This window comes from Alligator mississippiensis, chromosome 4 (assembly GCF_030867095.1).
Source record: "Alligator mississippiensis isolate rAllMis1 chromosome 4, rAllMis1, whole genome shotgun sequence".
NCBI lineage: Eukaryota > Metazoa > Chordata > Crocodylia > Alligatoridae > Alligator > Alligator mississippiensis.
Genome location: NC_081827.1, coordinates 50,447,258 through 50,665,070, shown reverse-complemented (window position 1 = coordinate 50,665,070; position 217,813 = coordinate 50,447,258). Strand labels below are relative to the sequence as shown.

Sequence of the window (217,813 nt, the reverse complement as noted above, 5' to 3'; positions counted from 1 at the left end):
TAAGCTTTCTTCCTCCTCCCACCCCATCACCCCTTTCTCTGAGTTGGCAGTCCCTTTCTTTCTTTCTCCATCCATCCCTCCCCTAGCTGGCTCACTGCCCTAAAAGGCTGTTCCACTGTTTTAAGACTCTTCACCCACAGGGAAAGATGAATTTCTCTAGACTACATCACTGCAATACAGAGGCAGATGTAGGATCTGATTACTGAACTAAAGCCTATATATGGTTTTTAGCATCTTGACTTTGTTTTTATTAGTGTTATTATCTGGATGCTATGTAATTTTGCCTCTCTCTAGCTGTGCATTACAAAGTTGCCAATTATGTTGCCACTTAACACTCAAATACAAAATAGAACACATTCTTTTATAATGTTTACTACACATGGAGCATCTCATTTTCATTTACATCATCTGATTTCCCAACCATAATGGTCCACTATAATTTGAATGCTTTAAATGAACTTTCTGAGGTATAGAGTCAACATCCAGACATTGCAATTTCTTTTCAAATGGTAGTGCAGGCTTCCTCAACTGAAACATCGATTTGCATAATACTACAGAGAGATTTCTTTTGTACGGTATATAAAGCATATCCTAATTTATGTGCATTTCACATTACAAATAATTTCACTACCTGTATTTTCTTTGTAATCTTGCACCAAAAAATAATCAGGAAAGAACATGTTCTTCATGCGCTTCTTTATTAGATGTCTTGGACAATTTTGATACATGGATGGCAATGTAAATAGCATATGGTAGCTTAAATTTTGGTCTGTTCCATGTTTGGTAGTGTAAACAACTCCAAGAAAATACATACGAGGGGAATACATCTGATGCTCAGCTATGGTTTTCTTAAGTGGCTAAGTCAGTTGTGTTTTCCATGCAGAAAACCTCAGTAGCTTGATCCACCTGTATTGAAATGAAGGTTTGTACCCCTTACAAATCTTTTCTTTATATGGGCAAATTTGCTTAGCTTATACTTAGAATTACTTATGCTGAGTAATTCCATATTATGGAGTAACAATAATTAAAATCAATATGATTATTCATCAAATAATTTACTACTGATTCCTGAATCTGAGCCACAATAAATTTATCTGGTTAGAGGAAAATGACTTCATTTTATGAATTTCCACTTAAAGATTGTTTTAATTCAAATTATGTACGACCGTTACCATTGATAACTTACATATGAAACTGCCTCAAAGAATGGTCCTAATTTAAGTGTCATATAATATATGTGCCTTGGGTTTCTCATTAATAAAATGGAGATGATAATCCAACCTACTTTGTTAAAACAAGCAAAAACATAAAGATCTGATACAACTGCTATCAGATATATCAGATCTTTATATATAGCAGATACAACTGATAGATATATATCAGTTGTATCAGATCATTATGTTTTTGCTTGTTTTAACGAAGTAGGTTGCATTATCGTGTGTGTATACACGTACGTCTGGACCAAACAGTTGCTTGGTTAACTTTTACCAGTTAAATAAAACAATCTCTCTATGCCTCCTGACAAAAACAAAATACCCATGCGAATGAAAAACTGAGAAATATAGTTTGAGCTGAACTGCATATAATCAAACAAACTGACAATCTTGAAATCTGAAAGGCCAGATTGATGTAGCTGATAAATTACATACTTTCAGCTGTTGAGGACTGGTAAGAGAGACTTGCAAGCAGAACTATATTAAGCAACAAAACTTCTCTAGTTTCTGTAGAAAAAGAGATTATCTACTTGCTTGTTTTTGTATGTACTTTGATTACATAATTAATATAGGCTTACGGGGATGGCTCAGATTCCACAATAACTTCAAGGTCACAATGAGTACTGTCTACAGCATAAAGAGACCCACCATAGTCAATACACCTCAGATCTTTGCATAAGTAATCCATTTTGTGGTAATTGCACTTTGGTGGGGTTAAGCTTAAGAAAATGGAAGGTACCAATGACTGAAATATTATAGTCAAGCGTGTTACATTTGAAAGAATAATTAGATATATTTACACAATTACATTTTAGTAAACTATTATGCCAGTTTAACAGTAACACATTCTGGTAAAAGTACATTTAACAGCAATCCAAAAGCAATTTAGCTGCTGAAGGCATTATTTTGTATCTAATTATTCACAAATTAATGAAGAAAATTAAATTCCAATCACTGAAAAAATGAAGCAATGATGAGAATCAGAACTACAGATTAGTTAAAGCAAAGCTATTCAATGCATAACAGAATTAAAGCATTCTTTTATTCAAATTCAATGCTTAAAAAAGAACAAATCCATCATCTTGAAATTTGACTTGTAGCTTGACATTAAAAATAATATGAGTAGAATTTTCAGTGGGGTAAGCACAAAACTAGTTCAAGTAGTGTCACTCTCAATTAATGTACTCAGGTGGTGTGCCCATTAAAATTCCCACTTGTGGGTTCAGCTCTCTATGCAAATGGGGTCATTACCTGGAGAATTTAATTGGGTATGACACTGGGAGTAGGAATTTTCCTTTCAAAATAAACCTACTTGCACACATTTTCACTAGAAATTTGATTGTTACATATACTTCATATTGTTTGGCTCTATAAATATTTACCAAAATTCAAAATGTCTTCACTTTATTTATTTATTTTTGCAGATGATTCATAATGCATCAAAATGATTTTAAATTGTCCTATGTATTGCATATGCAAGTCTTGTTACGAGAGGCCTTTTGTAAAAATATGCTTTTTGCTGTTAAAATGATATTTATATAACTTTTGCATCCTTTTAGAGCTCATATATTTATTTTAATATAAAATAGCCAAAAGAATACAAAACTCATATCAGGTATTAGAACATGGATGCTACGACTCTTAAAAAGATTAATTTTACTTTTATTGGTGTATGTTGCAGAAGCTTATGTATAAATGAAGTTAATATTGAAAACATTCCATTTTAGCAATGAACCAATGAGTATCAAATAGAGCCACTGAAATTTAGTGTTGGGAGTGCGCCCCCAAGAGATCACCTATTCAACCTCCCAGCACAGATTCAGGATCTAACTAGGCCTACAACATCCTACAACAGGTTTCTCTGACCTGTTCTTGGAAATCTCCAGTAAGGGAGATTCCACAATCTCTCAAGATAGTCTGCTTTGGTCCTTCACTGACCTTGTAGATAGAGTGATTTCTATAATATCTAATCTAAATCTCTTCAGTGAATAAATCTAGTTTATTTTTCTTCTACTACCAGTTGACATGGAGAATAACTGATCACCACCCTTTTTGTAGCAATTTTTACATTTTGTAATATTGATATAACTCCCCCTTTACCTACTATTCTGTAGGTTAAACACACTTAATTGCTTCGCTCTTTCCTCATAAATACAGTTTAAGTAAATGGTTCATGTTTCTAAGTATCAAAAAGAAAATTTATTGCAACTAATGTCAAGGAAATGGGCCTTAGGCAGAGACCCTTATTGGACAGAGAGGGATAACTGTTTTACTCTAAATAGAAGAGAGGACAGGAAAGAGAGGGGAGTAGAAACATACTCCCTTCAGAATCTGAATGGGTCTGTGTGGCAAAAAGTCTGAACAGGAAGTCAGCTGTACCCTTACTTCTGGGCAGAATGTAGTTCTACAGACAATGCTGTGAGTGATTTACAGAGAAGATAACAAGTTCCCTGGGGCAAATATCTGTAGTTTTAACTTATGAGCAAACGGATTAACCTACCATATCTATTTCTTGCTATTATGTTCCACTTGGAAAGTAATGAGTAGGGAAAGCCAATTCTAATAGAATTTTTCTGCTGAGTAAGTGTTAAAAACATGGTCTCATCATCACAAACTGGTTATTCCTCCAAAGCAATGAATGAAGACTTCATGGACACAACCCTACTCAAAACATAGTTACCTGATTGATTATGTCATACTGTTTGCCTGGAACTGTCACAATGTCCATATCAGCAAAGCACGACCAGCACAAATGACAGTTGGGCAGATCATCGTTTGATACATTTCAGTCATGTTGATTCATATCACCCAAAAATAATGTAAAAAAAATAAAAAAATAAAAAGCAGCAACCAAGGAAGAGGTTCAATATTGTGTGTTTGAAAAATCCTGCTAAAAATGATAATTTCCTACAGTACCTTAGTGAGAAAATGTTTTACTTCCCTGATGACCTTGACACCATTGTTCACTGGGATTAGCTTCAAGAAAAGCATCCATGAGGCATGCAAAGAATCTCTAGGACTCTCCACAAAGAAATGTCAGGGCTGGTTTGATGAGAATGATACATAAAATCAAGTTCTCATTGACAGAAAAAGTAGAGCCTTCAAAGTTTGTCAGAATGACATCAATTCCAAACAAAATCAAGATAATCATCACAAGGAAGCAAGATCTGGAAAGAAATTTGAGAGGAAAAGAACAAGTATTGGGAGGACAAAGCAGAAGAGATCCAAAAGTTTGCTGACAGCCACAACATGCATATGTTCTTCAGCACAACGAAAGCAAAGTACAAATGAGCCATTCCTCTGAGGTTCAATGATGGGGCAATATTTTTAAAGGCAGCTTTACCACCAACTCATGGTACAAGGAAAACTTTCAAGAGTTCCTGAACCAAGATTCTAATGGTGAAGTCAACACTACTGAAGCCATTCTGGAACACCTCATTAAGAACTACCTTGCAGATCCAAAAACTTAACTGTTTTCAAGGTCTCCTGATAAGCAAGTCCTAATGAACAACCAAGCCTGTGGTCCTAATGAAATACCAGCCGAAATGTATAAGCAAAGTGAAAAAAGCTCTCAGCAACTACTTATTGTTATCATGAAAATCTAGATACATTAAGCACACCGGAAATCTATCAAAGACAGAAATACCCAATTACTGGTGGGGGCACATTTCTCACAGGAGGGCCACTCTCTCTCCAATCTCTTAGTCCTGATCCTCAAGGGAAACTTACACAACACTTCCCACAGACGAGCCTATGAGCTCCATTTCATCAACCTCCTGGATACTAGAGATCATGGACTAAACACAGACACTGGATTTTTGATACATTATAATCTGCCTGGCAACTGACTCCCCAGCTCAGCCTCTGGCTTCTTTACTTTTCATTCCATCCAGGAAGAGCACACACCAACTGCTGAAACTTCCTTAGCCTGACGAAGGGTTTTTTGAACTCGAAAGCTTGCTTAATAACTATTCTCCAACTATTTGGGTTGGTCTACTAAAAGATATCAAATTCACCCAAGGAACCTTGTCTGCCTAGATACATTAAGAGTTTCCTGGCAACTTGAGAGATGTCAGAAATGTTACCACATTAAAAAAGGCAATAGATCAGATTGCAGCAACTATTGTAGTATCACAGTCCTGCCCGTAGCTGGGAAGATCCTTGCCTGCATTTTCCTGAGTAGACTCACTTTCCTCACTGGGGAGGTTCTGTGCAAATCTCAGCATAGTTTCAGACCACTGAGACGTACAATAGATACAATTGTTGTTGCTAGACTGCTAGACAGCTATAGAAGTGCCTCAAGCAGCACTGAGATCTCTGCATGGCCTTCATTAACCTACGGCCTTTGATTCAATTAACAGAGGGACCTTGTAGAAGATCCTGATGATTGTCAATATTTGTTACTATTATCAGACTTCTTGAAGATGACATGATGGCCCTAAGTAATGGTGCAGAAAGTGACCCCTTTACTACTAGAACTGGAATCAAGCAAGGGTGTGTGAGTTGACAATATTGCTTTCCATCTATATTGGAGCTATTTTGCATCTCACTGCTGGTAGACTTCCATCTGGTAGTATCACATGGATGGAATATTCCTTAACATTGACTGGCTATGTTCTAAAATCAAGATAACCAGCACCTCTGTTACTGATATTTAATATTCCTCAGTTAACCCACATCCTTTATATATTCACTACATGATTTCCCCTTCCTTATTTTATTGCTTTCTACTACCAGGTAAAATCTGTCAGTGCTGTCTTTAGACATTTCCAAAATCTTTGAAGATCATGACTTAAGGATCCACCCGAACCAAACTTCTTATCTACCAGACTGTTGTCATCCCTACCCTGTTGTATGAGTGTGACACTTTAATGACATACAGAAAAAACCTGAAAACTTTGGAACATTACCACCAGCAATGTCTTCAGAACATTCTCCATATTATTTGGAAGGACAGAAGAAAGAATGCCAGAATTCTGGATGAAGCAAACACTACCAATATTGAAACCATGTTTATACAGCACCAGTTCTGTTGAGCAGTACATATATTAAGAATGCCTGATAACTCCCAGCCTACCAGTGGTCAGTACTCTAGAGGTGGACAAAAGAAGAGATTCAAGTACACCCCGAAGACTAATCTGAAGAAATGTGATATTAACATTAATACTTGGGAGACTCAAGCATTGACTCATCCACAGCTGTGCTATGATGTACAACAAGGCATTGAACATTTTGAGCAAACTTGCCTCATTATGGAGGCAGATAGACAAGAGGGAGAAACAGGGTAAGAGCTGTGACCGAACATCACCAGGACCTGCTCCTTCCTTCTGGTACTATTTGCCACACCTGTAGTCAAGCTTGCAGATCTTGGGTCGGCCTCCTCAGCCATCTACAGGCTCATTGACAACTTTCCCTATTTACTGGAAGACTGTTATCCTCGTAGTGAGGGACTGCCAATGCCGCTGCCATGGCTGACAATACCTGTCAAGCCTTTAAGCTTATTTCCTCAGTTAACCAACATCCTTTATATATTCACTAAATGATTTCCCCTTTCTAATTTCATTGCTTTCTACTACTTTAAGTATGTATATGTGTACTTGCAATGAATAAATAAGGGTGTTGATGTAACTAACAACTGAATTTGAAAGTTTCTGTAAAAATTAAATCTAGTTGCAATTTCAATAATTGAATTTAATAAAATAATTCCATTATAGGTAAGTATAACATTTCGGAAGAATCAGAAGGATACTAATGTGGTACCTATATTCCAAAGGGGAAATAGGCACAGGCTGGTTATGCTGACCTGAAATCCAAGCAAAATGATGGAAAATCTGTTATAGGATGGATAAGGAATTAAAATATAAAAATATAAGTAATAATATGTATGTAATTTTTTGGAAAATAGGTCTTAAATAAACCTGCTTCCATCAGCTGATGATATATAGGTTTGGTTGTTAAAGGTAATCCCATAGGTCTAATATTTAGACCTCTTCAGGCATTTTACTTGGGACTTAGATGATGCTTTGTTTTTTAAAAAGCACTGTAATATATTAATGAAGTACATGCTCTAAGTTAGGTAGCAGCTAAATGAGAGATCAAAAAATAATTGTCTATGGGGAGTCATCTTGGAAAAATGGGGTCTCTTGTATTTGGTCAGAATTGGTCCCAACCCTGACACTAACACATACTTCAATGATCCAAACAAATATTAATCTATAATAATTTCTGATAACGTCTGTGGATGACATTTAAAGCTGGTAGAATAGTGAAGGGTGATGATGAGGCTGTTATATAAACTGATATGGGCCCAATAAGTTGGGTTCATTTAACCAAAATGAATTGTAATACAGCCAAAGTTATGCATATTAGAAGAAATAATATGGACAATAATTACAGAGTGGAGGTGGTTATATGTGAAAACAACGACTCTGAAAAAACAATTTCAGTGGATGAACAACGGCTTCTCTGTGACAAAAAAGCATAAAATAATCCTTGAATGTTTAAATACATGACTTCTGAATTGGAGTAGGGAAGTATAGGTGTTTATGAGACCAATTTTATAATATTGCATCTTGGTCTAGTGTCTGAATAATTGAAAGAATGTTGAGAAGTTGGAGATGAATGCAGGAAAGAGCTATACAAATTATTTAAGGGCTGGAGAAAATGATTTACCATAGTCTCAATCTTTTGTTTGCCAAACTTAATAGAGGTCACTTGATTACAATAGCGATGTGCCTTTCCTGGGAGAAAATACCAGGCTTTAATGTAGCAGAAAAGACATGGCAAACACCAGTTGAAGCCAAAAACTATTTACATTTAAACCTTATTTTTTTTAATTAGTGAGAAGTATTAATGACTGGAGCAGCCTCAAGGGAAGTGGTGGTACCTCCATCATTTGATGTCTTCAGTTCAAGACTTGGATACCTCTCTGAAGCATATAGTTTAGCCAAAACTCAAGTTGCTGAGCTCTGTTCAGGGGTAATGTAATACTGTTGAAATTAGATGAACAGATAGTTCTTCCTCAACCAAAGATCTGTGGATAGTGGTCTAGATATCTTAAATACTTTAAGTTGATTTTTTGTCAAAGTCCTTCTTTCATTAAACTTTAAAAAGATAAAATGAAATTATCTTCCAAAATCCTTCATCAAAATAATAATGAAAGAACATAAATTTAATGAAATATCACAAGAGCTAGGAATATCCCATTTTGTCCTGGTGCAGTAAGGTAGCGTTCAAAATGCAGGGGACACTTTCTACCATATGTTCTGCAGTATCAAAGTATATACCAAATAAATTATGTACAGTTTGAGACCTGAAATTTGACTGACTTTCTCTAATGTCTTCTACAGCATCTTTGTATTCTCCTGTGTCTCTGCTGATAATAACTGATATTATAAAGGGATATGAGTGCAAATTTTTAATCGCTTTAACATACATTGAACTGGTCCAGTGTAGTTTTACATCCACCATTAGTTTTAATCAACCAAAATATCTCAGTAGCTGCTTGGGATACTAGGACAAAAGCAGATAATTTCAGTAGTAATAAATATTATAATATGATAGGTGTAGGTTATAGTTCTGGACTAATAATTCAAATAAAGACTAATTTCTATTACAAAAATGTAAAACACATTAAAAGTTAATTTCAAGGGCAAAGCTAAATTGAAGTCCCTGGGAAAATACTTTAAATTAGATGAACTACCTGTAAAACAAACATCACAGACATAAAGTGAGTTTACTTTATATATAAAGTTAATAAAATAGGGTGGGGACTGAAATGAGCAGCACTGTACCACTTGTTAAGGTAAATAGTCCAGTCTTGGCGAAATAAAATATGAAAGTTTATTCAAGCTATAGGGATTTATTGAAAATTTAAAAGTCAAAAAGAAGCTTGGTAAATTAAATAAAGGGCCACTGTAATTATATTCATACTAGGCACAAGCCAGCATGGCTCCAGTTACTCTCTGATCAAAACTTTAAAAAAAACAACAGACCTGGTGTTGTTTGGTTTTTAGCCCTCTGTGCCCATGCAAGGGAATAAGAGGATATAGGACATGCTACTGTGCTCTGTGAGTTACCCATACCATAAGATACAATACAGGAGGGGGAAGCAGGGTATATGGGAGATAAGAGGGACAGTTTACTTTTTCAATGTATCAGATAAAGTTCAAGACTTAGAATCTGTGCAACCACCAGTCTGTTTCCTGGGCTTCTCCCAAGGCTGTGTGCTGCCCCTTGATCGGGTCAAAACCTTTAAGTGACAATTGTGCCCTGTAAAAATAGTATCTAGATTATTAGGTCTCAAATACATACTAAGATCTGGTGGACTTTGTGGATAAGAAAGTTAGCATTATTTTCTATTTTCCCCAAACAACTTCCTGCCTCTTTTGTTTAAAACAAAGTCCCTAACAACTAGTTAGTAAGCAGTGGAGAATAAGAAGGGTTTTGCTAGAGATTGGGAGAAAAATCATTTAAACCTCCTAAGGGATTGCAAATTGGAGCCAGGGAAATATTTTGGTAAATAGAAAAAAAAATCTTTAGTTTCTTCAAAAGTCATTCTTTTCTCTACATTTATTTTGTAAATTGAATCTCATTCTTTTTCATAAATACAGAAGTAATGTATACAAAACAAAAAAGGTTTTCTAATAAAAAATGCATAATATGCTGCATAATTACCTTCAGTTATCATTAATAAAGTATACTTGTAATTTTTACAACTAGAAGTAGCACTGTGGTTGTCACATATTACTGTACACACAGTTTGATTGTTGCAGAGTAGACATCTGCCAGAAACATTTCAGTTTAGCATGATGAATTTACCTTAGCCCTGTCAGGAATCACATTACAATGCCAAAGTAGTACTTTGAATATAGGTTGAAAAACAGAAATAAATTTGTTGAGGTAGGGCTTCAAATTCCCTCAGAATCATGTCATTACTAGTATTGTGGCTAAGCATGCATGAGTTTCCCTTGCTCCATGGGGGATTCCCCAGTAGTGAATGTTACTCAGTTAATCAGTGTAGTAAAAAGAAAGATATTGTTGACTGTGGGTGATACAAGTTGGCTATCAGCACCCCAGCAAGACTTTTTAAAGCACAATGAATGAGTCTTGTTGAGCTCTTTATAAAAATTAACATGTGAGGTGTATAGTCTCTGTTTATCAGTGGCCCTCCATGGCAATTATAAAAGAGATGCTTGATTTAGCATTAATTGTATGAGATGCCATCAGGCAGCAACATTTAGGGTAATATGCTAATTCAGTGTGTGTGTGTATGTATGTGTGTGTGTGTGTGTATGTGTATACACGTATGCACACACATACTCTGAATTAGCAGATTACCATATATATATATGCATGCCTGCGCGCACGCACGTGTTTGTGTGTATACATATCTATCTATATAGCTCTACAGATAGGGGTGTGTTTGTGTGTGTATATCGATATTGATATCTGTCTAGGTAAATAAATAAAATATATATATACACACATACATACATATATATTTAAGTGTGTGTGTGTGTATACATACACATATATATACCTGTGTGTGTGTCTGTATGTGTATATAAGTGTGTGTGTCTATATATATATAGATGGTGTAAAGATATAGGTGTGTATATATACATACATAAATACATACACACACACAAACACATATACATATATGTATCTATCTATAGATAGATAACCGAATCTTAAGTTTCAGATAAATAAAAGGGACATGATATGAATCTTTAAGGGGTTTGCTGTCTAAACACTGCACTAAAATTCTCGAGAATCCTGATATTTTGAAAATAGTGAATTGAGAAAGGTAAGTGTTTATTTTGCATATATGATAGAACAGCTACCAAAATGAGTAATTGGGTAATGTCTTCTTCTTTGTTAATATTAATTGTAGTTTGTTTATTTCCATTAGGCATCAACAGTATGCTAGGTATTTTCCAAAGGAAAAGAAGATATAATTCAGAAGATATAATAGTTGATAAAATAGTCTTTATATAAGGTAATTTAAAAAAATACACGTGCACCAGCATAAGCCAATTGTCTCCCTACCTATTTGAGCAAGCATCTTTCACATAAGGGCTGAATGATTTAGGACTGATAAATCAGGAACTAAGACTGATACACATGCTACAGAGGGAAGCCTATTCCACATTAGGAAAAAAAGTGAAAGAAGACCTAATGTGTTGAGGGAAACTCAGACTGGAGAATGTGGAAGATAGACCTTTTATCAGGGTATCTCAAATGCCAAAGCACTAAGGAAAGAACTGAATGTGTGTTAACATGCAGGTCCCAAATAATGCAGTAAAATGGAAACTGTGCAAGTTTTCTCGTGGACAGTGTAATGATTCCAGACTTTACCATAGCCCAGATTTCCCCCCTAAATTAAGTCCTATAGCTATATACTACTAACTAGAGTCCATTTATGAAACAATTTAAATAAACAAGTAGGCCTACATTTTAGAATGGCTTCAGCCACGGAGATCACTGAAAACATGATCTGGAATGTCTTACTACAGCTATCTAGGGTATGAACATAAGAATGGTAACATGGGCATTCAGTACGACATCTGAATAACATCTGTTTTCACATGTTCATGTTCTTCTTTGAGACCAGGAGAATTAAAAGCATACTTTGTTTAAAAAAAAGTGAAGCCTGGAATCTCATGCAGCTCTTGATTTCAGCAGCTCGAGCTTAAAAAATATAGCAAAAATACCAAATATTGTGACATAAATTAATGATAGGTGGCAGCACTGAGGCTCCTAACTTTGCTTGCACATAAGTGACACCTGTTTAGGGTCCCATCCTTCCTTATAATGTCTATTGGGAAAATTCTTTACCCTACTACACCAAGGTGAACTTGAGTAACTCCATTAACAGCAGTGTTACCAAACTCAGAATTTTGACCTGTAACCCCTGTGCAGCAGCATCAAACCTAGTTTCCTGGATACTCAAACTTTTGGATGGTCTTCAAATTAATTTAGGTTGCATCCTGATGTTCTTCAGTTTTCTTGCAAATAAATTTCCTATTTAGTGACTTTGTGATCTTTGGTGGTGGTGGTGGTGCTTGTTATGCTACAAATTGGAAACATCATCTTCATTGTCCTCAGTTTAATTTTTAAGTGTTTTGACTCTGTAATAAGATGTTCTATCAATTCTTGTATTTCCTGATAATGTTAATATATAAGATATGTAGCACTAAGGTAAGTATACTAATCATGCATGTGTGTTTGTGTGTCAACTATTTTACTGTATAGATTTACTAGTATATATATTTGCTAATTATTTTGTATAGTAATGATAATGCATATAACATAATACATATTATGGATACACTTTGAGTGGGTGGTACTTTTTTATTTTCCATTCTTTGTTTTGGAAAGTTACCTTTTTTTTTTCAATGTCATGTTTATTTCTTGGCAATTGAATATAACCTTTTCGTAGGGATGCCTCTTTGCTTTGTACAGCTCCTCACAATTTTTTAATTTAAATGAATAGCATTCTTTCTTCAATGAATTCCATACACAGTGGTAGATTACATGTGCATATTTATCAGTTTTGTTCATCATATGAACATGAAGAAGGTCTATTATAGAGAATTTGATTCAAGAACAGATTATTCTCTTGATTGGATGTGGAATCCATTATTTCTGTTGTTTACTGTCAAATATCTTGATAAAACTCTTTCCACACTACATGCGAGTGACTCTTTAGGTCTGTTCCTTTCAGGGTCCCTTTTGTCACACTTTTTAGCTTTTTTGTTTAAAAAAAACCAATAGTGGTATTTGAGTTTTCTGGTTATTTCTGCACTGTGGTGCACATTGTGAACAGATTTTTCTAGTTCTGTTTCTGGGCTCCCTCTGATCTTTATAATGTTCCGTGTAGTGCTGTCATCCCTAGGCACTTCTCTTATCATTTCTTAACTTGTTCTTCTGTTCCTAGTGCAGGGGGTATCTTGCAGAGCTGTGCAAAGAAATATTCACAACATGAACTAAACTGGTGAAAAACAACCTTTCTGTTGTTTTATGAGTCATTATGACAATCACTTTTATAGTTTTGGAAAAAACAGTCAAGCTTTAGAAGCCAAGGGGAAAACATGTATCTTTGGAATGGTTGTGCTAAACTTGTGACATCCCAAAATATTCACGATTTATTCAATAGCAGGTGTTTGAGAGAACCAACTCAATTTTTCCCTGCCCCAAAAGCAAAAGTAACAAAAACACTTCACTCTTTAACACATTTCTAAAACCTCTTGTTTTTATTTTCTCTATTTTCAGTGGCATGCAAATTCTTGAAAGTGACTTTCTAAATATGTTTTTTTCCCAATAAATATGTTTGCATTTTATTTATCTCTGTTTTTTTGCTGTAGCTATCTAATGAGCCTAATCCAGTGACCAATGAAGTCAGTGGGAGTCGAGACCAAAGAAGTGAGCTTTCAAATTTATTTAGAGTCTTTTGAAAATTTAGTTTCTCCTTAATTCATGATAAGTCTCACAGAATGATTAAATATGTTTGTAGACGTGAAGGGTGGTCATATAGAAGCCTATGCTCTAAGCCAAGGTAACAAAGTCCAGTTTCAGCTGTTACATGAAATTGATTACACAAGTAAAAAAGACTGAATGAGTCCTAACAAAAAATGTGTACTGATATTTCTCAAGGACTGTTAAGTTTGTACATGGTAAATAAAAGGAATGCGGAGTGGTAATTAACAAATAAAAAATTGGTGTGTGTTTTTTTTAAATTAGGACTAAGTGGTGAATAGGAGAGAGTACAAGAATCATGGGTGGACTGTACTGACTGGGCTCTATCATGATGACATGCCACTTCATCCTTACCTCAGTCCAACTCCTCCACTCTCTCCTGGGATCTACTATGACATCATGGAGCCTTCATCTGCCTGATCTTGACAGAGACCTGAGCCAGAGGGAGGACCCATGTGACACCACTACCTCCTCCAGGTTCAGCTAAGAATACCAGCAATGTGAGATTCATTTTCTTTCTGTTATCTTCAACATCATTCCTCCTTTTTCCCTACCCACTATATTTCTTTATCTTATCTTTTTGCCTTCTTCTAAACAGAGTTTGGCTTAGCCTTCCCTGATCTGCATCTTTTACAACATTGTTGTGACCTGAAAGCAGCTAAAGGAATTTTCATAGTTTTATAATTTCATAGTCGGTAGGGTCGGAAGGGACATGAGGAGATCATCTAGTCCGACCCCTTGCCGTGGCAGGAAAGAGTACTGGGGTCAAACGACCCCGGCCAGACGTTCGTCCAGCCTCCTTTTAAAGACCCCCAGGGTAGGAGCCAGCACCACTTCTTTTGGAAGTTGGTTCCAGGTCCTAGCCGCCCTGACAGTGAAATGGCGCTTCCTAATGTCTAGCCTGAAACTACCTTCCGTTAGCTTGTGTCCGTTGTTTCTTGTAACTCCTCGGATTGCTTAGGGGAACAGGGACTCTCCCAATGCCTGCTGGTCCCCCTTGACTAGTTTGTAGACTGCCACTAGATCCCCTCTCAGCCTTCTCTTGTGGAAGCTGAACAGGTTCAGAACCCTCAGCCTCTCCTTGTAGGGCCTGCCCTGCTGACCCCGATCATGTGGGTGGCCCTCCTTGGGACCCTCTCCATATTGGTCACATCCCTCCTGAAGTGCGGCACCCGAAACTGGATGCAGTACTCCAGCTGTGGCCTGACCAGTGTCGCATAGAGGGGGAGGATCACCTCCTTGGACCTGCTTGAGATGCATCTGTGGATGCACGACAAGGTATGGTTGGCCTTCCTGACCATGTGCCCACACTGTCGGCCCATGTTCATTGTGGCATCAATGATGACTCCAAGATCCTTTTCTGTCTCAACACTGGTGAGAAGGGAGTTCCCCAGCCTGTAGGTGTGCCGCTGGTTCTTCCTCCCCAGGTGCATTACCCTGCACTTGTCAGTGTTGAACCCCATCCTGTTCTCATCGGCCCACCCCTGTAACCTGTCTAGAACTGCTTGTAGCCTGTTCCTTCCTACTAGCATACCCACTTCACCCCATATCTTAGTGTCATCTATGAACTTGAGCAGAGTGCTTTCTACCCCCTCACCCAAGTCACTGATGAAGATGTTGATGAATTTTGTAAACAGCCTGATATCGGTAGAAGCTTGCCAAGTTCTGGTATGCTGAAAAGCCTATATGCTGTGCCCACATTTCTCTAGCAATGAGATTACAAGTTAAAGTGAGTGCCAGAAGTAAAAGTTTCATTTTCTATATTTTTTGTTCTTTTTTCTCCCCTTCTGTTTATTTGTCTTGTGTGCATCTGTGTATATCAGAAACAAGACTGGATACTAACAATGGCAGCAAATTCCCACCGTTCACACAGGTTCCTATCCTGTGTACAGGACCTCCACCTGACGCAGGAGGTACATGGTCCCACTAGGAGGAATGCCTTACTGGACCTCATATTGGCAACAGGGGATGACATGGTAGGGGACCTACAGATCAGCGGTCACCTGGGGGACAGTGACCACCAAATAATAGAATTCATCATAAGGCATAGAGTGGGTAAGGTAACTAGTAGGGTGGAAGTGCTAGACTTTAAGAAGGCTGATTTCAGCAAACTCAGGCGTTTAGTCTATGACGCACTGCAGAGTAAGAGATTTGGCGAGATGGGAGCCCAGGAAGGGTCGCTGTGCCTTAAGGAAATGATCCTTCAGGCACAGAGGGAGATGATCCCAATGTGGGGGAAAGGGGCCTAGAGGCTTCCCTGACTGGCTAGAGAAATCCAGACCAGCCTAAGGGCAAAAAGGGGGGCATATAAGCAGTGGAAACAGGGAGGGATTACTAAAGAGGAGTATACCTCCTCAGCTCACAGTTGTAGGGAGGCAGTTAGAAAGGCCAAAGCTACCATGGAGCTGAGGATGGCATCCCAAGTTAAGGATAACAAAAAATTGTTTTTCAGATATATAGGGAGTAAAAGAAAGGGCCAGGGAGGAGTAGGACTGCTACTGAATGGGCAAAAGCAATTGGTGACAGACAGGGGAGACAAGGCTGAACTCCTCAATGAGTTCTTTGCCTCAATGTTCCTAAACGAGGGGCAAGACAAGGCTCATAATGGGATTGTAGAGAGGCAACAGCGGGGCACCAGACTACCAAGCGTTGACTCTGAGATATTGCAGAGTCACTTGGAAGAACTGGATGCGTTTAAGTCAGCAGGCCTGGATGAGCTCTATCCGAGGGTACTGAAGGCACTGGCTGATGTCATTGCACACCCACTGGCAAGAATATTTGAACACTTGTGGTGCATGGGCCAGGTCCCGGAGGACTGGAAAAGGGCCAATGTGGTCCGTATTTTGAAGAAGGGGAGGAAGGAGGATACAGGCAACTATAGGCCAGTCAGTCTCACCTCCATCCTTGGCAAAGTCTTTGAAAAGATTATTAAGGCTCATATATGCAAGAGTCCAGCAGGAAAAAATTATGCTGAGGGGAAACCAGCATGGGTTCGTAGCAAGTAGATCATGCCTGACTAATCTAGTCTCTTTTTATGACCAGGGTACAAAACACCTGGACACAGGAGTAGAGGTTGACATCGTCTACTTAGACTTCAGGAATGCTTTTGATACAGTATCCCACCCCATACTGGTGAACAAGTTAAGAGGCTGTGACTTGGATGATTACACAGTCCAGTGGGTGGCAAATTGGCTAGAGGGTCAAACCCAGAGAATGGTGGTGGATGGGTCGGTATCAACCTGGAAGGACATGGGCAGTGGGGTCCCGCAGGGCTTGGTCCTTGGATCGATACTCTTCAATGTCTTCATCAGTGACTTGGATGAGGGAGTGAAGTGTGCTCTGTCCAAGTTTGTGGATGATGCAAAGCTGTGGGGAGAAGTGGACACACCGGAGGGTAGGGAACAACTACAGGCAGACCTGGACAGGTGGGACAAATGGGCAGAAGACAATAGAATGCAATTTAACAAAGAGAAATGCAAAGTGCTGCACCTAGGGAGGAAAAATGTCCAGCACACCTACTGCCTAGAAAATGACCTGCTTGGTAGCACAGAAGCAGAAAGGGATCTTGGAGTCTTAGTGGACTCCAAAATGAACATGAGTTGTCAGTGTGATGAAGTCATCAGAAAAGCTAACTGTACTTTATCATGCATCAGCGGGTGCACAACAAATAGAGCCAAGGAGGTGATACTGCCCCTCTGTTGGGCACTGGTCAGACCGCAGTTGGAATACTGCATTCAGTTTTGGGCGCTACACTTCAAGAGGGATGTGGATAACCTGGAGAGGGTCCAGAGAAGGGCCACTCATATAGTTAAGGGCTTGCATGCCAAGCCCTACGAAGAGAGACTAGGGCACCTGGACCTCTTCAGCCTCCGCAAGAGAAGGTTGTGAGGCGACCTTGTGGCTGCCTATAAATTCATCATGGGGAGTGCAGAAGGGAATTGATGAGGATCTACTCACCAAGGCGCCCCTGGGGGTCACAAGAAATAGTGGCCATAAGCTAGCAGGGAGCAGATTTAGACTAGACATTAGGAAGAACTTCTTCACAGTTAGAGTGGCCAAAATCTGGAGTTGCCTCCCAAGGGAAGTGGTGCTCTCTTCTACCCTGGGGGTCTTCAAGAGGAGGTTAGATGGGCATCTGGCTGGGGTCATCTGAACCCAGCATTCTTTTTGCCTATGCAGGGGGTCGGACTAGATGATCTATTGATGTCCCTTCCGACTCTAACATCTATGAATGACAGTTCCATGTCAACACAACTTTTGTCTTGGATGATGGGGTTGAGTGCAAGCTTAGCAAATTTACAGGCGACACCAAGTTGGGTGAAGTTGCAGATGCTCCATCGTGTAGGTCTAGGATCCAGAATGACCTGGACAGACTGGAGAGAGGGTCCACAGTCAATCACATGAGATTCAACAAGAAGTGCACAGTTGTGTACTTGAGACACAATAATTACATGAACAAATACTGATTTGGAAGTAAGGGGCCAGGCTGCAGTATTGCAGAGAGGGACATGGGGGTTACAGTAGACTAAACTGTAGTTTAGTTTAGTACAGTAGACTAAACTGACAAGCTAAGTATGAGCTGACCATGTGCTCTTGCTGGAAAAAACAAACAAATGAAAAACCAGCAGCCTATTAGGGTGTAAAAACAGGAGTATCATTTGCAAATCAAGGGAAGTGATTTTTCCTCTCCATTGAGCACTGGTAAGGCCTCACCTGGAGTACTGTGTCCAGTTTTCGGTCCCACACTTCAAAAAGGATGTGGGCAGTTTGGAGTCCATCAGAGAGCAGCAAAAATGATTAGGGCCTGGGAAGCAAGACTTTATGAGGAAAGACTGAAAGAACTAGGGTTATTTAGTATGGCCAGGAGAAAGAAAGCAGGGGGATTTGGGAACAGTCTTTAAATATCTGAAGGGTGATTACAGAGAGGAGGGTAATAGACTTTTCTCTGTGGCCTTAGGGGACAGGCATAGGACCAATGGCTACAAGCTACAGCAGAGGAAATTTTGGAATCTTTATCCCTGGAAGTTTTCAAGAGCCAGTTGGACAGGCATTTGGCTAGGATGGTTTGGTTACAGATGATCCTGCCTTGAGCTGGGGGCTGGACTTGATTATGTCATGATATTCCTTCCATCCCTATTTTCCTATGATGCTATAAACTTAAATACCATCAAAAATCTACTTAACAGCATTTTGGCTTCATAAGGACTGAAGGGGCAGAAAATAAAGGACGTTGTTAAAATAAAAATGTACTTTATTCTTATATTTTGAATACTCAACTAATTTTCTTTTTCTCTGTATGTTTAATTAGAAGGTTTAAAAGGTTTAAAAGGTTTTTTGACGGTGATTGTTACCATAGAACTAAGCAGGCTGAAGCTGCTTTACTTAAAACTGTTTGAAGTTGTACAGTGAGTGCATCACTGGCAACTTGGGACTCTGGACATATTTATTTCATCAACATTAGCGCAATAGGACAATGGTATTAGAATCTTTCCAAAATAAGTTGCAGTGGTGTGCATCTGGGGACCAGATGGCATGGTGTGGAGGTATTGATTCAGTGCAATGGGGGGAGCCCGTGTGCTATGGGATGTGGCATGTGACCTGGGTGGGTGTGTCACTGGGGGTTTGTGGTCCCTGGACACTCAGATGGTGGAAAGTTTGAGGTACCGAGGTATCCATAACATCCAAAAATAAACAATGAGCATTCTCACAAATGGTTTATATTTTTATTATTTCTGTCTTTTCCAGAGATAGATTCATAGATGTTAGGGTCAGAAGGGACCTCAATAGATCATTGAGTCCGACCCCCTTCATCGAGTCCAACCCCCTACTCAATAGTTTGGTTGTATCTGTCTAATTTGCACTTAATTTTCTCTGTCCCTGCTCTTCATATTTCCAAGGGTTCTGATCTCTGCCTTTGAGGTTGTTGTACATGATTTTCCAAATCTCTGCTTTGCAAAGCCTCTGCAGCCTTTCCTGTTACAATGTGATGTGCAAACTGACCACAGATATTTGTCCAGCAGAAATGAACTGCCTCTTTCTTATTTTCCTAGCTGAAGCAGGATAAAACTAACCTTCTTGTGACCAATTTCCTGCTAAGCTCTAGCACAAATAAAAATATAAGACTTTGTGGTCAAAGCTGCAGCTCGTGTTTTAGCATTACATTAGGTTTTCTACACTTACTGGATTTAAAAGCTGATGGTGTTATACCTGGTGACTTGAGGATACTGGAGCTCCATTTCCCAGAGTAATGGTTCTTCAGGACAGATGTACCAAAACTCCATACTTCTTTTGCAACATCTTTCTTCCTGGAGGGCTAGCATGGAAATCTTCAGAGCCCACTGCCATTAATTCACAGCAGGGTTTCTCTGTAATTCCTGCAGTGAGGGCAGACACCCGCTCTTATTCCTTTAGCATCATTACTGTCTCCAGCTCTGTATTTAATTACATGTTCTATCCCTCAGTTCTATGGTGTCTTCCTTTCAGAGACTGGTTGGGTTTTGTAATATTGGAATAATATAATTTGTCAAAAGTATGCTAATCTTGTTGTCTTAAAAGCTGGGCATTTTCATGTTCACTTACTAGTTCGCTCTTGTGGAAAGCCCCGTAATCCTAAATCCTTATCTGAAAATTCTGTGAACCTGTCATTTTTTTCACTCTTGACTTGCATTTCAAAGAGATCTGCTCCTTTTTATCACCCTGTCTACTTTCCCATTACAATTTTACATTATGATATTGAAGCAGTCTTTGATCATTTTGTAGTTTGCTTAGGTCCTTGTGTAATAAGTTCACTTGCTTGTCTAGTAGCATGTTCACTTGCTTGTCTAGAATGCTGCATGTCAGTGAGATAACCTGCACAAGCCTAATCTCATTTTGCCTTCATTTTTGATTAGGTGGCATACTTGTCTGATGTGCTATATAAATTGTCTGATTATTTGGGCTGAGACTTTGTTGATAATTAATATATTTTCTTGAGGGACATAAATAAATACATTTCCTCTAGTGTTCTGCCTTTCCTTCTCTGATAGCAAATGCACACAAAAGCACACAATCTTTTTTTATGTCTGTTAAAAATTTTTTTCCTATATCTTAATAATGTTTACTGCTATTACTAATACAGTATTCACCCTACATTACATTGCATAATATATTAGTGAGAACATACATTGCCTGTTACTTATACTGATGGATATTCTAAGATTGGTAGAAGTCACTGTTGGCTTGCCCAGATGTGCTGATGGCAAAGAATGTTATGTGATTCTGGTATGGTTGAACTGTGAGCTTGGGCTGGGTGGTTCTCTATTTAATAATTTTCTACTTCTTCTTTACATAGAAAACAAGGCAGTGTGGCACCTTTATAGTCTAAGTCATCGACACTCAACCTTTTGGCCATGCAGTTTGGTTCATGGTCTGGATGAGACCTCACATGCCGGGATTGGCTCTCCACCCCCTGGAATCAGGGCCTGGGGTGCCATGCTACCTCTACCCAATCCCAGGATGGAGCTTTAGGGCCTTGCGCCACCTCTGCCTAGCCCCAGAATTGGGCTCCGGGGTCTCTCACTGCCCTGCCCTTTGGGATTGGGCCTCTGGGCCCTGTGCTGCCCCACCCATTGGGATCAGGATCCAGGGCCCCCTGTACTGCTGTTGTTTGGTCCCTGGCTCTGGGATCAGGCCCAAAGCCACACTGCATGACCCATCTAACATGCAAGGCCATGACCCACAGGGGTTCCTACAACTGAATGACACAGCACTGGGGGCTATGTCTGGCCCACAGATGAGGGTTGTGCACCCTTGGAATTGCCCATTCATAAAGACATGAGCTTTTGTAGGAATAGCCTACTTTGTCAGGTGGTGTGAATGGACTTGCAGAGAGCCAATATATTAAATAGAAAGGAATAAGGTCATTTAAATGCAAAGGATAAGGAAAGGTAGTGGAAAGGAAGGGTCACTGCTGAGAGAGGTGATGTTGGATTGAAGAAATTCTGGCCCATTGAAGGACACATGGTCATAAAATCAAGTTGGTTTTTAATGTTTTGCTGTGTAAGAGAAGAGCTACTCTGAGGTCAGTGATGGCATGTCCACACAAGTTAAAGTGTTCTTCCATGGAATTGATATCAGGTCAGTTTCCTTTTGTTCTTTCACATTGGGATTGCTCTGCCTGTCCATTGTAGACAGCAGGGGGACACTGTAAACAAGTGATGGCATATATGATGCTGCTAGAGGAGCAGGTGAATGAACCTGGATGTTGCAATCTGTGCTGTTTGGTCAAGTGATGATATGGTCTGTGTTAAGGAGAGAGCACAGGTGGTATCTAGGTCCACTGCAAGGCCTGGTACCTTGGAAGGAATAGGAATTAGGTAATCTGTTGCTGGTGAGATGTTGTTTCAGGTTGGGGGGCTGTCTAAGTAAGCTGTAGTCTATGAAAGGTGCCACTCTTCACAATTTAGTGCATAAGGTGCTACATTGCCCTGCCTTCTGCCTAACTTCAGACTGACACAACTAACTACATGTTTCTTCTTTGCATATAGATTGCCATTTTGGAAAGAGATGTACCTTTTGGTTTGGAGGTAGGTAAAATTCACTTTTGGCTATTCAGATTGGTGAGTAATTTACATTATTTTAACTTATATTTTTAAGATGAATAAGACTCCTCTGCAAGCATCAATGTGCATTTATTTATATGCCTAGTAAAGAAAATAGGCATAAGGTATAATTTCAGGCTCCTGGGGACAGTGGCAGTCTCTTTGGTCTGTGATTGTATATAATGAGGTGCTGTTTTTTGCACTAGAGTAACTAAAGGAGGGAGCACAAAAATAGCAGGTTCTGTGGTTTTGGCCTAGCCACTATTCCTAGCAGCCCAGCTGCAGTTGCTTGCCCATATGCTGTTGCCACCCAGGGCAAGATGTGTCCAATGACATCTCTGGGTTTTTGAGCAGGCTACCTAGATGCTTTACAGTACTATTCCTCCTCCTTCCCCTACTAGAAATGATACTAAATAAACCATCATTAGTTAGTTTGTCTGATGAATAGTCTAAACCAGCATTAGTTAACCCAACTAACAGAGCTGCGTCTCCAAACAAAACAAAAAAGCAAAAAAAAAGCTGAATATCTTTCAAGCAATCTTGTCAGAAAAGGTCTGAATAAAACCAGAGGCCCAAAGCCAACATGGTCTGTCTCTGCTGGATCAAGTATTTGGAGGAGTAAATTTCAAATGTAAGGGTCTTTCCTGAGATCACTGTGCTATTAGCCATGCAGGTTATTAATTGGGGGAGGGTTGGCTCAAGAGGCAAGATGATCTCAAATGATCATGTGTGACACAAAGGAAGGATCTGTCTCCTGTGACAAACAGAATACAAACTAAAGAAGAATTTTATGGCTCAAAGCCAAAAACCCCTGGAGATAATCTGAAAACTACTGTAATCATTGTTGTAATATGGTACCCGTGTTAAACAACTGCTATGTAGACATCTGCCACCTGCTCTACAACAAGTTTCTGAGCGGTCTTCAAGAGACGCTGTAGAAACAACATATTGCAGTAATAATTTGAGATCTGTACCTAGTCAAAAAACAAAAAAAATCATAGTCTCCTGGCCAGTTTGAGGATGAAGAAAATGTGGCCTTCAGTGGGATCCATGTAATAATTACCTGAATATTTAATCCTAAATTTATTTGCATTAACCTAAGGTAGCACCTTCTCTGAAAATGAAAATATTTCTTCATTCTAGCAACTGGAAAATAAGATCATTATGGTGGAGAGTCATTTTAGTCAAGTGTCATACTGATGATCCAATGAGGTCTTTCATCCAGAAAAGTAAAAAAATGTTTGTGATTTCACCATCTTTCTGAGGAAGTGGCCTGTCATATATGTTTTCTTCACCTCCTCCCCTACCCACATTCCTTTAATTACAAGCCAATAAAAGCTGTATAGAGTCTGCTTCATTCAGGAGTCTGAGAGGTACCAACATATTTTTGTCACACAGTATATATAAAATAACAATGTGCATCACAGTAGGAGGAACTGCTGAAAAATAATTGCAATGAGATATTTCAATGATGGCTTATTCAGAACCTGCTGGGAATACCCTCTATGCTGTTATTTTCAATAAGAATATTTACTGTAATAAACATGGTAGACCCCTATTTTTAGTTTAATATACAGGTTTGAGTAAAAATTATGAATTATATTACTCAGCTCTATCTCTTGAATTATCTTAACCATATGGGGCTGCTCTTAAAATTAAGCAATTTATTATTTTCTAAAGAGCAGCTAGGGGACCATTTAATACATATAACTGAAAGTGATGTAATTACAAATAGAAGGGCAGGAATAATGTTATGCAGTCGCAGTTTATAAATTGAACCTTGCATCTCTTAATATATGTCTACATAAATTATTAGTATTAGTTTGGTTCAGTCCTCTCAATGGTTTTGTGATATCATGCGTATTCCACCTGTTGGTAAGCTTGTAAACCACTTGTTAACTGTGCCAGCAGCTATTTAGTCTCTTTCCAGTGATTCTGAAGCTTTTTGCAACTTGTGTGCAACACAAAGTCATTGTTTCCATACTGATATACCAATGGGCTATCTCTCCAGAGAAGCCAAGTAATACAATTGGCTAAGGCTCTTAAGAAACTTAATCATGTTGAAATAATTGTGTAACCAACATGCTACACGTTTTGTATGTGTGTATGTGTGTGCATGCATGTGTTCAAAATTGCACAGCTGGGCTGGAAATGCAAAGGGTGTGTTTAATATTGCAGCCTTCTTATACATGTGCATACATACATGCAGACAGTGTGTTACTGTGTAATTGACTGTTTAATTCACTTAAAAAATATATCAGTCTAACCTTTCTTGCTCCTGCCTGCCCTTATAATTATCTTTTTGACCATAGATAATGGTATATTAATTTCAAGGTTCTAGTTCAGCTCCTTTGGTTACAAGCATATTTTGCAGTTATTGAAATCTGCTCAGGTATCACTGAGATTTATTAAATCGAGAAGTAAATATTGACTAAGGTAAAGCTATAAAAACATGGATGTGGTAAATTGAATGGGAACCATGTTATTGCCATGTTACATCTTGAGCTGCTCAAATGCTGATCATTGTTAGTGCTAGCTTGCGTTTAGAGCAGTTGCATCTTAAGGCTAAAAGCATTCTCTGACTGCCCACACCTACACAGCTGTGACTTGTCATTAGAGGGCTGGCATGCAGGGGCCTGACTAGAAGCTACAGCTGTGAGTTGCCACTACAGGGCTGGTGAGCCAAGACAGGGTGGTGGTTGGGGTTGTGAAAGATGGGCTGGGGGGAAAGGGGCAGGAACATGAATCTGGAAGGTGGAAAATTAATGGGAGATGGAAAGAAAGTGAGGGGTGGAGGAAAGATGGTGAAAACAAGGAATTCAGCTACTGGAGGATAAAATGAAAAGTTAAAAAACATTAAATAGAAATCAAGAGGAAGCAAATTAAAGAAGGTCTTGTATATTAATAGATTGGGGTTTGGGATTGGGGTGTGGGGAATGATAGTCATGCCTCCCATGGTATGTGGGAAATGGGAGCAACGAGGGAAAGCACTTTTGGGGGAGCTATTGTCTCTACCTTGGTAAGGATACCTCAGGTTATAGGTACCTGATTTGGCCCCCTACCTTGTTCCCCCTGACCCCTCCCTAAACCCCACTCCTGGACCCATTTTTGCTCTGCAACCTGGTTAGCTGGCATGTGCTCTGCAGATAGTTTGCATGAGGTTGCACCCCTGGTGGCAGGAAGGAGAGATGGCTTGGTGCCAGACCCCGCCCCCCCAGGCAGTAGTATTCAGGGGGTGGAAACTCTGTCAAAACAGGGGGTGGGGGAAGGGACACTGCATCTTGGGATGCTGACGGATTGCAACTTGGGCTGTTCATCTGTGGAGCGTGGCCACACAGTAATGGAACATGAGCTGGGTAACACAGATCAGAGATAAACCTGTCCTGGAGTGGCATAACTTTAAGACATCTGAAGTGTGCTTAAAACTAGTTTCAGGTGTTAATGTGTGGACAATCCTGGGGTTAAGAGATCCAGGATCTGCCTAAAATTAATGTATGACATGGCCCTTAGGTAAGCAAGCCTTAAAGATTTTACATGTTCAGATATTACTTTATATTTTCTGCACTGGATTGTCTCATAGTCAAGAAGAAAATAGTTGGAAAATGAGAAAGTGCAACAGTAGTTTCAGTTAGTTGGGCCTGGTATCCTAAACTTATGGCTAGGTCTCAAAAGTTCAGATTAATTTAGTGAGAATTAGACACCAAAGTAGGCTGGAGGGTCTGGGTTTAGCTCTTCGTTTCATTACTGCAGAGAGAAACTGTTTTTCTCGAGGACTTGTCACAAATGCCATGTCTAGACTGTAAGCTTACCATGCTTGGCAATGGTGCCCTTAAACATGCCATGCTCCTCTGTGTTTGCCACCTTGCCAACTTGAAGCATTAGTTATACTAGCTATAATGCTCCTAGCTGTGGAAGGAGGTAGCATGCATGGAACAGTGTCAGGTGTCAGGATGGCATGGTAAGTTTAGGTTTAGGCATGGCCAAAGACCAGGTCTCTTACAAAAGCCTGGCTGAAACCAAAACATTTCTGTTCCCCCACTCTTTCTGCAAATGTTCTATATTGTTTTCAGGGTTGGAAACATGCACACAATTATATTTGTATTTAAATATACATAAATATGTATAATATGTATAATGTATAATATATACACACATATATACAGATGTATATACATAAATAAATTCTTCAAACTGAACCCTGAACACAGTATACAGACACAAAGTTCAGGAGTTCAGTTTGGATAATTTTTTACCCTTGGTATATAATCAATGACCTATTTGATATGATGCTGTCTTGGCTAGATAGTTAAGAAGAAAGGCCACTGGTCTTCTGTGATTTTGATATATTTAGTCATGTATTGCAATTTCCTGTGTGTTTGAAATGGTTTAAAGTTATAGTAAAGGATGCCTTTTTTACTGTAGATGACAAACATTTTTAAAGGGTCAAGGTTTATTCACTTATTCATTTAGAACTCAAGGTTTATTCACATTTCTTGCAGAGATAATTCTATATCAGTCTCATGGATGTTGCTCTTTTGCATTATTCAGCGTAGCTCAGAATAGGGTGATTGAACTAAATTATTTTGTTCCCACTTTATTCAAAAATACTGAATTCCTATTTTGCTTATTGTTTGAATGTTGTACATTTTCTAGTGCTTCCTTATTAACGCCTTTGTTTTAAAAATGGGGCATAGAGACTCCTGATCTCAGCAAATATCTTAGCGAGTATACTTTTGCTTTGGGGCAAGCACAACTTAATATTCATAAATCTTGGAATGCAGAGGCAGAACGTGAAGAGAATCAATGTGGATTCTCAAGCATTAGGTATTGGGGCTAAATATCTGATGTGAACAACTTATCAAAGGATTGGCGACATTATTAAAGTATCATGTAAGAGCCAAGCTATCTCTAAGTTTCAAAAAACCCATGGAAAGAAGAACTCCAGTACGAGTTGACATTTCAATAAAATATGGCTAAGAAGAAAATACCTTGTATAAAGAGATCTCAACAGACTAGCATAGAATGAAACAATAAAGGAGAAGCCAAAGCAATAAAATAAAAATTGATCCACAGAGATGAGGCTTCAAATTTGAAAATCAATTAAAGCTAGTTTTTAAAATGAAATGTAAATAAGTGATGCCAGAAGAGGCACCCCAACTTGCATTCTGTGTGTGTTGCTTTTAATTCATATTTTATTTATTTTTGATTCCTCAAATCCTCAATAGCTGCTCATTTTATGCTGTAGGTGCTCTTTACTCAAATGCACGTGAACAGTAATCATCATTCACTCTGATATAATGCATTGTTTGGCCCATTTCAAAGAACAGAAGCAAACGTAGTATAAATAATTTGAAATGGCTCCTGGCTCTGATAGTAACCTTCTCCAAGGCAAGGCAAGCCAAGCCCCACCAAAAATCTAGGAAAAAAGATAAGCTTTGCAACATCTGCAGTGAATTATTGGTCCAGACTGTAGCAGACCCATGTGGGGGAGAGGGGGGGGGCAGTTTCAAATGTCAGAGGCTGTCAGCACCTCCCTTTTTTGTGTTCATGAACCTTCATATTGAGTATTTTTACTAACCTCAACTCAGTTAATGGAGTATATGGAGAGGATAGCAGTCTCCCAGATAATGAGGTCCCAAACTAAGAATTTGTAAGTTAAGGCCAAAACCTTCCATTCCATGTGGGGGTTCAGGGCAGGACACAGTATTTAGTTTGGTCTGGTTTAAGTTAGGTTGGAGCCTTAGCAATGCAGTGGTGCTGGCAGTCAGCACTAGCAGGAAAATCAGAGAAGGTTTTTCAAAGCTAAAGATGTTTTCTCAACAGCATGCCTTGAACCCAGAGAGCTCTTGAGTCAGCTCTGCTTTATCCTGGGGACTAGCTTGGTGGCACTATGAGCATGAAGTCAGGTCCTGGAACTGTTTATGACGTTCCTGATTTTGACTACTTCACATTACTGAGGATCCTGACTAGAAAGAAACAGCAAACAATTCCCAGCACAATCCCACTGTATTTGTTGATCTTGCAGATGTAAGCTTCTCTTCATTGTATGCGTTCTCTCTTCCCTTTTGTGGCAGCTTTGGCCCTGTGGGGGTGGCCATGACACCCCCTGGTGGCTGTGCGGCTCTTGCCCAGCTCAACCTCTGAAGTTTGCTGTTTCTGTCGTTGCTTCCTTGCAGCCTCCCTGCCTGTGGGTCCCTTACCCTATCAGTCTCTGGCAGTGGCCCCACTCAGACCTTTGGCCCCTCCGGGGCCCTAGCCCTACTCCCAGGCCAGTAGAGTTCTGCAGGATCCCCAGCTCTGGCAATCCCTGGCTGTGGTCCCTCCTGGACCTTTAGCTCCTCCTGGGCTCTGGCTCCACCCTCAGGCCAGTTGAGACCTCCAGGCTCTCTGATCCAACTTGCCCCCTGGGCTCAGTCTGTTGTCATGGCCTCTCCTGGACCTTTGGTCCCTCTTGGGCACTGGCCCCAGTCTTGGACCAACTGGGAATCGCCAAACTTCTTGGCCGTGGCAGTCTTTGGCTAAAACCCCTCCTGGGCTACCAGCTCTCTGCGTGGTCCTTGATCCTGGCCCAGCAAGGCTTGAGGCTAAACCACTGGTGTAACTTAAAACAAAACACCTATGACCTCTGGCAGACACCTAAGCTCTCTCCCCTTTTCATGGCTTTCAAGTCTAGACTGCCTGATCAGCTGAGGACGTTGACTTATATAGCTCCAGCCTGCCCCCCTGCTGGTCAGGTAACTCTCATCAACCCCCTGCCACCTGCAAGCTGCCTCGCAGGCTGCTTGTCCCCATAAAGGAGCAGATGCACCCCCAGTGCCCTGCTACACCTGTTCTCTGTTCCCTTTTGCTCAACAAAAGATATTTTAATCAATAAAATACATTTGCTATTATTCTTTTTTAAAATTTAAACATTTTTTCAGGACAAATTATGCTGAGGGGAAATCAGCATGGGTTCGTGGCAGGCAGATCGTGCCTGACCAATCTAGTTTCTTTTTATGACCAGGTTACGAAACGCCTGGACACAGGAGGAGGGGTGGATGTCGTATACTTAGACTTCAGGAAGGCCTTCGATACGGTACCCCACCCCATACTGGTGAACAAGTTAAGAGGCTGTGACTTGGATGACTACACAGTCCGGTGGGTGGCGAATTGGCTGGAGGGTCGCACCCAGAGAGTTGTGGTGGATGGATCGGTATCGACCTGGAAGGGTGTGGGCAGTGGGGTCCCGCAGGGTTCGGTCCTTGGACCGATACTCTTTAATGTCTTCATCAGTGACTTGGACGAGGGAGTGAAATGTACTCTGTCCAAGTTTGCAGATGACACAAAGCTATGGGGAGATGTGGACACACCGGAGGGCAGGGAACAGCTGCAAGCAGATCTGGACAGGTTGGACAAGTGGGCAGAAAACAACAGAATGCAGTTCAACAAGGAGAAATGCAAAGTGCTGCACCTAGGGAGGAAGAATGTCCAGCACACCTACAGGCTAGGAAATGACCTGCTGGGTGGCATGGAAGTGGAAAGGGATCTTGGAGTCCTAGTGGACTCCAAGATGAACATGAGTCAGCAGTGTGACGAAGCCATCAAAAAAGCCAATGGCACTTTATTGTGCATCAGCAGACGCATGACGAATAGGTCCAAGGAGGTGATACTTCCCCTCTATTGGGCGCTGGTCAGACCGCAGTTGGAGTACTGCGTGCAATTCTGGGCGCCGCAATTCAAGAGGGATGCGGATAACCTGGAGAGGGTCCAGAGAAGGGCCACTCGTATGGTTAAGGGCCTGCAGACCAAGCCCTACGAGGAGAGACTAGAGAAACTGGATCTTTTCAGCCTCCGCAAGAGAAGGTTGAGAGGCGACCTTGTGGCTGCCTATAAGTTCATCATGGGGGCACAGAAGGGAATTGATGAGTATTTATTCACCAAGGCACCCACGGGGGTTACAAGAAATAATGGCCACAAGCTAGCAGAGAGCAGATTTAGACTGGACATTAGGAGGAACTTCTTCACAGTTAGAGTGGCCAGGGTCTGAAACGGGCTCCCAAGGGAGGTGGTGCTCTCCCCTACCCTGGGGGTCTTCAAGAGGAGGTTAGATGAGTATCTAGCTGGGGTCATCTAGACCCAGCACTCTTTCCTGCTTATGCAGGGGGTCGGACTCGATGATCTATTGAGGTCCCTTCCAACCCTAACATCTATGAATCTATGCTTTCTATTGATTTTTAAATGCAGCAGAAAACTCAGAAATATGTATATATCAACTAAACACCTATCACCCTGAACTCCATCAACACATCACCCTCAACTCCACCAACTTCATATATCAACTAAATATACCTACATGAACTACATACATGTCTATTAGGGGTGTGTGAAGCAGGCCCTATTCAATTCAGATTTGGATTCGGCCCAAATCAGGAACAGTGATTCAATTCATTGATTCGGATCACTGTCCCTGATTCAATTCAGCCAAATCCGAATCTGAAGATTCGATGCTGATTCAGAGAATCAGTGATTCGGACATAGACACAGCTTTAAAAGTTTTTTCTACATAGCTTGAGTTAGCAGGTGCAGCTCATGATTGCTGCAATGCTGGGGCACATGGAGCATCCCACAGGAGTGGGGGCAGGTGGCCCTCCACATGCTCAGCGGTGAACCTGGAAGTGGACCGGAAGTACTTCCAGGACTGCTGGGGAGCATGCTGGACCCCCCCCCCCGCCACACCTCCCTGGCTTGGCATTCAGCTGCAGGGGGACTCCAGGTGTCCCCCCAAGACTGAGGAAGCACCAGTCGCTCAGCCAGGGAGGTATGGAGGGAACCCCCCAGCGTGCTCCCTGGTGTACATGGAAGTGGATCGGAAGTGCGTCTGGTCCACTTCTGGGTCTGCTACCAAGCACAATGGGGAGCCCTCCATGCTTCTGTGGGACACTCCATGCACCCCAGCATTGCAGTGATCATGAGCCACCTGCTATCTAGTGGTATGTAGAAAAAACATTTAAAGCTGCGTCTTTGTCCGAATCTCTCTAAATTGATTTGGAGTGTTCCAATTCAGTTCGATTTGGAGAGATTAAAGGTTTTTCTGATTCAATTCAGAGATTCGGCCACCAAATCAGGCCAAATCTCTGCCAAATTGAATCAAGGACTGAAGCTTCGTGAAGGAAGGAGGGAAGAGGGAGGAGGTATGGAAGAGGGAAAAACAAGTTTGGAAGGAGTAATAATTTAGTTACAAAAGTATTTTAAAATCTTTCCAAATTGTTCCAAACTTGATGAAGCAGTTATGCCTGCATAATATGTCTCTCTCCATAGATGCCAGCTCTGCCAACTCAGTATGCCAGCTTCCAACCGTTGGAAAGATTCTGCTTTTCCAATTTAGTATTATAATTCAGAAAAATAATAATTCAGTAATCCAATCCAATGCAGTAATATAGGCCCTTTGTAAGAGTGGAATCTGGGAAGGCTTCAACTTGAATTCCTTAGGTATATACTCAGGAATACACATACTTATCAAAGGTATCTCACTCTGCTGTCTCTCCTTGTGCTTAATGAAAACAGTCTGGCACATCCTGTACAGTACAAGCTACCCATCACCAAAACACCTGGCAACCCCCAGTGGCAGCTGTTGCATGAGGCCTTTGGCCATGCACATTTTTGTCCATCACTTAGATCCAGTAGCATTGGTGGCCTGCCTTTTTGCAAGGAGGAGGTGGGAGAGACTCTCTTCCATGTCTTTGTGGACTGCCTGTAGCTGCAACTGCTATTTGCTGCCATCAGCACCCTCTTTGGCACTCTGGATTTGGACTTCTCTGAGACTGTATACATCTTCTCTATACCAACCAAACAGCCAGTGGGAGTGTGATCTGCTTGGCCAACTTTCTTCTGGGCCAGGCCAAGATGATGATTCTGAAAAGCTGCAGAAACTTGTTTGTAGGGGCTGGTTCCAATGATGACCTCCAACTCTTCTGCTCCCTTGTCCATGTGCGAGTCTCATTTGAATTTGAACACTTCACCTTGCAACAAAACATAGACCAGTTTGTGTTGCATTGGGCCACTGAGGGGACCCTCTGCAAGGTGGAAGATGGACAGCTGGCCCTACATGTGTAACCCCATCAAGGGCATGAGCAAGGGGGTTTCAGTCTCCAGTAACATTATGTTTTTCTGTCACTAACAGGTGTTTCATGCACAGCCTCTCGGACAGCCACATACCCTTGCACTTTCACCATTTGTTTTTAATAGTTATATAAAAAAGTTTTAAAAAAAGTTTAAGCCCCCCCCCCTCTACCCTCCCCGCCCCACTCCACAGTTTTGCTTGTGAGGGGAGGGCCTAACTTCTGTAAAAACATTAAATATTTTTCAGCAGATTTGTCTTTGAGTACACATAATGGATAGCTCTGGAATAAGATTGTTGTACTTTCACAGTCATTGTCAGTTTTTTAGAATGAAAAAAATCTTTAAGATATGTAAGGCACATATTTTACTAGTGGTTTATTGATAGTGGTTTATTTACTAGTGGTTTTTTGAACTTGTCTGCTCTTTTGACCAACACTGGCTATCTTTTCTAAAATATCTGGCTTTAATTGTTTCAATTTGTAAATAAAATTGGTCTTGATAGGTGCTTTATAAAAGAATGTTGAATACATCAACATCAAATAACTTATTTTTCATGACACCTGCTTCACAGATGTTGATATTATTAATGTGATAAAATGGTAATTACTCCAAGGAAGACTGGTGATAGCTGAAAGTAGGTAGGCGAAACATGACACATAAATGTGTGCATAGAGCCATTTTACAACTCTAGTAAAGACCATACATATTGTATTTGATTCAAAACAAGGTAGGCAAAACCTACCCAGCCTGCATCATTTAAATCCGTAGTACTTAGTTATTGTATGGTGCCCCAATGAGACACAAAATAATATATGGTTATATGGGTTTCTGCCTTTGTCTGCTGATTGTCCTGTATTTTGTTTAGATTACTAATTTTTTCTAGAAGCAATTCTATCATTGCTTTGTGAAACTCATGAAGAAAGATGTCTCCATTATAAGAGGCATTGTCTGATTTTGCTTCAAATGACTAATATGCATTTTGAGTGAAACTTTGCACTGCATGTAGCAGGACACACTTCTCAAGTCTGGCTGAGGAGAAGGCTAAGCTGATTTCAGCCACCTTTGCACTCCCCTAATTTTAAGTCAGTTTTTTTCAACCAGAGTGCTTGTAAGGGTTCTCCAGGGTGCCATACAATATCAGCACCATGAGCTGTGTAGACACATGCATATGATTGACAAGACAAACCCAGAGGCCATGTCCAGACAAGTGTGAACTTTTAGTTCCCCGAGGACAAGTAGCAGCAGCACACCTTACACTGCAGCTACTTGTCCCTGGGGAGCACCCATGCCATGCACGCTTTGGCACTCAGCAAGTTACCCCAGGAGTGGTTAGGGAGGCTGAGGCCAGCACTGTGCTGGCCCCAGCACTCTTACCTGGGGTTCTGGGGGCTTCCTGGGCTGCAGCAGTGACGATCCTGCCAGGCAGAGCCTGGCTGGCAGCCTCAGTGTGGCTCCAGGTGGCCTGGCTCCACTTTTCAGCAGTACTTGCTGCCTGTGCATGTACTGCTCTGGGTTTTTTTTCTGCAGGGGGTTTTTTTTTCGTCCCTTGGATGTCTATCCAGGGGTCAAAACCTTGCGGAGGAAAAAAATAGAGCAGCACATGCATAGGCAGCATGCCCTTGCAGAGCAGAGAACAAGTGACTGTGCAGTACGTGGCACTGCTTATGTGTTTGCGGCACCACTTACTGCACAGCCATGCTTGTCTGGACACGCCCAGAGATTTCAAATAGGAATCCACAGTGTCAAAAATGTTCTGACCTGTTATGGTTTTTCTGAATTCTTTGCAACAGAAGAATTGCTCTAATGTTTTTCCATACTTAAAAACCAGTGAAAGCTAAGAGCTGGCATTTTCTGAGGAGTGCCTTGTGTCTATGAAGATTAAGAACCACTATTCTCAGTGTCTTCATGAGCTGGTGTGACATGCAGTAACTTAATGGTCCCTCAAAAATCTCTTTGGGAGAAGATGGTACCTGGAATTCCTGATGTCTGGTGGGCCTCCCATTTCTGGGCATGTCTCTCTCTCATCCCCACCTTGTCCCCTGTGCCAGAATTTGCCTTCGATAGTTTAAGCTGCTTTAAAGAAAGCCTTGAAGCAAAGGGAAACTCTCTTTTGAACAAATCCAGGGTCATAATGCTCTGTTATGCTGTATCAACAGCAGAAAGGTGCGGGGAGAATATTCTGAGTACTTATTTCTTAGAAACTACAGAGTCTCTATTTTAAAGAGAGACTCCAAAAATAATTTTGGCAACATTTCCTGACAGTTAATTGCAGAACTCTCCCATTTCAATCAATAAGGGTTGTATGCATATTTGGGGGGGGGAGTTGTTTCTTCGTGAGATGGGTAGGTTTTCTGAATTAATGAATGTATTGTTTTAAAATAAATAAGGGCACATATTATCTTTACTAAAAGCTGACAAAAATGATGGTTTGTGATCTTACAAAATTACAATTGTGTGGTGAGGAAACTGGAATTATCATACTAGTGTCATAACCAATATATTTTTTACATGCATAACATACATTGCAACCAAATGAATTTGCATGTGATAGAAGACTGGTAAATTTCTAAATGGTAACTGTACTTTCCATGTTGCACTCCATTTAGTGCTGTTAAACCTGACATTTCACCCATCATGTTTTAAAGCTTCTTCTAAAGAAAAATTAAAAGTGGAGCAATTTGTTTCTTTGAAAGTGAGGGCCCAACATTATGTTGTTATGGTAACCAGAGTTATAAAACATGTTAATAGAAGGATTGCTCATGAAAAGTTTCATTGGCTTAGTAGTTCTTAAAGGCGAAATATCATTTGCCTAATAAAATAGAATCATAGGAAAAGAGGGCTGGAAAGGACCTCATGAGGCCATCTAGGCTAGGCCCTTGCTGTAGTCAGGATCATCCCTGACTAAACGATCCCAGTCAAGTGTCTATCTAACCTGCTCTTGAAAGTCTGGGAATGGAGATTCCACAGCTTCTCTCCATAGTCTTTTCCAGTGCTTAATCACCAATGCTGCTGATATTTAACATCATGTGATTACTAAGTATTCATTAGATTATTAAAGTATTTTGTCTTAAACTGTTTATTCAGTAGTTCTCCTATGCCCAGTTTTCAAAGGTGACTTTTTTGAAGTGACTATAAACATCTGATGTATTAAGTTGTTGCTTATGAAAGCTTATGCACTTCTGGTTTGGTTAGTCTGTAAGGTGCAACTCTACCCTGACTTTTATAGATTTATAAATGCCTAAGTTACCTTGAAAATGGGACTTAAGCGCCTAAATTTTTTCCACACATTTGAAAACATTCCTTTGTATCTATGAACTAACACGATTCCTTTTTATTAATAGCATTTTGATAGTAGCATTCTATTTCTTATTTCTGTAATTGTGTTTTTCATCAATGTTGTGTTGGTGTATGGTATTTTTAAACAAAGGTTGAAAAAGGAAAAAATCAGACAAAATAGAAAAATATTGAGGATGGGCATTAATATCCCTTTTTCATGGAACTAACTTGAACTGAAAAGTGGTAGAGAGCTATGATAGATTGCTTGCTGTATCCGTTCACTGGATCTAAGACCACTGCAATCTCACATTAATACTCATTAGTCTTAATAGAGTTGGCTAAAATTTTTGGAATTTAGAATTTTTGATGAAAAAGGAAACTATTTTTCATGAAAACTATACTTTTAATTTTCCTAGCTATAATTCCCAGAAAAAAAAAAATTCAACTCTGTTGTTTTATACCAACGCATGTTTTAATTGAAAAAAAAAAAGCAAAAAAAAGAAAAAGACATGCAAGTCACAGAATTCACAGCAGCAATTCAATGTTACCAATTTCACAATGGATTTTCTTCTGGAGAAAATGAAACAAATTCTCTGGCTGGATACACACAAGTGTATAAAATAGGTTCAGAGCGATTCAGATGTAATAGGCAGATTCTCATCTAAAACAGTGTGGCTCCACTGAAAGCAATGGAACTATGTTAATTTACACCAGTTAAGAATCTGGCTCACAGATTATTGATTGGAATCATGCAAAGAAGAAAGTAATTCAAAATCAATAAAGTAAACTATTATTATTGATCCCTTCTAGGAAGTTGAAACTATATATAAATGTAGGGCATGATCCTCAACCCTTATACACAGTTAGTTGATTTAAACAGAATAATTCTTGTGCATCTGGCTTCAGGATTAGGCTGAAGCATTTTTCATTGAAACTTCCATAGGTTCTAATATACAACTTGTAATTTGTATAGTTAATGATAGTATATTTGCTTCTTGAGTGGGAAATATAGGATGTTTATATATCAGCAGTCAAGGAAAAAATATGTATAGAACTATATAATTACCTGTTCTATACATTATCTTTAATTGTTTCTTTATGTCTTTCTTTTACTGAAATTCCTTTGATTTTGTTAATGATATAAGTAGCTCAGAAGGATGTGCAACTAGACAATTAAAATAGAGGAGGAATTAGTGCTGAATAAACTATAATGGGTCCCATGAACATCTGACTTATTCAGTTCAACACAAGTCTTTGTTGTGTTGTGCACACGGGTGGATGTATGGGGGGGTGCAAGGGATGCAGTCATACTTCCTCTTTCTGCTGCGTGGTGCAGAGCCCAGAGCCTGGTGCCAGAGCATGGGTATGTGTTGTTCTGAAAGCCAGTGGGGAATGCTGCCGTTCATTCCTGTAATCCCCTGTTGCTGAATTTGGCAGTAGGCAAGGGAGTGGGGGCAAGTGGCAGTGGCATTCATCCCCCTGGTTCTGCACCACAGGTTGTGGCAGTCAAACTAATGAGCCAGTGAGCTCAGAGTATTCACTAAGTGTGTACCACACATCCAAAGGAAAGGGGGGGAGTGGCATTCCTTAACGCCTCCCCTCCCCCCACACACTCACACCTCTCCCTGGATGTACATAGATGCAAGTGCAACTCTGCTTCATTTTAAAGGTTGGTGAAAGTAATTACAAAATGATGTACAAATGGTTGGGGTACAACCTCTTGCATGTCTCTTTAAACGGCCAAAGCCTATAGGTCACCGTTCTGACCATGATATTAACCATGTTCCAGTTAACCTATCTGGAAATATTCTTATTCGTGCTTGGCTTTTATCTAATGGAATTCATGTGTAGATCTTAGAGGTGTGTAGATTTTTCTTATCTTCATTGTACAATTGGCCTCATTAAGTACAAGTATTTGAACCAATTTTATAAGACATCCTTTGACCTAATAGATAAGAGGTTGGTATACCACATACTTCCTAAGTATGGTTTTGTAAGTGACTTGAACTCTCCCGGCCTGTTGCTGTGATCTCATCTGGCATCAGAGAATGGGCTGAACTGACTAATTTAATGTAAGGGCAATTTCTAGGCTGCAATATAGTTGTGTAGGACTTGTTCTTGAGAAAAGCCTAACCCAGAGATCAAGTGATCCCTGTTTGCTGGTAGAAATAGTCTGTCAGGGATGCATGAAATTCAATATGTTGAACTAGGGTAAGATTTTGAAAATTGGGCATACATCAAATACTTTCATAAATATAATGATTAAATAAATCTGGAAACATATCCAGGGGTGGGAAGTAGGAGGGGAAAAGGAACATATGAATCAGCTATAGGCTGCCATCTGGTGTTCGTTTTGGGAACTACTGCTACCCATGCAATTCCTAGACATGATTGAAGAAAACAAGTGGTCCATTTCTTTGATTATTAACAGCTCTAAGGCGTTAAGTAAGACCCAATCCTATTACATACTGACAGTTTTTCTAAAAGTAGAATTTATTTTTAAATTACATTGGAGTTTTAGGTATGTGTCCTAATCTCTAGGAGTAGTTCTAATCTTAGGGAATCACATAGTTGTGTTCCCAGGTTGGAAAGTAGTGCATAGAGCAGGGGTTTGCACAGGGTATTGGGAAATCCATCACCCACGTGGGGAAAAATGTAGAAAACCCCAAGAGAAGATTGTACAAAAAAGTTTTCTTCTCCCTAAATATGTCTCCTGCAACCTGGTCCAAGGTCTTATGAATGTAAATGTAGGGTATATCTAACTAACTGCACCAGAAGCACAGGCCATATTATGTTGCACTGTTGCCTGCATGCTACTCACTAGAGCCAGAAGTAGTTTAGTCATATGTGTGCTTCTCCACCAGCAATGTATGAAGATTACGTCTTTTAGCTTGGCGCCTCCTAGTAGATTATTGGTATACACATGACAATACTGCTTTACTTGTTTAGGGAATTTCAGCATAATACATTGTATTCAAAAGCCATCACCATCTACACAACTACAGTAATGGATCACCTTAAACAGTTTGCAATTGTTTAGTTTTGGAAGAAAGATTTAGTGACTACAATACTTGCAGAGTATCAGGCTATGCCATTGCCTCTGGCTGGGATTTAACAAATACACAGCAGGGTTAGATGGAGGTTCAGCCTTTGAGCAGCTTTCTGGCTCTGCTCTTGTTTTTTTTATTGGCACCCTAGTCATTACATTGATTAATATAGAACTTGTTGACCAAGAAAACCACGAACAGTGCCGATAGATGTGTTGCAGGGCTGCTCTGACATGCTGTAATTACAGTGTGTCGAAGCATGCTCGATTAATCGAGCCTGCTGCAACATGGTAATTACTGCGCTCCGGCCAGCTTCATATTTCGTGTATTAGCATCTCCATGCTCAAAATGGTAGTGGGCATGCTTGAACTAAAGCTTGTCAAATAAACTTTAGCTCAAGCACCCCTGCCACCGTTTAGAAGCATGGGGATGCTAATACACAAGATGCTATGGCACTTTGTTTGGAGCATACACCCACATCAAAATCAGGCTGGGGTTTAGGTGCCCAACCTGAGACAAAAATATACTTGAGCTAATCAATCTTCTATTGTTCTGGTAGCAAGGCCAATGAGTTGTTTTAATGAGAATGGTAGTATGAGTATCATAGTTTTATTTTACAGGAAGCAATTTTCAACATAACATTTAAATCAAATATCTGATGATGACGTCTTTGACAATTATGCAATAACGTAGTGTGATTTAGGACTACATGCTGATGGTAGCACATCAGTTAACACATATTTTATTGATACTTTTAAATAAATAAATGAATGGAATTTTTTTTTCCTTGTTGATCTTTGAAATCCTGAAAAAATATTCGTCTAAATTCCTGAGTCCCTGTTGACAGCTTCTGTAATTTTAAAGATAACCGTAGTCATCTGGAAAGTGCCTGTTAAAAAGGAATAGCTCAACTGAAACAAATTCCTCTTGCTTTTGTCTCCAAGTGAACTGCACTGTGAAAGGACACAAAATGTTCATGCCCTGCCTGAGAGATTTGCAGTAGTAGGTATGGTGCAGTCTGAGGGGTAACTAACAGCTTCTGAATAGTACAGCAAATACTCTGAATGGGAAAAAGCTGTTGGTCAAGAATCAACAAGACAGACAAGTCTTTAAGTATAAAAAGGTATCTAAATCTTTCATGTGATTGTCCTTATAGCCTTTTTAAGAGCTACTCTTGGAAGGTGATTTTTGCTGCATGAAGAAACTGTGGGTTATTCAGGTGTATGAAATGATATGCAATGGACGTATGTGAGAGACAAGGAAAAGAACCTCTCACTCTAAGCAGTGATGGTAATAATTAAGTTCATAAATTGAGAATAATGATTCAATTTCGTAGCAGAAAATACCTTGTAATATTTGTACTTGACAGCATTTTTGTGCATTCTGTTTGAAATCTGTTGTGTATTGCACAACAAACAATGGATATTTCCATGCTTTTAGTCGTTATGTGTTTGAATGCCAGCCTTTAGGGAAGTTCAGATGTTCTGAAAATATACTAAAAGAATCTTTCTATATTTACCCTTTGTTTTCAGTATGTTGAGCTTTCAGGGAATACATTTTTGAGGAAGTAACTTAGAGCAGTTAAACTGGCATGAGAATGGTATAGCTATACTTGTATATATAAGTATTCCATGCTTTTTGGGTATGGACCTGTTACAAAGTCTGTTGAAGTCAGATTTTAGTGTTGATTTTAGTGGGCTTTGGATCAGTTTCATTGTGCAAACAAAATATACTACTTATTAGGGGTGTACAAAGCTTTGGTCGCTGATTTGATCCAGAGAAGATTTGGTCCAATTCGGAGGCCAAATCACTGAATCCAAATCAAATCAGGAGACAACCCCCCCCCCACCCCCCCTCCAAATCAATTCAGAGCCTCTGAATTGATTCGGAGAAGATTCAGAGATTCAGCAGTTTGGAAGGCAGTCTTGCAGGAGAACAGAAACTGAGAAGAGGGAGGAGGAGCGGGGGGGGGGGAGGAGGTGGGGCGGGGGTTGAAAGACTGACATCTGTAGCTGCTAAGTGACTGATCTTTCCCTGAGTCCTCTTCCAGTCACAGTGCTCTGGGGGAGGGACGTAGGAACAGCATTTAAACCTCTGTCTGCAGCCTTTCTGTCCTTTTTGTGAGCTGTTTCTGCCTGAGCAACAGCATCTGAAAGGTACTACTGGACTGGCTTGGCTTCCTAGTCAGTCTCTCTTCTTGGAAAGGATTGGATACAGCTTACTAACTACCCTTGCCTAGAATCCCTCTACTTTTCCCTATCCAATCTGTTTCTTTCAACTTATTCTTCCCCCAAAAACCTCTTATTTGTTCTCGTTATTTTTTTCCCCACGCTTTTTTAAAAAGGCTACTGTGCCTGCTGTTTTCATCCCACTGTGCTTTAACACGCACATAGTCATGCATGTCATGAGTTTTGCTTTGAACAGTTTGAGGTGCAGTTTCCCAGAAAACCCCATACCTATCTCCATGAAACTTGGCAGGCTTCATGCCCACAGAAGGGGCTACCATTCCTGCTGTTTTCATTCAAATCTGCCAAAAAATGACAAAGTTATAGTTATTTCTGTGGTTCCCCATTATAGATTATGGCTGAATCACTGAATCTCTCTAAATCAGTGCCAAATCTTCTGAAGTCAATTTGGCCAAATTGATTTGGGACAGTGAACCTAATCTCCAAATCGAATCACTGTCCTCTGAATCAGCTGAATCCGAATCGAATACTTCCTTAGTTGCACAGGCCTACTACATATTGGTATTTGCACATACACACACACACAGAGCCCTTCTATATCCATACAAATGAACAATGTAGATATCTACATTACTATTTGTGTGTGTGCGCGTGTGTGTGCATGCGTGCGTGCATGCCATGGATATGCAAATTAGGCATACAGTATTGTGCCAGGATTAGGACTCCTGGGGATTTGAAAATTGGAAATTTGAATAAATTGGCATTCTATTAAGAATAAGTTTGTTATATTACATGCCCAAGTTCTTCCTCATAAAACTGCTGGTGTTTTATAGGTACCAGAACAACTAATCTGGGAGCACGCTTGGCTTTATAATTTGATTGAATCAAAAGGGTCTATTTTAAAAGGAAATGGACAAAAAAAATACATTTAAGAAATAGTGTTCCTGATCGATCTCTTTCCTTTTCCATTGTAGTTTCTCAAATGTTTAGCAGTCACACCTTTTCCTTTTGAATTTTGATTCCAAAATGGACCCCATGTTTTTTTTCCCCCTTAATATACTTAAATAAATCATTACATAATTTCAAGCATTGAAAAATGTTTTCAGCAGCTGTTTACTCCATACATTTGTCTTCATAAACCCTGACCATGCCCCTTCAAACTTCTCAGTGTTCTGCTGCCCATTGTCCGGATAGTCTTTTGTGACAAATATGAATGCCTAAATGTACTGTGCCTTAAAGTGCAACTGCATATGCAGCCTCCAGCCTCACAGAGGTTTTAGGAATGTAGGACTGATATTATTTACTCTGGACTAACTCCACTGACTTCAATAGAGTCTCTGCAAATGTATAATATTGTAACTGAGATATGAAATTGGACTGTATGATATTTTCTTCTTGATACTCAGATGTCATTTTAGTATAAATTAATTAGAACTACAATCTGTTTCAAAAGTAACATAGGCAATGTCACTGTTAAGTATCCACTGCACTGAACAGGGACACTGAAACAAAAGGACCCATTCAGAACAAGATGATCATGTTGTGATCTCATTCAAAACTGTAGAAGAAGGGAGTAGGGTTATCGAAAAAAGAAATGACCAAAATTCATTTTTTATTTAACCACTGGTTGGAAAATAACTAATGGACTCCTGACAACACCTCCAAAAAATAACATCATAATCTAAGCAGAGAGGCCAGCGAGTATGTCAAGATAACTTATCTACATTCTTATCCCTCCAGGTGTTTCTCCAAAGGAGGAATAAAGAATGTTGGCTGGCATATTGCACATGCTTTACTTTTATTACAGCTAAATAGAAATTTTCATCTTGCAGTTAATTCTTGCATCCATTCAAGAACACTATTTTTTTAAGTCCTTTGATCTGGATGTAGATTAAATCCAGGCAATCAGACAAATTCCAGATGCAAAAGTAAATTATGAAAGGGAAAGTTGGACACAGTTTTTATAAAGTACTCTGTCTCAGATTAAAAGCCTCCTGTAACTGAATTAGGCAGCATACTAAAATTTCTGCTGCTATTCCTGCTCTGTCCAGAGTCAGTGGAATACTTCTTGAAGAATAATGTTATCAGTGCAGAATATGAACAGGAGAATATCAATGATATCAAGCACTACCATAGGCCAGCAGCCCATCTTCCACTTAACAAATGAATGGTGAAAAGCTCTTGTACAGCATGCATGACCTGAATGGAGACTCTTTCTTTCTATTTTTTTTTTTCTTTCTAAGTCACTGAAATTCTGACTACCTTGCAATCACATCAATAGGATATACAAGAATCAACATTATGTATATCATGAAAATGAAGACATGATATTCATTATATTTCAGGATACATTTTTTTTAAAAAGTGTTTGTTTTTCACAGCAAAATACATTTATTAAAAAAAATGTATATATGGCTGCATTATAATATGGCCTAAAGGAATAGTAAATTTATAATGAAAATGCAATAAGTATTGTTATAAATAAGACTGTTCTTTCAATGGGCATTTGGGTTTTGGCTAAACAATTTTTTCTTGTAAAGTAACTGATTATCACATGAAATACTGATTTTTGTGAAAGGTCCAAATGTCTGAAAGTGAAGATACCTCAGTTCTGGTATTGTTGTGTAGTGCTTCATGAGAGTTTTAGTTCACTCCTTTCATGTTCCTGAACTCCTTTCTAGGCTGATCTCACTAAGACAGACTCTCCCTCCTGTGATTGCGACAGAGTGCCTGTAATGGGGGACCCCTACTCCTGTTACATAGAAGTGGGTTGCATACCTTTAAAGCTATAGGCAGAGTGGAAGCCATGCCTCTTTCTTTGGGTATATAAGAAGTCCTGCCAAAGGACTAGGCTCTTGGATAGGAGACAGATTGGAGGTAGGAGCTCTACCAGGGGTGAATTCCTGACTGCCAGGGGAGAAACAGAGATGATTCAGGTAAGCTGTGCAGGTAAGCCAAGTCTGAAAGTCTGCTGTATAAGTGAGCAAGGTCCAGAAATGTCATTGGTGAGGGGGATGGTGAGTAATTTAGAGCAGGCCTGGAAAGGAGGCAATAAGACTGTCTTACATGACAAACCATAGTAAGGCCAGCCCTAGTTAGACTGGGCCTACAGTGGTGTGAGGCGTACCATTAATGTCCTGGGTACAGGGAGAGACAGGACTAACAGTTTCTCAACTTAACTGAAGGCTCATAGTTACTTAAACGATGAGACATGGCATTCAAGAACATTGACCACCAGGTGGTTGGGAAACCGAGCTGTGCTAATCTTAGCAGGAGGCAATAGTACACCGTGGGGTCCACACATGTCACAGTGCCCTCCAAGGAAGAAGCTTGCTCTGGACCACTGTGGCTTTGTCTCGTCTCTGAGAATGGAAACAGATGTCACCTCATGTCTCATTTGTGCCACAATAAAAATTGTTATGGTGGCACAAATTGTGAGCAAATAAATGTCCCTACCCTTGTCATACCACGTCAAAGGAAAGGCAGTGGCATGACAAAAGGTAGTAATAGACTCTGCTGTTTAACTGCTTGAGCTGCTTGCACTCCCCAGCTACCTTGCTTAGGTGCTCTGGGGGCTTGAGGGATCCTCAAGCCCTTGGAGCATATGCCCATCTATCCTCATTTTCAGAGACACCCACTGGGAATCTCTGAGCACCTCTTCATAAGCACACTTCCACCTGCAACTCTGGCTCCTGCAGCTGAGGAGGAAGGGAAGCCACAGCCCCCATGCTGGTTTCTCTTCCTCTGAGCTCCATGCCAACCTTCTCCTTCTCCCACACCAGAGGGGGAATACAGTCCTAGCTCTTGTCCAAGTCCCTGCTCGCCAGGCCTCTTAGTGGCAAGTCACACTGAGATGGCATTTAGCCTTAACCTCTGACTACTCTGAAACTGTTTTAACTTCAAGATGGCCCGACATTCTGCAGATTTAGAATCATTTAAAGGTAACCTGTAACGGCACCTTCAGTACCCAGACCCTCTTGGCCAGGAGCTGACAGGCTGATTCACCCCAACTCTGCTTGAGGCAACTGCCTCCTTTCACTCTGAGTGGATACTGGTGCTTAATAAGAGAGAGGTTCTAGCCAGGTGGCCCAGCCTCTTGAAGAGAATGGCAATTCAGGCACTTGAGCCACAATTCTCAGGAGGCACCATGGCAAAATTTCCAAATCAAGATACTTCAGTTTTTGATAATTTGCCACAAAGTTGAAAATTTCCCTGGGAAAAAGGCTAATTTTCTGATTAGCCCTAATTAAATGTTTGTTCATTTCATATATTTGTAGCAGTACTCCACTCTGCAGCCCACCCATAACAAGATAAAAGTCTAATGGTATTTGTTGTAATCCACTCTCAAGTGTCAAATGTGAGTGGAACTTCATCCCTAATTAGACTATATATATATATATATATATATATATATATATATATATATAAAATAAAACCGAGACAACATAAATGATCTTATTGCAACTATTATTGTTTTTCATAAGAAAAAAAATTTATATAAATGAGGCTAATTTAAAATTTCCAGCAAAATGACGACTTTGATAGAAAATCAAGGAGCTTGTTAAACCTTTATTTTTGGAAAGAGTTTACTTCCAGAAGAGAGTGTTGACCTTTCACTGAAAAAAATAATGATTTTTTTCCCCAAAACTTTTGCAGGAGAAAGGAAAAGTCCCCATAGAACTTTTAAGTATAAACTCTTATTAGATAAAAATGTACAGCAATTATACAAGCTTAAAAGAAATGAGGAATTACTCTCTCTCTCTCTCTCTTTTAACCTACTGCAAATTTCACTACTGGAAACAATTAATTTATTAGATTAACTTAATTTAGATTAATCAGACTATTTTGCAGTTAAAGTAGTAGAACATATCACATATGTTAATTAACTCTAGTGCTTTAACACAGTTGTTACGGATTTACAGTTTTTTATATCCCTCAAAAGGTCTGTCTTCCTTCATCTGTCGGTACTGATGAACTTGGAAAAACATCACAATGTGATTATAGCGTACCTACATGCCCTTTACTGCTGTAATGTTCTTTATGCCTATTCTACCTTTATTGCTCAGTGTTCTCACCTTTGTTGTTCAGGGCTTCATCCTCCAAGCAGCTCTGTGGAGGCCACACAAAGTCCCATTATACACAGTCAGTCTTCTGGACACTTTTTTTGCCTGTAAAGTGCCTATTATACTTTGGCCTGGATAAAGGAATAATAATGATAATAAAACCCCAAGCTCCCTTTGCCTCTCACAAAATTGTAGCAAAAGTAAAAACTAGGAAGAGAAAACTAGCAAAACTACAAACTTAAGGCTTAAATGAAGAAAAAATAGGAGTTCCTTGTCCCATTTGAGGGCAGAATTTTTTTAAAATTTATTTTGATGGCACCAAGATATTAGAATGATGGATGCATTGAAACACACAGAGGACCAGATCCAAAACACACTAAAACCAAAGGAAATCTTCCCATTGATTTCAATTAACCTTGCATCAGGTTCAGGAATCCCAGCTTAGATAAATGGTGGACGCATCTACACAAAATGTTTACTGTTCAGTTGACTAATTAACACCTCAGCATCTACATGTGAATCCCTATTAGGATGCATGAAGCTAATAAACTCTGCAGAAGGTTAGGACTTGTAAATACACAGAGACTTATAAATACCTCCGCAGAAGGCTAAAACTTGTCCTTACCTACTGTCGAGTTTTCTAATCCATAGCAATGCATATGTAGATGCTGCCCTGGCTGGCTGGGACATAAGGGGCTTCAGTGTGGGGCTGCCTGCCAGCTAGCCCTGAGCTGAAGCACCCTTGTGCCTCAGCCAGCCCCTCTACAGCATGTGGAGCCTGGTTGGAGCAGGCTAACCCCCTGGATTCCCTCCAACTTCAGCTGCTCTGACTGGGCTCCACATGCTGCACATCTCTTCTGGAGCAATAAGCCAGAGTTTATTTGTGCTCATTAATTGCATGTGTAGACATGCCCAATATGGGATAAATATGTTGCTTTGAGGAGTCTAAGAAATCTAGACATCAGCACTTATGTAGGACTTATATCTGTTCTTTGGTTTTGCTTTCTGGTGTTTTGTGATGGGTTGATTATGATTTTATTTCCGTTTAACAGCATAGATGTCTTATTTTAATCTTGCTGTTTTCAAGCATGGAATTACAGAAATCCATGTACACATGGAAATAAAAAAAATCCACATAGTGCTTCAACCATGTGAGTAAAGCTTGCAGAATTAATCCAAAACTTTCTACTGAAAAAGAAACACTCAAGCAAACACAATAGCTCAGAAAGTCTTTGAATAAGAATGCTAGAGATAATGCTTTAAATTTTTAAATAGTATGGGATTTTCTGTGATAGATCTATTCTTTTTGATGTTAGCGATAACATACATTCTATCGATCAGGCTCTCTGCTGATCTGGTGAAGTTTGAATACATGTTGGTGGTATATCTATTAAAATGTTGTGTAAAGTTCACTTCAACTTGTTTTTGCTACACAAATTTATCCCTTCACAAATTATCCCTTGTTAAGGAGAAGGAACAAAACTCAGTGAGTAAGGAATATTTTCCACTGGTCTTGCCAGAGCTGTTAGGGAATGTTCCATTTATTCTTCCAAAGCTAATGTTTACCTTTTCTAACTGCCTTTTCCCCTCTAAAGTCCTAATATTTTAATAGTTTTTCTTATCACTTTAAAAGCGAAACTTTGTATGTGTATTAATCACTTGGAATAAATTAAAGATTAAATATGAAAGTGAGACAAATTACTGGAAAAAATAAGCCTCAAATTCTTTGCAATCTCTCGTATTTGCTTGCCTTATGCATTACCTTTTTATGGGATACTTATGGAAAAATATTTATATATGAAAGTATACGACTGTTCTCAAATTCTGTGACTTTTCTGCTTCAGGAACAAAATTTTTAGTCCATAGTAACTATTTTCTCCTATCCTATTTAAATTATCTAAAGAGATATAGCAGAGTGGTTTCTTATTTGTTTAACTGTACTGTTTGGAAACCATTAGGACATACTGGATGCATCTACATGTGCATTTACTATGCAGTAACTTACTGCACAGTAAGAGGTTTTTAGGCTGGCATCTACAGGTGCAACCATTAAAATGCAGTAATGCTGTGTGTAGACTGATTTGGGACTACAGTTAGTCCCAAGTCAGTCAACACACAGTGTTACTGCGTGACAAGGCATCCACATGTATGTTACTGTGCAGTAACTAATCAGACGTAAATTTGATACCTGTATGACGCAGGTATCACATTTACATCCAAGTCAGCGTAAGTTGCCATAGTTACTGTGCAGTATGGGCGTGCGCATGTAGCTACACACCCATACCATTACCGTGCAGTAACCTAAATTACTGTGCAGTAAATGTGCACATGTAGATGCGCCCACTGGGCATGTCTACATGTCACCCTACATCACCATAACGACATGCTATGCCGCTGTATGGCGCGCTACGGCAATGTAGTAATTGCATGAGTCTATGCGTGATTGGCAGCTACTTCACCATAGCAGTGCGCTGTCCTGTTTTAGCATTAAGCTATGGTGAAGTAGTCATGAAATCTAACCATGCACCGTGCTCACAGCACAGTATGGGTAGTTACTGCACTGTGCTTTAGTACTTCACTTTGGAATTACTAAAGCACAACACCATAGCAACATCATCATATGGTGATGTGTGGACATGCCCACTGGGAGGTAAAACCTTTGGATGAAAAACAAGTTGAGGAAGTTCTTTCATTTTGAAGTGGATACTGTGCTATCAACTGCATGCTATCATCATAGTACTCAGACAGAGTTTTAATATGTGACTGGCTTTCCATGCACAGGCTTACAGGTGGGGAGCATATCTATACAATTGCGGGGGGGGGGGGGGGAGAGGAGGATCCTGTTGCAATGTAATCTATCTAGGGAACTGCTGTACAATTCATTGCATGAAAACTGAAATTATCTCAAATAATTAGTACAGTCAAATAAATGAAATATGCATTTAAAAACTCATTTTGTATAGCCTTGAATAACTGAAAAGTGCTCTGTGCAGTCTCTCAATACAATTATATCATTTGCTAACATAAAGTTTTTTAAAACTCATAAATATAGATCTATAAATCTATAACATCTTGTGCTTCGAAGTTTTTATACTAAGCTATTATAGAATATACATTTAAAAGAAAAAAGAAAACCTAAATATGAAATTCACTCACAAGAATCCTTTTAGAAGGCTTGTAACAACTAAAACCTGGAAATTCAGAGTTAAGTTTTAAACTGTGCCATAATTCATCCTATTCAAATTTAATAGAGTACGATGCAATTTTTACAGTGCCCTTTGTGCTAGTATCCCAGAGCACTTTACAGTGAATCAAGATAAAATTAGCAACATAGCACTCAATTTCCTAAAGGAATTATTTTAGAAAAACTAAGCAAAATCAATTCTTTAAATGTTTGAATTTAAAATCTCAGCAATTGGAACTCTTCATTTCAACTGCCAACATTTTCTAACCTCTGCGAACAAAATGGCTGAAGACTTTAAAATATCAGAAAATATTTAAGAATAATAAAATCATTACCTACCGATTGCAGGGGTGCATACTGATAGAAACAGTGAGTAGCAGTGCTATGTTGAGAGAGCTCTGTAATTGCTTGTATGTCAAGTATTCAAGTAATATTTTTATTTTTGCTTTTCCAAGCCCATTCCAAATGAAGAATTCAAAGAACTCATTCTACCACTTCCAAGGGAACAACAGGAAGCATCTGTTAAATTGCAGTAATATGTAGAAAAAAGTAATTTTATATCAGCATTCAGGAAACAGTGACAGTACAACCAAATGCCAATTATATGCATATGGAATGGTTTGTAGGGCAAGGCTATTTACATATGAGGCTTTGTATACATGCTTCTAGGTAGAGTTTGTATTACTGGAGTTGAGTTCTTCAAGTGCGTAATGAACCTGGAGCTTGCATATGTAGCTGTTGTTTGCTAAATTAGGGGCCAGCGTATGGATTGTGGGCTGAATCTAGCCCACAAAGATGGGGCTTCAGCAGCATTCAGCAGCAGGTGCTTTGGCTGTGGGTGCTCTCCCCTTATTCCCATTGAGATGATCTGTGGTAGAGACAAAGTCCTAGCACCTGCCTGCCTGCTCTTGGCCTAGGGTGTGTCATTCTGGCTGCAGTCAGAAAGGTTGCCTATTCCTGTGCTAGGTACAGAATATTTTGAGGAAACTGGCAAATACAGATCTGCAACTATCAGTAAATATGAGTCATCATGATAAATATTACTTTTCTTCTTCTGTACAGGTAAACATGTTCCAATAGTTTTAGATAATAATGCAAAACAAGGAAAACCACAAAATATGGGTTCAGAGATTAATTTTTCCCTGGTAATATTGAAAGCAAAATATCTGCTTTTTAACAATGCTTTAAAATCATGGATAAAATATAGGCCATTTTGAGGAAGCACTTTTTAGTGTTTTTGTGAAGGAGATTCAATTTTGTCCATATGCACTTTAGTATAATTTGGGGAAACTGCAGGTGTAAAAGACAATTTGGAATTAACTGCATGTGCACTGTAATCATTATGACGAAGTCATGCTGCTTAAGATAAGGGTGAGAGGTACATATTAGTGGCTTCTTGGCCAGGCCAGATGTATTCTTATGCCTGAACCAAGTGTTTGGGAGCATTCATTCTATCCCCTGATTGCTGCTGTCACTGTCCCTGGCTGACCAGGGAGCTGTGGGGAGCTCCAGAGCCATTCCTGCACTACTAGCCAGGCTGCTTGGGGAGCTGAGTTCGCATGGGAACAATGGAAGTGATAGTGCCAGCAGGTGGGTTCCCTTTCTCTCCGCCTGCACGAGGACTAGAGGGAAACACCTTCATGGGGACTGGCCAGGGAGGAGGAACCCACTTGCTACTGCCACTGCCGTTGTCCTAGGCTGAGCCTGGCTCCCCATGCAACCCTGCTGGAGTGGGGCAGGAGTAGCTCTGGAGATCCACCAGGTAAGTTGGAGACAGTGAGATCAGCAGAAGTGGCAGGTAGGGGAGAGGGAGAATGGGTGCGGGAGGGAGGGGACATGCTGCTGAGCATAGAGAAAGAGTGGGGCAGGGAATCCTTATCTGATTCAGATAAATCCCTGGCTGCTGTTCCCATGGCATCATCTGAAAGGAGGGTGCAACTGCACCCGCTCTGGCTCTACCCCTGGAGGGAAGAGAATACTGTACAATGTTCTCCTTAATGTTATAGTGGCAAAAAGAGAGTCAAATTATCTAAGGACTATACAGACACTTGCTCTGGACATTATAGCAAATATCTATTTTTCTTAAAGTCTGCCTTTCCTCTCCAAGACTTTTAAAATATTCCTGTAGTGGTTTAGGTAATACAGAAGTTAGCTTAGATGTTTCTGCTACATCTAGCAGAAGCAAATATCAGTTTAACAAGGAAGTAAACATGAGCACTTTAAAACATTCAGTTCAACCAGGGATTCCAAGTCTTCTTCAGAGTTTTTAGGCTTTTTCTCTCACTCTGTACTCTTATACTCTGTCGACTTTACATTGGAAGCCCTTTGTAACCTGAACTGTATGATTACTGTTTTAGATGATTCTCAGTGTCAGGTTGAGCAAATTTTGGCACATGAGTAGAGGATATTAGACCTTTCCATACATGTGCTGATGCTGAATAGTCATAGTTGTAAATGTCCCAAGTGATGGGGTTTTCCGACTTTACATGTTTTGCTGTCTAATAGATTTTTCTGATATTTTGTCTAAATCTTTGTTAGAAATTTTTCCATCATCCTTTTCCCTGAGGCTGCCTTTTAAATAATTCTTCCTTGTTCTTGGGATTTATGTGTAGCTTGTTATTCTGCCTCTACTTAGTTGTCCCTCTTTTCAGTTGCTCATAAAATAGTCATGGTTGTAAATATTTGCAGTGCGTCATTTGCCATACTTGCTCCTACACTTAGACTAAGCTATAGTTTACTAAGCCCAGCTGTTCCCTGGATTGATAATGTGGCTGCACAAATAATGGTCCTGATTCAGGATAGCACTTAATTGTGTACAATGTGCCTTTGACTCCAATGTCCTTAAAGTTAAGTATATGCTTAAGTGATTTCCTGATCCATTCCCCTGGATGGTGTAAAAACTAAGCAGTGTTTGTTGAGAAGAAAGGACAGGAAATAAATTTTCTTTTAAAGCTTTTATGAGCATTACAAGGAGTTGAGAATTTTTAAAAATGAACTCAGAAAACTATGAAGTACTTGACAGTTGTCTTTTAAGTGATAATAATAGCTACTGTAAGTATAAAATAGTATATTGCTTGTAGACATTTACTGAACTATCAGGTATTCATTTGGCTATAGGCAAACACAGATCAATGCCAACTGACTGAAAAGGAGTAGGGGTAATTTTTTTTTCTCACCCAGTTCTTCTAAAATAAATCTCTTTAAATTTGTGACACAGTCGGTCATGTGCATCATTTTATGTCAGGTTACATCACATGATTTTATGTAGCCTGCTGGTAACGTCACTTTGCATTATACATTTAAAGAAATATCACTTCTTTTCACATATGGGTAGAAGATGGTAATCACCTGACAAGTATTCTCCCGCTACCCATGAGAAGAAGCAGATCTAATACTTTCCACCCCCAACAAATAACTTTCTGTAAATGCTTGTGCATGACAGCATTCTAGCAGGGAGTGGGTATTTCACAGCTGGTGAATCTCTTATTGTTTAACTCTAATGTCTGCATCTTATCACTCTGTGCAAATTATTTAGCAACTGCCATATTATTTATAGGTATGAATTGCACAAATTAATCTCATAAATAATTCATTCTTTTTTGCTGTGAATTAACATGCTGCCACAGTTAAAAATCTATTTTTGTAAAGCCGATATCAATTGTTATGGCATGTTAGATTTAATTTCCTCAAGCCAATACATCTTGAAAGCCATACGTTACAATGAAAAGTGTGACTTTTTGTTTTTTTAACTTTACACATATACTCAACAGGAACCTTTCAGGTTGCAAAAAGTACCACCATGCTCTTTAATGAGAATAATGTCATATACCGGCATTTACAGGAAGTAATTCGATGGGAAAAAAACATTAGATCTCATCCTAGCAGTATGGCAGTCTGTCACTACTATGACACTGGTTTGTAAACAAAAACCTGGCTTAGGTGAATAATGATCCATTCTTTAACCAGGAAAAATAGCATTTCTTCTCAACCCACAGTAAGACGTAAGAATGTCATTGCGGACCTAACAGAAAGACAGTCGCAAGTTTGTTTGCTAGTAGACTCCTAGGGAGCTAAACACAAAAATCCAATAAATAATTAGCTCTCCTGTGACAGGCTTCTGAATTACTGTGATACATTAATTGGACAAAATTAGCATGAATTAAGGCAAATAAGTATAACATGTAATTTATTACTTACTAAGCATGGTGCTGCAGTGGAAGCCTCAGATTTCCCTTAAGATTGCTTTAACAGCTATAATGCATTCCTTAATTTACTCTGTGGAAAATCAATTTTTTCAGAGTTCATTAAGCACCAATATGTTACAATGCAACTCCCTAGAGCGTAGAACCACAATACATTATGCAAATTCATGCCAGCGTGTTACCAATATGTAAATAGCAATAATAGTATTGTCAGCTTCCTATTGATAACCATACCAGGAAGCATAATACTTGACACTTCTTAAAATCTTTTGGTTTGCTTCTCATATTAATCTGTGCTCCTTTCAAATGTCATTTCTTAGTAAAGTTGTTGTTGGGCAGAAAAAAAGGTTTTCCTAAAGGATCATTAATGTGAATCTTCTGAAGTCCCTGTTTGCAAAGAAATGGCATTTGGGGCTTTCTTACACATTTATAAGCATCAACCTTTTCACAATGAAAACTCAATATTTCAGCGTAGATGCATATTTGGAGATGGCTGCTGTCTGTGAATTATGTAGACACAGTACAATACATGGACATGAAAGTGCCTATAACCTATAAAGCCCCATGCAAAATTTTAATGAAGCTTTTTTTTCTCCCCCTTCTCTGTTTTTAACACAAAAAAGGTAAACTAGAAAGATAAATTACATAAATTCCAAGCAGTCAAATATGAGTCATGCGAAACTAACATTAAGAGAATGAAGTGTCCCAGACTGTTCGATATTCAGCTAATCATATGACAGACTCCAAAGCTATCACTATAACTGCCTCTGGAGCTCTTCAGGGAGATAGATGTCACCAATGGAAGGATAATTTCCACATCTTGGCACTCTATTTCTATGATTGTCACCACAATGAAGAGTAAGAGGAGATGCTAGTAGCAAAGGAAGATACTTGTGGCAGGGTGAGTGGCCACATTTAAGCCCACTTTCTTTTATTAAATTTGTTTGGAAAAGTTTGCATTTTGTAATTTAGTGATTAAGAAAGTAAAAAATGATACTGAACTGCAAATGTAAATATCAGGGTTTAAGTCCATTGTTTGGCTCTAATTCTTTTAAGTGTACATGGGAAAATTCCTGCTTGCCCACAGAGCTTTGGTATAGACAAGGGGTTGGAAATCCGACCATGTCTAATCATTTGCAGGAATGAGGGTTGTGGGGATTTTTTACTGTTCACATTTGGTGGGGGGAGGGCAGTTGTTTTTGTTTTTTGTTTTTTTAACAGTCAGCAACTTGGGCAATGTCTTTTCAAGTACAACAGTAATAACATCTGAGCAACTCACTGGCCCTGCAGTTCATTGCAGAAATGAGACCAGTGCAGAATGCCAGTTTACCTCTTGGCCCTGTATATTGAGTATTCTATATGTAGCAGCAATGTTTCTGAATGTAGATTTTATATTTATTTATTTATTGTCTAAGGACTCAAATGCCAAACTGAGGAGAACAGTATTAACTCCAGGGTAGATGGATGCCAACCATCTAACCAATTATCATCTTTGAGTTTATAGACATATCTATTGATTTAAGATTTTGCCTGATGATCTGAAAATTTTAAGGGTAGAATATGTGTTTATATTTGGTGTATGTTTTTACATTATTTTACATCTTTAGAAAATATATTCTAACAATGTATGGTACCCCAATTTAGAGCTTACTGAAGCCTAAGGACTTCAGTGGAGTTACTTGAGTTTATTATACTAATGAGTGAAAAGAATTCAGCTTAACATGTTCTCTGATTTATCAATACATATGACAGACAACAAGTGCATGTTTCAGATTTGGTGTATATGAAAGACAGGCCTAGTCTGCAAAATTCAGATTAAAATATAAACCCAACCATTAGAGCATTGGAGTGTTTGGATTTGGAGTTGTGGTTGTGCTTAATTTGAGAGAGTCTGGCTAGGATTTGATCTAACATTTCCAGATTCTAGTATTCTAAGGATAAGAGGTACCTGGAATGGTTCTGCTAGATATCTTTAGCTTTTGTTTAAGTCAATGTGAGCTCTGGGCATAGTTTATTTATTTTGTCACACACTTAAAGAAAATGTGGAATTCAGAAGGAAAAAAAGTGTAAGTTCTCAACAAAGGTGTAAAATCTTGAGAGCTTTGGGGTTGGGGGCAGGAGGGAAAGAGAAAAATTATTACAATGACTACATTGAAAATGCAATGGGAAGTTGTTGAATTTTTACTTGTTAGGAAAAAAATCTGGTAAATAAAAATGAATCAAGTTTTAAAATGAAAATCCTTTAAATGTGCAGAAGGTGCTTGCTTATGATTAATATTAAACCCAGATTTCATCTTTCTAGTGCTCTGAGTGTGATCAGCTTATAGTGCCCTATACAGTGTCAGAGATGAAAGAGTTTACGTACTATACCTTTGAGTTTATGCATTAAACCTTTAAGGGCTTTTTTCGCTTTGGTGCCTCATGCTACCACTTGTTTAAAGTCTCCCTGAGGCCTACCCTGCTTCAGTACTGCATGTTGAGGAATACAGAGGTAACATTTGTGACATTTTATGATTAGCTTTGGAAGTTCACTGTCTTAACACATTGCGCAGGTACAGCAATGGATTAGAAAATAAGCTATGTAAAAGATTATTACTTGTGCATTTGATGCAAATCTGTGTAAACCTACATATTTACTTTGTAGTAATATTCCTAGTTTGGGAATTCATTAGTTCAAACCCATCTCTTTAGAGAAAGTAACATTTACCAGCTCCATTTTACCTGCCTACCTGTGCATTCTTGTAATTGGAGTTCAAGCATTTTTTACAGCATTCCTTTTAGACTTTCATCATAAAATATAACAATACAAAGAATTTATAGTTAAGGTGCTACAGTTTACTGGGTTGTAAAGAGTGAGGATAATTTTATATCCCTAATTTGTAATCACAGATAGGTGATAATTAATAAAGCAACAGAAAATAAGGTAGTAGAAAGATTTGTCCAAAATACTACCAGGCTTAACATTTAAGTGTAAAAATATGATATAAACTGTACAACATTTTTCCTAATCACAAAATGATAAAATAAAATTCACCTTGCTCTAAACCATGATTAACTAATTAAAAGACTATTTATTAATTATTTCACAATGTTTAAAATAATTATTGTACTTTAAAACTATATTTTTATATTAATTTTCACAGTTTTTGGAGGGATCCAAAATAACAGTGTAATTTATTTTCCTCATTAAGTTTTGTCAGAGCTGATTACTACAGAAATACATTAAAATATGTTGCTTTGGTTAATTTCAAAATAAAATACAGTACTGTTTGTAGCTTTGTATAATACATGATATCGAAGACCACAACATCAATAATAGAGCAATTTTATTAACTGCAATGTAATGGACAATAAGCATCTCTTAATAATTTACAATGAAATCAAGAGCTTTGGCAGTTCAAAATCAAATTTCAAAGTAGTAAATAACAGAATGATTTCAGAGAGTAAGGAAGTGTATATCACATATCAAACATTTATTCCATAAAGCAACTACAAACATAATAATTTATTTCACTGCTTTGGAAAAATATATGAGCATAATTTACTTTGATAATAGAGATACCTAGATATTTTATAGTTAACTAGCAAACTGCTAATAAGTGCCTAAGGCACTGAATTCTCTCTTCAGTTACACCAGTTAAAACCATTTTTTTATGTCACTGAAAGCAGAATGTACCCAGTATGTCAGTGTCCTAGCTGTATTGCGAGGCATTGCTGTGCTCTTTTACAGACACACAATTTTGTATGAAACTCTTAAGGCTTGTTTTAAATGCACATTTTAAGTTTCAAGTCAATAGGGATGTATATTTAAGTGTTTTGATGAGTTGGTCACATGGATTAAACCCAATGCATCCCTAAAATCATCAAATTGCCATTTGGGCATAGACATCCAATACATCATGACAGATTGTGGCTAGTACTAGAAATTATATTAAGAATGTAGTGGATAAAAAGGGAATGGTAATAAAAGAGGTGGAAAAAGCTATAGAAAACCCTCAGGTATGTCACAGATACCTGATGCCATTTAGACTATTTAATATTGGCCAAGTCAATACAATAGAATCCAACCCCTGCTTATTTTAATGGCCGCTGTATCAAGAATCTAGAGAGTCAAGAGTTCTTCTGGTTTATACCAAAAAACTTACTTTCATGTAGTACCCGTTTGTCAGGAGTCATTTTTTTAAGCTGAGGATAGATATTTAATAAATGACTTTGTTAACAGGAATTTTGATAGGACTGTGCCAGGATTTTATTGGGTATGCAACTTCATGTGGAAATCAAAAGGGTAGTAGGTGTAAAACACCCCTATTGTCCATGAAAGGACTGCTTCCCCAGCAGGAATTTATACAGGTCATTATGTTTTCTTTTAACATTGAGAGAAGTGTGACACACAAATGAATTTACCATCCAAGCAGGCACAGCTTTATTAGATTTTACTTACTTTCTCTCCAAACATAACTTTCTTTTTGGTCTTTGTTGCCATGAAAATTGCTGTAAATTATCTGATGGTACATGTGCCAGGCATCTTTAATATAGGCCCTCTCCTTGACTCTATTTTTACAATGACTTATTAATACAGTGTTTATGTTAAAAGGGAAATGTTATTTTCTCCCTGGCCCCATTTCCTGACAGTCAAAACCAGTGAGAGGTGAACTGAAGAATTCAGATGCTGCAGAACAGTGGGAGAAGTTAGCTACCCACGGGTATGGCAGAGGTAATTATCTGCCTGGCCACAATCTGCCCACAGCTGGAAATTGAGTTAATTTTATTTACTCTTCAATGAGAAATGGAGACCATAAGAACAAAGGACTCACAGAAGTGTCTCTAAGTAATTAAAGGTAATCCCTTGCTTCAGAGTCCACTATATTTAGTATTTGAAATACTGAGCTGAATCTAATGTATCATATACTACATCAAATCAATATCATAGATTGGTTTAATCTAATTTATCATATAGAGATATACATTTATCATTTAAATTTTCAGAATAGACAGCATCATGTCCAATGGCATTACTAAAGAAGTTCTCCCTCATCTTTTCATGTAGGAATAGCCTCTTTCTTTAAGAACTCCAGTTAAATACAGTAAAAGCTTTGCTATTCAGCATGTGTGAGATAAGGGGGATACCAGTTATCTAAAATTTCTGGTTATCTGAGAGTTTTATAGGAAGACAGGAGTGCAGCACAGCCACCTCCATGAGGAAAAGCCCAGCACTGCCCCGGCCCCAGCCCGCAGCGGGAGCCTGCCCTGCCCCATGCAGATCCCTAACTAATGTAAACAACAGAAATACTTGACCTGCATGCTGGATAGACTTGGCAAAGATTCCAGTTGCTAAAGTGAGGATTTGTATTGGGGGATATTGGGAATTCCGGTTAATAGAGTATTCCGGTTAGTAAAATGCTGGTTAACACAGCTTTTACTGTAGTTTCCTATAGAACAAGGTTTGTATGTTTTTGGAGTATGTGTTTGTGTCCATATTGCTTTTAAAATGAAAATTTTTTCTACTCTTTGGGCGTGTCTACACATCACCCTACAGTGACGTAGCAATGTGCTACATCGCTGTATGGTGTGCTACAGCAATGTAGTGATCACGCAGGTCTACATGTGATCACCAGCTATGTTGCTGTAGCGGTGGACTCCCCCAGTATAGCACACTGCTACAGTGATATAGCGGTGAAATCTAGCCATGCGCCACGTCTACAGTGCAGTAACCTCCCATACTGCGTCGTGCTTCCAAAAGGAAATAATAAAGCATGGCACTGTAGCAACATCACTGTACCATGACACATAGACACACCACTTACGTTTCAGAACAGTTTAAATTTCTGCATGTCTTTGCTGTCTAGTAGTGTATGCTGATCACTTGAGCATAACAAAATGACTCTCATCCATTCTATTATTCTTCTACATATTTTTATCAAGTCATGAGCTCTTTTTAAACCCTCCCTCAACTCCCATACCTCCACTACATCATATCCAAGTTTATTATCTTTTTCCTGCCCATGTGTGGCTGCCCATCTTGTCTGCACCATCATTTACACCAACCTTAGCACCACATTTACTCACATCTCTAACAGAACACTATCTGTACTGGTCTGCTCATCTGTTCCCCACTATGCATTTGGAATGAGCTCCCCATAAGAAACAGCCATGTGGAAAGGCAACTGGGAACAGGTTATACAAAAGGATATGCCTACACTGCAGCTGAGAGGAGTGACTGGAGCATGAATAGGCATACTCAAGCCATCTTTAACCTAGGTAACAGTAGCAGTGATACCATAGCAGCACAAGCTTTATTGCAGGCTAGAAACCTGAGCAGGTTTCTAGCAGTTTTGTACTGCTTCTCCTGAAGTTTTTGTTGCTCCATCATCACTGCTATGGTTACCTGAGATAGTGAAATTAAAGAAAATTCATGTATGCCTAGCCACACTGCAGCCCCACCTTTCGATTTACTTTAGATGTAAAGTGTAGCATGCACGTAACCCTGATTCCTTAGCCCCTCACACTTCTTGTGTTGTTATTAAGCATTGTGCATAAAATGGCACTGTTCTGATTTGCTGGTGTTTTCCATGGACACTGCACAAATGTAAATACACAAGCAAAGTGCAAGGCTAAATGCTCAGGCTCACAATATAGGGTAAAAACAATCATCCATGTTTTTATTATTGTTAAACTTGAGGAGACATAAATCTACCCCTACCTGAATGACTTTGGTTTGAATGCTATGTCTCTTCTAGTTATTTATTGTCTGGTTTTAGACTGTAAACACTTTGGAGCAGGGATTTCTTTTAGTGTTCTGTGCAGCACCTGGCACTTCTTGAGAAGTAGCACTTGGTGATCTTGGAGCATTGTTCTAATAACCTAAAGCCCACCTAACATACTTTGCAAGTTCTGAAATTCTGTTCTGAAGTTATGTTTGGACTTCTTTTAAAATTGCCCATCTGGTCTAAAGAGGCCACCATTTCAATGATCTGTAAAGACAAAAACTTTCCTTCCTCTCCTCTGTTTCTTCATCTCCCAAATCAACCTTCTCTTTTCTATGCTTGCATAAAGGTCTTTAAGAGGAACACTTGAGTTGTTCCCACATGAATTTATTTTTCCATGACCCCAAAGTGATTGATGATCTCAAATTTTCCTTTGTGGGTATTGTTTGCTTCTATATGGATTTTAATCAATGAAAAATCTCAAAATTATTCTGATTAACCAGCATCTGATTGTGACGGCATTGGTTTTCATTCCCAGTAGGCATTGTATCAAGGCAGACACAGATCAGTAATACTCTTCTATGCAATAGCATGTTACAGTTCTCTGTTCTATAACAGTAAAAAATGCTCACAAAAAATCCAGATAGCAATCTCTAAGTAGCAAACAGAATCAAACAGCTGGTACAGTACCAAGTACATGTAGTACCACTTGAAATACAAGCTGGCGGTTCTTAGTAAAAGAAACTTGAAGTGAAGAACCTTAACAGTTATTTTTTCTTCTCATTCCTTGCCTTTCACTTGTGCTCCTTTACATGATTCTATTTTCCCTTTTTATTCTGTAGCTATGATACTGAATGCTTCCAGTCTCAGCCAGTGATCTCAGGATACAAACATTAAATGAAAAGTTTTTCAATTAATTTTCAGGTTGGGTGATCAACCAGAAGTGGGTAATACATAGGTGCAAATGGCTAGTGGGTATTAGGACAGCAATTAGTTTTTACTTCCAACAACCTGAAGCAGGGACTCAGCCATTCCACCTGTGGAGGAGAGGTCATGGCTTTTTCCATCTATTCTTTTCTTTTCCTTTTAATTCCCCAACTCCATAATCCAGCAATGTATTATGGAGTGCAGACCAGGAAGGTGGGCTGCAGTAAATGCTGCTTTGTGGATCAAGAAGTAGGAAGTGCTATCGTCTTCCCCCAGAGACTGAAAGCTTTACATCAATCAGCATACTGACAATGACAGCTTCTGAACTTACCTGTAGCATAGCCGTGTAGCAAATCATTACCCTGCATTCAGTTTTTTTAAAGAATACACATAATTTGAACACTGAAGCATGATATGGCCATTTTGTCTGACTCTGAACACCTTTTTGATTGATCACCTTTCTCTATACAACAGGGAGGAGATAGGATATATTCCATGCCTTTTGAATAAAGTGCCCGAATAATCTCACCTACTATAAATGGCATGTGTGAATTTTTGTGATACAGCTCAACATTTGCACATAAATATAAAGGGAAATACAGGAAATGTCAGTTCCACATCAACCACAAAACAAAATTGCATCAATTGTACCTGGTATCATTTCAAACTGAAATGGGGGCAAACAAATTTAGGGCTTTGGCTTGAATTGCACTGCTAGCGTTTTTTAAGTGCACTTTCTGTATGTGAAGGAATAGAGTCAAGAACATGGTATTTCTCAGTCACCGATCAGCTTATAAACATCTTATGCATAGCTTATGCACAGCCACTGGCGGGAATATTTGAACACTCGTGGCACACGGGCCAGGTCCCGGAGGACTGGAAAAGGGCCAATGTGGTCCCCATTTTCAAGAAGGGGAGGAAGGAGGACCCGGGCAACTATAGGCCAGTCAGTCTCACCTCCATCCTTGGCAAAGTCTTTGAAAAAAATATCAAGGCTCACATTTGCGAGAGCCCGGCAGGAAAAATTATGCTGAGGGGAAACCAGCACGGGTTCGTAGCAGATAGATCATGCCTGACTAATCTAGTCTCTTTTTATGACCAGGTTACAAAACGCCTGGATGCAGGACTAGGGGTTGACATCATATACTTAGACTTCAGTAAGGCCTTCAATACAGTATCCCACACCATACTGGTGAACAAGTTAAGAGGCTGTGACTTGGATGACTACACAGTCCGGTGGGTGGCAAATTGGCTAGAGGGTCACACCCAGAGAGTCGTAGTGGATGGGTCGGTATCGACCTGGAAGGGTGTGGGCAGTGGGGTCCCGCAGGGCTCGGTCCTAGGACCGATACTCTTCAATGTCTTCATCAGCGACTTGGACGAGGGAGTGAAGTGATATCTGTCCAAGTTTGCGGATGACACAAAAATTTGGGGAGAAGTAGACACGCCAGAGGGCAGGGAACAACTACAAGTGGACCTGGACAGGTTGGACAAATGGACAGAAGACAACAGAATGCAATTCAACAAGGAGAAATGCAAAGTGCTGCACCTAGGGAGGAAAAATGTCCAGCATACCTACTGCCTAGGAAATGACCTGCTTGGTGTAATGGAAGCGGAAAGGGATCTTGGAGTCCTAGTGGACTCCAAGATGAACATGAGGTGGCAGTGTGATGAAGCCATCAGAAAAGCTAATGGCACTTTATCGTGCATCAGCAGATGCATGACAAACAGATCCAAGGAGGTGATACTTCCCCTCTATCGGGCACTGGTCAGAACGCGGTTGGAATACTGTGTTCAATTTTGGGCGCCAGACTTCAAAAGAGATGTGGATAACCTGGAGAGGGTCCAGAGAAGGGCCACTTGTATGGTTAAGGACTTGCAGGCCAAGCCCTATGAGGAGAGACTGGGGCACCTGGACCTCTTCAGCCTCTGCAAGAGAAGGTTGAGAGGCGACCTTGTGGCTGCCTATAAATTTATCACGGGGGCACAGAAGGGAATTGGTGAGGTTTTATTTACCAAGGCTCCCCCGGGGGTTACAAGAAATAATGGCCACAAGCTAGCAGAGAGCAGATTTAGACTAGACATTAGGAAGAACTTCTTCACAGTTCGAGTGGCCAAGGTCTGGAATGAGCTCCCAAAGGAAGTGGTGCTCTCCCCTACCCTGGGGGTCTTCAAGAGGAGGTTAGATAAGCATCTAGCTGGGGTCATCTAGGCCCAGCATTCTTTCCTGCCTATGCAGGGGGTCGGACTCGATGATCTATTGAGGTCTCTTCCGACCCTAACATCTATGAATCTATGAATCTTAGCTGCAGATCCCACAATGAAATCTACATGCATGTGCCTGTATGGATCTTGTCACAAGACCACTGTTTTAGGACTAGAAGATGGCAGGTTAGGTTTGCATGTTAAAGACAAAGGAAATCAAAGATGTATGGCATAAGCTTTCGGAAGCAGAGGGTTTACTTCATCAAATGTTGTCTTAGGACTGGAAAACATTGGGGCTGTCTTTAGTTTACCTGTGTGTGTGGGGGGATCTTGGACTTACTGAAATCAGTAGCACAAATTCCTAGTGACATAAGCAGTATGAGGATTTCGCTCATGGATTTTGGATTCTGTTTTCTCAGGGATGAACTATGGTGATTAGCCACCATTTTGAATAAGCCTAATCTTGCTCCCTACCATGGAAGGGAAACTTGCAATCGGCTCCCCCTCTTTGAGGGTGATGTTTGGCTATCTCCACAATGCAAGATGAATTTTCTCTGGGTTGGCAGAAGGCAGGGTGGAGTGGCACCTTATAAACTATTCAGAAATGTATACGTTTTCACAAGCAACAGCTTACTTGTCAGATACTTTCTCACGACTAAGTTATACAAGGAGGAAAAGATTGGGTTAAAGAACAGTGAAGCAAGAGATCTACCTACCTGTGGGACAAGGTAAGATAGACCTCTAGCATCCACAGAGACTTGAATAGCTTGGTTTATACATCAACAAAGGTGAGATGGACACGTAGGAGAGAGGGAAGCTGGATGAGATGAGCATAAGAATGGAGAGGGACCTGTGAACAAACCTGGTGTTTGCTCCTAGGGGGGAAGAGTCTAAGGAGAGTCTGAAAACTAAGGGGAATGAGCATCTCAGGAGTTCTGTGGCTTAAGCCTGGAAAGTATGAAAAGGGAACAGCTGAGTATCTGTGGGGTGCTCTGAGCTCTGAGCTCTGTGCGGGTTGGATTGGGGACAGAGGAGAAGCTTTCCTGTTCCTCTAACCCCCTCTGGCCCCTCTGGAGTGGGGCAGAGAATTGCTGGCTGGTTGGCCTTTGCTCCAGAAAATGCCTTTCCCAAGGAGATTGTCTGCTGCACTGCTTGTCTCCCCAGCAAGAGATGGGAGTGGACCTCTCCAGGACCTGAATGCTCATTCCTGGTGTCAGGGCCACAGGAAACCAGGGAATATGGGAGACCAAAAGGCTGTAGTCTCAGAGTGGGAAGAAGCCTGGACTTCCCACTGGCCTTTGAAGCCTTGCTAGGTTGGCTTCAGAGGACAAGCCTGCAATGATCCCATGCAAACCACCCCCTGGAGAGCACTCTGCTTTGTGACAGACTGTGCTGGGGCAGGGGTTGAAGTTGCTTTATATCTACTCTACTAGAGGAACTATTATGGAGTGGCACTGGCTAAGGGGTCTTTCCTGTGTGCTCATTTACACACTCCCTTCACTAGAGATTTGCAGAAAAGCAGGAAGATAAGAATATTCTAGCCATACCCCTCATTCAATTCCCTGATCTAGCATCCCTCTTCCTTGCTATGTTTGTGCGAAATGGGTCGTTGAGGTGCCAGGCATGGCTCATGAAAGCTGTGATGCTGGGGTGGATGGGGCATCCCACAGAAGTGCGGGGTGCCCCCTGCATGCTCAGCAGCAGACCTGGAAGTGTACCAAAAATATTCCCGGTCCACTTCTGGGTCCCCTAGGGAACACGCTGGGGGGTCCTCCTATGCCCCTCCCTGACTCGGCGATTGTCCTTGGGGGGACCCCAAGTGCCCCCTCAGATCCAGGAGGCACCAGTTGCTGAGCCAGGGGGGTGTGGGGGTGCCCCCCCGCGCGCTTCCTGGGAGACCTGGAAGTAGACTGGAAGTGCTTCTAGTCCACTTCCAGGTCTGCTGAACACACTGGGGAACCCCCTGCACTCCCATGGGACCCTCCATTGTAGCATTCACGAGCCGCTGGCTACCTTGAGGTATGTAGAAAAAACATTTAAAGCTGTGTCTATGTCCGAATTGCTGAATCTTTCTGAATCTCTCTGAATTGATTCAGAGGGTTCCAATTTGATTCAGAGAGATTAAAGGGTTTCCTGATTCAATTCGGATTCAGAGATTTGGCTACCAAATTGGACCAAATCTCCGCTGAATCGAATCAGGGACCGAAGCTTCTCACAGCCCTATGCCTTGCCACTGCTCTCTCTCTGGTCTGAAACTCTAGTATCCATAACTATTGCAGAAGTGTTACAGGAATTTCCCTGTTATGTTTTTGCCTTTTCTATGGTCCCTTTGCACTGCCTTAGCTTGTGGTACGTACAAAATGGGATTTCTTGGGATTTGCCCAAACTATGGAAGATTATATGGTTGTATGCAAGTACCATAGATATTACCTATTTATCTACAAGTCAACAAGCATTCCACAAGGATGGCACAGCTGAGTGCAAGGTAAGATTCTCAGTGGGAGAGAAGACTTTGTGTTCTTGGAGGCGTGATTTCTGCTATGGAGCTGGTCAGATCCAAGTGCAAGACCTACCTTTTTGCTAAAGCCAGCATCCAAGAATGAGTTCTTCCTCAGGCCTGGCTAATGATAAAAGATTTGAGGGCAAATCATAAAAGAAAGAAAAGAAGAAAGAAGGTGATAAATTCAGAGGTTGAGCATTGTCACCAATTTCTATATCAGAAGATACTAACTTCATAATTTTGTTCCGTATTTACATACTAGAAAGGTAATGTAGAATCAGTGAGATAAATTCTTCTTGAGTTTTTCCCTTATTGCTGGCTTTACAGAAGGTGCCTCTAGGAGATGGTTGCATGTACTCCTGCCAGCAGCCTCTATGCTGTGTCTCAGTGACCCTCATTCTGTCTGAAGAGGCCTGGAAGTGACTTCCTTTGCAGTTGTCTGTCAACATTGCTCCACACTTAAGCCAGAAGGGATCACCTCAGACTGACAATAGCTAGACAATTGACTTTGAAGTCAGTCATAACTTTTCCTGCCTAAGGATTGCAAGATTTTGCATTCCTAAGGACTGGAAGCATTACTGTAAGTTTTAAATGTCTTTATGTCAATAAATCAAAGATCCGATCAAATGTAAAGTGCCAGAAAATGTCAGATGTGCTTTCTATATCCAATAAAAGACTGTTAGTTGACATGTAAAAGTTAGATCTTACTACTTCGTTTTTTCAAGTTAATGCTTTTTACCTTACAGCCATATTTGTACCCAGGCAAAATTTACAAATTTACCTTTCCCTCTTTCTATACCTCAGTGTAAAGCCAATAGATTTATTTAAAGCATTTAATTTTAAACAAAACAATATTGCATGAATAGAATGATTAAAAATATGTTATGGAATGCTCTCCTTAATTTTACTGTAAAGTAGGATATATGACTTCTCCTGCTTTGTTTTACTGAATATAAGAGGAAACAACTTGTTTTCCATATATATTTATAGGTAAGTGCTATCTTGAGACATATTTCTATTTGCCTCCATGTGAATATGAGAAACACAACAGGAAACTTATGAAAAGCTATTCTTCCATGAAACGTCTTCCCTTTCAGTGCATGCAGAAGAATATATATAATTGTTTCTTGAATGACCTTCAAGGTCTTTGTGGAATGAGATTGTTGTCTGTGTAAGGGAGACCATCCCCATTTTATTCAAACTGATTGTACCTTCATTATAGTATTTATGTAATGAACTGGAAATGATCGGTAATCCTTACTCAAACAGGAAACATTTGCTTCTTGGGCAGGTGGTCATCATGAGATATATGAAATAGATACAAACATTAGTTTGTTGTAAAATACACAGGTTAATTATTTTACCTGATATATGTACATGTAAGTTGCCAAATCTAGTTGTGGATGACAAAAAATGAACTCTAGATGATACGTGTTAGTCATGTTGTGTAGTGCATGATTGTAGGGAGCTCAGTTGCTACAGGAGTGAGGGTGGCATTTATTGGATATCATAGGGCTGAAGTTCATTTTAAGCCTGCAATTAATTCTGCCTTTTTCTGTGATAGCATAACAAAATACCCGTTTAAGATCCTTGGTATTACACACGAGAATATTAACAGTATTTCTCTGATGCCTCCTTGTTATAATTCTATTTTGGTGATATACAAGAGACAGCTAGATGTCTCTGCTACTGAGACGTTTCTTTTCAATAGTGTGTGCTTTGTCACAGTGTGTGCCCTATTCCACAGGAGCTTGACTTTTTTCTTGTTTTGCAGTTAAGGTCTAATTTTGCACCACTGAAGGACTGGGAGCTTTATTGTTTATTTCAATAGGTGCAAACTTCACATAGGTGCAAATGAATAAACCAAGTGAAAGCCCAAGGATATACTTTCTACTGAAGGTGCATTTGTGTACGTTGGGAATTGCCCAAAGCAGAGCTTGGGCTGTTCAGTTTTTCCTGATTGTTTTCTTTGAAGATTGTGTAAGAGATGTAAATGCTTTATATTTTATTTAGTCTATAAAGAGTATTAATTTTAAGTATCTCTTTAGTGCCTCTTGTAATGCAATTTGATTACTTTTGGTAACTTAAAGTAATATTTAATAACTGTTAGTTTTCTTTTAGAGAGTTCTTCCCGAAGAAACAGGAGTTCTTACAGCTACGTGGATAATTAACTTGAAGCTTGTCTGTCTCTTGGGGGACATCAGATATGTAAATGAGGAACTTAAGTCTTAACAAGACATGCTAGGGAATCACTAAAAGTTTTATTACACTAAAGTACTCATATTAAAAAGCTAAATGTTTTAATATATTATTATAAATCAATGTATTTTTAAAGAGCAAATATATGTTTTCTATTTAGCTATGTAAGATCTGAGAAATATATAGGTTTTCAGTTTTTTGGAGAGATGCAGGTGACGTTCTTAACTCAAAAGTAAACACTGCCCTCAGGGACATATTCTAAATTACATTCTACTCTATTTTTGTCCTCTACAGAATCCATATGATACAAACCCACATAGTATAGAACAAGAAAGTATATATCAGAACTCAAAAGGATTCTACTTCAATGAATTCAATAATGTCCAGTGGGATATGGTCAGCTAAGCCTGATGAGCAAAAATTCACCCCTGATGCACCAGTGTAAATGTGATTAAAGCCAATATTCACCCAAAATGTTTACCACCTGGTAGCAGTACAATTTTTTTGCCCAAGAAAGAGTAGTTATTACTACTTTAGCCTATTTCTACAACCCTGACCTATCTCAGTAGACTACATTGTAACCTTTCACATAAATCACCATAAAAGTTTACACTGTTAGCATATGTATTGACAGTTTTAACAGAGGTTAAAGAGTTTATAAAAGCTACACAACCTGTCCCTTGAAGATGGACTTTTCAGATCAGCATCAAAGAAACATTGCAAAGTGGGACAGTGAGCAGGTGGTAGCAATTTCCACGCTGTATTTTGTCTAGAAACTAACATCTCTTTTTCAGTCTTCTCAGTCTAGCACATTTTGTGTGGACTAAATGCACTTAAAAGATAGAAACATTTAGGTAAACCTTATATATCATACAGAATATTTTCTTTTTGGATTAAACAAAGCATGTAAGCAAATGTGTAATTTAAGTAAATAAGTAGCACTATTTACTGCAATGAAGTTATTCACATGCGTAAAATTATGGACTGGTTGAACTGTTTTGCTGGATCAGGGCCTAATTCAGGACTATAATCAAGCTCTCTAGTAATGAGGCCACCCATCCATTCAATATATCACCAGAGGATGTAAAATGCAGCAATGATTTCAATTTATAGGGGTTTGTATAAACATTTTATTTGGTTTTCTTCCACCTGTATTTGCATGTCGAGCTCAAACAAACTAAAAAATTTGAAGTGAAGTTTGTTCTCCTAAGTTTTTTCCCAGAATCATCTGTATCACAATACCATAGCTGAGCTCTCTTTAATTACTTAATTGAGCAAACATGAGCTATATTTAAGAAAACCCTCTTTTAGGTTTGCCTGTCCTCTGGTTTCATTGAAACATTTCATATAGGTCTACTTAGTATCCTGAAGTAATTACAGAGATTATGAGTTATTGTTTGCTATTTTTCTATTCAAGGAATAGAACCATAACTAGTAGGATGTGCGCCCTGGGCAAACCCACCTGGAAAGTGATGGAGTGAGGAGGGCAGCTGCTGCTAAGTGATGGAGAGGAGGGGATGCCAAGAGTGGGAGTGGGAAGTGGTGGCTATAGGAATCTTACCTGCTCTGGGGACTCAAAGTCCTTGACTGCTGCTGCTGAAGTCTATCCCGTTATTATTGCTACAGACGCAGCACAGCATCCCTGCATGCTGACTGTTGCGGTAACAGCTGTGGTATGGGATGGCTGTTGCTTCGAGGGCCTGGACTCCTAGGGGGCTGTCACTCTGGTGCCCCAATCACCCAGGCCAACTTACTCTACTATCAAGGGGGTTTAGAATCCTATTTGCTCTGTATGCACACTTCTCATTAAAGTCAAGAAGGAAGAATGTTCAACGGATGAGACAGTGGGCTCCTCAGTTTACAAGAAAATGGAGAAGATGGTTGCATTGTTTGTGAATATGTGCTTATTGCTATCCTGAAAATGAAATGCCTATTTATGGGTGACTCCCCATAAGTTTGTATCTATACACTTTTCAGAAGCATAAGGTGAGGTTAAGGAAATTGCTTGCAGTAGGGTTGGGAATTCATGAACTGGAAAAACGTGACTGTGGATCATAAATTGCTTTCGGTGTTACTAATTTCCAGGCGTGCTCTGTGTAAAAGGTGAATAAATTCATTTACATGATTTGCGAATAGTGTCATTGGAACTCAAGAGTAAAGAATTGTATATTGTGTATTAATGCAGATGCTAAAAATAGATTTGAATATAATTGAAATGCAAGATGGAACAGTTCTGATCTGTAGCATTCATTTAATGCTGTATTCACTAAGTTTACCTCATCTTTCCCCAAAAACAGAAAAAAAATTCTCAATAAATAGAGTAGGTAAACTGAAATGAGCCAGAGCAATTATTGATTTGCTCTTCGATGCATTTTGCTTGTAAAAGTGCAAAGAAAAAAAAAGAAAGAATAAAACAAGGGCAGACTATCCTCTGCATCTAGTGACTTGCTTATGTTTTGTAAAATACATTCACAATATGCATTGTTCAATCAAACAGACTGTTCTAATACAATATGACTTAGCTGTGAATATGTTCTGTAAATTTGGTTTTAGAGCTTGTTTTTTTGTGAGAACACACTATCTTTGATTTAATTTTTTCTGACACTGTGCCCACTGCACAGTAGAGAAAAAAAGTGTAATTGTAGTTTTGTCCTTTACAGCACAGGACAAATAAATGTCAAAATCAAATGGTGGTGTCCCCCAAGGGAAAATATACTTCAGTTATGAAATATTCTTACTCAGTTCCCATTGCTATTCCTATGAACACCTAGGTGAAGCTGCCTCAGGACCTAATCAGATGCTACTCATTTGCATATAATAAAAATTGTGCAATGAGGTTTTAGCCGTTCTGAGGAAAAGTGCATAATATATCTTTAAAATGGTCTGGTGTAATACTGGTGTTACTGTGGCTCTGGGTGACTGGTTGCTAGCACTTGAACCAGAATACTTTGACAAGACCTGGTCTGAAATGAATGTTTGTGTGTACTGTTGGTGCTTTGCCAGTTTAATATGAGGTTTAATAAACATGCATGAGGATGGCAATGTACCATTATCTGTTATGTTTCTTGAAAATGCTGTGATATTGATAAAGTGTCAGACTCCTGCTTGGGAATGGTGATAACAATTGCATTTACAAGGGAATCATTAAGGAAGCTTTAAAAGGAGACGGACTCAAAGGAAAGACTGTCCTTGGGCATTATTAGCACTCTTAATTGCATTGTTACTCAGAGCAAGTGAAAACCAGTCATTGTTGGTTCATGAATCTGTTTTGCACCTTTGTGATGGGAAACCTAAAAACAGGGCATTTGTAGTTTGGGATTTTTGTTTTAAAGCCAGATAGGTAATGAAAAACTGTCTAAGACCAAATTAATTGACCTTCACTAGGGATAGAGCTAGCTGCAACGTTGTCCATTGAAACAATTTTCACTTGAGAAATGCTATGTTGATTGAACGCTTTTTTCATGAAATCATAATGATTTTGAGAATACTTGTTCAAAAAGGCAAAGGGAAACATTTTTAAAGTATTAATGTCTCTTTTGACATTATTGAAATGCATATTTTTAATTTTTCGTTCAGGACAATATTCTGCTTTGAAATTTACTGTATTTGACACAACTTCTTTGGGAAAAGGTCAAAATTGCAAGGAAACATTTAAAATTAATAGAAAAAAATGCTTTAATTGGCCCAAATCAATATATCCCAAAACTGCATTTTGTGAAAGAATGTGAAAGTTTATCATTTCATCCCAATTTGGGCTAATAAAAGTTTTAAAATCTCAGCATTTTCCATGGGGTAGAAAATCTATTTTTTCACTACCTCTAATTCCAGCAATTAATCTGTTAAAATCAGTAAAATATACCAGCTTCCAAAACATTTCACCTGTAGTGGTTTTTTTCCTTTGTTGGTCAGTTTTGGCATCTTACTGCTCTACCTATATTACCTAAATCCTCAGATCCTTTCACTGGATTCCTGTGTATTTTCATCTTAAAGTTCATCTTCCACTCTTATCTTCAGGTTTAGAGGTACTTGTCAGATATTTTGGTTGTGCTCCAATGATACCAGGGCAGCATGCACAGCTATCATCTATAGAATCATAGAAAAGCAGGGCTGGAAGAGACGGACCTTCAGAGGTCATGTAGTCCAACTCCCTGCCAGAGGCAAGATCATCCCTATCCAAATGATCTTACACAAATTCAAAGCCATCCCATACAAATCTAATTCTTTTTAATCACTGCTCTCATATCTTCCTTCTTCACATTGTTTGATATACCCTCATAGCTATTAATCCATTCCCAACCTCAGTCTCATGATTCTCTACAACAATGGTTCTCAAAATTTTTAGACTCAAAGCAGCTTTTGTTGGACTTCAGAGATCCCTTGGAAATGGTCAACTCTTATTTTTCACTCATTTTTTTACTACAGAGAAATAATAGAACAGCTCTTCTGTTGAAAAGAACTCAGAAGAAATACAACTGAGAAGAAACACAACAGGTCAGAATGTTTTTAGAATGGATTTTTCAGAACGTTTTTAACGCTATGAATTCTTATTTGAAATCCCTGGGTTGTACACCTAACAGTGCTAATATTGTGTGGCACTCTGCAACACCCATGTAAGGATCTTACAGCACCCCAGGATGCCTCAGCACTCTGGCTGAGACTCACTGATCCTCAAGGTACAACTTCCCACTTTTTGGCTGCCAAGCCGCACTCGTTTCTTTACTCCTTCAGGTCTGCCTTGACAAACGATTTTCCGATGAATACTACTTACAGCATATGAATCTCTTTTCAAACGATTTTTGTGTACTTTCTTCCGCTGAAGCTACTACTCAGTCCTTGCTCTTACATTAAGGAGATATCTACACTTCCAATTTATTGTGTCAGGCAGCACACACTCAACTTGTCAATATGCTCTGCTCATGCTGTACCTCCAAACAGAAGCAGTGTAACCACATTCTTGTGGATACATTAGTTAGCATATCTGGGAGAACTGAATATGAGCATTTCCACAACAGACTATTACTTCATTATTATGCTATCACAGTTTCTTCCCTTGCCTGTTATTTTATTTCGGAGGAATATCCTATGTTTCTTTCTGCTAAGATGTTTTAAGATTTTTTCTTGGCACTAGTTTCAAAGGCAGGAGAGCTTGCCTGACAGTTTACAACGTAAATAATGCAAATATGTTTGAGGATTTTGTGTGGATGGTAGTTGGGCAAAAACATTCAGACAAGCACAGGTTAAGACTTCAAGAGGAACTACCCAAAGTTAGACTACAAGATCTTTGAGTCAGGGCTTCTGGAGAGCTAAATGTAACAACATGCTGCATTAAAATAAAATGTAGGATTGATAGTGTAAACCTTCATCTTCCTGGATTAATTGTACACTTTGCATTTCTAGTTTGATTGCTATAGATCTAATACATCTTGTGGTCAGCTGATCATATGCATTTAATCAGGATGTTGCTGAGGAAGTCTTTGTGGAAGCTGTATCTTATTGTCAAACTCCTACAGAGATGTCAAGCATCTTGCATTACATGTATGTATTTACTATGTACTCCTTATGCACCCTGTTTGTGCATATCTGAAGCACAAATATAGAAATATATGGGGATATCTATCAAGCAGTGTTTTTCCCTGTTTTTCCTGCTTACTAGTGTTATTTAAGGAAGCTCTCTCCCTCTCTCACTGCTCATCTGACTTGTTCACCACCACCAAGGTATATTCAGAAGAAAACGAGGGAGAGAGGTAGAGGGGTGAAGAGGTAGAAAGGGGCCCAATTGCTGTCTACATCATTTTTCCACTGGTAGGTAGCCTTTGGTGAAATGGAAAGAACGGTATCAGAGCAGTTCAGTGTATACAAAACGACACTGAGGGAAGTTGTTGGAAGGCGAATAAAGAGATAAAAGAGAAAATGGCGGGAGAGAAAGAGATACGGTTGTCTTGACTCTTAACATTGATGCACATTCACTTATCTCCCTATCACTCTCCTTTTTCAAATGATCAGTTAATAAAACACTTTCTGCTAATATCGGAAATATCATTATTAAGCTTTAGAATCAAAACCATGGTGAAGTGAATAAAGGATGTAATATGTACGGAGAACCGTACTTCTCCAAGTTTGGTTATCAATCTCCTTCCTCCTTTAGATACTGCATTAGTTTACAATCTCTTGATGTAATCATGAAGCCTAGAAATTCAATTTTTTTCCTTTAAAGAAATGTTTTTGACTAAAAGCTTAGATTCCATAGAATCTGACCAGAGCACATGCACTACTAAATACAATATTTTCTTGCATACAACATGCCCCAGAGTAAAATATATGCCTTGTTTGAAAGGCAGAATGAAGAAGAAAATAACTTTCCTTGTAGTAAGTAACTGAGTAGCAGTTTGCTCATTGTTCTCAGCAGGAATCGCATGCAGATTTTATTTTCACTTTGGCCTGATAAGCACAGAAACTGTTCTTACTGTATTTCTAGCATATAATATGCACTGCATTTTCTAGCAACTGGTGTTGGGGGAGGGGGAAGTGAGTACTTGTCATATTCAAGAAAATATGGTATCTTAAGCAGGCCAGTCTGGCCTACAGGTTACATGTTTGACACCACTTCTTTAAAGCATAATTTTATGTAGTGCTGTAAATCAAAATGCGCGCACAGTTAAGTTCATTTCCATCCTTTCATGGTGTAGCAGCTGCAATATAAGTTAACATATGAAGAGTTGGATTTGATAAGCTGACTTTGAGGTCATGTTTCCTTACCTTTTGGGTAATCTATATCATAGGAAGGTAAAAACTTTTTTTTTTAAGAAGGTGCATGTTCTGATGAATCCCTCTAAGATGCTATGGGATGATGGGAAATTATTCAGGCAGTGCTTTCAAAACCATAACAAAATAAAAAAGTATTGATAGCAGTAATGGGCTCAGAGGACTACCAAGTTTGAAATTAGTTCCCTGACCATTGAGTTATTTTTCCTTTCTACAGGGGGAGAGGAAGTCTACATATCTGGTAAACAAGTATATTCTTTAATTTTGGAGAAGTATGGGGTGGGGGTGGGGGCAGAAATGAGATATTAAAGTCAGATGTGCAGCTGATGAAGTGCCATACTTCTGTTGAGTTTGACTGAACAATGACAATCACAACTAGGTGAAGATTTTCTCCTCAGTACTAACTTCTAAATAACTTCAGTTGTGGATCCATCCACACTGTAGTTTCCTTGTTCTCTCTCAATGACACCATGGTAGGATTCATTTCAGATCTGCTCTTTACACCTGTGAGGGCTTTTACATTTTCAGAAGTACTGCTCTGGGCAGGGCCCTCCCCACACTGTGGAGGGAGGGGCAAGTCTTTCTCTTATAAGTTTACTGCTGTATTCTTGCAATGAGTCATCACAAAATACTGTAATTCAGATTGCTGAGGGATTTTTTTTGCGGGGAGGGTTGTTTTTTGGTTTTTGTTTTTGTTGGGTTTTGGGGTTTTTTTGCAACAGTGAGCTTTGGTGCTAGCACCTCATACTTAAGGTATATAGAACTGTGTGTCTCAAGTGATTCATGATATTTTGGAAATGTTTCCATAAACCAAAAAGAGCTTATAAAATAAACAGGTGCATGATTGCCTGATTTTTCCCCTGTTTTGTGTGGTCAGTCTAATTTCTCAAAAGTATCACTACAATGGTAATGATCTGATAAAGTCAGATTTATTAAAAAGTTATATAGGTAAATTGTAGGTCAAGTCTTTCTGTGAACTGAGACTGTGTGGTCCTCTGCTGCCTGGGAAATCGGGTTTTTTTTCCCCCTGAAAGCTTCCATTGTACTCAATACAGCAGAGATTAAAAGCACCAGCTACCTTTTATTCAAAACATGTTTGCTTTAAATTACAACAGGTTGTTCTGCAGCCAGACATATGAAAGCCACGTGCTAAATAAACTGTATATTACAGAGAGAAGGGTGTTAAAAATCCCCTGAAGTTGCAGAAATATGAGAAACAGCAAAGAATATAATTTTGGCAATTGTAGTAATACCATAAAGCCAAACTGAGCTTTGTCTCTGTGGTATTTTAGCCAAGAAGACATATGGCTTGAATGTAGTTCAAGTATATTTCAAACTAAGCCATTGAAGGAGCTCATTAGTAATTCCAAACAGTTCTACAAAACCAGACTTATGCTCCAGATAGTGAGTGAGTGGGGAAATACAATATATGTACATATAACTTAGCATATTTTAAATATTTTTAATAATTCCTCACTTTCTGGGGATTAGCATGGTACTTGATTGCCCCATGGGAATATATTGAAAAAAACAGAGTGAGTGAGAAAATGCACTAGTTTCTATGTAATGAACTGTATTAAAGTATTTTGTCAAAGCTAGTAGATCTGTAGACACTTTAGCCAAACCTATTGCTTGTGTAATAATAAAGGTATGTCACAGATACATTTGGCTCATCAAGTTCAAGCACTATTACTTCGTAAAATTTCTTACCTGCTAAATATTTATAGTAATTTACTTAATACATCTGGTGTTTGTAACCACAGTACTTGACTAGGAAGGAGAGAGCTCCGCCATCAGCTCAGGTGAAATGATTTGATCACATAGAGCAACACTATAAGGTGGTGCATGTGTTTAGATGAATTGTGTGACACTGTCACTTCTGTACAGAGCACTCTAATTTCTGTAAAGGGTCTTGGTTTTCAAGCACTTTACTTGAACAAGAAGATTTAATTTATTTGTTATTTTATGAAGCATTTTTATGTGTAGAAAAAGTGCTACTTGTTTGCACATGCCGGTTATGTGGCATTCTTACATGATTTCATGCTTTGCTGATGGAAAATTAGACCCTTGTGTATTATAAAAGAATAGAAGATAGCTATAGAATCAGGATGCGATTGCCTGAGGACATTCTGTTGACAGCTAGAAATATATACAGACAAAGCAATGTCACTGGATGCTAATGTGAGCTATACAAGTTGATGAGTACTGTAAATCCCTGTAAAAAGACAAGCCTAAACCCTTTTATTTTGCAGGGTTTTGCCTTTAAAATTACCAGGTAGTAACACTTCTAACAGTTTTGTTAAATGAAACTATTATTAATGTCTTATAATTATCTAGCTGTATAAGTATATGGCTGTGCATCATCTTTATAATTAGAAAAGAAAAATAATCTTTGTTGAGGGACAAACCTTGACTCCCCATTCAGGTGAAACACTCATTGACTTAAATTAATGTGTAAAATATGTTGAACTGAACCAGTATTGGGTTTGGAGCGATGAAGTTCATATTCATTTATTTGAAACTATAACAAGACCTATCAAATTAGCCATAGCAGAATCATAGCTATTCTGGCCTCCTTGTGCTTTCCCAGTAATTTTCAATAATCATCCAGGATGCACCACAGAGCAGATCTTGGTACAAAGGTGTACATTTGCTTTTACTGACCCTAATTCCATCAGGACAATATTGTTTCATTCCTGAAGTTTAACTATTTACTTTACCCTTTGTTTGAGAGGATGTTTTAACAACACAACTCCAGTTGATTCTGTATTGATGTGGTCTGCTTCAGTCTAGGTTTATTTAAACTTTAAAGATATAACAAAAATGTGGGAAGACTGACACAACAAATACAACAGTTACATGCAGAATGCTCCTTTAGTGATACTTGCTTGTGCGTCAAATATTTTTCCCCATCTCTGCTCCAATTTGAGAGTAATCTTAATATGTCAGCAATATTTTTTTTCTTGGGATAAGAGATAAAGAGAGAATTTTCTAAAGAAAAATCTATAAACTGCAACATTTCTGTTCTCATATTTGTATTGACTCAGAATAATTCTGGATTTATTATCATAAATTTCTTACCATATAAAGAATTGAGAGTTGTCAGAAGTATCATAGCTATTTCCCCCTAATTTTGGGTGAGATTCTCTTGCTGTGTGTGGGAAAGAAAACTGCAATATCCTTCCTGGAATGAAGTGTCTCTCTTTTTCCAGGATTTCAAGGGTGTTCATACCCCTTCTCTTTAAATCTTAAAGCTTGAAAGAATTCATACAAGAAATGGCCAAACTGCTTGGAAAATATATGATCTCTCACTAAAAGAATGGGCTAAATGGAGGTTTGGATTGTATCAAATGTTATACCTGTATTTAAAGAAATGTTACACCTGTATTAAAGTCCAGTAAGACTTCCAATTGTACCAGGTAAATTGGTTGAAACAATAATTAAAAATCAAATAATCAACCACTGGAAGTTAATCATGTAATAAATATGACTAGCAGAGTCTCTGGTAGGGAAAACCATGTCTCACTAATGATTAGCATTCTTTGAACATGTTAGAAAAGAAGAACTGGTTGATCTACTTAGTCTTTCAACAGGCTGTTTTCAACAAGAGTGTTAAACATATTGCTTTCAGGTTGAGTCTGGCCAGTAGAGCCAGGACATTCGACCTGCAGCCTCAATAGGGAAGGGGAACCCTCCTGTGTCTATAGCCAAGCACCTTGGGGACAGCTGGGCCACAGTTGTTTCTGCAGTGGAAACCAAGTGTCTAGGATGCCAAACCTCTTCTCACCAGGTTCCACACTGAAAGGTGGGAGAAAGGGGGCTGTGGGCCTGATCTGACCTGTAAGGCTGACCTGCAGCCTTTCTCCAACCCAGGGACCAATCCTACATGACTCATCTGGCTTCCGGAGCCAGATGAGGTTCCAGATGAGTTTGAAGTACTGGTTTACCCCTGGTTTACAAGTAGGTCATAGGCGGCTAAAGGAAGTCAATATTTATTAGGCACAAAAGAAAGAATTGCCATTGATCAAAATGTAGCTGAAAACAGGTAACAAAACTGGGAGAAAGAATCTATTGTTATAATAAGAAAAGTTAACAATAAATGTTTTATATTTTTATGCATGATAACGTCTGTTTGTTGATAATTTAGAAAGGAATATATACCCGGAGTAACAAGGAACTTGGTAAAACTAAATAAATAATGTGTCCACAGAGAAAGGAGATTGGCACTTCCTCTTTTTGTCTTATGATATAAGAACAAAGGGATGATCCACTAAGTAGAAAAATGTGAAATCCAAAACTGGTATATCGCTTTTTCACATAAGGATTGATTTGACTGTGAAACTCACTGCCACTTGGTGTCAATGAGGTGATGAATATAACAAAATTCGCAGAGGGACTGAAATATATTTGGATAACAAATACATTCAGAATTATAATAGTTAATCATAAAAATAAAAAAGAAATTATTGGAAGGGACATAAAACCTCATGTTTCAGGATTTAATTTAATGAAAGAAGACTGTTTCACATATACTTGTCGTAGGATTCCTTGCAACTTTTATGAAGTATCCAGTGCTGGCCAAACAGGATACTGACCAACATAACCGATGGATCTGGTCTAGTATGACCATCCCTATGTTCCTGTGGATCTCTGAGGTACCTTCCTACTGCTTTCTGACCAATCAGCTTTTCCTGCACTCCATTGGAATATGAATCTTGTGGGGCTGCTTATTGTTTCTAAATGCTATTTATTCTTTGTTTATAGGGTTCATATTGCAGAAGAGGGCAAATGCTAACAACTGGATACTGGAATGCAGCAAGTTTAAATCTGCTATTACCTACTGGACAGTCTGTAAATATAGTAAACATAGGCAGTCTTCTAGGTTAGTTACAGACACTCAAAAAGCCTGAGGAGGAATCAATCTATGTTACATGGTTTTCTGTAAGCAGTATAGATTGGATCGGTACCAAACAGAGCACATTTTGCCCTTTGGTTGAGGGGATAAATCTTAGACTGGGTTCCACCATTTTTAAAGCAGTCTGTGTGCGCCAAACTTCTGTTCTGTTACACATATAGACTGGTTTCTGATCACTCGTACCAGTAAAAGTGGTACCTGGCCCTGATGTCTGGTGAGCAAATCTGCTCTGATGTCTGCTTTTCTGACCTAGACATTATTTCTTCTTGAGCAATGAGTAAGTAGGTACTCACATCCTCCCTCACTTAAGCTGTGCACTGCTAGCAAGCTGATCCTCTGTGGAAGGTCTCTGTGGAAGACGGGAAGTTGCATTTTGAAACAATGAACAAAGGTGCATGAATAAATATGTTGCAGTAGTTCTGCCTTCCATATCATAGAGAGTTATGGACCATCCTTCTTTTGCAGAATTCCAGTTCCTTCTTTTCTCCTCTATTCCCGTATTTCGGGCCTGTTGTCTTTCAAAGGGGCTCCATGGACCTGTAAGTAATCATTAACCGTAATGTGAACTCCACTGCATCTTATGTGCTAAAAACCTACAACAAAAGAATGCAAATTCCAACTTTTAAGTTAGAAAATGTCAGAATTAATCTTGTCCTTTCATATAATAGAAGTTGTTAATCAAATTTATGCATGGTACCAGCACCTTTCTCTGTTGTGTCTCTATAGTTAATATCCTGTTTTAGGCGTTTTTCTGTCCACTGTTTCCAAAAGTAGACTTGGGGTACAGACAGAAGTGACAATTTTCACCTAATCTGGCCCCAGAAAGAGATCTACAGCTATAACCAAACATAAGTGCATGGCTGCAAAACACTTTAAAAGGGCCCGATCCAGCGAAAATCTGAACCTTAATTGCATGAGGGTTAAGATGAACATGCTCCAAAATGGAGCATGTTACTTGTGTCTATGGACCTCCCAGCCTGTAGCTGTTTTCAGAATGAGAGCGGGGAAAGGGAACAGAAGGAGTTTTAGTCTGGGGTTTTTTCAGTCAGTGCTGGAGGGTGCGGCAGGTGGATTGGAGGCCCCCCCACCTTGAGGGGGGTCTAATCCACCCACCCACCTTCCAGCACTGGCTGGAGAACCCCTAGAATGAGCTCCTTCTTCTCCCTTTCCCCCACTCCCATTCTGAAAACAGTGTCGAGGCTGGGAGTGGGGAGTGGGATTGCTACAGAGACTGGGCTGCAGGCTCACAAAAACTAATTTTTGTTGGGTCCAGGGAATTGTTGCAACTCATAGCGCTTCCTGCAAAGTATTATGAGTTGCTATGGAGAGCTGTTCTTCTGTCTGCACCCTTTATACTAGATTTCAGCATATGTATTAAATACACTCTGGAATGGCAGCCTGTTTTTTATTATTTAATTGGATTTTTTTTTTAATTTTGAGAGACTGCTAAAATAAAGAATGTACATACATAGAAAGTAAACTAGTCTGATTCTTTCCTTGGCCAATTTTGGTAAACTGATAAAGCTCCATTGAAAGCTTTGAAATCTTTGTCGGTTTATACCATAATATATTTTGGCTCCATATCTTTTGTCACATATCCATCTTGTTATTTATTCCTTCTATTTAATATATTATTGTAATTTGCTTAATTTTATTTAGTATTGGTACATATAAACTATCCTGATTCAGAAGCAGCTGGCAAGATTTGTATAAAGCAGCAGTGAAACAATTCTATTATATTGTGTGTGCGTGTGGCTGTGCTTGCACGCATGCACACACACATATTTTAAAATCCAATATAAAAGTATTTAATTGGATGTGCTTTATACAAACTTTGGCAGCTGATTTTGAATTAGGGTAGTTTATGTGTATAACATAATATAATATAAATATATAAATATAGATAGATTTATATTATTACCCTGATAATATAATATAAATCAATATACATGCCTATATATATATATATATATATATATATATATATATAAAAAATATATATATATACACATGTGTGTGTGTGTGTGTGTGTGTGTGTGTGTGTGTGTGTATGTATATAGGCATGTATATTGATTTATATTATATTATCAGGGTAATAATATAAATCAATGTACATGCCTATATATATATATTTTGATTTATATTATTATTATTTATTTATATTATTACCCTGATTTTGAATTAGGGTAGTTTGTGTATAACATAATATAATATAAATCAATATACATGCCTCTATATATATATATGATATGATTGTAGATTTACAATAACCCAGGCAAGAAGGAAATGGTAGTGGAATTGAGATTGGTACTAGGAAAAAATAAGAGTAACCATATAGCTAAGAGATAAGAGGAAGGTATTATGGCAGACTGGATATTGGAAGATAGCATGATAGTGGCTCTCGTTTTTCCTTTCGTCCAACTTACTGACAGTGTTCTTATCCCTGCCTCTTAAAACTGGAAGTATATGGTGACAAGGACCTATTTAATTAAACACTTGAATTTGTGTCTTGCTCACGTTAGGTGAAAAGTGTTACCCATTTTCATAAATGGCCCAGGGCCAAATTCCATCCTTAAGAACGCTTTTCCTCCCCCACTCACTGAATGTATCTGAAATCAAAATGTGGCCATCATAGTTGATAAGTTGTACGTGGATGCAAACCCCTAATATATTGTATGCTGTTATGCAATCTTAAAGCACTAGATGAGCAGAATACTGGACAGGGCATACACCCCTGGAGCCACTAGGAAGACATATGGCATAATCCAAGACAGGTGTTTGTAAATCCAGAAGATCACATTAGGACCCTTAGGCTACAATATGAATGACAGCACTGAGATTTTGTAGTTTATCTAGGACCCTAAATTAAGTTGTCACCCTTAATTTGTGGGAGAACATCTATCGGGGTAAAAGGAAGTTAGAAACTTTCTCTTGCATTACAGGTTGGAATTTTTTCCAATTACTTTAGCCTACATTTTGCTTGAAGTATAACAGTTTAAAATAAATCTTTCAGCTTTTTCTTCAGTAACTTAGTTTAGTTGTCTTTTTTCAGAAATTGGTGTCCAGCAAGCAGTGACTGGATATGGAGTTTTCTGGGACATAAACACATTCTTTAGAAGATGAATCATTTGAACACATGTTGAATAATGGAAACCTGGTCTGATTGATGAAATCTGATTGGCTTTGGCACATGTACATTCTAAAAGAGTGGATTAATGCATATAAACTATCAAGCTTAGCTGAAACTACTGTTCAACACTGTAAACTGCCAACTTTATCATCTTTAAGCAAAAAAATACAGTTTTTCTTCCCAACAAAGACTTTTTATAAAAGCAATAAGGTAACTGCATGAAGTGTGGTTATCATGATATAATCACACCCCAGGGGGAATGAGAGGTGCTCGACTGCACCTCATGCTTTGTAATGACCCAGGGGTGTGATTATCTTATGATAACCACACTCCCTGTCATGCCTTATTGCTTATATATTCCACATGTCATAATGAATCCTGAAGCACTTTCTAGGTCTCATAGCAAAGGCAGTGACTTTGAAGTATGGGAAGTAGCCAGATTTTCTAGGTACATACAGATTAATATTGTATACATTAGGAGGAATTATGAATGACTACTTATCTGTACTAGCCGCGCCATAGTTTTCAACAGTTTCTGAAATCTTTATGTTTGACATTGTGGTTCATTGTAATGTTCAAAATTGTTCTAAATACAGTGTAAGAGCTATGAACATATGACATCATATTTTGGGACCATCCAGGAGATAACATCTCTAACACAGTTAATTTGTACTTTCCTGGTAGGGTTATTCTATATGAAACAGATGCAAGTATGTGATAATCTGGCACAGGTTAGAAATCATTAGTTATCTTTTAAATAATAATTACTGTCATTGTGTCTACAGATTTCTGGATCTTGGTGTGCCAGAATAGGGGAGAATGATAGAATGGTCAGGTGTCCTTTACAATGCTGGCTGAATATCATATTAGCTTCTCTGTTACTGGAGTCATATCAGAGACTTGTAGGTTATTTGGACACATCTATTTCATTTTAAAATTCTACACTTTACTAATAAAAATAGTAATAAATCCTAATTAAAATGAATGGGGTTAATGGCAAGTCCATAAGGGACCTAGGAGATCAAGATCAAGGGTCTCCTGAATTCACAATTAGGGACTGACATAAAAGACAACAGGATAATAAACTAAGCAATTATCTTTGCTATACCTTATGATATAATCACACCACAGGGTGAATTTGCACCTCAGGGAATAGGTTTCTTGCTAACTTTGCAACCTTGTTAATCTGATATATATAGCAGTCAACACTTAATACTACTCTGCTCGGCAGGAAAATCTACAGTACTGTTTCCTCCCTGTCACCATAAGCTGGTTGATAAGGATGATGGCCTATCATTATGACCACTGATGGGTTGATTCATTGTCTGCATCAGCTCTGAGATCAGCCAAGTTAACTGCAGGTCATGGTAAGGAAATCTGAGTGTCTAAAATAAAGCTTATTTAGCTGTATAGTGCACAAGTGAAATACTACTGATTATCATAAAGGTCAGACATGCACATTTTAACTGGTGGTAATGAGTAGTTTTAAAGATGTTTGAGCCTTTTCTTAATCTTGCCATGTCACAAGGCTTCTATTGTTATGCACCAAAGAATGTGCCTTTAATTGTACCGTTTGCCCTATTGTATCTTGATCATAGAGCGGGTAGTGTGATGTTACTTGTGATAACCGCCTACCACATGTCCTAATAATTACTAGCCTTCAGTAAATTGTATAGCGAAGTAGCACAGAAGTCTAGTAAAACAAAAGGCTCCAAAAGTTGAAAGCAATATTTAAATAGTTTCGTGTACTGTACGAAATTTGTGCTGAATGTAAGATTTCTCAAAGCAGGGTATAAAAAATAAATAACTTTCAAGCCTGATTTATAAAAACTTCATAAACATTAGAAAGCATTTTGAAAGGTCTTACAACATTGTCCAATTAAGCGAATGTGAATGTTCAGATTGATTTAAAGAGAAATATTGAAAAGATACTGGGGACCTTTCATCAACAAAATTTATGTTTGTGCCAAATTATCTTAAGAACTAAGGTCATTCATTTGAAGTTACATGTAGAATGTGGCTTTCATGCAGAGGCTTACTAACCAAACTTAGGGTTTCTGAGGGATGTGCTCTCTTACAGTTTCACATGTAACAGATCTGAGCAATTAGTTCCTCTAATATTTCAGGAGAAGCAGCTATGTTTAACAATGACAAGTTCAAATAGTTCAGAATGGAGGCATCCATGAATATTACAATAGATATGTATAATGCTATTTTTATGATTTAAAAAAAAATCCAAGAAGAAAGCTAATTGCTCTTGATGGCTTCAGTACTAGTATGACTAAACAAACTCAACCATGGACTTTTTTCTTTAAATAGTTATTGATAATTAAATTTAAATGTAGTACTCTGACCTTTTCGGTATTCTTTATTTTGTTTGTCTCACCGTATGTTTAAATTGTTCCTTTACAAATCAGCACTTTAAAAAGTATCTTGGAGGGAGATCATGGGAGATGGAATGGTTTGAAGAATCAAAGCAACTGGCTGCCTATTTTGGCTGCCACTAATAATGAAGGTCTGGTAAATAAATTAGGGTTAAAATCAAGGCACCATTGAAATTAATGGCTAAACATTTAATTACTTCAGATTAAAGTTTTGATTTTACAAAGTCCTATGGAGTGCTGAACATCATTAACTCCCAATTTTTATTATGGCATATGATTTCATACTAACATTGAATCATCCAGTGGATCTCAGAGTGAATGGATCCCTTCAAATTTTTTTTATCATGCCTTTTGCACTATATAACAGCAATTACTTTGTAAAAGTGAAATGAAAAAGTATAATTAGTGTTCCTCATTCTCAGTTTTTACCAAGTTTTTTCACTGATAAATTCCTTGATTTTTTTTTTTAAGTCATTCAGTTTTTACTGATTTACACCCATTTTTCAGTTCAAATCCCTGTTAACTGGTGTGAGTGGGGAATGGCTGGTAAGCTAAAAGTGCAGCTGTCCTGGTTACCTGAGGCACAGGGTTCCAGCCGGACATTGGGGGCAGGCGGTGGCAGCAGCTGCATGTAGAGTAGAGGTGGGGGGGTAATAGTGGGCATTCAGGGGCTGGGGGAGGGTGGATGGGAGGGTGCAGGGCTCCCAGCTCTGACCCCAGGTGGGGTGGGATGAGCCACGGGAATTGCTCCTAGGGCAGGTGGGTCCAAGCTGCACACTGGTGGCTCCAGCTTCGGCCCTGCCCTGGGAGCTGGGAGCTTTGCCAGGGGCGTGGGGGGCAGGCGGGAGAGCCTGGCTCCACTCTCGTTAGTGGGCACTGCCACCCAGCCATTCCACATGGGCCCACAGGGCTGGAGCTGCTGCCTGGGGGAAAAGGGCTCCCAGCTCTGACCCCAGGTGGGGCAGGAAGTGCTAGTGGTGAACTAGCACCTCCTGGGGGGTGCGTAGCAGCAAGACCTGTGCCCCCCCCCGTGCCCTGCACCCACTGACAGCTCCCCCCACTTTGTTCTCTGCTGCAGCCCTAGGAGACGCTGACAGGCTGTGCCGTGCCCCTCCCCCCACCCCTTCCCTAGTCCTAGCCTTACTCCCTCCCTTCCCCACCACTGATTTTTTTTTTTTTCCCCCTAATTTAAACTGATTTTTTCCCTTTTCTTCCTTTTATCCTGATTTGATCCCGGTTTTTATGTTTTGAAGATAAACCCTGAAAAATTCCCGGATTTTTAAAAAATAAAAACTCAGAATGTGGAACACTAAGTGTAATTAACAGGAACTAAAATTTTGTATCTTTTAATTTACTATCGAGTCCATTTTAGTATTGGTTTTAAAGAAAGCAAATAGTAATCCAATTTTAATCTACATATCTATGTCTCCTGCTAAGTGTTGCATGGATTACTAATATTTCTTTACAGTGGAAGTTAAGGACCAGATTCTTCAAGACCTCCACATTCAGAACAATCCCTCCCTAAGACTTTCTATTACCTTGCAACTCTCCAAGATCTATACCTGCATTCCCTAGGTGGAATTTGTCCTGGTGTATTTTATACATGGGTGCATGTTGTGATTTAAAAGCTTGACCCTGCATGCCCTGCTTACCCTAGAAATTCACTGTTTTCAATGGGAGTTTTTGGTTAAAAAGTAATATAGAGTCAGACCTCTTAATAAAGACTGTTTCTGAAGGCAAGCTTACGTACCTACATATCCCTCTAGGGAGGGAATTGGAGGATTATTTTACATTTTAACAATGCTAATTTTGGCAAAGGACTACAAGTTGTCTGTAGTAGTTTACAAAATCAAATCTGTATTACCAAAGAGTTCAAGTGAATTAAAATTGGATGTAGAGAGTTTCATTTCTGTGTCCCTTGTTTGAAACCAGCCCAGGCTGAGTCTGTTACTAGTTAACAGAACATTATTAACTCAGTGGTCTGTATGAAATAACTTGCTGCTGTCAATACTGTTCCTAGCTGATGGGTTTGTCCACATATCAGAGAATGCTGATCAAACCAACTCCTCCCCGCAAAAGCAAAAAACCAAGAATACCCCCCCGAACCAAAATAAAACTATACCCCACAAAAAACAATAGCAAAATCCTTTGACATTAATTGGTACCCTTGGCAGAGAAGTCAAAGACTGAATTGGCATAGAGCCTGAGATCTCACCCCTAGATGTGATCCATCCACATCAGGATTCAGGAGCATTTGTGTAAACTCTCTTCAGACACACTCTGAAGAAACTTTCACTTCTACTGCGCTGGTGCTTTACTTGTACAGTGGATAAACATATGACTTCAGATTTTAGCCGGTGGGGGAGAGGGGGCACATTGAAGTGATTCAGAAAAGAAGTGGAACTTTCTGCCTACCTCAGTTGCATGTAGATCTGAATGCAAACCAAATGTTTTGCAGGTTAAAGGGCCAGTTAATTTTTATTTTATTACTTTCATTTTCCTGCACCTCTAGTCTTTGCAATTTGGTCTACTATTAAAAATAGGTATGATGCAGCTCAGAAAGAGAGAGAACAGCTTTTTAAAAATAATTCTCATTGGATGGCTTTTGGATGCCTGTGCAAAGCAATGCACTGCTTCTATGCACACTTAAGTCACACTATTTGGACAAAATTAGAGAGATCTGTGTCAATAGATAACAAATGCCAAACAGCGGAACTGTTTAACTTTTCAGAGCCTGGGGGCCGCACCAGTGGGAGCCACACAGCACTGGGTCCCCAGACTGCATTGCATGTATACATGTAGGCAGGCATTTCCCCACAGATGTGGTGCAGTGCCTTGCCTCATCTGCAGCTCCTTGAGGGCTTCCCCATGGCAGGATGCTGCCCAGAGCTCTGGGCTTCTAGTTCACCTGATACCATGGACTGTACAATGCTGCCCTGCCTTGCACCCTAGGGCTGGGTCAGGCAGTGGAAGCCATATGAGGGATGGGGAGCCCCAAGACCTTGGCTGTTGCAGGTAGATCAAGGAACAGTCATGGTGGGGTGGGAGCCCAGGGGCTGCATGTTAACCACAGTTGGATATCCCTGCTATCCAAGGTCAGACCCCAAGTCCATCTAGCCCAGCATCTTATATCTCACAGTGGTAGAGAGTGGAAGCCAAGGCCACAAGTGTTTATTCAGGCCTATTCAGACTGATTTGTTTCATGGCTTTTTTCCTTATGACTTAGTAGTTTTAACAGGCTTTAAGGGTGCTGAAAGACATGCAGCTCCCTAGTCTAACTCATGGCACTTCACAAAAAGTGCCATTAGTTAGATTGGCCTTCCCAACCCAACAGACATCCACTGTTAGGTCAGGAAAGTGGGGGATCAAGCTCTGCTTTGGAGCTGATCCAGCCGAGGAGCTGTGTATCTGCAGCTTCTCTCCCTTAGCCCTGCCCCCACCCTCCTTCAGCTCCAGTACTGTCTGCATATTTGGGGAGGGGGGGAAGGTGAGGGACTTTGGGCTGAGGTTTTCCCATCCTTTGCTGGAGTGGGAGCAGGTGGATTGGAGGTAGGGGGCTCCAATCCACCACCCACCCAGCATACGCTGGGCAAACCGCAGCCTGAGCTCCCTCCTCTCCTATAATGAGGGTTAATTTGTTGCATGATTGGGCAGACAAGGTTCCTTGGGTGAATCTGATATCTTTTATTAGACCAACCCAAATAGTTGGAGAATAGTTATTAAGCAAGCTTTCGGGTTCAAAAACCCTTCGTCAGGCTAAGGAAGTTTCAGCAGTTGGTGTGTGCTCTTTCTGCATGGAATGAAAAGTAAAGAAGCCAGAGGCTGGGCTGGGGAGTCAGTTGTCAACTGCCTATGGCTTCTTTACTTTTCATTCCATCCAGGAAGAGCACACACCAGCTGCTGAAACTTCCTTAGCCTGACGAAGGGTTTTTGAACCCGAAAGCTTGCTTAATAACTATTCTCCAACTATTTGGGTTGGTCTAATAAAAGATATCAGATTCACCCAAGGAACCTTGTCTGCCTATGTCCTTAGACCAACACGGCTACAACCTACACCCTTGCATGATTGGGGACTTTTAAAGTGCTTTGCAGATGTGTACTTCTGTCTACTATGTAGACTTGGCTACTCTGCTGCCACTTCTGGTGGTAATGTGTAGGAAGCTATGTAAAGTGTTTACGCATGTCACTGTAGGACACAGTAAATTTACAGTCTAGAAAGGGCTTGTGTTAGTGTTTCCATCTGAAAAATGAAAATAAAATACCTGTCTCAGGGGAGTGAATTTATTTTTTCTAAATCTCACTGAGATCCCTGGATGGCAGAATCTACTTTAGGAAGGTGAGTATGGTAGAGATTTCATTGAGACTTGAACTAAAGCAGGCTTTGATTTCACACTTCAGTGCTTGAACTTAAGTTTCCAAATTTGATCATAATAGATATTCAGAGGGCTATTGCATTTTCTTTATACAGTTTTTAAAATAAAATATTTACCCATTTTTGCAGAGAAAATATTTTATACTGGTCCCTGGTTGAAGTGTTGGCATCATTTCCTCACATTTCCTTGCATTTTGGTTCCTATAGATAAATAGCACAGTTTCCAAAGGGCTGAGGGAACACACACAGCCTATGTGAAAGCACACAGACACAGAGGTCACTTTTTAAATTTTAAAATTAAATATAAGGTTACTACCCTGCTTTGGGTTAAGTTAATTGACTTTCACTAAGATCACCTAACAGAATTGCTCAGATTGGAGAACTACATCTGTTTTCCAGTGCTAGAAATCTGAATCGCCAGCCATGCTTTTCTTCACGTGGAAGAGTCCTCCAGAATTATTGCTTTAAATGTCAGGGACACAAAAGACTAGAGTGCCCACATAAATGAAGTTTTTTCAGCTATGAAGGAGGATTTTATTACATCGAAAACTCAATGCAGCTAAAAAGGGACATTTCTTATAATTTGTAAATACTTATTTCCTGCAAAATTCAAAATATTACAATTCTAAAAACCAAAACAAACAAACAAAAATACCTGCCCTGCTCCCCACCCTAAAACCCCCCAAAACAGAAAAAGACAAAAAACCTCTGCACCCTTCCAAGGCTATATATATATATATATATATATATATATATATATATATATATATATGTGTCTTTAATGTAGAGTTAGTTATAATCTCATGGAATAGTGCATTTTCAATTCCCCTTTGCTCCTATCAGATTAAAAACCAAAGAGTGATGTCAGTGGTTTCACTGAGGTGAGAAATTTGACAAGTTAATGTGTTTGATCGGGGACTATGTGCTGCAGTGTTATTTTTGAGTTGTTGAGTTTCAAATGCCGATGAAGCACTTACAAAGTAGTGAGTTCCATGATCTTTGCATTTTTGCTTTAAAAAGATTCCAAAATATTGATGTTACCACCACAGGGGTTATCTAAATTTTTGTTCTCATTATTTTCAGCATTTTATTTTCTTTCCAGAAAAGAATCTTCAGTTTTGTCAAAATTAACTTTTCTTTAACACCTTGTAAGTCTTTTGTAGCATTCCAGCCAAACAATAGGCAAAAATGCAAACCTAAGTGGAACAAATGAAACTTTTTGGAGTTCTTTCACAGCAAAAATTCTCTCAGATGAAACTGTCTGGGTTCATACACCTCTACCTGATATATAAATGTCCTGAAACCAAACGAGAAAAAAGGGAAAATCAGTTGACTTGTTTTGTGTTGGATTGCGGTTTTTATGCATATCAAAGTCAAATGAATAGTAAATTGAGAAGAATTCACTTATGCAGTGATACTCATAACTACGTAATTGTGTAAATCTGTCCTTATTTATGTGAACTTCTTCTAAGATTTACTTCAGGGTATAACCTGTGAAGTGTTAATGATCTTACACTGCAGTCCTGACTGTCATATCAAATTATAACACCGTCAGGTTTATTTTTCAAGTAGTTGCAACAGGGATTAAACTTATTTTAGATCTCAGACTAAGCATCTCATTAAGAGAGTTATAGTCATTGTTGAGATACTATTACAGAGAGTAGTTTGGTATTGATTACTCATCGCTAAACTATATGAAGTTGCTATTGATCAGGAAGTAGGCACCATTGTGAAAAGTAAATGTATTTTAAAATATTTTTATTGAAATTTAATGCAGTTTAAATTTCTTTTTAATTTAACAAAAATTCTGCATATTGAAATCTGTAATAAATAGTAAGCAGGTTATTATCTCTTCATGCCTTCAAAGTGATCCATTACTTTAATATTTCAGGTCACTTTGCTTCTAGGAAAATTTAGTTTCACATGCCCTAAATAGAGGTGCAAATTATGACAAGTCTTTAATCAGAATTACTGAAGTTAATGGAACTGAATCCTTTTTGTTCTAGAGTAGTTTTATAGCAGCATAAACCAAAACCCCCTAACACTAGTGGATCTTTCCTAATTTATACACATGTGTAAATAAAATTTCTTATGGAATGCTTACTAATGGAATGGGTAAGAAATGAAGCATATGACTGATGACTTAGGAGATAACAGACTACTGATTATTTTGTCATTATGCGAATGGATTATACATTGAGAAGGGCTTTAACAATCTTTTCATCCTTTAGCAGAATTGCCTAGGAAAGCATATTTGTGATATTTGCAACCTTTTCAAGTGAGCTAACATCTTCTTAATGTTATGTTTTATAAATAGTATTTTTCGTTATTGGCTGTTTACAGAAAAAACTCAACAGCCCTATACCATAGTGGTAGGGTTAGAGCAAATACCTAGATACTGTAATTCTCAACATCTCTGAATGTCCCTCCATTTCTTGCCAACTTGAAGTCCTTCTATACAAATGCCAATAGGTTGGAACTTCATGTCTGTGTAAGAGGCCTAGTGGAGAACGAGGAAAAGAGAGAGCAGTCTCTTTCTATTGCATTCTCCCCTTGGAATTCTGCAGACTTCTGAGAGGAAATTGATGCAGGAACTAAGGCTCCTGGAAATATCACTCACTGTTTCCTGCACTTCCTCTCAAGAAGGGAAGTAGAACATAGCAGTCCAGCAGTCAGAGGTGAAATGGCAATGCAAGGGGCAGAAATCCTCCGGAAGGTCTTACGGTCTCACACAGTTGTGCTCTGCTTATCACTTCATACTTGGGGAGGGGCAGACTTCACAGGTCCCAGCCTTCTTTTCTGAGGGGCCATCCTCTTCTGTGAAGAAGATAACACAGCTCCAACTTAGTGAGGTGAACTGTATGGAGTTTATTGTGCTGTGGGTCTTCCCTGATATCAAGCTTGTCCATAGATGAGCATCAGCAAAGGTGATACCTGAATAAGCAACAAGAGGAAGATCAGGGAAAGTGTGTATCCCTTACTGAATGGGGGAAGCACCCTTGTAACAGATGATGCCATAAAGGCTGAAGTACTCACTGCCTTTTTTTACCTCAGTCTTCACAGGCAAGGTCAGATTTCAGACTACTGCTCCTGGCAGCACAATTTAGGGAGGAGGTGACAGGCAAAAGAACAGGTTAGGGACTATTTAGAAAAGCTGGATGTCTACAAGTCCATGGGGCTGGACACAATGTGACCGAGGGTGCTGAGGGAGTTGGCCAATGTGATTGCAGTGGGGTCCCAGTTTATTAGAAAATGGCAAATATAGTGCCTATTGTTAAGAAAGGGAAGAACGAGGATCCAGGGAACTACACTTGGTCAGCCTCACTTCAGCCCCTGGAAAAATCATGGAGCAGGTCCTCAAGGAATCAATTTCTAAACACTTGGAGGAGACAAAGGTGATTAGGAACAGTCAGCATGGATTCACCAAGGGCAAGGCATGCCTGACCAACCTGATTGCCTTCTTATGATGAAATGAATGGCGTGGTAGATGCAAGGAGAACAGTGGATGTGACATATCTTCACTTTAGCAAGGCTTTTGATATAGTCTCCCACAACATTCTTGCAAACAAGCTAAGAAAGTATGGGTTGGATAAATGGACTGTACGGTGGATAGAAAACTGACTGGATTGTCAGGCCCCAGAGGTACTGGTCAATGGCTTAATGTCTAGTTGGCAGCTAGTATCAAGTGGGGAGTGGCCCAAGGGTCTATCCTGGGGCCAGTTTTGTTCAATATCTTCATTAAAAATCTGGAAGAAGGGATGGAGTGCACCCTCAGCAAGTTTGCAGGTGACACCAAGTTTCAGGGGAGTAGTAGATATGCTGAAGGGTAAGGCTAAGGTTCAGAGAGACTTAGACAAATTAGAAGATTAGACAAAAAGAAAAATGATGAGGTTCAGTAATGACAAGTGCAAAGTCCTGCACATAGGACAGAACAGTCCCATGCCCTGGTACAAACTGGGGACCAAGTGTCTAAGCAGCACCTCCACAGAAAAGGACCTGGGGGTTACAGTGGACAATAAGCTGAGTATGAGCCAGCAGTGTACACTTGTTTGCCAAAAAGGCTAACGGCATACTGGGCTCCATTAGCAGAAGTGTTGCCAGCAGAATGAAGGAAGTGATTCTTTCCCTGTATTTGTCACTGGTGAAGCCAGATCTTGAGTACTGTGTCCAGTTTTGGGCTTTCCATTACAGAAATGATTTGGATAAATTGGAAAGAGTTTAGTGGCCGGGAAACAAAAATGGTTAGGGGCCTGGGGCATAAGGTTTATGAGGAGAGGTTGAGGGAAGTGGGCTTATTTAGTCTGGAGAAATCAAGACAGAAGGGGGTGCAATTGCGTTCTTCAAATACTTGAAGGGGGGTTCCAAAGAGGATGGAGCTAGACTGTTCTCAGTGGTGGCAGATGACAGAACAAGAAGCAATGGTCTCAAGTTGCCTCAAGGGAAGTTAAGGTTATATATTAGGAAAAACTTTCTCACTAGCAGACTAGTAAAACACTGGAACAGGCTATCCAGAGAGGTTTTGGAATCTCCATGCTTGAAGGTTTTTAAGACCTGGCTAGACAAAGCCTTGGCTGGGATGATATGTTTGGGGATGGTCCTGCTTTGAGCAGGGGGTTGGACTTAGATGACTTCCTGAAGTCCCTTCCAACCTAAATTTTCTATGATTCTGTTATTCTATGAATTAACAGAGTAATTATTTCAGGTAAGATTGTTTACATATGATTTCAAGAAGATAGTGTTATGACTGGACAAAGAATCCATTTCCAATATATTAATTCAAATTGTTCTTACACAACACATATGCATTTCTATATGCTATAATAATTTGTTGTGTATTTTCTCATTGCATTCACGTGCCATTATTAGCCTCTAAATGCGATGTGTATTTCTGCTCCTTGGATAGTCTGAGTATAAAACATAAATCTTTTTATGATTTCTGTGGTTGATTTCTTCCTGTGGAAAACAGTTAAAAAGTCTGCAGGAAGGATTGTCTATATCAGTGGAAGCCAATCTTCTGATTCCCTCCCTGAATGCCACTTCTGTCTCCTTCCACTACCCAACCTACTGTTTTGCTTTCTGCTCCCTGCCTAATCTGCTGCTCTAGTTTCTACTTCTTATCCTACGTGTCACTGTTCTGCCTGCCCCCCTGATCTCCCACAGTCTGCTGCATGCCACATACATGGAGGCTGCCTGTATTAGTTGTGGCAAATGTACCACTGGTTGGCCACCCCAGTCTTCTACATTATGGAGCCTGTGCAGGTACAGCCAGAGTCCCTTGTGGAGATGCTGTGCAATCCAGAACAAAGTCTTCTGTTGGCATATTTAAACTGACAAAAGCCCTTTTCTTCTGCCAAAGTTGCAGCTACCCTGGGAATGTGCCAGCATAGTAGGGAGTATTACCTAGTAGGGAGTGTTACCTGGCTGTTATCTAGCCATGCTGACAAGACTTTGTAGGCCAAGAGAGTATATTTCCTGTGCATAGAAACCTTAATCACAGAAGATTTCAAGCTAGCTGAAAATGCCAAGTCAGGATTCCACCTGCCTTGAGTCTGTTCTATTCCCATGGTTGGTGGTGTGGCTAAATAAAAGGAGGCATGGGGACTTTTTGGAACCAGGATTGTTTCAAGCTGCATGGAGGTTCCTTTTGTGCGGGCCAAGCCCCGATCCCACCTTTGTCGCCATGTGCGGCAGCGATTCCGATCTCATTCCCGTCACCATGTGCGAGCCGGGGGCGAGCGGGCTGTGGCCAGCAGCCCGGGCACGCGGGGTTGGAGAGAACCGGCAGCACGGTTTGCTACGCACGAGCTAGAATTAGTTACGGAGGCGTAATGGTTGATTGAAAAGATTGTTTACTTACACCCAAAGATGGTATTGGTGTAGGCTGGATAGGTTTCCAGGCACAGCTCCCGCTTAGATCCTCGCTAGAGGAACACAACAAATCGATTACTCCCATGGAGTCATTCAAGCTCCGTGGGTCCGGTTCGAGGTTCGGAAGGTTCCCCGGAGTTGCTCAGGCTCCGCGGGTTTGAAGTTACAGGAAAGGGATACGTCTGGGATTGCGATCGGCGATGTGGAGAGGCTAGAAGCGAAAGCTCCGTAGGTTCGGTTCTATTGCCTCTATTGCCTGCTTAGGGGAGGCACGTTGGGTCCACGAGGGTCCGCAGTGCTTGGAGATCTTCACACAGAATCTCTCTCTTCCTCCCTCCTCCGGATGTTCGTGGAGTCCTCCAACTTGGGTGGAAACCACACAAGCGTTTTGTACGGCTAGCAAGCCAATTGCTAGCCGCCACGTGTGCCTATATTAGGAATTGGCCAATAATGTGGCGCGAATCCGAATACAAATGGCGGGAACTCCTTTGCAGTGTGTATCACTATGATGCAAAAGAAATGCACCCTGCAAAGAAGCTGTAATTTGGTGGGAAATCCCCCGTTGCACCAGAGTTCTCTCTCGCAGCAGAGAACTCTACCGTGCAAAGAAAGTGACAAATAGCGGGAAATAATTTAGCGGTGCCGAAGCACACACACAAACAAAAACCACAACTTTGGGTTGTGACACCTTTAAGTTGCTCCTTAAAAATAGAATATTGCTGGAGGCTAGAGGAATTGCAACGTGGCAAAGGTTGCTTATCGCTGATGGTTCCAGAGCTGGAGTATGAGTTTGTAATAAAACATGAAATCAGAAGCACTGATTTTGTAATAGAAGTTTCTCACAGATCAGGTCCTGATCTTCTCAGTGTTGTTATACCACTGTAGTGAAATGTAGTAGCTCAATGTGTGTTGACATGTCACCTACACAGAACAAGTAGCCAGCTAATGGAGATTCATTATTAACCATTTGGATGCTGGCATAGAAAGATTCTTGAGCAATTTTGCAGCCAACACTTAACTGAGAAGGATTGCCAACATGTTGGAGGATGAGAGCACAACTCAGAAGGATCCATTCAGGGTCATACAGATTGCCATATTTGGGGTCAGGAAGGACTGTTACACCAGTCAGATTAGTATGCGCTGTATGGGTCTCTGCCTTACTCTGTCGCGGGGATGTGGCCCTCTACTGAGAATATCTTGAGCATACATTGACATTTCATAGAAGCAGGATGTTGGCTGTTGTGGTTCCCCTGCTTTGCCTGTGGCAGGTTCAGATGTTAGGACTGTGTTGTGTCAGGGTTGATGGTAGTCTTATATAGAGTTTAGATCATGGTTTATATAGGCTAGTCTGGACAGGGGTGATCCTGCCTCAGGCAAGGGTTGGACTAGGTGACCTCTAGAGGTCCTTCTCAGCCAGACTTCTCTGTGATTCTCTATGAATCCACTTTATCTCAAGCAACAGAAGCTTCCAGCCCTAATTTTCTATGATTCTATATGTTCTTTCAGCCAACTACCTTGGATTTTAATTCTACTAGGGACTTAGGTGTGTATATATATGTAAATTTAGAATAGCTGCTGACCTTTGAATAGAAACTTCTGTGAGTCTCAGATGTTAGAGATGCTGTTGGAGAGTAATAGTGGGTCACAGTGTAGAATCAAATTGTCCCTACCAACTGATTGCTCCACAGAAAAAAATAAGGGATTATTGCCAGTGAAGGTAAATTTTCTTTCAGTGCCAGGGTATTTATTTATTACCATTTTTTTTTATCTATGCAAAGGCAAAAAGATAGTGAGGCAAGGGTCTGCATTTTGGAGCATATTTATTTTATCTTAATGCTGTGGGCTTGATTTAGTTGATAGCCAAACTGTCTGAATAAGTACTGTTTAGTGATTTTGTTGAGGGCCATCCAGTGTAGGGCTAGCCTGGTAACTCCTGGGTCACTTCTGGCTTTCAACATGAATTCCCCAAGCTTCCATCCAGACACCACTGCCCCAGTTGCTCTGGTTACAACATCAGCTGGCGTCTTGGTGCTCCTTCTCCCTCCCCTGGCTTCTGTTGCATGCTGCATGCCCCCACCTTAGGGAATAGGGGCAGCATGGCATGATGTAGTCCATGGTGCAGGGGGAGCCACCAGCTTGGAGTGCCCATGCAACCTGCTGCCATGGGGGAACTTGCAGGAAGCTGAAGGTGAAGCAGGGTACCATGCATGGGTACCTGTCCATGTGTGTATACTGCAGCGGGTTGGGCAGCACACATGTATGGGGTTGTGTCTGTGTTTGCATGGGACATGAAGCCTAGCAGGATTCATAGCCCTTTCTAGCACTTCCCCACAGTGTGGACAGCACCCAGCAGCACAGCTTGTGGGACATGTGGCCCCCAGCTGCTTTGAAGCTGGACCACCCTTTTATAGCAGATCTTAAAAGGATTGAGGTGCACAGAAATGAAATAGTGAACTCATCATGGAGCTGTAGCCATCTCTTGACTTTTGGTAAGTCTAGCACATCAAGCTCTATGGCAAGTATGAATATATAAGCTCTGTATAGATAGTGGATAGTATGTACTTAGGAATATTTGGCCTTGTATAAGGCTATGAAACAAACATCTATCTATCTATCTATCTATCTATCTATCTATCTATCTATCTATCTATCTATCTATCTATCTATCTATCAAATTAAGCTATTTTACTGGCTTCAGGAAGTGGGAGAAAACACAAGAAGAAGGCAATGGTTAGGGCAGTGGTTTAGGATCAAGGTAACCTTTTTTTTTTTTTTCAAACTGTGTTATATGTCCAAATCTAAGTGCCTCAGGATTTAATTCACTTATAGCACAGACAACAAATGCAAAGCTCTGTGTACCACATAGGGGACTGTAGAGAACCCAAGAACAGGCCTATAGAACCATGAAAAAGCTGCAAAGGGTGAACAGCAAAAGGGGATGGGGCAGCTCACTGAACTCACTTCACCAATCCATGCACCTCTTACAGGCTGCAGTTGCTATTCCAACCACTATAGGAGCCCTGGATATGGAGTGTAGTTTGACATGGACTGTCTGCAGGGGGTGTGAATTCCATCCTTACCTTTGCTCTGATTCTACTTAGCCTTTTGTATGGTGGTTAAATGGTATGGTTTTTAATGGTGGTTAAATGCAATATCATATAAGCATAGCAAGGCTTAATTGATTAATATTTTACAAGGTGTTCTGGTCCTTTCCCATATTAATATTATTATTATTATTTATAAGTATGTGTTCTTTATCGTACACATGTATCTATGGTATATATAATTATTTAATACAGTTTAAGTCTGGTAAGATTTATGTCTAGATTCCTTTCTTATTATTTTTATTTTACTACTCTTTGTGCTTGAGGCATTTCTCACAAACTAAGAGATTTTCACATGCATTAACAAGTTATACTCTTGCTGTCTGTGGAGAAATGATTTGGAAAAAAAAGAATATTTTTAATACACTACAATAAACAGAGGTTTGTCTGTGAATTAATAGAATTAATATTTAATAAAATCCCAGCATTATTTTGTTTGTGTAGCTTCTGTCTCTTTCTATCATTTCTGTCCATTGCTCAATTTTGTTGTTAGTCAAAGCACATAAAAGTGATTTCTTTTTGAAATCCTGCAATTGATCAAAGTGCACCTCTTTTACAAACCTCTCAAAATTCATAATGCTGGTGTTAAGATGTGGCATATGGGTTTTTTAAAGCCAATTTTCATTTTAATGTTTTATCAGTTCTTTTGTGGCACTATACAAAATGATACAGGATTTCTGACATCAAAATCAGCAATACAGATTGCCTTTAAAAATAAAGAATGTGTTGCTTATGTCTGGAAGCTAGTTATGTCTCACGTATAACAGAAGGCACCTTTTGTTCTTTAGTTAATTAGCTCATTATACTGTAGGTATATAATTCTTTCTAAAGAAGAAAACTCATTTGAACAGAAATCACAAAAAGTTATGGATGATAAATTTAGCCAGCGCAAAATGTTGATGATGTTGACTTTCCATGAAAAATGTACGTGGTAGCATGAAAGAATTTAAGCTCCTGGAACCAATGCTTCTGTAATGTTTTAATTCCTATCCGGAAAAAGACTTTCTATTGTTTGTAAATAAAAAGGAAATATTTCACTGTGGCACATCCATCTGTTACCTTAACAATAAGTGAAGTCATGCAGTTAATCACAGCATTTTCTAAAAAAGGATTTAAACTTGAAGCTCTGCTCTTATATCCCTATGCGGTTATAAATACTTACTCACCAAGAACAACTAATTCTTACTGGTAGTGTTGTGTGTTAATTTCAGTATGGGCTAGTACAGAACTCAAAGACATGGATTTCCTGCTGAGTGCTGAGATCTGCTGCCAGGAATGGCTGCTTTCCAAGGAAATGTGCTACCTTTTAAAGATAAATGTGCTCGGGTGAAAGAATGTCTTCACTGCAGAATCTGTTTGCTCGCAACATATTTAGCAATATGTAATCTTCCAAGTATTTAATTTAAGCATGCTATCAAACATAAAAATAATGGGAAAAGAAAAACCTTGAAGCTAGCTTTGTGGCTTAGAACTCTAATCCATTCTAGCACAAGTGGTTTGCTCTTTTGAGGACAGTGATTCAAATCAGTTTACAGCTCTCGAAGCTCAGAATCAAACTAACAAGACCAGCACTGCAAGGCAAATTTTAAGTTAGGCTGCTCAGTAAAAAAGACTTCTTTCAATTGAAGATATTGTCTTTCCCTAGGGAAGAAATTCTGGGACAATAGTGGTACATACTGGGGAATCTCAGGTCGCTGTATTTATCTACATAGCCCACCATGGACTAGAGAATAGGCAATTCTGGAAACATAATGGAGAGTGAGGTATTTTGCTGTTGGGTTTTCTCAGCCATCTGCTCTAAATATCCCTGATGGTGATACAAAGTCAGTTAAATGCTATATTAATTATGGAGAATTCCTGAGGAAATCTGAAAAAGAAATTGTTTAAAGGCAAATAACAGTTTAGAGAATGTCAGTGACAGTTCATACTGCTTCACAGGGTAGGAGTTGTTGTAGTGAAAAGATTACCTAGGTGCTGTGTACCTGGAAATAAGTAGGGAAAATTGCTTCCTTTAAAAGGTCAGCAGTGCTTACGATGTAAACTTTACATGAAGAACAACTAATATAGATGTTGTTATAGGATTATGTTTTAAAAAATATATATACTTTAATACTATATCATTACACTGTGCTTGAAACACAATTTGACTATAATTATGATTCATTTGCAATAGGGGCATTAATACTATTCAACATATGAAAAATATACAAAGTTCTTTTTACTATTGTTCATGAGATTCACTTCCATTCCAACCCTAAAAAGGAAGCACCCTCTGCTGGCTCCTACAAGATATTACTTTGTTCCTTTAAAACATGGTACCTATAAACTGTAAGCTAAATTGCTCTGAGTTAGGTTCCTAATGTTCGTTTTTGATCAACAGAGATCAGTTTGCTAATCTGAGTGGTACTTCTTGGGGCTAATTGAGCAAAACTTACTTTTAATTCATATACTGTACGGTAATGATGATGATGCTAAGCCAGGATCAAAAGGGTGATACATTACTTTTAAATTAGTATCAAGGTTCTGTGCAAGCAGATAATGCAATCTACACTTAAATTTCATGCTGAAAATTTAAACCAAATACTGACTATTTTTGTATTGATATGTAAATTGTGTAATCCTTGAACAGAAATACAGGAAGGTTTTAGATCTACTCTAAATATGTGTATTTGAGATACGAAAAATGAATAAGGACAAATGCAGGTTCATCAAAACAGGGGAGAGGCAGAGGAGCTCACTGATTTCTAGAGAGTAAGTGAATTGTTACATTAGGTATTTTGCCTTTATATACCTGTCTCCTGTTCAAATACTGAACATACATCATGCCCATTCCCTCTATTTCCACCAAGTTACATTACACAATGAATTCTTGTTTTCAAAATGTCTTTCCTTTTTATTTTTTTAAAAAAAAAATAAAATAAATTGATTTTCCACAAAATTCTACTTGACCTGCTGCATCAGACTGTCCTAGTCACATTGTCTTGATGAAAGATAGACAGCTGAGAGTAATATGGGATATTTTAAGTATCCTACATGTATTGCAGCCTCCTATATTCCAGGGTAGCATTTAAAATAGGAAATAGAATATGTATACATATATACCCCATGCCTTTGTAATTAAACTTTGCCAACTCTCACTTTTTCTCACTTGTCTTAACCTTCTCACATAGAGATTAACTATATAAAACTGCATAAATATATTTTTAAATTGTACAGAATGTGTGTTCCTGGTGCTTGAATCAGTAAAGCACTTAAGCACATGCTTAAGTTAAGTACATGAGTTAAGTGCTTAAATCTCTTGATGAATCGGTCCTGAAACCTTAGACCACCCCATTTCCAAAGAGATTTCACACTTCGTATATAATGCATTTTTTTAAATTTGTGTGCAAAATTTATTCCTAATTATTGGGTGAGTCCAATGGCAGAGTTGGACCTTTACCTTGATGAGCAATTTTGTTTTGTTTTTTTTTCTTTTAGAGTTGTTATGGGTAGTGCAAAATGTTGTGAATGAGCATTTTCAGGAATATGCAATTTGGATCTAAATGAAACTGAACAGAAAATTCAGCCTCTCAGCACGTTGTACTGCAAAAATATTAAATAAACAGTAGAAAATAATATTTAAGGTCATTTTACTAATGTTTTGTATTATGGAAAATAACCTGATGTAGTTATGTTGCTAAAAAAACTTAGGTTGGCAAGATAGACCCGCACAACACCTCAAATATATCCAATCTTATGCAGTGTAGTGACAAAGATTATGGGCAAACCTTTCCATGAAGTTGAATATATCCTGAAATTCATAATTACACTTGATATTATATGCTAGGCCTATCTGAAATGATGGAACATAGATGCTAATACAAAGTGTTACAAACAGCAAGTATGATTGTGGCTGCCAGCTCTTTGGGTAAAATTGGACTTACTTGCAGTGCATTTAAAAAATAAAATACATTTATTTATTGTGTACACAGTTAAATTTAATCCTTGAAGTTTTATAGAACCATATGTTCTTCTCAGCTCCAATAGAGCAGTGGCCATTTTTGAAGCACACAAACTATGGAGACCTTGTTGGGCAAGCACTGCAGAATGTCAGGCCTTTAATTTTGTAGTAGACCTTCATTTATCACCTCATTGTACAAGGGGTTTTTTTATTTTCTTCATTTCCACATTTGTTAGATTTAAAAAAAAAAAATTTCCTTTAGTTGAGTATAAATCCCTAAAGGTTTCTAGAACAAATCATTCAATTATAATTGAGAGTTAATTTTAATAAAGAGAAGTACAGGTAGAAAAATATTAAGAGGACAAAAGAAAAGTTTGTTTTTATGTAAAAATGAGATGAAAAAGAGAACTTTATACAAAAAAGGTGTTTCGCATTGTAACAGAGTCCTGACTGAAACTCTGTTACTACAGGGACTTTTGCAGCTGAAGATAATTATTACTTGCCGGGGAGGAGGTGCGCCATGCCCTCCAAGAGCTAATGAGACTCAGGTCCAAAGGATAAGAGGGGGAGAAGGCCGGGGAGAAGTTGCCTTTGGGTACCACCAGACCAAGAGACACTGTTGAGGACCCTCACTGTGAAGGATGTGGAGAAAGGATCCGAACGATGACAGAGTCCCAGGACCGGCCGCCCTCCTCGCTATGCACCTGAAGTCCGTGGCAGCAGTGGTGAGTCATAGGGAAGCAGAGCCGCAGCATGGAGAAAAGCCACGGCTCTGTGCCAAGATGCGGCGGAGCTACCCAGGAGGCAAAAGGGAGTAGGGACACCCGCCCTGCCCCTGAAGAGATGGGGGCACAGCACCCACACCTGAAGAAAAGGGGGTTGGGGATAAGAGACTGGTAAAGCGCCGCGATCCCCACTCTGGCACAAGGCACAGCAAGAGAATCCCGGCGCTGCTGGTAATCAGCCACTAACAAGGTAATTGGCAGTGGATAACCGGGACACTATGCTGCACTTGCTGATGGAATAAGCCGGCGGGGATCTGCCTGGATGCTATGGGGATCCCCGAGATAGGTTTGACGGACTGTCTCCTCCTCCAGGCATTCCTGTAAAGAGAGAGAGAGAAATAAAGCACCCATACCATATTCTGATCCAGCGTGGTCCTTCCCACGGGTACTAGCTCGGGTAACACCACCTTCCTTCCTATTTTCTTTAAGATGAAAGTTGTGGCTGGTGAGAATCCAGGGGTTTAGGGGGTACCCTGCGTGGACACGCTGACACATGATAGTAATTGCATTGGAAAAGGCTTCCCCACCAAGAGTGGCACATTATTTGGAGGGCAGACAAGCTAGAAATACTGAGAGGAAACTGAAATCTAAGAATTACAAACAAAACAAAACAAAAAAACCCAAATTTGAATGTTTGCTGGAGGACACTTAGAGCCTCAACTTGCTAAGAAAGAACACGTCATTTGTGTGGCATCTTTAATGGAAATCAGAAAGAGCTCTATTGTCGCATGCAGTTTGCAAGATATGGATCTTGGAAAGTTACCACTGTAGGTTTTACTACCTCTCACAGAATGGTATGTACTTAGTTGGAGGTATGTTAAAATAACCTTCAGGAATTGACCAAAATGGGCAAAGACAGGAAAGTTCAGTGATTAGCCTGGGACACCGGCCTTTCAGTGCTTAGCATGACATAACCAGTTTCTGTTTTTCTGTAGAAATTACACACAGATAAAACCTATTTTTGACATCTAGGCCACTCCCAGTAAATAGCTCTTTCTGAGTCATGCACCACATTAAAAGCTTTGGAAAATGTATGTTTACTTTTTTAAAAGTGAATTTCTCATGGCAAATGCTGGAAAATATTCTTGTGGCTTACTGTACAGCAAGATCTTTGTGTAAATTTGAGGAGGTAACTTACAGAGACATTTTGGTAATAATAGCATGCCCATTGCTATGGTGTGTTTGCTTGGGTTCTGCATTACTCTGGAGTAGAACACTGGGGGCATGCTTACGACTTTCATGTAAAAGGATGTTCGTTTTTTCCATTTTGCCTTTTGTAAAAACAATGGCCCTTATATGGACAGGGTATACAATTAAAAAAAAGGCAAGATGGGTCTGTCTGGAGGGAAATGTCAGCTAAATGGTTTCTTTTCTTATTTCTTGTCCAGTCACCTTCCATTTCTGCAAAATACATAGGCAGACCTCAAGGTAGGTGGGGGAATCTCACTAAGTAGCATGCTCTGCCTAGCTCATGGAGCTGCACCATGAAGGAAGTTTGTGGAGAATGAATGTGGCTGGAGGCAGGATTAATTCGCACTGTGCACTCTGCAGAGTCACAGTGCAGCAAGGACAGTAGCAAACAATGATATGTTCCTGTACCAAAATATAATGTCTCTGATACCTGGGCAGCACTAGCAGAAATTATTCTTGTGCTAGTACAGATAGAAAAACTGAGCAAAAGAGACTAGTGACTTGACAGTGTGAATGAGTCTAAGGGCCAGAATTAAAACTCATGAACTCCTGGCTCCCATTCGTACCATCAACTATAAATTACTATAAAGTTGGTAAACAGCTATCTTCTATGAATGTCTTCTTCCTTGCAATGCTATCACTTAAATCATGTAAAAATGTGATGCAGACTCTGACCAAATGGGACTTTCAGGAGAACTCATATTTGTCCTGTATTGGCAGTGGGCAGGAGGTGCTGTGTACTTTGTAATAGTGTTGCTGTCCTATAATTTAAGTCAGATCTCCTTTTAATGCTGCATTGAAACTTATTTATGTGTTTGCCTTGAAACCTAAACTGTAACTTTTACTGTAGCTTCCTTCAGCATTGTGCAGAGGGACTAGATTATATTACTTTTTTAGCTTGAAACTACAATGAAATGAATTTCCAAATCTGTTTTTTGGATTCCTGCTTAGGTGTATGTGTATTAGTTTATGGTGTCACTAAGCTTACAATGAAAACAAACCATTATTTTCACTAAAAGTTCAGGCATTATATTATGCACGTTTGGAAGGTATACTAGATCAGGGGTGGGCAAAATACGGCCCACGGGCCAGATGCAGCCTGCCAGGCCATTCCATCTGGCCCACAGGCCCCCTAAAATTTTTTTAAAAATAATATTAATCTGCTTTAGGCTGCCTGTCATGAGGCCCTTGATGGCTTGCCAAAACTCAGTAAGTGGCCCTCTGCCCAGAATAATTGCCCACCCCTGGACTAGATAGAATTCACCCAGGAAGAGTATGAAAGCATCACAGTTTCAAGGGTATCCAATTGAATACATCTACACTAAAATATTTCATTGGCCCTGTGGAACCCATATGAGCGAGGGGTCTGACTTTCTGCTCTGGTCACCCTGCTGGTACTTAAAACATTCTCAGTACCTGGCAGAAGGGTCTTGCTGTCCTGATGAGGGTCAAACCTCTTCCAGCTCTGGGTCCAAGAAGGGATTTCTCCACCAGGTCACACTGACAAAGTTTGGTTATTCCTGTCTTCCTGTGAAGCATGGGGCATGGTCCTCTGTGTCGATCATCATGAGCAGGAAGCTACTGAATTTGAGAGGGCTGCCCGCTGATTTCACAGATAGAATTCAAGGCCTGGCAGCCATTTCTCGGGAAAAGTGCAGCACCCTGTTCCCCACACGTCTCTGATTGGCCATGGTGGCTCTGACCCTCTCTGCTGATTAGCTGTGAAGGCTGCCTGTCATATGGCAGCCCCTCACCACTGATTGGTGGAGGGGTGGGCCACATGACAGGCAGCCCTCACAGCCAGTTCATTGGTGAGGTGCAGGGGCAGCAGCCACCTTGCTGGGAGCTCTTTGAGTAGGCAGCCCCTCCTCCCCCTTCCCTGCCCTGGCGGGCTGCCGCAGCACCCTGACAACTGTTGGCTCCCTCTGGGGAGCCAGCATTTTATTTTCAGTTTTCTTTTTCCTTCAGACTTTGTGGATTTTGTGGGCGAAATCCATGAAATCTGCAAAATTGCGATCTCAGTAGGTCCCTAATCATGAGTGCCAGAGGTGGCTTTAGGGCTGGGCATCATTGGTGACTGCTCAGGGACTATGGTTAGGGGGACATCAAACATACATGCACATGCAGACGCATAAGCAGCACATGCTCACAGCAGCAATCTCTCCCCCACTTTTCCCGAACCCCACTCCAGGCAGGAGGAGCAGTGCCCAGCTCAGCCTGCCCCCTGCCTCCAGGCACTGCTCAGGAGCCATGTCCAGGCATATGTGGGCAGGGTGGTGCCTGCTCCAGTCTGACTGCCTTGCTCCTGCACAGCAGCAGTGGTGCCTGCCCACCCACCTGCCTGGTGCACCGTGCTGCTATGTGTCCCCACTCGACTGCGCCCTGCCTCTCTGCAGCAGTGCCACTGTCTTGAGGGGAGGGGATAGAGGGGGCACCTAAATCCAAGTAATCCCAAACTGCCATTTTCTCTAAGGCTGGCTGTGATGACTGCCAGTAACAAATCACTGACAGTGCCATTGTCTCTTGTGCTTCTTACCGGTGTCACATCATAATATTTTAAAATTTTGTTTTGTAGGTTGATGCATGGCTATGGTGTGTGAGAGCAGTTGCAGTAGATGATTATTAAGCTTCGTTGGATAAATGGTATCTTGTGAACGCTGCAGGAATTGAATGTGATGGCCTGAAAGGCCCCTTCCAGTCATGTTCTGATGTCATAGTGATGTGTTCCAGTATTTTATTTGAATCTTTTCCCCTTTATAAAATATTAGTCTCTCTTACCAATATTTTTTGTTTTGATAAAAATGCATCACCTCACAGAACAGGCATGTCCCCTCATCAAGCAACCAAAACACCTAGATAGTAGTATGGAAGACTAGACAGCGTTTATTCCCCTGCTACCAGACTCCAATGCTAAGTATATGTCCTATTCTTTGTCTTGTGAAATCCTGACGTGCAGAAGCCACCAGAAAGAATAGGGTAGCATTCTAAGGATCTTTAAAACTTCATAGGAGGACTCTGTTAACATTGCTCCTACAGTTTAAGATCTGAAATCATACATTCTGATGGAATATACAGTTCTGCAAATCATTTGTAGAGGTATAAGTGAGTAGCCTCACTTAAAAAGAGGAATGATGCTTTTCAAAATCCCTCCAGAGAGGCAGAGCTTTTTCTTAGTAATGAAGAAATGTCAGTGGAAGTTGATGGTGCATGTGTACATGTGTATGCATGTTGTGGGGAGGGGGGAGAAAGGAAATGGGCAGAATCTAGAATTTTTACATTTCAAATGTCTTTTGGAAATCACTTGTGTACGCTAACACACAGTCCCAAACTCTTCCCATGCTATTAAAAATGGTCTGCATACAAATCAGTCTGCTGTAAAAAATTGATTTGACAATAGGAGTTTTAAGTGGTTGATGGCTTCAAGTACGCAGTATCTCCCTTGACTCTTGATCCAGCGTGAAGAAGAGAATGTTTATCTGTTTTACAGATAAAGTAAAATGGAATATATTCTTCTCTGCCTTTTATACTTTGCATTAACCTCACTATCAGGGACATATTGAGTAAGATGTAGGTATTGTTTGGGCTAAAAATTAACACTGTTCCTGTTTCCTGGGTCATCAGCTAGAAGTTTAAATACCCACAAATAGCATCTGACCCAAAACCCATTCAAGTTAATGGAAATATTTTCATCTTTCCATAACCCAGTATAACCACTACCACATTGATCCCAGAAAATATGAGCCTGTAACAGTGGGATTGCTCTCAGTCTCCTTCTTATATTTTAGAACACATTTTATAAATACTGTACTAACATCCTAAGATACAGTTGTCAGAGAATGCTTTCCAAGGGGTGCTTGCTCGGGATCACTGTGGGCTTGTTTGGTCTCAGAGTACCCCTTGAAGCCAGCTCAGGCTTGGTGTCTAGAGCAAGGGAGGGAAGTGGGGACTTGAGCTCCTTCCCACTTGAGACCCCAGTTTTTTCCTTATAGCCCTCACTCTAGAAGTGATTATCCAGTTGTACTCTTGAGAGGGGGATTTCACTTCCTCTTGGGACAACTCAGGGCAGCCCACAGTTTCAAGCAGCACAGTGGACAGTCTCTTCTGTAAAGGCATTTATTCGAAAAAAAGTCCACCGAGCCAGAGATCCTTCACTTATGTTGGTCCCCAGGAGCTGCCAGGCTTCTTGTTTTTAAACTTGTTCTCCTATTGTGATTTTATCTCCTCTGGACACCTCTTGGGTGTTGGGCATCTCAGTTATTTGAACAAAGCCATTCAAGACTGTTGATGCTAAAGATCCATCTGGTCTTGTCCTGCATGTAGCCAGCCTGGGCATTTAATCCTTCATTCTCTCTGCACATGCTAATGAAGTAAATTGAGTTACACAATATTATAACTTGAACAGACATTCATAGTCCATCACAGTGATAAATATGTTTTAGTATTAATGTCTTTTTTGCATATTTAAGCTTTGCATTTGCAGACACATGCAAAACTGTTGAAATAGTCATGTCTTTAGAAGCATTGCTTTTTCTTTCATTAAAAAGTAAGCTCTTGCAGACATTTTTTCCTTCTCTAAAAAGAAACATTTATAATTTTTACATTTCTAAAAAGAAATGTAACTAAAAAGAAACATATATAACTGCTAAGGCTTACAATGGTCCTGCCAGGACTATCTTGGCATTACAGAAGACAACTCTAGGGTGAAAATACAAACCATCTTGCTGTAGCAAGACAGGCCCTGGGGCAGCCATGGTGCTCAAAAGAGGCCTCCTTAATCCTGCCTGCACTGCCGGTCCTCTGTGTAGCCTCTCCTGCCATGCTTTGGTGTTCTTCTGATATTGATTGGAGGCTGCCCATGAGTCCTGGACTGCTTTCACGAGCATCTAACCAACCTAACCAACCTCTGGGGAATTGCTGAGCCCTCTGCCCACTAACTGAAAATGTCATGGGTCTTTGCAGGTGTCTCTTATGCCCCAATGGATCTACTGGTACCCAGCTGATACTACCCAGCTGTCACCACCTGTGTTCCTAATTAAGACTTAAAGCTCTTAATTAAGATCTACAGCTTCCCCTATAGCCATGCCCATGTCTCACAGGTGTCACTCTGTTGCCATTTACATTCCTGTGTAGGCTTCAGCCCTCTTAGCCTTAGTGTACAGGTTACTCTGGCTGTAGACTTGTAGCTTGAACCTACTTTTTCTGGCCTGGCCTTTCCATCTCATCCTCTTGGCACCCCCTTCTGACAGGCTCTGACCCTCTTGGCCTCAGCCTGCCTCTGTTTCCCTCTGTCTTGTACCCTGCTTCAGGCTGGGCTCAAAACCTGCTGTGTTCCTGAGGAACCCCTGCGTGGCCTCCTAGCCAGCCCTACAGCCACCATCTGGTCCTCCAGTACCAAACTTAAACACAACACAAATACAAGCAACCACTTCCAACAAAGACTCAAAGCCCCATCTGGCTTACCATGCTGCTTCAGAAGCCTCTCCCCACTTACTGACTCTCCTATCCCCTGGGAGTATCTAACCAGGCCTGCATCTTCGCCTCCTTGCTGGTCTGAGCTGGCAGGAGCTCTTCTCACAGAGTTTAGGGCTGCACTGGCCCCTCTGCCTTGGGGACCTAGGCTTATATCCCCTGGGCTCCTCCCCTTTCAGTTAGGTGTTCACCTGAGTGGCCATAGGTATGTCCTCTCAGCCTCCAGAGCAGCCTACTGCTGTTCCTCTGCCAAACTGCAGTAGTTCCCTTGCTGCCTACCCAGGGCTCTGCCCTTTTGTGCTATTACTAGGTAGTTAGCCATTCAATAGGCACCTGCAGCCTATGGATCCTTGGCTGCCTACTCCCCTGAAGCCAGCCTAGAATCAGCTGTCTTCACCTGCCTGGGGACATACCTGCTAGTTTCCCTCTTAAATTAACAGGAGTCCCTGGCTCCTTGTTACACTTAAGCCACAGAGATAGTCAGTGAGCATGTCTACAGGAGATGCTAATGGCACGGTAGACTAATTCTACTGTGCATTAATGTGGCACAAAAAACTATGCTAATGCACACTAGAAATAATCTACTGCACATGAAAAAGCGTGTGCTGGTGCTAATGCACAGTAGCACTTATAGCGCATTAAATTAGTACCTGTAATTACAGGTACTTAACTTGATGCTCCATAATTATGGTGCATTAATGAATGTGTAGATGCTCCCAGTGGCAGATAACGCAAGCATTTTTGGCTGTCTGTCCTTTACCCACATCACTTGAATGTCCCTCTTTGCCTAGGAATGTATAACAATAAAATACAGTAAAATATACAATAATATACAGTATTACATTAAATATGCAAAAAATATACAAGGATCTGATTATGAAACCAGTTAATAGATAGTATTTAGTCAGTTAAGTAACCAGATTGGTTTAAAATCTATGTAATCCCTTTAAAAAAGGAGGGGAGACAAGTTTGAAGGAAAAGACACAATTTATAATGATAAATGTTTCTTTGTAGAGAAGGAAAACATGTCTGCAAGAGCTTACTTTTTAATGAAAGAAAAAGCAATGCTTCTAAAGACATGACTATTTCAACAGTTTTCTAGAGAGCTTCAGCTGCCTTTTCATTGTTTTGAAGTGTTCTGTCTGCTTCACTCAGTGCCCAGCCTCTCCTAGTGTACCATGTGGCATTTTACCAGATGCAGAACAGTTACTTGCATCAGACAGCTGCTGAGAGTCACATATGAGTGATGTTGGCAAAAACCACAGTGTAATGCAAAAGCTTCCCCCTTTACCTCCTCACAAGTCCCCCCAGATGCGTTTGCTCCAAAAGGAACTGAAACGTGCTGCATTTTTTTGTGTTGTTTCTTTGGCTTTTTGAAAATCCACTGCAAGTTCAAGAGCAGAGTTCATGTACTTCTGTATTAGTTATAACCTCATGATATTGGCCCCTGCATTGTCCACTTATATTGCAGAATAGGATTTGCACTGGGACTTTTAATGCCCCATTTTATGCCTTGTAATTATGTCTCCATCACTCCCTCTTTATAAGATTATGACAGCTAAGCATGTCAAGTGTTATAGGAATCAAGGTTGTTTATAAAGAGGAATAGCAGAGTTGAAAGCAATAGTATGTTAGTATCCATTGTTAGAAAAGATGAATACTTAATACTGCACTATGGTTGTCCATATAGTTTCGGATGCAGTAAAATATTATTTTTATCTCAGAAATGGATTGTTTCTTCATCATGTTTTTTAGAACTCACCCTAGTAATTTTTTTTTTCTCATTTAAGATTTCTTAACTCAAGGCAGTAAAAAAATGCTGTATGTGGAAGGAACTTTGCAGCATGCTGCAGCTTAATTGTTCATACTTCAAAGCAACCCCAAGAAAAGCTGTAAATAAGGAGTAGGCATAAAACTATACCTGCATCTAGGAATACTCAGCAAACTGCACAACGGAACAGAATCAAAACCTTGGCAAACAGCCAACCACTTGGGATAAATCTGGAAGGGCTTAATATATACTGAAGAACTGATCCACTTGGAAACAAACTATGTGGGTGTACTTATCTCCTTGTCACATACTGTAGTCATTTTACTACTTTGAATATAAAATAGGTCTTGTCATCATGTAATAGACCAGAACCTAGCACTGCTGGTGCACCATAATAAAATTCTAAGTTTATAGGAAGTACTCACACTTATCAAGAAACATACTGCTTTAAAAAAAATTAACAAGCCACCTTATAGGTACATTAAGACCCAAGAAAACAGTTTTGAAATAGTTTTAGCAAGTGTAGATACTCTCCTGTGTGCTGTGAGAGGCAAGAGAATGAGCATTAGTAAGTCTGAGTCATACAATAACATAACAAAAGCACTAGATGAGTCATCTGTAGAAATTGCCATAGATATTCAACAAAACATGAGGTTTCTGTTTATACCAGGACAAATTAGCCATTTCTTGTTAACTGTAACAATAGACACTTTTACAGGTTGCCCTTAAAATAATTTCCAGCCGTTGAATCTTACATAGAGCATTGACAGATAAGCTAGTGCTATTTGAATTGAAACTACTTTCTTAAGATAGACAGTAGACCCACATGCATACTTTAAAATATGAAACAAGAAAAAAAAATCTAGAGATTTTCAACATTATATCAGAGCAATAAAAATTTGAGATACAAAAGCTTTCCCAGGCAAAGGGATCTGTAAAAAGTGATTATTAAGTGCAACATGAAATGTTAGATCTCTATTAGGTTTGCTGAATATCCCAGTTTCTCTTTCCCCCGGTATATATTTCTCTATTGTTGTAGGTTTCACCAGGGAAATATCAGCTTCAAATTTATCCCTAAGCTAAAACCTATAAAATGATTGACAAAATATTAGGGAACTTGAAAACTGGGTTAAATATAAACTGTCTTGCTGTTGGGGGTATATCCTCTATTTCTCAGGGTAGACATGCAACTCCCATTCATATGCATTATGAAGAGAATAAATTCCAAAGATTTTTATTTTTTTTAAGATAAGAACCTTTCCTAATGCTAGGAAATATGCATGCCAGTGCCTATGTATGAGCTATATGCAGACTTTTATAGATTTTTCATTGTCTCATGGTTTTCTCCCATTAAAATGATCTTGTAAACATCAAATATGTTTTCAGGCAAACTCTTTTAACTGTTCCATTATGTATACACTTACCCAGACAAGTAGGAAAAGAAAATTAACTAATTAGTAAATTTGTTTTATTCTTATAATATGGCCAGTTGCATTCCTCAAAAAACATACATCACTGGAGCTTTTTGTCCTGTTAACAATAATGTGATTGTCATGTCACTAAATTTTCTCCAAGATAAGCAAGTTATTAGTTTTTCTTAAGTGTCTTTGGACTATGCTATATTTTCACTTACTAACTCTTTTAATTATGTGGACTATTTGGTCATGATCACAAGATGACTTTCCAATAAGTGCTTCTTGCACTTACTAACCATTGCACATAGGTAACATCAGATTCATGTTAAATCACCAAGATTAATGTCAACTAGACTCAAGTGCCAAACTGTGCATTAACTGATGGCTCTGGTCTGGTGTTTCACCCTCTGGAAAACCAGGTTGTTGGGTTTTTACTTAGGCCTCATAGACATAAAAAAACTAACTACATCTATATAAGCTATCTATATATATGTGCATAGATAGATATAGAGATATATATAGATATATAGTGGTTAGAACAATCTCGGTTCAGCTGAGAACATAGAGTATACATAGCAAGTTTTAAGATATGAATCTATATTTTTTCCTCAGTGAGTATATCTGGGTGCAACATGTGGTTCATGCTATGTGTTCTCTTCACACACTTTATGATTAGAAGTGTACCTTTCCCTTTTATTTCTATACCTTATTTACTCTTTGGCAAAGATTAGTATTATTTTAGTTTCATTACTTATGTTTGCTTCATTTAGAATGATCTGGAGGCAACTTCTGATACACACTCTAAAAAAAGGTAAATATGGTCTCATGACAATACCACAACAGTGAAGAAAAAAAAAGACACAGAGAGTTCTGTATCCACCAGTGCAGTGGGACCTCATATTTTCATTTGTGATTAGATCTGGGTCTTCTTTCTTTTAATAATTTAGTAATTTATTGAAAAAAATGCAGTTACGAAGTGGCTGAAAATATTTGTGAACTTGGGTCAAATTCAGTTAATAGTTTCAGTCAAAAAGTATGAAACATTTTTTTAAATTCAAATATTTTCCTTTAATGTTTTAGAGTAAAAAAAAAAAATGGTTTATCATTTCAAATGTTTTTACTTATGCATTGACTACAATTTAGGGGTTAAATAATCCCAAAGATGACACAAAAATATTTCAGTTCAACACATATGCATGTAAATTATTTAGAATCAACCCAAAGCAGTTTTCAATTTTATCCAGTTTGGCCAACAAGTCAGTCCATACTTTATGCATGTCTAATTATGACTAATGTGAACATTCAAATTCAGATCACAAAAGATCACTAAAACACTATGCTATCTAACAATGAACTGATAAATATGTATATGCGTCCATCCATCCATATGTGATTTGTTATACACACATATCTTTATACATAATGTTAATTTGATTTTAGTAAAAGCTGTAAATTAAAATACTAGATATCACATTTCTCTTTATGTACAAAACATATATAGCAGGGGTAAGAACAGTTCAAACTGCCCCATTCAGCATTGTGCTTCAGTCCTGATCTTAGGAGACTATCTGTAAGATTGAGAAGATATTTTGCTCTTTGTCTGCCTGGTTGTTAATAAGTGGTAATGTAACTAATAGAGGTGGGTGAGTGGGGCCCAAGATCTGGGAGATACCTGAACGGGGGGGGGGAAGGGGGGGGAGGTGGTGCAGGAAGGGGGAGAGGGAGTATGGAGAGCACCAGAATGGTGCCAAGGGAGTGCCTCAGCCTCCCATCTTCCTTCATACTGCCCCACATCTTTCATGCACAGTCTCCAGCTCCAGCTCTGCCTCTAGCAGTTGTAAAGGCAGAGCAGCAACGATGGGCTAGGCAGCTTCTACATGGCAACAGGATTGAAAGTAGGGGCAGTGGCCAATGCATACTGGCTGGCATGATGGGGAGTTTCAGCAGCAGTTAATCCTCCCACCTTTTATTTTTGTGGTCAAAAATTATTTTAAAGTGGCAGTTAAGCACACATCAGCAGCAAAAAAAGATATCTTTCCTCTGCCCCCTTAGCACTGAACCTCCAGCCACTGCCCCTGAACCATGCACCACCACTATGCAGGCCCAGTTGCCTCTGTTGATAAGAGCAGTAAGACAGCCCAATATACTGCTGATTTGGAAGATTAGGATAGATGACCATATGCAGTTGTCCTGAGATCATCTCATTTAACATAAAATATAAAAAGTCATTGCTATCCTGAGTTGGGTTCAGACCAGGAACTTTGACATGAAAGACTCCAAGGCTCATTACCAATTTCTTTGGCCATTTCTAATTGCTGTTTTTTTAAACATGCTTTGTTTCTCAGCGAAATAACAACATTGTTCCTCATGTAAACTGCAAAATATGTATTGCATCACTTGTTGGTTTATTGCTTTGTTTCTAGACGTTAAGTTTCATTAAAATTAAAATTCCTTTTAGACATTTAAAGTTATCAAACTCTCTCTTGCTACTCAGAAAAGTGGTATTAAAAAGGATTTTCTCTTTCTTGCCAACAGTATGGAAATGTTGTTTTTCTGGAACAGTCTATGCTCCACACAGGGATTTGTGCTGCTCGCCACATCTGTGTTGGCCTCAGTTAGTTTCCAAAAGGATGCACAGTTTGGCAAAGGAAGGGCTTTGTTACTCCATGAAATCCTCCTACAGTGATAGGTACATTCTAATGCATAAAATATTCCATCCTTGTGGTGGAATAACAGATGTGTTGCAGCCTCCTCAGATGTGGAGTAATTAAAGAAATTACTGGATTTATATACCTACCTATCCATATTACTTATAATGTGCAAGTCAATATAGATATATTCTCATTTAGGAACATTATGATACATTAGTCCAATTCCCAGGATATTTTAACCGTATCAAAAATCTTTTGACTGTAGGACTCTGGATACATTGTTCCCATTATTCATGAAGTATAACACCTATAACTTAATGTATCATGTGATTCAAATTACCACGTAAGCTCCACTACCTTGAAACAATTCAGCTGCTCTAACCTTTCTCTTTTCCCTGGTCATTTACCCCATTTCAAAAGAATAACCATGTGATAAGATAAGGGGAAACTGTACTTATATTTCTAGGGAAATCATGCTTGAATTTTGAAAGTGAGGAGGCATGAATAAAAAAGGAGATACATATGACATTATTTTACACAGTACCTTTTGGAATTTCCAATTTCTAGACAGGCAAAAATGGAATTGGTTTAAGGTAATGAAAGAAAAATGGTGAATTGTAATTTCACTGAAAAATATCAGTTTCAGCCCTCTTAAAACTATTTTTGTATTTAACCTACATTCGACAATTGGTTTCTTCTGGGGAAAAAATATCAGGTTAGATTCACAAAATTACTGGAAGAGGAAAAATGGTGTCTCTTTAACCACCAGTCCATTGGCTGAGGGCACTCATCCAAAATGTGGGAGACCTGGTTCAGTCTTCTTTTCTGCCTGAGACTACTTGAAATGATGGTTACCATCTTCCAGTATAGTGCCCTAAGCTTCATGCTGTAGGATAGTTCTTGCTCTTTCCTGTTGATGCTGTTCCACTTTGTCTAAATAAATGTTCATAGGAGCAGGTGTTGAAACACATATGTAGTGCCTCCCTCAAGATTGCCCTAATTACCAGACAGGGTACCAAGTCATTTGCACTCTCTTGCCCTATAAATACAACCAAAGTGTAACTGCTCCTGTAGTAAGGAATGCACTCCATATGTGTATACCCAAAACATAGTGGTTGGACCATTCTTCTGCGAGATGGAAAACCCATACTCAAAAAACATTCTTTACTTGATTCAGGGAATGGGTTTGAACATAGGTCAAATTATATTATTCTTGTGTTGTGTTTGATGGAACTGCATGAAGAGTAAGATAGTAAACAATATAAAGAAGGATGACTGAAGTTACAGTATAATGACTAATCTGTAAAATCTTTAAATAATAACTTAAGGCCATATCATACCATTGATTTTTAAACAGAACTCCCACTTAAAAGTAGATATGAGATGTGCGTGTGCACACACATACCACACATCTCGTTCTTTTTAAACTTTCCCATTTTCTACAGTAAGATATACATTTAACACCTCTCTTTGTTTAAATTTAGAAGGCCATGAAGGAAAGTCCTCATTTTCTACCCTCAATTTTTAGTTCATTCAATAGAATAAATAGGTTTGTGCCAGTATCTGAAGGTAGAATGCTTTTCATATTTTTCTCCCATTTACTGTACTTCTACACTTATTGCACATTCACAGTTGCATGACAGTTCCTTCTGCTCTAATGAGACCCATGGTTGGACTCAGACATTATTAGAGATCTCTCTGAACTGGTCAGACAGCATATTATTATAAAATAAGACAAAAGTATGCTGTTTTTAACATGGTCAGTAAACAAAAGACACTGCTATCCAAATGCTTTTTGAAGTGAAAGGCTTGAAATATTTCAGTCCGTTGCAATTTATAACCAGCAGACATATATGAATAATATAGAGGAGAGGAACTCCCTAAGCAGATCAAATGTGTTCAGACATGTAGGTTCTCACCTGTTAACCTCTAGTTTAAAGGTGAACTGCAAAGGATTTATGAAAAATTAGCTTGTGCCCTCTTTTCCTTGTTTCTGATGTCAATAAAAAGCCTAAACATGTTATAGTTTACAAGCTCCTTCTGCTTGTTTATTTTCTATTATTATTTTGGATAGATGGATAGTTTTTAGCCTACTCTGGTTTTGTTGAAGAACAATTTGGAGATCTCAGGGATGGTTATTGTGCTCTCTTAAGATGGTTTTTGATATACATTATGAAATAGCAGTGGCAACATGTAGGGGGCACATGGGGGTGCACGTGTACCCCCTAAAAGTGCTGGTGCACCCCCTCACAGGCTGCACTCCCTTCTTAGGTAGTAGGTAGGGGGAGCACCCGTGCCCTTCCTGAGGGCACTGGCTGGGAGTGGGAGCACTAGATGAAGTGCCGTGGCTGCTTCCCTGTCAGCACAATAGGCTATGGGGGGAGCCCCCCCCCCCCCGTCGGTGAGATTGGCCAAGGGGGAACCCCCCCCGGGTTGCTGACTGGTTGCTGGGGGGGGGGGCACGTGCCCCCCCGACTAAGGAGCCACCAGTCACCCATGTGAAATAGTCATAGAAGCTATATAACTTGCAAAAATAAGGAAAACTCAAAGCATATATATTTCTATATATATTAATTTGTCAATAATATATGGTAGGATTCATGGAAAGTAAGCTTCTTAATGCAGGGACTGTTTTTCACTGCTTGGCACAATGATGTCCGTATGTCTACAGCAATGTGAATAAATAATCATAATAATAATTATCATTATGGAAGAAGAATATTTTAAGGAGGAGTGTGATAGCACCCAATGGAAACAATGGGAAATTAGGCCAGGTATAAGGAAAAATATTGAAAAAAGATTAAAGTATTTTTTATTATTTTAATTGGGCCACCCTCTTAGTTGCTGAGATACTACAGTTCTTTCCTATTCTCAGGGAAATAGGGAAACAATATTGTATCTCAGCTTCCACTGTTTAGTTAACAGTGCTACATGTTGACTTTTTAATAGGAGTGACTACATGCATTAATATTGTTTTACAGTAGAAACTGTGGTAGCTTAGGAAAACCTGCTCCATGAAGATGGTTGTCTTTTAAAAAGATGATGTAATTATAGCTCAAAAAAGTAAAGTCAATAAAGAATTTAAGATAATAGTAGGAGGCAAGACTACCCCATTATATTCATGTCTTTAGTACAGACAATCACTGGTTATACTAATACTAATAAGTCTTTGTTCTTACAAAAAATTAAATGCATTTGACAATAATTTCACTGATTCTTTGCTTGACATTTTAGTCAGTCATCTCCTAGGCATGGAAGTCAGGGCTGTTAAATGCTGATATGGTACCATGGGATTCATGATCAGAATTTTTGCTGCCGTGTAGCCTCTCATCCAGAACTGACATTACACCCCACTCAACAGTGTCAGTATCAGAAGCCGCGTCATTATCTGCATTATAAGTGGCAGTGTCTTCTGGACAAAAAGTTTCCACATTTACTTTTAAGAATGACTGATCCATTATGTCTGTCTAACTATTCATTGCTTAGCAATCTCTTTCTCAACTACATTGGAAATATGAGAATAAAGTAGTAAAGGTCTCTTTTGTTCATAATACAAGACTGGGGCCTAGGGGTTGGGTATAGTTTTCTGCATGACTGTTATGACTTAGCATGTGAGTTTAGGCAAGTTTTTAAATCCCACTTTCCCATAGTTGGCCATTTACACTTAAAATATATTGTTTTTTCTCAGCAATATAGTGAGGTTTAGTACTTTATTGTTTATAAACTATCCAGACACTATCATAATGGTGGTCATTCTTTTACAAAGAATGCTCCTTGCTGCTGAGACTGCTTTCTGATTAGAAAGTGACTGGTGAGCAATGCAGTTACAGTATTTGCATATTGGTGACCCCAGTAGCAGCTGTGGTTAAGGCCTCTTGTTGATAGTCACTGTTTTTGTTCCTGATTTAAACAAGCTTGCATTAGACACAGAATGGACCTGCCTATTTACATGAAAGGAGGGAGAATTTGCTTTCCCATTTTCGGAAGGCTAGTCTAATTGTATCTGTGCTAGATATTAAGTGGTAAATTTACAGTATCCATGTTGGACAGTCAGAGAATTAGATCACAGTCCTCATCTTTTGAACTTGGTCTTTTTACTCTACCTATTCTGTTGTCCTTAAAAATTTAATGGAAAAGCATTTACTTGGACACATCCTCTTAGTAGAAGTTTGCCAAACTGCTCTTGGAAATTATTCATTGTGTTGCAATACTATAATATTCACATTGCATCATCCTTGACCTCTTTGAATCCATCTGAGGTATGGAAAGATGGCACACATGGACTCTACAGTTTTTAATGTAGGAATATTTCTCTTTGCTCTACCAGTACATACTTAAATAGTGTAGGCATGTTACTGAGTTGAGTGATGTTGTTTCCTGTTTGTACTACACCAATGGATTCCTAAGGAGGTATCTGTATTTCATATACCAGCACCGTGGACTTCACTGTAAGCATCTCATTATATATTGCATTGCTCATCACTGTTGAATATTCTTGCTTGAAAAAACCTTTTCTAAGAAAAAGAAACCAGTGTTCCCAGCTGGCTGCAGCCTTTTCCTCAGCTGATGGAACAGCAAGTTGTTTGGTATGCAGCTGTCTTAATTTCTTGCATGCTGTTGCAAAGTATCTGCAATATTCAGATTTTATGTGCAAGAGCCAACTTGTTGTGGACATATTTTATTATGGAAACAGTCAAACATCAGTAGGTTGAATGTGGGTAAAACACTCTATATGCAGAAATTTTGCACTCTTGACAGCAGCTTTAGCCACATTGTCCTTACTGGAGAAAAAATGAATATTAAGATGAGCCATATACCCTTCATGTAGGTATTCTTCAGTGTAGATTTCACAGATTTCATAGACATTAGGGCTGGAAGGGACATTCAGAGTTATTGTTCTTAACAGAAAGATTTTTCCCCCTCAAGACCAACTGAAGTAAGGGAAACTTGTCCTTAAATGTCTTTGTGACACAGACCCTATATAGCAATGACAAAGATAAAGAAAAATATATTCCATCATATTTATTAATTTGGTTCTAGATCACTCTTCTGATCCTTTTGATTTATGCCTGGAATATTGCCCAGTATTCTGTGGTTGTTCAGCAAAGTTCTATGAAATCCTGTTTACCTTGATATTTCATCCTTTGGATCTTTTAAAGTACTTTGTGGCTGCTTCCACACGATCATGGATGTGTGCAAATAAGCGTGGCTAAAGCCGGCCAGGCTCTGGTTTTGGGCAGCAGGCACTGCCACTGCATGTGCTGCCCCACTTTTTTTTGGCATGGGTTTCTTTGACCCCAGGATCTCCCAAGGTCAAAAACCCACCCCGCACTGCAAGCTAGCAGCATGGGAAAAGCTTGCCACGTGCAATGTGTGGTGTCACATACCACATATCCATGCTCGTCTGGACACAGCCCACGGGTGCAGTATTCTGGTTCACAAAGGAAATGACCAGGTATGTCAAATAATAGTTATAAGGAAGGATCCAGTTTTTAATTAGCATTGGAGGATAGTGAAAAGTGCACCCTGCACTCTATACTATGTGAAAAAATAAATTCTGAATCTTTGTCTTTCCACTTAATGCTGTTTTGCTTTTCAGAGAGTAGAATTTAAAAAATGTAATGATAATCTACTGCTATCAAACATATGCTTAGTTCCACCAGCCAAATAACATTTACTGTTCCAGTACAGGCCATTTTTGTTTAGCGGCTTTTCCTAGAGCTTGGTAGACAGCTATAACATTTTATATTTGGTACCTGAAACAATATACATTTTTGCCTGTTCTTATTTGTCAGCAGTATATAAAACAGAAGACAGAGAGGAGGTCCAAGGTCTAAGAAATGCTTCTGTTACTAAATAAAGAGGCCAGTTTAACCTTTGAAGATATGGCTTTTTTTATCTCTGTTGTTTGTGTTGAAAAACAGGTGAATTTTTTCCTCTAGTTGTGTAAAATTATATATTTCCATTACTTGTTGATTTAACATGTTTCCATTTGTTATGAGAACCATCCCACTGCTTTGGATCTAAGTGAATTTTAATGAGTTTTTGGTTTGTTCAAATATGCTTCTCTCCCTGGTTATATGTATCTACCATTGTTTTTGAGGATTCCTTCTCATAATTGCATCAGATTTCATCAGTCTTAGATGTCTGTCATATCCTGCAGTGCACTGAGTAAAAAGACTAAACTTAATATATCCAAAGCATTTGAGATGCCCTTATATATGTCACTTGGGGTATAAACAGACATCACCTTTTGTCGCCTTTATGCCTTCATACAATTATTATGATGGCAAAAAGCAACAGCAAATAGACATGTCACCATGACAGAAGGTAGCAGTAGATTATGCTGCTTTCTTGCCATGGACAACTATTTCCTTTACATGGGGAGATTGCAGGCAGCTCAGAGATACCTGCATTCTCCCACTGACCTAGGCAAGTGCTCCCCAGCTTTGACAGGCCTTGTCCAGTGCACCCATGGAATTCCTGTGCAAGGTCAAATTCCTTAAGCCCAGGAAGTGCATGCTTGTCTTTCTTCACTTTTGAGACTCACTCTGGAAATTGCTGGAGGCATGTCTCTGCAAGTGGGGAACCCAGTTTCTCTCTGTTTCCAGAGATGAGCTCCTAGGATTGCCATGTCAGAGTTCCCACTTGCAAAGATGTGTCCTTTGCAATCTCTAGGAACCTTGGATGTTGCTAAGGGTGCATCTCTGTAAGTAGGGAACATACTACCTGTTGTCCCACAAGATCAGGGAGTGGGACAATGGACGACGTATATTTTGTCCAAAGAAGCAGATGAGCTGTGCCAGGACATATCCCAGCATAGCTGATTCACATGAGCTGGGAATGTCTATTTCTACTCAGAGGCAACTTCTCAGAGGATAGTCTTTTTACATGTTCAAGTTGTCTGGAATGAGGAGTGCCAGTGGTAGATTATGCTGGAATAGACTTTATGGAAAAATTGTCATCGTTTAAGTGGGACTTGGTCATGTAGACCAGGGATTGTCAACCAGGGGTACGTGGGAAGGTCCTAGGGTGTTTGCACAGGCAGGAGGGGATGGAAGACCACCACCCATCACCTCACACTGCTACCTGCCAGGAGGGGGGCAAGGGTAGCAGCACCCCTCTGTGGCCTGCACACATGTTGCCTGGCTGGACGGACATGGAGGGGAGGGGGGAAGAGCTTGCATGCTGCTGCAAACTACCACCCCATGCTGTCACCACTCTGTATGCAGCCCGTGCCACTCCCCCTCCCCGCCAGGGGTATGCTTATTGAAAATGGTTGAAAACTCCTGATATAGACAAATATGGAGTTTTGTCTGAATAGGAGAATTTCATGTATATACAGATAATCAAGTTTGTAGCAGAAAACCTCAACACTAGTGCATTACAAAGTACCCCTCCATTTGCTAGGGGTGAATAAATAAATATATATATATATATATATATATATATATATATATATATATATATATATAAAATCACTTCCATTGTACATCATCACTGCAAAAGATTGAAAGAAAGATCCTAATGTAATGTACCATGTTTTCATGTTTATACTACAAGGCTGATTTTACATATTGCCTGTCGTCTTTCTTTGCATTGGAATAAAGAGTTTCTTTCTTTCTTTCTTTCCAAGTTGTCCTGATGGGATAATTCGCATCAGAAAAAAATCTTACTTCTTCAAATCTGAAATATTTCACAAAAACATGTCTGTTTCAGTGAAATGTTCTATGGAAAACTCTAAATAAATTAGAATTTCTTGTTTTATTTAAATAATGTTAAAACCATTTTATTTTCAATATTATTTTTTAGAATTTTCGTTCTGTGGGAAATTTTAGCTTTTTGTTTCCATTTGAGAACACATTTTAAAATGTCAAAATTTACAGAACCCCCCCCCAGAAATTTGGGATTCTGCCCCACTCTCAGTTAACACATTTTAATAAATACATCATCTTTTTGTTTATCCCAGAGGTGCTCAGCTTAACTAGCTCATTTAAGGTGGGTCCTAACAGAGCTCTCTGAAAGTCAGTGCTTTCAGCTGCCTTGGGATTTAAAATGGTGCTAAGTCCATTTTTTTTGTACAAACAAATATAACACTGCAAAACCATTTTTGATTTCCACTTTGTCATTATATCATTATAGGGGATCTACCCGGTTCCTTCCCTATCCCAGGCTTGTCAGCCTACACCACACCATTCTGCAATGTATATGATCCCTACAGCTGGTTTGTGTAGCTATTTTGCACAAGTTAGATGAGTTTTGACTGAATTGAAGGGTGGAAATCAGCATAAATTTATTAGGAGACTCAGGGAAGCTTATGCTGACACCTGATATGCCTTTCACTTCCTGTTGTACACATATGTCTTGGCTGACCTTTTAGGACTTAGCCACTGTCTTCCCACTGGATGTGCCAGTACTGAGGTCTGCTTCAGTAGAGATCTGCATGGATACTGGAAGCTTTATCAGTTTGGTTTTATCGCTAGGGTCACTGCTTAAATCAACAGCTACTGAAAAAATAAAGGCTGAGTGAAAAGTTGATTGAACAGAAAATATATGCTTGAGGTGACTTGATACATTAAGGTTTTATAAATAATTTTTTTCTGAGAAAAATTCCTACTTTCCCTATTTTTTTTAAGATAAAAATAAATATTTTTTTACTCAGATCTCTTGCTACCCACAAAGTAAATAGAATATTGACTGTGATGGTAATGTTTTCAACCCTTAAGAAAACAGCAGTACATACATACATACATACATACATCAGATAGACTTGGAACCATGGCAGTAATTAGCTCCCAACTCTGTTTAAGGTTTGATTTCCTACTAATGTGCAATGATACAATCAAACTTTGAATAAATTATAGGCAAAATGTTTCTGTTGTCTAACATTTGACCTAGAGTTTCTGTAACCTGCTGTTTATTAAGACATACTGTACAATTAGATGCTCTAAACACTTACAATGATCTGTTGCCTGAGGGATTATGTACATAGCATCTCCATTAAGTGATTTAAGCATTGCTAGTGTCAGTTTTAGCTTCCATTTGTACACTTTCATTTCCTGTTCTAAGTATGTACTGTACATCCCTATGAGTATTACAGGCTAGTGGAAAAAGAAAAATTGCCAGGAGAAGCATAGTTTATTTGAAACTACATTTTGTCACCCATGAGTCTCCTTCCCCTATTGTATAACTATGTTCCTTCTGGCTGTGGACAAAGGTCAGGTGTTCATTGTAATTTTTTTAGATCTATCAACAGCCTTTGATACCTTACAAATGAGGTACTGTTGACCCGCCTGCTGTTTATGTTTTCTCTTGTGGGTAGTTTAGTTTAATGTGTTGCTTACTTCTTATGTATATCATACACCCAGGTGCCATGATGAATGGGTCTATCAAACTCACTAAAGACATAATACTCCATTTTTATCTGAGTAGAGGACCATTTCTGTATACAGTAACTTGTTCTGTTGTGTAAAGTATGAGGAAATCAGAGTTGCACAATGCAAAGTGATGGTAGAATAGGCTCTTTGAATTTTCTTCTTTGATAATAGAATGTCTCATTTGGCTTCCTCTGACAGGGAAGCCAACTATAAAGGTCATTTCTGTAGTGAACTGCACGGATGCTAAACTCTAATACCAAGCATTGCAATCTAGTGATCTTACTGTGGTATATTATCCTGGTTAGTCTTTTCCTTGCTTCCACTGCAGTTTTTTGTAGTGGTTTTGGAGCAGCTGTTAGCCTTCTTTAGGATTATATTTGCAGATACATTTTCTTCTGTTTTCCCATTTTCTTGTAACTTGATAGTTAATTGTCGGAGAAATGCCTTTGCATTATGGTTAAAGCATACAATGAGTTCTCTGTCTTTGTTGTATCTATTTTCTGATTAAATCTAAGAGTGCTTCAATGCATCCTGAAATTCCTCGCATATACCTAGAACACAAAATAAGTTGGGAGTGAGACATTACATTAATTACGTTGGAGATCAGGACACTGGTGGTCTGTAGGCAACTGTAACTCAATTTGTTTATTATTACTTTAGAAAACTCAGATGTTGTGACCTAGTCTTATCTATATACTTTTTGTGCTATCTAGTTAAAGATAATTTTTCATATCCTGTGTGCTGTAATTCTGACCCTTGTGTCTGACACTCTGGTCTCCTTTTACTTATTTTATGATGCACTTTAGGCTCATCCCCTGTGTGGGGCCTAGGACATATTAGCTAACTGCCTGTGATTCATGTGTGTATTCTTTAAATCTCAAAACAGACTCTCAACTGCTCCAGACCCATATCTGCTGTGAAGATTTTGAGCACACCATACAATTGTCTGCTCAATCAAGCTTTATTAAATGGGAGACAGATAGGGATCCTAAGGACGAGACCAGGAGTTGAACTCAGAGTTCATGATTAAATCCCTGGTTCCTGTATGAAGTACTGAAGAGGTGAGAAGGTTCCTTACACCCTTTCCATGCCTGCATGCTCATATGAACACAAGGGGGAATGTAACTACAGTTCGTGTTTGCACTGTATTAGAACCAAGTTGTTCAGCAAATTTAAAATAATGTGAACTAAGGAACGCTTTAACACTTTAAGGTCCTGAGATATGGATTTAATTTAGCCTTATAAAATAGTCAGGAGTGAGTTAACAATCTGGCCTGCTAAGGTTTTAACCTTGCAGTTATGGAAAAACTGCAGAGATTGGAAATTGTTAGGCATATTGGCTCCCTTGGATCCATATACTAAAGAAATGGAAAAACAATAGTAGGGGAAAAACATTTTTTCTTTTAAATTCATTTCAAGTCACTTAAATGAATAAAAAACCACTGGAAGCCCTAGAATGCTAAGATCTTCAGCCTGCTAAAATTGGCAGCTGAGTCACAGCATCTGCTGAGTGAACTCACACACCCAAGACATTAGATTATCTCACAACAGTCTCATACTCTGTTGTGTTTTAGTTTTCACTTAATACAGATAATGACATTATAAAACAAACTAATTATAAATATTAATATTTAATGCACAATAACTATTTTAGTATCTTATCTATGTATTAGTATTGCATGTGATTTAGAGTGAATAGGTATTAAAGTCACTGAGTTTTAACAATTAGAGAATTATTGTGCTAGTTATGTATCTACATTACACATGCAGGCAATATACAGTAGTGTCATACTTTAAAAACATTCTTATTTAATTGGTATTTTATTAGTCAGCATATATTATCTGAATGATTAAGCTTACTCAGTGGCAAATTTGAGAATATTTCAGCACATTTTTAATAAGAATTTGTTCAATTTATGCTACCTATGTATTTATGTGTTTTAACTGTTACTTCTTTCTGGTTTCCAAATTGACGAAAAATGCCTGCTATTAAAGTTTGAAAAAGTAGAGTGCTGTGTTTTTTTTCTATGCTAGAGCATACCATGCTTTCAAATTGCTTTTACCTTTGAGCAAAATCACTGCATATTGGATGAAAAACAATTTTTTTGTGCAGTGGAATTCTTGGCAATTGATGCCAAAAAAATAAATCAGCCAAATGATTATCTTTAGTTTGAAAAAGTTATATAAACCTTGAGGCCCAGATGCATAGTTTAATAACAGGATACTGCAACTTTAACAAGGACTACATTTGTCTTTAAGTCCACATGATAGTGAAAGCTTAATATGAAAAACTTTTGTCTAGCACAAGTGATTTGAAGATGTTTTGCTCCATGCATGTGAACTCAGCAGGTGATTCTTGCCTATCTTTGATGTCAAACAGCACAAAACTTCAGTGAGTAGTAGCTTCAGAAATGCAATAGACATAGCTGAGTCTTCATATGAAGCTCATGCTTGAACTACATCAGAAGAACTGACATCTATTATGGTGAGCAAAGACAAGTGTTTGAAAAGAGATTCAAACAGAAGTGTCAGAATTTACAGTGCATAGTTTTATATAAGTTGATTTTAACCAAGCATATCTCTATGAACTCTGCAGGATAGAAAAGAAATTTCAAAAGGCAGAGAAATTGTTGTCATCTAAGGGCATGGAATGTTTTAATAGCTTAAGGAAGAACATTTCTGAAAGGTTATATGGTGATCCATTTACTTTGACTGAGTAATAAGGCTCGTCATTGTGATGGTGAAGTTTTTAACCCTTAGAACAATGGAAATGTACAAATGCATCTGATATACTTAGGAAGCTGAGAGTAATTGGCTGTTGTGAATGGTCTTTTTATGATTTTGTTCTTTCTTATACACAATTTACACAAAAAGATTTGAATAAATTAAATACAGATTTTTTAAGTCACTTTATATCTGACCTACAGTTTCCTACCTCAGACTGTAACATACCTTAGGAGAAGGAGCTGCACTTACAAATGGTCACTTTTGAAGCAAAAGCTTGCACACAATGGTTCCATTAAGCTACATTAAGACTGTTTATCGTTTCTCTTCCATTTATTCACTTTCATTCCCTGTCCTAAATACTTACATCCCTGCGTGCATTACATAGCGCAGGGAAAAGAAAAACCCTTTGTAGGAGCATAGTTTGTTTGAAACTGTGTCCTACAGGCTTACTCACAGCAGTGCTCTGAAACTGTCCCCAAGGAGGCCAGTGTCACAAACCAACCTAATTGTTCTTCTCAAAATGCTGCTGCTTTCGTTAACAACTGAAAAAAGCGAAACTCCTTAGCCGAAGCACAGAAACTCAATGCCTGCTGCATTTTCTAGGTTATAATCCACATGTAGCAATGTGATTTAGTTTTTAGGTTTCCTCAATTCATAATTAATATAATTAGTAGGACAGGGGATGAGCCAGTTTCTCATTTATTATCATCTAAAGTTTAATGGAGTATTTTGTAAAGCATTTCCCTTGATGCATTAACTGTGAAAAATCTCCAGCTTTTATAACAATAGAATAACCAGCAAAATTAAACTATGCCTTGTCTCTGGAATATGACTCTTTGATCACTTTAGAGGGCCGATTACTAAGGGGTGCTGAGCTGCCTTAGAGTCAGCGTTGCTTGACTCCTTTCAAAATTTGGTCCTTACGGATAATCCTGATTTTTTTTTTACTGTCTAGATAGGTTATTCTATATCACTTTGCTTGAAACTCTGTAGAAAACCATGAACATACATTTAGGTTGACTTAGGGAGAAAGCTCCTTTATATTTCCGTATCTGCTATATAAGGCAATCTCTGAATGAAATAAATTAAAAGATACTTACAATGACTGCCAAGTGACTACACTTTGAGATCAAGAATTCCACGACTATTTTCCTATAGTAAAAAGGAATTTTACAGATATATACATTTCTGTTGGTAAGGAACTCCTTGTGGGAACACTTTCTGAGTGATATTAAAGATGAAATACAGTTGTTTTATATTGGTAAAAGAACTACTTTGCTTTGCATATTTCTGCATATAACTTACTAACAAGGAATATAATGAGCAGCTTTCTTTTGTTTTATCATCAAATATAAGTGATTTCTGAAGGAAAAAATATAAAAACCACTTACTTGCACTGAAGGAATTCTTTTCTTATTATCTGCAATTTCCCACTCAGATATGTTGTCAAATAACCCTCAGTATAGTTATTTGAGTTAGCATAGTGAAATATATGTTAAGTACAGTAGCGAGGACTGTTATTGTATGGATCTTCTCAATTACTTCTTGTGTTTGCATGCTAATGATGAGTCTTTCTCTCAAGGGAGAGGAGTTCTTATAAATGCTGTTAATGCTAGTTGTCATGGACCAGATCCAGGAAAATGTAGAACTGTCTCCAGACTATGAGAAGTTGAAAAAAGGCCACAGATTTTGACCTCTCAGCAGCCGGAGGCTTGAATCATCCTCCTCTCACCCTGTTGAAGCTCTTTTCAGAAAAAAGAAATAAAAAAAAAATAACCCTACCATCCTCAAGGGCAAATAAGACGACCTCATTTAAATGAGGTCTTGTGTTGCATAACTCCTGGTACCCTGCACAGTCTATCCATCCAACAGAAGCCATGAAGACTGCAGTGGCCAATTTCTTCTATGTATTTAGGTAGTTAAACAGATGGCTTCAGGCCCATAAGGCCTCCTGCTCCCACTTCTTGTTATAGTAATACAATGACAGAAAGTTCAATCTTTGACTCCTTTGTGTTTTGGGAGGCTGCAAACTAGAGCTAGCAATTCTTCTTTGGCAAATACTTTATCAACTGACAATTACAATTTTGGTCAAATTGGCAGGATGGTTTTAACTGGAAAATGTTGGGGGCCTACATTCGCAAAGCTCATGGAAGAGATATTCCCATTTTGGCTAAAGGCCTAGTTATAGGAATACTCATCCAGGATATGGAAGATCTACATTCAATCCCCTCTTCTCTCTCTGCTTTTAAAACATTTTCTAGTTTCTAGAAATCTGCCCCAACCACCATACTATCAGGAATTCTGTAGTGGTGGTGCTCTCCATCTTTGTTGTTGAATCCATTGCAATTTGCAAAGAAAAATTAAACATATGTTTAACCTGATGATAAGATTCTTTGGTTTAGTAATTAGGATGCTCACCAAAGAGATAGGAGAAGTTGGTTTAAATCCCTGTTCTGAATCTGGTAGAGAATCAAACTAAACCTCGCTCTCCAATTTTCCATGCGAGTGCCCTGAGCAATAGAGGAAAGATTGACCACCTTCTTGACTTTCCTTCCTTCCTTGCATTTTTGGCATGGAAAGCAAATACAATGATTCAATTATTTCAGTTAATCTGATTTTATTTATTTGTTTATTTCTCTGTCTGGTTGCTGAGCTAAAAAAAATATATATTAACTTAGCCTTTCTCCATCCCTTGCTATCTTCATGTTCTTTGTCCCTCCCCTTGTCTGGCAGAGTGGAGTTTGTTTCTTCTTAGAACTTTTTGTACCTATGGATGTAAAAAATCACATATACCCTTTGATTCATGCAAGGTCTACAATGCCCTGGGAGACAGGGCTATCTGTGTAGGGAGCACCTCTGTGCTTCCTGCAATGGCCTGGTATAATTAATTGCTACTGCAGAACTCTTCACTGTGTGGGATCTCAACCATGGAACTATATAATATATCCTAAAATAGTATTATATCTATGTTGTGCATTCTAGCCTACTGTACCTCACCCTGTCAAAACCTGGACCTACTAGACATCTTTTGTGGTAGTACTGTACTTCTGTCCACATAGGATTCATGTATGTCAAGGGCCCTCAACATTTCATTACAGGAAGTTTGACCATTGTTAACAGAACACATATAGGGCCCTTCATGCAGCTGAAATAAAAATTTACTTTATTCACTTTAATCTAAGATGATGCTGAATATATGACAACCCCCCAATAGTTAGATTCTATACGTGGAAAATGTATAAATTTGTTTTAATTTTCTAGGTGTAGAATCTAATTATCAGAGGGTTGTCTTGAATTCATTCCCCTCTCACTGCTACAACAGCGAAAATAGTGGTGGGGGAGAGGGGGGTCTGATGTCACCCTTGCTTTTTGCCCCCACCACTTTTTCCCCCTATAGCTTTCCTGCCCTTCTTTACTGTCAGATACTGCTATGTGGCTATTTCCTTTCCAAGCATAACATGGAAGGAAGTGAGCTGTACAGGACAGTAAGGGGAGGGGGAGGGAAGGGACAGAGGGGAGGGAAGAAGCTGCAGAAAGCAAGCGGAGTGGGACAGGAAACTGCTGTGGGCCTGACCCAGAGTCAGAACCACAGCAATTCTCTGCTCCCCATTTCCCTCCTTGTTAATTTGAAATGAAAGGGACCAAAATAGAATAGCTTCACAATAAATACACCTATAGTAACTTGCATATATGCAAATAGATATAGATAAATTCATCCAGACTTGATGCATTTTAACTTGTTGAAAACTGCTGAAAGTTTCAGCACCAGTACTCCAAAAATATGAACAGCACTTTTGTACCTACTTATACACAGTATGCTACACTTGATCTGAGCCTTCAAGAGGCTGAGAAGCAATGACATGACATTACGCCAGAGACAAAAGACTCATGACTTATCATAGACTTCATTGGGCTGAACCCCAGCAGAGTCAACAGAATTTCAGGCCATGGTGACCTCACAGCCCAGTGCTTCCCAGTATGTGTCTGTACTCCAGATACCCCCCACAAAGGATCCACATGCTAATTAGCCCCCCCCCCAAGTGATGACTGGATACAGATGTTTTTGTCACAAGTACTGGGGTCCTCCAAAAATTAATATGCAGATCAAGTACAGGGCTGCTTGGTCTGTCTCCATGCCAAGGCAGAGCCACATTAATTGCAAGTACCAGACTGTGAGAGGGAGTGACAGAGTCTCTCAGTGACAAAGATGTTTGGTGATGTTTGCCAGACATATAAGGCTCATAAAGAAACAGGAATCATTGGAAAAGGGAAAGAAAGGTACTGCTGAGCTGTGGGAGTAAAGAGGAAGTCTAAATGCATTTGATGTTGTGGCTCATTATGACTTAAAAAAGAGTTGGTGTTGAGGGTGACTGAGCATGATGGGCATTTATACACATACATTTTTATGCTCTGACACACCAGAGATCCAGCGCATTGGAGCAGATTCAATCATTGAATCTGCTCCGCATGCGAGCTGATGCACACTGCGCTGCATCATGTGCAGTTGTATAAGTGGCAAAATGTGCATCAGTGCACAGAAAATGGTGGTGGTACACTTCTGAATTAATACACCTTTGATGGGTTTTAGTTCAAAAACATGCAGCCACTATTTTCTGTGGGCTGACACACATTTCGCCACTTATACAACTGCATGCGACATAGCACCAGATGCTTTAAAAGTGCCGGGGGCTTTTAAAAGTGTCCAGCGCTGTGGCGCAAGCATATGTACAAATGCCCAATATATGCTATATTTTATTCAGATAGGCTGCACTGACCTGTCCTGTCAGGGTTTCCATGAGTATCTTGGCCTTTTGGCTAAGATTAAATGTCGCATTTTTGGCACCAAGGGTAGTTGTGCAGGGTGGAGGGGGCAGGTCAAGGCTGGCTCTGGTCCTCCTGGTGCTGGCCTGGTATTGCAGTACCTCCAGGCCCAGTGCAAATTCCCTGTGGAGATAACACCTACCTGTTATTTTTAAGGGCCGTATACACAAAGGTTCCCATCAGTGTGTTTGCTCAGTGTGGGCTGGGTGTTTTATGGATATGCTTAGCATGGGTTGCATTCAGTCAACTTCATAGTTGGTTTTTGTGATGGAGCACATGCTCTTTCTACCAGCAATTTAATGATAGAAATTATTTTTATCAGGGAGGTGGGGTCTTGGCTGGTATGCAAATATAAGATGAGGGGCTTTTTCCCCCAAGCTTATGGGGGAAAAACACCCTCATCTTATATTTGAATAAATACGATAATATTAACATTTCAGAGGCAAATGATATCTCTTACAGTTACGTGCTGCAATCATATCAACCTCATTGTATCATTGGGTCATTTCACTAGTAGTGGATTTCCAATGCGAGTTGTATTAAGAACAGTAAATTGTAAATAGTTTTATGTAATAGAATGCTTGTAAAAATCCTTGTGACAGTAACATAATAACAAAACAACACTCAGTTTAATTGCAATGAATACTAAATGAATTAATGAAGAAGGGCTTCTTAGACAAAAAAAAAAAAAGAAGAAAAGAAGGAAAAGAAAAAGGGGGCACATCTATATATGCATTAATGGGCTGTAATTAAGGCACATTAAGGTAGTATGTGTAATGACAGGTACTAACTTGGCAGTGGTGCATGTCTTTTAGATGATATTAAGGCACAGTAAACTAATTGTACTGCGCATTAGTGCATTAGCATGGCTTTCGCCATGATGTGCTAATGCACAGTAGATGTATTCAACTGTGCTTCGAGCATCTCATGTAGATGCACCCAGAATTTTGAAAACAAGGACAGTCAACTTTGTTTGGATATTGCTAATAGAGCTAACTCATGATATTTCATGGCCGGGGCTCTCCACTGAAACCCATTGTGGAAACTTTAAAAAATGAAAAGAAAAATGGCCCACAAGATTTTTGTAGTAATTAAAAGGGATCAAAACTTAGAGCAGAAAAACTAAATTATCTTTCATTTCAGTGTGAGTGAAATTGAAAGAGTCAGCACATTGTAAAAAGTATAAAAGAAAGTATGTGCATCTCTTGGTTTGGGCTACTTAACCAACTACTATTATGCCATGGCTAGCTTTATTGCATAAAAATGTTTTAGATACACAATTGCAAAATATAGTGTATAAAATTCTAAGAAACTTAGAAATAAATGAAAAACCACAAAAGCAGCAAAATCTATTGAAAGAAAAATAAGGCTGAACACTATGTTGGTTGTGTGGAGTAAAGAGCTTTTGTTAATTTTTGATGAATATTAATGAAACATAGAGTGCTTTCTGCACTTATAGTTCAATTCATACAACTTGAAGAGGTCCTATCAAAAACCCTCAACATATGTAGGTGTCGCTTGATTGATGGAGGTTTAGAGGAAATAATTACCTAAAGGGGTGATGTGTATTGGATTTGGGCTCTTAACTATCTTTGAATATATCCAGGTGAATAGGTTTATTCTATCTGTCCAGCTTCTAAGCTCCAGGGGGCTACATACCATAGGGGCTGCACCAGCAGGAGCGGCATGCTTTGCAGGCTGTGCCAGTCAAGCCACAGGTCAATGGGCCATGTACACACTCTCCTTTCCACACCCTCTGCCACATTATGTCCCCACACAGGCACACAGCCCTCTGCTGCTGCATCAGGTGCCTCACCTCCTGCTGCACTATGGGGCAATTTCTACCACTCCACAACATACATGCACAAAAGTCTAATTCCCATCAGCCTGCAACATGCAGGCACCTGAGTGTGATTCCCTCCCCCCTCCCCACTGCAACGTGCACCCCCATGGGCACCCCTTCCACTATTGCCCCACATGCAGTCATGACTCCCCACATGCAGTCACATCCCCCCCACCCCACCTGCTCTGCACATGTCCCTGTACTCACCCTCAGCATCCTGAACTGTTTACTGCACTGCCCTGTCCCCTGAGGTGGAGGCAAGAAACAATAGCTGGGGGAGGGAGGGGGAGCCAGAGTGATGGTGGGGACCAACAGCTGGCAGGAGCATGGGAACTGCAACTAAACCTCTTGTGGGCTTCTGGTTGGACAGCTCTGTTCTAAGGAATGGAAAAATACAACACAGTTTCTGTGAAAGTAACCATTTTGACCAAACATATATTGGGTGCATTTGAAAAGCTACTTCTGGTTCAGACTGGAGACTACAAGTGGGCAAGTTTCCATTCTTCCCTCCTCTTAGACTTCTCCAAAAGTCAGTTATTACTTGGGTTTGAGTGTCTGTGCTTATATGTGAATTGTAACCTCAGGATATGTTTCATTACATACTCGGAACATAAATTGAACTCACTGGGTGTTTTCTACATGCATAGAATGTACTATGAGACCTCTAATCTCCTATGTATTAGTTAGCCTTAAAAAATGTAACGTTCAAAATTTCACTATAATTTTTGTGAAAGTAAGGAGTGCAGACTTGGCCTAGAAAAACCCAATTGTCCTGATTAAATATGATATTTAGATACTGCTATATACTAGTGGCAGTATCGGTAATAGCAGTAACAGAAGCTTTCATATCTTAAGCCAAAATATGGGCTTTAAATGTTATGTAGTACTAGTTGGTGATGATGAACTATATTACAGTCAACCCCAAATGCCACACTTGGCATCAGACCAGGGAGTTTTGTACCACTACTACCACTTAGTTAGATGAGAGATGAGAATCTTTCAAAAGATATGCTTACTAAATGCGCTTGTTGCCTATGTGGTAGTGCTAATACTATATATATATATATATATATATATATATATATATATATATATATATATACCTTGTGATTAGATGTTTGCATATTAATGAAATCACTGTTTCCCCAGTAAAAGTCTGATTAGCTGGCAAATGAACCAGAACTAAAATGTGCATTTATTGCATACCTTCATGCACACATATTTACTTCTTGACAATACCTTTGCATCCATTGTGGTATTTCAATCAGTATTGAATCAGTTGTAGCACCTATGTAGATATAGTATGTATATGAAAAGTCTATTGCCTGTATAAAAAATAATTTTCAGACTTAAAATGTTGCTATTTCAGTTGCCTTTTTTTAGCTTCTATAAGCAACCTTATTTTTTTATTAGAAAGTATTTATAAAATGTAATACTTATTTTAATTTATAAGTGGAAACAAGTCTCCAGAATTAATAAACTTTTACCCATTTTAGTAAGCCTACAATGCTCTAACAGGATATTTTTATTATTCTTTTTTAAAATAAAGTATTCATTCCAGAGCTGACACCTTACATGCCAAGTGTTAGACCAGAGCAAATTTTTACCAATAAGTTTTAAACTCCAGAAAATTGGAGCTTACAATGGAGGTGCCACTACCAACTTAATGATAGAAACATGAACAACCCACTGTAATTTAACATGTAGAATGAAGCTTTATGTATCTGTGGCAAATACAGACTTTGTGCCTCAAGGGTTTGGCATATTTAGATAAAAAGAATCAATGTCATTATACAGTATCTCTCTAGAGCATCATAATTATTCTGCATGCATACAATATTTATTTAAAACTTAAAATTAAACTTCAAGAGGTGGTCATTTGAAAGCTGGCAATGAGTGAACAGATCCTGTCTTCATGAAAAAGAGAATATTTCTTCTAAAAGTTAAGGAGTAGATCAAAACGGTCTTTCCAGTAACTGACACTTTAGTCATACAGATGCTTTTTATGTGTCAGATTTATTAATAAAGAAGGTCCATGGGAACGAACAGAAGAAAATCTTGAGGATGTGACTGTCAGTTTTTGATATGTCAGGTATAATTTTGTAACTGTGATTTTTGGATAGCAGTACACATACAGTATTGTACTGATGTTTGTGTACTTCTTTGTACTCCTCATTTGTGATGACTGGGAAAGAAGATAAGGCGGAGATGTTTTGATACAGGATTGAAACTTGAAACTACAGTCCTTCAATCTGAACAGCATTCCTTTTTCATCTTTCTTTTCATGTTATCTTTTTAACTTTTGCCACTGATGTAAAGAAAAAAAGAAAAATTGAAAAGATGCCAGGTGTTGGTTCTTATCTAGGTGAAAGATCACAGAACTAGAGAATAAAATATAGTTTTAGTTTGTCGCAGTGACAGAATTATGAGAGAGATCAAATACTTGTCAACAACAAATGTTTGTCCTCCTAAAGACAACATGGAATAATTTAAGCTGTGACATCTCATCCTACTTTATACAGAATAATTCACAATATTGTAATTAGTTGAAAATATAATGATCTGATACTGTTATTATGTATGTATTGTGCAAATAATGATGCTCACCTGGGTTAGTCTCTGTTAAATTCATAATGCTGTTGTTCCAGTTTCCAGTTCTAAAACCAAATATAATGATAGCAAAATAGCATGTACATTGGCTAAACAAAGGGAAATGAATGAAGAAATGGATATTTTTAGTTTCATGGTATCACTGAATTTGTGGAAAAGATCAGAAAAGATCTTTATTTTTTTATCGGAAAAGATAAAAATGGAGACTCCATATTTTAAATCATTTTTCTCAGTTGTGATTCTGATGGAAACAAATCAGTAGTTTTTTTACTTTGTACCCTTGGACTTACCAGTCCACACTATCATTTCAATGTCCCTTAGTTATTAATATTCAATCTAAATTTTAAGACTGTACTCTAAATCTTACTAGGTTTCCAGTGATACTGATTATCTATAATCTCTATTTGGTCACTAGTTGATATGGTAAAGTTAAAACCTAGTTTGCTTTGCACATCTATTCAGTAAAAAAAGTTTTAAATGGATGCATTTTAAGTACATCTTTTAAGTTAAGCATCTACTTAAGTGTTTTGCTAAACCAAGGAATCGGCAAGATGAGGCCATCATTCCTTGAAGCCTAGGGACCTGAAACCTTCACACTTGAATCATAATCAATATGGCCTTCTAGTTCCAGTAACCATACCACAGGTTACTTCACTTAGTATGCACTATGGAACACATCAGTAGGTGTTCTGTGCCTTTATCAGCCAAATAAAAATAAAAAAAGCAAAATGGCTTAGAAACAGCTGAAAATGCATCTGACTATTGCCAATTCTGGCAGAATTCTCTCTTCCTGTAAAATCTGGTCCTGTAACATGCTGAGAGTCATGTTTGGATCAAGGGAACACGTTTCACAGAATCTTTCTGTAAATAAATTCAGGTCCTGCTTCTGGCATTGCCAACCCTAAGGTTTAATCATGACTCAGACCCCAAACCTCACATGACTATATGTTCAATTATGTGGTTTAATAGTGAAAATGTAGTGAACATTTTAAATACCCATCATTTATTGTTCTACCTTCTTGTTGTTGATCCCATAGGAAGGATCCACCTAGCCTCAATATGTAGTCAGGATTGCTAACTGTAAGTGCACTTGGTAGATTGATCCCACATCCTGTTGCGCATTTTAGTCATCCAAGGTTCACTTAGGCAGCTTTCATATTGCAATCATATTCCACCTTGTTTGAGCTCCTGAAAACTAAAATTCTAACCCCAAATCAGAAAAGGGCAAGGAGAGAGGAAGGAAACCCTCTGTTTTGTCTTGTTTTCAATGCTGTTTATGCATCTTACTAAATTGCATAAGCAGCATTCAAACCAGAAATCAGCAGTCTCTCTCTCCCAGGAGAGTGCCCTTCTCATTGGACTACCATGTCAGGCTTCATCCTACATGGCACATTTCACATGGATCTCCTCCCCTGATGACTCCTGCATTCTTTTCTATCTTGTCACCCAGCTTCAACAGGAGAACTGGAGGATGAATTCAGTCCTGCTGAGCCCATAGTTAAGGCAATTTTCTTGGAAGAAGAAGATGTAGGTTTAAACCACCTCAGGCCAAGTGATGCCAACACCACAGTCCTCCATTTCCTGGGGAGATGCCCTAACCACTAGGATATTAGGCAAAAGGTGGGCTGCTCCTCTTTATTTGTTCATGTAGGTAGATCCCCACTGTATGGGGTTGATCCAGAGATGGTAGAGGTACATAACATGCGGCCCTGAGTCAGATACATAAGAAACAAGAGTTCACCAACTCTCCTTCACCACATGCTTGTTGGCTACATGTAGAAAACTCACTGCACTCACTTATGTGCCCTGGAGGTACATAACCTCCTCGTTGAGAGAAAGGGGAACTATACAGCTCCCCAGGGTGGAATTCGGACCAATTTCCTGAGGCAGGGAATGATGGCTATGAGGAGCTTGGCTGCTGGGCAAGTGTTCCCTCTATGTCAGAGGTGGCCAACCTGCAGCTCCAAAGTCCCATGCGGCTCTTCAGATGTTAATATGCATCTTCTTGAATCTTTGCACAAGCACACAGTGACCAGCTTCCAAATGTTGGCATATTGGAAATTAGTTCCCTTTGTTTTTCTTTTTAAATTAGGTTTTTTCACTTGCTTAACATCTTCAGTGGTAGCGAAAAAGATAAGTGAGTGAGTCTTCAGAGGCTGACCGCAAAGTGTCTTCCATTGTTGTTGGGGGATGATGACTCAAGGAAAGGTCTGTACTAGTTTCACTCAGCAGTTAGTACAGTCTTCTCCATGTGTGCTGCTGGAACAGCCATTGTGCAAAGGATTATGGGGCCTTACCCAGTGCATCCTAAAGAACATGCATTCACACCAACGTTTGCAGAATCAGAAATTTATATATCCAGGGCAGGAGGAAGAAAAGATCTTTAGGAATCAAACTTCCATTGACTTTCAGTGTAAGTTGGATGCCTATCTGTCATTTGCCTCTTTGAAAATCGCCTGCATAAACTACTGTAGTTTAGAGCTATGAGAAGAAAAACACCCCTAAGCTTAATAATGGCAGAGCTATCTCTCTCAATAATTTTCAAACTGTCATCAGTTATTTCAGAGCAGTATTAATTTCTTACCTGGATGGGAGCAGAAGCTTGTTACTTGAATAAAAAGAATTGCTTGCCCTAATTGAAACATAGTCCTTAGGATATATATATGTCTGTATGTGTGTGTCAAGCTTTAACCTTCCTGGCAGTAGTCTCACTGACATCCCTGCCAGTCAGCAGCTGCACATACCAGCCAGTCCCTTCTTGTGCCAATCTGGTGGTGAGTGGTGCAGAAACATTTTAATTAATGTTGAACTTCTTAAAGTTGAAGTGAAAACAATTACAGCTCAATTTTACTTTGCCTCCTCATTTTCATCACTTACATTCTCTCTTCCTCCTCCCTCTCCATTAGAGGACTTCGTTTCACAGTCTGTGAATTATAATCTAATTATTATATTTTTAAAAGGCAGACAAGGCATTGTTTCTCCATCCTTCAGTTAAAAAGCTCTAGAAAGACAAAGGAAAAACTCTTCTCTTCTTGAGTACCACTAGCACAGAGTCAACTCTCATCTCAGACATCTCATTCTTCTCCATCTGTGACTTAATTTTTTTTCCTACAAAAGGGATCAAATCTTTCCCTTAACAACTGTTTGCACACCAGACTCAAAGAAAGTTCATAGCACACATCACATGTATATTGGATATGTAAGTGAAGTGATCTGTAGCACTGCTAATTAGACCTAAATTCTTGATTTACTATTTATAAAACAAAATTGATTATTACTTCATCAACAACATTTAAAGCATCATTAAGAGAGGTCTGCTCCAGCAGCCTCAGGTTAAATTTTTTAACAAGCACTTTAGTTGTTAATCTGTGTTATTGCCAACATATGTAAACTTCCTAATGCTAATTGCATTCAGCTGTGAATCAAACAATGTCTAATTCTCTTCAGGATTAATTATGCACATGTGCTGCCTGCATTCCTAAACATGGTTCTCATAAATAATAAGAGATATATCTAGGCAGATGGGATTTTTCCAACTAAATGATCTGTTTATCATGAATAAAACAATTGACATATACTAGACTTTTCATGCAGTCACCACAACATTCATATTTTTTAATCATAAATAATTACTGCGACAGTTGTTTGTGTGAATATATTTTTGTATAACCAAGCGTTATAAAGCATGTTCTTCATTCTGTACCATTATCTCTGTGCTCACCTTTTTTATAGTTTTGAACTGAGGGCACATAAGAGGGTGCTTTATATTGTGTGTTTGATGAATGAAACCAACTCCACTAAATCCATGAATGTTATAAACCCCAGGGAATCCTACTTAAGTGGACTTTGCAGGAAAGCACTGCTAATGTGAATTCGTGTTTTAGAAAAAGAGGGCTTTGGGCAGAGACAGAAGAAATTTACACTTAGTAATTAACAAAGCATACAAATAAAAGTATTTTATCGTACCTTTCACTAAAGAAGCCTAGGTCTTATATCTCAATCATGTCTCTTATTTACTTTTATTTTATCTTTTGGTGTATATGCCACCCTATCCACAAAGGCTGAAGGGGGCAACTTCTTGATTTCCACCAAAAAAGGCTTACATGGAAAATTCATCAAAGTAGCAAGAGCTGGGCATTAGAAGTAGTATCTCAGATAATTCAAACATTATGCAATGACCATATTTCATCATGGGTTAATGCAGCCATTATTTTCAGTGGCATTGTTACATATTCTAACATGTCATGACTGCCTCTGTCATTTTGCATATTATGCATTTTGTCTTCTTTTCCATCTTTTTTTTTTAATTGGGTGACTTTAGTGCTTGTAAATGGAGTGGACAGACAGCCTTGGTGTCGAGTGTTTTCTAGTTATAGAACAGGTGGAATATGCTTAGCAGTAACACAAGCTCCCCTTAACAATGGGCCCTAATTTACTCTCTAGGGGAAAATTCTTGAAATGAGAAAGTAGTTCAGTGCCCATATCTCATTCAGTTCCTGGTCTCTCTGTTGAGCCAACCAAGAGTATTATCAATTGGTGCCTGTTATGATGTTTTTCATAATAAGGATATCTGTCCACTGGCAACTAGACTGAAACCATCAACTAATTTTACATAGGCCATTGAAAATCCTTCAGCTGATTATCACTTTAAATCATAGATTATCTTTGCTGAATTTGAACTAGTGACCTAGGCTAAGTACAGGCATTCAAGAAGCCCATGGCAGAAGTACTCTAATTTTTTACCTGTCCTTTAAGCACCCTGTGGCAGTGGGACTCTCCCTGCTGAATCCTGATATGAGCCCAAAGCCTTCAAAGATATCCCTATCCCTCTTGGAGCACAGGGAGAAAAAGAATGAGTTTCCACCCACACAGTCATTTACCTGGAGAGGTGCTGGTGGCATGGTTTGGGGAATCCCCAATGCCATGACCACCACGCTTTATTAGCTTATGCCAGCTCCAGCTGTACTGGCATGCAACTGAGCACATCATAAAGACGTGTCCTATCCTAGTCGGGGATAGAGAATCCCAGAGAAGAGAGTGTGGCTGCTGAGAAGCCAGCTCCCATTCAAGCTTCTCAGCAGGGGCGAATGGAGGAAAGGTGGTGGCTGCTTCTCCACATCAAGACTCTAAGGAGTCTCTTTATTTACCGGAGTCCAGCGAACAGGAGATGAAGGTTTGTTGGCCAGAAGGCAGAGTGTTGGGAGGTCCTCACCACCCTGCTAAAAAGAAGACAACAAATCAGTCATTATGGGAGGGGAATATTCCCTGGGAATCCTTGGATAAGGGTGTCATTTTTGCCTTCTTGCTTTTTTGCTAAAGTAAAGTTTCAGTAGAAAGGACTAAGATGCTGGGTGTAACTTCTTTGAAGCCTGGAGGACTGAGTTAAAATTGGGCTATTTGAGTGTGCCAAATACACAGCAGTTGTAAGGACAGGAATATTGCTTCTTTCTAAAACAAATGACCTGAATAAGACCAATAATATCAGGTTGGCACAAGGATGGGATACAAGAGGAGGTGGAGCCCTGAGGAACAGTGCTTGGCTAAGAAGTAATGGTGCTTTAGGTCAAAGAGACTCCCTCTTTCTCTATTCTTACATCAAGGCATGGCAGATGAAACAAGGGGTGCACGTTGTTAGCAATTGTTTACTGTGTCGAGCTGTCGGGTCCTACAAGTTGGTGAGCAGAAGATTGCCCCTCAATGTGTAAGCAGCCAACCTTGACTATACACAGTTGCTTACACACCGTCATTTAGGTCAGCAGGAAAAGAGAATGCATATTAGCTCTTGTGTAGCAGGGCATGAGTGCAACAGGTAGGAGGAGATCTCACATACCTCCCAACATGCCCTGCAGGTTCCCTGGGCTGCTGAAGACTCCCAAATGGCCAAGCCACCCACTGATTGGCTGGTTGGGACATCATGGCTGCCTACCTTAACCTGATACAGCAACGCCCACTCAGAGTGCCCTGCACCTCTGAAGTGCATGTGTGTGTTGGATGCCTGTGTGTGTGTGTGTGTGCATGCATGCGCACGTTCCAAATACCTGGGTTCTGTGTGTGTGTGTGTATTTGTAACAGTGAGCTTACTGGTCCAGCTACTTCAAGAGTAGAAAGACTGCAGAGAAGGCTCAGGTGGCACTCAAGGGAAAGGACCTGAGTGGGAGAGGGCTTATAGAGTATATAAGTCCAGGGCCTGAACTGGGACGGGAAGTCTGGCCCTGGGGGCCATGGAAGAAAGAGCTCCTAAGTAGGAGGGCTGCAGAGGAGCTCCTGGCTCATCTCATGGATACACTTGAGCCTGGGAGCAGGGCAGGCAAATAGAATATTGTGTACTTGCCTGGAGAACACCAGTGATTTGGGACAGTGGGAGAGATCAGAGGCATGGAAGCAGGGCCATAGCTTGGGAACAGGGCAAGAGGCCTGGGGATAAGGCCAGAGCCTGGGAGCAAGGCAGAGGAGGAATTAGAGATGGGGCTAGAGGGAGCCCAGTGCCCAGAAGAGAGCAGAGACAGGGTTAGAGGGAGCCCAACACTCAGAGAGGGGCAGAGATGGGGATACAGAGCCCATTGAATTGATTGAGCCTGGGTGCAGGGCATGAATTGATTGATTTGTAACATCTGTGAAGCTTGAGTGTGGAAAGAAGGGGAGATGAGTCCACAAAAATTGTCCTTAAGGTGATGAGCAATTACACTGTAGCTCATGAATGAATGAGATCTCTCTCAAGGATCCCTAGAGCAGCCTCCCTTTTCTAATGTAATGTTTACAACAAGGCATGGCAGGTGAGCGGAAGGGGAGGTGGTCAAGTGTGAAAAGAGGATAATTGGGCATGGGGGTGTGTCATGGTCACCCCTGAGACAGGCCTTTGTTACAATCCTGGATGCTTGGGGGGTGTGTGTGTGTCTGTTTGTCTGTCCTGCATGCTGGGCCTTTTGCACAAAGATGCAGAGCCTGCAGACAAGGGGGGGGGGGGTTGTGGAGGGCAGGCCCGGGGCTGGGATGGGCCTGCAATCATGAAAGGGAGGCTGGGGGTTGCCCTGAGGGGTTGATACAGTGACTGCTTGTGCCTTGAAAATAAGAATCAGCTGGTGCCCATTGGATGTCACCCATAGATCAGATAAGAGGAGAGGGGGGGAAATGCTGTTGGACTGCTTGCCATCCTGTCCAGGTGTGCAACTCAAGAGTCATTCTGGCAGCAAGAGCTGAGTGGCTGAGATAATGGTTCCCATATGGGAATCCTTCCACTGCATGTGTCTCTTTCCAGGACTCAGAGGGAGGGAGGTCTGGGGATTTTTGGAAAAGGGACATTTTTTCTCACTCCTGCAGAAGTTGTCAGACATAGGTGCATGATAGCTCCAGTCCCTGACCTGGGGGAGCTGTCTGTCAAAACTGCTGTTTACCCTTTTGCCTGCTGAGCTCAATAAATGCTATTGATGCCTTTCTGGGAGTACTTTGTTGGGAGGGGGAGCCATTTACACACAAGTGCTCATGGTATCTGTGTCTAGGCTCCAGTCTCCCATGGAGTGCATCATAGCCCTAAGATAAATAGCAAGGATGTGTCAATTAGGCAGATTTATGATCCCATTGACTAGGACATGTCTAGTGCCTAATTTTGGGGTAGGGGGAGGGGGGCAGAACTTTGTGCCTTAGCGGGGTTCCAGGCTTCTGCAGGGGAGGGCAGTGGTGGGTAGAAAGTGGGCCATTCACCCTCCCCCTATGCCCCAGCATTCCCAGCCACCCCATCTCTGGCCCCAAATCTTATGTGGGCTTCTCAGCCATAATGGCCTGAGAGTTATGACTGTAAGGGGTGGCCTGTGGTGGCCTTGGATCCCTCTGGTACTCCTTTCTTCCTGCTCTCCCCCAGGGGTTCTGCATTTTCACCAGGACCTGAGTCTCCATTATGGTCTCATGAAGCTGGGGTGAACCTTACCATCATGGGTTGCACAGTATCCTCCCATGTGGCCTGAGAAGTCAGGAAAACTGGCCACAGGTCCTGTGGGTTATACCAGTGAAGTACCCACTTTGCTATTACTAGAGGGCCTGGTATATTTGACTTTGCATTGAAAAAATGAAAATTTAATTTTTGATGAAAAAGACCAAAACCCCCAAAAGAAAAAAAATGGCTAAAAAGTTTCAGATCCTTGACTTTCTGAAGAAAAATAATTTCAAGAAAAATAGATACTTTTCCTTGTGTTGCTAAAAGCCTACCATTCTATCAAAAATGTTTGATGGTAAATTCTTGACCAAGTCTAGATGCTTTAGAGAATCTGGCCCAGTTTTTCATTTTCAAAAGAAAATGTGTTGGAGACCTGAAACAACCCCTAGTTTACAATGAAATAGAATTTGACTTTTCAGGCAATATTTAATTTTATTGTCACTTTAGAAATACAATATGAGACAGAAAAGAGCAAAATTATGGCATTTAGTGACAAGGGACTTATAAGCAGGGATCCAGGTTTTCCGTTTCCCATGGAAAAACAGAGTAAACTGCAGATTTTACCTTTTACAGGAGACAAACATGGATTTCTCATTTTACTGGAGAAAGCAATCAATTTTGCAGTTAGATTTTGCATTTTTGCAATGAGCTCTCTACAACCTAGCAGAGTTCCAGCCTGCAGCGGGCTGCGAGGGAGCAGAAAGAGGGCAGTCAGGTAGGGGGTGCTACATGCATGTGCATGCACATGGCCCCAGGTACAGCCTGAAGAACAGCTCCTGCAGGTAAGGTGGGGGAGGGGGAAAGGGACTGAGGCCCACAGAGGGAGGGAGGGAGTTGGGCGGGGCTAGGGCTGGGGCTGCTCCCCAGCCAGGCAGTGCCTGGGGTTTGGGGCCTGGAGAAACAATATGCAGTCTCAGGGCCCCAGGTGGGCGAGACAAGGCTGCAGGTGAATCATCCAGGGGGTTGCGGGGAGCTGGCTCCACACTGCTACACATGTTCCCAGGGGGCAGGGAGGACCTGTGTCCCCTAGATATGTGTGCAGGGCTGTGTGCTGCCTGTTTCAGGCTTGGGCTTCCATCCTGCTACCCTTCCCCAGGGCCTCCACAGCCCAGTGTGTGTGACTTGGTTCTGCAAAGAACATTGGAGTGGCACAGAAAAGCTGCCTGCCACTGCAAGTTCTATGCTGCCCTGGCCCCCACACACAACTCCATGCCACCACCCCTGCTGCAGCTGCCTCCACAGGGGATGCATCACCAGGGCAGTGTGGAGCTTGCAAAAGCAAGCAGCTTTCATGCATGGATCTGCTGTTCTTTGCAGCACCAGGTCACACATGCTGGGCTGCAGAGGCCCCAGGAGAGGGCAGCAGGGTGGGAGCCCAAGCCTGAAGTAAGCAGCAGCACAGCCTGTGCCCTGTGCACAGATCTAGGGGGCACGGGTCCACCCTGCCCCCCTGGGAGTGCACGCCATGGTGGGAAGCAGCCCCCCTGCCCAAGCCAACAGCAGGCAGTGGGGAGGGAGAGGGGAAGGGAGGTGCTGGACTCCTGTCTGTTGCAGCACCTGCTGCCTCCTGCCATGGCAAGGCTGCTGACCCAGGGCCATGGACCCATAGCCCTGGCAGCTTGGGGCTCCCTCTGGCAGGGCTGGGGGAGCAGGAGCTGTGGGTGGGGGGTGAGGGGCACCAGCAGGGCTGGAGGGGAGTGAGGAGCAGGGCTGGGGGATGCAGGGGGATGGGCAGAAGCAGGACTTGGGGGGGGGGCGGCTGTGGAGGTGGAGTGACGGGCACCAGCAGAACTGGGGGGGGGGACTTTGGGGTGGAGTGAGGGGCACCAGCAGGGCCAGGGGGGCTGTGGGAGACCTTTCATTTTAACCATGGATTTTGGGGGTTTTATCAGAGAATTTGTGAGTTGTTGGTTTGGTTTGGTTTGGTTTGTTTGTTTTTAAATTGAGGAAACCAGGATCTCTGCTTATAAAGGTCAAGGTAGTACATCTGAGAAAATGTATGCATCTGCAGACACACTTGCTTCCTCAGTTTCCTTTGGATGCTGTGCAGCTTGTTGTCTCTAGTAACCTTGAATTAGATCTTAATCCTAACTGAATTTAGTCAGAACTCTGAGACCTAAATCATAAAGAATCCAATATTTAGCAGTTGCAAAAGTGCTTAGGCACTTAGATTATTTTGTGCCTCCCTTTTGGCTTGAAAAGATCCTTAGCTGCTTAGATATTGGTAGTGCTCATGCTCAGAAGCAACCCAGGTTGGCCACTGTGGCAGGGAATTGTTGGTGCCTGCCAATTTAAGGGCCAGAAAGCAGCAGCCAGCAGGTGCCTGATGAGGGCAGTTCTGCTGGGGGCCAGGCAACAACATCACCTGGCTGGAGGGCTGCTGATATCATCTGGAGGTAAGGGAGGAGCTGTAGGGGATGGTAAGGAGGCTCTTGGTCCTGGACATGACCTAAAACTGCACCCTGCCAGGAGTGGGTGGCCTGGTGGGGCTCTCAGTGGTGCGGGAGCCCCCAGGAAATGCCAGGCCAGTTACCACCCTGGTAAAAGGTGGGTTGGGGCGCCTTAACCCCTAACCCCCATGACTGGGTGGGTTACCCCTTTGTTTGGAGGGCCCAGAGGGCGGACCCTCAGAGAGAGAAAAAGGCCATAGACTCTGCCTGTCTGAACTCCCCCTGACTGGCCCATGCTGGTGCCAGGACCAGAAGGGCCGAAGGGCTGGGGGCCCACTGTGAAGAACGCCCAAAAGCTGAGGGCCTGGGGTTCTGACTGGCCTGGAGGTGGGCCAGGGCTAGAGAACTGAGGGTCCTGGTGGGGGGATAACACCCAAAGAGGGATCAGTTCAGGGAGCTATGTTGCCCAATATGACGGCGGAAGAGTCTGCCTGAAGGGAGGAATCCAGGTGGGGCTCAATAGTAGGATTCTGGGGCCCTGAGAGAGGGGCCAGTGATTATGAGAACACAGATGCCATCTGTGAGGCTTGGGCTGTGGTGTAGGGGAGGAAAGGAGCCACAGATAGCACCCCCTGGAATTGAGGCAGGAAATGGGCAGCCTCCCTCTTATTAATATCTACTAATTAATTATAACAACAAGGCGTGGTGGGTGAGAATGCGGGTGGTTGGCCCAGGAACTGGTGGGTGGGCCACAGAGAGATTGGCCCCAAGAAGGCCCCCTGTTACAGCCACCTTGGTGTCTAACTCCTGCCTAAGTCTGCTGCAATTGTAGTTGGTTCTGAGAAGAGTTTTAAACCTTACCTAAACTCCCTGATTACTTAGCTGAGGACAGGATGCCCCTGCATATACCCTGCCTTTCATTGCCTGTTGATATGCTGCTCTACACCTGGAAATACATTGGTAAGGCCATTCCATCATCTCCAGCATCCCCTTAGACACATAAAAGATTGAAGTCTCAAGAGTAGCTGTAGAGGGACACTTCTTAGGTGGTCTCACTTACGTTCTTCTGGATTTGGAGCAAATAGCTGAAAAGGAAGAGCCCTCCTGTTGCCTAGTAGAAAGAACACTTGCTTAGGAAATGGTAGCTCTCAAGAAGGCATGGAAAAGTGCACTTCAGATTTTCCATCAAAGTGGAACATAGACAAAATGTTGGTCCTGCCAGCTGTTCTTGAATAACTGAGTACATATGACCAATAGGGCTGTGCGAAATGACACCGTTCCGTTTTGACTTGCATTTCGATGGAACAGCATTTCATTTTGATTTTTTTTTTTTAATTCAAAACCACTATTCCATTTCTTTTTGTTGAAACAGTGATGTTGTTTTTATGCTGTTTTGAGTTTTGCCCATGGGCTATAATGGGGAAACTCGAAATAGCCTCTCTCATCCGGCAGGCAGATTGGGGGCCCACAACCCCAGAAGGGCTGTGACACTACTCCCGGGGCTGTGGGCCCCTGATCTGCCTGCCAGATGAGGGAGGGAAGCTGAGTGCTGCTGCTTGGGACTGGCACCAGCATGCTGCCAGTCCCAGACAGCAGTACCTGGCTTTTCTCATCCAGCAGATAGATCAGGGGCCGCAACCCTGGGAGGGCTGTGGGAGCTGTGTGATCAAGCTGGAGAAGGAAACTGAGCCCAGCTGAGCTGAGTTCCCCTTCCCAGTGCTAGGATTGGGCTAGGGAAGGAAACTCAGCTCATCCCCGATCAGGGCTGCAGAGGGGAGCTCAGCCCAGCTTAGCTGAGTTGCCTTCCCCAGCCCGATGGATCACAGCACTGGTATGGGGAACTAAATGAATGGGCTCAGTTCCTTTCCCCAGCCTGATTGGATCACAGCACTGGGGAGGGGAGCTGAGCAATCAGGCTTAGTTCCCTTCACCAGCCTGATCCTAGCACTGGGGAGGGGAACTCAGCTGGGCTGCTTTGAAAATCAAAACATTTTGAAACTTTCAAAATGTTTCGACTGATCTCGCTTTGTTTCAAGGCTGTTTTGATGCCCTTCATTTCATTTCAATTTTGCTGTTTTGAGCTCAAAATGAGTCAAAACAGTGTTGAAATGAAACAGCCAGTGAAATTTCACACAGCTCCAATAACCAACTAACAGATGAACACTGATGTTCCAGTGCTAGGTACAGGCTCATACAGAAATACATTTCTCAGTGGTTCCTAGTCTACTTTAAACTCAAGTGTAATTTACTGATTGTGTAAAACAACCCATTGATGGTAACATACAGTAGCTTGTTGTTTACAGGTTAGCAAAATATAGTCAAGAAAAAAAAAAATCACAGCAAGTGCAGTGAACAGTGCCCATCGTCCTTATTTCCTTTGGCAGGAAATCAGCAGTGCTTATACCTTAAGTGCCAGATTTCCTAGAGTTCAGCCCCCATATATGCATCTAAAACTAATAGTCTCCTAGTCACAGTGGCCATGTCTACACATGCAATTCATGCACCTGAAATTTCTGTACAGAAAACTCAGGCTCATTAAAGCACTCCCTAGAACACTTCTACATGTGCACCCTCAGTGGCCACAAATTGAGCCTGACAGGAGCAGCCCAGTACAGAGCTGCTCCTGCCCTGCTCTGCCCCTCTGAAAAAGTCAGGGGGAGCTCCAGACTCCCCATGGGTGTCAGCCCTGGGCTGGTAGGGGCACAGTGGCTTAGTCCCAAGTTCTGGAGGGCTGGCCCTGAGTGGAGGAGGGCAGGAGCAGTCCCAGCTTGATGGGCAGCTGCCTCCCAGCCATGTGGAGATAGGGGACGCCCCCCCAGCTTGGGACTAGCCCAATCTCTCCTTGCCTGGGACAGAGATGCCTGCCAAGCCAGGACAGCTCATCCCCACCCTTTGGAGCTCAGGGCTATGCCCCTGTGTCCCCGACTAGCCCAGGGCTAGCACCTGGGGAAGCTTGGAGTTTCCCCTGGCTGCTGCAAGCTGGCAGAGCAGAGCCCTGAACTGGGCTGCTCCTGTCAAGCTCAGTTTTGCTCCCAATGGGGGCACACATGTAGACGTGCACTTGGGAGTGCTTTAATTGCATGTGCAGATGTGCCCAGTGAGTGGTAAGCTCTTTTGAAAAATTGTGCATAAATAGGAGGTAAGCAGTGCATAGACCCTGTGCCTGTTCATTACACAGGGGTGAATGCCGCTCTTAAGAGCTTATGGCTTTTGACTCTAGTGTCTTTTACAGAAAAGAGTAGAGCTGTTAATGAAGGCCTGTTATCCTGCAGTTCTCAGTTGTATAACTGTACAACCTACATACCTGTATCTGAGAGAGGGCTGATAAGATCAGGTGACTTGCATACAAACACATTTTTTCATGGTAGTGATCTGGCAAAAGGAAATGGTGATCCTAGTGAAATAGAAAAAAGACATGGAAAGCAAAGCAGCAAGAAAGCAAATACTTCACATTTTCTTTTATCTATATAGCCTTGTTTTTCATTTTCAGTGATGACAGAACCATTTTGTAGCATTAATATGCCTCTTGATATTAGAATTCTGGTTGCCTGTGGCGGGGTAAAGCTTAGAGGCTGAAGAAGCTTGGAGAAAATGAAGGTTCATGATCCTTTTGGGAAATTAACAGCTGTGGGTAGGCCAATGGCCTGGTCTCTGATATTATAAAGCTGTTGCAGAACTCAAACTCCTTCTCAGCCTCCTATGTAGCTCAAGGCTCTCACTAAAGCTTGTGTGACTTGAACTGTTACATCAATTCATTCACTTACTGAAATCCCATACATATTAAAAATCATTTGAAAAAAAAGAAAACAAATAAAATCATGTCATTTATAACTATAATGAAAGTGAAGCTTTGTTGGGTACCTCACTGTCACAGCAGCTGCTGTGACATAGTTACTTTGGAGTTTTGATTTTTTTACTTCCCGAGTCTGTAATAATATTGTTACTAGTTATTTATGTGTTCTCTCATCAGTGAAGCTGAGGTTGATTCAGAATCATGCCATGCCATACTGTATTGTATCCTTTTCTAAGTAACATATATTGGTAATCTGTAATTTAACAACATAGTTGCAGTGGTGTGAGAGTAGCTGTTGCTGTTCTGCTACTATTCCAACATGCTTTTTTGTTATCTATTATTGATTTAGTATGCAAAAGTGTTTAGGGTGTGTAAAAGAAACAGCTAAAGACATGATTTCAGCCAAGGTTTCAACCACAGTCCAGTCCATGAATTTGTTTTAATCCAAAATTAGATCTGACATTACCAGTAGAAGAACATGAACAGAACCAACCTGAGGGGAGGAAAAAATTGCAGGGCTTATTGTAGTAGCTTCATAAGACATGTTTGCATCCTGATTCCATTAGGTTATTGTGATATTTAGTATATATTTAATACTTAGTATTGTTAAATTTTTAATGCTCATATGTGAACACAGAAATGATATTTTAGAAAGAATTTTTAAAAACAGAGAGTATGATTTGAAACAGTTAAGTGAGGGGTTTTTTTATGAAATGGTGGCAAGAAGGATTTCTTGTTTCTATCTTAAACTTTGCCTATTGTCCTTACAGGACATATTTCAAAGAATTTAGTTGGGTGTTGGTAGAAAGTGAAATCTTCACCAGCATTGTTCTATGTGAGATCAACAGCATTTGTTATACCATATCAACTTTGTATATGTTACTTAGATAGCACCTTTGTCCATTCACAGCTTTGTCAGTGAGATGCAGATATTTTGTTTCCATTCATTGCAAAAAAGTGAAAATGCATTGCACAGTACCTACTTCCGTTCCTATTAAAATTATCCATTATAACTTAATGACACTGTTTTTTAATGAAAATATTGCCATCTTCATTTTAGAAAAATGTGCCATGGATGCAAGCACCTTTTTCCAAACAACTTTGTAGCTTGTTACTGGGTGGTACTGATGCATGTTTTGTAAGAACACCCATGCATGCTTGAAATGTTTGTCTTTTTATATGAGAAATGTTTCATGGCACTAAAAAGAACCTGTATCTAATGGCACTTCTCTGCTTCACCCATTTAAATTCCAAATAAGTCTTGTTTTAGAATGTGATTTTGTGGAAAAGATCAGTAGCTTTTGAGAATGTGTAGTGTACCTGCCATTAGTCACACTTTACCCTGATCCACAGACATACTGAAGCACACTACATCTACAAGTCCTTAAATGACATTCTCTCAAAAGCTTCAGTGAAACTGTTTCGATGATACACCTAAACTGATTAGGTCACCATTATGGGCATTAACATACTTGAGTGTTTGACAAGGGCAGTAATGGGGCCCCTTGGATTCTAATGACTGAAGAGTTGTATTAAAAGAGAATGTTGCTTGTAAAATTCTTTGTGCAACTGTTTTTTTTCCTAAAAAATAATTTAACATCTACTGATGTTTAATACTTTGCAGTGAGGTGTTAACAGTGTACTAATAGACCGAATGCATGCAAATAAACAAACACATGCTTAGTGAAACCTGAATATAATATTAAAATAATTTGATCTATTTCTGGTACATAATAGTACATAATATACTGTCATTTGGTCATTTGCCAACACATTTATAATAAATACTCTGTTAGGCATTCTGTTAGAATCCTCCATTATTTTTAAAGAAATGAAAGAAGAATGACATGACTCAAGTCAGCAGTTTTACCAGGGTGTACTTGATGGGGAAACTCCATGTGGAATGTCATGGCTCTCTCTTTTTTTTTTTTTCTTCATCTGCTCAGCGTAGGGAGTTTTGTTATTGGGGTAAAACAAAATTGTGGGGTTACAAAATACTAGTTAGGCTTGTGGGTCCATGTCTTACCAGCGGGGACCTGCAGGGAATGGGAGAGTCCCTGTGCCCCCAAGCACTACCAGGAGTAACTAGGAATAACGGCCACAAATTGATTGGGAGTAGGTTCAGGCTAGACATCAGGAGGCACTACTTCACAGTCAGGGTAGCTAGGATCTGGAACCAACTTCCAAGGGAAGTGGTGCTCGCTCCTACCCTGGGGGTCTTCAAAAGGAGGCTAGATATTCACCTAGCTGGGGTCACTTGACCTGAGCAATCTTTCCTGCCCATGGCACGGGGTCAGACTTGATGATCTGCTCAGGTCCTCTCCAAACCTACCAACTATGAAACTGTCTGCTGAAAGCAGAGTATCTGGCATGCTCCTTGATATCTTAATCGACTCTAATGATTAATCAGCTGATTCTAGGAGAAGAGGACAGAAAAATGAAGAGAGAGAGAATCTGGAAAGCAAAAAGGGCAGTCAGAGGAAATGAGAGAAACTCAGTAGGAAGGAGAAAGAATAATATAACCAGAAATTAGACCCAAAGGAAGAATTCAAATGTTTCTGAAGGATTTTAAGAGAACAAATCCAAATAAAAGTTGACAGCTGAAAGTCAATAGTTGATTTTATTCCTAGTTGCCTGGGTTCTTCCAAGAGATTTGTGCAGAGGCTGTTCTATTAGAAAGCAGGCTTTTTTTTTTTTCCAAAGAATAATACCATATTTACCTTAATCCGGCATGACTTCAAATTTGAGACATCCTCCCCAATAATTAAATTCTATACATGGGAAATAATATACATATTTGCTATAAATTTCCATGTATAGAATCTAATTAGTGGAAGCTTGTCTTAAATTCATTCCCCCACTGTGGTGAGGGGAAAGCAGTGGCAGGGAATAACAGTCCATCCTGTCCCTTACCCTCCCTGCCTGCCCTACTGCCATTTGCCCCCACTCCCATGCCTGTGTCTCACTTCTGCCACCTTCTGCCTCACTTTGATCCCCCCATACCTGTGCTTACTCCCTGACTCACTGCCTCCCATCTCTCCCTGCCACCTGCCCTGCCATGTCTGTGCCTGACCCTTGCCATGTATCCCCCACCCCATGCCTGCCCCCTGTGTGCCCCACTATGTGCCCCCTATGCACTACCACTTACCTTCTGCTGAATTCCTACTCTGACTCTGGTTCAGCTGTGGCTGGAGCCCTGATCTGGCTGGCTCTGCTTGGCTAGGCAGAAGCAGTAGTAGCAGCAGCTTTAGATCTGTCTCATTCAGGGCTGGAGGGGCCAGAGCCAAAACAGAAGGTAAGTGGTGGGAGGGGGGAACCTGAGGCAGGCAGCAGTTTCCCTTGTGCTCCTCCCAACCTGCACAACCAGATCTCCCCTGGAGGCCCCCTCACTCCATGATCTCCACCATGCTTTCCCAGCTGCATGCCACCCCCCCCCCCCCCCGGCTACATGCCTCCACCGCTGCATGCCCCTCCCTCACTGCATGAGCCACCCCAGCCCAAAAGGGGGTGGGGTGCGGGGAGGCTTGGCTCTGGCTTAGGCTCTGAGAGCAAGGCTGGAACTGAGCCACTGCCTGCCATGGGCCAGTACTCAAAAATAAGATGAGCCCCCCTCCCCATATTGTTTGGGGGGGAAAGCCCTTGTCTTGGAGTCAAGTAAATATAGTGTACTAAGTGCATTATTATATTTACTAACCTGTATTTATCCTATTATTATGGATATCATAATTATTTTTAATATTAACTTTATTATTGCATTATTTTTACAGCACATTGAAGAGACATGTCACATTGCAAAACACAGTTCTTGGGAGCTAAGTATGACGGACTGGGTCAATCATATGCGATGGGTAAGGGTTAATGTTTTCCATTTCTTCTCTTCATAATAAACAGTACTTTTAAAGCTTTTAAATGTACCACCAAAGAAGGGTATTAATATTTCCATTCAGCAGAAGGAGGGAAAAATGACATGCCTTATCCAAACCATACAGTGTTTCAGGGTAGATTGGGGAACACAGCAAAGATCTCCTGGAAGTGGTTGCAGTGCTTAGCTACAGCAATTGACCATCGTGGGACTGGCAGTGAGGGCCCCACCCCCGGTTGACGGGATTGGTCACAGGGGGGCATGTGTCCCCCCTGACTAAGGCAGCTCTAGTTGCCCATGTCTTCAGGCACCCAGTAACATGGTTGCTCTACCCTTGATCTCTTCCCAACAACAGTCACAGATGCAAAGTAAAGCTTGGGGTCAGCACAGCAATTAAACATTAGTAATTAAGTTGTTTCTGTGCTTATATGTGTTGTGGGATGGGGACCCAGTTGCATGTAAATGGATGGTTCTAGATGTGCAGAAAAGGGTCAGATCCTGAGTTCAATAACTTGCTTGAATTGCAAAGGTTAGGCATGGGGTTGAAGTAACCCTCTCCCTCTCCCTCATACTGCTTAATGCTGTGTCTCATCCCATACAGAATACACCGTTTCTGGTGCAAATACTCAGGAGTGCAAACACAAAGTCTGCTTTCCATAAGCATTCACTTGAGTCCTATTCAATCTCTCAAATGTTTGCAATAGCAATCACAAAAGGGATGCGAGAGTGGACAAGGCAAATTCATTTTTAAATTGGAGTGAACGTTCAGGTATACTTTACAATATTTTCCTCACTCTATCAGGAACTATGGGGTGAAGTGGTTTAATCAGGCAGAGGAGAGTTCGAGGGCATGAGATTTGGGGTCGATGGGTGTTACAGCAACTGCTGTGTTGAGTTTACCATCAACTACAGCACCTCAAACCCAGAAATGAGGAACATATACACTGTTTTGAAAAATATGCTATTTAAATATTTCTCTTTTAAAATATTTGGTGTTCAGTTTACCACTGCTATCTTAAATGAAGCTGAGCACACATGTGTGAGGGGTGAACACAGCTCTCAAGAACTTATTATCCAAAGGCAGGGGACTAGTTTCAACACTAAATCTAATATAACCCTCAGTTGAAGAAGTGAATTCACATGGTGGTACCCTGGTGTCCATGATTTCGGGGAGGTCTGTAGGGGCACTGGGGTCTATCTGGATGAATATAATAACTTGCAGGATTGAGGCTAGACCTAAACTTTGCCTCATTTAAGCAGGGCAGGGGTTTGCCAAAAAACATTTTGCCAAGATTGACATTTCAGGGTCAGAAGTTGGACTGTCTGTACCCATCTGTCCTCAGGTGCAGCATTACTATAGTATTTATTGTGCTTTGTTGAATATCCCTTTTAGCATGTCTCTTAGTACTTTGCTATTTTGTTTGTCTTATGTAAGAGACTAGTACTAAATGAATGCTGTTTTTAAAACTTGGCTCTATCAAACTGTAGGACTTGTTGACATTTTATGGGAAAATGTAATAACACAATTAAACTAATGCTGTGAGTAACAAAAACAATAATTCATAATTTCACACTTTGTAAATATATTTTTGTTGGCAATCAAAATCACACGCACCTCCACAACATAGTATGTCATGGTAACATAACAAACATATATATTACTTTGAAGTTTTAATGTCCTTTTTGAGGTATACAGCACCTTTTAAAAAATTATTTATAACTGGAATATAACATATAAACAATGTAAAGCTTTCAAACTTGGATTCATTACAGATATTAAATGCACCTATAATTGTACCTTTCTCCATCCACTTGAGGTGACCTGTTATTTGGCACTTTAGGGATGGAAATATTTTTATTCAGTTCATGGAACATTTACAGCTATATTGGTACTAGAATGTAGCAACTGTTTTATGTAGACACAGACACATAATACTTTTGGAAATACTGGAATGAAGTACCATGAAAATTAATATTCTGCTTTTTCCCTGTAGACTTTTTGAATCAGAGACTTTATATTATTTTTACAGAAACTTAATATGAACCTATATATATTAAATATCACATTCACTTTATTTCCAGTGATTTTTAGCACAATGCCAACATCTTCCACACAATACCATATTTATCCTATGTGAACATATTTTGATTATAATTTACATTCTGAGCACACTTTGTATGTTTAGAAATGTCCATACTGCTCAAGATCTTCTTAGAATGACCTGCATAGTATATAGTGTAGACTTTATCTCTAAAAAGTAGAATAGTCCTAAACTTCTGCCAATATTTTCTGCTGCTATCATTTTTGCATAAATAAATTGCTGGGATGCGGAGCTTCAAAGTGCTCAGTTTTGACTTGATTCTCTATTAATATCAAGAGTAAAAACTCAGTGCCATACTGGAACACTACAAGTTACATCGCAGAGGAGATCAAAGGTTGTGATATAGAGATTAGGAGCTCTTGGTGACAGGCAACATCTCTTTTGTGTGTGTTTATACAGTGCTTAGTGCACTGGAATCTGGGTCCATGATGAGGGCTCCCACATGCAAGTGAAAAACAAATAATAAATATAGTCATTATTCTATCATGTAGTGTAGCAATGCATTGTATGTCTTTGCAGTGTACCTTTTACCTATGATCTCCAGATAGGCTCTTCCTATCTTCAGTGTATGGCAATTACTCCATTAATATAGGAAATAGGAGGGAAGGTTTCTGTTGGAAGTTCTGACATTGTGCAGAACCACCCTCCAAGGAAGGGTGGAATAGAGAAGTAACTCACCCCTTTTCCTTTCCCCTGAGCTCAGAACGTCAATCCTCTGAGTTCCTTATCTTTCATCTTTTTCAACCCAGAAGTATCTTTGTCCAGACAGTGCTTTAGCAGATGAATCTGGGAACAGATGTGCCAGAGCAGCTTCCTCAATGGCAGAATCTTTCTTCCTCTTTAAAAGAAAATAGAGTAGTATAATTTTTGGCCCTCAAAATAAGGGGGAATCTAGGTAGCTGTTTATTTGCCTCCATTTTTGAGAGTCATATTAGATTAATTTATGGTATCTAATTTTTGTACCTTTCCTGAATTTAAAGTATTTCCACATTGCCATCTTCCTACTGTAGCAGAAAGCCCCCTTTTCCACTTGCCTGCATTTGCTCTCCCCTCTTTGGATATGTTTCTCTTCTTCTACCTTTTCTTCCTTCCTCTTTCTTTCAGTATAAGATAAGGAATTGTGTTTTAAAGTTTGTATGTGTGTATTTTGTATCTCCCCTTGTATTTTGGTATTTTTATCTATTTGTGTACCATGGCATTACTTTTGTAGCTTATATTTTATACTCCTCACCTTTTAGCTAAATGTGTTTTAGTTTCAGAAGTAAGTTAGACATTGTAACAATGTTAACAAGGGCAAGAATCAAACTGCTGCTTCCCTGTATCAGGCGGGCCCCTGAAAAAGCGAGTGAATCAGTGACTGAATGAGTAACACAGTAGCAGACAGTAATTAACACCTAGGGAAACCGCAGATCAACCAATGGAAGAAATCAATAGGAGACAATGTAGCAACCGGGAATTCTCTCAACTTCACAGTTCAAGGGCTAGAAGCCCCGGTCTGAGTTAATCAATGCCGGGGACCAACTTTTGGGCTGAATATCTCCATATCGACTGCTCCCAGAGCCCTATTCAAAATTCATCAACGGACTCCCAAACCTGCACGTACATGCGGACGACCCCTGGGGCTGACAGATGCCATCCAGTAGCCACTGAGGGGAAAGTCCCACAAGGGTCAATGACCCCTGGATTGGGCAAACCTGAAAACTGGGGAGTAACCAAAGTCTGCCAAGGACAGATAAAAAGCAGTGAAAAGTGACCCTCAGTGGCGCCCTCTTGATCTCCAACTTGACCAGCACCTGACCTGTCCAGCCAGAAGGACCAGCTGGCGACCCTCTTCTGTAGGATAACATCACGCTGAAAGAAGCCTCGACTGGCCATTGATGGCAGACTCCAGTGCCTGTGGGATAGGTACTCTTGTAGCTCTCTACTGTGTGTGTGTGTGGGGGGGGGGGGGGACCAGCCCCAAGGTTTATGATTTGACTTCATTACAGTGTTTCAATCCGCCTAATAAACCAGAATTTTAAGGATCCTGAGTTGGACATTTTTAGCCAACACTACCATAATTCTTTTTGCATATATATATATATATATATATATATATATATATATATATATAATTGTGGTTTTTTTTTTAATTTTAACTTTGTTTTCCTTTCTGGTAACAGCACAATAATCAAACACGTTTTTCTTTTGCAAAAGTTTGAATTTCAATACTCTTCCTTGGAGATTTTTTTTGTTTTTGTTTCCATTTTGTTTTATTTTTTTGCATTCCCTTTGGTAATAAACGTGGGAAATCTCACTGGAAACCAAGTAGTTCTGTTCTCTATTATGTGTCTGGTATGTCTGATTTGTTATTACAAAGACAACTTCAAAATGGACATCATGTAGAGTGGATTACTCTCTCTCTGCTCTGTGTGCTGTTGTCATCCAGCAAGAGAAAAATTGCCAAAATAGGAGAAAATAGGGATTTCATCTGTTAGGTTTCCTTTTTCATCACAACTCCAATACCACTGAACCATACTAGGTCCCATATCTACCAGCAGTCTTGCTGATTCTTTTAAACAAACAAGAACTCCAGACAGAAGCAAATCATTTCCATACTGCAGGCAGACAAGACAGATGCTTTCCATTAGGAAATTTGTTTATTTTGGAGTTTGCAGAGGTTTTTGGGGGTTTTTTTGTTTTAATTGGGGATTAATTTACTTTAAAGCTGTTATATTAAAACTAATTTTGAATGCTAGATCCGGTTTTATTTGGACCATATCATATGTAGTTAATTAGATTTTGTTTTAATTCCTGTAGAACAGAGTTATGGTTACTGGTGATGTCATTTATACATGGATAGCCTGTGAAATTCTGTCACAACTCATTGTGATTTTTTTTACAAAACTTTCTGAACTATGTACTAAATAATTCAGATGGGGCTTTGGGACATTGCAAGTTATTCTGTATAAGAGTATGATTTAGGTATAGAATTATTTCCTTTTTTTGTCATCACATAAACTAAGTGTTTTGATGAATATTAAATATCTCAACTGAGTGGTGTAGACTCTAATTATTACTACTATTGTGTGGAGTAAATTCTTTAACCTGCACTACTAGAGGTGAAATAGACTTATTTGCCTGGTGAAGTTTACAGATTAATGTGTGCTGATGTTGTGGAAAAGAACAGGCAACAATAGCCAATCAGGGCTGTCCCCCCTTTTCAGATCACCACCAGGAGTGGGGTCCAGCCACCTGGAGGTAAAGTGGCCTGCAGGGGACATGGCATCACCCATAATGTCCCTAATTCTGGCACAGCAGCAGAGTTGTATTCATCTGTGCTTCAATGAACTGTAAGCCCACGGACCAATCATCTTGTGATTTGTGAATTTGCAGATATCAAAATGCAGCTCAGTATGATTCTACTTTGTTAATTAAGTGAAGGACATAAAGAATAATACCTAGGGTTCTCTGGTTCCCTTGAACTGTATTCTGTCTATTCATGATCTTGTTTTCATGAATTTCATAATTAAGCAATTGGATCTGATGTAAAGCTGCACTGCATTTTCTCCATTTTCTGTTAAACCCTAGAGGGTATGTCTTCTCTGCATCCCCAGTATTTTCTGGTGGGAATGCCATGGAACATGCTCCACCCACCTGTTTTCACTCCCTTCCTCCAAACTTAAATATGCCCCAGTGAAACCACTCTGGGGACACCCCTCTGCCATTGCTCTGAAGACCTCTGTCTTCAGCATGCTTTAGAATGACTATTGTGGATGTTCACAAAGTGGCCTCACCAGTGCATTTTGGGTACTGGAGCATAAGAATGGAAAAGGGTAGTGGAGCATACTTGGGGGCATCTTTGCAGGAACTCTCTGGGAACATGAAGTAGACCTACACAACTCAGGCTAAAGCACATAGGGTGGCATTCTATTACTTTCTGGAGACGACCAGGTTTGGTCATCAACATGGCTATCTAAGTCCCCAAAATGCCACTTACACACAGGTTGGTATTCTTTTTCTGGGCATATACATACGTATTCATATGTATAGAGACTTAGGCAACTTAATTATGTAGAAAACCAGAAAAGAACAGGATGCCAGCCTAGTGTGCTGGGAAATAGTACAAGGAATCTGCCTTGTTCTTTGGAGTTGTAGCTGCCACTTGAATGAGGAGATTGACTAAAAGCCTAGTTCTCAAGTTGACCAACTCATTCATGTTAATAAAACTGTTTGGCTTTTCTGGGATTTTACTTCAAGTTAAGCCAAATACCTTTTTCCCTTCATAAAGACAAAGCCTTGAGGAGCAGAACTACTCTGTCCTTTTGCCTATAGGAAAAGAAGACCCAGCACTACTCCAGAAGAAGCTGGAAGAATGTGGAATCCACATTTTTCTGTGACCTGCCAAAAGCATGGCAGCATCCCATGGTGAGCAGCACCATTTCTGCTCTCTTTTATATTTGCTTTTTTCATGGTGAATGGAAAACTAGGTTTCCTGCTACTGAGTCTATTCCAGTTAGGTGATTCACAAAAATCTTTTACAAGTCTACTTCTATTGGCTTTTCTGTAATATCTGAAACACACTTCCTCAAATATTTTTCACTCTTGTGTATTTTCATGGATGGTATGCCTACAGTGCAGTCAGTCTACTGAATGCAGCTTGTGTAGACATGCTGGAGGTAGCTGTAAGCTAACTACCTGACACACTACTAGCAGTAGCCTTGGTAGTATGGAGCTCAGCTGAGACTCCAAAACCCACTTGAGAAGGTGAGTAAATGAATACTTACATAGACAACCTCTGCTGAGTTCTATGTTACTGTAGCTATGCTCCTAATAACACCTGAGCTAATTAGTTTAAATTTGACTTTAGGTATCACTACAAGAGCTGGGGTCTTCAGTAGTCAGGGGTTGGCAACCTTTTGTCCCTGTAGGCCAGAGTTTGTGACCTAGCTCCCTGCCCTAGGCTGCAAATCTCTGCTTCCTGGAAACTGCAGGCTGCCTGCACTTACTCTTCCTGCAAGAGGCCAGGTATTTGCAGCCAAGGTAAGCACAGGCATAAGAGAATCAGGGAGAGCCATGGAAAAGAGTGCTGCTCAGGGGGAAGGCAGCATAATGTAGCCAGTTCTCCACGCTGCCCTGGGCCGAGTCAGAACTTTCTGGGCCAGGTCATACCAGACCTTTGCAGGCTGGATCCAGGCTGCAAGCCATGGGTTGTTGACACCGGGTATAGGATATCAAAAAGCATCTCAGCAAATCTGCAACAAATTAAGTTCAGTCACAGCAAGTGCATCTTTTTCTTCAGTGACAACACTTTATATAAAACAGTTAAAAAAATGTCCTCATAGTTCATGGGCAGGAACATGTTATTTCATGAAAAGAAACATGTAATTAAGCTAGGGCTAATCATGTTAAATCATTATACATCTTAAATATAATCACATCAACTACTTATGAAATAAATAAATTGAAGCTGCTTTGCAAGGTAGGACAAGTTAAGAATGGTGTATAAATTTTATTCAGTGCTGCCTGTATTAATGACACTTCATATAGAAATACACGTTATTTCATTTGGAAAACACACTTAGTAATAAAGTCAGAAATATCATGACAAATTGGAAAGACACATTAAATTATCATTTAATTAGTAGTTTAATAAAATCTGCTTAGTTCATAAGTATGAAAAAGTAATAGCAGAAAAAAGAACTGTAATCCCATTTACTCCTACTTAGAAACCATGCTCAGACTTCATCAAAGCATCAGAAAAAATGTAATTGATTGGTTTATCTTCAGCACTGCGTCTCCTGCTTATAAAAACACATAGATGAAAAATGGATATTAGAGCTGGGTGAAATGTTTGGAATAAGTTTTTGTGCAAAAAGATCTTGGTTATGGGTTATAACAATGTTGTATAATGGTAGCAAAACTGTAGAAGTTTGAGAGTTTTCATTTAAATATTACAGTGAAACATTAGTTTATTGATAGTCTGATGCAAATCTCTTTAACCAACCTTTATGATGCATGAATTCTAACATGCCTTTTTCAGATTCATGTTTGTATTAGTGGTTCTGATTGGTCGCATAAGTACTTCTTCCATAGGCAGTGGGAGGCTGGGGATAATGGGACATAGCCCCCACAACATGGGGCAGCAAGTAGGGCTGCAGGGCAGACCAGCTGCAGGCTCTGGACTGCTGCAGCGGAGTGCGGGAGAGGGCACTCAGACAAGCAGTCAGGATTGCAGCCCCAGCATGTGGATTTTCATAGATTTCATAGACATTAGGGCTGGAAGGGACCTCGGAAGATCATCGAGTCCAGCCCCCTGCCCAAAGGGCAGGAAGTCAGCTGGGGTCATAGGATCCCAGCAAGATAAGCATCCAGTTTGCTCTTGAAGGTGTTCAATGTAGGTGCTTGAACCACCTCCAATGGCTGGCTATTCCAGACCTTGGGGGAAATTCTTCCTTATGTCCAGCCTGAAATGGTCTTGCAGTAGTTTACAACCGTTCGACCTCATCATCCCTTGGGGCAGTCTGGTGAACAAATGTTCCCCCAGATACTGGTGGTCACCCCTGATAAACTTATAGGTGGCCATCAGATCACCCCTGAGCCTGCACTTTTCCAGGCTAGAGAGCCCCAGGGCTCTCAGCCTGTCATCGTAGGGTCTGCTTCCCTGACCTCTGATCATGTGCGTGGCTCTTCTCTGGACTCTCTCAAGCTTCTCCACATCCTTTTTGAATTGTGGAGCCCAAAACTGGACGCAGTACTCTAGCTGCAGCCTCACTAAGGCCGAGTACAAGAGGAGAATGATGTCCCGAGATTTGCTTGAGAAGCATCTATGGATGCAAGCCAGTGTTTTGGTCGCTTTACTAGCCGCAGCATCGCACTGCAGGCTCATGTTCATCTTGTGGTCAATGATGACCCCCAAGTCTCTTTCTTCCTTAGTGCTAGCCAACATAGCACTGCCGAGCCTATAAGGATGCTGTGGGTTTTTCTTCCCAAGGTGGAGAACCTTGCATTTATCGGCGTTGAACACCATCAGATTCTCGTCCGCCCACTTGCTGAGCCTGTCCAAGTCAGCCTGGATCACCCGCCTGTCTTCTGGTGTGGATGCTTTGCCACAAGGTTTGGTGTCATCGGCGAACTTGGCCAGTCCACTTCTGACTCCAGTATCCACATCATTAATGAAGATGTTGAACAGTATGGGTCCAAGGACAGAGCCTTGGGGGACCCCACTGGTCACAGGACACCACAATGAGTGACTTCCATCAATTACTACCCTCTGGGTCCAACCACAGAGCCAATTTTCCAGCCAGTGGATCGTGGAGGACCCAAGGTGACAATTGGCCAGTTTGTCCAAGAGGTGATCATGGGAAACCAGATCGAAGGCTTTTTTGAAGTCAAGATATATGACATCAATCTCTTCTCCCTTGTCCAGGTGATGGGTCACCTGGTCGTAGAAGGAAATGAGATTGGTCCAGCAAGACCTACCCGCAACAAACCTGTGCTGGTTATCCCTTAAGATGTTGGCATCGGCCAGTCCATTAAGGATGGCCTCTTTAATAAACTTTTCTAAGATCTTCCCCGGGATAGAAGTCAGGCTAATGACTGATTCCTGCCCAGCACAGCAGCCAGGCAAGTTTCAGTCTACTCTGTAAAGGGATAGGGGCTGGGAGGTGGTGGGGGGAGCAGGCCTCATGTTCATCTTGTGATGATGTTCATCTCAAGTAGATCAAGGCCTCCACAGTGAGGGAGGGAGCAGAGTAGGGGCTGGTACGAATGGGGCCCCAGACCGGGTCATGGGATGCTTGGAGCCTGGGGGCTCCCTCTGCTGTGCGCACAGGAGGAGTGCACAAGGAGGCCCAGGGCTGACATGTCCACCAGATCTGTGTGTGGGGCAGAGGTAGGCTGCCACTGCATGCTGGGTTCTGCACCCCATGGCCGCTGCCCCAGGAGTGGTGAGTCCCTTGCCTGCCCAGCGATGCTACATGCCTGCCACCATACAGCTCTCATGGCAAAGGCAGCAGGGTGCAGAACCCAGTGCACAGTGGCAGCCCACCTCCACCCTGCACAGAGATCTGGGGAGCATGTGCCCCCCAGGCCTTTGCTGGGACATGTGCAGTAGCAGGAGCCCCCCGGTCCCCTGGATGAGCCAGGCTCCGAGCATCCCATGACTCAGCCTGGGCCCCATTCACCCCAGCTCCTGCCCCTGATTCTGCCTTGCTCCCTCCCTCACTGTAGGGGTCTCAATCTGTCCCCCCCACCCCCCCAGCCCCTTCCCCATGACAGACTTACCTGCTGGGGGGAAGGGTGCACACATGTTCCATCCCTTCAAATAATATTTGTCCCTCTGCCTATGACAACTTCCCTAATACTGTGGACATGCCTGTTGCTCATTTTCTTAGAATGAATGGCAGTGTTGCTTTGTATTGCTGGATTAGGTGTAGGACCAATTACTGTCCTCTACCATCAAAATTGTAAGTTTTTCCCCGGATACCATAATCTTTCCTGCTCACTCCAAACAGCAGAGTGGTCCCACATCCACCAAAGAATGTCGAGAATGGTAGCAAGTCATTGCTTTTAAAAAATCATTACTGACTAGACTTAAGGAGAGAGAAAACAGGGACAGGAGATTATGTCCCCAGATGGGATTCTTGGTAGATTTCAGATAGTGTCATCAGTGCACTACTCAGCTGGCTCAGGAATATGGTAGAGCACAAATAACTTGAAACTCTTTTTGCTAGGCCCTACATCATCCTGTGTTCAGCACCATAAGCTAACTATCTTGATGAGTGTCGATATCCAGTGAACTGAAATATTTGACATTCTTTCATCATATAGTTTAAAAGGAGATAATCTCTATAGAACCTAGTTTGTAGCATGATGTTACAAATATATTGGCTGTGATAAGGTTTGTTTATTTTGCACTTCAACATGCAGGCTGAACAATTTAACAATGGGATTTATATATAATAATAATAATAATAATGTTATTGATATTGAAGTGGTGGAACCTAATTTTCTACTTGATGATATCAGATTTTTTGCCAGTATAGTGTCAACCACAGAAGAAGCTGTGACTATGCACAGGTTAATCCTTCTACTCGGCTGTCAACCAGTGGGAGAGATGGGATAGTGGGAAGGAGAGGAACCAAGCAGAGAAGGAGGTTGGTGGTGGTCGGTGACTCCCTTCTGTGGGGGATGAAGGCAACCATTTACTGGCCTGACCTCCTGTCTCAGGAGCTTTGCTATTTTCACAGGCAAGCTTAGCTCCCAGACTACTGTGCCTGGCAGCACAGTCTGGGGAGATGAGCACTGATCAGCAAACAGTGGTGAAAGAACAGGTTAGGGGCTATATAGAAAAGATGGATGTGTACAAGTGTATGGGGCTGGACATGAGGCACCCAAGAATGCTGAGGGAGTTGGCTGATGTATTTTTAGAGCTCCTGGCCATTATTTTTGAAAATTCATGGTGATTGGGAGAGATCCCAGATGATTGGAAAAGGGCAAATATAGTTCCCATCTTTAAGAAAGGGAACAACAAGAATCTGGGGAATTACGGATCAGTCAGTCTCACCTCAATCCCTGGAAAAATCATGGAGCAGGTCCTCAAGGAACCAATTTCTAAGCACTTGGAGTAGCCAAAGGTGATTAGGAACAGTCAGCATGGATTCACCAAGGTCATGATATGCCTGACCAACCCAAATTCCTTCTATGACAAGATGACTGGCTCTGTAGATATGGGGAGAGCAGTGGGTGTGAAATGCCTTGACTTCAGCAAGGCTTTTGATATGGTCTCCCACAACATTCTTGCAAGCAAGCTAAGGAAGTTCATATTGCATGAATGGACTGTAAAGTGGATAGAAAAGTGGCTGGATCATCAGGCTCAAAGGGTAATAATCAATGGTTCAGTGTCCAGTTGGCAGCTGATATATGTGAAGTGGCCCAGGGGTTGGCCCTGGACCTTTTTTTTCCCCCCCAATATCTTCATCAGTGATCTGGATGATGGGATGAGGTATACCCTCAGAAGGTTTGCAAGGTGACACCAGGCTGGGCAGAGTAGTAGATATGCTGGAGGGTAAGGCTAGGATTTAGAGAGACCTACACAAATTGGAGGATTGGACCAAAAGAAATTGGTTAGAAGGCTGGGGAACATGGCTTATGAGGAGAGGCTGAGGGAATATCATGATATTTATACAAATCCAATTATTGGGGAATCATCTTATAGTCATCTTGGATTTGGGTAAATACAGTATTTGTGTTCAGTTCCGTGACTGTAATGTTGCATTTTGTAACTAATTACAGTGGCCACTGTCTGTACATAATGCAAATGATTTGCCTAGGTAGTAAAATAAAAAAACAAAACAAAAAGAACTTATCCTTTTGTTTCATACTAAGGTTAAACTCCAGGTAACTTCTTCCAGAGTTCAGTTCAGAGAGGAGCTGCAAGATCAGATAAGATACATGTGTGATAATAAGCTAGCATGCAGCAAATTATATTAACATGTCCAGTACTCTTTTGTTAATTATATATACTATATTTTTATTTTTATGACTCTGAGACCAGCTACACCCTGAGTTACCAAGGGATGTATTACAGACTATCAGGCTTTGCCAACACAGTAACTATTTTTGTGATGATCTTACTGTTTCTAGAAGACATTACTCTACATCATGAAACCACAATGTAATTTAATACAATTGGCAGCTTTCTTTCAGCAAAGGAACAGGACAAAAGTAGCAGGTCAGAACTAATAAATGTTGGCAGAGATGTGTGGGAAAGTTTGTAATTTTATTGACTTGTCTCACTGAAATCCACTTTTAAAGATTTTTTAAAAATAAAATAATAACTATACTATTGACTGAAACAGATCTGAATCTTGGTATAGAAGCATGCATTGTCCTTGAATAGAATTATCTTTCTTATGAATATATCATATCCTTCAGTAACCACCCCAAACACAGTGGTATCCCTATATACTAAAGTGTGCTGTTCCATCCTGACCTCTGTGCTTTGACTAGTTACTATAAATGCTTGGGTTGATGATGTCCTCAAAACTCTTCATCTGTAGACCTAGGACGAATATAACAGCATCTTTCAGCATCTAACCCCTCATGTAACTGTATTCTTTTTGAGTGCTAAGTATAGACATTCAAAAAGCCTAAGGCAGAATCGATCCACTCTACGCAGGTTTCTCTGAGCTACGTAGATTGGATAGGAGTGAATGGGCTTTGTCTGGGGTGGGGAGCATTGGGGTCCACCCCAAGCAAAGCAGAGGTGGTGGGAAGGAGCAAAGCAAATGAGCTGCTGGGGGGAGGCAGTGCCAGCAGCACAACTTGCATTCCCAGCCAGGTTGGTGGGGCACAGTGTCCCTCCCCTGTCCCAAGCCCCAGGACCCTGCACTGGAGTGGCTCTAGGAAGGATTTACAAGATTCCTTCCAGTGGATCCAGTGCTGCATTCATGGCTGAAGCCACTTCTCTGCAGCTGCAAAGGCATGGTTGCCTGTGCCCCCGCCTCCCCTAGGGACCAGAGCCACATCTGCAGAGAAGCAGCTCTAGCCGGGAATTCGGCACTGGCTCTGGGGGTAGAAATCCTGTGAGCCCTTCCTGAAGCTGCTCTAGCACAGGGGCCTGGAGCTTGGGATGGAGGAGGAACACTGTGTGCCCTGCAGACCTGGCCAGGAATGAGGAATGCACTGCTGGCACCACCTCCCCACAGCAGCTTGTGAGGCCTACTCCCTTCATCCCCACCTCTGTCCTGTCTGTGGCTGACAGACAGCTCAGGGCCAGGGCCAGCTAGGTGCTCAACTAGAGCAGCTGAGCCATGGCTTCCTGTGAGGGGGGGTCAGCAGGAACCCCACACAAGCAACTGAGATGCTTTAAGTTGCAAGCGGGTCTGGCACCAATGTTCAATAGACCAGTCTAACTTAGATCGAGTAAGTCTGGTACTACATTGATGCAGGTCTATCTTAGACTGGGATCTGCCATTTTTAAAGCAATCTGTGTGTCCTGAACTTCTGTTTTGTTGTGGGTATAGACTAGTTACCAACCACCTGAACTGGAAAAAGTGTAATGTCTGCACCTGGCTAAGATGTCCCATTGATACCAGACAAAGACATCATCATGACTCTCTCAAAATTCCATGCATTTTTCTTCTCTTGCATTTAATATCTGGTGTGCAGTAAAGTACAGAGAAAGGGGCAGTTTTTGAAACAAACAAGTAAAAGCTATATTATTGTAGGCATATGGTTGTGGAGTTCTTAGGGCTGTAATGAGTCAGAAGTCTAAATTTGTATTAGAATTAATGAAAAAAAGCAAATTAACAATTGAGAAATAACCATTGTTTCAATAAGCATAACAAGAAACTACCATTATGTAAATCCTTGTACTTTGAATGGCTCATACAGTCAAACTGACTAAGGGTCCTCAGCCTATTGGAGAACAGAGTCTAGATGCTTAAGGACTCTGCTTATTAAGAAACAGTTATTATACGCATGTTTGTAAATGATTGACAGAGGGCTATGATTATTCAATTGGAGTACAGAGGTTTGTATATTTGAAAAGTTAGTATAAAATAAATTAGAGATCAAAATTGTTTTGTTTTCTTGCTCTCTGATTGGCTGAGACAGTTCCTTTTAGTATAATCCCATATGTTTTCTTTTATTTTTCAGAATAGAAGCAGAACAAAGTGGGTTTATTTTTTCAGATGTAAACTATGTTTTTATAATTCAGAAGTGTTTCTAGGAAATTGTTACTTAGACACAAATCAATAATGCGTTTTGAATTATTGCATGATTTTTAGAACAAGTGTTATTGCAGTTTTTATGATATAGCTATTCTGCATGTCTTTCACAGCAAGAATCTAATAATATAATGTGTGTTCTTCGAAACACATTAAAATGACATTACACGATCAGGATGCCAATTAGAGTATGACTAAAGACTGGCTATCAAGCTACAAAAAGTCAGTAAGTGTGCTGATATAAACATAATGTTTATATGTCTTGAACAGAAAAGAATGAATCCCATTTTATTACTTACATACGATTATTGACAAAACACTTAGGGATACATTTTCAAAGCATTGTATGGGCTTTTAGCTGCATGACTCCTATTTAAGTCAATAAGAGTCATATAGTTAAAACCCCATGCAACATTTTGAAAAATTACCAGAGAGTGGCTTTTATTGCCTACCCACACAAATCATTTTATTTTACAGTAGATCTTGTAGGCTTGTAGCATTGACTGTCAATAGTCACATCAAAAAGGACCTACAGGCGTCCAAACAAGCCAGATCCAAGGTCTGTTTATATTTAGATTTCATATAATAATTTGTTCTTCTGTGTTTCTGTTCATCAGGGTATCTCAAAGTGCTTTAGAGTTATTAGTTAATTATATTCCACATCATTACTTTAGAGAGGCAGGGATTAAATGGTAAATTGAGATGCAGATATGTTTGGTGACTTGCTCAAGGAGACAAAGTGATACAATAGAAGAGCAAGGAATAGAACTCCAGAGTTCAGACTCACAGTCATGTTTGCTGCCTACTAAACAACACCTATCCATAAGAAATCATAGAGAAGTAGGGCTAGAAGGGACCTCCACAAGTCATCTAGTCCAGTCTCCTGGCTGAGGCAAGATCATCCCTATCCACACCATCCTCTACAATCCAAAATCTAAACTCAACATAAGACTACCATCAACCTTGACAAAATACAGACCTAACACCCTAATCTGTCACAGGTAAAACAGGGGAACCACAGCAGCCAACAACCTGCTTCTATGAAATGTTATCAATATATGCTCAAGCGATCCCAGGTAGAGGGCTACACCCTTGCTACAGAGAAAAGCAACCAATTTGCTGGTTTTAGTTCCAACAGGAGCACTGGCACATCCCAGTCAAAGTCCCCAGCTGTTGATGTTGCCATTACCAATGACTTAAAAACACCCTGACACACGTAGCAGAAATCTGGAGGGGAGGGGCAGCAGGGGAACCAGCAAAGCCCATAAGCATGGGAAATACCCATAGTAGAACATAGGCATAGCTATGCCTAGATTATTCCCAACCATTGACTGTCCAACTTCTTCTTGAATACCTCCAATGATGGAGAGTCCACAACTCCCCTAGGAAGTCTATACCACTGCCTCACTGTTCTAATAGTGAAAAAGTTTTTCTGGATATCAAATCTAAACTTCATAGATTTCATAGACATTAGGGCTGGAAGGGACCTTGGAAGATCACTGAGTCCAGCCCCCTGCCCCAGAGGCAGGAAGTCAGTAGGGTGTGGGTGTGAGAGTGAGTAGGGACCCTCACACACTTCCCCCATGACATGAAGCCCCCACTGCTGGCAGCAGCAGCAGGCAGGGAAGTCAGGGCACTTGTGCTTGGTATAGGCACCCAGTGGGGTGTGGCTCCTGCTAGTGCTGTGCACAGTGGGGGGAGCACAGTCTGCCCAGCTGCCTCTATTGCTGGGTCTCCGTGTCATGTGCCATGTGCCTGCAGCTCTAGCACACACAGCAGCCTGCTGCCTTCCACACCAGCTGCTACACAGGTCCCTGAACTCTGCCAAGAGTGGAGGGAGCTCTGCTCCCTGCTCAGGGGCAGGAAGTCAACTTACTTTGCTGCAACTTCAAGCCATTGGTCCATGTCCTTCTCTCTGCAGCAAGACAGAAAAGGTGCTTTTCCTTTTCTTTATGGCAACCATTCAAGTATTTGAAGACTGCTATCGTGGTCTTAAGTACCTTTTCTGCAAGCTGAATATAAATAGCTCCTTCAGCCTCTCCTCATATGACTCAATTTCCAAGCCCTTGATCATCTTTGTTGTCCACCTCTAGATTATGGGTGGGCAATTATTTCAGGTGAAGGGCCGCTTAACAAGTTTTGGCAAGCTGTTTGGTGGATGCATAGGTAGCCCTGCCCATTGACAGTTGTCCCACCCGCTGGTTGCCACGTTGGTACTAGAAGTCCTGCCCCTAACCCATGACCTTTGCCACTGGAAGATCCTCCCCTTGTGCCTTTGGGGGTGGGGGGGTTGTTTTCTTAGAACAAGAAGAAAACAAATCATACACTAGAAGTCAGACACCTACTATAATATGTTTTAATTTTATTTAAAAAATATTTGTCTGGACTTGTGATTGTGTACTCTAGATAGAAGGGATTGTATAATAACTAAAAAATAATATGTAACTCATATTGTGTGTGTATGGTGGGGTACGGGGTGGTTGTGAGAGGGTGTGGCTGTGCAGGGGGGCATAGGGTATGTTGGGGTATATGTATATGTCAATGAGGGTTGTGGGGACAGGGTGTTGGTGTACACCCATATTTTCAGGTCCAAAAAAGAGAACACCTTTCATGGACAGAGGGGTGGGGGAATATGATGGGGGCAGGACAATGACATGCCAGTGCCCTGCCCAGTCTGTTGCCCCTCACTGACAAGTCACCTCCTCCCCCAGCCCTGCTGCTGCTCCTCACTCTGGACCCACTGACCCCAGCCCTGCCAGTTCCCCTCACTCCCAAAAAGCAGTACCTTGCCCCCCACTCCCTGCTGGTGCCCCTCACTCTTGACCCGCAGCTCCCCTAGGACTGCCAGTGCCCTGCACACCCAACACACAGTCACCCAGCCCATTCCCCATGCCCCTCACTCATGACCTGCAGCCCCCTGGTGCTGCCAGCGTGCTGCACACCCAACCCACAGTCACCCATTGCATTCCACTCCTGATCTGCAGTCCCCTGCCCCCCTCCCAGCCCTGGCAGTGCCTCTTACCCGCTTCCCACAGTACCTGCCCCCACAACCCTGCTGGTGCCCCTCACTCCCAACCTGTAGCCCCTAGCTCCCAGCTCTGCCAGTGTCCCATACTCTGGACCCACAGCCTCTGTCCCCCCAGCCCTGCTAGTGCTTCTCACTCCTAACCTGAAGACCCCTGCCTCCTCCAGCCCTTCTGCCCAAGCAGCTCTCACATTGCATGTGTGCAGGCTCACTTTTCTCTCTCTCTCACCTGGGAGCTTGCTGGAACCTGTGCGGGGAGCCTGTGGCCCACCCATAGCCAATCATGTTGCCCACTGCTGCCACCCCCAGGCATCCAGCCCAGGAAAGCAGAAAATCTGAACATTTGCTCTTATTTTAAAAACCCACCTGGATCCAGCACAGGGGGCTAAAAAAGGGGAAATGTCTGGGAAAACCCAGATGTATGGTAACCCTAAGTGTGAGGGAGGGTGGGGGGTGTAGGGAGTCCCACACACTCCCCCCAGGGCATGCAGCCCCTGCTACCTGGCAACAGCAGCAGGGGGGTAGGTCAGGATGTATGTGCCTGGTGCAGGCACCCAGTGGGGTGCAGGTCTGGCCAGCTCTGTGCAGGGGTGGGGCGGGGAGGGTTGTGCAGTCTGCCCAGCTACCTCTATTGCTGGGGCCCCATGCCCCGTGCTTGCAGCTTTGGCACTCACAGTGGGGGAAGCCCTGCACTGGAGCCTGCTGCCTCCCCACCCCCTGCTGCACAGGTGCTTGCACTCTGCCAAGAGTGGAGGGACCCCTGCCCCCTGCTTCCCCACAGAGTCCAGCATAGGGCTTCCCTACTGTGAGAGTGGGAGCTTCAGGCATGCTGCACTGAGCTCCTGGAATAGAGGTGGCTGGGCAGGCTGCATTGGAGCTGTACTCCTCACCCCCAGCATAGTGCTGACTGCCTCTATCCCAGGGGCTCTATGCCGTCTGCCTGCAGCTCCCGCACTCGCAGTGGAGAAGACCCATACTGGACACTGTGGGGGAGTAGGGCTCCCTCCACTCCTGGCAGAATTCAGAGACATGTGCAGCAGGGGGCGGGGAAGGCAGCAGGCCACTGTGAGTGCTAGAGCTGCATGCAGGCAGCATATGACATGGAGACCCAACAATAGAGGCAGCTGGGCAAACTGTGCTCCTCCCCACTGTACACAGCACTAGCAGGAGCCACACCCCACTGGGTACCTGTACCAGGCACAAGTGCCCTGACCTCCCTGCCTGCTGCTGCTGCCAGCAGCGGGGGCTTCATGTCATGGGGGGGGTGTGTGGGGGTGCCTACTCACCCTTACACCCACACCCTGCCCAGCTGAACTCCATGCTCCTGCTGCCCCTCTGGGCACAGGCACTGCACTCTGCGCTTCCACCCAGCTGCAACTCTACCTCCCCCCATCCACCAGCCCCACCCAGAAGCTACTGCTGGCTGGGCAGAGCCCTTCCACCCAAGAGGGTGAGAGCAAGGTGCAGTAAGGTATGTTGGGGTGTTGTACACATAGGATCCTTGCTCCCACCCTCATGGGTGGATGGGCTGGGCAGGGCACAATTCATTTCAGGGTACCATGGGCCCGCTGAAAGTTTCTGGCAGCCTGGATTCAGTCTGCAGGCCATATTTTGCCCACCCCTGCTCTAGACCCTCTCCATCTTCTTCCCACCCTTTTTAAAATGTAGAGGCTAGAACTGCACACAATACTCCAGATGAGGCCTAACCATGCCACATAGAGAGGCACTATCACCTCCTGTCCCTAATACTTCTATTGATGTATCCCAAAACTCCCTTTGCCTTTTGTGCAGTTGCATCACATTGCAGACTCATATTGAACTTCATCCTGTTAACTCTAGTTCAACTTTTGAATCTGTCAATAGCTTTCTGAATTGTGTTTGCATCTTCTAATGTGTTTGCAGTCATTTTCATTATCATATCATCTGCAACCTTGCACAAGAAGGTTTCTATGCTAGCATCCAAATTGTTAATAAACTCATTAAACAGCACTGGGCCCAGGACAGGCACCTGTGGGACTCCACTTGAAACCTCCAGCCATTCTGACATGGTCCTGTTAATAATTATCCTTTCTTGTAGCTAGTGAGCCAGTTATCTATCTACTTTGTAGTAGTTTTATCTAGCCCACATTTCTCCAATATGTTTGTGAAAAGGTTGTGTGGGACCTTTTCAAAACCCTTGCTGAAGTCCAGATACACTATATCCACAACATTCACTTCATCCACCCGAGTAGTTACCTTGTCAAAGTAGGAGATCAAGTTTGTTTGACATGATTTGTTTTTTATAAATTCATGCTGGCTGCTTGTGATCAACATTTTCTCCTCCAGATGCTTGAAAATGGTCTATGCTGCAGGAACTGAGGTGAAGGTAACAGTCAATCAACTTCCAAGAATACTTAATTTTGTGTGTGTGTGGGTAACTAATAAAAATACACCCAGGCCATGTAAAATCTCAACAGATGAGAGGAGATGCAACAAAGTCAGTCAGTCAGTGGTGCTTGGTAGCGGTATGGGAGAAACACAAATATTTATGCTGTAGTTTTTTAGTACACTTCAGTGGCACTCCAAGTTTCACCTTTCTGTGGGGATAAACTTCAAGTGATGGTGTAGTTGTATTGCATTGTCTGAGGTACTTTGCATGGTCATTTGAGTCATAAGGCTTAGTGATGGTGGTAGCAGTCTCTTGATATGAGGATAACAGTCTTCCAGCAAATATAGAAGCCACCAATGAGTCTGTATATGAATAAGGAAGCCAATCCAAGATCCACATGCTTGACTTCAGAGATTACAAATGGTTTTAGGAAGGAGGAATAAATCCTGCTTAAATCAGATCACAACTCTTTCCCTTTATCTTTCTTGTCTGTCCACTTCCAAAGTGAGGCAAGTTTGCTCAAAATGATCAATGCCTTCATACACCACAGTGCCATTGGGCATGATTCAGTGTTTGAGCTTCCCAGGTATTGATGTTAACCAACACCTCTATTAACGATCTTCAATACACTAATTATTGTCTTGTGCCTACTCAGTTGAATAGCCCTAGATTGCTCTTGATTACTTGTGTGAAGCATATGAAATGTATGGACTGACTGTCAACTTCATGAAAATCAAGATCCTTTACCAACCCATCCCAAATCACCCAGCAGCTACTTCACATATTACAATTAGAGGGAAATACTTAGAGAATGTTGAGCATTTCAGAAGACTGATTGACTTTGATTCAACAAGGCACTGATGTCTTTTTAAAGTTCAGCTAACTGTTTTTCCTCTGAATTGTGGATACTTATACTCTTCTTTCTGAACCCAATTTCCTTCTTCCTTGTCTGATCTTGAGTTAAGTGGGATCCCTCTACTATGAAAACATGCCCCTTTGCTCTACTGAGTCTCCTAGGCCTAGAATATCCCCCAGAATGTTGCTGGCACTGTTCTAGTTCTGCAGGCAAAAATTTTAGTGCATCTATATCCAAAGTTACTCTGCAGTGGTAGGGCTTCCCTTTTTTCCAGCACAGTTACTCCATCTCTGCCAAATGGAGTGAGGATATGGCCAACAGTTGTTAACTGGCAGAAGATACATATAGGGATTCCCACACCTTCTGCTGGTGGCTGTTGTCCCTCAAGCAGCTGATTCCTTTTTCCAGTGCACATTCTTTGGCAGCACAGCTGCTGAGAGCAGCTATGTGGAGCCTCCAGATGTGTATGGACGTGCATGTGCATGGCGGTTGAAAATAATAGCTGCTGCCTGGTAACCAAAATTCATAGGGAAAAGGAAGGTGAGTGTAGATAATGTTCCAGGTTTTCTGGTATTTAAAATGTTGGTACTTGATATTTTTTTCTCCTGATTTTCCATTCTCCAAACCACAGTTCTCTGAAGAGAGGTTGGGGAAGAATGACAAACTTTCTTTTTCTGGCAAGTTACCTTTTGTTCTCCCAAGATCAGGTCTATTGAGGTGGTGCTAATACTCTCCTTGGACTGTAACCTTGCCATGGTGGGGAGGCTTGTGTGTTCCAATGACCCTCAGAGCTATGTCATCTGGAGTCTTGTACTCCTAGTAGGGTCTCCCCCAGTGAACAGACCTGAGGTAAGGTCCCAGACTAAGCATGATCCAAACTCCTGAAGACCCCAATAATGGAACAGGCATACTTGAGGACCTGCTGGTTCTCTGTGTCTGAAGGTAAATGAAGGCTGCAGTGGATGGAAGTCTCCAGTTGTCTTAGACATCCTTGCCACTAGGTTCAGGGCTCCCTCCTATTAAGGTCATGTGGTTGTTGCTTTTGCACTGGCTTCCCCACATTAAAAGATGTCATGTGCAGGCCTCTGCCAGGGTTGTTAACATCTCCCACAAATGAAGTTTTGCAGCAGTGGACAAGTGGTGGTGGGGAGGAACAGTGATTTCTAGGAGTCCCAAGTCACAAATCTGCACATTGGTGGCAGTCATGTGATGGTCATTTTTGTACTTACTGAGACAAAAGTACAATAGGGCAGCTGCAGCCATGTCTGAGAAGTCCTCTTTAGGATCCCTTCTGCTCACCCTGAATGGGGAAGGGGCTAGAAAAGTTGCCCTAAACAAAGGCTGTCTCAAACACCCCTGGCTGGATTGCTGCATCCAGTTGGATCACTCTACTTGTGGCTGAAACCAACAAAATAAAGTACTGAATTTTGCCAAATGGAATGTCCTCACTCTCATGGACTCCCCGAACAGTGAGTGTCCTGAAAGAAGAACCTCCATAGTAGTTAGAGGACTTGCAAGATATGACATCAATATTGCTGCCTAAGCAATACCCACTGGGCAAATGAAATCCAGGTGAAAGAAGAAGGAGGTGGTTGCACCTTTTTTTGGAAAGAAAATGCACCTGAAGAGATGCACATTCACAGGGTTGGCTCTGCCATCAAGAACAAGATTGTCAGCCAGTTTTCAGAAATACCTGTGGGCATTAGCAAATGCCTTATGACCCTCTGCCTCAAGCTCAGTTACAACCAGTATTCTACAGTCATCAGTGTGTATGCCCTCACACTTGATGATGAAGATGTCAATAAGGAACAGTTCTACTGTTCCCTTGACACAGTCCTGACTGCCACTGCTGAGGAAGACAAACTTATCTTCATGGGTCACTTCAATGCAAGTGTTGGGTGACACTCTGAACTCTGGAGTGGCACAATTGGGAAAGAGGAGGTGGAGAAAGTCAACTCCAATAGTATCCTCTTCCTCAGCAAATGTGCAGAGTATGACTTGCTCATCACAAATACCATTTTCAGACAGAGACACAAATATAAGACCACTTGGAAACATCCATGCTCAAGTCACTGGCACATTCTTGACTATAATATTGTCAGAGACCCTGATCATACTGATATTGGTATCATCTGAGTCCTGAGAAGTGCAAATGACTTCTGGATGGATCATAGTTTAGTCACATCAATCAGGGACATGTAACCACACCACAACACTGTAAACAACTCAAAGGGATGTGAAAGAGATTTAACATTAAGGCACTCCAAAACCAAGCTAGATGCAAGGCTTTTCAGAAATGCCTTACTGAGAGGCTCTTTGACCTACCTGATGACATCAAGGACATCCAGGAACACTGGGAGGAGCTTCAGAACATTATTCACAAGGCATGCATTGAATCAATTGGATACTCTACTTACCATCACCAAGATTAGTTTGATGAGAACAATGAGGAAATCCTAGCACTTATCTATCAGAAGAGAGCCACACTCTGCAGTTGACTAAATGAACCCTCCAACCAGCAAAAACGAGAGGCTTACCACTGGCTCAAAGCTGTAGTTCAGAGGAGGCTACAGGACATCAAGAACCAGTGGTAGCAAGTGAAGACCATGGAGATCCAGAGTTTTGTTGACCAACACGACATGAGAAGCTTCTTTCAAGCAATAAAAGCCATCCACAGGCCATGTTCTAATGGCCCAACCTTTTTCAATCCCAGGATGGCTCCACCCTTCTCATGGACAATGTATCCATCATGCAACAGTGAAAGGAGCACTTCAAGACTCTTCTTAACCATGAATCTAATTTATTAGCTGCCACCATCGAGTCTATCCCTCAACACCCAGTAATAGAACCTCTTGCTGATCCCCCATCCTTCAAGGAAGCCTGGCATGGCATCACTCAGACCAAGTACAATAAGGTGCCAGGCCCAGATGACAACTCCACAGAAGTCTTCAAACCTGGTAGAACAGCACCAGCACAAAAATTTCACAAACTTCTTCTCAAAATATGGATTAATGAGGAAGTTCCACCTGACTTAAAGAATGCCAACATTGTGACCATCTTCAAGAAAGGGGACAAGTCAGTGTGTGGGGACTACCGAGGCATTGCCCCCCTCCCAATTGCCAGGAAGATTCTTTCTCGCATCCTTCTGAATTGTCTCCTCTCCCTTGCCAGAGATGTCTTTTCAGAATCCCAGTGTGGCTTTAGACCATCTCAGGGTACCATGGACATGATTTTTGTTGCATGACAAATCCAGAAGAAGTGTAGAGAGCAACAACAGGAGCTATTTATGGCATTCATTGACCTAACCAATGCCTTTGGCTCCATCAATCATGAAGCCTTATGGAAGGTGCTGGCCAGGTTTGGTTTTCCACTGAAGTTCATCAGTGTCCTCAGGCTACTCCATGATGGGATGACTGCCACAGTACTTTGCAATGCATCAGAGACAGACCCATTTCCCATCCATACTGGTGTTAAGCAGGGCTGCGTCATTGCCCCAACTCTTTTTTCCATCTATCTTGCTGTGATTTTGATTCTCATCCAATTTTCATTCCTCCCGGAATTGGGGTTGAGTATTGAATGGACGGTCAGCTTTTCAATCTGCAACACCTTCACAGCAAAATGAAAGTTTCCAAGAGTGGCACCATCAACCTTCAGTATGCTGATGACTGTTATCCTTGTGTATGCTGGGACCAATCTGCAGTCCACCCTTGACCTTTTCTCAGGAGTCTATCACAGCCTCAGACTCTCCCTTAACATTGGGAAGACCAATGTGTTCCATCAGCCTGCCCCACCACAAGCTGCCTCCCTATCCCCACAAATTACCATTGTTGAAGAACCCCTGGAAAACATCGAGCATTTTCCATATCTTGGCAGTCACCTCTCCCAGTCAGTCTTGATGTAAAAATCAAACATAGGATTCACTGTGCCAGTATATCCTTTGGAAAGTTGCTTTGCCATGTCCTTGCTAACAGAGATCTGAAGATGGAAACTAAGATCCTGGTCTACAATGCAGTGGCTATCCCCATGCTCCTCTATAGGTGTCATTTGTGGGTCAAATATCAAAGTAATCCTAATTGCCTGGAATAGTTCCATCAGCATTGCCTCAGGACTATCCGTTGCATTAGATGAGAAGGCCATTGCACCAATGCCAGCATCCTCTCTTCAGCTAACATACCAAGTATTGAGGCAAAGATCATGAAACATCAGCTCCACTAGGTTGGCCACTGTGTGCAAATGGCTGACACTAGTCCCCAGAAGCAAGTCCTCTTTTCTCAACTTAGTCATGGTAAGAAGATCCACGGAGGATGGAGAAAGTGCTACAAGGACACCCTGAAAGCATACCTTAAAAGCAGGGGGCATTAACTCTAAAAATTGGGAAGTGATGGCTGGTAACAGATCTCAATGGCACTGCACCATATGTCAAGCTACAGCCCACTTTGAAGAGAACTCTCTTGCTCAGGAAACAGAGAAATAGTAGAGGAGGAAGGAATGTGCATAATATCCTGGCCAACAGTTGTTCCTCCACCAAGGCACCTCTTGTCATATCTGTGGAAAAACTTGCAGAGCACAGATTGGACTCTCGGCCACCTTTAAACTCACTAGTATCTCCCTACCCCCCAAAGACGACATCCTCGTATCGAGGGACAGCTGATATAATACTTAACGTTTACCTACTCAAGAATAGGAATGTCAGGATGTTTTTTCTGGTCATTTTGCCATGAGGAGCATGAGGACCAGAAATGGCAGTCATAAGGCAAAAGGATAATGATAGTTCAGAAAATCATTTATTTGAACAGATTTTCCCTATTGCTACTGTATGCCACATATATCAGTATGCATTTTTCCTATTTCACTTTTTAATAATGCCATACACTAAGACAAAACATATTTTTGCTACTAGATTGTACCCTTGTGCCTTTGTTACTTATGTTTCTATCTACATGGAGTGTATTATCTGTTGTTAAATGATTGATAAAAATTGTTAAATAAGGCAAACACTATATTCAGTGTAGTGTAATGAGGCCTATCAAGCGGGAGGAATACTTCTCATCATGATATTAAAATTAAATGTAGCATTTTTAAAATTCTTGACATAAATAAAGAAGTTATTTATCTGGACCAGTGCTTTTTCTATAAGCCCAATGTTCTGTATAAGCCACTGTCATAGCATATATTTTATTCTGTGGCAATACAGTTAGTTTTCTCCTCTGGAATATATTCCAAACCTGATGCCATTAATCTAAACATTGACCATAATTTTAAGACCTTCTATATTTAGGAAGATGTCAGCTGTTCAAGTCTTAGTCCATTGGCAGCTTAGGATTCCAATAGTTCTTTTTCACAGTGTAAAATGGAAGGCAACAATTCAAACTGCATGCGGATTAGAGTATATGCACTATTATTTTTTAAGATACCAACAAAGTTTAATTTAATGGCTGGGACCTGTGCTGGACATACACAGACATATGAGTTCACTTATCATGTTCAGCACAACTCCCTGATTGTCAAATGTACTCTAATTGTATAGTTAAATGTACAGTTGTGAAAACAGTTGTGTTTTATGTTCCTAAATCCATATGTTGAGTTTACAGTGATTATTCACACACATGTTAATGGAAACAATATTGGATCAATTCAATGCAACTTTAATTATTAACTGTACTTGTCATAGCTGAGGCATAGACTATAGGGCTATGCGAAGCTTCAGTCCCTGATTCAATTCAGTGGAAATGTGGCCCGATTTGGTGGCTGAATCTCCAAATCTGAATCAAATCAGGAGACCCTTTAATCTCTCTGAATCAAATTGGAACCCTCCAAATCGATTCAGATAGATTTGGAGATTCGGACACAGACACAGCTTTAAATGTTTTTTCTACATACCTTGAGGTAGCAGGTAGCTTGTGAATGCTGTGATGGTGGGGCAGATGGAGCATCCCACAGGAGCATGGGCGGCTCCTCACCATGCTCAGCAGCAGACCTGGGAGGGGACCAGAAGCACTTCCGGTCCACTTCCGGGTTTGCCACCAAGTACACTGGGGGGGAGGGGGGCATGCTCCTGTGAGATGCTCCATCCACCTCAGCATTGCAGCATTCATGAACTGCACCTGGTACCTTGAGATATATAGAAAAAACATTTAAAGCTGTGTATATGGCTTAATTGCTGATTCTCCGAATCAGCATCGAATCTTCAGATTCAGAGTCATCTGAATCGAATCAGGGACAGTGATCTGAATCAATGAATTGAATCACTGACCCCGATTCAGGCTGAATATGAATCGAATATGGCCCGTTTCACGCAGCCCTAAAAGACTACCCATGGCATTTATTTTTCACAGTGGCTCTTTTCATCTTAATATAATGAATAATGTTTCCCACTTTTTATTAACTGCATACCCTATTTCATATAAAAGATCTTCATACCTTTTTATTTTTATTAATAAAATAAACCCCTACATTTTGAACCCCAATCTGAAAATACCAGCAGACAGCTTCGTTCTTTGCTTTCTGCACTGTGGACTGGAAGCTGCTTTTATAGTGTGTGGAGAATGCAGTATTAGTAATTTCTTTTGATAATTTGAATCTGTTTTTCCAGTAGTTTTCATGACTGGCCTCTCCTATTTTTCTTCTTTCTTTCTGGATGGTCATTTGGCTGCTTTTTCAGTGGCTGTTCCTTATCCTTTCCTCTTTTTGTATGTATCTAACACCTTAAGTCTTCATTCTTGGCTTATTTTTATTTTTGCCTCTAAGCCTTTTATTTACATCTTAATCCTCCATATAATATCAACTACTCTAACTACACTACTGCATTTGCATCTGCATCACTACTGCATAAATCTGCATCTCCATTCCTCACTTATCTATTCCATCTGTTGAGCCTTTTTATCAGTCTCTTGCCTCTCTTCCTGCCCAATAATTAGGCAGCATGCATGGCTAGAGTAGCAGGACACGATCCACTGCTATGCAAGACTCTAGCCACATATAGGCATTCAGTTTCCCCTAGGAGAGTCGCTGCTCTCTCAGAAGAAACCACAAGTGTACAGATGTTCAGGATTTTTCTTCCAGGACACAAATGGCTGCTTCAAAATCAAAATGACCTGGGAACACTTCTAGTGGGAGCTGTGCCATTGTGAGTTTTACTCATGGCAGGGCTACCTTTGGTTAATAGGTTGAATAGTAAAGGCCAGAAAAAAATAGTTTGATGGCCTTTCAATTTTGAGGGACCACTAACACATGATAAAGCTAGTCAGAACCCAGAAACACACAGGAGCCAGGGATACCAGGCCCAGTGAACAGTCCAGTTTGAGTGAGACTCCTGCTTGAAAAAGGTGCAGTAGGTTATGGCTGGCTGAGGAGAGGATTCATGAGTGCTGCTGAGTGGGAAGTTTGTCTGGTTTGGGCTTGGTGGTGAGCAGAGAGGAGCTGTTAGAGGAGCTCTTAGTTCCTCTCTGCTTCCTGCTCCTTTCTCAAGTAGGAGTCCCACTCAAACTCCCTTTTGCTGCCCAGCAGCTAATAGCAGTGTGAACAGGGAGGCAGGGCTTGCCTAGGAAGAAAGGCAAGGCTAGTGAGAACCCAGCAACATACAGTAGCCAGTGACACTAGGATCAGTGAAGAAGCCAGCAAACAGGGGAGTTTGAATGGGAGTTTGATTGGGGAGTTTGCTGAGTTTGTCTAGATGCTTTCCTCCTTGTCCTTCCTTCACTGCAAGTTTACAGAGTTGAAGCATATAAAGGAAGAAGAGGAACATTTTCAGGAAGTACCAATGGGAGAGAATGATCTAGCAGAAGAATCAACAGGATGCATAGAAAATGTTGCAATCCTAAAGCCCCTGCCACTGTCAGCTTTTCTTTTGCCTGTACATGTATGGGCTCTGTCAGGCTGGCCACCGACCACCAAGGCTTCCACCCAGGTTATGGTCTGGCTTTGTAGTGACTGTGGCCTGCATACAGTATGATAAGTACCTCCTGGTAGAGTCTTTCAGGAATCTGGTACGGGAGCTACAGGAAGAGGTGAATAGGCTTAGAAGCAGGATCATGGAGCTTTCATCAACTTAGTGCACCAAGAAATGTCATACATCTTGGCAGAAGGACAGCCAGACCAGAACCTGTCTGGAAGCCAGAAGACACAAAAGATGGGTGATGGAAGCTGGCAGTTTGTCACCTCTCACAACAGACAGCATTTCTTTTCTGAACCTGCAGCTCTCCACCTGGAAAACAGATATGAAACCCTGTCATAGGATAAGAAGGGAAGAGAGGCCAAGAGATGCACCTCTAGGCATAGGATTATCAAAACCACTGCTACCAAAAAGTATCAATGAGTGGTGGTGGTTGGTGACTCCCTCCTATGGGGCATGGGAGGTATCCATCTGCCAGACTGACCTTATGGCTTGGGAGATCTGCCGCTTGCCAAAAGCCTGCATGTCTAATGTCACAGAAACATTGTCAAAACTCATCCAGCCCTCTGACTACTATCCCATGCTGCTTATCCCTGTGGGCACTAATGATACAGGTGACCCTTGACATTTGTGGGGAGGTTCTTGTATCCCCCTGCGAATGGCAAAATCCGCAAATAAGGCACTGTGTTCATGAACACAGTCTGCCATTTTTACTTCAATCTTCATAAATAGGGGCAGCTACCATAGTTGGCAGCAAAGATGTGGAAGGAGTCTAGGGTAATGGCAGACCAGGTTAGGGATTACTTAGAGACGCTAGAAGCTTTCAAGTTTGCAGGGCTAGATGGGATACACCCTACAGGAATTGGCTGAGGCAATTTTAGAGCCATTATCTATCCTGTTTGAGAACTCATGGAAGTTGAATGAGGTTCCAAATGATTAGTAAAGGGCAAAAATAGCATCCATCCTTAAGAAAGGTAAGAGCCTGGGGGACCTGGGGAATTACAGACCAGTCAGTCTGACTTCGATACCTGGAAGAATCATGGAGCAAGTCCTGAAGGAATCTATCCACATCAACAGAAAATACTACTGATATCAAAAGCTATTTTAATTTAAAAAACTATGGTTCCAGGTACTTAATAAATGACTTTCACTAGTTCAATAGGTTAACTCAAGCAGGACTGACTTTGAAACAAAATCCAACAGGTTTCCCAGCTGATTTTGATTTAATGGAGGCCTTCTGTAGCAGGCCTCAGGGTATGCTGGCTCTAGCTATTTATCTTTATCCTGGGTAGTTTATATATTTTAAGAAAGTGACAAATGGTAGCTTTAAAAAAACTCATTATGGTAATTGATTATTATAGGAAAACCTTGGAAACTTTATGAAAGAGAGCCGTATTCTCTGACTGTCTTAGCTTTAAACCAGACTTGTAATTAGAAGAATCCATAAACATTTATCACATTAAGAGAAGATTGGTCAGTAAGTTTAGAAGAAAATTCTGGAATCACTTTATTGTCCTGTGGTAAAATGACATACTGCAATGACTTTCCCTTAATTCAGGGAGATTGATTTGCTCCACTGAATAGAGGGCCACCCACAATGTTACAGCCCATCTAACAAGAAATATTACAGTATAGTCTGTGCATTTCCTTGTGAAAGGTGACTGTGGGTCTTGCACTATAGTGTCCCAACATTTGAGAATCAGGCAACATTTTTTCTCAGCTTGTAATTCATTCTAGTGCTTGATTTGTCTCCTGTGCTTCTAGCTCTGCTCCCCAAGACCCTTCTGCAGTGAATGTTTAGCCTTCAAGCTTGACCACTGTGTGACCTTTAGACAGCAGCATAACTAAGGGTGGCTGAGAGGGGCACCAGCTCTGGGTGCCAGCTGTTCAGGGGTGAGTGCAAAAATAACAATTTTCTGTTGCTGTTGACCCACCACTCCTGGCTGCTGCTGCTGTCCCATGCACTGCAGGTGCCTAGGTCTCAACCTCTTCAACTACAACTCTGCCGATAGGCAGCATATTGCATGTGCCTTTCTCCCTCTTCTTCACAGCACCCTTTGGGAAGGGTAATGTCATTGTATTTGCTTCACATAGTGCTTTCAGTAGAAAGAAAGGAGCCTCAAAGCAGGGGAAAGCTGTAATCTGTATCCCCATTTCCTGGTTGGTTATTATTTCTGGGTATGTGCAGACATTCCCCATAACTGGTCTATGATCCTGCAGCTTGCTTTAAACTGTATGTTCATAGATCAGAAACAGCACATGCAGACATTTGCTAGGAACCCAGTGTAAATAACTTAGGATCAGGGGAAAGCTAGCAGGTCCACAAGAATGGGGGTTTGGTAGGATCAGGGGGACTGTTGGGCCTGTGGGAAGGGTTGTTTTGTCCCCAGGGGGTGAGCAGCTGGGCTTTTATAGTCCTAGGCTTGCACTCCAAACATGTGCAGACTTTCACTAGATTGGGTTAACCCATTTCTGATCTAAATGATTTCACTTTCTCAGGTGAACTAATTTAGATTGGGCCTGCCATTGCCTGATTTAACTGCCTCCCCCCCCCCCCCCAAATGTCTGCACAGATTGGCATTTAGATTGAACTAACCCTTGTTAGTTTAATCTAAATGTAATGTCTGTACATACCCTCTGGCCAGATCCAGACGTGCAGGCATGTGTGGTTTGTGGGGGCTGCAAAAAGCATGCCTGGCATGTTAAAATGACCCCCACACTGCACATTTGCAGCTCGGTGGCAAAATTTGCTACTGGGAAATCCTGGTAGCAAAAAAAAAAAGTGCCTCAAAAATGGTGCAGTGCACGCTCCAGGAGTGTGTGCTGGTAGGCATGGAGGCTCGGTGCTCTTGGGAGATGCTCTGGCTGCTCTTCTGGTTGCCTCCTGGCTTCTCCAACATGTCAGGAGTTGGAAGCAGTGGGGAAACAGCACTTTCCTCAAAGCAGGGCATTTTGCCCCACACTGAAGCTCATGTGCAGGGGCGTGTATGACAGCAAAAAGTAGCAACACAAATTCATGCCATTACTTTATTTCTTGCTGCAAGCACATGCCCCTCCATGTGAGGACATGCCCTCTATGTTCAGTTAAAACAATATTGTCAATCAGAGCCCCTGTTTACTTTCCAAAAATGTTTGATTTCACCTAGATCTGAATTTTGTGCCTCAGCTTTCCTTGTTGCTTAAAAAGAGTTTGTATTTCATTTTTACTGAAGAATTAGAGAAGGAGAAAGTTGATTGTGTGAGGATAAATTATTAGATACTAAGCACAATTTCTAAAATATTTGCAGATGGGGCAAATAAATTTTTATGCTTTATGAGCTTCTGACTTTTGATTTCTAAATTAACACAGTGTGGAGGAGAAAGGCACAGTAGATTCTCTGGGAGACAACTTTTGTGGGGAGGTTTCTTTAATTTGTTGACCATTTTACAGCATTGTTATATTTTGTGTTTTTCTTGACGCTCCAACTCCTGGAATCATGTGAATATAAGAGAATTTCAGCTTTAATTTGTAGAGAAAGGCAGTTAGCCGCGCTCATCTGAAGCTAGGCAAAAGACAGGGCAGGGTAGCAGCTCATAGACTAACTGGTTCAGACAGCCATGATCTTTCATAGGTGATAGTTTACTTTGTCAGAAGAAATGGCTGGCCTTTTTGGTTTTGGTGAAAAGTTTCAAAGTATTCTTGAGTCACAAGAGGTAAAGGTCAGAAAACAATAGGACAAATAAAAGAATACAAGGGATGTTAAGATTTTTTTCTTATCAATTTTTTAACCAAACTCATGGTTTTGGCTGCACTCAGGATTCTTTTAACCAAATTTATGATTTTTTAAGCCAACTTATGATTGTTGAATATGTGGAGTTAGCAATGCTACTGTTTCTCAGAATATACATTTTTTTCTTTTGGATCTCATCATGAGATTTACTTTTTGTATACAGATAATAACTAACATACTTCTGTATAAACAGCAAATCAGGATTGACCAAAACAAAGGTCTCCATGAGAGAATACCATTTGTCTCTTCTGAACAGAATGCATCTGAAAACAACGTCACGATAGTTATACAGACACCTTGTTTTTGCTATGAATTATCTCCTTTTTTTCAAGTTTGCCTCAGTCTGTAAGCCCCTCTTTAAACATAAAATAAAAGGCATTGTTCCTTTTGGTAACTATATAGTTGGGGTTTTTTTTGAAAGCAGCTTAATTCAAATATTTCGTTCACAAAGATTTGTTACTCAGCTACTTGACATATACAGTAAAATTGAATCATATCTGTTAATAGCAGAGGAGATAATTCATGCTTTTTGTGCTTTTCCATAATAGAACGTTTTCAAGTTGGCCAATGTTTCTGACTGATAAACATCAGATAAATAATGAAGTATGCAAAGGTCTGGCCCTGTGAGTTACTTAAGTCAATTTTCTTCCCACTTAATGGCAAAATAAGAGCACTCAGTGGATTCCAGGATCAGGCCCTACTATCATGCAAATATAAAAGAGCTAGTTTGCTACTCTGGCTATGTGAATCCTGTTTTTGCTTTGCTTAGTAGATATGTTGAAATTTCGCATGAAGTCAACAAATGCTCAGCTTGACTCTCTAGTTTATTTAGTTGCTTTTTTATATTTTTTACTAAGTGCAAAAGTTCATTGTCACATGTTCCAAGAGATGGTGTGGAAACTGGAATTTGCTGAAATCTTATTCTTAATCTTCCACTTGATTAACTTCCACATTAGCTTGTAATTAGGAAACGGTGGTGACAAACACCGTAAATGAATATGGTCTTGTCCACATCCCATGTTTGGCTGTCTGATCAGGTTTCTAATCAATGGCAAATAATAAGTGATTACCTGTTTTTAGAAGCAAAATCTTGTATAAATTCACTGATTTCAAGTAAAGCAACAGCTATTATCACTTGTATTTATCTTTCCTAGATACCAGCTATTACAATTGCTTCTAATTACTGGTTACTGCAGGCAAAATCCACCCTCCTTCCTTTTGCTTCCCTTCTGGAAGCAGTTTTGAAGAACAGAAAAAAGCTGGTGTGCACCTCCGAAAAATGTAGGTGAATCAACAAAAGGTATTGAAGTTAATGCCCATAAATGTAAGTGTGCAAGGCCATTTCAGGTGAAAAGTGGCTTTAATCCAAGCTACAGCTATCTAAACCCTCTTTATACATGAACAAAAGCAACCAGAATAGGGTTTATCTGCTTTAATTTATACATATTGACTTTACTTTCCTGAGTATCAATTTTAAACAGGCCCTTAGAAAACTGTCTTACTGTACATGAAATCTGTATATAGTACTGTGAAAGGGGCAGGACAAAAGTTGGAAAGGACAGGATTTCCTAAATCCTTGGGTTTTAAGTGCCACCACAGAAAAGTCAGCCACTTCTTACTTTAGCTATTCAGTGCTTTTGTGCATGCTCAGTATTTCCACATTTCTTTAATTATGCCCCTGCCTTGACTTGTTTAGTTGCTGTGCTCAGGAGGACACTTCTTTCGTACTCACCCAGTGCTGAAATCAGTATTTGCCATAAATTCCCTTTTAAGCTCATTGTTTGTCATTTACAGTGAATTCTTCATTGAATTCATCAGCCAGCATTTACTCTGACTTCTCAGGGCACTAGGTACTGAAGACATGCTGCCTTAGAAATGCCTCCTAGGCTAAGTACAGACAGTCAAAACACCTGAGGCTGAATCAATTCAATCTTCACTGGTTAGTCTTAAATATGTAGATTGAACCAAAAAGCAAGTGAACAGACATTTTACTTGAATCTGGAGGGGATCTGGGACAGAAGTTCAATAAATCTATTTAACCTAAATCAGTTAAGTCTGATATTACACCCATTCTGGTTTATCTTAAACTGGTTTCAGCCACTTTGAAAGTGGTTTATGTGCACTGAACTTCTGTTGTGTTACAGCTTTAAACTGGTTTCTGATCATTTATACTGGTTTATGAGTAATTCCTGTCCCTAGTGCTACTGCCTTCCCAGTGTGCAATTACAGCAGGCACACCATTTCCTTCACAGTGGGCATGTCTACACATGCATTTGATCCAGGCTCAGTTTACTCTGGAGTAAACTTCTGTAGTTTAAATGCTTCTGGACAGGTGTCTACACATACAGGGACTAGACAGCAGATTTGCTGCTCTTACTACCAAACTTCCTGCAGCCCCGCAATGGGCCACTGCTGCTACTGGGAGGAGCTTGAGGTTGTCTTCTGGCCCTGGGGGGCTGCCTGCTGCTGGAGTGGGGAACACTAGCCCTGGCTTCCTGATCAGGGGTAGGGGACTTGGAAAGATCTGCAGGGGAGGGGCAGATCCTAACCCCCTGCCCTTATCTGCTGGTGGGGCAGCTAGCAGGTAGCTTGTTTCATAGATTTCAAAGACATTAAGACTGGAAGGGACCTCTGAAGATCATCGAGTCCAGCCCCCCTGCCTGAGGGGCAGGAAGTCAGCTGGGATCATAGGATCCCAGCAAAATAAGCATCCAAATTTCTCTTGAAGGTATTCAATGTAGGTGCTTGAACCACCTCTGATGGCAGGCTATTCAAAACCTTGGGGACTCAGACAGTAAAGAAATTCTTCCTTATGTCCAGCCTGAAATGGTCTTGCAGTAGTTTATAACCGTTCACCCGTTCTTTGTTGCTAGCTGTCCCACTGGCAGATCGGGCAGGGGGCTGGGATCTACCCTTCCAGCTCTTTCCAAGCCCTGTGCCTTAATCACCCAATTGGGTCATGGGGCTGGGGCCTGTCCCTGACCAGGACAGTTCCTAGCCCCTACCCTGCATGCTGGGCAGAGGCTGGGCAGCTTGTTCCCTGCTCAGCTCTGAGCTGAGCAGGGAACAAGCTCCCTAGCTCCACGACCATGGGGCCAGCACTGGGAGACCCTTATCAGTAAAAATGATCTCCCAGCACCAGCTCTACAATGCAGAGCTGGCACTGAGAGATCATTTTTACTGATAAGGGTCTCCCAGCACTGGTCCCATGATTGCAAAACCAGCGCTGGGAGATAAGGGCCTTCCAACCCCCCACTCCTCAATCGTGATGGCGGAGCAGGGGATGCCAGTGCAGGGGGAGGTAGTCCCCACTTGGGATTCTGTGGTGGATCCTGCCCTGGCAGCAAGCAGCTCCTGGGGGCAAGGAGCTATCTCCCGCCCCCTGGCAGACAACTGACTGGGAGCAGATTTCGCCCTATTGTGCCATTGTTAATCTCGAGTAAATTTGCTACTTGCATTTGCAGGTAGCAAATTTACTTAGGATTAGGGAGATTTACTGTATAGTAAGCATGTGCATGTGTAGACACACATGCTTACTTCACAGTAAACTATGCTAATGCACAGTTAAGTACTTCATGTAGATGTACCTAGTGTGCAGTATATACAGACAGATTATGGCACAGAGAAATAAAATCATGTCTTTGCCTAATCACTACTTACTCTCTCCAAACTCATTCAGGTAATACGGGAGTATTCATTGTACTCCTCAGAGAGCAAATAGTTTAATTCCTGCTGATCTATGTGAGCAAAAGTAACATGAGAGATGCATTTCTCTCTTCCAGTGCATCTGGTTGGAATTAGGCTTAGCTAAAATCTAGCTCTAAATTTGTGCAAGCTCCTTTTCAAGAATTTTTCACTAACTATCCACAGTGTCTGCTTAATGGACCAACTCTATACTCAGCCATCCCACTGATGTCAATGGAACATACAGGACACTGAGTAAGTGTTAGTTATGCACTGTCTATTCTCCCTGACATGCTCTTGAAGGTATTTCCAAGATGCAGCACATTGGAAATGCATTTACCAATGGGACTTTTTACAGTGTAAGATGTTTATGAGGAAAATGAATGCCTTGCAGTACACATGTTCCCTTGTTTTAATGTGCATTTTATAAGCATTTTTGTTCTAAGCTGTTAGTTTACTATTTCTTTTTTAAAAGTTGACTTGTTTTTATTAAATGAATCAAAGATGTGAAGAAAACAACATGTGGCAACTCTTTTCTGGGCTATCATTTTGTTTTATTGTTTGAATGCCTCAGAAGGTGGCAATTGCACTTTTATTGAGCAAAGAATAGAATTCTTTTAAAATCCAGGTGCCGGCCACATGTTTATCAGACTTTCCATAAACAACAAAGAGTTTTTCTTCCCATATCTTCTTTCCTTACATAAATCCACCTGAGCCTTGCAAATATGGTAATATGTCTGTGAAAATCATCAAGCATTTGAACTGAATCATACATGTAAGCAAGGATCAGATTAAGAGGAAACACAAAAACAACACTTTCCCTTGTTCTTTTTGTGCCACACGTACTAGGGCACCATAGCTGGGTTGCTATTCAGATCAATTACCATTGCCAAGACTGGGTGATTTTGAAGTTTCCATACTAAGCACTAAAAAACACCACTAGGCTATGATCCAAATCCCAACTTCAACAAATTTGGTATTGGGATATTATGGGTAGGTACCTACTCAATTCTCAGTTTTGCAGATTTTGTGGAAAATCCATGAAAAAAGCTACTAAAATAAAATGCTTGCTTCCCAGTGGGAGCCAGCAGTCCTCATAGCTGCGGCAACCTTGCTGTGTAGCCTGCTGGAGAAGAAGGGGCAAGGCAGGGCTGCTGGCACAAAAGGAGCAGCCAGGATGGCTGCCACCCTTGCCCCCACCACTCGCTATTCATTGGCTGAGAGGGCTTCCTGTCATGAGGCTATGCTCCTCTCCACCAATCAGCAGTGAGTGGGGGGGGCACAGGACAAGACAGCCCTCTCGCCCAATCGCTGGTGAGGGGTGGGGCTGTATGTTGGACAGCCCTCTCAACCAATGAGTTGTGTGAAGTGGCCACTGAGGCCCCTTGGCAAATCAGAGGGGAGGGGGGGCTGCCACAATAAGCCTGCAAAAATGGCAGCCAGCTCCACAATCTGCCCACAAACCTAACCACCTGCCTTCTTGATTTGGGTAGGTCCCTAATTTTGGGCTACAGCTTATTTCATCTTTAGCTGCCTAAATTACATTCATATAGCCATATACTTGCAATTTTTGGTACTTATAAGTTAAGATGCTATTTCTGTCTGTGGTGGAACTGGAGCACCTGGGTAGCATGCAGTAATCTGTCAGAAGTAAAATGGAGGAGGAGGAGTGCAGCCCTCTCTCCTTTTAGCCACACCTTAGAAATTACAGCACTTCCCAAGGAGCAGAAGACTAAAAGATGAAAGTGTCCCTCTTATCTCCCTTGGTTTTTCTGATGCTAAATTTTTAGATCCTATCCAGCATTATATGCATGCCTGGGTGCTGCCCAAATCCTACATGGCTAGGATGATCCTTCTCACCATGTTGGACAGGAAGCACAGGGTGAACATACTGATACAAGTGCAAATAAAATCCAAAACATATGCGGATGCCCAAATTGCAGTTATGTGGCTACACAAGTACTAGAAAAATTGACTACAATTTAATCCTCTGCCTGAATCTGTGTTTTGTCCCAAAGATCACAGACAATCAGGTTTAGGTTATTTATTCACTAGGATGTGCTGAGCATTGAATTTAAAGTTTTCATGCAACCCCAGATTAGGTCACAGTGGGTGCATCTACACTAGATGTTTACTGCACAGTTGACTAATTAGCTGCACAGTAAATGTCTTGGCATCTACACATAAGCCCCTATTAGGATGAAGTAAACTAATTTACTCCACAGCAGGCTAGTACTTGAAACAAGTACTAGCCTGCTGTGGAAAAAGACTCCACAGCAGTGCACATGTAGATGCTGGAGGGGCTGGCTGGGGCACTAGGGCGCTTCAGTGTGGGGGCTGCCTGCTGGCTAGCCTCATACTGAAGCTCCTTCATGCCCCAGCCAGCCAGCCCTTCTGCAGCAGGTTGAGCCAGAAGCAGCAGCCATGGGCTGACCCCCCCCCCCCTCCCCCTCCCGCAGGGTCCCCTCCTAGTCAGGGCTGTTCCAACCTGGCTCCATCTGATGTGCATGAATAAACTGCAGATCTTATTGCTCCAGAGTTTATGTGCTCTAGGCACATGTTCAAAAGGCACACCCTGAAGCAATAAACTGAGGAGTAGTAAGCTCTGCAGTTTATTCACGTACAGTAATAGTATGTGTAGACATGCCCACTGTTAATAGAATTAACTTTTTTAGTGTATATTTTAAAAAAGGCAAGCAACATAGAGCTTGATCCTACAATCCTTTCTTACATAATTAAACTATTATTAAAAGCACATTACTTATCATCATCCTTTATTAGTCTTGCTGCTTTCTAATGTGTTTTTGGTTCTATGTGATAAAAAAAAGAAAGACACATGATCCCTGCTTTGAGAAGATGACAATCTATTTTAGGCATGAGTGGAGGGAATGGAGTTTTGAAGGATGAGCATTTCTGGAATAAGATCATTGGGTTACTCTGTCTGAGTATGTTCAGCTGATGTAATATTTCTGTTTCTTCTTTTGATGCATTTTTGACTGACTTCCTGTGGCATCACACACGAATAGGACTTGGAGCCTCTTAGACCACTTACAAGTAAGGGCCACTCACTCTAGTGACTGTTGCAGAATCAGGCCTTTAATCTGGAGAGGATTTCTCTGTTTATATACTCAGATGACTGACCATCAGAAAAATTTGCAGTGCTTTCCCTAATGATTTTACTTTTTGAATAGTTAAGAAATCAATTAGGTTTTCTGATTGCTAATTTTAAATTTCAGCTTATTTTTCTTTTATTGATTTCTAAAACTATTTTCCTTAGTTCTTAGTGTTAATTTCATCAATGAGTTCAGGAGGATTATAGCTTCAAAGGCCATGCCTAGAAGTATTTATACCTATGGATTTTTTAAATAAAATCGCTTTACACTGGCAGCTTAGATTAGACATTTTAAAAAGTTCACTGCCCATGTAATCATTTGATCAATAACATCTCAGTTTTACATTTTCATTATGGACTGAAATTTACATTGCATAATTGTGGAATAAATAAATAAATTTGCAATATAAAATCTACATTGATTGTCATATTCTGGCAAATTGTGACAGTGCTTGATAATCAAACATGTAAGCAAATGGGAAAAGGTTAGTTAAGAAAAGAGGGTAGGATGGAGACCTACACTTCCCTAGGAATGCTTAGTTGGTTTTCTCCAAAGATAGAAGGCACCTTATAGACTAACCAAAGTGAGTGCGGGTATGTGTGTGTGTGTGTGTGGGGGGGGGTGTATGTATATATAATATACACACACACACACCCTCTACACACACACACACACACACACGCACGCACACACTTTGGTTAGTCTATAGCGATTATATATATGGGGGGAGTATGCGTGTGCGCGTGCACATGTGCACACACTTACAGGTGTTGGAGTGGGGGAAGTGTTTTACCAGAAGCAACAGCGTTACTTCAGCCTGGTTCCACAGCATCTGTATAGATTGAAAGCTTCAGGTTTTTTGGCACTTTTATCTATAGCTGATTCAATTGGATATTAAATAGAAATACCAAAAAAGCCCCACTAAAGTACTTGATCTATATAGACATTGGGAAAGCCAGGTCCAATTAACATGATGCCTCTTCTGGGCATGTGCTGGGCTCAGTGCAGGAGTGTGCCAAGTTTAACCTAAAGTGCCTTTTTTGTTTTTTTTCCCCACGTCTGCAAGCAACCTTTATTTCTAGATAGCACAAGCTTTTATGAAGCATCAGCTTTAAAAAAAACTTGTGCTGTGTATCTATATCTATATCTATAGATAGATAAATATCTACTTTGGATAGTCTACAAGGTGGAAATCTACCCTGTCTTCTTGAGTTCAGACTAAAATGGCTAACTACACCTTGCGTTTCACACAAAGTATCCAGCACTCCAGTAATTATTTTAATAACTGATTACTAGATCTTGATGAGTTCACCTCTTTTTCCCTTCTTCCTTTCTGACACTTGAATGGTCTTCTCTGTGTAATTCATGTTTTCCATTGCTCATGTTGAAACTTTTGTTGATTAAAGGCAGTTTTGTAAAATTTTGTTACAGTTTCTGTAGCAATTTACATATCAGTGCCAGTCACAATAGGTCACTACTGAATAGTATCTATGTTAATTGGAAAGGAAATTATTCTCTTCACATGTGAGTTGGACTTAAAACCAAGTTAATTGTGAACACAGAGAGCCCTGGGACCCAAAAATAGAACTAACATTTTGTTATCTGTGGTGATATGTCCTCTCTTCTGAAAAAGTGGTATTTTCTACAAATAGGCAACAGGCACATGGCCTGTTGGATCAGGTTACATCAGGTTATGTTGTGTTACATGATGTGACATGCCCTGCTGTGACCTGAGGCAATGTCATTTTGTGTTACCTTGGCAGAGAAATGCTGTTCTTTATTAAACAAGGAAGGAGATGGCTAATCATCTGTGGTCATGAAGCATTTTTGTACTGTTAGTAGAAGTAGTAGGAAGCAAGTACTCTGTCCTTTTGATGTTTTAGATAATTTTACTGGGAGGGGAGGACTAAAAAAAATATAAATATCTTACTATTATTTGATTAAATATTTTACAAACTGAATTTACTATGTTATATAGTACACCATGAAAATAATAATATTATAAACAGGCATAATACTTGGGAAGTGAATAGACAATGGCACCTATTTCATTATGGAAATGGAAAATGTTGCATAGGGGATATTTAGTAATCTTCTTAGATGGAAATGCTTAGTGTTGGAAGCCTAACTATTTATACATTTTTATGCAGAGACTGGTCATTATTACTCTTCTTCAGTTCTTATAAGCTTCTTGCTTAAATAGTACATTATGAAAATGAGCCACCACAACTGCAAGGTGTGATAAAACTGGGTCTACAGTCTGACCCTAAGGCTGATTCTATCAGCACAGTGACTTTGTGTAAGAAACCATCTTGAATTATTGCATTGTGATATTAACAGCAGAATCCATTGTGTTTGGCCATTCAGTCTAATGATCTTTAATATTATTTCCTATTGATATATTCAGCATGCAAATTCACTTTTAAAAGATTTGCACAAAGAAAAGTGAACACTCTTACATAGGTACAGCTATCTGCTGATTTTACAGCAAATTACTGGTGCATGGTACAGAATGCAACCTTTTGGTTATATTCTACATTAAAAGAAATAGGTTAGAGAGGTTTTTATGCAAATTAGTAATGCTCTGTGTTGGAAGCCTAATTGTACTTTTTATTGTTGGACAAGTCAATACTGCTTTAATACACATTTTATAAGCTTCTTGCTAAAATTGTATATGAAAGGGATTAGTTCCCATAGATGAAAGGCATAATCTTAACAATGAGGCCACGTAAGCAGAATGGTTGAAGTACTGATAAAGGATTTGTTAGCTCCAACATAGAATAAGTCTTATTAGTCTTATTAGTCACCACTGTTTGACCCACTACTGTTCATTGTACGAACTACATCTGGGTGATGGAATGAACAACAACTACTATCATTTTATTCTGCCCAGGTACAGTAAACAGACAGAACTGTGAAAACATTTTGATATAAAGCAAAAATGGTAAAATTGACTCTTTCTGTAGTTTCCTGAATGGGAGAGAAATGATGTTAAAAAAAAAGACCTGTTTTTCCTATGTTTTTCCTATATGCTTAGCAGAATAGCATATCATGGAGGAGTTTGGAGCGGGGTCAAAGTTCAGGCTTGAATTTTTGTGTCACTTGATCTAACTCTTCCCACATGCTCAGCCATACTCATTATCACAAATGAGAAAATTCAGATGGTGAAGGACAATAGAAAGTCCATCAAAGGCAAACATTATACATTTTTTCTTTAACATAGATTTCATGCATGAAAAAATATTACGTGTGTTTTGTGGTCCTTCCTATCCAGTACTCATGTTTTATGTTTCAATGGATGTAGATCTTCTTTCTTGTAGTGGCAATTGTTTTGCTGGTAGAGAAAAAGGGTGAGAATGTTAGCATAGTAGAACTTGGATTTTTTATTTTATTTAATTTTTTTGGTATCAGAATGCTTTGCAACCTGCTTAATTTTCTACAGATGGCTGAACTGAGAATAAGACATTCACCTGTTTGCTGTCAATTTTATTTCAAAGGGTGCTTCTTCCCCACTCAGCTGAAATGCAGCAGTGGTTCTGCACAGCTGATTGGAAAAGCGGCGCCCTTTGAAAATAAAAGCTGCTGCATTCAGTTGGAGTACCTCAGCAGTCACAAGTACCTGTTGGCTGAGGCTATATGTCCCCTCAGCTTGTTCCATCATTTTCAAAGGGGATTCAGGAACTTAACCCTGCAATGAATCTGAATTTACAGTATCAGTATTTGACTGAGGAATTATAATTTGGAAAGCCATTATTCATAAAATGGAGAAGAACAGACAACCATCAGCTAGCTTCTAGGAGTTTATTGGTCTTCTCCTACTATCAAAGTGTTATCATAATATAGAGGATAAATGAGTGACAATAGTTTATGAACCATAGAAGTGTGCTAAAGAATCATGACATGATGTGATTAGCAGCTCTTTCTAACATATCCACCTAACAAGTGTAGGCCTGTTCCCATCTCTGCAAAGCCCTTTTATCACCTCTATTTCCTTTTATGCACTGCCACAGCAAGTATTACCGTGGACCATAAGTCACCTACATGTAGAATACCATTTCTGTAGTTGTTACCTTAGATTATGTTAATTGACCTTCTCCTTTTGAATATTACATATGTTGTATAAAATATATGACATTTACATTACATCAATATCAATGGAACCACACTGTTTTACACAGACTGACCATCTGGCCTATGTCTAATTGTGTTATTGTGCACCATTTCTAGGTACACAGGTCCCACAATGAGAGTTCTTTTTTTATGTCTCAGGGAAAAGAACCAGGCCTGCAAGCTACTGGCATACAACTAATATCCATCCATCAAAGTGCCTGTCAGCTTGTTTTGCCTCGAGAGCCCTACCTGATAGATAGACCTCCTTCTGTAGAGCTCTAGATCTCCTTATTCAAGGCATTCCTAAATTATTTACAAAAAAATCTCTTTGAATTTTTATAAATATCTAATCTGGCTCAGAGTTTTAGCACCTGGTCTGAATTTCAGAGGGATTATAATTATTCAGTAAGGCTGTACAGTTTCCTAGTCCTCGTGCTGCCAAAACTGGCAGACACGCACCAAAAACTGCTATGTTGTTGTGACTTGAAGTCCAAGGTTTAGGTGGAACAGATCAGAACTGCAGGACATTGAGTGGTAGACAAGTTCTTTGATGAACCAGTGGGTAAGAAAATATTAAATCATCAGAAAAACCTAGAGAAATTAAATTAGTCTTCTAAACACTATAGATTAGACGGTCAACAAACCAAGGCACATAGGAGATGAATGTAGGGGAAGGTGGGGTGAAAGGAACTGTGGGGCTAGAGGTGGATCCAGAGGAGTGTAGAGGTGCAGTGGCACCCCCTCCTCTGCTGCTACTTTCCCCAGCTGATCTTGGTGCAGGGGGAGCCCCAGGCCTGCTACTTTCACCACTCCAGTCTCATGCAGTGGTTGCATGGGGTACCAGGCTTGGGAGGGGATAGTGGCAGCAGCGACCAGGTTGCCTCTTCCTGCATCTGCAACCCTTCCACCCCACCGTGTTCCCTGATGTCCCAGAGCAGGTGCTAGAAAGAATACCCTCTTTGCCTGTACTGGTGCTGACCCTGGGTGATCTGAGGGCAGGAGGATCCCCAAAGCCACTACTCCCTCACTCCAGCCACGAGCTGCAGGAAGCTGATGCATAGGGTTGGGTGGGGACAACGATGGTACTCAAATTCGCCCTTGCAGTGCCTGCTCCCAGCCAACATCGGAGACGGGGGATTAGAAAGGAACAAGCACTGGAAGAAGGAACCTGTGTACCACTGCCACAGCACAGCACCCCATGCAGCTATTATCCACAGATGCAATAGGAGTGGGCCCAGAGTAGCTCTGGGTCTCCCCCATGCCTGCCATCCTAGAGACAACAGCAATGGAAAGGGTAGGTTCCTCCTTCCAGTGCTGATTCCTTGTCCAGCTCCCTCATGACTCCCATCAGCCCAGGGGTTCCAGCTACACCTGCCCCCATGGTCTAAGGCACCCCTCCTTAGGAAATCCTGGTTCTGCCCATGGCTTAGGTCAATTTCTCCACAACTCAAACTAATTAATAAGAGTTTGGGTTTGCACTAATTTCCTTTCTAACCCACTGAAATTGTGTATTCCATTTTTTTGTTTGCCTACTTGCAATCTATTGCAAAGATATTTTTGTGCTCTTCAACTTGGTTGAATTTTCTTCTTTCATATCAGAATCCAGCTCCCATTGAGATGGCCTCCACCTATTTTTTGTCGCAATTTTTTCCTAATATTTTTGTTGTCCCTTTTCACATAGCCTTAACATTTTTTTTTAGTGATGATGTGATTTTTATAGTTGACTTTTGAATCAAGTCAAAGTTTCCCAGTAGGCTGCCTATCAATTTGGACCCCCAGATCTAAAGTCACTGTACTATACACACAACAAAACTGTTTTCAACTGACAACATTGTTAAATACTCCTGAATGTATAGATGTCCTAGGACAAGCATAGAATGATGATATAATTAAGATTGGGGTAATGTGATAGAACAGTTCATATGACTAGAGTATGGTCATGGATGGGCATAGCTTGTTCAGGAAGGATAGGCAGGGGAAAAAAGGAGGAGGTGTTGCCTTATATATAAAGACAATGTAAAAATGTTTGGATGTATCATTCATACTGGAAAGTAGGCCTTCTTTAAACAACTGCTAGAAGCTTCCAAATCATAGGACCTGGTTTTTATGGGTGACTTTAATTATTGGGACATCTCTTGGGAGGAAAAAAAACAGCAGTGTATACAGTATCCAGCAAATTCCTGGAGTGTGTTGGGATAACTTTTTGATAAACATGGTAGAAAGGCTAGCTAGGGGAGAAGCTCTTCTTGGCTAAGTGCTCACAAACAAGGAGGACTTGAGAATATGAAGGTAGAAGGTGCGCCTACACGAGACACTTTACTGTGCAGTAGCTACATGTCTACATGTAGATTTGCTGCCAATCTGCTCCCACTTCCCAGGCCCTGTAATGGGCTCCTGCCACCATTGGGGGGAGCTCCGGGCTCTGGCTGCAGCTGCCAGCAACTGGCAGCCCTCTTCAAAAGCCAGCCAACCTCTGAGCCCACTTGGCTAGCCAGGACTGGTGGCGGCACTTCATCCAGAACTCAAGGACCTCCTGCACCTAAAAAAATAAAGGATGGAAGATGGGAAACATCACTGAGGAGGAATACTCAGCACTAGCCTGCACCTGTAGGGAGCAAATTAGGAAAGTCAGGGCTGAAACCGAACTCAAACTGGCCACTTAAATTAAGGACAACAAAAAGTCCTTCAAATATGTGGGAAGTCGGAAAAAGAACAAGGATAACATTGGACTCTTACTAAGCTATGTGAGGCAGCTGCTAACTGACACTCATGAAAAAAACAGTCTCCTTAATAACTACTTCATCCTGGTCTTCCATCAGCTCAGTGGGATCACCCTGCCTGACAAAAGGCAGGATCACCAGGGGAAGGGTGAACCTGCACCCACCATTACCCCTGATCTTGTGAGGGAACATCTTAAGAGGCTGGACATCCACAAAATCAGGTGGCCTGGATGGAATGCACCCAAGAATACTAAAGGAACTAGCTGACATTATAACACAGCCTATGGTAAGGATATTCAAGAACTCATGGCACTTGGGATAAGTGCCTGATGATTGGAAGAGGGCCAATGTGCTGCCTATCTTCAAGAAAGGGAGAAGGGAAGATCCAAGGAACTACAGGCCAGTTAGCTTGACCTCAATCCCTATAAAGATTCTGGAAAAAATCATTAAGGAAACCATTACCAACATCCTAACAGAAGGTAATCTTCTGGGAGATAGCCAACACGGCTTTGTGGTGGGTAGATCTTGTCTGACTAACCTGATCTCCTTCTATGACCAAGTGATGCATCACCTGGACAAAGGAGAACAGGTGGATATCATATTCTTGAACTTCAAGAAAGCCTTTGAACTGGTGTCCTATGATGTCATCATGGAAAAAAATGGGGAATTGCAGCCTAAACAATTTCATGATCCAATGACTGGGGAACTGGCTCTGTGGATGGACCCAGAGAGTGATAGTTGATGGAGCCAAATCAACTTGGTGCACTGTAACCAGTGGCGTCCCCCAGGGCTCTGTTGTCGGACCTGTACTCTTCAATATGTTTATAAATAATCTGGACTCAGGTGTTACAACCGGACTGGCTAAGTTTGCTGATGACACCAAACTATGGGGAAGCACAGCTATCCCAGAGGTTAGGCTGGCAATCCAGGCTGACTTCAACAGGCTTGCAAGGTGGGTGGATCAAAACCTGATGACATTCAACGCCAAGAAATGCAAGGTGCTCCACCTTGGGAGAAAGAACCCACACCACACTTATAGGCTTGGCAGTGCTACACTAGCTAGCACTGCATCCAAAAAAGACTTGGGGGTCATGATTAACCACAAGATGAACAGGAGCCATCAATGCAATGCCACAGCCAGCAAAGCAAACAAAATTCTGGCCTGCATCTTCCGATGCATCTCAAACAAGACCTGAGAAGTCATGCTCCCACTTTACTTGGCCTTGGTGAGACCACAGCTAGAATACTGTGGCCAGTTCTGGGCTTCACAATTCAGACTTTCCAAAAACAGGCAGCTACCAGATGATGAATACAGTTGGCAGCAAAGATAGAAACAAACAGCCTAGAATATCAGAAGAACAAGTTAGGGATTACTTAGAGAAGTTAAATCCTTTCAAGTTGGTAGGGTCAGATGGGATGCACTTAGAGTACTGAAGGACCTAGCTGAAGTAATTTCAGAGGCATTGACTATCCTCTTTGAGAACTCACGGAGGTCAGGTGAGGTCCCAAATGACTGGAAAAAGCCAAATATAATACTTATATTTAAAAAAAGGGAAGAAGGAAGATTTGGGAAACTAAAAACTAGTCAGCCTGACCTTGATACCTGGAAGGATCACAAATCAGGCCCTCAAGAAATCTGCTGTGAAACCCCTGGAGAAGAATAAGGTGATCAGGAAAATCCAGCATGGATTCACTAAGAGTAAATCATGACTGACCAACCTGATATTATTTTATGAAAAGATGACAGGCTCTGTGGATAGGGGGAGATCAGTGGATGTGATGTAGTATTTGACACTCTCTCATGATATTCTCATTAACAAGCTAAGAAAAGTACTGTAAGACATTGGCAACGCATAGGGAGTGCGTTCAGGTGCATGTGCACCTCTGAGATTGGCCGCCTGGGGGAAGTCGTCAACTGCTGGTCAGCAATCACACCCACTCCATTCCCCCACTGCCAACACTGCTGCGGCCACCTGCAAACAGTCCCTGTTCAGCCTGGCCTCACCACCGATATCAGTGTGGTCACCTGGAGGCAGTCCCCACTCATTGCCACCATGCCCCCACCACCGCCACCACCTGCGGGCAGTCGCTATGCCCCCCCCAACCTCGGGAGGCACGAGGCTTTCATGCTGTAAGATGTATACATAACTGTATCACCATACTCAGTGAGTAGTCATCAATGGCTTAGTGTCTAGTTGGGAGGAGGTATCAAGTGGGGTTTCTCATGGGTCTGTCTTAGGTAAAGTATTGTTTTACATTAATATTTGAATGATGGGTGTGGCATCTCTAGTGGATGCTGTGAGTACCACACCACCCCCTTGGTCAGGGTCCCCCAACTCTCCTGCCACAACTTGTTGTTACCTGAAGAAAGGAGGGGTTCAGTAGGTTTCTTCAACCCGATTGACCCGACAACAGGGTACTCACAGCAGTGCCATGGTGTTCCTTGGGGCTCTGCCTCCCCTACACCCCATCCACTCACCAACCGCTCAGGTGTCCTGCTCATGGTTCTGCTGTTCCCTGCAAGTGGCTCCAGCTTTGCTCCTGGAAGTAAATTTACCGGGGCACAGGGGGCCTGCTTGTTCCCCCTGGGAATGTCTGGGCTGCCCCCAGGACCCTTAGTGCCTGTGGGGGCTTCTCGCCACCACAATGGGATTGAGTGCTTGTTTGGCACAGTTGTGGATGACACCAAGTGGTATAGAGTTGCAGATACTCTGGAGGGCAAGGCTAGGCTCCAGAATGACCTGGATAGACTGGAGAAATGGTCTGCTATCAATCAGATGAGATTCAACAAGGGCAGGTGCAAAGTCCTGAAACTGGGACAGAATAATTGCATGTTCAAATTCAGACTGTGGGAATGACTAGCTAAGTTGCAGTGTTGTGGAGAAGGATGTGGGGGTTACAGTGAACTATAAGTTGAATCTCTTCAATAGCAATATCTTTTTCAATGACCTGGAAAATGGGATGGAGTGCACCTGAGCAAGTTTGCATATGACACCAAGTTGTGGGGAGTAGTAGATATACTGGAGGGTAGGGCTAGGATTTAGAGAGATCTAGACAAATTGGAAGATTCGACCCAAAGAAATCTCATGAGGTTCAATAAGGACAAATGCAAAGTCCTGCACTTAGGATCGAACAATCCCATGCACCGCTATAGGCTGGGGACCAACTAAGCAGCAGCTCTGCAGAAAAGGACCTGGGGGTTACAGTGGACAGGTAGCTGAATATGAGCCAACAGGGTGCCCTTGTTGTGAAGGAGGTCAACAGCATACTAGGCTGCATTAGTAAAAGCATTGCCAGCAGAATGAGGGAAGTAATTCTCTCCATTTATTTGGCACTGAGGAGGCTACATCTAGAGCACTGTGTCCAGTTTTGCACGCCCCCCCCCCCCCCACTACAGAAAGGATGTAGTTAAATTGGAGAGAGTCCAGTGGAGGGCAACAAAAACAGGGGGCTGGCGAGGAGGACTGACCTTTTTTAGTCTGGAGAAGAAAAGACCAAGAGAGGATATGATAGCAGCCTTCAACAACCTGGAGGGTGATTCCAAAGCAGATGGAGATAGACTGTTCTCTGTGGTGAAAGATGACAGAACAATGAGCAATTGTTTTAAGCTGCAGCAAGGGAAGTTTAGGTTAGATGTTTAGGAAAAAAATCTCTCTCACTAGTAGGGTAGTAAAGCACTGGAACAAGTTACTCAGAGAGGTTGTGAAATCTCCATCCTTAGATGTTTTTGAGACCCAGCTAGACAAAGCCTTGGCTGGAGTGATCTAGTTGGTGGTGGTCCTGCTTTGAGTAGGTGGTTAGATGACCTCCTGAGGTCCCTTCCAACCTTAATTTTCTGATTCTATGAATATGAGCCAACTATGTGCTCTTTTTGCAAAAAAAAGCTAACAGCATTTTGGTTTATATTAAGAGGAGTATCACATGCAAATCAAGGGAAGTGATTCTTCCTCTCTATTCAGAACTGGTGAAGCCTCTCTTGGAGTACTGCATTCATTTTTGGGCCCAGCACTTCAAGAAGGATGTGGATAGTTTAGAAAGAGTCCAGTGCAGAGCAACAAAATGGTCCGGCCCTGCTCCTTCTGCCACTTCAGATCTAACCCCACTTCCCTCCCCTCCCCTCCCCTCCCCCTCCACCACTTTGGTCCAGCCCCACTCTACCTGCCTGATGCTTCAGATCTGACCCTGCTCCACCGCTCCCTGCTGCTTTGGGTGTGACCCCGCTCCCCACTTCCACTTCAGTCTGGCCCCGCTCACCTTCTCCCCTCACTGCTTTGGGTCTGACCCTGCTCCCCCATGCCGCTTTGGGTCTGGCCGTGCTCCCCCCACCCTTCCTCCCACTCTCCCTCCTCCACTACTTCAGGTCTGGCCCCACTCCTGCCTTCCCCCTCCACTGCTTTGAGTCTGGCCCATCTCCCCTACTGCTTTGGGTCCACCTGGCTTGTGCCTGCCTGCCTCCTCTCCCTCCCTCAGTGCCACCTCGCCCTCCCTGCTGGCTGTTCTGGGGGGCATCACAGCCAGGTGGGGGGGGCACTGCCACTGTGATCCCCCTACTTTGCCCTCAGGCAGGGAGGTGGGGGGGAAGCCCCACTGCTCGGACAGCTGGGGCATGTTCCCCACTGCCAAACTTCCCTGGCAGTGGTGCAAACTTGGGCCTGCACAGCCCCAGGCCATGCACCCAATCACTGTCTTCCCTCTCAGGGCTGCATGCACATTTGGCCAGAAGATTTACAGACAGACACACAGACTAAGCCTTTAATTATATTAGAATTAGAGCTGAGGATGCTTGATAGTAAGTTTTTTGGAGTAGGGATCATCTTTATATACTGTATTTTGATAAAATGTATCATAATTGTATCTTGGCCCATGGACAATTATGATAGCATGTTGTAACAGGGTGGCCTTCTCGTCAGGTCTTTGTCAGCCACCCTGCTCCTGAGGTAACTGCCCACTTCACCTTCCTGCCACACCTTCATGGAAAAAGTAAGAGAGTTGTTACTAAGGTGGGAGACTACCCATTACTTGCCCTGCTGACAAGGGCCTAAAACCTTCTCCGACCTCCCCTCCGCAGGTCCCATGCCTCACAGATGTTACTCTGGTGTCACTTCTCTGGCCTATGGCTGGAGCAAACTGGGTGCACAGTTGTAGCTATTTTATGCAGCCCCAGAGGGCCACTCACATACCACCCCTCTTTTATCAGGGTCCCATTTACTCCATTGGCTCTCACCCAGCCTCTTTCATACTGCCCTTTATCAGGGCCACACATCCTGCCCGGCCCTGCCTGGATTTGGGCTGAACTCTCCTCACCTCGGTCATCCCCGGCACAGTCTGTTGTGTGTCTCTCACTACTCTCACCTGAGCAATTCTATGACTGTAGGCCTATTTCACTCCTAGCCCTTCACCAGGCCACTATGCCTCCTCACTCATCCACACTCATGGGGCTACTCCATTCACCACCCCTCTCTCTCTCAGGGTCTCACTACTTGTTGCCCTCAGACTTTCCTCTGCTACCTGGGCATGGGTCCAGGTCCCTCCTCCAGCCTGAGATCTGCCTCAGAGCTCCTTAATGAGCCCTGGGCTCCACCTGCTTATTAAAACACCACCAGGGATGTGGGGCTGGGGTTATAAGGTGCCCCTACCCGCCTTTCACTGGGGAGGTAACTGGCCTGGCATTTCCTGGGGGCTCCCATGCCACTAGGATCCCCACCAGAACACCATTCCCCAGCAGGGTGCAGTTTTACATCTTACCCAGGACAAGGGGTCACCTCCACCCCATAGCCCCCTCTCTTACATCCTGATATTCCCAGAGCAGCCTCTTAGCCTGATATTACCTCCTTCCTTCTATATCCCCAGGCCAAAATGGCTGCCCTAATCAGGCACCTGGCTGCTGCCTGTTTTCTGCTCTTAAAGTGGTAGGCACCAAAGGTACACTGACACATATGTATTATAAACAAATAATAAATTAGATTAATAAGATATTTGTTAACATATTTTTTATGTCATTAGTGTCACTTTCCTTTCAAAATAGATGAACCCAAGAATAAGTTCTTTGGATTCTGTATTTTTAAAGCTTTATGTTCTTGCTATTATATGTAGGGAAATAGATAGAATCATTATTTATCATCTTCCCTTCACTTTTCATACTGTGGACTTCAATGGCAGGACCATATTGGAAATTCACTCATCATTTGTTTTCTGACACCATCCATTCTCTTACATCATAGTTGGTGCTTGTACTTTATTTTATATTGATTTTAAAATATTCCCAGACAATAATCTTAGTTAAGATAAAACTATGGTTCAAAATAGCAAACTATTCATTTAAACAACATTGTTAGGATCCTGAAAGTATATTTAAAATGAAATTGAACACTGTGGGAGTGATCATCCTAAATTTATGACCTGAAATCTATACTATTGTACATATATATACAGCTGTATATATACTACAATATGTATTATCCGTTCTGTGTGTGCTTGTGTACACCCCCCCCAAGCAGTATGTGTATATATATATATCCACAGTTCAAGTAAACCGAACTGTAGCTCTAGATAGATATACAGCAAAATATAATAAAGCCTAGAAAAAATCACTTGAAGTTCCAACAAACAGCTTAATTTTATTGGTTATTAATTGTTCATATCCTAACATTTCTGTTTTCTAGCTCTCAGCTGCTTTAAAGGCCCGGTGTCCTAGCAGCATTGCATTATTGTTTTCAATTGTAAATAGGATGTTAATCAAACTTTTCTGCCAGTCTTTCTCTAAAACAAACCAACAGTTCTAAATGTGATCTGTGTTTTTTTTAACCTGGTTCTAGTAAGAACTGTTAGTCAAAAGTCACTTATCAAAATAACCATAGATCTAAATTGAAGTCTGTCTTTTTGACTACAGAAAAGGCTCTGGAAACCAGGTTATTTTATCCTCTCAGAAGAAAAGTGATAAATCAAACTTATTACATTCCTCAATATGCAGAGCTCAGAAAGCTCCATGGAAGGTAAGATAGAAGGCACTTTTTTGAAGTGCCCAGGGATGCTCTCAGTAACTTTGTGTGGGGAGAATGTTCCTGCAGGTACTGCTGGGTGTAAAGGCTAAGTCCCTGCTCCCCGGTTTAATGAGCTATTTGTCCAACCTGCCCTGGGGAAGGGAAGTAGAGAAGTAGGGAACTCTGCAACTGTGAAAGCTCCTTCTGGTCTGTGTCACTTTACACCTCCAGCAGGGTTCTTCACTGTGCCCACCAACTCCCTAGATTCCTTTAGAAATGGTGGGTACTATCAGGGCTCCTCTATTTAGCATCCCCTGTTCAGCATCCTCCTTTGGATCCTTTAAACCTTTGACTGCTTTCTTTTTCTATTGTTCTACATACCTAGTTGTAGATCTGGAGCTATGCTTCTTCCCTAGCAGAAAGGGCTACAACCCTTTACTTGAACTGTGGGAGTGATCATCCTCAGCTGAGGGACTGCTGCTGCCACCACCAAATATTGTAGCCTAAATCTTTAGCTTTAAGTCTATAAGGAACTCCAAACCAGTTTGCTTCTCCTCTTGATTGCTCTTGTTCTTTTGTCTAAGGATCTTGAACCTCTTTCATCTTCTGGCTTTTTAATTCCAATTTGCAATCTTGGCTTGTTTCTTGGCTCAATGTAATGCATTACTTAACATGTATAGGAGTAGTAGAATCTTAACGCCAAATGAATTGACCAGACTTCTCCAGCCAAAATTTTATATTTTGTATCTAATGAATGTGTCATGAGGCCTGCATTGATGTAGATAACCAGTGGCTTCAGAGCTGGTGCTATGAGGTGGGCTTTGGGTTTTTTGACAATGACCCATATTTCTGTTCAGAGGGCAAGCTGGGGTGGGATGGGCTTCATCTCTTCCCGAAGCGCAAATGTATTTTTTCTTCTAGTTTGGCTGATCTCATACTGTGGGCTTTAAACTAGCTTTTTCCGGGGGAAGGGGCTGCTCCAAGTCGAGAGGATGCTTCACCAGGATGCAGGGTGACAAGAGAAAGGGATGTCCAGGTAAGCAATAACATCCTGGGAGTAGGGGGCCACAACTGTCCTGTTAGTGGGGGGAGGCACATGCACCCTCAGGAGGCCTCAAGTGCCTCTACACTAATGATTGTAGTATAGGGAACAAGCAGGAGGAACTGTGCCTCCTGATTGCAAGTAAGAATCCAGACTTAGTAGGGCTCACAGAAACCTGGTGGGACCACACCCGTAACTGGACGGTGGGCATTTGTAGATACACCCTATATAGAAATGACAAGACAGAGAGGAAAGGTGGGGAGGTCGCGCTCTATGTCAAAGAGCACCTCACAACATCAAGGATTAGCTTCGGGTTAGAGGAGGGTTGGGCAGAGACACTGTGGGTCAAACTACAAGGGGGGCATGGTGAAAGGGACCTTACAGTGGGTGTCTACTACAAGCCACCCAACCAGGGGGAAGAGCTGGACTGGGATTTCTCTGGTCAGCCAGGTCTGACCACTCATGTAGGTTCCTGGCTGTATTACAGGATCTTCACCTTATCCAGGAGGTGCACAGCCCCACTAGGGGTAATGCCTTGCTGGACCTGGTCCTGGCCACTGGGGATGACCTGGTGAGGGGACTGCAGGTCCCTGACCACCTGGGCAGTAGCGATCATCACCTGCTGGAATTCACTATCCAGCACAGGGTGATCAGAAGGGTCAACTTCAATGAGCTTCAGAGATAAGTGGAGGAGGCACTGAGGGCCCAGAAGTTAGAGGAGATGGGAGTCCATGAGGGATGGTCGTACCTTAAGGGGATGATCCTCCAGGCCCAAAGGGTAACAGCCCCTGAGAGAAGCAAGGGGGATAAGAGTGCTCATAAACCCCCTTGGCTCAGCAAGAGCATTCAGGAATGCCTAAGGACTAAAAGGGGAGAATACAACCAGTGGAAGGGAGGAGCTATCACCAAGGAGGAGTCCTCCTCCTCGGCCCATGAGTATAGGAGGGCTATTAGGAAGGATAAGGCAGAGATGGAACTCAGGCTAGCGTCCAGGATTAAGGACAACAAAACGTCCTTTTTCAAGTACATTGGGAGTAAGAAAAGTACACCAGGCAATGTAGGGCCCCTGCAAGATGGAAAATGATAATCTTGTGGCTAAGCCAGATGAGAGAGCTGATATTTTTAACAGTTTCTTTGACTCTGTTTTCTTGAACAGAGACCGAGACATCCCTCCTACCAGAGGTAGGGACAATCTTGGGGATAGCTCTGTCAGGCCTTTGGTCAGTGAAGATGTAGTTAGGGATCTTCTGGAAGGGCTGGACATTTTTAAATCTGCAGGTCCAGATGCCCTCCACTCAAGGGGGTTGAGGGAGCTGGCAGGGGTCATCGCGGAGCCCTTGGCCCGGCTGTATGAGCAATCATGGTCATCTGGCCAGGTGCCGAAGGATTGGAAACTAGCTAATGTGGTCCCAATTTTTAAGAAAGGGAGGAAGGAGAACCCAAGTAACCATAGGCCTGTAAGCCTCACCTCGGTGCTCAGGAAGATCTTGAAGAGAATCATCAAGGAGCACATCTGTGGGGGGCCTGCAGGGGAGATCATGCTCAGGGGCAATCAGCATGGGTTCATCAAAGGCAGGTCCTACCTGACCAACCTGATTGCCTTTTATGACCAAGTAACTAAATCCTTGGATGATGGTGTTGCCATGGGTGTAGGCTTTCTAGACTTTAAGAAGCCCTTTGACATGGTCTCTCACCCCATCCTCATCAATAAATTAAGTGACTGTGGTATTAATGCCTACACAGTTGGATGGGTAAAAAATTGGCTGATGGGGCACACCCATAGAGTAGTGGTGGACGGGTTGTGCTCAACCTAGCAAGATGTGAGCAGTGGGGTACCCCAGGGCTCGGTCCTTGGGTTCGCACTGTTTAATATCTTCATCAGTGACTTGGACGAGGGGGTTGAAAGCACGTTGTCCAAGTTTGCTGATGACACTAAGATGTGGGGTGAGGTGGACACACTTGAAGGGAGAGAGAGGATGCAACTAGATTTAGACAGATTACAAAAGTGGGCAGATGATAACAGGATGGGGTTCAATGTAGACAAATGCAGGGTGCTGCACCTTGGGAGAAGAAATCCACAGCATACATACAGGCTGGGGAGTTCTCCTCTTGAAAGCACAGAGGCAGAAAGGGATCTTGGAGTCATTATTGACTCCAAGATGAACTTAAGCCACCAATACCAGACCGCAGCCAGCAAGGCCAGCCATACCTTGTCATGCATCCAAAGGTGCATCTCAAGCCAGTCCAGAGAGGTGATACTCCCCCTCTATGAGACATTGGTCAGGTCGCAATTGGAGTACTGTGTCCAGTACTGGGCGCCGCACTTTAAAAAGGATGTTACCAGCCTGGAGAGGGTTCAGAGGAGGGCCACCCATTTGGTGAGAGGGCAGCAGGACAGGCCCTATGAGGAGAGACTGAGGGACCTGAACCTATTCAGCCTCGGCAAGAGGAGGCTGGGGGGGACCTGGTGGCTGCCTACAAGCTCATCAGGGGAGATCATCAGCAAATAGGAAGAGCCCTATTCTACCCAGCACCACGTGGGGTGATGAGGAACAATGGTCATAAGCTGATGGAGAATAGGTTTAGGTTGGAGATCAGGAGGCAGTATTTTCCAGTTAGGGTGGCCAAAATCTGGAACCAGTTTCCTAGGGAAGTGGTCCTTGCCCCTACTTAGGACAAATTCAAAAAGAGTTTAGATGATCACCTGTCTGGGGTCTTGTGAACCCAGCATTCATTCCTGCCTGTAGCAGGGGGTCAGGCTAGATGATCTGATCATGTCCCTCCTGACCCTAGCTACAATGAAACTATGAATGTCTTCTCTAATTATTTCCCAACCTTCTAGGTAAATACTTTTCTTGTAGAGTACTACATATAAAAAACGTCAGGGAAATTTGTTCAATTCTTCTGAAGATAGAAAGGACTGAGTGGCCAAAACTGGGATATTATGGAAGAGGTTTACAGCATTTCACAGATTTTGTCATCTGCACATAATATACCACAACACTTCTTGTTTGCTGCTTCTCTAAAGGGTGCTGTACCATGGTAGTTTAAATTGTGGCTGACAGGAAAATCTCTCTGCAGCTTTCATTTAGGGACAATATTTTTAAAAATAAATCCATTGTTAATTCTATATTTCCCATCATGTGTAGTTTCATGATAGATAGTATGATATTATATTTTGTGCCACAGTTATCACCATTGTGTAAAAAGACTGCATTCATATTAAGAATGAAAAGACAAATGCATCTGAAGGCACCTTTTTACAGGCTTCTTTCAGTTGCTCTTTCCTTCCAAACAGTGTGTTTATTTAGTCTGGTGCAAGAAGCCAAGAAGAAGTTTGACACTTTTTAAATTGGCTAATCAAAGAATACTGGACACTATATCTCCGTCTGACAACATCTGTTGATCTAAAGACGAGAGAAGCCAGTGTGACAATGAAGGTGTTTTCTACTCTTTTTCCCCAAGCTGAAAAAATGGGGCATAGAGCTGTACAACCCATAACAATGTGCAAGCCTTTATATGATGTTGTTCACCAGAGACTTGTCAATAGACTGAGCCATATTGGTTCTGGCAGTCTTTCTATTGGGACAAAATTTACCTTGAAGTACTATCTTTTCTCTTTTTCAATGTCAGCCTGAAGGCTCTTAGACAACATATGTTCATTTCATGTCTTAGAGATATTGCTTCTGGTATTGCAAATGCATTACCACATTGAGCTTTTTTGTGAAACAGATGGTACATATTAAGGTCTCAGTTTCTTAGACAATTTCTGCAACAGTTGTACTGCATTCTTCACATTGACAAAAACATCATCAGCATCATGCAGTGCAGCACTAGATTATGTCAGAATGGTAAATGAATACTCAGAGCAGAAAAAGCTATGAAGGTGAAGCAGCTCCCTAAGAGAACTAAAAGATGGTATTAGTCATATCTGGTAGCTATTCAGTTACAGGTCCCCAGTCTTGACAAGTGACTTATTTTTGGTTGGACTTTACACTCAAAAAGCATTCCTTTGAAGATAGTGAGTGTCACTTGGGTGAAATGTACTTTGCAGGACTGGGGCCTTAGTCACTGCTCGCTGTCATTAGAATTTTCAAACCTTCGTTGAGCACAAGTAGCGTTTTATGCTCCAAATGTATGGAGATATTTCTTTATTTCTTATTAAACAGAGAGTAAAAAGGTGAGGAAGGTGTTGATGAAGAGGTTCAAGTACCTTAAGGAACTACAAAGAACTGGGAACTATGCTTAGCACCCAGTTGGGCCAAATCAAAAGGCCAATAAGATCAGGTTAATAAAAGCATTTGCAGATAAGTAGTGAAGAAGGAATGAGCAATAACAAAATGCGACACCCTCTCCAGGTAAGATACACAGCACAGTGCCTTTGGACAAATCAGAACAAGTCAATCTGGCTTTAATTATAATGAGGAAAGTGCAATGAAAAAGCCTGCATTCCTGACTGTGGATACAAGCCTAACCTACTTCTTCATTTTTTGTGTCGTTTCCCATAGAGCTTCCCATTTGATTCTTGTTTTGTCTTGGAGGGACCTCTGTGCTAACCAGCATGGTAAAATGTATTTTTACTGTTAAGTGTAGGTGAATTTTCCTGCTCTCCCCCTCATTCAGAGGTTAGGTCAGATACTATAGAGTCACCGACAGGGCTAGGGTCAAGGGGTCAGTGAATCAGTGGTTATTTGCCCTTCTGAAAATTCCCCTGTAGCTTATGAATAGTTTCATACAGTATTAGAATCTACAAGATATTAAAAAGGGATCAATATTTTCCATAAATTCTGTTTGGTAAGTTATTCTCACAATGTAGAGGAGCAGTGTTGTTTTAATATTCAGTATAAGCATCATGTCAGCCTGACACTTTGCAGGCTCCAAGTATCATCCTATGAATGATACTACTGTTCTGTAGCTGTACTCTATAACAATTAGCAATGAGAGTGAAATAGCTCAGAAAATCAGGCCACAATCTGGGTTCAAAATCAGCTCTGAATGTATTTAAATAAGATTATGGCATTAGCTGTGAGTCATAAAAAATTATATGGAAGAAGACTATCATTTCCACTAAGGTGTTGAACTGTCAAACTAATTTGGCTCTTCAGCAAATCACCAGATCCCTCAGTTCATGAACACCCTATTCACTTGTCTCCTGATCTGCACACTTCCAATCAGTTGATTATTTTCTGTGTTGTATTTGCCTTGTTCAAATGGAGAGTGAATTTTAAATCTTAGAGTAAGCATCCTTTCTTTTTACAGTTTTTCCTTTCATATTAATAAAGATTTTTGTCAAAGTGTTCCATTAAACAAAAAGAGAATAGGAGCTAAGATCTAAAACTGTGCAGAACAAAGGAGTGTTGAAACCAGGCAGGAATGAAGTCAGGTGGAATCAGAGAACATTGAAATGAATGTAGTTTTTTAATTGCAGTTGAGAAACAAAACATCTTTAAATGATTAGATAAATTGGACTCTAGTTGGGATGATGATACATGATTATTGGACTGATTGATGTCTAAGTCTCTGTATTTTCTTTATCCAAACCCTTCCAGTTGTGAGATAAGGATAAACTAATGCCATGTTGACCTCTTGAATCTGCAGACAGTCTGAAATAATGACTGAGAGTTGCAAGCTCCTACCTTTCATATTTATCACATTGGGATTGACAGGTGAACATTCAACAGAATGTCCTTTCTAGTGACAGTTCTTATGGGGAGCATATTTTCTTATTGAGTATTGATGTATCTAACAACAAGATAGTGAACAAGTAATGATGATAACTAAACTTTCAATTGCTATAGAAAGACTAAATTCTACCTATATACTCCTGAGCAAGGATCCCATCCTGTAATACCAGAAAAACTCTTTAAGATACTACCTCTGGAAACACGAAAGAAGATTAATGCTTCTACTTCTCGGGAGCCCAGACTAGGCAACTTTTTTTTTTTTTACTAACTAAAATCCACAAATCTGGCAACCCAGGATACCCTACTATCACTAACATGGCAGTTTCTGACTTTGCCAACTCTGTCAACTCTATCCTATTCCCTTATGCCACAGGAGCTGGCCAGCTATTTAAAAAACACCACAAATTTCCTAAATAAACTGTGTTCTATTGACAAGTTTCCAGCTATCATCGTATTAGCCACCATGGATGCCACACAGATATACATCAACATCCCCCATGAAGACAAACTACAAGCCATAAATAACTTCATTCCCAAGGAGAAAACTGTTCTGTTTCTATTGCACTCTCTTGTTTTGTACTTATACACAACTGTTTCAGATTTGGTGACTCACTATACCTACAAATGAATGGCACTGCCATGGTCACACACATCATCAATCAATATACCAATATTTTTATGACATGCTGTCACGGCGGGGTCCTTTAGGAAGGCTGTGATCTCCTCGAGGTCCCTCGCTCCATGTCAAGGCCGGCCCAAGGCACCCTCTTATTCTCGCCCGCCACGTCTTGCTGGTAAATATAAGGTTGGGAGGCTGCCTATGACTACTGGGCATGGCTACTCGGGACCTCTGTCCCCGTGTGTTCCTGGACCCCCTGGCGGTCTCCCGATATGGTGGGTGTTCCCCAGACACCCTAGCCTTATGGGCTATGCGTGGCTCCTACTGCCCCTAATACCACACCCCAAGCCTCGCTGATGTGAAAGACGACGTTGTGTCTGAACGCCCACTTCCTGGGCCCTTCTTCTATAACCTAGCCCACTCTTGGGCCTTCTCTATACTAGGCTAGTCCCCTCTGGGATGTCCTCTCTGGCCACCGGTCTTTTGGGCCCACCACACTACTACCCTTTCTGATACGGGCTCACCGTGCTGCTACTCCCCATCCTCTCGGGGCAACTGCAGCACCTTGCCCTCCTCTGGGTTTTCTGCGGTGATAGCCTGTTACCGGGCTCCTCAGTATGGCCCCTCCCAGGCTCCTCAGTAATCACCCCTCCCTGGGGCTGGGGTCTATGCACCCTGCAAGTGATGCCCTTGCTGGCATCTGCTGCGCCCATCCTGGGCTTCCTAATATGGCGCTCCCCCTCTTTGGGGCTCGCTTTGCCCACACTGGGCTTCCCAATAGTTCAATATGGCGCTCCCCCTCTTTGGGGCTCACCGTGCCCACCTCAGGCTCTCTGATAAAATTACTCCTCTCTGGGGCTGGGGTCTACGTACCCCGCACATAACCTCGGTTCTGTCCCCCATCTGCAACCCACTGGTTGCGCCCACAACCCAGTGGTTGCGCTCCTCACTGCCAGTTGTACCTTCACTGGCACACAAGCTGCGCCTTCACTGGCGCTGGGGTCCCCATACCACTGGGGTACCTATGAAAATAATGCACCCTCACTGGCAGTGGGGCCTCACACTCCCTTGCGAGTCCCCGCTGAGGCCTCCACTAACCCCTACAGCCTCACCCAAACCTCCGGTAAGTAATACAAACATTAACTAAACACAACACAAGCCTCCTGGCTGTAACTCAAACCCGAAGCCCTATAGCTATAACAACATTCCTCCATATAACAATGGTACTTGCTACTAGGCCCCTTTCCACGTCCTCACTCCCGGAGCTCCTGCCTCCCAGGCTGCTGGCAGAGGACTGCCAGCCTGGCCTCAGCCCTGGGCTTTATAAGGGCCAGGCCCTGCCCCCTACAGGCAGCTGGTTCCCCTTAGTTGCTCTGGCAACCCGCAGCTGTGCTTGCTACCCTGGCAACCCACAGCTGTGCTCAATTGGCTCTGCCAGGGTTCTCTCCCTGGCAGTTTCTCCTCTCTAGGAGCAGGCACTGAGGTGCCCTGTGACACACCTCCCCCCTTAAGATCTGACTCACTGAGTTAGATCTTTATTTCCATTAAACTTAGTCAGATTCGGCGGGTCTTCTCAGCCTTTCTTCCCGCACCCGGCGTCTCTCTTATAAGTGGCAGAGGTTTTAAGGTGCCTCCTCCTCGCCTTTTACCCAGGGGCGCATCACGTGGGATTTCATGGGAGTTACCCTGCCAAAAGTAGTCCCCCCACATTAGCCATCCCTGGTAGGGTGCAAATTAGGCTTCCCTCTTTTCTTTCTTCACCGCCTCCTCACTCCTGGGAAAGCTGCTTCCCACTGTTTGGGGTATCCTGCCCCTCTTCTTCCATCTAGATCCCAGGTTTCTTTCTGCACGTCCCTTGTAACACTCCCTCCTTCCTGAGGTTTCTTGCCTGTCTACGAGTGTTCCCCACAGCTCCCACTGTCTCTTCAATGCCTTCTGGGCATCCTTCTCTTCCCAAAACTCTATTTTCCCCCGGCTGGTGGGTCTTCCTTTAGGCCCTTTATAGGTCTTCATGTAGGCTACGCTGCCAATTCTAGCTTCCACAAGCCTTCTTAAAATCCAGCACTGGGTTAGCCCGGGGAGGTTATTAACATAGACACAGGGCCCCCTTCCACCCCTTTGTTCTTCCCCGGATTGGATTACCTTGACTATAGGTGGACCCT

At 41.0% G+C, this 217,813-nt stretch overlaps 2 long non-coding RNA genes and 1 pseudogene across 2 annotated transcripts in view; 2 read left to right on the top strand and 1 right to left on the bottom strand.

Annotated features, from left to right (window-relative positions):
• The first annotated feature begins 13,583 nt into the window (after positions 1-13,583).
• On the top strand, positions 13,584-159,128 carry LOC109284306 (uncharacterized). The gene is made up of 4 exons (XR_009461568.1): positions 13,584-13,643; positions 13,962-14,197; positions 22,223-22,261; positions 154,880-159,128. It is a non-coding gene; the product is annotated as an uncharacterized LOC109284306 (long non-coding RNA).
• Positions 132,523-132,672, top strand: LOC132250466 (U2 spliceosomal RNA; annotated as a pseudogene).
• A 38,227-nt stretch (positions 159,129-197,355) lies between the features above and the next one.
• LOC132249998 (uncharacterized) overlaps positions 197,356-217,813 on the bottom strand; it is a 147,775-nt gene continuing 127,317 nt past the window's right edge. The window contains exons 3-4 of the long non-coding RNA XR_009461567.1: positions 204,796-204,893; positions 197,356-197,830 (exon numbers count right to left, since the gene is read on the bottom strand). This is a non-coding gene — a long non-coding RNA (uncharacterized LOC132249998). The remainder of the gene's footprint in view (positions 197,831-204,795; positions 204,894-217,813) is intronic.